The sequence below is a fragment of the Schistocerca serialis genome, chromosome 1 (assembly GCF_023864345.2).
Source record: "Schistocerca serialis cubense isolate TAMUIC-IGC-003099 chromosome 1, iqSchSeri2.2, whole genome shotgun sequence".
NCBI classification, from domain to species: Eukaryota; Metazoa; Arthropoda; class Insecta; order Orthoptera; family Acrididae; genus Schistocerca; species Schistocerca serialis.
In genome coordinates, this window is record NC_064638.1 from 355063901 (window position 1) to 355352258 (window position 288358).

At 41.9% G+C, this 288358-nt stretch overlaps 1 protein-coding gene across 7 annotated transcripts; it reads right to left on the bottom strand.

Annotated features, from left to right (window-relative positions):
- Positions 1-1735: 1735 nt before the first annotated feature.
- LOC126470107 (nicotinate phosphoribosyltransferase) lies at positions 1736-126519 on the bottom strand. 7 transcript variants are annotated; one of them, XM_050097704.1, is made up of 13 exons: positions 126249-126519; positions 124808-124978; positions 114603-114729; positions 112203-112286; positions 111479-111606; positions 98315-98433; positions 97956-98134; positions 72297-72437; positions 72077-72201; positions 56691-56834; positions 27412-27548; positions 22059-22187; positions 1736-3670 (listed from the first exon to the last, which is right to left on the bottom strand). In XM_050097704.1, exons 1-13 carry the CDS (start codon positions 126364-126366, stop codon positions 3593-3595), a joined length of 1680 nt encoding a protein of 559 aa, XP_049953661.1. In that variant the 5' UTR covers positions 126367-126519; the 3' UTR covers positions 1736-3592. The 7 variants fall into 7 exon arrangements, with proteins under 7 accessions (XP_049953661.1, XP_049953650.1, XP_049953684.1 ...); XM_050097693.1 differs by having other exon boundaries at positions 97941-98134; XM_050097727.1 differs by having other exon boundaries at positions 97941-98134; positions 114603-114664; positions 126249-126509.
- Between the last annotated feature and the right edge of the window lie 161839 nt (positions 126520-288358).

Genomic DNA, 288358 nt, shown 5'->3' on the forward strand with positions numbered 1-288358 from the left:
TCAGATGTGTCTTGAAGGCGTACTGCCAACAACAAACTATAAATATGGGAAAATTTATGATGCATGCCAGACTGTCGAATTATCAAGTGGTGGATTAATGCAGTCTTAATGTAGTAGCTGCACTGAAGAAGAAAGTTACATTTGATGGACAATTTCTGCCATAGCTATTTTGTATAAACAAAACAAACATAATTTGTACTGAAATGTTTGATCTAAATGATTTGTGCTTTCTTCTTTTGAGTGTTTTAGTTTTTGTGTACATCGTCTGTCTCTCATTTTTTAAAATAATGTTGGTGGTCGTTTCAATTTGTGTAGAACTCTACCTTCCAAGCATAAGATATATTAATCCCTGGAGTTCTCCTCTGTTTTGGTTTTACCTGGTTTCTTTCAAGATAAACCAACACTCAATATGCTAAAAGGCTATGTACATGCAAGAACAAATTGTTTCATCTACACTAGATGCTTTACAAATCTCTTCCTAACATTCTTCCTATAATTAACCCCCAAACTGCATGGTTAAGCCACTGTTTAGGCTCAAATGATCTGCACCAAGCTGTTGAGCATATTTTATTATTAACATTTGATGATCTTTGTTTACTAAACCACTATCAGTTCTACTTCCAAATCATAAAATGTAGTTGGATCAAAAAAAGTAAGGATGTTGCACCACGTCAATCCTTGTCCGAAACTTTACTATGGGCAATAAAAGAAAGCAAGACTTCAAACAGCCTAGTTGTCCTTGATGATCACTGTATGACATAAAATCAACACTGAAGTCCCCACAAACAATCTTTCATTGATACTTTCTATTCAAGTTTATTGATTCTGTCCAGTAAACTACCAGTGCTATTAGCTTGTGCACACTGTAGTGCACAGCATTCAACTAATTTTTAATTACTGTGAGAGGCCTGGGATTTAATTCCTGATACAAATAATAACACTTCTTTTCCTCTCACTAGTCCTACAGTAGAACGATATTAGACTGCAAACCATCAACATGTATCTATTCTGTTTCAGTGATTTTCTACAGTCTTATACACAACAAATACACTGACATCCACCTGCCCTTTCATCTTCCTGTATGGATATTATGAGTCCATCATTTTTATTAATGAAGTTTCTGATATGTTTATGAAAGATAGTCTTTCTGAAGAATTTAACCTAAACAGACCCAAGGAACACAATGAAAATCACTGTGACAGCATCGATATGCATTAGGCTAGAAGCTTTTGGCAGCTTTCCATGCAATCAGACCCTTTAGTAGAAGCATTCTGGTACAAACTATGTCACATATGATGTGATCAAGTCCAAGACAAAACACGAGTCACAACCTGGGCAAATGGCCCTCTCCCCGAGTGCTTTTACAGGTTCTGCATTAATACAATTCAAGGATCATTTCATCCAGGATGTATCATACCGTTCATAAAGAAACACAATTTCATATTAGTACAAGGAGCATTCTCAGCCAAGATCTTTCTCAAATAATTTAAATCAAAGGTGACGTTACTGAGCTCTGCACTTGGCTTGAAAATACTGTTTATGTTGTCAGCATCTCTCACAGTGTTTTGCACCAGTTTGTCCGTCCACACACCCATGACCACTATCTACCAATACGATCTTCTTGTCTTCTTAACTCTCATCAACATACATCACCATATCTTCAAGAAGTGATGAAGGATTGATCTTGGGAAGTACGACAAACTTTTTTATTTAAGGACAGATTAACTAGGGAATATATAAAGAAAATATCACATTTATATATTCTGCCATAAATTTACAAGGTACATATACTGAACATTTTTACAAAGTCAATACAAATCAATACATCTTATGTAAACCTTACAACATATCTTACACCAAAACTACATTAACCTTCAATGATTTACAGTAAATGATTTGCAGTAACTGTTTGTGTCTTTGTTGTTATAGATCCTCAGTCAGAATGTTACCTTCCATAAGTAACGTACCATTTATTAATTAACAGGTTATTTAATACTCATGTAATTCAACCAAAAAAGTGAAGTATATTGGAAAATACACGTATGATGAAAAAAGAGTGGAACAATGGAAGGTCCAGGATGGAATATGACAAGACGGAAATGATAGATAGCCACTCACAATGTACAGGAAGCATTGAGCTGCAGGCAGGCACAATGAAATAGAATGCTGAAATATTTTCATTCTCAGACATAATCCTTCTTCTGAAGTAGAAAACTAACAGTCACACAAATACAACTCACACTCACACATGGCCACTGCCTCAGGTACCTCAGTGCCCAGAGGCAGTGGCCATGTTTTTGTGAATTGTACTTGTGTGAATGTGTGTGTGTTTTCTACTTCAGAAGAAAAAATTTGTCTGAAAGCATAAATATTTTAGCATTCTGTTCACTGAATATGTCTGCAGCTTGATGCCTCAGGTTTGTGGCAAGCAGCAATGTATCCTTTGTATAATGTTAAAAAAAAGAGTTAAACTACATAAAAAACAAAAATGTAATACTTAAGAAATGTTTTTACACACATCACAGCCCAAAATTACAAGAACAGATGTCCTAAAAACTTATCTTACAAAATATGTCATTTCTCTAAAAGTATACAATGCAACATTTAAAATTTACAAAAAAGTAAAACTTGTATTAACACAGTTTAGACAGAAACACATTTGTGCCCAAGTGCTCACATGATTGTTTTTTGTATGTGTTTATTACCTACAGGATGACGTATTTAAATGGTAATTTACAGTGTACATAATAAATGTTTCTCAACAGAGGTTTGCTAACAGTGTTGAAGTCCAAGGAAAAAAGTGTCAGATATGACTAAGGTTTTGCTCATCTAAGTATCTGTGATGAATATAACAACAGTCGGCAGTTTTTATTATAATCAGGTGTCTCGGTTCACATTACCATTTCACAGTTCAATGTAGAGCAGTTATTCAGTTGTTCATTACAACTCATAAGCAAACAGCTTGCTTCCTAGGCAAAAACTCCGAGCTAAAATACTAAGTAGTATGACAGAAGCTCAGATGAGATAGTTTACCTCTCTCTCTCAACTTATGATCTAAGCAAAAATTAAGAGTACTTCATTCACCATCTATGTGATTAAAGCTCTGTAAAATACATGATCAATGATGATAACTACTCCGCAGAGCAAGATCTTTTTCCAAGTGCTCAACAAATGTTGCACTACTCTCTCCTTAGACCAAATTACACAAAGCACCTATGCAGACAGAAGCAAAAGATTGAAAAGCAAGGTCGTGTGCTCTCCAAAAGCATTTGCCCAAGGTGATGCAGACACTGTCATGTAGCAATCATCTGGAGAAGCTTCCCCAAAACTGAAGTTTAAATCTATCTTTCTAATTTGTTTCTGGTAAATATGACTGCCTCAGCTAAAACTTTCTTCAGTATAGAGTATGAAAGGAAGTGTTTAAAAATAACATTCTGTACCATTTATAGTTCTGATACCATGCCTGAGCAATATCTTAGTATAGTAACTTTGTGCAGTATGTTACCAAAAATCATCATTGCCCTTGGTTACAATTTTAACATATTTACACGTGAACTTCCTCATTCTATAATATTTTATAACAATACTACATTTAATACAGCTCACCAATAGGAGCATTCTGAAGCCACAGCTCATGAATAAAGGTGTACAGTTCAGAGCTCACCGACACCTGTTGAAACAAAGAAGTTCAAATTGATATAATGAAGCTAGAGACAAAACAAATAAATAAATGCATAAAAATATAAATTACTTAAAAAGTAATATGCAAACATCAATTCAGTTCTCGTTCCATAATGACAACACTATTTTATGCAACCTACAAAATCACTGGGTCCCAAAGGGATATATATTTATACATCTGGTGTCCAATAGTGTTTTTTATGTCGTCATCCGCATGTTAATCCGCACATAATAATTATTACAGAATTTAAATACAAATATTTGAATGGACCCAAATAGAGACGACGTGTAGGACAGAATATTAGGCAAACAAGAATAAAATCAGAGAGAGACACAATGACAGCAAATCAAATGTTGTACCAATTGACAGCAGTGATATGCAGGTACTTGGCCACAGAATATGACAACATAGGATGACAGCTCTCTTGTCCATATGGCTGTAACAGACATTGGGTTTGTCCACACTGTTGACTCAATGTTGTAGCACAGGAATTAGTGTAGACTGATGGCATCCTATACATAAGACGTTCCTGGCATCACAAATATATACAAGACTTGTCAGAGTGATTACAATGATGTAAACGAAAGTATTATTCCATGAACTACTTGACCAAACACAAAAAAATTATACTCTAGTATTTCCACATCTGTAGTATATGCTGATGAAAATTTCAATCTTACGCAGCTTATTTTCACTACACAAAAAATTCCTACAGATAAAGTATGGTGTGAGTACATGATAGATGCTGCGTGTATCTATTGTTAATGGAACTTTTAAGGTGAAGATCGCAACACAGCATGCCCAGTGGACATGAATGGGCAGCTTATGACCATCTGTTGGACTTTAAATTATTGGCATAGTGTAATGACTACAGAATAAGTGGTGACAAGATGGACTCAGGATAACAGTGTGGCAGGAAGATTAAGCATGGGTCCTTCCTTAAAGACATCATGAAAAGGTTACTGGATTGTTTGATTAGGTCTGACAAATAGATGAATGACAACAGCTGAAATCTTGGCAGAGGCTAGTGCCAAAATGCCACCATTAACAGAGATGCCAATTTTTAAGAAAGTGAACGAATAATGAGTCAGATAGTGCAGGCGGGAGGGGAAGAGTGGCAGGATATTTTAATGTGTCACTAAATCAAACATTACTGTAAAACCAACACACAACTGAAACAAATGGAGTATATTCAATGACTGATATACAAGAAGACCCCACTTTTCTTTCCTTTTTTTAAATAACTGCTAGAGTTTGATGTAGTCTCAGACCTGCACTACATTTCTGAAGGAGACGTTAAAGGACCATTTTTTTAAATGGAACAGTGAGTTTTGAAATCTCATTCCAAATTCTGTCAGCTCTCTCATTCTTTTCAATAGAGAATGCTTCAGATTGGTTAACAACTGCACTCTGTTTCCAAAGATTCTATTTCTCCTGATGATAGAACATCCTGAATAAACTTTTCTTTAACTGGTTATTTGCTAACAATGTACTTTTACGTATTTGTATGGAGCAATCTGACATTGGAATAAAAATTTTTCAGTGTAGTTTTGTCTAGAGAAACTTACTTACTGTAAGCCCTCATATTTGCCCCCAATGACCAACTCAGTCGCTTTTCTGTGCCTTAACAGACCAAATATCACATGAGGCAAATTACTATCACAATCTGGAACTGACGAATCTCTCTCAAAGTAAACAATAAAATCATTGCAAACATTATTTAATTATGAAGGAAGCTTATTCATAAGTGGTTTCTCTTGATGGAGGAATACATTTAAGAAGTTGAGAACTGGAAGAACAGAGCTGAGAAACAAAAGATAAAGCTTAGTAGATGGACTTTCAAACTGTGCCTTAACCTACAAAAACTGTGATTTAACCTACAGACATTTTGAATTCAGAATATGATTTACAGAAGAACACTTTCAAAGGGTCCACTGTTCTAAGACCCTCAATATGCACCATAGCAGAGACAATCACCTAGTAGAAACTTATTTCAATATTTTGCGTGGCTTTTCACCAAAGACTCACTGGCATATCTTCAAATAATTTTGCCTCTCTGAACTCTTTAGCAAGTAATAACAAATGTCAGTTAAAAATTGATCAATATTAATGTTTACAAGACCATTAAAGCCCTTTAGAGAGCTAAGTGCACACGATGAGAAGCACAGCCTTGCTGGTGAGCATTAATATTTTCTTTACAAATAAAGGAACTTACACCTTTGGAAACACTAGCCATAGTACTCTCATTATCACATGTGAAACCTAAACAGTTATCCCAATGACTCTCCCTCTTCTTCAGTTCATTATCCAAAACAGTTAATTTTCTTTTGCCTGTATTGTCATTGGTTTCTCAGACTAAGAGAATTATAGTTGAAATCTGCATAGTTTTGGTGTCAAAAAGCAACAGAACTACTCGGTGGAGCTTTTTGTCATTCACATCATTACTGCCATCTGTTGCCAGGGCAAAGTGCTAGGACTTCATTAACTTCATTACCCTTCCCTCAGTAGTAGAAGCCACACTTTTAACTAGTGCTCCTGTTATTGTTCTCACACAACCGTACTTGAAGGCTATTTTTGAATCAAGAGCCATTTTCTTGAACAAATATCTTACATGGTCACTGCATACTAAAGGAAAGTTGTGCTCAACAAGAATGCTGTAAATAATAACTCTGCATTTGTTTTCAAATTTTCATTTTCCAAGGATTGCGTAAAAATTGTTAAATTCTTGTTTGTGTCCTCAACTTTGTTGTATCTGAATGAATTTTGCTAGCAACGTATTTGCGGCAGTAGTCTCTTCAAACAACTACAAAACACATGTGAGTCACTTTAGAGCAGTGCAGTAAACAGGGCCATGCTTTGGAGTATTCCTCCCTAATTTTTGAACAATTCTTGGTTTCTTAGCAGTGTCACTAGTCCCAGTACCATCACCACACACATTTTTGCTGCACCAGAAATCACTTCATTGTATATTTCAAAATCTTTCAAACATATTTCCTCGATACATGCTTAGTATGCAGTAGAAGAGCTTTCTACGTTAATCTGTTTACGACAAATGCAATAAAAGCTTGCTAGTATGTCACACACACACACGCACACACACACACACACACACACACACACACATTATTCACTGAACAGAGCTCGACCCCAGTGTGTCATCACAACAAAACAAAGACACCTGCGCTGGAACTCGCCAGAAAGAGTCACTGTGTGAATAGCATAGAGAACAACTGCACAACATATACTACTTCATACCTGGTTATACATTATGATGAGTGAAATCGTACACCATACGTGGTATTTGGTTTAATCAAAAGGGCAAGTACCATTTAACAAAAACATAAAAAGAAATATTGTTGAGAATTCAAACTGTAAAGAATAATTCTCTCTTGTGCATCCTTTTGAGTACTTTATACACTTAAACTTGTAAATCAATACAAAACTGAAACATCATAATTTTTGCCATGCCACTCATACAGTAATAATTACTGAAGGAAATTCATAATTAATATGACCAATTCATAATAGTTGGATCTCTGCCATAAACTGTCAGGAATTGATTATTGGAAGCTGGGTTAAGATCTGGAGTTGGCATGCTTCATTTACCACTGACACAATACCACAAACAACAGACACTTGCATGTGGTAGAACCACACTCAACTAGGGCACTGAGTAGCACTCTGTGAGGTTCAGCAGTGAGTCTCATTTGTGTCTGCAGCGCCCAATCGATGCCACTGTGATGACTTAGTGGGAGGTCACATGAAGTAGCAATTTTCGAGATCCTTAATTCTCCAACTCCTGAAATTATGGTGTGATGGGGAGCTATTGGATATAACAAGAAGACTGATCAGGTAATCGTTGAAGAGAGGCTGAGTGCTTGCTGTATATGGAATGGTATGATATTTGGAGAGTGTTTGTTTCCAAGCACAATGAATACAAGAGGATATTTATGCTCATGGGGTCACACCACATGCTAATGTTGAACATGGACATCAATTCCAAATGGTAAGAAAGTTTAATCCTTTAATACCATTGTGTGATGAGCGTTTCTACAAAGATTGATAAATATCAAATTGGTGCTCATGATTTAACACTTTCCATTTCTGCCAATGCATATTTTAAGCAGAACAATGGACAAACACAAACTCTTTTGGCTTGAGGTGCTACTACTGGATGCAACAGATGGATGATATCTGAACAGCAGTCATCACATCAGAAATGTATCAGTGCCTACTACACATGCCATAGTTAGCATGACAATGCGGTGCACATAGACAAAAATGTTTAAGTATTCTTCAAACAATGACTATACCACTGATTCCCTGACTTGCCCAACTGCCCGATATTCATCCATATAAATATATTGGATACTGATAAACTCTTCTTGGAGTTTCAGCCCCATATTCACGAGCTTTCAGCTAAAGAATGTTCAGTTTAAATCTTTTCGATGTACAGGGTGCAGAAAAACAATCTAACCAAAAGAGTAGAGGTGAAAGACAGCATCAAAAATGGACTCTGCGTGTATGAAATAGGGGTCACAGATGCATCTTTTCGAAGGAATGTAATTGAAATTTGACATATGGATATCTTTGCTCAAAATGAAACGTAGTTCACAGAAAAGGCACATGTGAACAAAATTGCCTGGACTAATCATTCATTACAACGAGAAAAAGAAAAAAAATTGAAGCATCACCCCCCCCCCCCCCACGTGCATCATACTTAGCTGATGTACCATACAGTACTTCTTTAAAAATGAAAACAATCACAGGTTCATGTTTCAATACGTAATAAAAAGGTCCAACTAAACGAAAAATGAGTATGCTATTGTATACAGACTGGCCACCACTTAATTAACGTAAGTATGTCATAGCAAGTATTCGAACTGACCGCTGTTTCATGCTGGCATAGTGCTGTAAATATTCAGTTGTGACTCCTAGTTCCTATTCCCAAGTTCATTCATTTGATATTGTCTTTCTGCCCTACACTTTTGGTGAAATTGTTTTTCTGCACCTTGTATAACCCTTGAACACAATTGAAAGCCTGAGATCACTGTTTTCAGTCATGCATACGTACATGTAATGTATGTGGTGGTCGCAACTCATTCAGCATAAAAATGAAATGATGGTATGGCATTTCTGGCAAGAGACTCTACATAGGGTTGTTCAGCTGCTTAGTGCAAGTCCCTTTGTTTGACGCCACCTCAGTGACTTGAAAGTCAATGATGATAAGGACAAAACAACATCCCATTCCTGAGACGAAAAATTCTCCACTCTGGCCAAGAATCGAACCCGTCCCCACAACACTGCAGTCATCCACAATTAACACTCAGCTATGGAGGCAGACTAATTCGTCATAGTCCTCCAGGACCTGTTGTTCATGCTTTTTAAACTCCATGGAAACTGCCTTGTGGGAGATACTCCTGGAATACATCCAGGAACACTTTTATTCCATGACACAACATACAGAGGTTTTGACTGCACCTCATGTGTTGTTCACCCCATACCAAATTTCTATAACAGAAAATATACAGTCTAAAAATAGAAAACATGTCCATGTACTCCTGTACATATACTGTGGTATACTGTTCATTTAAATCAAACATATCATTCCTGGCATTGCAAGTTCCAGTTTACAACGCAACCATTATTGGGTTTCCATTTGATTCGTGTGTGTGTGTGGGTGGGGGGGTGGGGGGTCTCAATAGGTTTCAAGTCTGGTTCTTTTTATAGCAACTGTACACATACACACAAATGGCACTGTGGGAGGATGTGTTTGGGTGTCTGTGAGTCTGTGTGTGTGAGATTATGTGTATTTTTGCTAGAAAAACTGCCAGAGCCCTAAAGCTAAGGAAAACTGTTTTTTGTTACATGGGTATGTACCATGCATTAGTCCACTAAAAGTGAGTGGTTGTCTTTCCCTTTTTTTATGTACTGTTTCATCCAGGAACACAGACAATTTGTTAACACAGTAGGACCTCAATTAACCACCACATTCTAAATAGAGAGAAGGGAAAACAGAGATTTTTGGATACTGGAAATCTATTTGAAGAAATAAATGTTTTTTGTTCCACTTTCTTAAACCTTGACATTGACTGCATTATGCCACTTGTTTGCCTGCAATATGTCCGTAGCTGTGTCAATTGGCTGTTGTTCCAAATACCCTTTGCTGCATAGTGGCTGATCTTTTTGTGTTCTTCGTTCTCTTCATTGTCTAACTCCTCTTGCTCAACATTATACGAGTATTGTTGCAAAATAAGATCAATGACTTGCAAATTGGTGACTAAATCTGCATTGCTGATTCATTAGTTTTTGGACATTCTTGCTCTTGGTTTAGGGTAGGATACCTTATCCATGATTTCTGTCGAGTTCTTTCCTTAACCCCCTGGTGCAGCGGACAGCTGTTAATGTCACTTCTTTGGCGTTTATAATCAGTTCAGAGGCTGCAAATGCACATGGTCTACTTCTGCTGATACTCCCTACTGGTGCTGTGCCCTGCGTGCATTTGGCAGGAGAGATTAAAAATGCCTAAGATGTGACATTAGCATCTGGTCACTGTAGTGAACAACTCCACAACAGGATTAAAGTTTTTCCTGAGCTTGACCAACTGTGTAAATTACATATTACACGGAGATGACAAAAAGTCATAGGATCCCTCCCAATATTGTGTCGGGCCTCCTTCTGCCCAGTTTAATGCAGCAACTTTATGTGGCATGGACTCGGCAAGTCATTGGAAGGCCTTGCAGAAATACTGATCCAGGCTGCTCTATAGTCATCCGCAATTGTGGAAGAGCTGCTGGTGCAGGATGTTGTGCATCAACTGACCTCTCAATTATGCCCCATAAATCTTTGATGCGATACACGTAGGGCAATTTGGGTTGTCAAACCATTCGCTCGAACTGCCCCAAAATGTTCTTCAAAACAATCTTGAACAATTGTGTCCCAGTGACATGACAATGTTGTTTGTGAACATGAGCTCCCTCTAGTACCATGGAAGTTATTTCCTTATGTCCTAACAGGTGTCCCATCATCCTGCCCATTCTTCTTGTCTGTGTTACCCCTTTATTCCTCTCCTTTCCGATTCTGTGGAGAACTTACAACATTCCTTATCTTATCTGTCCATCTAATTTTCAACATTCTTCTGTAGCACTACATATCAAACGCTTCGATTCTCTTCTGTTCCAGTTTTCCCAAAGTCCATTCAATATTGTGTGCATATGTACATTCTTAGAAATTTCCTCCTCAAATTAAGGCCTACATTTGATATTTATAGATTTCTCTCGGCCAGGAATGTCCTTTTTGCCAGTGCCAGTCTGCTTTTTATGTCCTCCTTGCTCCATCACCGTAAGGGTTATTTTGGTGTCTAGACAGCAGAATTCCTTGACTTCATCTACTACACTGTCCACAATTCTGATGTTTTGCTACTTCTCATTACTTTTGTCTTTCTTTGTTTTACCTTCAATTTATATTCTGAACACATTAGACTCTTCATTTCATTCAACAGATCCTGTAATTCTGCTTCACTTTCACTGAGTACAGCAATATAATCAAGAAATTTTATCACTGATATCCTTTTATCTGAATTTTAATCCTGCACTAGAATCTCTCTTATTTCCATCATTGTTTCTTTGATGCATAGATTGCACAGAAGACTACATCTCTGTCTTACACCCTTCTCTCACTGTTACTGTTCCCTCTTTATTCTTGTACATATTGTATATTACCCGTCTTTCCATATAGCTTATCCCTGCTTTTCTCAGAGTTTCAAACATCTAGCACCACTTTACAGTGTCGAACGCTTTTTCCAAGTCGACAGATCCTATGAATGTGTCTTAAGTTTTCTTTAGTCTTGCTTCCATTATCAACTGCAATGTCACATCTGCCTCTCTCGTGCCTTCAAAATTCCCTAACGCCACATTGATCATCATCTGGCAGATTCTCAATTTTCTTTTCCATTCTTCTGTACATTACTCTTTTCAGCAACTTGGGTGCATGAGCTATTAAGCTGGTAGTGCAATAATTCTTGCACTTGTCAGCTCTTGCTACCTTTGTAATTGTGTGAATGATGTTTTTCCAAAAGTCTTATGGTACATCGCCAGTCTCATACATTCCACAAGCCAACATAAATAGTCATTTTGTTGCCATTTCTCTCAATGATTTTAGAAATTCCAATGTAATGTTATCTATCCCTTCTACTTTATTTGATCTTAAGTCTTCCAAAGATCTTTTAAATTCTGACTAATATTATATCCTCCATCTCTTCTATGTAGCCTCCTGTTTCTTCTTCTATTACATTAGACAAATCTTCCCCCTAATAGGGGCCTTAAACGTACTCTTTCCACCAATCTGCTCTCTCCTCTGCATTTAACAGTGGAATTCCTATTGGACTCTTTTAATGTTACTCCCTTTACTTTAAATTTCACTGAAGGCTATCTTTGACTTTCCTATATGCAGAGTCAGTCCTTCCAAAAATCATTCTTCACATTTTTCCGGATTTCATCTTAGATTCCCTGCACTTCCTATTTATGTCATTATTGAGTGAATTGTACCTCTGTATTCCTGAATTTCCCTGAGCATTTCTGAGTTCCTGAGTTCATCAATCAGTTGAAGTATTTCTTCTGTTACCCATAGTTTCTTCGCAGTGATCTTCCTTGTACCTACGTTTTTCTTTCTAGCTTCTGTGACTGCCCTTTTTAGAGATATCTTCAACTGAACTGCCTACTGAGCTCTTCATTATTGCAGCATCTATAGCATCAGAGAACTGCAAGCATAGCTTTTCATTCCTTAGTATTTCTGAATCTCACTTCTTTGCACATTTTTTCTTCCTAACTAATCTCTTACATTTCAGCCAGCTCTTCATCATTACTAAATTATGATCTGAGTCTATACATACTCCTGGGTATGTCTTATAATTCAATATCTGATTTCACAATTTCTTCCAGACCATGATTCAATCTAACTGAAATCTTCTCATATCTCCCTGCTTTTTCCAAGTTTACCCCCTCCCCCCCCCCCCCCCTTCTGTGATTCTTGAACAGAGTATACACTATTACAAACTCAAATTTATTGTAGAGCTCTATTAGCCTTTCTCCTCTCTAATTCCTCACTCTATACTCGCCAATATTTCACGGCGTGACTCATAGAACATTATCATTTCCTTATTTGATCTTTTCCTCATGGTCACCTTCTCCTTGGTAGTCCTCTCCTGGAGATTTGAGTGGGAGACTAGTCAGAAATTTTTCACCAATAGAAAGATCATCATGACACTTTCCAACTATTGGGCCACATATCCTGCGGATAAACACTGTATCTTTAATGCAGTAGTTTCCACTGTCTTCTGCATCCTAATGCCATTGATAATTGCTGATTCTTCCACCTTTTAGGAGCAGTTTCCCGCCCAAGGGCAAGAGAGTGCCCTGAACCTGTCTCACTCCCCTGCCCTCTTTACAAGGCCAGACTTTGGGTGACTTCTTAAGCTGACGATATTTTGATTACTAGGCAAAGATGCTACTCCTGGACCATGGCGAAGACCATCAGCTCTTACCAACTGAAATCAGGACTCACATGCCCAGGCTATGGTTTTTCAGTAGCTAGGGTGTGACCAATACACTAATAAGCCAAGGAGAGGCAATACAGGTGGTGTCATGCTGTTAGCAAAGGCACTTGCGTCGGTCGTCTGCCGCCATAGCCCATTAATGCGAAATTTCATACCACTGTCTTAATGGATAGTCATCATATGTCCCACATTGATTTCTGTGGTTATTTCATGCAGTGTTGCTTGTCTGTTAGCAGTGACAACTCTATGTAAACAGTGCTGCTCTCAGTCATTAAGTATTTTTGGCACACTCCTAACTCTGTGGATCCCAACTATTTCCGAAATGAAATGTCTCATGCAGCTACACTTGTGATCAAAAGTATCCAGACACCCCCAAAAACATATGTTTTTCATATTAGGTGCATTGTGCTGCCACCAACTGCCAGGTACTACATATCAGCAACCTCAGTAGTCATTAGACATCATGGTAGAGCAGGGCTGGGCACTCCGCGGAACTCGTGGACTTTAAATGTGGTCAGGTGATTGGGTGTCACTTGTGTCGTATGTCTGTAAGTGACATTTCCACACACCTAAACATCCCTAGGTCCACTATTTCTGATCTGATAGTGAAGTGGAAACATGAAGGGACATGTACAGCACAAAAGAATACAGGCCGATCTCGTCAGAGAGTGCAGACAGTTGAAGAGGGTCATAATGTGTAATAGGCAGACGTTTATCCAAATCATCACACGTGAATTTCAAACTGTATCAGAATCCACTGCAAGTACTATGACAGTTAGGCGGGAGGTGAGAAGACTTGGATTTCATGGTCGAGCAGCTGCTCATAAGTCACACATCACGCTGGTAAATGCCAAACGACGCCTCGCTTGGTGTAAGGAGTGTAAACACTGGACAATTGCAAAGTGGAAAAACATTGTGTGGAGTGATGAATCATGGTACACACTGTGGTGATCCGATGGCAGGGAATGTCATCTGCCAGTGTGTGCAGTGTCAACAGTAAAATTCGGAGGCTGTGGTATTATGGTGTGGTCGTGTTTTTCATGGAGGGGGCTTGCACCCCTTGTTATTTTGCGTGGCACTATCACAGCACGGGCCTACATTGATGTTTTAAGCACCTTCTTGCTTCTCACTGTTGAAGAGCAATTCAAGGATGGCGACTGCATCTTTCAACACAATCAACCACCCGTTCATAACGCACGGCCTGTGGCGGAGTGGTTACATGCCAATAACATCCCTGTAATGGAGTGGTCTGCACAGAGTCATGACCTGAATCCTATAGAACACCTTTGGGATGGTTTTGAATGCCAACTTCGTGCTAGGCCCCACTGACCGACATCGGTACATCTCCTAAGTGCAGCACTCGGTGAAGAATGGGCTGCCATTCCCCAAGATACCTTCCGGCATCTAATTGAATGTATGCCTGAGAGAGTGGAAGGGTGGGCCAACATCATACAGAATTCCAGCATTACCGATGGAGGGTGCCACAAACTTTTAAGTGATTTTCAGCCAGGTGTCCGGATAATTTTGATCAGATAAAGTAGCTCCAATTACAATTCTGTGTTCAAAGTCTGTTAACAATCATCGTGAGGCCATAATCACGCCAGAAACCTTTTCATATTAATCACCTGAGTAAAAATAACAGCTCCGCCAATGCACTTCCCTTTCATACCTTGCGTATGCGATACTACTGTCATCTGAATATATGCATATTGCTGTCCCATGACTTAGCACCTAAATGCACATGTTAAGGCTTCAAAAAGATTACAATTACCCTTCTGTTCTCTTCAACAATGTGCTGATGTATTTCCTGCTGTAAAATCATTTTTTAACCAGTCAATAACTCCCTGATCCATTGGTTGGATTAAGTCAAAGGGGAAACGAGGAGGGGCAAAAACATAGATTTTATGTCACCTTGAGGTATTGTCTAGGAATACAAATGTGCAGAGTGATAGGTTTTTTGATTTCAAGTATGTTTCAACAGCTAGAACAAATGCATCCAAAATCTGCTCTTCCAAAAAATTACCATTCATCCAAACACCTTTTCAGCTTTGTAATAAACAGAAAGTGCTGGCATGTTTATGTTTTTCAAGGGTCTTGTTTTCTTAGATTTGTCAATTACAATCAATGACAATTCATGGTCACCACTTTTGGTTCTTTTTCCAGTCTTTAACTGTTGTCACTCCAACACAGATTTCAGAGGCTGAGTTAGTAAATGACTCGTTTCTGTCAGGTCTTTGCAGAACACTTAGTTTCTGTTCATGTGCGCACACAACGCGTTTCCTTTTCTGATTTGTACACTTCTTAATCACACCTTAATAAATTGTTTATAACTATACAGCAACTTTAATTTTAAACAGAATACAGTAATAAACTTAAAAAGTGCACATGTAAAACAGCAGATTAAACAACACAGTAAAGCCAAGAATCCACCAGTCCAGCAATACTGTCAACTGAGTATGAGCGAGGATCGTGACTCAGACGGACATGGGAACACAAGCCAATGGTCGTTCCTTTGCACTGCATTTCTGGCACTGTGTTAGAGGAAACGTACCACTTTAAAAATACCCCAATGTAATAGCCACAGTCCAATTACTAGTATTCTGGAAAAAATTAAGTTTCTTGAAATATGCAATGGTGTCACAAACCATCACAACATGTATTTGTTCAGAAGGACAGTGGGTCATAAACAACAAGACAAGACATTCACCTCTGAAAGAAGCATGTATAAGCCGAATATACCTGGTTTAAAATCAGAAGTATTTCTTACAAAGCAACAAATGAAAGCTGTCAAAGTGCACAATGCATGTACATAAACTGTAGGAGCAGATGACAGTAATTGTCAGAGAGATTCAATGTTTTAAAGCTGCATGAAGCTCTACAATCCGTCACTGACATCTTGTACTGACATCACATTTCACAGTCCAATTTCAGATTCAAGACATGTCCACTTCATTTGTCCAGTTCTTTTCAGACCAGCCTTCCACAGACTTTTCACATTGGCAAGAAGGAAGAAAAGACGAATAAGCATGGGCAAAATATATGCAGGGAATTTAAAAATGCAACATACACCACTGTAAGTACACAATAGGAAATAATTTCACAAAGCTCATGGCTTCTGTCTCAAATACTGGCAAAAGCATTTGTTAGTCACAGAAGCCGTACTAAAAACAAAAATGGCGTGCCTTTAGAATTAAGCAGGTAATGTTGGATCGTAGTACTAATTTCTCCCATGACCAAGAACAATCATGACAATTGTCTTGTTTTACAGAAAGTAAACATTCCATCAGTTACAACTTGAAGAGTAGCAACGTGTGTAAATCTGCTACCTCACATGCAGAAAATTCAACAGAACTTGCCATGCACCGCTACCACTCTCAGTAATATGCCAACATACACCGATGAGCCAAAACATTATGACCGCCTGCTTAATAGCTTGTTTGTCCGTCTTTGGATGAAATACATCGCTGATTCTGTGTTGTCAGGGATCCGACAGTTTGTTGGTAGGTTTCTGGAGGTCTGTGGCATTGGATGTTCATGCACAAGTCATGCAACTCGTGTAAATAACAGGCCGCTAATCTGTGTACTCAGTGATTGCATACAACAGTGACCCAGATGAGTTCCATTGGAATTACATTGGCAAATTTGGTCACTAAGACATCAATGTGAGTTCGCTATAATGCTCCTCAAACTACGTAGCACAGTTCTGGCTTCAAGACACATAAAATTATACTGCTGAAAGATGAAATTGCCATTGGGGAAGACAACAAGCATGATGGGATGCAGGTGGTTTGCAACTGTCAGTGTCTCTTCAATTACTACCACAAGTCCCATGTAAGAGCAGGAGAACGTCTCCCATAGCTTAATACTGCTCCCACCAGCCTGCATCCATGGCAGGCTGCACATTCAAGTCGCTGTTCACTTTGATGACGAAGTTTGTGGGGATGACCATCAAGCTAGTGTAGCAAAAATGGGATTCTCCTGAAGATCTGACATGTTTCCCTTGACTGAAGGTTGAATCCCAATGGTTCTGTGCCTACTGCAATCGTATAATTGTTTCAGCATATGAACACATAGGGGTGATTTGCTGCGGAGCTCCATGTTCAACAATGTACGACGAACAGTGTGCTCCAAAATACTTGTGCGTGCACCAGCATTGTGCTCTTCCAGAAGAGACGCCACATATCACCATTTGTCCTGCATTACAGAGCAGACAAGCCTCTGAACCCAACACTCTGTGAAGAGACATGGACATGCAACCATTTAGTGCCTGGTGGTAGTTTCACTGTCTTTCTACCTCTTTCCGTAGATGCTCAAGACAGAAGTATGTGAACATTCAATCAGATTCACCTGTTTTGAGATACTCATTACGTAGAGCCTGTGAATAACAATCTGCCCTTTGTCAAAGTTTCTTATCTCAATGGAATTCCCCATTTGCAACCCATACTCGCTAAGGTGACTCCTGTCTATGTCTGCTCCACTTTCATACATTTGTTACCATGCCATGTACCTTGCAAACCACCAGTTGGCATCCAACCTCACAGTGGGCAGTGGTCCTAATGTTTTGACTTATCAGTGTATTTCCTATCTTCCTGTCATAGAGCCACTACCCAACATCACATAATGAAAATAGAGGTGTAACTTCAGCTTGCTCCATCTAAAGCTGAACCTGAAAACTAGACTATGGGAATAAAAAATAGTTTAAAAGTGATTGGTAACAGTTTTCTGTATTTATATTTACATTTGGTTCTGCATTAAACTGTTATACACTCAATAACCTTGTTTGTAATCCAGAGCAAACCCAAAAGGTCCTGTTATGTTTGTCTAAGGATACACAAAATAAAAGTGTCAAACTTTTAGGAATTTTTATTGATGCCAACTGAATTGGGAAGAACATATCGATCAAGTTTGCAAAAAGATACTCATCACTGTCCTACTAATGTGTAAACTGAGAAATAAGGCTCACAGTAGTTAATTTTGTACGACACATTTCGTCCCCTTTCAGTCACATATCTTATTCCCATATCTTTTTAGGCAAAAGCCTCAGATAATGGCTGAAATGAAATCATAGCATATGGCATTATTGACTGGGGGACCCCATATGGGACTGTTAGACCACCTGGTGCAAGTCTTTCTATTTGATACCAAATTGGCGAATTGCGCATCTTTTGTGATGAAGATGGGATGGTTAAGGTAACACAAACATCTAGTCCCCAAATGAAGAAAATCTCTGATGCAGTGAGGAATTGACCCCACAACCCCCATTCTGGAGGTAGCAAAGCTAACCTCTAGACTATGAGATTCAAATACAAACAGCTAAAATGTGGTTAACATATGGAACAAAATTTACACATTTCTCAAACAGCCAGCGCACATCTGCCCCCCTCCCCCTTGCCCTTTCCCCTTAGGTTACCTTGATGACTGTGGCATCAGAAAGGGCATCTGGACACAAAATTAAATGACAAAATAAAATTTGCTTATTGTTGAAAAAGCTGACCTTGTACCACATGGGATAAATACCTGGAAAAAAAGATAGATAGATATGGGGACATGCCCCTATTTATCAACACCTAAAAGAATTTCTGTTTAATAAGCTGTGATCTCATCAAACACTGTTGCCCTCTTTGCACCAGGTGAATAATACTAACAGCATTGCCAAGAAGAACATTAAAAATTGCGTAGTGATCGAAGCAATTCACAAACACATTACCAGAAATAATGCAATGAATGACATCCCAAAGCACAGACTAGCAAAAATTGAATCTAGCAGAAAGTAAATGATCTCAAAAATTTTTATCTCTCTCTGCTCGATCCATGCCATTAAAATATTTTAAAATTCAATTATATAACTGGCTGACAGAAAACTCATGTTACACTATGAGAGATTTGAACAACATGGACAATGCTCATTTTAATATTTAAGACTGTGGCTGTATCCTTTGATTGGACTAGACTTCTGTTTATACTAGGTTGGTGCAAAAGTTTGTAGCGCTTTTGTTTCATGTGTTAGTATTCCGGTTGCTATGGGTATACTTACATATTGTCATTTTGTTACTTGGAGACAGTGAGTGGAGCTGTGGACACTAGAAAATGGAGTGTCAAGTGGAGAAATTTGAACAATTCTGACATATTCCTCTGTGTGACAACAGTGGAGACAGCCAGAAAGGTTTGCACCCTATATGAGGATAATGCCATTGGACAGAGCATGGCAAGATAATGATTTTCGCATTTTGAGTACGATCATTTTGACATTAGCGACTCTCAATTTTCAGGAACACCTTTGAGGTTTGATGAAGATAGTTTAAACACATTAATTCACAATAATCCACATCAGTGTACTCAAGAACTGGCAAATGGGACAAACTGTGATCATCCAACCATCGTGTGATATTTGCACACAATGGATATTAGGAGTATCGCACGCACTAAGCTGAAATCACAAAACACAGTGGGTGGTCATCTGCTTGCTCATCCATCATCAATTGGCTTGTGAACAACACGACCACTCCTATCCCGTAGTGCTGCTAGTGACGAAAAATAGCGTCTTTATGCTTATGTAAGAGAAAGAAATGAATGGTTGTGCCAAAACACAGCAGCAACTCCCCAAACAAAGACCTGTGTGCTTTCACAAAAGATAATGTTATGCATCTGTTGGAACAGCAAAGATGTGGTGGACTATGAATTGCTTCCCCAAGGTGTAACTATAACTGCCTACATTTACTGTCAACAACTGAGACACTTTGGGGACCATACGAATGACGACCTGGAAAACTGTGTCAAGTGATACTAATCCATGATAATGGTAATACCCACCTGCATCCTGCTAGACTGGAAAAAAAGATTACACTAGAGTTGGTTTGGGAAGTCGTTCCGCACCCAAAAAGCATGCTCCTATCATGATTTGACGAGTTCTTCACCTGAAAACCACATGATTTTTACAGCCATGGAATTGAAAAGTTACCCCAGCATTGAAAGATTGCTGTAAATAGTGAAGGAGAATATATGAGGGTTATAAGTACATAGACCTGTTTATCTCTACAATGGTTTACATCAGCTTACAGCTTGAACATTTAGCTATTTTGTGACATAATCACCATTTCTGTCGATGCATTTTTATACACGCTGTGGCAGTTTTTGTATGCCCATGTCATACCAGCTCGCCGCCATGCTGTTCAGAAAGTTATGAACCTCTTCTTTCACATCGTCGTCGGGGCTGAATCGCTTTCCAGCCAAATGTTCTTTTAACCTAGGGAACAGATGATACTCACTGGGCGGCAAGTCAGGACTATAGGGTGGGTAGGTGATTATGTTCCACTGAAACTGTTGCAGGAGAGCAAAGGTTTGCTGAGTGATGTGTGGGCGAAAGTTTTCATGGAGAGAGTGTACGCCCTTGCTCAACATTCCTCTTCTCTGGTTATGAATTGCCCGTTTGAGTTTTCTCAGACTCTCACAGTGGTCCAAGTGGGCATAAAGTCGACCAACAATAACCCTTTCCGATCCCAGAAAACCGTTGTCATGACTTTATCGACATACTGTGTTTGTTTGAATTTCCGTGGCTTTGGCAAAGAAGGATGCCGCCACTGGCGTGATTGCTGCTTGGTCTCACGTGTAAAGTGGTATGCCACGGTTTCGTCACCCTTGACAATTTAGTCCAGAAAGTTGTCCTGTTCGGCTGCAAGGTGGTGAAGAAATGCGTGGGAAGCACCAACTCGTTGCCACATGTGGTCCTCAGTCAGCATGCGTGGCACCCATCTTGCGCACACCTTCCGGTAGTTCAATGTTTCCATTAAAATTCTGTGAGTGGTGCTTTGGGAAATCTCAGGAACCAACGTGCAGAGGTCATCCAGGGTGATCCACCCATCTTCACGCATGCTTTGCTCAACCTTCAACACTGTCTCCTCAGAAATTGACGGTCTCCCACTCCTTTGTTCACCATGAATTTCGGTCCGACCAGGTGCAAACTCTCTACACCACTTACGAACATTTTTGACATCCATGCAAGACTCACGATACACTTCTGTCAATTGGCGATGAATTTCAATCGGTGCAGTGCCCTTTGTATTCAAAAACCGAATAACTGCACGCAATTCGCACTTGGCTGTAACATCCAACAGGAGCTCCATTCTCAACGGCTGCCAAGCCAAGACTGAGCGCCTCAGCGTGGCGTGCACATGTTTACACACAGCGCGTGAAGCACTCTTCATAACAGTGTGACTAACTGCCACACAAACAGAGTTATGTACTTATAAAAAACAGGAGACCTTACTTTTGAGATTACCCTCAGATCGTTTATGACTGAAGTCTCTGTTGTGCGTAACTGTTGTGTATGTTAAACTTATGGAAAAACACTACGAACTCATGCACCAACCCAATACATATGATGAAGTCTGTATCATATAAAATGATCAATAGTGATTAGAGATTACATACACCAAATGAAAGTTGACCATGCCCCCTTTTGAACTGCAGAACTTTGATCATTCTTATGCTTCCTCCAAGGCATGATAATTTTGGCAAACAATATTATGTAAAATAAAGCAAAAATCGACTATGTTCATTTTACACAATGCTTAAGAGGGCATCTTGTCCCTATCTTTTCTGTAATGCATCATCAGTGTCGATTTCCTTCTTCTGAAGGCAAAAAGATGTGGTGCCTTTATAGACCTGTATGTATCATCACAAAACTGCCCTGAAGTGTTCTATGGCTGCATGGAAAGTAGATAATCATTACAGTCTTCTCAACAATAGGCATAAAGCTAGCTATAATTATTTACTAATGGTCACTAATTTTTTAAGCGCTGATAAAAACTTTTATATCAGTCTTACCTTATATGGTGTTGGATTCAGATTTCGTTTGTGATCCTGCCTCAGAGTGCGTAGAGAAGCATGGACTTTTGATCGCACCTCACTGAGTGTAGGAAGAGGGCAACAAATTTTACCATCCTGCCAGCAAACCTTAAAAAGAAAGCACATCAATTTTAAATTATGCCTGTATGACAGGAATTCCCAAAAAACAAAGACAAATGAAACACACACCAGAATGAAGTAATCTATAAAATATCTTGATAGGAGCCGACATAAACTGCTTAAGAAAGTTTTCCACCGGTAGCATCAAATACAGTTCTTTTTTTTTTCTTTCTCTCTCTTTTTTCCTTCCAGCTGGAAACCTCTTGCCTCAGTATTCTTTTGACCACAGGAAATTGTTACATACAGCCATCTGTGTATTGGAGGTAAAAGCAAATATGTATTCTCAGTGTAGTTCTGCAGTATGTGCTGTGTCTCCAAGCATGAATTGGGCAATGCAACTTGCGTACGCAGTTCAGTCTGTCGACATGGCTGAAAGGGCGATTTCTAGTTGAGACCACGTACACAATACCACTTTACAGGAAAAAGTATTGCAGCATGGGAAGCTGCCCACTGATCTGGCATACACTGCACTGATGTCATTCGATCTTTTGACCAACAGTGTGAGACAAAAATCACTGAAGGTCTGCCTTGTAATGAATGCCCAGTCAACAACACCAGCTGATGATCATTACCTACAAACTACGGTTCAGAGGTACCCAGAGGAGGCTATCAGCACGACTGTGTTGATCCAGACAGTATGCAACCACTTCCACATAATCAGTTTGTCCTTGAGGAGTCCATAATAAACAACAGGGCAAATCCCTTAGTACTATGGTGTGCGAAGAAGGCAGACAAGGAAACGCCTGGAACGAAATCTGGATGAATGCTGTTTGGTTCTCTTCACCAAAAAGTTTAGGGATTTCTCTCTGACACCTAATAATCATTGAAAGAGTGCGGAGGCAGCCACTTACAAAAGCACATCTTGAGTTTGCTCAGGTTCTGCCATCTAGGATATCAGTCATGTTTTGGGCCAGTATCATGTATGCCTGTCACTGCTATCACAGGTAATTTGAGGGCTATGCAGTACCGGTACAGAATCCTCCAAATGTTGTCCAGCTTTACAATCAACATTTTGGTAATGGGTTTGTTGAAAGACAACAATGCATGAACAAGCTGTGTGCATCTCTACAAGCATAATTCTTTCTCGTCAGTCAAGTAGAAACTTCATTACAGTGAATATGTATGGACTCTAGCATGGTATAAAAGCTGATCCAGCATGTGCTGACCTCTTGTTTTAGCAATGAATTCCAAGATGAGTAGAAGCCACTTTTCTTCATGTGACATACAATGCATATGACCGTATTTGTTGTTGCTGTGATCTTTGGGGCATCGCTAAACAAGAAATTATCTTCATCAAAAATGTGTCTAGCTGCTGTGTTAATATGAACAACACACGAAAGCCATTCACGATTTTCCAAAGTTTTTATTATCTTGGCATGCTGGTCAGAGTAAACAAAGAAGTTATGCAACACTTCCAACAAAATGTTCCAGTCAGCCATCCTCTCTTATTTCTCTCATAATATTTATATTCTACTCAATGTCTGGGGATTTAGCTGCAAATAAAACATTACTCACAAGAGACCAATCTGTGTTTATTCAAAGATGAGTGAAATAGAACATCACTGTCTGTGGCACTGAGAAACTACTGAAATCATTAAAACTGAACAATGTTCCTAGGCCTGATGGTATTCCTACCAGATTTTATAATAAATTTATGGCCATTATAACCCATCTTTCAATAATAATATATAGGAGATCCCTCGAATAAAAAACAGCACACAGTAGACGGCAGAAAGCAAAGGTCCCACCCATCCACAAGAAGGGCAGCAGAAGTGCTACAGAAAATTACCATCCAATATCACTGATGTCTATTTGTTGTATAATCTTAGAACATATTATGAGCTCAAATGTAATGTGGTATCTTGAACAGAATGACCTCCTCCATGCCAACCACCATGGATCCCGAAAACATCAATTATGTGAAACCAAACTAGTGCTTTCTCACGATTCCCTGACAGCCTTTTCACACGATATCCTGAAAGCCATTCATCAAATCAGTCAAAAAGATGTAGTGTTCCTTGACTTCCAAGGTATTTGAGTCAGTACCACATGTACGCTTATTACTGAAAGTATGATCCATGTGAGATTTGCATGTTATCTAGGATGGAGAGTCATCGATGTGAAAAGGTGTTGGGAGCCCTGCTGTTCATACTGTATATTATGAACTTGCAGACAATATTGATTGTAGCCTCAGGCTTTTTACAGATCAAGCCATTATCTGTAATGAAGTAATCTCTGTAAAAAGCTATGCAAGTGTTTAGTCAAGATCTTGATCAGGTTTACAAGTGGTGCAAAGACTGGCAAATTGCTTTACATCTTCAGAAATGTAAAATTTTGCATTTCATAAAAAAAAGAAAAGAAACCATATCCTTGTTTGAATCATTCGACTCATACAAATATCCTAGTGTCACAATTTGTGGGGATACGAAACTGAATGATGACATAGATTGAATCATAGGTAAAGCAGGTGGAGACTTCGATTTGTTCATGGAACATTATGAAAATGAAATCAGTCTACAAAAGGAGATTGCAAAAAAAAATACTCATGTGGCCCATCCTAAAATATTGATCAAGTGTTTGGATTCTGTACAAAATAGAACTAACAGGGGATGCTGAACAGATACAATAAGGAGCAGCACAAATGTTCACACACATTTTGACCCATGGGAGAGAGTTACAAAACTGCTGAAAGAACTGGCAGACACTTGTAGATACACAAAATGTTCAATGAAGGCCTGCTCAGAAAGTTTCTAGAATCTTTTTTAAGCGAGGAATCTAGGAACAGACTACACTATCACTCCCACAAGGATCACGAAGACAAGATTAGACTGATTACAGTGTGCACAGAGGCCTTTCAGTAATCCTCCTTACCATGCTCCATAAATAAATGGAATGGAAAAAGCCCTAATACTTTGAACAATGGGAAGTAATCTCTCTCGTATACTTCACAGTGGTCTGAAGAGTATAGATGTAGAAATTATTTGCTGTGAGCACCAAACAGTGCATCTGATTGTGCAAATCAGTCAACATATCAACTGTCACAGCACGTGTTTTATTAACAACTTTCATAATAATGGAAGGCATTTTTCTGTTTCAAACTGCATCAGTCTGTCCTCTGTCACGTGTACTTTGGTGGAGAGAAGTGCTATTACATGTGAAATACAAACTTCTCCACAGACTGCCTCTAGATCTATTCATTCTTGGCCTTGTTCTTTAAAACATTCACTACAAAGATAATTAAAAGGTTTCATATCTTTAGCACCCCCTGCAATAAACTTTGCTGCTTTTTTTTTTTTTTTTTTTTTTTTTACTGCTAGTATCCCTGAATGAGCTTTTGAAGTGTGGGATTACTTACAACTGTGTTTCTATAAAATGAGTCATTCCCACCTGGAAACACACTAATGTAGAGCAGTTTTTGAACAAAATACCCAGCAGACATGCTATTTTTTCAACAATAAACAATAATTTATTCCAGCTGTTGCTATTTAGACCCTCCCATTTCTTCACAATTTACACCCTGGTTTCAATTTTACTTCTTACTGCACTTGCTTCCTCATGCTGAATGTTTCCAGACAGACACAGTAAGTGAGAAGCCTATGCTAGCTGTAGTCACATGGATAAAATTATATTTCACACCTTTGGAGTCAAACATGACTTAGGATTTTGTCACCACTTCTACTTGTGGCCACATTAACTTGGGTGGGAAGCCTATACAGTTAGGTTGTGCTCACCCTGCCTAACATTTTATGCTCACTTACTCAGCCTTGTATGGTTAACATGCCAAGGAGCATTCAACTGTGTTCCATGCATGGAGTGGAATAATATGGTAAGGAATATTGCACAGCAGCAGATTCTGATTTTACAGTAGTGCATTTTCGAACATACTGTCTTTATGTCGGATACTGTTTTATTTTCTTCACACTGGAATTACTTTTTTTATTTTCACATGGCCTTGTAAGGGACAAACTGTACCTATAGGAAAGTATAAATGTGTAGGTGGGCTACTTAAATAGTGGTGTCAGCTACGTGATTTAATAACTTAATTTTTTGCTTTACTTTTGCGTGTAATGTGTCCAACTGTGAGAATTATCAGAACAGAAGCTCTCCAAAATTAGTGCTTACGGCTTTTTTCAGTATCAATCCTGCCTTTAGCAAAAATGCTTCTACACATTTCTATAGTCGTTTTGCATAGCTTGGAACAAAACTTAATGATCAACTGTCTTAAACCAGAATTTTCCAGTAAACGCTAAAACAATATTGTTATTTGCAAAGTCAGAACACATAATGCACTAATACTAGTGCTTTGCAATTATGGACCCTCACAGATGGACAATCAATAACAATATTAACACAATCTGGAAACAGATATGTTACTCAATAAAAATTAAAATAAAGAAACTGAAACTTAACTGGACACAATGTGAATATCATTCTCGTCATGAAGCAGCTTCATAATAGTAACAAAATACTTGCATCTTACACTGTAAATGCCTCTGTCTTGAACGACTGCTTTCGTAATTTTTCCAAATGTGTAGGAATTTTATAAAATGTGTACATTAAACATTCCATACTATAAGTCTATGTTTTTAACTACTAAACTGAGATGAAGAATTGTTTATGTGCCTTTTGATAGCATAGTGAATCACTGAGTTGTCACCTTTACTCCTTAATTTAGGATCAAGACACTGAAACATTTCTCTTCGTGTTTACATACTATTCTTCTTTCCTAAATTTTTTTTAATGAAACCATCTCTAAAGGCTCAGGAAGAAGCATTAGTCTTTACAAGCTAATATGAATTAGCTGCAATGGGAACAGGGTAGAACAGCACAGAGACACAAAACACATTAAACTCCAAAGTTTATTTTTATAGATGAACCACATAAAGCATGAAATTACGGTTTAATCTTGCAAGTTATTTTTAGACAGTATTGTGCTCCATGTCACACTTTTCGAAAACATATTTAGTGTCAAAAATTTTCAAAGCCGTATTTCCAAGAAAATGATACAGAAGTGTTCCACCGAAGTTCAGATTTTTCAAACATTCAGATATCTCTACTAATGGTAATTGCTGAAATCAATCAATCCCCTAGAAATTATAACTCCCTCTGTCATAGCCCCTTCTGTATCATTTTGTGGCTCTTCAGTTAAATTGGATGTCATCCTTCCATTGCCCTAGAAATCAGTTTTAACATGTGACATGTTCAAACAAACCTTAAGTAATGGCTCCACTCTTGTTGGAATGACATAAGCACGTTTTGATTCTTCAAATGGATGCCTGCACAGCACTTTGTGACCCACCTCCGGTGGTGGCTCTACAGATCTCTTAATTAGATCAATTAGCGCATGCCCTAAAAAATAGAATTTTATCAACATTTACAACGTTATCCACTATGAAAATGTTAACTATGAAAATGTTAACAAGAGATCTGAAAAATCCAAAAAATTACACTTAAGAGAGAGAGAGAGAGAGAGAGAGAGAGAGAGAGAGAGAGAGAGAGAGAGAGAGAGAGTGTGTGTGTGTGTGTGTGTGAGTGTGTGTGTGTGTGTGTGTGCCAATGTTTTACTCATTATTGTTAAAAATATACTAGAGTTGGACAGGGTACAAAAGATCAGAGAAAGCATACAAGAGCTACACTTTCAGCCTTTTCCTATAGTGTGTATTACTTGATGGCACAGTCCATATCAATTCTGGCAGACTAGGAAAAAATCTTACCTTCATAGTCTCAGACCTTATTGAATTTAGCATATGTTAAAATGAAGGACTAAGTAAGGAACACATCTTTTTTTTCTCCAAAAAAATTTCTGCTCCGAGATACAGCCCTCCGAATATGACAGTGCGCATACCATTTTGAAGATGCGAATTTTGGAAAAAATGTTAAAATTCTGTATCTCTGGAATAGTTCTAGATATTTTGTTGGCTTTTCTTCATTTGAAAGATAATTGCTTTTTGATTACAAAGAAATCCTCCATTTGGACTTATCTGTCAAAGTTCTTTTACTATAACATTCTAAACTTTTTTATAATTTATGCAAAAAATTTTTTCAAAAATGCCAGTCCAAAAAAGTTTGATTTTTTTCCCTGTTGATTAGTACTATATAGTTCTACATTCCCTGAAAAGAAGAGCTTCCACTTTTAGGTTGAACAGGTTTAATAAACAATAGAAATTTTTGCCATACATAAAATCTGTTTCATTATCACATAACAGGCTCATAAAAATAAAAACTAGCCTTATTTAACATAATTTTAGTTTTGAAAGATGAGTAAGAAACTCATTTTTCAAGCATTTTAAATGGTTCCAAAATGTATGTGAAAGGTCCAAAGACAAAGGTTTCATTTTATACAACTTCTGTGCACTTTGTTTTGTACTAAAATTAGCCAGTCAATTAACTAAAAATGTGTTCCACTGCTTCCTTTGATATAGAGAGATGCCTTCGTGTTGAACCAATAGGAATTGAAGCACTTGCAGTCTTCAAAACATTGTGAACAGAAAGTGAGCACTGATGGTGGTGTTGCTGTCCTCCAGCTGGAAATCTATATCCAGGAGCTGGTCCATGTGTTAGCATGTAAAGTTCACTGCAGTTTCATTTAACTCATAACTGGTGTCTGTAATCTCAGCAATCCACCAGTCACCCCCTTCTCAGTTGTGAACCTGAATATTATTCTGCTGTTTCTGAGGTGTTGGCCGAACAAATGAAATTTCTTCTCTCTTGCCCTTTAAAGTGCGTGCAATGTGAGTTCACCCATCACTTTGAGTGCAAAAATGTGTCTTCGGAATTCCTTCCACAGGAGTAGTTTGTTTGAACGATTCTTTTTTCTGCTCACGGAATCCTTCGATTTGCTCTTTGCACGAAAGAATGAGGGCTGTGGATGTGTAAGATTTCACAACTCTCGTAAAATCCTCAGCACGCTGCATCGCAGCTGTATTTGGTCCGGAAAGATTATGTTTTGTTGCATGGCACTTCAGCAGGCCTCCTACACCATCACAAGGCCCCTTTCCATGACCAGTGGCATTGAATACCTGGTCAGTTGGCACAAGCAACTTACTCAATTCAAACAGCTGGTAACAATTCTTAAAATGAGTAGGAGCACCATCAGAAATAATTATGTTCTCTGCCCGTTTGCAGTTTAAGAATTTTGTGCATTGCTAGCCAAGCATGTGCTGAGTCATGTCCTGTGTCATCACTTATAACTGCAACACTTGTGGCCTTGCTTTGAAAATATCTTACTCCTGTAAATACTGAAACCTGGTCGTTACTCCAATGATACCCCTGTACTTCTTGTGGGAGAATTACACACCAGTTCTCAGCAAAATCACAGTGAAGCACTAAACATAGTTCTCCAGTCTGTGCAGACCTCTTCACTTCTGCAATGTGTTGTTGCAATTCTTCAGATGCTGGTGTGTTACTGCTTTCACTGATGATTTACTAAGTTCATCAATGAAACTGTCAAACGCAACAGTTTTCTTAATTTATTTTTCTCCCATGTCACATATGTAATTTCTGCAGAGTTATCTACTACGTCTTCCAGGCCAAGTGTCTGTAAAGACAGTCCTCCCTTTCCAGGGCAGTCACCACATTCTTAAAATAAAAAAGTCCCTCGCTTTACGTCACAGACTACTAACAACTTCACATGCCCAACCAAGATGTCATATGTCATGTGCTCCAGTAAGGTCTTCAAAGTTTCACAGAAAGTTCAAAATTTGTGCAGTACACACATAAACAGACATCTCTAGGTGGCTATGGAGCTACCCACTTAGGTCGTAGCACATAAAATTTTGATCTTCCAATACCGTAAGTGAAGTTGTGTAGTTGCTCTTACAAATTCCAAAAGTTTCTTTAATACTGCGAGTCATGTACCTCTTCACTTTCACAACTTTTTGACCTTCAACTGTTACAGTTATAGTGTCTTTTTTTGTTGGCACTCTGGCAAGAACAGTCCCATTTATCTTTCAGATAAAATGACTGCACTATTTGAACTTGAGCTGCTTCAACAGGATGATCATAATAGGGATCTGGTCTTCCAAAGACTCCTTTTACAAACCTCACATTTCTTGATTTCCTACCATGTACTTTGATACTGATGGAACATGGTCCAAAATTGTTTTCTTTGAAAATGTCTCTGGAATAATAGTTAAAACTTGCACCTTTTCACAGCAGGACGCACAACAGCTGATATGATATTTGTGAAAAATTCCTGGCAAGAGGTGCAAGAGTGCTTTGGTTCATTTTCTTCTGAAGATGGAATTTCTACTTTGAAGAGTGTGGTCAGTTTTGCGGTAGGGTATTCATCCATAGCTTTAGTTATTTTCTCTGTGCTTTCTTGATGCATAGAGCTTATGACTTGACTTTACTGACCACAGTTTCTTAACAGGACTAATACCTACCTCTGTAGTTGACTGATTCAGGGTATTTAATTCTTTTCTATTGATGCAAAATCTGCATCATTTGCACCATGGCAGACTTCACCTTTTTCATATAACACCACTGTTATTCTGTCAAAACATTTAGAACACAAAAAGTCATCACTGGGAACAACTTCACTTTGTTTTTTAAACAGTGTCTTCAAATGAGAACACTTATTCCCAACCTGAACAAAGTCTGTTTTTTGTTTGTCTTATATATCACTCTTTTATGGATATGCAAACAGTCAGCACACTTCACTCGCCTGTGGCCCCAGTCAGAACACATTTTGCTGCAATTTAGTTTCTTACGATAAAATAACACATGTAAAGTTAAAAACTATTAGATGGTTTTTTTTTATTAAACTGAAAGTCTTAACAGAACAACTGAACAAAAACATCTGTTTTACTCTTTGATGGTACAGCACTTAACACCCCTCCTCAATTTAATGATTTTACATTTAACGCTAACAAAAATTAAAATAAACCCAATAAGCACCTCAAAGCAATGAATCTAAGAGCTGGTAAGCCTTTGGTAAAAATATCTGCAATCTGGTCCTCCAAACGTACATGCTCGGCCGCGATGATCCTGCGGTGGTGGAGTTGACGCACAAAATTATATTTAACATTGACGTGTCTCAACCGTCGAAGTTCCAATGTTTTCAGTAAACGTATACAGGACTGATTATCCTCAAATATACGAATTGGTAGCTGGAGTGGAATTTGAATATCATCCAGCAAATATTTCACCCAGAGTAACTCAGCTGCAGCTGTTACCAGAGCTACATATTTTGCCTCTGTAGAAGACAAAGCAACACTAGTCTGTTTCTTTGTTGCCCAACAGACGGTGTTTCCAAAACATTTTAATAGATAACTAGAGGTAGATCTTGCCTCTTCTTTTCTATTCCATTTTGCATCAGCATAGGCCAGAAGAACTTCTTGATTCCCCTTTCGATAATGTAGTCTCATATCGATGGTTCCTTTGATATGTCTCAAAACTCTTTTTAAGCTTTTCCAGAGTTGTTCCGATGGATTATTTTGGTATCTGCTCAAGAAGTTGACCATAGCACACAAATCAGGTCTTGTTGCTGTCATTGCGTACATCAAACATCCAATCAACTCTCTGCAAGGCTTATCGATGATTTTTCCTTCCGTGATTTCAAGTTTAACTTCTATAGGCATCTTGACCGGATTACAATCTTGCATGTTGAATCGTTGTAGCAAATTCTTCAAATACGATGTTTGGCTCAGATACATTTCTCCGTTGTTCATAGAACTCTCGATTCCCAAGTATGATTATGGTTCTCCTCGTTCCTTTATTTTGAACTTCTGCTTTAACTTAAAATTTCACTCTGTCCATTTCCTCTCTATTATTTCCTGCCATCAAAATGTCATCAGCATAGAGCACAAAATAAATAACAACTATCTTTAAAATCATACAGTAAAGACATTTATCTGTTTCTGACTGAGTGAATCGTATAGACATAAGAAAGGTGTGAATAGAGTGATTCCATGCTAGTGGTGCTTGCTTTACGCCATATAAAGATTTCTGTGATCTGCAAACCAAACCAATTGCGTCTTTCAATTCTTCTCGAATACCCACTCCTTCAGGAATAGTAATGTATATTTCCTCCTTGAGTAATCCAAGAAGAAAACTGGTGGCGACATCAAACTGTTCCAGAACCAGTCCTAGTTGGATTGCAATAACTAGCATTATTCTAACAGTTCAAGTCGAGCCACTGGTGCATATGTTTCATCGTAGTCAAATCCCCTTTTCTGTGAACATCCTTTTGCCACAATTCTAGCCTTGTGTCTTATGATATTTCCACCCTTGTCCTTTTTTAATTTGAACACCCACTTACTGCCAATAGTCTTCCTTCCAGGTGGTAATTTAACATAGATCCATGTCCTGTTTTCCTTTATAGAGTCAGTTTCATCCAGTACAGCTTTATACCAGTATTCCTTATCTTCACGATTTGCAATTTCCTTGTAACTTTTCAGCACATCATCCACAAATGAATAAGCATTGAGTGCAAGGACAGCGTAGTCTTTCAGATATTTAGGATGGTTCCTCTTCCTGGTAGAACATCGAACAGTTTTCTTTTCCGACAAATTTTCAGCTCCCTTTTTGTCACTGGTCAGTTCCGGTATGGGAATTCTTTCATGACCCCCATCACTTGACATAAACGTTTTCGGGGTATGGTACCGCGTCATAATGTATAAACCTACTGCTGGTGGAGAAAAAGCAACGTTTCGGCCATGGTTACAGCAGCCTTCTTTCTCGGTCACTTGGTTTGGCATCTTCTTCGACGTCTTCATTATCACCCTTCTTGAATGATTCCCTTACAGATTCTGGGATCCAGTCCTCAGCTGGTTTACTTTCAAACTCAAACCTTCCTTCGTAGAAAACAATGTTCCTTCCTATGACTATTTTTCCTTCCTCTGGACACCAAAGCCTGTAGCCATTAGGTCAGTAACCAGTAATATAGCATTTTAAGGATTTGCCTTCAAATTTACCTGTTCTCAATTCCTTTGGTAGCAGTAGATAAGCAATACATCCGAACACTCTCAGCATTCTCATTATACCACAAAGCTGCAGGTACCTTTCCTTCCAAAGCCTTGGTAGGACTTCTATTAAGCAGGTACACGGCAGTTGGTTGGTTGGTTTGGGGGATTAAAGGGACCAGACTGCCATGGTCATCGGTCCCTTTGTTCAAAGACAAAGAACACCCACAGAGAATAAAAACAAGGAACAGAAGAGATCACAGACGATACAGAACAAGAGATACTGAGACAAAGACAAGACAAAACAAACTAAAACCACACAGAGTGTGACGGTGGTTGGCCGACCATAGACATAAAAAAGGAAAGGCCAACCACTTAGAAACACATTTAAAAATCAGTGTAAAACCATAGGCCAAAGGCCAGAATCAACACAAAACAATAAAATAAAACAGAAACACTCAGAGTAAATGATAAAATCCCCCTGCCCGAATAAAACTTAAAACTAAGTCAGCCATAGTGGAGTCGTCTGTTAAAAGGGCAGGGAGCGTAGCAGGCAGCGCAAATGTCTGCCTGACCACAGCTAAAAGGGGGCAGGCCAGCAAAATGTGGGCCACTGTCAAAGCTGCCCCACAGCGACATAGAGGAGGGTCCTCCCGGCGCAGTAAATAACTGTGTGTCAGCCGGGAGTGGCCAATGCGGAGCCGGCAAAGAACTACTGAGTCCCTGCGAGTGGCACGCAGGGATGACCGCCACACAGCCGTCGTCTCCTTGACAGCACGGAGTTTATTGCGCATTTGCAGTTCGCGCCATTCATCGTTCCATAGCGCCAAGATTTTGCGGCGGAAGACTGCCCGCAAATCAGTCTCTGGGAGGCCAACGTCCAGAGATGGCTTACTGGTGGCCTCTTTCGCCAGGCGGTCAACATGTTCGTTACCCGGGATACCGACATGACCGGGGGTCCACACAAAGACCACAGAGCGGCCGCAACAGGCGAGAGTATGCAGAGACTCGTGGATAGCCATCACCAAACGAGAACGAGGGAAATACTGGTCGAGAGCTCGTAAACCGCTCAGGGAATCGCTACAGATAACGAAGGACTCACCTGAGCAGGAGCGGATATACTCTAGGGCACGAAAGATGGCGACCAGTTCAGCAGTGTAAACGCTGCAGCCATCCAGCAAGGAACGTTGTTCGGAAAGGTCCCCTAGAGTGAGCGCATATCCGACACGACCAGCAACCATCGAACCGTCAGTGTAAACAACACCAGAGCCCTGATACGTGGCCAGGATGGAATAAAAGCGGCGGCGGAAGGCCTCTGAAGGGACTGAGTCCTTAGGGCCCTGTGCCAAGTCGAGCCGAAGGCTAGGGCGACGAACACACCATGGGGGTGTATGCAAAGTAGCCCGGAAAGGAGGTGGAACAGTGAAACCCTGGAGCCCAGAGAGAAGCTCTTTGACGCGGACCGCTATTGTACAACCAGACCGGGGCCGACGTTCTGGCATACGGACGACCGACCGCGGGAACAGGAGGCGATAGTTTGGATGCCCGGGCGAGCTTAGAACATGGGCAGCATAAGCGGCCAGCAAACGTTGGTGTCGGAACCGCAGTGGAGGTACACCTGCCTCCACTAGTACGCTGTCCACAGGGCTGGTGCGGAAAGCACCAGTGGCAAGGCATATCCTGCTGTGGAGAATCGGGTCCAGCACCCGTAACGCAGATGGGGATGCTGAGCCATAAGCCAGGCTCCCATAATCCAGACGGGACTGGATTAACGCCTGGTAGAGCTGCAACAGTGTAGAGCGGTCGGCGCCCCAGCGGGTGTTGCTCAAGCATCTCAGAGCGTTTAGATGCCGCCAACACGTCTGTTTCAGCTGCCGGATATGAGGCAGCCAAGTCAACCAGGCATCGAAAACCACCCCCAAAAACCTGTGGGTCTCCACCACAGCAAGGAGTTCGTCGGCAAGATAAAGCCGCGGCTCAGGATGGACTGTTCGGCGCCGGCAGAAATGCATAACGCAGGTTTTGGCTGCCGAAAACTGAAACCCATGCGCTACAGCCCAAGACTGCGCCTTACGGATAGCGCCCTGTAGCTGACGTTCAACAGCTGCAATGCCAGTAGAGCTGTAATAAAGGCAGAAGTCGTCAGCATACAGGGAAGCGGAGACAGAATTTCCCACGGCCGCAGCAAGCCCGTTAATGGCTATTAAAAACAGACAGACACTTAAAACAGAGCCCTGTGGCACACCGTTCTCCTGGACGTGGGAGGAACTATACGAGGCCGCGACTTGCACGCGGAAGGTACGACACGACAGAAAATTGCGGATAAAAATCGGCAGAGGACCCCGAAGACCCCATCCATGAAGCGTAGAAAGAATGTGATGACGCCATGTCGTATCGTACGCCTTCCGCATGTCGAAAAAGACAGCGACCAGGTGCTGACGGCGGGCAAAAGCAGTACGGATGGCCGACTCCAGACTCACCAGATTGTCGGTGGCGGAGCGGCCTTTACGGAACCCACCCTGAGACGGAGCCAGAAGGCCCCGAGACTCCAGTACCCAATGCAAGCGCCGGCTCACCATCCGTTCAAGCAACTTACAAAGAACGTTGGTGAGGCTAATGGGACGGTAGCTGTCCACCTCCAGAGGGGTCTTCCCAGGTTTCAAAACGGGGATGACAATGCCTTTCCGCCATTGCGACGGAAACTCCCCCTCGACCCAAAGACGGTTGTAAAGATCGAGAAGGCGCCGCCGGCAGTCCACTGAAAGGTGTTTCAGCATCTGACAGTGGATGCCATCTGGCCCAGGAGCGGTATCAGGGCAAGCAGCTAGGGCACTGCGAAATTCCCACTCACTGAATGGAGCATTGTAAGATTCTGGGTGGTTGGTGTGAAACGAAAGGCTCCGACGTTCCAGCCGCTCTTTAATGGAGCGGAAGGCCTGGGGGTAATTCGCAGAAGCGGAACTCATAGCAAAATGCTCTGCTAAGCGATTTGCAATGACGTCGGAGTCGGTACAAACGGCTCCATTCAGTGAGAGCGCAGGGACGCTGGCAGGGGTCCGATAGCCGTAGACGCGTCGAATCTTGGCCCAGACCTGCGAGGGAGTGACATGGAGGCCAATGGTGGACACATACCGCTCCCAGCACTCCTTCTTGCCTTGGCGGATAAGGAGGCGGGCCCGCGCATGCAGCCGTTTGAAGGCGATAAGGTGGGCTAAGGAGGGATGTCGCTTGTGACGCTGGAGCGTCCGCCGGCGATCTTTAATCGCTTCAGCGATCTCAGGCGACCACCAAGGCACAGCCTTCCGCCGAGCGGACCCAGAAGAACGGGGAATGGCAGATTCGGCGGCAGTAACGATGCCGGTGGTGACAGATTGAACCACCGCATCAATGTCATCAGTAGAGAGAGGCTCAAAAGCGGCAGTGGAGGAGAACAAATCCCAGTCAGCCTTATTCATAGCCCATCTGCTAGGGCGCCCAGAAGAGTGACGCTGTGGTAGTGACAAAAAGAGCGGAAAGTGGTCACTACCACACAGGTCGTCATGCACACTCCATTGGACAGACGGTAAGAGGCTAGGGCTACAGATGGAAAGGTCAATGGCGGAGTAGGTGCCATGCACCACACTGAAGTGTGTGAAGGCACCATCATTTAACAGCGAGAGATCGAGCTGCGACAACAAATGTTCAACGATGGCGCCTCGACCTGTGGCCACTGACCCACCCCACAGAGGGTTATGGGCGTTGAAGTCGCCCAATAGCAAGAAAGGCGGCGGCAATTGGGCGACCAGTGCAGCCAGGACATGCTGCGAGACATCACCATCCGGTGGAATGTAAAGACTGCAGACGGTAATAGCCTGTGGCGTCCATACGCGTACAGCGACAGCCTCTAAAGGCGTCTGGAGAGGGACAGACTCGCTGTGCAGAGTGTGAAGGACATATATGCAGACGCCACCAGACACCCTTTCATAAGCTGCTCGGTTCTTGTAATAACCCCGATAGCCACGGAGGGCGGGGGTTCGCATCGCTGGAAACCAAGTTTCCTGGAGAGCAATGCAGAAGAAAGGGCGAAGGCTGAGAAGTTGGCGGAGCTCAGCTAAATGGTGGAAAAAACCGCCGCAGTTCCACTGGAGGATGGTATTGTCCATGGCTGAGAAAGGCGTGAAAGGACTGGGAAGGCAATTTACGCCGCTTGTTCACTCACTGCCACCGATTCAGTACCCGTACGAGAGGCATCCATGGCGTCTGAGGGACCAGCGAGATCAAGGTCCTCAGCGGACGCTAGAATCTCGACTTCATCCTCACACGCAGAGCACGAAAGGTGCGGTGGGGTTGGTGCCATCGCAAGTTCCTTGGCCTTAGAGGTCTTTCTCTTGGACTTCTCTCGCTGAACCTTGGGTTTCACCGGCTGGGAAGGCTTCACCGATTCAGTCTCCGGGACAGAGGAGGATCGTGAAGCCCTACGCCCGGCCGCTGGTGAGGACTTATGCCACTGGTGGCAGTCATCCTTCCCGCTGGTGGAACCCTGGGAAGGGAGGGTCCCAAGGGAACTCTTACGGGCGAGAGTAGCCGAAGGTGGGAGGAGGTTGCTCCCGAGGTAGGTGGTGCAGGAGCAACCGGTTGGGTAGAGCCCCCCACGGGCAAGGGGGCAGGAGGAGTCTTACTGCTTATCGAGCTGGCTGGAAGTCTCGAAACTGATGGAGCTAGCACAGTTGTTGTAGCAGCTGCATAAGTAGATGTCATTCTCACAGGATGGAGTCTGTCATATTTCCATTTGGCCTCAGTATAGGTCAGCCGGTCCAGGGTCTTATATTCCATGATTTTGCGCTCTTTCTGAAAGACTTTGCAGTCAGGCGAGCGAGGTGAATGGTGCTCCCCGCAGTTGACGCAGATGGGAGGCGGGGCACATGGACTATCGGGATGAGATGGGCGTCCGCAATCGCGACATGTGAGGCTGGAAGTGCAGCGGGAAGACATATGGCCGAACTTCCAGCACTTGAAGCACCGCATCGGGGGAGGGATATAGGGCTTGACGTCACATCGGTATACCATCACCTTGACCTTTTCCGGTAACGTATCACCCTCGAAAGCCAAGATGAAGGCACCGGTAGCAACCTGATTGTCCCTCGGACCCCGATGAACGCGCCGGACGAAATGAACACCTCTACGTTCTAAGTTGGCGCGCAGCTCGTCATCAGACTGCAAAAGGAGATCCCTATGGAAAATAACACCCTGGACCATATTTAAACTCTTATGTGGTGTAATAGAAACGTTAACATCCCCCAACTTGTCACAAGCAAGTAACCTGCGGGACTGGGCGGAGGATGCCGTTTGTATCAGTACTGACCCAGAGCGCAGTTTAGACAAGCCCTCCACCTCCCCAAACTTGTCCTCTAAATGCTCGACGAAGAACTGAGGCTTTGTGGAGAGAAAAGACTCCCCATCAGCTCTCGTGCAAACTAAGAATCGGGGCGAATAACTGTTACCTCCATCCTGAGACTTACGCTCTTCCCACGGCGTGGCCAGGGAGGGGAACGTTTTCGGATCGTACTTCTGAGCATTAAATTGAGCCCGAGAACGCTTAGAGACTGCTGGCGGCTGGCCGCCAGCAAGAGATGATGTACCACGCTTCATTGCGGGTCATCCGCCCTGATGCCACGTACTCCGACCAAGGGCCCTCCCCACGGGTGCCACCCAGCCACAGCAAAGGCCACCTGGCAGGATGGCCATTGCCGGGAGTCCTGATGCCCCAGGGAGATGGGCATCTACTCCTTGGCATACGTGGGGAGTGAACGGCACAGGCATCAGTAGAGCGATCCCTGTGTTGTCAGGGGGCTACAACCAAGAGGGTACATGGCGACCCCACCACAACGGACTGGCTACCGTGCTGGATCTTAGGTGCAAAAATGGCCAAGGTCGTCGTCACAGTTAAAAGAAACACTGCAGAGTGCAGCGTGGTAATCGCCCAAGAGATCGAAAACGAGCGGGACACCATTGCAACGACGAGAAAGACGGCTATAGGTCTAATTGCACGAAGGATACAGTGCACCATGTAAGGTGCCCTTCCCCAATTGGCTCGCTCTTCGGAATAATTTCGAGAGGGGACCATCACATAAGGCCGAAACGTTTGAGACTCCTTTTAGTCGCCTCTTACGACAGGCAGGAATACCACGGGCCTATTCTTACCCCCGAACACGGCAGTACGAACAGCTTCTGACCAGAACATTTTATCTAATTTACACTGAAGCACCATACAATGAGCTTTCTCAATAATAGTTCTGTTCATTAGCTCTGAAACACAATTTTGCTGATGAGTATATCTGACTGTAAACTCAAACTGTATTCCTTGCCCTTCAAAAAACAGTTTCAATTCATTTGACATGTATTCACGACCACTATCACAGTGCAGTCTACTAATCTTCAAGTTGAAATAAGCTGTAGCCATGGTATGAAACATCTTCAGATAACGAGTTACCTCTAACTTTGATTCCAGTGCATAGGCCACTGTGAAATGCGTAAAGTCATCGACGAACATGAGCACATACTTCTTTCTGTCGAATGATTCCGGTGCAATTGGCCCACACAGATCACTGTGGGTCAACTGAAAAGGTTTCGTGGTACATTTCCTATTGTGATTGTATGGCAGCTGTGACTTTTTCCTTCAACCCAATTTGAACATTGTTCCGTGGAGATTGTTGAAGTGTCCAGTTCCATATCATCAACTAGTGACTGGAGGCGTTTAATGTTACCATAACTCAAATGGCCTAATCTGCTATGCCACAGTTTCGCATTAGTTGCAGTTGAAGCAGCTGACACAGGTTTTCGTTGCAAAAGATTTACAACATATAACTGAGATTCATTCCTATTTGCAATGGCAACAGTTACTTTTATTTTTTAAATTAAACCTTGAGCCTTTTCAAATGTGATACTAAAACCATTCATTTCCAATTTTCTAACTGACAGCAAATTATAATTAACATCAGGCACAGATAAAACATCTTTAATCGTTAGCTGAATTTCCTTTCCTTTTACCACACTAGTGACTTTAATTTCTCCTTTTACTTTAGGCTCAAGAAAAATGCCTGACTTAGCTACTCTGACTTTAATTGGCTGTTCCAGTTCCCTTAAATTAGTGAGAGGTATCTTACTGTTTATCAGATGTTCCGTTGCTCCAGAGTCCAAGAACAATTTTATGTTGTTTGTTGACTGATCTTCATTTGATGCTGCAAAATAAAACCCATCTTCTTCTTTGCTGTTAGTTACGACCACAGAGTTAATGATTCCTGAGTTCTTGTTTGGTACCTTTACTCTAACAATTAGCCGTTTTGTGACCAGCTTCCCGCAACAGTCACAAGTAAAGTTCAAAGAAGTTCCTTGTTGACATTTTGTTTTACTGGTGTCTGAAAAACCCTTTTTTTGATACCGTTAAGTCTGAAAATCTGTAGGAGACAGTGTTACAGTGTTCACCATTTCTGTTTTTCCTGACAACTCCCTTCCGCTTTGATTCTTCATCCAGTAGCCTATTTTTCATGAAGCTCAGCGTCAAGTCTTTCACTGAGAGGGCTTCAAGTGCAGTGACCATTATGTTGTATTCTGTAGGCATCGTTATAAGCAAATGGCACACTATGTCCGTTTCTTCAACAGTAGCTCCAGTCGAACGTAAATCACAAATCAGTTTATCAAACTTCAGAAAGTGGTTAAATAGCAAATCATTTGTTGTGTTAAATTTCATAGTTAACAATTGTTTTTTCAACAGATGTTGACCAGCAATTCCTTTTCTCTCTAGCGTATTGCACAGAGAGGTCCATGAATCAAAAGAAGTTACATTATCTTTCGTGTATTCTACATCTACATCTACATTTATACTCCGCAAGCCACCCAACGGTGGGTGGCAGAGGGCACTTTACGTGCCACTGTCATTACCTCCCTTTTCTGTTCCAGTCACATATGGTTCGCGGGAGGAACGACTGTCTGAAAGCCTCCGTGCATGCTCGAATCTCTCTAATTTTACATTCGTGATCTCCTCGGGAGGTATAAGTAGGGGGAAGCAATATATTCGATACCTCATCCAGAAATGCACCCTCTCTAAACCTGGCGAGCAAGCTAGACCGCGATGCAGAGTGCCTCTCTTGCAGAGTCTGCCTCTTGAGTTTGCTAAACATCTCCGTAACGCTATCACGCTTACCAAATAACCCTGTGACGAAACGCGCCGCTCTTCTTTGGATCTTCTCTATCTCCTCCATCAACTCGATCTGGTACAGATCCCACACTCATGAGCAATACTCAAGTATAGGTTGAATGAGTGTTTTGTAAGCCACCTCCTTTGTTGATGGACTACATTTTCTAAGGACTCTTCCAATGAATCTCAACCTGGTACCCACCTTACCAACAATTAATTTTATATGATCATTCCACTTCAAATCGTTCCGCACGCATACTCCCACATATTTTACAGAAGTAACTGCTACCAGTGTTTGTTCCGCTATCATATAATCATACAATAAAGGATCCTTCTTTCTATGTATTCGCAATACATTACATTTGTCTATGTTAAGGATCAGTTGCCACTCCTTGCACCAAGTGCCTATCCACTGCAGATCTTCCTGCATTTCGCTACAATTTTCTAATGCTGCAACTTCTCTGTATACTACAGCATCATCCGCGAAAAGCCGCATGGAACTTCCGACACTGTCTACTAGGTCATTTATATATATTGTGAAAAGCAATGGTCCCATAACACTCCCCTGTGGCACGCCAGAGGTTACTTTAACGTCTGTAGACGTCTCTCTATTGATAACAACATGCTGTGTTCTGTTTGCTAAAAACTCTTCAATCCAGCCACACAGCTGGTCTGATATTACGTAGGCTCTTACTTTGTTTATCAGGCGACAGTGCGGAACTGTATCGAACGCCTTCCGGAAGTCAAGGAAAATAGCATCTACCTGGGAGCCTGTATCTAATATTTTCTGGGTCTCATGAACAAATAAAGCGAGTTGGGTCTCACATGATCGCTGTTTCCGGAATCCATTTTGATTCCTAGAGAGTAGATTCTGGGTTTCCAAAAACGACATGATACGCAAGCAAAAAACATGTTCTAAAATTCTACAACAGATCGACGTCCGAGATATAGGTCTATAGTTTAGCGCATCTGCTCGACGACCCTTCTTGAAAACTGGGACTACCTGTGCTCTTTTCCAATCATTTGGAACCTTCCGTTCCTCTAGAGACTTGCGGTACACGGCTGTTAGAAGGGGGGCAAGTTCTTTCGCGTACTCTGTGTAGAATCGAATTGGTATCCCGTCAGGTCCAGTGGACTTTCCTCTGCTGAGTGGTTCCAATTGCTTTTCTATTCCTTGGACACTTATTTCGATGTCAGCCATTTTTCGTTTGTGCGAGGATTTAGAGAAGGAACTGCAGTGCGGTCTTCCTCTGTGAAACAGCTTTGGAAAAAGGTGTTTAGTATTTCAGCTTTATGCGTGTCATCCTCTGTTTCAATGCCATCATCATCCCGGGGTGTCTGGATATGCTGTTTCGAGCCACTTACTGATTTAACGTAAGACCAGAACTTCCTAGGATTTTCTGTCAAGTCGGTACATAGAATTTTACTTTAGAATTCACTGAATGCTTCACGCATAGCCCTTCTTACACTAACTTTGAAATAGTTTAGCTTCTGTTTGTCTGAGAGGTTTTGGCTGCATTTACACTTTGAGTGAAGCTCTCTTTGCTTTCGCAGTAGTTTCCTAACTTTGTTGTTGAACCACGGTGGGTTTTTCCCGTCCCTCACAGTTTTACTCGGCACGTACCTGTCTAAAATGCATTTTACGATTGCCTTGAACTTTTTCCATAAACACTCATCATTGTCAGTGTCAGAACAGAAATTTTCATTTTGATCTGTTACGTAGTCTGAAATCTGCCTTCTATTACTCTTGCTAAACAGATAAACCGTCCTCCCTTTTTTATATTCCTATTTACTTCCATATTCAGGGATGCCGCAACGGCCTTATGATCACTGATTCCCTGTTCTGCGCTTACAGAATCGAAAAGTTCGGGTCTGTTTGTTATCAGTAGGTCCAAGATGTTATCTCCATGAGTCGGTTCCCTGTTTAATTGCTCGAGGTAATTTTCGGATAGTGCACTCAATGTAATGTCACTCGATGCTCTGTCCCTACCACCCGTCCTAAACATCTGAGTGTCCCAGTCTATATCTGGTAAATTAAAATCTCCACCTAAGACTATAACATGCTGAGAAAATTTATGTGAAATGTATTCCAAATTTTGTCTCAGTTGTTCTGCCACTAATGCTGCTGAGTCGGGAGGCCGGTAAAAGGAGCCAACTATTAACTTAGCTCGGTTGTTGAGTGTAACCTCCACCCATAATAATTCACAGGAACTATCCACTTCTACTTCACTACAGGATAAACTACTACTAACAGTGACAAACATGCCACCACCGGTTGCATGCAATCTATCCTTTCTAAGCACCGTCTGTGCCTTTGTAAAAATTTTGGCAGATATTAATCTCTGGCTTCAGCCAGCTTTCTGTACCTATAACGATTTCAGCTTCGGTGCTTTCTATCAGCGCTTGAAGTTCCGATACTTTACCAATGCAGCTTCGACAGTACTGCTGCCCTTTCTGTACTTGCCTGAGGCCATTATAACCTAAAAAACCGCCCAGTCCATGCCACACAACCCCTGCTACCCGTGTAGTCACTTGCTGCGTGTAGTGGACTCCTAACCTATCCAGTGCAACCCGAAACCCCACCCTATGGCGCAAGTTGAGAAAACTGCAGCCCACACGGTCGCAGAATCGTCTCAGCCTCTGATTCAGACCCTCCTCTCGGCTCTGTACTAAAGGTCCGCAGTCAGTCCTGTCGACGATGCTGCAGATGGTGAGCTCTGCTTTCATCCCGCTAGCGAGACTGGCAGTCTTCACCAAATCAGATAGCCGCCGGAAGCCAGAGAGGATTTCCTCCAATCCATAGCGACACACATCATTGGTGCTGACATGAGTGATCACCTGCAGATGGGTGCACCCTGTACCCTTCATGGCATCCGGAAGGACCCTTTCCACATCTGGAATGACTCCCTCCGGTATGCACACGGAGTGCACATTGGTTTTCTTCCCCTCTCTTGCTGCCATATCCCCAAGGGGCCCCATTACGCGCCTGACGTTGGAGCTCCCAACTACTAGTAAACCCACCCTCTGCGACCGCCCAGATCTTGCAGACTGAGGGGCAACCTCTGGAACAGGACAAGCAGCCATGTCAGGCCGAAGATCAGTATCAGCCTGAGCCAGAGCCTGAAACCAGTTTGTCAGACAAACTGAAGAGGCCTTCCGTTCAGCCCTCCGGAATGTCTTTCGTCCCCTGCCACACCTTGAGACGGCCTCCCACTCTACCACAGGTGAGGGATCAGCCTCAATTCGGGCAGTATCCCGGGCAACCACAGTCGTAGTCCGATCGGGGGATGTGTGGGACGAGCTGGCCGTCCCCGACAAACCCCCATCCGGACCCCCACAGTGATGCCCATTGGCAACAGCTTCAAGCTGTGTGACCGAAGCCAACACTGCCTGAAGCTGGGAGCGAAGGGATGCCAACTCAGCCTGCATCCAAACACAGCAGTTGCAGTCCATATCCATGCTAAAAACTGTTGTGCAAAGAACGTCTGAACTAATCTACAGAGAGTGCAAACAAATCGACACAAAATTTAAACAGTTATTAAAATACAAGATTGCCTAGTAAATGCAGTAATGCTGCTACTGGCGCACTGCTGACACACTGCTTGGCGGCGGAAGGAGACTACGCGATTTTACACTATTCGGGTACTAAAACGTGATGCTACAACTCTCAAATACTATAATATGCCCGAAATTTATGAATTAAACAATGCAAATACCAAAAACACGCAAAGAAATTAAGAATTAAACTATGTAACAAATAAGTGAGCTAAGAGTATACGACTTGCTGCTGCAGCTGCTTATCCAACGGCGGCAGGGAGCACACTGGCTGTGATCAACCGGCACTGGCCATTCAAAACAAAAACAGAAGACAGACGACTACACGAATTTACACTATTCAGGTACTAAAACGTGATGCTACAACTCTCAAATACTATAATGCAAGTGACGGTCGGCAATGTGTTGATCAAGATGAGACTTACATTTACGATCTTGTTTAGCCATTTCAGCCAATCTTGTTTCCTTTGCGGCATGCTACATGTTCTCCTCTCCATTGACAAATTCCACCTTTGTGAGATAATTCGCTTGCACAAATGGTAATAGTTCCAGTTCCTCGAGGAGATTCTCCATCCTGACTTTCCAGTTGAATTCGTTCCATCGAATAAAGAAATACGATATTTTTCCACTTCAGTTGCCATCTCGACTTAACTTTACGTGAGAGTACACTTGGGGCCAGGTATTTATCGCATATTGTGTATATTTAATACAAACCTGAGCCCATAACCTGGTGTAATTTAGTTTCTTACGATAAAATAACACACGTAAAGTTAAAAACTATTAGATGGTTTTTTTATTTAACTGAAAGTCTTGACAGGGCAACTGAACAAAAATGCCTGTTTTACTCTTTGATGGTACAGCACTTGACCGAGTCACATAGAGAATCATTAAAATTTGATTCTTAACACATTTCAAACAGTCTTTTTCACAAACATACTGCAACTGTGTCAACTGGCAAATTCCTCACAGAAACACAGAACTCACTGGATGGTCTCAGATTTCTTAGAAGCCTCTTCAGTAAACAAATTAGCAGTGAACAACTACAATACAGAAACCTGCAACGAACAACCATGACAAAGAAACTGACAAGAAACTACAACAAAGTGTATGAAATACCTCCAAAATAAAACTGAAAAGAAATAACTGCAACAAAGACTAAAAAAAAAAAAAAAAACACACATTGCAACAAAGAAATTAGTAAGAAACAACTTCATCAAAGACATACACTAGCCTTGAAAGATAAAAAAAATGATTTTTTAAAAATAAAACCTGTCCAACTTAAAAGTGGAAGCTCTCGTTTACAGAGAATATGGTACCAATCAACAGAAAAAAATCAAACTTTTCTGGACTGGCATTAGAAAAAAGTTCTGTAGATTATGAAAAAATTCAAAAGGCGACAGTAAAAGAACTTTGACAACTATGGCCAAAAGGAGGATGCCATTGTAATCATACAGCAATTCTCTCAAATAAAAAAACTCTAACAAAGTATCTAGAACTGTTACAGAGATACAGCATTTTAAAAATTTTTCTGAAATTTGCATCTTCAAAATGGTGTTTGCAGTGTCATCTTTGGAGGCCTTAACTCGAGGCAGGAATTTTTTTGGAGAAAACAAAAAAAAAAAGTGTTTCTTACTTACTCTTGAATTTTAGCATTTGCTAAATTCAATAACATCCGAGACTATGAAGGTAAAACCCCCCATGCCTGAAGTGATACGGATTATGCCGGATGTAAGTTTGACTTTTTTTATAATTGGAGGGTTGGTGCAACTTTTCTTTCTTCCACCATTTATACCTCTTCCCCTTTTTCAATACAGCAAAGAAAGAATAATATACTTTGTAGGGTGAGGAGAGTCTTTACCCACAAATGCAACAACATAAATTATTGTGCAGGTCTGACACACACACACACACACACACACACACACACACACACACACACACACACACACACACATCTCCATAAATAAAAATGTGTATGTTCATTTGTTCAAAATCTCAAATTTCTGAAATATCCCTAACTGCTTTGAAATTTTAATACAATATTACATTCAAATATGTCTGTGTTTTATATACCTATTAGAGTGCCATCTTATAATATATAAATTAATATTTAATATAGAAAGGGGAAACGATGTTATCAAAAACCTCAAGAAGTACTTGACTGATTGTACTTCAAATTCTAATCCGATACTCTAATGAATATTCGGATGGACTCTTCAAATTTTTAGGACTTTCATATGGACATAAATATTCTTTTAAACAACAATGTACAGGTTTTTACTGTTAAAACCAATTGCAAGAGAGAAAATGTGTTTTGCTCTTCTGTAAATATGTGTGGTTTTGTTTTCTTTCTTTTAATCAGTTTTAACTACAATAGGAGGGCACTTAAACCATTAGAAAGACTGATTCTCCCATACAGATTTTTTTTCCTCATTATAAATATTTTTAAACAAAAATTGTACACACAATGATGCGCTGTTTTACTTTTCTTCTCAGATTAGGATTAAAAAGGTTCAAGATCAAAGAGACAGGAGGGTGGGGAGGGGAGCAGATGGACACAGAAGAGGGAAGGAGGAGATGGACATAGAGAGGAGGAGGATGAGAAGACGGACAAAGAGAAGGGGAAGAGGAGATTATGATGTAAATCCAATTCCCACACATATTTAGCAACTAAGAAGCACTGCCACATTTGCTAGTTTAAAAATATATTTCACTCAAAGACTTTGACATTTTTAAAATTTCCTATTAGGATAACGAAACAGGAAAATTTTATAAATGGAAGAAAAATTCATTCAAATCATCAGTGAGGACATCACATACAGTGAATGAAAATGCAGTAACAATAGAACAACATACACTAAAATTCACAAGCACACTTAATAGTGATCTGGAAGCAGTTGATAGGTCACAAATTAAAGTTACAGGTAATGAAAATAAGAAGAGTTTACTGAAAGGAAATAAACAGAAAAAAGATTAACAGAAAACAGGAATTAAATTCAGGGCACAACGGTAAACAAAATGTGAGTTGCTACTAAGATGATTCAGTGATAGGGGAAAACGGGCTTTGGGAACAAACAGAAAAATATGAGAAAGAAATGAAAAGGTGGGTGTGGGGAGGAGGGGGGGGGGGGATGAAGAAACAAGATAAAAACACGGAAACAATTATAGTTGAACTGAACAAAAGAGCTATTTCATTTCATGTAAAAATCAGAATGTGAAATGTTATACAGATGGTGGTAGTGTCACATACACAAGGTATAAAAGGGCAGCTCATTGGCAGAGCTGTCATTTGTACACAAATGATTCATGTGAACAGATCTCCAAAGTGATTATTGCTGCATGATGGGAATTAACATGCCTGGAACACAGAATGGTAATTGGGGCTAGACACATGGGACACTTCATTTTGGAAATAGTTTGGATATTCAGTGTTTCAAGATCCACAGTGCCAAGTGTGTGCAGAAAATACCACATTTCAGGCATTACCTCTCACCACAGACAAACTGTAGTCTATGGCCTTCCCTTAATGAATGACAGCAGCAGCATTTGCATAGAGTTGTCAATGCTAACAGACAAGCAACACTGCATGAAATAACCGCAGAAATCAATGTGGGGCCTATGACGAATATATTTTAGGACAGTGCAGCAAAATTTGGCATTAATGGGCTATGGCAGCAAGGTTTTGTCTCCCAAGTCTCAATTTCAGTTGGTAAGAGCTGATAGTAGGATTTGAGTTTGGTGCAGACCCCACAAAGCCGTGGACCCATGTTGTTAAAAAGGCTCTATGCAAGCTGGTGGTGGCTCCACAATGGTGTGAGCTGTATTTACATGATATGGTCCCCGAACTGAACTGATCATTGATTGGAAATCAATAATGTAGGAAAAGATAAGATTGATACTTACCATAAAGGTGACACATTAAGTTGTGGACAGGCACAATTAAAAAAGACAATAAATTCTTCAGGTACAGCCTTCATCAGCAAAAGAGAAATCCACATCATTCATACACACAAGAATGCACAGCTCATGCACACGACAGCCAACTCCAGTAGCTCGGGTCAGAATGCAACTATCATATGGGATGGAGGCATCAATCTGAATGGCGCAGGGAAGAAGAACTGATAGTAGTGTGTGGATGGTGGGAGAGAGGAACACTGTCTGGTGAGAGGTGCACAGAATAGAATGCCAACAGGCACAGCATCAGGAGATCATGGGGCAGGGAGGTGGGGAAAAAGGAGCGAAGAAGGAGAGGTACAGGAAAAGATGGGTGAGTGCACTGGAAGAGGACAGCAAACGAAGCAGGTAGGAGACAAGAATGGGAAGGATATGACAGGACAGAGAGGGTGGAAACTGTTAGGTGAATGGGCTGTGGGAGACAAAATGTTAGTTAGTTACATGTTCCAGTGATCAATCTCATGGTAACTGTTATGAAGTGGAGTGCGTCAAGTGCATAAGAAATGCACACATGAATCAAGTTTCTTTTCTTCTGTTTTTTAAGCTTAAACTTTTAATTACCCACCCCATTCCCTTACATGGCACAAAATGCATATATTATACCTATAGATTTATTTATGCCGGTTCATGAATTCATCTATGGTATAGAAAGAGTTGTCAAGAAGATATGATTTCAATTTATTTTTGAAACTATTACTGCTTTCTGTCAGACATTTTATTTCATATGGTAATTTATCAAAAAGTTTTACAGCAGCATATTTTACCCCTTTCTGTGCCAAAAATAGGTTAAGTAGAGTATAGTGCAAGTCTGTCTTCCTTCTCATATTATAATCACGAATGTCGCTGTTGTTTTTAAAAGTGGTCCATGTTGTTGAGAACAAATTTAATTAGTGAGTAAATGCACTGAGAGACTATTGTAAGAATTCCTAACCTTTCAAATAGATGCTTATAAAATGTGCGACAATGAGCCCCACATATTATTCTAACAACTTTCTTTTGAGCAGTGGATATTTTTTGCCAAAGTGTTGAGTAACCCCAAAATATTATTCCACATGACATCAGAGAGTGAAAATATGGAAAGTGTGTGAGCTTGCTAATTTATATATCCTCACAATTAGAAATTATTTTGATTGCATAACTTGCTGAACTTAAACGCTTTACGAGATCCAAAATATGAATTTTCCAATTAAGATTCTCATCTATACGTATACCCAAAAACTTCGTATGCTCTACCCTGGCTAGTGACTGCTTTTGATGTGTTATATGTATTGAAGGATCTATACTCCTTGCAGTAGAAATCTGAATGTACTGTGTTTTTCAAAGTTCAGAGCAAGCCCATTTGCAGAAAACCAATCAATAACTTTTCCGAAGACATTATTTGTATCATTTTCTATTGGAGTTTCTTTTACTGGATTAATAATATGGATTGTATCATCAGCAAACAGTGTCAGTATAGCTTCTCACTTCAGATAAGAAGGGAGGTCATTCACATATATCAAGAACAGAAGGGGACCCATGATCAAACCCCGTGGAACATCTAACATAATTTCACCCCAGTTAGATGAAGTGGGAAACTTCCTTAAATCACTTAAACCATTCAAAGAAACTTTTTTGCTTCCTGTTGTGTAGATATGACTTGAACCATTCATATGCTCTTCCCTATATACGATAGAATTGTAATTTCTGTAAAATAATTTTATGGTTCACACAATCAAATTCTTTGGACAAGTCACTGAAAATTCCTATTGGTGACATTTTACTATTTAAAGACTCTATTATGTGGGCAGTGAAATTGTGTATTGCTGATTCAGTAGAACAGCGTCTTTGAAATCCAAACTGTGATTTACTAAGTATCCCATTTCTGTTGAGATGGCTAACCACTCTTGAGTACATTACTTTCTCAACGATTTTTGAAAATGCTGTAAGCAAAGAAAACTGGCTGGTAATTGTTGACATTTGTGGTGTCCCCTTTTCTGTAGAGAGGCTTAACAATGGCATATTTTAACCTGTCTGGGAAAATACCTTGAGTTAGTGACGCATTATCAGGTGTGACTCAGAACATCAGCTGGAACTGTTCCACATTGTTTTAATATCTTGTTAGAGATGTCATCTACTCCAAAAGAACATATATTTGTCAAAGTTTTAATGATTTTCCTTATTTCACAAGAGGTTGTTAGATGAAAATTAATCTGACAAGGATTTCTCAAAACTGACTCTTCCACATACTGCTTGGCTTTTTCTTTTGAACTATTCTCACCAATTTCTTCGCCTAAACTTAAGAAATGGTTGTTAAATACATTAGCTACTTGTGTACTGTTGGTTAAGATGGTCTCATTGTCTTTAATACCAATACTACCTACCCCAGTGCTTACTTTTCCTGTCCCTCTTCTAATAACATTCCATATTAATTTGATTTTATTGCCTGAGTTATTAATTTCATCTCTCATGTACATATTTTTTGATTTTCTGACAACTTTTCTCAGTATGTTACAATAATTTTTATAGTGTAAAATCACTTCTGGGTCTTTACTTATTCTTACTGTCTCGTACAATTTTCTTTTTCTTTCTGCAGACACTTTAATACCTTTAGTAATCCCAGGTTCCTTTGAAAATGTTTGGTATAACATTTAGCACTTTTTTTGGGCAACAGTGTTCAAAAAGGGATATAAATTTATCAAGAAATATGCTGCTTTTATCATTAGCATTTGGCTCTTCCATACATCTCTCCAATTAACATTTCTAAGTTTCCCTGAAGTGCTCTATAGATACCGGGTTGGCCAGCCTTAAACTTTTGCTTAATGGTTTCTGAACTGTTGACCGTGCTAGGTTCTGTAAGTTAATCAAATGTGCACGATGGTCTGATAATCCATTTATCACAGGGAAAGCGTGTCTTAGTTTTACATCCTCTTGCTGTACAAATACATTATTTATTAGAGTGCTATTGTCTTGAACTATATGTGTAGAGAAGCTGGTAGTAGTTGTGAATCTTTGAGTATGGACTCTACAAAAAAGACAATTGATTTATTTAAGGGGAAAAAAGAAAAGAAAAAAAAAGGGAAGAGGGCTGTTAGTCTGTATCTTGTGGTAAGAGGACGTGTTGCTAGGCCATCACTCAGAACGTATTGTTACATTTAATGAAAATTGATATTTTAGTGATAAAACCGAGTAAGGTATGTGTAAGAGTTGCCAAACATTTATGTATACAAATTTTCTGGAAGTGAAGAATAGAAATATCTTCTTTTTTTTTTTTGGAAAAGGAGGTGAACTTCATTATCGTCACCGTCTATCAATTGACAGAATTGCAAGTGTACAAAGTTCACTAAAATACAGGAAAAGAAATGCATTCTCTATAGTTTTCATTCAATAAGTAACAACCTCTCATAATTTCTTAATTACAGTAATTGGATTATATTCTTGTACAATAGTATGGTGCTGAACTCCATTGACCAATTTTGATGTAGCAGGAGGTGTAGTTTGAAGGAAGTTTGTGTGCCAAGCAATCTCCTTTTCTCACGAAAAGCAGATTGCTGTTTGATCTTATTTACTTACAACAGTGGTCCCTTAGGTATGAAAAGCTAGGAAAACTTGGGCTAAAAGCTATCCGCAATACGGCCAAATAACTAACAGAGTCATATTTTAAACCTCAGACAACAAGATTTTCATGATCTGGACTCAGAGCCAAAACACTCTATCTTCGATGCTTCAAAACCTCAACACCTCCCCCATCTGCTTCACCTGGTCCTCCTCAACCCATTGTGCCACCTTAGTAGATGTTGACCACCTCTGTCCTGATAGCTTCATCCCAACCTCTGTCCACATTGAACCCACCAGACAACCAGTACCTGCATTTCAACAGCTGTCATCCCTTTCATACACACACAAAAAAAAACCTCTCCCAAAGAGTCTGGCCACCCAGGGATGGCATATCTGCAGTAACCAGAACTTCCTTGCTTGTAATGCTGAGGGCTCTCTCAAAGGCCTTCACAGACGGACACTATTCCCCAGACCTAGTCTGTAAATGGACCTCCTATACCATTCCCCCCACACCACCAATCCTCGCACCACCCTCAAGAACCAGCCACAAAGGAGTGCCCCTTCCGTCACCCAGTACCAACCCAGACTGGAGCAACTGAACTACACCCTTCATCAGGGGTTTGATTATCTACCATCATGACCTTAAATGAGGGACATCCTAAATGATATCCTTCCCACCACTCCTAAAGCGGTGTTCTATCGCCCACCCAACCTCCACAACATCTGGGTATATCCCTATGCCATTCCCAATCGCAACCCCTTAGCACGAAGATCATATGTCTGTGGAAGACACCTGCCCAATCCACCCACCCAGCACTCCCTATTCCAGTATTCACACCTTTATCCTATCCCATCAGGGGCCATGCCACCTATGAAAGCAGCCATGTTATTTACTAGCCCTGCTGCATTCATTGCACAGCTTTTTATATTGGTAGGACTCCCAACCAGCTGTCCACCAGGTTGAATGGCCACTGCCAAATTGTGCCAAGAGCAAAGAAGCCCACCCTGTGGCACAACGTGCAGCTGAACATAACATACTTGATTTCAGTGGCTGCTTCACTACCCAAGCCATCTGTATCCTCCATTTCACAACCAACTTTTCTTAACTGGGCAGATGGGAATTATCCTTACAACCTACGGTACGATAAGTTAGCTTCCCTACTAGCAGATACTGTAAGGGAGGCCACAGCCATACATTGTATGATCCCTGTGGTTAATGGTACCAGGCAGACAGGTTTTTTGGGTTAAAGCCAAAGTCCATAGAGACAACATTCAAGAAAAACAGAATAAAAGAAGCTTCATGTACACTAAATAGATATAAAGCTAAGGATAGTATCAATTTACTTCATCAAAATATCAGGGAAATAAAAAAATAAAGTAGATTAACTGTTAGTGTGTTTAGATGATCTCTAAAATAAGAACGAGATTGATATACAGGGTGATTCAAAAAGAATACCACAAATTTAAAAATGTGTATTTAAAGAAAGACACATAATATAACCTTCTGTTATACATCATTACAAAGAGTATTTAAAAAGGTTTTTTTTTCACTCAAAAACAAGTTCAGAGATGTTCAATATGGCCCCCTCCAGACACTCGAGCAATATCAACCCGATACTCCAACTCGTTCCACACTCTCTGTAGCATATCAGGCGTAACAGTTTGGATAGCTGCTGTTATTTCTCGTTTCAAATCATCAATGGTGGCTGGGAGAGGTGGCCGAAACACCATATCCCATTTTCCTGGGCTGCGAACAAATGCTTGCTGGATGCGTGCTACATTTTCATCACTCGTTCTCGGCCGTCCAGAACTTTTCCCTTTGCACAAACATCCATTCTCTGTAAACTGTTTATACCAACGTTTAATACACCACCTATCAGGAGGTTTAGCACCATACTTCGTTCAAAATGCACGCTGAACAACTGTCGTCGATTCACTTCTGCCGTACTCAATAACACAAAAAGCTTTCTGTTGAGCAGTCGCCATCTTAGCATCAACTGACGCTGACGCCTAGTCAACAGCGCCTCAAGCGAACAAATGTACAACTAAATGAAACTTTATAGCTCCCTTAATTCGCCGACAGATAGTGCTTAGCTCTGCCTTTTGTCGTTGCAGAGTTTTAAACTCCTAAAGTTGTGGTATTCTTTTTGAATCACCCTGTACTTTGTCTGTCTGAACACCATGTAACTGTGGGGATGGAAAGTGTCTGTAAAATGGGTATAATTTAGCATCGTACACTTTGGAAGATCCGGCATGGATAAAAGAGGAGTTGCCATTTACACATAACAAGGGTATAAATACAAAACCGGAAAAGTAAACAAATTTTGTGTCGATCAGCACATTGAAGTTTGTGCATATAAACTACAGTTAGATAATGTAGTGTTGATATTAGCAACATTGTACAGGTCCCCATTAAGAGATTGGGAACTATTCATATTAAAAAGTTTGACTCCCTATTATGCTGTCTGTCAGACAAAAAGAAGAAGTTATTAATCTCTGGTGATTTCAATGTAAACTCTATAAAATAACTTTTATCTTAATAACATGAATATTTATACATGTGTTTTTGGAGAGAGAGAGAGAGAGAGAGAGAGAGAGAGAGAGAGAGATTGGTTTTTGATTGAGATTTTTACTAAAAGTTGTAACTGGTACCTGAATTTTGGTTGCTGCCTCCTTGAATGATCAGCTTGAAGGAAGCTATTGTTCTTTAAGGTTTAAAATGCGACTCTGTTAGTTACTTGGCCGTTTTGCGGATAGCTTTGAGCCCAAGTTTTCGTAGCTTTTCATACCTTGCCTCTGGGTATGAATGGTGTTGTTTCTTTTTCTCTGATGAAGGCTCCAGCTGAAAGCTTTGTGCAAGTGTCTCAATTGTGCCTGTCTGCAACTTAATGTGTCATCTTTATTATAAGTAGCAATCTATCTTTTCTAACATTGTTGCTATTTCTGCCTGGAGTTCCACTGTTTGACTAACTGGAAATGGTTATGTCTGGCAACTTGGAGACCATTTGCAGCCATTCATGGATATCATGTTCCCAAATAATGATGGAATTTTTATGCCACAGGGACACAATTATTGACAGTTGGTTTGAAAAACATTCTGAGCAGTTCAAGTAAATGATCTACCCAAACAGTTCGCCCAAAATGTATCCCATCAAACATTTGTAGGACATAATAGAAAGGTCAGTTTGTGCACAAAACCTTGCACCAGCAACACTTTCACAGTTACAGATGGCTACAGAGGCAGCATGGTTCCATATTTCTGCAGGGGTCTCAAATGACTTGTTGAGTCCAGCCTTTTCTCGCCTCAGTGTATGTTTTAGGTAGTAAATTTCAACACTGTGGTGCACAACATACTTTTGTTTATAAACAAATACATAAACAAAATGTTACTATTGCAAAGTATGTGGATTACATTATTCAAGCAGCAGAAACCAGATGATGACAAAGGAGTCTTTTATGTAGCATACTAGTGTCAGAAACTTTATTGGGGAAAAAGTGGAAAGAGAAGAGGTGCGTAATCATTGTACACAACTGTCAAGATAATTCCAGTTTGTGGGGACACAAATAAGAATTGTGCTGTCTCTGTGGGACACTTCTATTTCTGCCTGGAATAGACACTACTAAAAATGTTGAAAATCAATGCACTAGGCACATGCCTGTTGAGAGGCAAATTTAATCTCCTGTTGTCATTTATAATTCGATGGTGCAGACCCATAATTTGGACCTTATTATTCAGAGGATAATCCCTGGATGTTTACAAGTAGGTTAGACATAGACAGAAGTCTGAGAAGCACTGATTACAGCAAAGTACCAATTCTATGTTCCAGGAACAGTTCTGAGACACAGGAGCCGATGAAGGCCAACAAATGCTGACCATTCCACAACAGGACCAATATAGACAGCATGGACTGGCCAGTGAAGCCTTAGAATCTTAATCCTAATTAGCACACTTGGGATACATCAGGAAAATGTCTCACACATAGCAAGTTGCAACCAAAGACTATTCCTGACCTCTGCACAGTTTTTCTCAGGAATAAATAGACTGCCAATTAAGTTCTTGGATCACTGCATAGTATTCCATGTCACTACCAAACATGTATGACATATCTGCTTTCTTGTTGTAGAAGAGATTTATCAGTTTTGTCCCTTTTTTGAGTGTATATTTGGATCCATAGCCTTTCTAATAACATGACGTGGTAATTAATGTCTGTTCAGGAAGCACTTGTTTAGTTTTGATTAGTTTCAATTTTGGACACTACTACAGTTCTAGATCAGTGATGACTACTGGATGAATAAGACCTTTTTTTATACCTTCTACTAGTTGTAATACAAAAGAAAGGCATAATATATATACAACATTAGTTTATTTACCATCTGATCCATATAGTCTGTACACATCCTTCTTTCCTGGCATTGTTATCTTCGCCACATCTTGACTAAGTTTTATTCTAGGGCTTCCATTGATTTCTACCATTTTGTACACACATCCAAGAGCTGGCTGCCTCTGGCATGTAACTGTTGAGGAAGCAAGATTTTAAAATTTGGCTCTCTCTTTTTGTGCCACAAATATACATACTGCATCATTATTAACATGATAAAACAAAACAACAAATGACAACCAGTTATACCAATGTGACATTACCAGTAATGGAAACAGACATGCCATAGTCTTTGGGCAATTCAAGTTACTGAAAATATGAAAACAGAAATGACTGTACAAGTAAGTTAAAAAATGAAAAGTGCAAAGATAAAAACTTACCCTATAGTTCACGTGTTGGATGGTAGATAAGACATACAAACAAGATTTTCAACTTGTTGCTTAGATTTCAGATACCTTTCCTCAAAGCTAATAACAAGCAAATTTGCACGTATGCTATCCCAACACTGTGGCCCAGGCGGAGGGGCAGATACGCGAATGACATTATGTTTGCTATGAAAGTAAGTACGTGATTGTGATGAGAGGTGTTTCACAATAAAGTAAATAGGGCACTGCTGATGGTGGTACACCTGCAATCGTGACATACTTTATGTTCAAAATTCTCAATATTTATTACACAATTCACTACCATCACCAATCTGACAACAACTGCTGGAAGAATAATTCCTCGAGGATCTTGTAGTGCACACCTGTATGCTGCACTTTTACGTTTTATAATGTCATTTACATATCTTCCTTTCAGTCATTCTAACCACTTTTTCTTACCTCCTGGAATCCAGGAAAGAACTTCATTGATCCAATTACCATTCAGTTGCCTCACTGTAAGACCTACCTACTTCCATTACATTTCCAGTATGGTAAGAACCACATCTTCCTTTCTTGACTCATCTGTGATCCTTATATTTGTTTCGCTATCTTTCCTAATACTCCACAACATGCACCTCCCCAGTGCTTGCTGAGCAACCTTCAGTTTTTGAATGTTTTTTACAAATAAAGACTATGCCTCATAGTTGTACAACAAAACTTGTTAAACACCAACAATAAACTTTCCTTTTCACACATGGCTGATACTCAGTTTTGACATCCCTTATTTAGTTTGTCAGCAGCACTTCACTTCAGGCAATTGCTGTTCACTGATCTGGATCGGTTTTGTGACTTTTCTGTTAATTGTTACAATTCTCTCATCAATGTGTTTGTGCTATATTATTTTAGTCCTATTACAATTCATTTTCCAGCATACTTTCGAACTTGTTATTTAATTTGCTTAATAGATAAACCACCACCAAAACTGATCATCAACATGCAGATTTCAAGATACATAAAAGTATACATTCACAACACCAAAAGAATGTGGTAATCATATTAACTTCTTAGATACAAAATTAAAAAGAAAACAATTAGTACATTTTTGAAATTAACTCTAATGTCACAACAGGCACAGACACACACCAGAGCTTCTATTATACAAACTCACAAAATCAGGCACCTAGAACTATGTTTCATTAGGTCAACACAGTACCGCTCAACAAAGAAACTTACTAAAAAGAGCTAGACAATATAATGGAGATAGCCGCAAATGATGATGTGTACAACAGTTGCACAATCACAACACACACACACACACACACACACACACACACACACACACACACACACAAGAAAGCAAGCATGCATGTGTGCTCATAATACTATTACACAGAATAAACAAAACAATAAAAAGAAAACAAGGTGGTATAAACACTCACAAACAAAATACCCAGTATTTTCAAAAGACAATACATCAGAATCTGAATTAGACAGAAAATTCTATTCAGAAATTCAACCCAAAACCAACAAAAGACAAAAACACATACACAAAGAAGACATACATCAATTACAATGTAAGATATGTGATGTGAGGAATATGAGCGAAAAAGGACAACATCTGGCATCCGAAACAACAAAATGAGATCCTGGAAATAAGGGACATAAAACCCCACATTAGCAGAACATATCAGTGAACATATGTGAAAGCCAACCTCTATGGAAGAACATATGAAAAAATGAGAATAAAAAAATATAAATGCCCTATAACCTTAGAAAGAAATATACATAAAACTAAAACAGAAAAAAACCTTTTAAATGACCAAGTGAACATAACAAACACTTAGTGTTTACATTAACAGAGAAACAGCAGAACAACATAACAACAGGTGTTCACCAGAATACTGCCACATAACTCCCTTCCCCATTCCGTCCAAATAATCTATAAATCAAAAGTGCAACTGTCTGCCCACCTAGATGCATTATCCCCGAATGTTTACCTACCCTGCTGACAGTTATTTTATAAGCATTTGTAACTGTCCTTCCCCCAAAACACACACACACACACACACACACACACGAACATGCATGCAAGCACAACTCACACACATGGCAACTGTCTCTGAGCACTGGGGCTCACCGGCAGACTGCACCTAACATACGCAAGCAATATGGGATGGTTGGGGAAGATGATGTGCTGCTTTTGGGAGCATACAGAGATGTGGTGGAAACAGGATGGGCTCCTAGGTGGAGAGTCAGGAGGCTGTGCTGGAGGGTGAAGTGGAGAGGAGAGCAGGAAAGGGGAGACTTAGTGAAGTGGAAAGACCGTAGGTGCGTAACTGAAACATGCAGTGCTGGAGTGTGAGCAGAGAAGGCGATAGTTAGGGGGACTGATTGATTGATTGATTAATTGAGAGGAGTTATGAGACCAAAGAGTGAGGTCATCGGTCTCACGATTCGAAGTGAGTCACAGAAGAAAAAGGGTCTGCTAAAAGTAGATCCAGTCAGGGGAGTCAAATTATAAAATAATGAACATTAAACATGCACAGTAAAGGCAAAAAATGTGAGACCAAATCTAAAAACTGGAAAAAAGGGGGCAGTCACGAGTTCAAAGACCAAGAAGACTGTAAAAGAAGTCCCAACCACAGCCAACCTGCCCCTGCTCCAAGACTAAAGTAAAACCTTATATCTGGGAATAAAAACCACTTTCACGGAGGAAACTGAGGACCAGTTCAACCATCTATGGATCGTCTGCTAATATTAAATTTAAGGAATCGGGAAGGCTATACATAACATAAACTGCCGAAAGAAGGGAACATTCCACCAATATGTGAGATACAGTCAGTCTGGTTCCATAATCACATTGTGGAGGTGGGTCGTTACGTAGGAGGAAACAATGGGTGAGCCAGGTATGATCAATGCGTAAATGGCATGAAACAGTGGACTCCTTCAGAGAGGAGTGGAAAGAAGTGCGCCAAACTGCAGTAGACTCCTTGATTGTGCAGAGTTTATTATTATGAGCAGTAGCCCTCCAGATGGCATTCCACTTTTGGGCAAAGAGAGATTTGACATAGATCCACATATCCGCAGTTGGAATCTTGAAAGGAAAAGGGGTAAGTACCTACTTCTCTAGCTAAATGGTCAGCCAGTTCATTCCCTGGGATGCCCACATGACTTGGGACCCAGAGAAAGATGACTAAACAGGCAGCATGCTCAAGGGCAGAGAGGTGGTCATGGATAGCAGAGACCAAAGGGTGACGAGAGTAGCATCGGTCAACAGCCTGCAGGCTGCTCATGGAGTCTGAACAAATTAAAACATTGTGCGGACGGAGGCCTAAGAAACAAAAAGGAGGGCCCTGTGAATGGCTAGAAGCTCTGCTTGGAACACACTACATGATCCCGGAAATAAATGGTGTTCGAAGCCAGTAGGAGACGTGAAAGTGTATTCCGCCTTATCGATTGTCTTAGAATAATCAGTGTAAAAGATGGTGACACCCTGGAACTCTGCAAGGAGAGCACATACAAGACGGTGGAAAACCACAGGAGCGACAAAGACCATAGGACTGTGGAATATATTGGTCCTAATCCATGCTCTGGGAACCATCCAGAGAGGGGGGGGGGGGGGGAGAAAAGACATGGGGTGCAGTCCAGTGAGTGGAGATCCCAACAGGGGAAAGTGAGACACATGTCTACCCATGAACGGGTGTTAGGAGGGGGGCCATCCCTCATTGGTGATGAGCACAGGGTACACAGGAGGGTCAGAGGATTGGCGAAAATGGCGACAGCGTAAGAAACAAGAAGTTGGCTCTGTCGGATGTGTAGAGGGGGAATCATTGCTTCTGTGGGGAGACTATCAACAGGACTAGTGTGAAAGGACCAATAGCCAGACGCACTACACAATGACGGACAGGGTCAAGGAGTTCCAAAGTGGAAGGAGCTGCTGAGCCATAAACCTGACTACCATAATCTATTCTGGACAACACCAGAGCACAGTAAAGATGGAGAAGAGTAGAATGGTCTGCAACCCAAGATGTGTGGGCCAGGAGGCGGAGAGCATTAAGCTTCCGCATACATGTAGCCTTTAGATGGCAAATGTGGGGCAGCCATTTCAGCTTGTTATAAAAAATAAGGCCCCAGAAACATCTAGCAGCTGGTTGCCTAAATAAAGTTCTGGATCAGGGTGTACTGTGGGTCGATGACAAAAATGCATAACTTGCGTTTTGGAGAGAGGAAACTGGAAGCCATGGATTGTGGCCCACGCAGAGACCTGTCGAATGGCCTTAGAGCTGGTGCTCAGCAGATGCTACCCACTGGGAGCTGCACCAGATGCGTGAATCGATGTACAATGCCAGGGTATCCAGCCCATTGATGGTAATGAGGAAGAGTGTCACACTTAGCACAGAACCCTGTGGGATACCATGGGAAGGGGACCACAGAAGCCACAGTCATGGAGGGTAACCAGAGTGGGGTCAGTTCAACTCTGTGTTTCTGCCGGAGAAAGGTAGAAGGGTAGGAAGAGGATTACAATGCCATCACGAAGTGTGTAGTGAGGACCAATGGATCAGTGCACAGAGCACCTTGGAGATTCAGAATCTGGTCAGTTGACTGTTGCTGGCAGCCCAGAAGCTAAGCAGCTTGGACCAAACCTACGATAATGAGGCATACGTCCCCAGGGAGGAAATATAGTGCTCCCAGCATTCGTTTTTATTCTGCTTAATAAGTAAGGAGCCTTGGCACAGAGACACTTAAAAGTGAGCAGGCTGCTCTATGAAAGGTGTTGATTAAATCACTGCATCACTTGTTGGCAGTCCTGGACAGCGACTGCAACGTCCTCGGTCCACCACGGTACCGGTCGACGGCGAGGGGGACCTGCAGATGGGGAGAGCAGTACCAGCAGGATGAAGAATAGTGGCAGGTGGCAGAGATGCCTTGCATGACTGCATCAATGGAATTCGAGAGGGAGGTGTCAAAGTGCGCAGCACACATATATAAACGCCAACTGGCCCTGCAGAATGCCCAATGTGGGGGCCTGTCTGCCTGATGGCAGCAGGGGAATGATAGAATCACTGGAAAGTGGTCATTGTGACAAAGGTCACCATGGGATGACCAATGTAGGGAAGGCACGAGGGCAGAGGAAGAGATCGTGAGACTGACAGCAGAGAAGGTGCCATGAGAGGCACTGAAGTGGATTGGGGAACCATCATTGAGGAGACAGAAATCGAGGTCCATGATAAGTTGGTCAATTGGGACACCCCTACCCGTTGCAGTGACACTCCCCCACAGTGGATGGTGGGCACTGGGGTCCCCAAGGAGGAGCAACAGGGGCGGGAGTTGCTGGATTAAGGTAAACAGTGCAACGTAAGCAAGTGGCCTACCTGGAAGGAGGTAGACATTGCAAATGGTAACTGCTGGAGTCGTTTGCACTCTCACCGCTATCACTTTCAAGTTGGTACATAGGGGGATCCGGTCACTAATGACATCGGAGCAAACCAAAGTGCAGACACCACCAGATGCTACCTGGGGCCAGCACGGTTCCAACAGTACACTTGATTACAACAAAATGTTGGAGAGTGGTCATCACGGAAATGCGTTTCATGAAGAACAAGACAGAACGCAGAATAGGAGGAGACAAGACATTGCATTTCCAATAGGTGACGATAGTATCCATTGCAAATCCACTGGATGATCGTACGGCGAGAGCCCAAGCTAGACATGAAGAAGCCGTGGAGGAGATCAGTAGTCATCACCAACAAGGATTGGGTGACATTTATAAATAAGATGTCAGACTCAGCTTGCGAGGGGAAGATGGTACCTCCGGGGGCACTGGGGACACCTTATCTTGGGATTTATGTTGCTTCTTCTTCTCTTTCTGAGGTGGAGGAGGGCTGGACACAGGGGGAAGCACAGGCTTCTGTAAGATCTGGAACCGAAATAGAGTGGGCGACCTTGTCTTGGGATTTATGTTGCTTCTTCTTCTCTTTCTGAGGTGGAGGAGGGCTGGACACAGGGGGAAGCACAGGCTTCTGTAAGATCTGGAACCGAAAGAGAGTGGGCGACCTTGGGGCGCACAGATGGTGCACCTCATGTCCGAGTGGTGCTAAGGGTCTTCTGGCCTGAGAGACGCTGGGGAGAGAGGTCCCAGGAGGGAGACCGATCACTGGCAGATGCCGAAGAAGGGGGGCACTTCTTTGGGCTGGGTGGGGGAGCGGTTCCCTGATGGGAGGTCGTGGGAACTGCAGGGGAGGGGAAAGGGAGAGAGGGATGAGGCTGGGATAAGGATGAGGAAGGAGGAGGAGGAAATGAAGTAACACAGGTGAAAGTTGAAGATAGTGACACTGGATGGAATCTCTCATATTTTTGGTGAGCCTCAACATAAGACAGGCGATCCAGGGACTTCTATTCTTGGATCTTCCTTTCTCTCTTTTAAGTCATACAAGCCGATGAGCGAGGGGAGTGATGGTCAGCACAACTGACACACATAAGTGGCAGGACACAGGGGCTTCCCTCATGGTGGGGGTGGCCACAACCACTACACAAAGGGTCTTCCATAAAGTGGGAAGAAATATGCCCAAAACGCAAGCACCGAAAGCACATCATATGCAGAGGGACATATGGCTTCAGTGTCACATCTGTAGCACATAATCTTGTCCTTCTCTGGGAGGCTATCCTCCTCAAAGCTAGATTGAAGGCGCCAGTATCGGTGCAGTTGTCTGTGCCACCCTTCTGCACATGTCGACCAAAATGAACACCATGCCGCTCCAGATTAGCCCGAAGTTCCTAATCAGGTTGCAGGATGAGATCCCTATGAAAAATTACTCCCTGGACCATATTCAGAGACTGGTGAGGAACGATACACACCGGGACATTGCCAAGACGATCACAGCCACAAAGAGCTGCGGACTGGGTGGCAGAAGAAGCTTTGATCAACAGAGCGCCTGACCGCATCTTACTAAGAGCTCCACTTCGCCAAACTTATCCTCGATATTTTCCACGAAAAACAATGACTTTGCGATGGTGAATGTGTCCTCATCCGCCCTAGTACAGAAGAGGTAATGGGGTAAGAGTTTCATCCCAAGATGGAGAGCCTGGTCCTCCTCGCAGGGAAGGGAAGGTTGCCGGGTCATATGAAGCAGCATTCAATAATCCTTCACCACTAGAAGAGACAGCTGTTTGAGAATGGCCAGATTTTTGCAGCTTCATATGCACCATGCACCAAACATCGTACTTGATACCACCCACTCTGACCAGGGGCTCTCTCCACGGGTGCCACCTAGCCACAGCAAGGGCAGCCTGGCATGGCGGCTGTTGCCGAGAGTTCCGATGCTCCAAGAATACAAGCAACCACTCCTTGGCATTCATGGGGAGGGAACAGCTCAGGTATCAGTAGTGTGATCCCTGTGTTGTCAGGGGGCTCAGCCATAGGGCTCAACCGTATGGATACATACTAGCCCCACCACAGGGACTGGCTACACGTGCTGGCGACCTAGCAGTGTTGAAGGGGGCTACAGTGGGGAAGGGAGAGGGGGAGAAAGGGGGAAAAGGAATTCACACCGTGGATACTACGGAAGGAGTTCTTCCCCATATGGCTCGCACTAAAAACAGGAAATTTTGAAGTTGAGGTCACACCTCAAGTAGGGACCTAAATGTCAAAAAGGATGAAAGAACAGGCAAAAGGAACAAAACTGTAACCAATACAGGAAACCAGGTGGATAGCCAGGTCAACATAAATCATAACACCGAGAGAGAAGAAGGAAGTGGCAAAAGAGAAGGAGCGAGGATAGGTAGGGAGGGCAGGGTGAAGGAAATGAGCCAGGGAAGGAAGAATTGGCTGCAACAGCTGGGTGCCCCATGTGTGCCACGCACAAACTCATGAAATAACCATGGGCCCCCTGGGGGGACAGTTACGGGGATGTTGAGGCCAGGGGATTACGAGAAATAAGAATATTTTGTAGGGCGAGTTCCCACCTGTGCAATTTGGAAAGCTAGTGTTGCTAGAAGGGACCCAGATGATGCAGGCTGTGAAGTAGTCACTAAAAAAGAATGTCATGTTGGGTGGCACGCTCAGCGACTGGGAGGTTCAGCTGTCTCTTGGCCAGAGTTCGGTGGTGGACACCCATGAGGACAGACAGCTTGTTAGTTGTCATGCTCTGCAAGAGAGGCGCTCTGCATTGCGGTGTTGTTTGCTGTCCAGGTTTAGAGAGGGTGCGTTTCTAGATGAGGTACCGAATATATTGCTTCTTCCTACTTATACCTCCCGAGGAGATCACGAATGTAAAATTAGAGAGATTCAAGTGCGCATGGAGGCTTTCCGGCAGTCGTTCTTCCCGCGAACCATACGCGACTGGAACAGGAAAGGGAGGTAATGACAGTGGCACATAAAGTGCCCTCCACCACACACCATTGGGTGGCTTGCGGAGTATAAATGTAGATGTAGAGAGAGAGAGAGAGAGAGAGAGAGAGAGACAGAGAGAGAGAGAGAGTTGGTAGCCATGATCACAGGCACTACGCTGTATGAAAGAGACTTCTTTGTACATAATGGGTGGCAGCTGTCGAACTGGAGGTGGTTGATAGGTTTGATGTGGATGGTGGTGCTGACACAGTCATCCTTGAGGTGGTCAACATCGAGGAAGCTGGCTCATTGGTTTGAGGAGAACTAGGTGAAGTGAAAGTGGGAGAAGGTGTTGAGGTTCTGGAGGAATGTGAATAGGGTGGCCTCACCCTCGGTCCTTGGCAGGAACATGCCATCAATGAATCTGAACCAAGTAAGGGGTTTGGGGTTTTTGTGGATGAGGACATAGTGGGCCATGGCAACTTGAAATGAGGTTGTTCATCTGGACTAAGTTAGGCGCTGGGAAAGGCAGTGTTCAGCAGTGGGAAGGCCACAGGCATTTGGGATGTTAGCATAGAGGGAGGTGGCATCGACAGTGACAAGAAGAGCACCAGGTCATACAGGAATAGAAACTGTAGAGTGTTGATGGGGGGGATAGGTCATGGGTAATATGCTGAAGGTGTTGGGTCACGAGAGCAGAGATTCTCTCAGTTGGACACATTAATCGTTCACAATGAGACTTACTGGGTGGCTGGGTTTATGGACTTATGAAGCATGTAGAGGGTAGGAGTGTGGGGGGATGAGGAGAGAGAGGGACACAGGAGAAATGTTCTGGGATGGGCCTAAGATTCTGAGAAGGCACAGGAAATCTTGTTGGATTTCTGGACTGGGGTCACTGAGAGAAGATCTGAAGGTAGACATATCTGACAGTTGGTACAGTCCCTGTGCCAGGTAATCTCTGTGGTTCATAACGACAGTGCTGGAGCCTTTGTCAGTAGATAGGATTACACGGTTAGGATCAGTTTTTAGATGGTGGAGTGCTGTTTTTTCTGAGGATGTAAGTATGGTTTCCATGTTGAGTTACTAGGGGAATGATGATGAGGGGGATGGGCAAGGTTAAGAAATTCTGGAAAGTTAACAGAGTGATTTTGGGTAGTGGGGGTGGATCACACTTGGATGGAAGACTGAATCCTGACTGACTCATTTCCCTAATCCACTTAACATTGATCAACCCCCAGTGTCACCAAATCACTTCCTTTTAACTCTCCAGAATGTCCTGACCTTGACATCTCGACTGGAACGAATTCTGTGGATATTCCAATGGATAATTGACACAGGGCGGACAGAAAGGGGAAAATCTCATCACGGCTGCCGTCAACTCGACGAACGCTGAGAGACCGTCAAATCTATGACCGCTGAGAGCCGGCAGCTGATGGTGTGGAACAGCATTCAGCCAAAGGCAAAAGATCCAGATTCATAGGTTGTTCGGGGGCAGCTCCTGCTGCCAGAGATCGGCTGCCAGCGGTGCATCTCAGCGACATGGAAAATGGCCACGGCCGGCTGCCGCTGGCTGGCACTGTAGAGGAAACATGCCATGGTGGAGAAGGAGACGAACTTTGTTTCGTATGAGCCAAGTTGGAAGTTGAGATGAGGGAGGAATCTGTGGTTGTGAGGTTGGGGTATGTAACAAATCTTCACGAGCAGGCACCTTTTTTGAAGTCCGGGTGTCCGATTTTTTCTTTGGGGCCCGTGATTTAGCAGGAGCCAATGAGGGGTGAGCCTCAGAGTGAGCAGGTGATAGAGTGGAGGCTGAACGGGTGATCTTTGGACTGGATGATCGGATGACCATGGCGCTGAAGGTGAGATCGCAAGTCTGCGTGGCTACCTCCTTAGTAGGTTGAGGAGATGCAAGGTCAGTGCTATATTTACCCACTGGGAAAAAAGTGGGCTTTCTACTGGTGAATAACTTATGAGCAGCAAATGTAGACACCTTTTCCTTCACTCGGATTTCCTGAATAATTCATTCATCTATCTATGAAATTAGGACAATCACGAGATGAAGCAGCGCGATCACCGATACAGTTGATCCAACGAGGGAATGGGGGTGGACAATCACCCTCATGGGCATCCCTGCCACGTGCAACGCATTTGGCCATATTGGAACATGACTGGCTGGTATTATTAAACCGCCGACACCGAAAGCAATGCATAGGGTTGGGGATGTAAGGACGAGCTGAAATTATCTCATAGCCCGCTTTAATGTTCGATGGAAGTTGAACTCTATCAACTGTCAAGAAGAGAGTACGGATCGGTACCAAGCCCTCGTCAACCCTTTTCATGACTCGATGTAGGGCCATTATGCCCTAGTCAGACAGGTAATTTTGAATGTCCTTGTTGGATAATCCATCGAGTGAACATGTATAAACCACCCCGAGTGATGAATTTAAAGTACAATGCACTTCCACCCAGACAGGGAAGGTGTGTAACAGTGTAGTTCGCAAAATTTTTGTGCCTGGAGGGCACTGACTGTTTCTAACAAGAAGTTGCCATTTCGTAATCAGAAACAAGGCTTTACAGGACCTGCAATTGCATCCACACCTTTCTGAATAATGAAAGGGTTGACTGTGGATAAGTCTTGACTTTGATCAGGGCGAGAAACAACTAGGAACTTTGGCACTGAGGGAAGAATTGTCCGTGGCTGAGACTCTTCTAGCTTTCTCTTGTGGGCAGAAGTTGTGTACGTAGAGGAAACCATTGCAAACATATCCCCCATGATTACCAGCATCTCCGATGGTGGGCACTCCCGCCTTAGGTGATTTTCTACACCTGAGGTCACACCTACCGAGAAACGGACGAAGGGTCGGCACGTTCGGAAGGTACCAGCTTGGGTAATCACCCCTCCCTGGGCCTGACCTCTACCAGGGGGTATGTACGTGTCCTACCTGTCTACCCGGGGCAGGGAAAAACACGTTCCCCCGTCACCGGCTACGTATGGGAACGCGTGGGTTGGCCTTCAGACACGCACAGGGAAGAAAGAGAGAGGAAGGGAGGAACAAAGAAAAGGAAAGAGGAGGGGTCTCAAATGCCGCAGCGGAGAAGAGGGTAAAGAGAAGAGGCAAGGAAAAAGAGGACAGAGGGAGGACAGAGACTTTCCAGCATGGATAGCAAAGAAGAGAGACTACGTCTTACGGTCACAAGCGTCCATCTCCAGATGCAGGCACAAAACATACTCCAAAAAAGAGAGAGAAGGGGAAGGGAAGGGGCAGAGGGAGGAGAGGAGGGGGAAGGAGCAGGGATGGGGAGGGTTGTGGAAAAGGAAGGTATGCAGCCCGGAAAGGAAGGAGAGCTGCACTAGCTTTGCTCGTAGAGCAAAGACCAGATGGCACACTAAGTCACAGCATCTACTGTAAACACTTGGCTACAGCTGTCATGCCCCTTTACAATGAGAATGTATCCTAAGCACCCCAGTGCACAGAGAATATGAAATCTCCGATTGTGACAGTTCAGCAGCTGAACTGCAGCATTTATAGGCCATGATCCATATGAACGATTATGACAACCACTAGATACAATGTGCCTTAAGCCTGAAAAAGCAGAGACGGCAGCCTGCTGAGGACAAACAGTAGCCGGTTGCAACAGTGATCATCCTGAATGTCTGGAACAAATCAGAGAAATATTCTGAAATGATTTCAAGTGCGTGTTCCACCCACTATCTAAGACAAAAGCCTTACTGGGATGTGACAAGAATGATCTAGGATCTGGAAACCAGGAGTCTACTGCATCCCTTGCCAGTGAGGGAAAATGTATGTAGGTCAGACTATTCAGACGGTACAGGAGAGATGCAAAATGCCACACAGGCAACAAACAGCCAACAAAGTCAACTGTGGCAGAGCACTGCATCTCCCAAGACCTGTCATGATTTACAGCAGCAGCAAACTGTTGCAACAATCCAACACTTTCTAGAATTGCATTCCTACAGAGGCTGTAGTAGCTTTCAACTTAGCAAGGTCTAGAACCTAGTCATGAGTATGATCAAAGTACAGAGGCAATCCACATGGAAATCTGCTCCTCCCATTGTAACAACAGTAGATGGGAATGCATTGTTGCCACGCCAGCAGGGACCACATCCAAAGCCGGATGGGGGGGCGGGGCGGGAGATGATAAGGCAATGCCCAGCAGAAATCAACCAGTCTTCAGGAAAACCTCAAGATGTCAAGGTCGGCTTGACAAAATATTATGCTTTCTGGATGACGCGCCTGGCTTAATACTTGGGATACAGTCAATCCACTGAATATGCTTTGATTGACTACTTCATCAGTTCTTACTGCCTTTCATCTAAAAGGTGAAACTTGTCTAGAAAGTATGAATTATACTGTAGCAAGAAAATTGTTCAGTTTTAATTTTCTCAGTCATATTAAGGGGCTTGGGGAGGGGGGAGACCAGTGCAGTATGCAAATAATGAACTAACTAATCTGCACTGCCACCAAATGGTCAGCAGAAGTTTTGTCTCTGTTACCTGTTTCCTGCATTTCATAGCAGTGTGTCAACACACTTGAAGTCACACATAACACTCAGGTATGTCTGAAGTATTATACAAACTAAATACATCACACAAAATGCTGGACTTATTTATTTTTACAGTTGTTAATAAACTGCAATTGCATGGGTACCTTTTCAATGCACTATGAGCTGTAAAATGAAACTGGGTGTGATAAAATATAACTTTATTTACTGCATTGGGTTCATATCACTATATAACAGCACTGACGCTGTGATGTTGGTTACCATTTACTGCCATCACAGAAGGCTCTCACAGACATATTCAGTCAGTTCCTCACAGTGGTGCAGCCCATTTCAGAGCCTGTATTGAATGTCATTCTCCTAGTCTACCCATAGGGCAACACTGTCATTCTAGCACTGCCATCGTCAACATTCGCATAGTTTGTCTGAGTACTTTTAGCATTTATGCCTTTGACAGTTTATTTTTCGTTCCATTACTTGCCACTTATAGTGTTGCCATATGATTGCTGAAAGTGTGCTGCACATGACAAAAACATTATCAGCAACAGCAGTGTGCAATACATGCTTTGTCAAATGATCCACTGCTAAACCTGTCAACAATGACTCCTTCAAACCCCACTTCTTAATGGTCTTTCTGTAAATTATCACTCAAGAGCCTCATCACACAAATATTTATGATTCAGTTATTCAGTATGTACATTAAAGGTGAAGTTCCCTGTTCTGGCCAATAACATCATCACTGGGTGTGGTAAGGAGTGGCATGAGGACAGCACACTGCCCTCTCAGCCTTAGGTAGTCTCATGGAGCTGAGTGAACCCCGTATCAGATCTTTTACCAACGAAAAGTCCTTTGCTGGGAATCAAAGCCAGCTCTTCTGCACAGAGGCGGACTATTCAATAAGGAGCCTACTTAGAAAACAAACTATTTGTGTCTTCAAACCGTGGATACAAACATGTCTAAAAATAACAATCCATGTTCTTCCTTCCCTCACTTGACAGCCTCTGTCTGTGCAAATATTAGAATGTTGTGTGCAGTAAGATAAGCTGACTCGTGGTACAGCATATATCTTTATTATTGTGCACATTACAGCTTCTTCCCATTCAGTTACGAGAAAATGGCTTCCATATGTCAATTATTAACATAATGTGATAGGTACAGTTTAATCAGCTTTTGTACATAAAATGAGACCGTATTATTACAATTCATTGCTCAATATGTGCTGCATACAGAGAAAAGAGTAACAGCTGCAAGCACTAAACACATTCTCAAGTGATTCACAGCTAAAGATTTGGGACGCAGATATAAGGCTTTGAATTGATTATCTTAAAACAACAACAACAACAACATACGCTACCAACTGTGCTGATTCCAAAGACATGTATCCAGGTTAAACGTAAAAGTACAAGCAATATTATGAAAAGGATAGTTGGTACTCACCATATAGCGGAGACGCTGAGTCGCAGATAGGCACAACAAAAAGACTGTCACAAAATAAGTTTTCGACGAACAAGGCCTTTGTCGGAAATAGATGACACACTCACGCAAACGCAACTTTCACAATTGACTGCAGTCTCTGACAGCTGAAGCCACAGTGTGTGGTTTCAGCTGCCAGACTCTGCAGTCGTCGTCGTCTCTCTCTCTCTCTCTCTCTCTCTCTCTCTCTCTCTCTCTCTCTCTCTCTCTCTCTGTGTGTGTGTGTGTGTGTGTGTGTGTGTGTGTTTTTTGTTGACAAAGCCTTGTTGGCCAAAAGCTTATTTTTTCGCAGTCTTTTTGATGTGCCTATCTGCGACTCAGCATCTCCACTATATGGTGAATAGCAACTAGCCTATTCATAATATTGTTACATTCCATCCTGGATTTTTCACTGTTTAAGAGTGCAAACATATCTTCTTAGGCATTCCATTGATGCATAACAATGAGCAGCCTCACACAGCCAAAAGTGTTATAACAATAATTTCAGTTGTGTTAATGGAAGGTGTTCTCTCCTGTGGCGAGGGTAAGTTTGCAGCCTGACACAACACACAGACTAACTCTGGCAAGTAGTCTAGAACTTTCCCTAATACACAAACACAAAACAACGATATATTTAAATCAAAATTTGTGAATATTTACCTCATTACCCAATAAAAAATTAAAATGCAGTTTTGCAAAAGAAAATATACGGACCTAAATGGGTTCCAATACCAAAGCAGTCTATCTTGTGGTCTTGCTCATTGAGACTTAAAATGGTTTCTTCATTGATGTCATTTGAAGCAACAATCATAAGTTCTGCAAACCATGGGAGATGCAGGCTGAAACCATGAACTCAATTAATTGCACGTAGCACGTAACAAACTGTTATGAATATCCAAAAAAGAAGACACCAAAAGACTCAATACATTCTTACTTTTGAGCTACAGTTTCAAAAATTTCTCTTGCTTTATTGGAAAGGTAGGCTAAATCCCCGCTGTCAATCCGAATGCCTTGTGCACGATATCCTAAGTCATTCATAGCCAGTGCAACAGCACAGAAATTTAGTAGTCCACTCCTAAAAACAGACAATTCAAAATTAGAATTTGTATCAGAAAAGTCTCAAGTTAATTATATGAGTCAACAAACACAAACATTTCATTTTTTAATAATGTTTTTGAAACTAAAATCATGACTACAATGAAAACTGGTTTTAACATTTCACAACTAACAACAATTGAGATGCATACTGAAAGTACTGCTACCAATGAATTCAGCGTAGAATACATATTGAGTATGAATGACTGTTTTTTTTTTTTCTCAAATGCATTTTTAGCCAATAACAATGCACCCAGTAAAAATTGTATGGAGAAAGTCTCCAGCAAATACAAAAAACAAGTGTACAACTGATGAAGATGAACTCTGCCAAGCAGAAGTAAATAAATAGAAATTGGGACAACAAAAAACTTTACATTACACAGGCAATTTCCATTTTAAATAAATAGAGGCTGAAAACTGATCTTAATAGAATTGGTAGATTGACAAAGGAACTAGAACCAAGAGAACTATTTTTTTTTTTCTTCACAGATCCTGTGTTATCTTATAGATGCACATTTTGAGATATAGAAAGGGAACAAAAGCCACTCTTGAGCCACCTTAGTCTGACTTGGAAATACTCATTAGATTGAAGAAGGGAACATACCCAAACTCTTGAGTATGTTCGTCCTCAACTCTGTGATCACGCTAACAGCTGGTATTCATATCTGCTGTTCAGCTGCTTAACCCTTTCACTGCTCCAGACGTAAATATAAGCTAATCGTTTCAGTGCTCCAGACATATATATACTATTTGCTATAAAAAATGCTTACAGTGGTTCCCTGGTACAGTCGTATAGTTATGTATAACGCTGACAATCGGGCCAGCGAGTCGGAAGTAATTGTTGCGCAAGTATGCAGTTTAATTGTTGGGATACTAGGAAATACCTGAACAACTATTGAATGCTGAATTCTCTTTCTGCTGAGTTCATTCGTATCGCTATATTACCTAGTTTGTGTGCGGCCGTTTACGCATTACCGAATTAAACGGACGCGAAGTTACCGTCCGTTTACAGACGATGAGCTACTGAGTATTCTAAACCAAAGTGACGACAAGGACATCATCATGCCCAATCCAGCTGATTATGGGTGGACAGATAATGACGACGACGAGCTGGCAGATAAATCTGTCACCAGAAATATAAAAAATATTTGTGAACCAACAAACGTTGAACCAGTAAATGCAGATCCAGATTTTGATGTTATAGTCGATTCTTTCTCCGATTCCGAAGAAGAGGCTGAGCGTATGCCTGAAAAATCTCCTAAGAGACACAAAACAGTTTATTTTAGATGGAAAGACTCTGATTTGGACCCTAAAGTGTATAATTTCGATAACAGTGGTTCTGGTTGCAAAATCGTCAATTTAGATGACTTGTGTACTGTATACGACTGCTTCCAAGTTTTTTTTAGCCAAGAAATTGTGAGCTACAGAGCTGAACTATGTAATTTATATTATGAACACCTTTGCAATGATGCCAGTGAAAAATCAAGACTGTGACGTTGGAAAAACACAAACAGTGACGAAGTTTACTGTTTCCTTGCTGTGAATTTTCTGATGGCTCAAGTGAGAAAAAATGAAATAAATAGTTATTGGACCAACGATCAGTTACTGTCTACTCCAATGTTTGCGCAAATCATGCCAAGAGATAGATATCTTCTGTTACTTAGAATGTTACATTTTGCTGATAACAGTAAGGACCCTGGAGATGACAAAATCTGGAAATTACATCAAATTGTGGATCACTTGAGAAAAGTATTTCCAGGTGCTTTCTATCCTTTTAAAAATTTGTGCATTGACGAAAGTTTAGTTCTCTTCAAAGGTAGTGTCTTCTTCAAGCAGTACATTCCTTCCAAACGCCACAGATTTGGTGTAAAACTTTTTGTGTTAAGTGATTGTGAAACTGGTTATATCCTTGACTTTATTATTTATGTGGGTGCAGCAACAGACGTAAAAAAAAAAGAAACTGACTTTGGTGTAAATGTTAGAATACCTGGAAGCATTGTTCTCACTTTACTTGAACATTACCTTGGTAAAGGTCACACATTATATGTTGACAATTGGTACACTAGCCCAACATTATTTTCTTATTTGCATGACAGAGTGACTAATCCCTGTGGACCTGTGAGAACAAACTGCAAAGGCATGCCTGCTTTATCAAAAAAACTTAGAAAAGGCGAGATCGAGTTTAAGTCAACAGATAAACTTCTTGCTCTGAAGTGGCAAGACAAGCAGGAAGTTAGGATGCTTTCAACTCTTCATACAAGCGAAATTACAGCGACTGACAAAACTGACAGAACCACGAATGAACCAAAAACAAAACCAGCTTGCATCGTAAGCTACACTGACAATATGGGGGCCATCGACAGGAGCGACATGATGTTAAGTTCAGTAGAATGTGTACGAAAAACTGTAAAATGGTATAAAAAAGTATTTTTTCGATTGGTGGATCTGTCTCTGCTCAATGCACATGCATTATATGAAACTCAAACGGGACGAAATATTTCAGTATCTGATTTTCAACAGAAACTTATCAAGGAGATCCTAGAGATTCACCACCTACCACAAACAGAGGGACGTCGTGGAAGGAGATCGGCTGATGGTGACAATCCCTTACGCCTAACGGAGCGCCACTTTATCTCGCTAATCCCAGGAACTTCAAAGAAGAAGGCCGCCCAGAGAATGTGTATTGTATGTGCAAAACATGATAAACGAAGTGACACAAGATACATTTGTGTAAAATGTAATGTGCCTTTATGTTTGAATTTTTGTTTTGAGAAATACCACACTTTCAAGTATTACTAATGTAATATGTTTTGTGTTCTTTTCTCCTAATAAAGTACCTTTTTTGAACAAAATTAGACTTTCTGGACAAAGATTTTAAAAAAGGAAACGATTTACACCGACAATATTGGATTTTGCGTCTCATTTTTATCTCAATAATAACGGTAGAATGCTACAGTCATATATATACGCACCGGGTGAAAATAACGCGCACAGAGCGGGAGCCGCTGAGAGTAAATGCGCAGTGATAGGGTTAAAACCTTGCGTCTGTAGTGGATCAGGGTATTCTTTCATGTTTAATTCTGATGTCCGAGTATAGATATTCTTCGTTAATGGTAAATGAATAACAGTTATTAACATAATAACTATTCGAGATGTTTTACAAGCATGTTGGTCTGGCACTTCTGATGTGATGGCGTGTTTTCGGTTGCAGCCTTAAAGATTCAATTGTTTGGTGTTGAGGTTACTGCTACAATGTCACATCTGAAAGTGATACGACTCTATTACAGCAAAGAAGAAGAAAGGTATTTGTCATCCAGAAATATAAAATTATGAAGTGCAGCAAAACAAACCACTTCACTGTGATGAGTATATGAGCATTAGGACAGGTGTAACATCATCATCTCAGACCAATAATAGTGGTGTTAGTTTTGTAAACATAAATGTACTGAAAGGTTAAATGTACATGAGAAGGGACTTTATATCTAAAAACACAGATGATGTGACTTACCAAACGAAAGTGCTGGCAGGTTGATAGACACACAAACAAACACAAACATACACACAAAATTCAAGCTTTCGCAACAAACTGTTGCCTCATCAGGAAAGAGGGAAGGAGAGGGAAAGACGAAAGGATGTGGGTTTTAAGGGAGAGGGTAAGGAGTCATTCCAATCCTGGGAGCGGAAAGACTTACCTTAGGAGGAAAAAAGGACAGGTATACACGCGCGCGCACGCACACACACACACACACACACACACACACACACACACACACACATATATATCTCTTTGCCTTCACAAATGTCTGCTTGTGTCTGTGTATGTGCGGATGGATATTTGTGTGTGTGCGCGCGCGAGCGAGTGTATACCTGTCCTTTTTTCCTCCTAAGGTAAGTCTTTCCGCTCCCGGGATTGGAATGATTCCTTACCCTCTCCCTTAAAACCCACATCCTTTCGTCTTTCCCTCTCCTTCCCTCTTTCCTGATGAGGAAACAGTTTGTTGCGAAAGCTTGAATTTCGTCTGTATGTTTGTGTGTCTATCGACCTGCCAGCACTTTCGTTCGGTAAGTCACATCATCTGTGTTTTTAGATATATTTTTCCCACGTGGAATGTTTCCCTCTATTATATTCAATGAGAAGGAACTTTGTTTTATGTGCATTCTAAAAATGAGTAGGACACATTCTTAATTTGACTGATTGATCGGAAATCAACATTACAGAGGTAATCTCAAAGAGAAGAACCACTGAAACACGTTAGCATTTTTTATCATGTAATGAAAGGCAATGCATGTATGACTGGGTGTAAAAATGCATTTAGTGTTGTGTACTGAACAAAGAGTAAAGCAATCTTTCAATTGATATTAATAGCAGCAAACCAGGTTCCTGTGGATAATATATGCAAGCACGGACTTTGCAGTAATGCAATATAGAACATTTGTGCTTTTATAGATGAACTGATTAACAAATTTCCTGCTAACGAAACACACTACAGGAATCAGAATAGAAAGTATTTGAGTGCTGCACTTCACACCAAAACCATGTACAACCTCTTTTTAATAGAAATCCAGTTCTTTCCAAGGAAATAAACTATAACTTTTGAAGAAAAATTATGATTATACATCTGGGGGTCCTCAAATCGATGTCTATAATACTTACGAGAACAAGTGTGAAGGTAAAAAGTGATGACACAAAGGTTGGAGCACTTATCTGACCATATGCAAAACCTCTCTTTACTGGAATTGACCGTTCAGGAAATTTTCTATCAGAGGAAACTCTGGTTATATGTATTCTGCATACACAATATGAAATCAGATTCTGCTGATCTATATGTTTATCTGGAAGGAGGAGTTAAACATCGACCCAATGAAGTCTGTAGCATGTGTGGTTGAATATAACTTGGATGCTGAGATTAAAGACCTTTATCTTTTCAGTGACACCTGTGGAGTTCAAACTGCAACAAAACTTTAGAACACTTTCTCCTTCAATAGGTAGCTAATGGATGATATTACAAAGATTGATCAGTGCTTCCTGTTGCAAGGTGTAACAACCCTAGGGTAATTTTCTCTCTTCCAAATTGACTCTATTGATGTCGGCCTCAATGCTAATGAATCTCTCGATACCACTTTTTGTCAATACTCGTGTAATTCTCAGCTTTTTTTGAGGTGCTACTTTTTACTGTATTTATTCATTACTCCTATTCCTTTAACCAACTGGATAGTTATGAAAATATTCAGTATGCTTTCTGTACGTCCTCATTTTTTTGTACATCCTCATTTTTCATTTCCAAATACAGGCAGTTAGAATACTTCTTGCCTAAAGGTTATTTAACCGCATCTGGTGCCGTGAAAAAATTTCCTTGCTGCAAAAAGACAAAACAGAAGTGCCTCACATTCCAACAGTTTTTTTCACTGCACCAGATGCGGTTAAATAACCTTTAGGCAAGAAATATTCTAACTGCCTGTATTTGGAAATTGAAAATGAGGATGTTTCCGAGGACTTCGGAATTTTATTTTTAGAACTTTGGCCACCAGTTCTTAAAATACAGGATACTTGTACAATGGAAGAACTCCAATACAAGACAAGCACATCCAGGATGTATGCCACACACATTCTATATATGTAAATACAGACCATTTTATGGGGTGGTATTGAGAGAGCAACAAGAGCTACTGCTGAGAACGATGAAGGTGAAGGACGGTAATGAGAATTGGAGTACATTTTGTCGATAATATTTTCAAACCCTGTGAGTAACATAGATATTTCTAGTACATTCCTTTCCACCCCAAGATAAAAATTCTTGAACTTTTATCTAATATGTACCAATTTCCATATATTATGACCCATAGAATCAAGTAAAAATACTAATAAAATTTGCCTTTCGATAGATTGTTCAAGAAGTCACTAGCATTATTGTGCTACTCAACTTTAAATCTTGTAAAAAATAATGCATGTTTTAGACACCTTACATATGTTAGATGAAATATTCTATCTAAAATAATGCAGGAATTGCCTTAAACTAATGAAATGTAGGATCTGGATGATGGCTTTGTCTTCTTACTGAAGTTTGAAATGATCTGCTGCGTTATGCTCTGGTGGTCAGAATGTAAAACAAAACAGCTGCCAAACAGAAGCTGGTAATTCTAAAAATTATTGCAGTCTGGAGGGATGCAGAAAAGTGATGTAACTAAACCAGGACAAATTTAAAACCAAACCAGCATGATTGTGTGGGGCAGGGTGGAAAGAATTAAGTTGGATTATGAATGTTTTGTGAAAATATAATTATTTCTGATTTTGTAATAAGTTTTAATGCCCAAATCATAATCAGTTTGAAGATAGGAACAAATCCTCGGTTTTTAATATTATGATGCACCCTTCAGGACAGTCCAACTCATCTGTGCAAGGTAAATGAGATAGGAGGTTAAAGTAAATAATATCATATTCCTGTTTGTTTAAGGAGAAGGTTTCTTTTATTTCACCACAAAAGGATGCTTTGGATTCGTTCCCATCTTCAAACTACTGATTCAACTACTGAGCGAAACCATCTAAGCGTAAACTCCTGATATTAGGTTTTTTTTTTTTTTTTTTTTTTTTTTTTAAATGAAGACTGTACATCAATCTTTGTCAACTCAAATGCAGAATATTACCCTTCCACATGTATAACAACAACCATGGAGTAATTAAGGGTGTCACACCTAACTCTACCACCTCAAATATCTCTGAAACAACAATAGACATTAAAAAACGGTTTCAACCAGCACGAACATATGACAGGATCTCAGGAAACCAAATACTATCTTCAACACAAATTTGTGTATTTTCAAATGGAAACCCCCTATTATTTTTATGCAATAAATAGCATTAAAAATCACAAAAATAATGGCGTTGGTTGCATCGTAATACATCAGTTACATCTGGAGAAACTGCAAAGCAAAGTTGATGCTTGAAATAAATGAAGCACGCGTCCTTAGGCTCAAGTGTGCACCTCATCCTGCCAGAAATCGTGATGTGATTGACGTACTACGTCAGTGGAGTGTTAATGTAGGGTGTGGTATTGTATGACAAAACACCACTGGCCCATATTTCATTGATGGAACTCCTAAAGGGGGATATTTAGCCCCTTCTTGACCTGTATATTACTTGAACCATCCACCTCTTATAATGTGTCAAATAATACGGTATCAAACCGATGGATTTCCTCTGCATAATGTTTATTGTTGCGAAATGACAACTATAGGTACAATTAGTAGTAACACACTTGGTTTCATGCTTCGAAACCTCGTTAAGTTCTGAAATATGTGGCTTGTAAAGGATAGCAACAGCATCACAGTTTCTGGCGTAATGCATTGCATGTAGTACTCTGCTCAGAGCAGTGGTTGCCTGCACTGGTGCCTGTATCCTTATTACATTTGCCATCATCTAGTCGATATGTCAGTCTTCAGTAATGAAGAAAAACTAGATATTATTTTAATTTATGACAAATGTCACAGAAATGCAACTGCAGCTGTGAAACTGCATGCTGAATGCTACCCAGATCGGTAACTGCACGAAGTGTAGGAATAAGCCACAGTAGTGTGTGCAGAATTTTGCATCAGCATCGGTTTCATCCGTTCCATATCTCACTGCACCAAGAACTGTACGGGAATGACCTTGATTCCCGCATTGCATTCTGTCGTTTTGCACTTCAGCAGTTGTAAAGTAATCTAGTATTCCTAAGCAATACATTGTTTACAGACGAGGCTTCATTTACAAATCATGGAAATGTGAATCTGTGGAGCATGCACTCCAGGTCCATGCAAAATCCCCACTAAATTCGCCAAGTTGCTCATCAATGACAGTGGCGTGTCAATGTTTGGCACAGTATCATTGCTAACTGTATTGTAGGTTCCTATTTTTACCGTGGAACATTGAATGGACAGAGAATTGCATCATTTCTTCAACACACACTAGCGCTCCCCATGGAGGATCTAGAATTGGAAACCCGTCTATCAGTGTGGTTCTAACATGATGGATGTCCCGCACACAATGCAAAAGTTGCCAGAGACATTCTAGATGTGACATTTCCAAATAGGTGGATGGGCGGGGAGGTACTGTGCAATGGCCAGCACGGTTCCCTGACTTGACGCCATTTTTGACTTCTTTCTTTGGGGCGGAGTGAGAGACAGTGTATCAAGAACCCTCAATGACAGTAGAGGATATGCAACATCATGTTACTACGGCGCGTGCAACAATATCTGTAGAAACTCTACAATCTGTGCAACACTCTCTCGTTACCCATCTGCAAATGTGTATCGATGCAAACAAAGGGCATTTCGAACATATGTTGACGTGACACAGTTTCACTGCTGGACATAATGCACAACAATACAGTTTCTGATGGTGACAGGAAACTAGTAAATGTGTTTAGCACAGTGAATTTAAGTTTGTTATCTCTAAATGTAGCTCTAGTTGTCATTTCGCTAGAATAAACATACATCTACAATTTGAAAAATGTAACTTTGAGTTGGACGTGTTACTTGTTTATTTTTGTGGATTGTGCATACCTTCCCATTCCGTGAACCCAACACAGGCAGCGTGAGGTGCACACTCCGAGTCTCAGGACATGCGCTAGCTGTGCGCTTCATTTATTTCAAGTGTCAACTTCGCTTTGCAATTTCTCAGGATGTAACTGACGTATTGCGATGCAACCAATGCCATTATTTTGTAATTTTTCATGCTATAGATTGCATATGAAATAATAGGGGGCGTCCATTTAAAAATACACAAGTTTGTGTTGAAAATAGTATTTGTTTACATTTTAAAATTTCGCATAGTATTTGGTTTGCTAAGCCCCTGATGTACATTCGTGCTGGTGAAAACCGTTTCTGAATATATATTGTTGTTCCAGAAATATTTGAGGTGGCAGATGGTTCAAATGGCTCTGAGCACTATGGGACTTAACATCTGAGGTCATCAGTCCCCTAGAACTTTTAGAACTACTTAAACCTAACTAACCTAAGGACATCACACACATCCATGGCTGAGGCAGGATTTGAACCTGCGACCGTAGCAGTCGCGCGGTTCCAGACTGAAGCGCCTAGAACCGCTCGGCCACCACGGCCAGTGAGGTGGCAGAGTTAGTTGAGACACCCTGTATATACAAATCAATGATTTGCCTCAGTTTTGTAAGTGTTCAATGAGATTCACAAAATGGCATGCGATCTCTGGACCACGAAGATACATAATTTACACGAGGGAGGGGGGGGGGGGGGGGGGGGGGAGAACAAATAAAGAATGAATGAAACAGGCCGAAATTCCAGCACTAAGTTAAGGAAGTGTCATGAAAAAGTAATATCTAACATACTGAATATCTTAGTTAGAATGCCAATAAAGATTTTCAAAAAAATGTATTGTGTTGCACACAATGGTGCAGCAATGAGATAAACACACAACACCATTATTCAAGTGAGAAATCACTTCCTGTAGAAAGAAATGGAAGGAGACTGGACAAAGGCGAATTCCGCCAAGCAGATATATTCCCAAGAGAAGATACTGAAAACACTGTTCTGCGTGGAGTATACTACCAGAGTGCTATTTTATCTTATGGTATGGTGTTGGATAACTTTTAACACAGTTTCACACAAAATTTATATGTACAATTGGGAAAAAGAGCTCAACTTCAAAAAATGATTGCAAATACCATGAAACAAGTTATTGTCACAAAGTAACAGGATGGTGTTACTTGTACTCTAACTCGGCACAGTGTGGATGTCATTCACTCCCTATCCTGATCCCCCCCTCCCTCCCCCCCTACCACTGGACTTAACCATTTACGAGTTGCTCCAACAGTTATGTGCATGCATGGACCCGTGCTAGCTCATGTAATACTGACTCCTCATCTACTGCCCATCACATTTCTCACCACTGACCACTTCCTGTACCATATGACTGTGCACTAACAAGAAATATAAGATGATGAAAGCTGAGCTACAATCATCGATACTACTGTTTACAACTTTGTCCTTCACAATGTCCTAGTCTCACTTATCTATATGGCTAATTTCATATAAATGGTACACATATTTCTCTAACATGTACAGTAATATACATTTGTGTGCAACATTTTCATTGGGAGTTACAGCACATGAGAGACTTTATAAGCTTTGGAATTCATCTAATTGCTCTCTCTTGCTGATATTCTCTATTATACACAATAAAGACGATATTACAGAAAACGACTAAACTGTTTTCCCTATGCTGTAGGCGAACATTTATGCACACAGGCAAGCATGCAAGCAAACGCTGACAATTACACTCAATAGCCTTATAAGCATTTCAACACCACAAGGGACTTTCATTTTTTGTATTACATTCAAATACTAGAATCATATACACACATCCTACATGTGAGTTTGCAAGAGGTCAAAATAAACACTTAACTGTCTTCATCATTAAACTGTCATTTGCTCTAAAAACAGTCATTTAACAAGTGTGGCCTTTCATTTGTATCTCTGAGAGATTTCCATTTCTGATCTTCCTCTAGTACACTTAAATATGAACCTTAAAAAAGGAATAGATACTTTACTATGGATAAACAACTATTTACATCACAATGAATACAAAACAAACAAGAAAAACCATCAAAAATATATCTGAAGCATGTTGGCACAACTGAAGAACAATTAGTCATCAGATGAAAAATAATTGAGAAAAAATAATATTTTAATAATTACAAATTGTGCGATTTTCACTGTGTACACAAAAGTTTACATGGTGTGTAAAAGAGTGATGACTTTCACATGCTTAAGAAAGTGACACATTCAAGGCAACTTTGCCAGTGCCAACAATAAACTGCTGTTCCTGATACAAGTCTTGATTGTTCAGGCTCGTTATTTTTATTTTGACTAGATGATTAAACTATGTTATGGTGTTAACAGTTTGCTGCATTCAAGAGATATGACAGTAATAGCTCTTATTATGCCATTCAAATCACCACACCAATCAGCTACATACCCCAAATCAAAATCTTTAGTTGGTACTCTGTGAAAGCTTAAAATTTTGTGAATTATTCATACTTTTACAATATCAAAGTAACTGCTATCTGCAGAATATTTTTTCCATGTTTTTATGCAATGTTGAGATCGGAAAAATTCATAATAAAATCTATTCCTTGTCCTTTACAGCATTTTCACTATGCCAATGTGCATCTCAAAGTCACAGCTTCGTCAGTAGGGCTTCAATAGTTTTTCCAAGTACTTTCATTTCCATGTCAACACACCAGGAAGTTACAATGCATTGTTAATTTCAGTTTGCGAAATTCTGATGGAAAATTATTTAATTAAAATTTATAGTACAGCTGCAAACTGTGACACTATGTTTTACATATTACAAGCTTTAACAAAAATCTACATATATTCTACCATAATCTTTACACAGTTCACGACAACACTGTCAATCACAATTAAGAATACACTATAACTCCTACGAACCACATTTTTGGCATGTTGACATCATTATAAATGTTCTTGCATAATGACTGGGCCATGATGATGAAGCTATAACTTTGTGAAATGAAGACTGGTATAGTAAAAATTTTATAAAAGACAGCAGGAACATTTTATTACTACATTTTCCATTTATTTCACTCATTTGGTTTGCCAAGAATAGTAACTAAGGCTACCATCGAAGATATGTTCCCTGACTGCAATGTTTTGTTGGTGGTAGTGACACATTTGTGGCAGAATGATTTTGCAAAAGGAGAGGAGAACTGCAACAGCTACCATCAAATGCCAGACAATCTAAAAACCTTACATTGGGCTGAAATGCACAATCATTTCTTTGACAGCTAGGTCACCATTTACACATTTATTCAAGACAAATCCACAAAATTTTATGAAACAACACAAACTTCGACCCATTTCTCATTCAAAATTTAAGAAACAAACCATCAGAAGCTTCTCACAAATGCCCAAAATTAACCCTTACACACTTCTTTAGGGACCAGTAACACGTACATGAAACACCAAACACAAGCTTACACACAGAAAACACACACATAATCCCAATCCCTCAACTTCATGTAAACCCCTAACGCATTCTGAAGTCAGATGGGCACAGCCCAGTGATACTTCATATGAAAGCAAAAAATCCATAGCCTTGTCGAGAGGTAGGTAATTCCATGCTTTAATTAATGCAAGAGTTATGGGTTGGCATAAAGCTCTGTAATACCTTCTTATTATAAGAAGACCACTTACTGTTAAATTTTAATCCTTAAATTCATTTCCTTTCATCCTGCCCTCTTGTTTCCCTCACCATCATATGCTGGGTGACTCTTTTTATCCCCGTTATTTCCCCCAACTATTGTTTCTCTTTCAAAGGAAGAATAAAACATTGGTTATTCTTAAGATGAGTGTTACAATCAGTTTTTGCAGGTATATTACCATTCTTCCGGTACCAGGTACAAGTTACTTTCTAATTTATTTGGTAGTAAGTCAGTTCTCAGGATTTTTTTTTAATAATCATCCTTTTTATTACTTACAAGAATGTCACGTGACTTTTGGAACCAAAAACACATTACAATGGACAGTGTATGGTCAATACAAAAAAATTTAGAATGAGGCAGCAATTTCCCAAAATTTATAGAAAATACATATCCTATACTAATTCTATTAATTCGAAACAAATTTATTGCAGTCTGTTGAACAAAGTTGAACCAAATAAGCCCTTGGGCACAATTTTTAGCCTTTTTGACTAAAGACTAAAATTTGTGACCGAGGACTTATTTAGTTCAACTTTGAGTAGAACTGAGCTTCGAAGACAGGTGCAGGTACATTGTTTCACACTGCCTCAGTTCTATGACCCAGTTCTTCCAATGATACTGGTTGATGAGGGGTGGTGTACCAATCACTGGGCAACCCAAATTCATGTTTTTAATGGCCAACACATCTGGAGAACATGCCAGTAACTGCATCAGTTGAACGCCCTTACCAAAGTCAGTCAGGACAGTACAGGCAACATGTTTTGTTGCATTGTGGTGACCTCAGAGACAGGTAATAGCCACCAGTTCACTTAGCCAATAAATGTGGACAGCTGCCTTTACATTTCTGACATGTTAAGCGAACTGGTAGTGATCATTTCGTGTATCTGATGGTATCCCCATACAATCACACTCAGCTGTCTGCCCCGATAGCTGAATGGTCAGCATGACAGACTGCCATCCTAAGGGGCCTGGGTTCAATTCCCAGCTGGGTCAGGGATTTTCTCCACTCAGGGACTGGGTTTTGTGTTGTCTTCATCATCATTTCATCCCCATCTGGCACACAGGTCATCCAATGTGGTGTTGAATGTAGTAAGAACTGCACCAAGGCGGGGGGACCTACCTGTAAGGGGCTGCCCGGCCAATGATGCCAAACACTCATTTCATTTTCCATTGCACTCAGTGCTGGGCCTGTGTGATGACTGTGAATGTTATCTGCCATCATTTGCTCTCCCAGGTGATTCCATGCACAGGTACATCCCTAATAATGCTGTACACAGAACTGAGACTCATCTGACAAGATGACACAGTCCAGTGTCATCATTGGGCGCACCACTGTTGGCATGTCTCTCTCTGCCATGTCCAAAAGTTATCTATGATTTCAATCTTGTGCATTTACTTTTTCACCACTCAATGCCTCAATTAATGGCAAATAGCTACTCTTAACCTTCCATTGTCTGTACTCTGTCCAGGACTTTTCTTATCGTATTAATAATGCAACAAAATCATCTATGCAACACCATTTAAATAGGTCAGTTCTTTCCGAATCACAACAACATAGATACAGGTTAGATTTCTCTCTCCAAAAGTCACTGCCAATCCACAACAAATTATGATGGAAACAATTCTTGGTTGGTTGGTTTGAGGATTAAAGGGACCAAACTGCAGAGGTCATCGGTCCCTTGTTTCATAAACACACGGAGCGCAGGGAAACCATCCATTAGTCATTCGAAGCACAAGATAAAAATTCCAGGGGAAGAAAATCCCCAAGGTCAATAATAAAGAAACATGGAAAACGGAGCACAGCAACAAAAAGAACACAGAGAAGAAAGGCAGAAGGAAGTAAAACTGTACAGCAGAGGACTGAGGCTGGCTGATCACGAAAATAAGAGGATGAGCCAGCCACCCTGCAACACGTTAAAACCTCCAGCCTGAAAGTTTAGGGTGGAGTCGGATGACAACACAAAACTAAGTAAAATATACAGCACAAAAGAGGGTGACGCAATAAAATTAGAGGGACCTATAAAACCCACTTGCTCGAATAAAACTTAAAACACGATCTGCCATAGAGACATCGTCACCTAAAAGAGATGATAAACCATCTAGGAGATTAAAAGTTCGCCCGAGAGCGGTTAAAAGAGGACAGTCCAACAATATATGGGCCACCGTCATATTCGCACCACAGCGACAATGAGGGGGGTCCTCTCGACGCAGCAGATGACCATGCGTCAGCCAAGAGTGGCCAATGCGGAGCCTACACAGAACAACAGAATCCCTGCGAGAGGCCCGCATGGAGGAACCCCACACAGTCGTGGTCTCATTTACCTGCCGCAGCTTGTTGGGTGCAGACAGAGTGCGCCATTCATCTCCCCACAACCCAAAGACCCGACGGTGCAAAACCGTTTGGAGATCAATTGCCGGGAGGCCGATCTCCAACGGCAGTTTGCGGGTAGCCTCTTTGGCTAACTTGTCGGCGAGTTCGTTTCCCGCAATCCCAACGTGTCCCGGGGTCCATATGAACACCACCGAACGACCACGCTGTTCAAGAGCGTGAAGGGACCCCTGGATGGCACCAACAATGGGATGGCGTGGGTAGCACTGGTCAAGAGCCTGCAGACTACAGAGCGAGTCACTGCAAATGACAAAGGACTCTCCAGTGCTGGTACGAATATGCTCAAGGGCACGAAAAATGGCTGTCAGTTCTGCGGTGTAAACACTGCAGCCTTCTGGCAAGGAGCGCTGGTCGACATAGTCCGCATGAGCATAAGCGTACCCCACACGGCCATCAAACATCGAGCCATCGGTATAGATAACCTCTGAGGCATGGTATGCGCCTAGGAGAGCAAGGAATTGGCGGCGCAAGACTGCAGGAGGAACTGAATCTTTTGGCCATCGGGAAAGTTCCAGCCGAAGCTGCGGCCGACGAATACACCAAGGTGGTGTATGTGGGCGGACCTGGAAAGCAGATGGAAGAGGCAAACACTCGAGTTCATTAAGGAGCGACCAAACACGGATCCCAATTGTATGGCCAGATCGCAGCCGCCGGTGTGGGAGATGGACTGCCGTATTAGCAAAAAGGAGACGATAGTTAGGGTTACGGGGCGAACAACGGACGTGGGCAGCATAGTTGGCTAACAGCTGTTGACGCCGAATACGAAGTGGAGGAACCCCAGCCTCAGCAAGGAGGCTATTAACAGGGCTGGTGCGGAATGCTCCTGTCGCCTGTCGAGTCCCACAGTGGTGAATGGGGTCCAGCAGTTGCAACGCTGAGGGCGACGCTGAGATATACGCCACACTCCCATAATCCAGTCGGGACAGCACGAGGGCATTGTAGAGCTGCAGCAGCGTATTACGATCTGCACCCCACGTTGTGTTGCTGAGGCAGCGGAGGGCATTCAGATGCCGCCAGCACTGACGCTTGAGCTGACGAATATGTGGAAGCCAAGTAAGCCGGGAATCGAACAGCAATTCCAGAAAATGGTAAGTGTCAACAACCAGGAGCATGGCATCCTGAAGATAAAGCTCAGGGTGGGGGTGGACAGTACGACGCCGACAAAAGTGCATAACACAAGTCTTTGCAGGAGAAAATTGAAACCCATGGGCTAGGGCCCACGCCTGTGCCTTGCGTATGGCTCCCTGCAACCTACCTTCTGCAACACTAATGGTGGAGGAACTAAAAATGATGCAGAAATCGTCAGCATATAACGTGGGTGAGACAGACGACCCTACTGCTGCTGCAAGGCCATTAATGGCCACAAGGAAAAGGGGCACGCTCAAGACAGAGTCCTGTGAAACGCCGTTCTCCTGGATACGAAGTGAACTATGGGATGTGCCAATTAAAACGCGGAATGTCCAAATAGATAAAAAATTCTGAATAAAAATGGGGAGAGAGCCCCGGAGACCCCACCCGTGCAACGTGGCGAGAATATGGTGCCGCCACGTCGTGTCATATGCTCTGGAGAGATCGAAAAAGACGGAGACGAGGTGTTGGCGCCTGGAAAAAGCAGTGCGGATTGCAGACTCGAGAAAGACCAAAGTATCGGCGGTGGAACGGCCCTGCGCGCGGGAGTGTGTACCTGTCCTCTTTTCCCCCCTAAGGTAAGTCTTTCCGCTCCCGGGATTGGAACGACTCCTTACCCTCTCCCTTAAAACCCACATCCTTTCGTCTTTCCCTCTCCTTCCCTCTTTCCTGATGAAGCAACCTTAGGTTGCGAAAGCTCAAATTTTGTGTGCGTGTTTGTGTGTATCAACATTCGTTTGGTAAGTTACATTATCTTTGTTTTTAGATATGTGTGTGTGTGTGTGTGTTCGACTGGTCACCTTTCCGCTTAGTAGAAGTCTATCCTTTTCCTATTATTGTTGATATTCCAATCTGGAGTTTCCATTGTCTGAGGTAGCTGATTTGTTAAACCTCTACAAGAAGCATAAAGACAGCTAGTGAAACAATGGATATCATTTCGTTATGACAAGTCTCTTAAAAATGGTAGCTGCTGAAGTATTTCAAAGAAATATAAACAACAAATATTAAAGATAATAAAAATCTCATTTACAAGACTAGTTGAAAAAAACTGTTAATACCATAGCATAGTTTACTTGGATGGAAAATTTAATAACTTTTTTTAATAGATGGAATAGATTTTTAGTTTATGTTAAATATAGAATTTTAAATATGCAATTGTTTTTGTGTACATGCACTCTTCACATGACATACGCTGAGTTTCATGCACACCTCACCAATGCCATCTTCTCATTCTACAGTAAACCTGCGACACTTCCTGTCCTTTCAGATGTACTTGTGACTGATCTCTAAACATCTACAAAATCACATTCAAAATTTCTGACAGGTATTCAAGCATTCATTCTGATATGTACGTACAATCTTTCTGAATCATTCCAGCGGATCTAAGTGACTCCCTCGCCTTTGAATGCTTTTTACATTTACTAAAAGAACTAAGAGATAAAGAACACAATTAATTTTAGCTTGTAGAAATTTTCATACATTTTTAATGGCGAATTGAAGATAAATCCAACTCACTTTCAAATCTTTGCATAATCATTTACGTTGCATCAAATTAAATATCTAACTTACATACTGTATAGAACTATCTATTGAAGCATAGATCACTATGCACCAAATAGAGAATGTGCTGGGGAAATGACAGAATGATTTCCAGCTCAACTGGCAAACTCCTTGAAGTGTGTGCACATTAGTCCCCCCTCCCCACCCACCCTGCCCCAATCCCCACACAAATAGGTGAAAGTGAAGGTGAAGGTTGAGGGAGGGAGTGAGGGAAGGAAGGAGGGAGTGAGGGAAGGAGGGAGGGAGGGATGGAAGGAGGGAGTGAGGGAAGGAGGGAGTGAGGGAAGGAGGGAGTGAGGGAAGGAGGGAGGGAGGGGGAGGGAGGAGAGGGAGGGGGAGGGAGGAGAGGGAGGAGAGGGAGGAGAGGGAGGAGAGGGAGGAGAGGGAGGAGAGGGAGGAGAGGGAGGAGAGGGAGGAGAGGGAGGGAGGGGGACGGGGGGAGGAGAGGGAGGGAGGAGCAGGGGGAGGGAAGGGAGGAGGGGGAGGAGAGGGAGGGAGGAGCGGGGGGAGGAGGGGGAGGAGGGGGAGGGGAGGAGGGGAAGGAGGGGGAGGAGGGGAGGAGGGGGAGGGGAGGAGGGGGAGGAGTGGGAGGGGAGGAGGGGGAGGGGAGGAGGGGGAGGGGAGGAGGGGGAGGGGAGGAGGGGGAGGGGAGGAGGGGGAGGGGAGGAGGGGGAGGGAGGGAGGAGGGGGAGGGAGGGTGGGGGGAGGGAGGAGGGGGAGGGAGGGAGGAGGGGGAGGGTGGGGGGAGGGAGGAGGGGGAGGGATGGGGAGGGTGGGGGGAGGAGGGGGGAGGGAGGAGGTAGGAGGGGGAGGGAGGGGGGAGGGGAGGGAGGGAGGGAAGGAGCAGGTATGCCAAAATTCAGCAGTTGAGTATTGTCAGTCTGTTGTTCAATGTCCCCTCTATCTGGTATGCAGTGATATATTCTAATGTCGACATTCATATTCTGTCCCAAACTTTCCACCACTCATAAGCGCAGTATGTACTAAATATACGAGTCTCTCAGCAGGATATGCTGGAAGACATTTGTGTGCTGATCACAAACTATTATTCCTCCTGTACCAGTTACAAGATGTCTTACTTTTAGTAATTTGTTTCATTGAAGTTTTTCATAATACAATCCACTAGCTTAACATGACAAATATTAACCTCGAATATCAACTTACAAATGTAGAAAAAGTTGTTCAATTGCTATTTATTTATTTTAGCATTTATCAACTCCGAGTGTTTGTCTGTGACAACAGCAAGTCACATGCAACTGAGATGTGAAAGAATAAACAACAATGTCATGTATGTAACTCCAACACATAGAAACAAGTTACCACATGCATTTTTGGACTCTAGCCCAATTTCTTGAGACATATGCAAAAACCGATAAAACAGAAAAAGAAGGTAAGGAGCTAAAGGATATTTTCCTTATTCTTGTTGCCATACGTTTCTGTTTGGAAAAAAATTTCTTTTGTTACACCCCCTTCCACCAAATTTGAAATTTAGAAATCAATTTTCTGTAGCAGTTGACAGTTAGTATACTGATTTGTCATGCATTGTCTACCATAGACACCATATCGCAGAAAAAAAAATTAGCATTTTGTAGAGGAAAAGTGACCTGAGACATTGGGTGACATTTGGTGCCGTTCAGCAACGAGGAGAGGTTGTGCAATGGTTAGCACACGAGATTCACATTCGGGAGGACGATGGTTCAAACCAGCGCCCGGCCATCCTGATTTAGGTTTTCTGTTATTTCCCTAAACAGCTTCAGGCAAATGCCAGGATGGTTCCTTCGAAAGGGCACAGCCAACTTCCTTTCCCATCCTTCCTTAATCCGAGCTTGTGCTCCATTTGTAATGAGCTCGTTGTCAACTAACACTAATCTCATCCTCCACCTTCAGTAATTCAGCAAAGAGCCTCGCTTCTGTTTGTGGCAGCCAGACTGATGTCAACAGGTCCACAGATGATTTGCTGAAAGATCACAGGAAGTAAAGATTCTCAAGACCCATACCTCTCCAAATCCTCGAATTATGGTGTGGGGATTACTGATCATGACAATCGGACTGTTGAAATGACAATCGGACTGTTGAAATAAAGCTGCATGCCTGCTAATAAGTGGCAGAATTTAAACACTGTTATCATACCCTTCACAACAAACATACCAAATGACATTTTTCAGGAGGATAATGTAAGATCCTACACTGCACTTCACACCACAAGCACCATGAGGAACATGTGGATTCTTGACTGGCATAACTCGTCTCCTGACCTGTCAATCATCTACGTCTACATCTACATGATTACTCTGCAATTCAAAATTATTAAGTGCATGGCAGAGGGTTCATTGAACTGTCATCAAGCTATTTCTCTACGGTTCCACACTCATAAATCTTTCTGTGTGAGCTCTGATTTATCTCATTATGACTATCATTTCTCGCTATGCAGATGGAGACCAACAGAAAATTTTCATGTTCTGAGCACAAAGTTGGTGATTGAAATTTCACAAGAAGATTCTGCTGCAGCAAAAAATGCCTTTGTTTTAATGACTGCCACCTTAATTCATGCATTATATCAGCTGGACTCTCTCCCCTATTTTGCGATAATACAAAATAAACTGCCCTTCTTTGGAATTTCAGTGTCCTCTGTTAGTCCATTCTGATGCGGATCCCTCACTGCTCAGCAATACCCCAGAAAAGGGCAGACAAGCATGATGTATATAGTCTCTTTAGTCGATCTGTTGCATTTTATATGTACTCTACCAATAAATCGCAATCTTTGGTTTGCTTTACCCCACAACATTATCTACATTATCATTCCAATTGAAGTTATTTGTAATTGTTACCCCTAAGTATTTAGTTGAATTTACAGCTTTTAGATTATTGCGATTTACTGCATAACCGAAATTTAGCAATTTCGTTTAGTACTCGTGGGTAATCTCACTTCTCACTATTTGGAGTCAAATGCCACTTGTTGCATACGGATACCTTGCGTAAGTCATTTAGCAGTTGCTTTGATCGTCTGATGACCTTATAACATGAGATGATACTCCATAGGCAAGCAATTTGATAAGAAAACTTTCTGGAAATCTAAAAATATCTTGTATCGACAGCATTCATTACTTCATGAGGTGGTGGTGGTGGTTAGTGTTTAACGTCCCGTCGACAACGAGGTCATTAGAGACGGAGCGCAAGCTCGGGTTAGGGAAGGATTGGGACGGAAATCGGCCGTGCCCTTTCAAAAGGAACCATCCCGGCATTTGCCTGAAACGATTTAGGAAAATCACGGAAAACTTAAATCAGGATGGCTGGAGACGGGATTGAACCGTCGTCCTCCCGAATGCGAGTCCAGTGTGCTAACCACTGCGCCATCTCGCTCGGTACTTCATGAGAATAGAGAGCTAGTTGTGTTTCAAAAGAATGATTTTTCCTGCAATGTATGTATGTCTAGGATGCAATGGGAAGACATTTTACTTTTATACAAGCCTCCAACCAGCAATCTTCATGAACCGACATCATATGCATTTCAAGCAAGGGCAGAATTTCGTCAGGGTGATATTTGGAAGCTGTTCGCTTCCATACCCTAAAGAATACGAGGAGGAGGATTTTAGTGTTTAACGTTCCGTCAACAAAGAGGTCATTAGAGACAGGCATAAGCTCGGATCAGGGAAGGACGGGGAAGGAAATAGGCTGTGTCCTTTCAGTGGAACCATCCTGGCATTTGCCTGCAGCTATTTAGGGAATTACGGAAAACCTAAATCAGGATGGCTGGATGCAGGTTTGAACCATCATCCTCCTGAATGAGAGTCCCGGGTGCTTACCACTGAGTCTCCTCGCTCGATCTGAAGAATACAAGACTGTATTCACTCCAAACAGGGGGCGTGTGGGGGGGGGGGGGGGGGGGCGGGGAGGAGGTCACACCCCAGTCTGATGTCGATGATGGTCATTGTTCAAAATGGAATGAGGGCTTAATCATTTAGTATCAGTTAAGTGATAAATATCTCCACAAAGTTATTAATGTTGAACTGTGCTTCATGGTGTAACTCTCTCTATTCCCATCAGCTTATTATCCATGCAATTTCCTTTGGTCAATGGTTCACCAATCCTCAATTAGAGATAGTGAACAAAGTCCATCAAAACTGCTGAATCCTACATTTCTATGAGTGTGTGTGTCTAACAGTCAATTTGTAAGGCATGTTCCATAGACTACATTAAAAAAAAAAAAAAATTGAGTGTAAATTAGCTTTGCCTTTCAGTCTTAATTTTTGCAGACGTTTAACAGGAGAAAACAATATGCATGCTAATCAAAACAGCTTACTGCCTTTACTTTTATCAGAACACAATGATACATTTAGTGAAAAACAAAGTTGCCCACAGCAACTTCTTCAAAGTAGCAAGAGGAAAATGTGTGAACACATTAGAGGGCAGCAACAAACACACAGTAATATTTCAGGTTTTCCCGGCGTGACTGATTAACGGTGTACTTGTACATCTGAGTATTCTGCTGGCAAGTTGTTGTTTCCAATTCATGCACAGTATTTCAGATCCAGGCCCCCCCCCCCCCCCCCCCCCCCCCCCCCCCCAAAAGTGCTGTGAGTTTTGTTGTCGTGTGGCTTCACTGCCTGGGCTCCAATTAGACTGGAAACTACTGTTGGTCTCACACTGCTATTTATAGCCAAGCTCAATTCCCAATGTCCAATACAGTTTTTCCCAGCCTCAAAGGGTGTTGGGAATCGAAACCAGGTATAAACAGCAGTTTTACACCAACAATAGTTTAACTCAGAACAAATAAACTGATGTCACTAAGGAAAATGTTCTCCTGAACGTTCAAATATGCCACTACATACATATTACGACCAGAGGCAAATTTTACTGAACAGTACAATTTATTTTGCTGGATTTTTACTTGGCAATTAATCCCCACTAAAGCCATTATATATTGGTTAGTAACATTAAAAGAGGATGCCTCACAAAATTTTCCATCGGAACAGATATATTTAGTTGGGACACGCAGGACCAGGGTGGTCTGACTGGTCAGGTGGAGAAGCACTGGAAATGGGAAGGCAGTTAGCACAAACCAGGCACGTCTGGTCAGCAGGCGAATATCCTGACTGTGGAACTGCAAGGTTTGTTTGCTGGGTGAGTGGAAAAGCCACAGGTTCCAGTGGCTCGGATTATGGAGAAACTGTGATATTATATGGAATGTACATAAAATGTCTTACAGACACGCTATGAGAAAACTAGGTACACCATATGAATTGTGATGGTGAGGCAAGCTCAATGCCAACATTGACCATCAATGTTTACTCTGTGTTCTGGTAAATGTATAAATGTGAAATAAATGTTCAAAACTGGAATGGTGGTCATTTGTAAACACATGAGTTGAGTAGAGTAGTGGTCACATAACGAAATTCTTAAAGATGTGAGCAAAGCTGTGCATGGGGACTTTGGTTGGTGAGCATTCATTAGGTAAGATTGTCGAGTGAGATTGGACAGCCAGAGCATAGTATGGCATGGCCTAAGTTAGCATCTGTGGGACTTAAAAAAAATTACTGGTGGTTGTGAGCTGGGCACTTAGAAATATTTCAGAGCTTAGAGAGTTTCATGTGGCTTTTAGTGACTGTTTCTTTTGTGCCACACAAACTTTATTTTTGTTGGACAGTTTTAGCCATCTGTGTTCCTTAATATTTGCTGCTTTTTGTGTAGAATTTGTTAGGCAACTGTCATGATAGCACTGACAACTGATGAACTTCAGCTTTCGCTGTGATCTCAGAGAGATTTTGCAGAGAAAAATTTGAACATTTTGGTACTTTTTTGTGAGTTTATGCATGGCTTGCTTATATTTATTTGGATTTGCTACTGAGTGTAAATGGTCTGCTTGCAGTATGTCATTACATTTTGTAATATTGGTTTAAACACTGTTCAACTGATTTCTCAGTTTTGTCTGTGTAAGGCCACCATTCACATATCTATATGCAGATTTCTGAAATAAACATTAGGCTTAAACATAAAATAATCTGATTTAGCCCACATTATTATCCTACAGGATTTCCTTCAGGGACAAAATAACCATTTAAAAGGGACATCAGCAGTGACTAAGGTAAGAATGTTTTGTGTAGCTGTTTTACCTAGAGGGACGAGTAGCAAGTGTTGCTTGTAATTTATTAGAAATTGCACCATTAATCATTTCAGTAAAAAATTAAAAAAAAAAAAAACATACTCGCACAGCAAATGAATATTACATTACAAAGTGCTGTGGAGCTAAGTGCCCTATTTAATCAGTATTGTCAGCAAACATCAAATTTCACTTTCTGTGAATTCTTGATAAGGGCGTCAAAAAGCAAAGAAAAACCTCTGGACATTGTTCAAAACTCACAGCTTAAGGCCATTTAATCACAATGTCAATCAAATAACAAGTAGACGATTCTTGCTTTTTATGAAAAAATGCCGCCCAAATACACATTGCTTCCTCTTAAATGATTAACTGGTTGGAGCAATATTGTGACAAGTTTAGTAATTGTTGTCTCTGGGCAAAGGGAAGAAGACTGGTGGAAATCTGTTAACACAATGTTTGAAGATGATGCTGTTATCCATCTGGCAATCTGAAATTTACCATACAGAGCTTTAAAATGCAGTTATACTGTCAGATGAAAATTTAAAGAAATTATTAAATGGAAACAAAAGTCAATTGCACGGAGTCAACCCTGACTAACTTCTATTAAAAACTAGTTATACAAGACATCTTCCATTCATGTGATTATCAGATTATGGATACATATGTTGGATGATACTGCATCTCATATTTAATGTAAAGTAAAGGCTTTCACAACAAATTTGGTTAAATACATTAGATAGTAAAAGGGAAATATATGCCACGTGGAATAAACTCTATTATCTAGTCTGGTGGCTCAGTAGATCAGTGTCAGTCCACAATCCAAAGGACTGGGTTCAGCCCTCAGATGGTTCCAGGATTTCTATTGGCATTTATCCCTTCTTCCACATCTAACAGTGATTTGTATACATGAAAAATGCTAAGCTGCATCATGGTTCAGAGTCCATTAAGCTTTATGCCCCCCTATAGCTGGCTGGGCCAGTCAGTTCAAAGGCCAGAGAAAGCAAATGCATATGACCTCTCAGCTCCACATGTGGTAAAGCACTGTGGTTTTAAAATAACCTTTTTGGCTGATGTATAGCTGTAACCAGTAACGCTCTACTCATCATATTGCCAGAAAACTGAGCAAATGTTCAAGTGAAAGCCAGTCTACACTACCCGTATAGCTAAACTCAGTAGCAATGTTAACCTTCAGCAGGAAATGTGTCTTTGAAATACAAATCCTACAGAATCTGATAGGAAGATCTTTAGAATGACTAAAAATCACAAATAATAATTATAAGTATGTGCTCAAATGCCAACAGCCATACCGCAGTGGTAACACCGGTTTCCATCAGATCACCAAAGTGCTGTCAGGCTGTCGCTTGGATGGGTGACCATCTGGCCTGCCGAGCGCTGTTGGAAAGCAGGGTGAACTCAGCCCTTGTGAGGCAAACTGAGGAGCTACTTGATTGAGAAGTAGCGGCTCCGGTCTCGTAAACTGACATACGGCCAGGAGAGCAGTGTGCTGATCACTTGCCCCTCCATATCTGCATCCAATGATGCTGTAGGCTGAAGATGACACGTGGCCATTTGGTACTGTTGGGCCTTCCAAGGCCTGCTCAGAAAGAGTTTATGTGCTCAAATAACTCTGAAAGGAAGACGCAGCACAACAGAGAACCATCTTCACGTCAACTGTGGTCTGGCATGCAGTTGTAATATTCACACAACGGTTAATTATCATACATATCTGAAACACTTTTCAGGTTTTCAGTTCATTTCTAGCCTGCCTCCTCTCCTCAAACATGCCTCACTTTAGTATGGACAGGATTTGAAACCATTTTCAAGCCATAAATTCTCCCACATCCATTTTAACAAAAGCACAAAAAGCAAGTTTTAATGTATCAGAATTCAGTACTTAAATGATTTCTCAAGTGCTATAGCAACATTCACAATGACAAAACCATACAACACAAATTTTATGATTTTCTTAGCTGATCTGTAGTTTCAGTAACACATAAAAGTAACAGTGACATCAGACAAAAACAAATAAAAGCTGTGCCTGTGTTCCCCATGCAAGGCAAGCTCGCCCTAAGATACCTCTTAACATCATACGTATCAACGAGTGCTGTGAAACCCTCTGGGAATGCAATTGCAAAGGAGATAAGTGCTGCCATTTCACCATCAGAGGCTTCATTGTCAGAGATATCGAGCAATGCTGATAATTTCTTTCTCCATTCTATACACAACGGCAACATGTCATGCTTCACGCCCGTTGTTCGATGAGCCAAGAACTGTAATAGTGATATTGATTATGAGACTCAAAGAGCAAAACTACAAAAATAGTATTAGATTTTGATTTACTGAATTATGTTTTACAAGGCACTGTAATATCAAGAGCGACTTATCATTTCTTACACTATCTATCTTTGTCTTTTTATTTACTTAAGCAAATGTATAATGAAGTTACTTACTCTGTTCTTGAGCTCATTCACATCAGAAAATGATGTTACATATGAATGTGCGTGTGTTCCTTTTACTGGGATGCCATACAGTTTGCCAGCCAGAACATTGCTAGTCCCATCAAATCCACCTAATGGAATGTCCATATAAATATGAAACATTTTTTACTTTAAGAGTAACAAAAACAATGAAATCAAAATAGAAAAGGAATCAATAAATAATGTCATATTTCTGAATAGTATTACCCCCTGAAACAAAACACAAGTGTTTACTTCAAAAACTAACTTACCACTGAGACTAGTAGAACCAGGGAAAGTGCAAGGAAATGATTAATGCCAAACAATAATTGTATCTGGAGCTCCTTTCTCTAGTTTATACAACAAACTAATATCCGCAGGAAGCAGTCATATAGTAAATAAAATTTTGGTAGCTGCTAATTGTGAATAAGGACATCTAGGTAGTTAACGGATGCAAAAGAATTCATAAAACTGCAGTTACACTTCCCGAGTGAGCAGAAGGCTGAATGGAAGAATGAGTTATGTGAAAAGGGTGGCTAATATCAAAGCAAAGGCATTCTGCTATCACTCACTCATTAAGAAAATAAATACAGAAGTTCTGAATAAAATTGTATGACATGTAATGTAGCAAGTAAATATGAAAAAAGACAAAGCAATTAAAAACTACTGCCATTTCACCATAAGCATGGAATGTCAAAACAGCTATTTTGCTATTTGCTGATCCTTTCCCCCAACTATCCCCAGTGTCCTCCAACAATGTAGAACTATAATTCATTTTGAATGCTTCTCCAGTCACTGTCAAAACTGAAGACTCACTCATTTGTTGTGTACTGTAGATCTCATCAGGAAGGAGAACCTTCAAGGGTGTGGAACAAGTCAAGGTAAACATTACCACATGTTAAGGCAAAAGCATCACAGCAACATCATTTATCCACAGATGAGCCAAAACATTATAGGACCACCACTTAACAAGATGTATGTTCACCTTTGGAACAAAATACATCACCAATTCTTCGGACCTGGCATCCGACAGTTTGTTGGTAGATACGTGGCATCAGATGTTTGTGCACAGATCATGTAATTCACATTAATAATGGGCAGCTGATTTTTGTATACTGTGATGGTGCCCAATAGTGACCCACTGAATTTCATCATCGAACCATTAATGCAAGTTCACTATAATGCTCCTCTAACCACTGTAGCCCCTTCTAGCTCTGAGACACAGACAATTATACTGCTCAAAAATGACATCACATTGGAGGAAGACATCAAGCACGAAGGGATGAAGGTGGTTCACAGCTGTCAGTATGTGTCTGATTACTACCACAAGTCCCAAGGAAACACAGGAGAATGTCTTCCATAGCATAATACAGCTTCCACCAGCCAGAATCTGAGGCATTCTGCACGTTTCATTCGCCTCAATGACAGTGTTTGTGGAGATGACCATCAATCTAGTGTAGCAAAAATATGATTCACCTGAAGAGCTGACACTCTTCCATTGATTGATGGTTGAATCCCTATAGTCCCGTGCCCACTGCAATCATAATTGATGATGTAGTTGGATCAATATTCGAACAAGTAGGGGTGGTCTGCTCCATGTTCATGAACAGTGTGCTCCTAGAAACTTGTGCTTACACCAGCATTGTGCTCTTTCAGCAGAGATGCCACAGATTACCTTCTATCTTACTTTACAGAGAAGACAAGCTCCGAACCCCACATCCCATTAAGATTCGTGGACATCCAACCATTTAGCACCTAGTGGTAGTTTCACTGTTCTTCTAGGCAAAGGCAACTGTATTTTCTCTTCTCCTGGTAGCTGTGGAATAGAGCAGACACAAAGAAAGGTGCACTTGAGTATTTGTACCATTAATGTTATTAAAACTGTGATCTTAAAGAATGCATGGTGTGGACTATGTTACTAAACTATCCTGCATAATTGTTTTGCATATTATGTTTAAAAAATTCAAGAAGTAGCCATTGCAGCAGAAACAGAAGGGACACAAGGAAGCAAGATGTATTAGATTCACCAGAGGAAGTAGAAGATTTGAAGATTTGTTAGGAGAAAAGACCAGATACCTGAAGAAATAGCTCACTCTGGCATATGAAGAAGCTGAGAAAGCTACCGTATTTACTCGAATCTAAGCCGCACTTTTTACCCGGTTTTTGTAATCCAAAAAACCGCTTGTGGCTTAGAATCAAGTGCAACGTAAGCGGAAGTTCTGAAAAATGTTGGTAGGTGCCGCCACAACTAACTTCTGCCGTCGAATATATGTAGCGCTACACAGGCATGCTTTGCGCTGCACTGCTCGCCTGTGCAGACACATCGTGTTCCGACTGCTTTGACACTTATCATTCGATTCCACAAAAACTATTTGGCCCCAAAAATTAGATTTTTACACATCTTCTTGACTGATATCTTCCCCCCATAAATGACTTAATTTTGTTTCGATGTTCAACGCAGTTATTATGCATTAAATATAGTAAACCATTGCACGAAATTTTGAAGAGTTTGCAGAGGTAAAAGTCCATAGAGTATACTTTCCGTATGGTCGATTTTAGTTGCCACAATGTTGAGAATGAAATGTGGACAAGATACCTAAATTTCATATAAAATTTACTGTATAACAATATCTCATTTAAGTACCACATAGGTGTCGTATGTAATATTGAGAAATATTCAGTCTTTCGCGACTGTAACAAAAGTTTTATTTACACTGAGCTAAGGAAGTAGACAAAATACATTAAACAAAACTGTGGACTTACAAAAACATTAGGACTTGAATATACCGTCTATCAGTGAAGTGCTCTGAGCTATGTAAAATATAATTTTTGTGTGTGGCACACACAAACATCATTTATTTACTAAAACACTGATCAGCCAACACAAACATTGAATATTCTGTTACCGCAGCACAAAACTACGAAAAGCGACTTGGCAATGGAGGAGACAAAATACTGTCCACTGAAGATGCTTCAAAAGAGAGAAACGCGTCTGGTCTAAATAAGTCGCTTATTACAGTTGCAGAAGAGGAATATATTTTAGTACCATTGGTAAAACTGCGACTGTGGAACAAAAAGAAGAAAGAGAACATGAGTACCATTGTGTATGTGCCATACCTTTCATTGATTGAAGTGCTTTAAAATAAAGCCAAACACGTCCGGTGTAAATAAAACTTTTATTACAGTCGCGAAAGAGGGAATATTTCTCAATATTACATACGACACCTTTGTGGTACTTAAATTAAATGAGATATTGTTATACAGTAAATTTTATGTGAAATTTAGGTACCTTGTCCACATTTCATTCTCAACATTGTGGCAACTAAAATCGACCATACGGAAAGTATACGCTATGGACTTCTACCTCTGCAAACTCTTCAAAATTTCGTGCAATGGTTTACTACATTTAATGCTGCTTAATAACTGCGTTGAACATCGAAACAAAATTAAGTCATTTATGGGGGGAACGTATCAGTCAAGAAGACGTGTAAAAATCAAATTTTTGGGCCAAATAGTTTTTGTGAAATCGAATGATAAGTGTGTCAAAGCAGTGGGAACACCGTGTGTCTGCACAGGCGAGCAGTGCAGTGATGACAAAATCGCGCACAGCGCAGAATGCAGGGAGCACGCGTCTGCAGCAGTGAAAGGGTAAATGGAGAGACAAAGCACTAGAAATTTCAAAAAATTGCATTCAAACGAATATAATTCGTGAAGTAAGGCACTTCGATATTGTTTTTAAATAATGAAAATATTAAGCACTGCACAAGGTTTGAACTCCTAACTTTTCGCGTAGAAGCCCAACACCTTAACCGTTACGCTAACGCAGCTCGTCTGACTAATGAACGCCATGAGGACTAACACATAACGCAAAATATTGGCAAACACTGTTGGTATGACTATGAATTACTCACGCTTCGTCGAAGTGCAATAGGAAATAAACAATTACCGCTGTTCTTTATTGCGAAAAAGCGGTTCGTGAAATTGATACAAACACCTTTCCTTGCTATCACCTGAATTAGGAGTCTTATTGCTTGCTTGGTTTAATTAATTAATAGTATATGAAGCAATTGGTATAAAGATTACTTTTTCCAAACTTTCTATAAAAGAAAGTCTGCCACAAGACATTGCTTTTGTTCTATTACTTTATTTATGACTGAGCATTTCTAAAACTGAAGACACTCATCCATGCTCTGCACTGCAGTCGAGATCTGGCAACGTCGTTCTCTGTTCATTGGCTGACTGTGTTTTGTGACATCAGATGCGCAGAACGAACCTAAACTCGGCCGCCAACATAAATGACGCGCACTTTAGTACCTAGTCTCTTGTTGCCTGCACTATTTTCCATGTTTCACTTCCATAAAAGGATACACTCCACACAAATACTTTCGGAAAATACTTTCTAATCATAAGAACAATGTCACTATTTTATAGAAGCTGTTAGTAAGTTTCTCTTTTTCACACGTGCTAACGTGACATTAATAACAAATGCAGTGCATTTTTTTGTGCTGGAAGCTCAGAAATGGTACACACAGCCTTGTGAGGGCAAATGAGAAACTGCTTGAATAAATAAGCAGCAACACTGACAAGCAAGCCACCTAAGTGCCATCAAACTGAAAGATGACAACATTTACATTAGTGAAAAATTAGATGTAATTTTGCATTAGCATGTAGTCACACAAAGAAATATTTAATGACTATGTTTATGAAAATAGGAAAAAGCACATGCAAGAGTCGGTCAAAGAGCAAGGTGGTATGGTTGCGTTTTTTTTACTACGAAGGCATTATCCGTCATTAATTTGTGGCCCGTGGTCAGATGGCAAGCTAGGAAGTCTACAAGGGAATCCTAGGGGCATGAGGGATGCTGTGCACATGAAGAGGCCTGAATTGTGGGAAACTAGAACTGGATGTTGCATCATGACAATGCCCCCAGATAACACATCTCTCCTTGTCTGCAGCTATCTAGCAAACACCTGATGCCCATTGTGCTCTATCCACTATATTCTATAGACCTAGCCCCAGCAGACTTTTTCCTGTTCCCCAAACTGAAACATATGTTGAAAGGACATTGTTTCCAAACCATAGATGAGATACAGGACAATGCAATGAGAAACCTGTGCCCCAGGAGGTGTTCAAAAACTGGAAGAAATGATGGGAATGGTGTACTGCCAGTAGACGGGACTATTTTGAAGAGGAGAGTGCTTAAAATGTTGTACAATAAGCAGTGAAGCTAATACAGCAAAAGTTCGGTTTCTTTTTGAAAACACTTCGTATTGTCACTATTTACCCTTGATGTTACTTGATGCCTATCTTCTTGTTATAATCCTACCACAAAAAGGCATATTTGAAAATAAAACCACTTTGGAATAATGTACTAAAAGCACTTTCAACTGAAATCTGGATTATAAGACTTACTGAAATTTTTTCTTGATCACAGTCTACATCAAACCCAGGATTATTTGCAACATAATCTTCAAAAATTTAATGTCGCTGTTACAAAATCATAAAAAACTCCAAAAAATTTTGTCACACTGAGTGAACTGCATTTCACTGTGTTGATGCCACTACGCGTACATGCATCAGAATCAGGACCCCACAGGAACCTACAAAAAGGAACATACATGCTTCTACATGTTCACACCTTCTACCTATCAATACTTCAGCTACTGAGAAATCAAGCCATTTAAGGACAGAAATCAGGAATGAAAGAAAACAATGGAAAAGAATGCCCAGGATGAGTCTGTACATCAAGGACGGGTAAAATTGAAATGCTAGGGAAAGAAATTCAGGATGTGTCATCAGCACAGAATTATGATAAGGCGATGTTATTTTGCCAATGTGGTTTTAAAAATGAAAAGACAGAGGGTAGGCAGCAACCTGTTGAGAAATTGAGGAACCTAGTCCAGTGACGGTGTTTATCAGTGGAGTGGAACACAATGTCCCACAGCGAGCTTAGGATTTGTTTATTGTATATAGTTAAACATTTGTTTCAATAAGCACAAATTAAATTTGAAGCAAACATAATGGATTATGAATTCATCCAAACCAATTTTGGTATGAAACAGCATCTCCAGCAAAACAAAAAAGAATATATGCAGTAATGCTTCCCAACGTGTTATATGTAACGAAAAGCTTCAGCTTTAAAGCTATAAACATGGAACTATTAAAATTAGGATGAAAAATCCTGAGGAAGACCTTTGGTCTAGCTCAGAATTTGGATGGCTGGAGAAAGATAAAGAATCAAGAAATGTATGACAGTACATGGATTGTCAGAAAAATTTGTGTGTGAGAATTTTTCTGGGCTGAACAAGTGTCTTGCATGCCAGAACCCCTTTGTACTCAAGATGAGGACACCTGAAGCAACCTACCTACATCTACATATACATGCGCACTCAGCAAAACACATTTCAGTGCCTGAAAGAGGGTTCATCAAACCACCTTCACATTGGTTTTCTATTACTCCAATCTGGTACAACAAACGTAAAAAACAAACATCTGTATCTTATGGTGCAAGCTCACATTTCCCTAATTTTATGAGAAGATTCCGCCACAGTGAAAAAACACCTCTGTTTTAATTATACCACCCCAAATCCTGTATCATTTCAGTAACATTCTCCCCCCTATTCATGATAATACACAACATGCTGCCCTCCTTTGAACTTTCTCAATGTACTCTATCAATCCTATCTGGTAAGGATCCCACAACCCGCACCAGTATTCTAAAATAGGGTGGACAAACCTAGTGTAGGCAGTCTCTTTAGTAAATCTGTTTCCCAGTGTCCTGTCAATAAAACGCAATCTTTGGTTAGCCTTCCCCACACTATTTTACATGTGTTCCTTCCAATTTAAGTTGTTCGTAATTGTACTTTCTAGGTATTTAGTTGAATTTATGGCCCTTAGGTTTGACTGATTTATCATGCAAGCAAAGTTTAACGCATTTCCTTTTAGCACTCATATGGATGACCTCACATTTTTCGTTATTCAGGGTCAATTGCCAATTTTCACACCATACAAATATCTTTCCTAAATCGTTTTGCAATTAGTTTTGATCTTATGATGACTTTACTAGTCGATAAATGACAGCGTAATCTGCAAACAACCTAAGACAGCTGCTCAGATTGTCTCCCAATTTATATAAATAAGGAACAGTAAAGGGCCTAGAACACTAACCTGGGGAATGCCAGAAATCACTTCTGTTTCACTCAATGACTTCCTGTCAATTACTATGAACTGTGACCTCTCCGACAGGAAATCACAAATGCTAACACACAACTGAAATAATATTCCATAAGCACCAAGTTTCATTATAAGCCACTTGTGTGGTACAGTGTCAAAAGCCTTCTGGAAATCTAAAAATACAGAATAAATTTGGAATCCCTCGCCAACAGCATTCAACACTTCATGTGAGTAAAGAGTTAGTTGTGTTGCACAAGAAAAATGTTTTCTAAATCTGTGTTGACGTGTATCAATAGACAGTTTTCTTCGAAGTAATTCATAATGTTCGAATACAATATATGTTCCAAAATCCTGCTACATATCGATGATAATTATACGAGCATGTGATTTAGTGGATTACTCCTACTACCTTTCCTGAATAATGGTGTGACCTATGCAACTTTCCAGTATCCTCTTGGAAGACCTGCAGTGGATGGATCAAGTCATGAAAGACTTAAGCAACTGCAAAATTGAAGGTAACTGGACGGGAAATGACCACAAATACAGTTACTACAGAAAGACTGTGAGATCAGTGCTTAATCTTCAAGACTGATAAATGCAAACAAGAACAAGAGGGTAATCGTAGAATCTTTAGCAAAAATGACTCATCTTTTTATGTCAAGAGAAACAAAAATATTGCAATGACATCTCATGTTTGGCACAAAAAGTAGTCCAGGTATAAATGATGAAAATATTAATGTTGATAAACAGAAAAACAACAGTCCCCATCAGGCGCGGCTCGTGGTTTCTATACTGGGGAAGGCTGCGGCATTTATCAATCGGAGCCAATATAGACCTCTGGTTACGTTACAGATTAGTCTGACATAAACAACTAAGAATTCAGGGGAAGGGGGGTGGGCAGATCACTCTCTACCCATAATTTTACGTACTGTGTCTTCTATAATCAGGTATTTATTAAATATCATTAGAGGCTAACTTCGAGTTAAAATCTTTGGTTAGTGTTTTTATACGTCATCATTACATTTTCTGACACTCTGCAGCAAATCATATGAAAAGACGCGTTTCGGAGAGATCTTTAATGCGATGAATGTTAACTTTGCGGCTGCTTAATATTTTTGGTGTTTTCAGTTCTAAATTTAAGGCGTTTATTGTAGTTTACCTCCAAAGCTCGAAGTTAATTTGTTTTTCGCTGGAATTATGTTTTTTCACCTTTGCGTGAAAATTCTTTAAGTCAGTGATACCAGTTTTAGTCCAGGCACTGTCAGTACTATTTGTACGAAGACAGGTGAAACAGAAAAATGCATTTTTCACTTCACAACCACACAACCACTCGGCTGCATCGTACATTGCTCTATTAAAACTGCGGTTGTATCCTTGCCTAGATTTGCACTGTTTCTGTTCTTGATTGATCGTTAGATCGGGTCTGGGTGCACAAAGTTCTTTCACTTGCATCCTATGGCCGTGTTCCAAGTTTTTACCTATTGAATTGCACACTGAATTCATATTGCGCTGGTTTCACGAGCAAGTAAAAACTCACTAAAATCTTGCAAAATACACTCCGAAAAAGAAACTTGCTAATATCACACGATATCAACAAAAGCAGTCAGCATCAGCAAGCAAGGAAAGTAAAGTCACGGGACAAATTTCGCGCGCTTTGTCCTCTAATCACTTATGAAACTCTCGCTAGATGGCAGTACTGTTGTTACGGTTAGAGAGCCTGTAGTTACGGTAGTCTAGTGCACTCTGGCGGGATATTTGCAAACTTATTCTAAATGTGGATAAAATAGCCAATGGTAGAAACAAAACAACAATGTAAAACATTATCAAAACAATAATACTAAACGTCGATTAATGACGCATCGAAGCGTAGTAGAGATGTGCAGAGACAGAGATTGGATAGCGAAGTTTCGGCCACTCTACATTCCTTTATTACATAGATAGTGGAACGTGAAAAACGTGTGGTGGTTGGTATGACACCCTTAGGCTGCAAGCTCTGAGCCTTCGGGTCGCCCATAAAGAGCGGTACTATGTAGAAGCCACGCCCCCAAACCGCTACTACATGCAGCTTACGGACGTTCCAAGGCGCAGCCTAAACACTACTAACCGTTCCGAAAACATCTATCGATACAAACAGTTCCAAAAACGTTGACCGTCGTTATTTTAATCGGAATGGGAAATGTGCGAAATTCTTCCTGATAATTTAAATTTTGTAATATGTTCTTGCGAAATTTACTTTAACATATATTTTGGGGCGGCTCCGCCTCAGAGCCTTTAATTACGAGCCGCGCCTGGTCCCCATGAAGAGTAGTAATTAGGATTGAGGTATGTATAAGTCTTTTTCAGAGCAGTGGTGGGAGGCTATGTTTTCTTGCATATGACAGACCACATTGCTACGATCAGCTCATATTTATCAGTTACATAATGTGTCACATGTCACAAACTGAAGACTGCTTGTTAAAAGTTCACTACACTGCAATATATGCTTCCATTTCACAAATTACATACTTCAAATGTGTTTAACACTATACCTACAAATATTGCCATAAACAGTACATTTAAATGCATATAATCCTTACACATATCTTTATTTCCCTTACTGTCTTTAGGAAAATGAAGAAACAACAGTCATACAAACAGTGCACACTCAAAAGGCAACAAAGCTGGTGTTCTAGAACACACACTGAATGCTGAGCTGTTAATTGTTAAATATCATTATAAAAATCTCATAAATAATATAACTTCTGTAGATATTGTCTTTCAGCTTTAATTTCCTCATACTGTAAGATATTCAAATCATGCTAATTGCCTAAGATTAAAACTTTATTCATTTATTAAAAATAACTATGAATTTTAGTGCATTCAGTTACAAGTTGCTTTGAAACTTTTAAATAGGAAGGGCGGACGTTTTCTAACATTATGAAGTACAGTCTACTGGGATAAGTAAAGAAGTGCAGTGAAATCACATCCAACAAAAATGTGTAACGAACCTATGCAACTATTTTCTTGTTCTTTGTCTTACATTCTGAGGAGTTTAGGTTACCGGCCCTTGCTGACCCCTGTGTCACCCTGTACCATGCACCAGCAGAAGGTAAATCAATATCGCTGGAAGAGGGAAGTGAGAAGGAGGACTCTGTACTAGGTGTAAAGTGGTACCATTACATGATTAACAATGATTATATGGCACAAAAATCCCTTGTATGGGAATTACAGAGGGTGTTGCTGTTTATGGAAGCTTGTGGCAACGGCACTGAAAACATTATTATTGTTGCTTAAATTTTCCTATTTCATAGAGGGGTATAAGCCTGACTGACTAAACATAATTTGGATAAATGAACTAATTATAAAATATCCTCTTGGCCACGTAACTTCTGGATGAGCCGGGAAAAAAGACAATCTGGAAAAGTAAACTGAAGCCTTTTCTCAGTAATTCCTCATTACAAAAATTACATATAGTCTTAATAGTTTCCTTCAGTAGCAAAGGCTGGCTGTCTGGATGAATATTCTCCAATAATGTGTGTGTGTGTGTGTGTGTGTGTGTGTGTGCGCGCGTGTGTGCGTGTGTTTGTGTGTGTAGGGGGGGGGGGGGGATTAAGAAATGTATGTTTGCCCTGACAGCAGTTGCTTTCTGTATGTACTTCAGTACCTTTAGATCACTCTAGATGGAATACTAGCTCAGGAAAAAAGGAGAAAGAATAACCAAAAATCGAGTGGAACCTGTACTAAAAGTTAATCCAGATTGTTGAATTGAATTTTGAATGTGCTGCTTCGCAAATACAGGTAAACTTTCTAAACCATGCCTCGCCAACTCATTAATTCCATAACTTTCTATCACATATTTACTGCACACAATTAGACCTATATGTCTACAACCACAAAATTTAAAAAAAAACTTACAATCTTGTGTTCTTTTTTTCCCAGTTTCAACATTTTGTTGATAGACAACCAGCAACTTTATTAAATTTTTTAAAGTGGTTATTAATGATTCTCTCAACAGTTGCAGTATTTATATTAGACAACTAGTTTCAAACGTTAACAAGTTCATTTGAAGCTTGGCCTACTGAGGCTGCACTGACAGTGCCTGACCTTAATAATAAACATCATAGTGGCAACACATGCTTTATAAATGTTTACAGAATGAATGCCACAATCCACATGTGCCTCTTACCAAGTCAAAAATGATTTTGACTGGATAAGATGCATGTGTGGATCTGCAAGATTTGAAACTAGTCACCTATTATAAATACTGCAAATACTGACAGAATTGTTAATAAACATTAACACTGTTTATTTTAATTATTTATTTTTCTTCTTGTTGTGGATGTCTTACAGCTGTCACTGCATCCAGTATCTCTGTTGACAAATGTCTTTATCTTACCATTCTTCCTCATTCCCTTCTATTCCTCTTCTCTACAAAGTTTCTTGGATATTTCTTAGCCAACCTTTTAGTTGTCCTTTTCCTCCTGCTATGAAACTGCTTTCTTTGGACATCTGTTTTCTTCCATTCTATATACTATAATGAGTCTGCATTCTTTCTCTTATTTCATTTCTTAAGGGATTAAGCTACAAAATTTTACATGTTCTTCTTAAGTTGTCCATTTCTAAAAGTTCTAAGCTTCTTTTTACAAGTTTCCATGAGTTCCCAATACCCACTACTAAAATTTGTTATTAGTTCCACAATGGATTTGTATAGTCACATTTTAACCTTTAAACTCATTTCTGAGGACCAATGTACAGTGTTCAATTTTTGGGTAGCAGTCCTCCCCTGCCTGATCTGTTATTGGATATCTGTCACATCTTTCATCATGTGATACGATACTACCCAGACACTTAAGCTCCACACTTTAATTTGATGTCCCAAACATTTAAGTTACTTCCCTCCTCTCTGCAACATAGATGTTCTGCCTTTTCAAAATTAATTTTCGAACCACATTTTTTATATCCTTCCAATAACTTCCTGAACATGTAAGATATGCCCTCTTCCTTGTTTGCTGCAACAACCATAGCATAGAAAAGTGTGTACATGCATTGGTCCCCTACTTCAACACCATGCCTATGCAGTTTCTACACTGAATTTTGGTGTCTTCTACACATACAAGAGCATGGGAGACAGGTAGCAGCCTTGTTTCAGTGTTTTAGTTATTCTAATGACCTCTCTATAAATTTCTTTCCCCACTTTAATGACACATTCTGCTGACTTAAGAGATTTACAACACTTCTTAGATAAATTTTTGGCAGTTCTGCTGATCCCAGTACCTCAAACTATACATATTTAGTAGCACTGTGTCACGTGCTTTCTCAATATCTATGGAAACCAAATGACTGCTTAGAATCCTTTCCTCTGTGTAAAGTTGTTGTCTACACATGAAATGTCTCTTTGAAATCTACTTTGTTCTTCTACTTTAGTTATAACCTGCTCAATTTATCATTTTAAAATCATTGTATACAGTCTGCTAATTGAACTTGTGATAATTCTGCCTAGGCCATACCTCAAAAATTCTGTTGGTACATTTCCAGGCACTGATCATTTCCAGATTATCATTTGTGTAGCCACCTTCTTGTACCTCTTTCATGGTTACTTTTTCAATTTCTTCACCTCCCCGATCCTCTCTCATCTCCCACTTTATTTCCTTTGTACTCAATCCTTTCTTCTGTTAGTAGCTATTTAAAATGTTTGTCCCACTCTACCAGACTAACGATTGGCTGGTTTGCTCTTTCTTTTACCTCTTCTCCCAGTCCTACAAGCATTTTCCATACTGCCATGACTTATGCCCCCCCCCCCCCTCTCTTGCCTCTCCACATCAATCAACTTCCTTACATTTATCCCCCCCCCTCCCAGGCTTCACTTTTTGAACTACAGATGTCTTTTTCACTTCTCTTCATTCCAACATACAAGGCTCCATCCTGTTGGTCCCTTGACCTCAACCAATTATTATACGACTAGTAGTAAAACTAAGACAATACAATAGTTACGTTTACTGTACTTACCAACGTATGAGTATTTTGATGCTGACAAGCCGCCATCAGGTCCCTGAGCTCGCCTTAATCCAAACTCTAGTAGTGTGATGTTCTTCCCTGCAGCCATTCGATAGCGGGCAGCATTAGTTGCCATAAGGCTATAATTTAAAATTAGATTTTTCATCATATATTCTTTCAATAACACCAAATACTTAAAGTATGTCTGGAGACTTTTGATAATACAATGCAGATGAATGCGACACCATTACCAGTCGAAGAAATGCTACACAATAAGTGTCTCGAACTTATGAAAACTTTGCAATCAGAAGGTTGCCCTCAAGCAGGATGTTGTTGATAAGGTACTTAAACAAACATAACATGTATAAGAAATTACTTAAACAAAAGTTACATGTCTATTATTCTGTGGAGTACGTAGTGTCACTCCAACATTATGTATCGAGCTAGTTAGTTATTATATCCACATTTTACTTTCAAAAAACTCTTTTTCCAATAGCCAAAGAAGTTTGAAAGAATAATGCAGTAGTAAACAGATGAATCACAACACAGCTGTTTGTCCTGCAGTGTTTCTCTATCATTAAAAAACTTCGCCAGCCTCACATCCAAGCACATAATTTGTAATTTTATGAAGAGAAAAGGTGTTTAGCCTTTTTTATGATATTATTGCAATTTGCTGCTGTTCAAAATTCAATTTAACAGTAAACGAGCAAAGACAGAAATAGTGCAATATGCTTACCTTGCATAATTGACAAGAGTGAGTAACGTTGTTTCTAATAACTGAACGATGATCAAGGGACCCTCAAGCCGAAGTAATGGGACTCTGGAATTGGAAAGTGCATGTAGCAGACTTAAAAATATTTATCAACTCGCTGCAGCATCTAAAGCATTAGATTTGTTAATCATTTATGTGTACTAATGGAACAACCAGCGAGGCAATTACAAGAGAGGGTATGGATCACAAATGAATTACAGACATACTACATTATTAAGAAAGGTCAAATTTTAATAAACAAAACTACAGAACTAAATTCAAAGCACCAAACAAAACAAACACTTCTCATTGAAGAATGGTTAGTGATTTTAATATGTTATCTTGTTGGCCTCCAATCACACAAACGTTTTAAATTTATGGATTATGGGTTGCAAAGCTCCAGTAGCACTGAAGGAAATGATTTTATAAATCAGCCTCAGCTTGTACTGTTCTTTATACTTGCCACACTTATCCTTCAACAGTCATCAATACATTAATTTGGTTGTAGTGACAGGTGACAGCAACTCATCAGCATATTTGCAACAATAAGAGCTTATCCCAAAGCAACAATTTACTTGGCAATTATGTAAGATGCTAATTTGCAGCTTTTTACAATGTAAATGAAGAATCGCAAGCACCAATGAAAAACAACAGAAGGTTCTAACCATTGATACCAGAAAGCTGCTAAACTGAGCTTGTCCATGAATGAATGAATGGATGGATGCACACTCCAAAAATGTTTTATTTTTTTATGGAAATAAACACACAATTTCTTGCTGGACTACCTGCAGTGTACACACAACAGGATACGATAAGAAATGCTAAAGAGAAAAAAATTACATACACCGTCTCCACAAAACTCATGGAAGTGTTCTTGAAATGATAACTGCAACAGCATCTTTGGTCAAGGCCAGTACTGTAATATTTGTCACCTCAGTTGAGCTTCGCATACAGAAGAAAATGTTTTTTGGTTTCCTTTTTGAAGAGACCATCACAACGTGAGTCCAGGAGAAGATATGCCAAGATTTATTTCCAACAATGTGGAACACCATAAAAAGGTTTAAAATATGTTATAGTGATTTAAGATGGTGTAAAACTGGTACAGATGACAGCAAGAATGAATGGAGGAAGAACAGATTTCAAACTGTTGTCAAAATCATTAATGGTTGAGCATTACCTGAACCGGACAATGATGGTTCCCAGTATTCTATTATGGCTTTTATTTGCCAGATGGATTTAAGGAAACAAAGAAATGAAAATTTTAACTCATTTTGCATAAAACACATCCCTGTGTCTTAGACATTGTACCACCTTGCTTGGTCAAATGATTTTGTGACGGTGTCAGTTTTGGCTATTATCCAATATATGGAAGTCTCATCAATAAAAAGGTAAAAAAACTGTTCTCCTTTTAGAGTTTTTTTCCTTTTTACTAATGTTCAGCAAACTGAAATATTGAACACTTCTAACGCTATAGCGCAAATGCATTTTGCAGGAAAATAGTAACAAGAAGTCCATAGGTTTGTTTTATATCTCCTCAACAAACTAATAAATGTAACTGAAAATACAAGACATCACACTTTGATTAAACTATGCTCATATAACATTAGATACTTGAATGTTTATAAACCAAAATCAAAGAAATTAAGATCTTCTACTCTGAAGACAATACCTCAATTGCATTCTGCAGTACCATATAGTGAGGATCCAAAATTCTGGTATAGGCAGGCAAAAGAATTTTCGACATTAAAATGAGAAATCAACTGCTAACCAATCTAACATGAAGAGATGATAGACTGACAAACCATCAGTGATTACAAGACAACTAACTGTGAATCAATGGATAAACACAACTTCTCAGTCCCATACCTCACAGTACAAAACAGGGATGTACCACTTTAATTCCCAAAACATAAAGCCTTATTTAAAATAAATTTAACAAGATTCCATTTCTGAAATGAAACAACCTGTGTTCTACGCATTTTAAGATTTTGTAACTTATTAGAGAAGTACCCTGAAAGGCAAATGAATTTTATGAACAAATAAAATTGTTCATTTCTTATCACAATTTGTCTCATAAATAATTTTCTTGGTGTGCGTGTATTTTCCTCAACAGAATGTTATATCTTCTGTCATTAATGGGCATGTACAATGTTCAGCTGTTCTAGCACACAAATAATAGTAATATTAAGGTGTATTTGAAGATTTAAGTATTTATTTATCAGGTTTGGTTTACATTTTTCCTTTTTTTTTTTAAATCAGTTTTACTGGCAGCTTGCGATTTAACTATTTAAAAGATAAAAAGACACCCAAACAGTTATAAATGAACTTAGTTCATTGCTCAAAATTTAGTTACATATTTTAAATGAACATAATCAGGAATTTTACCTTGGAAAACAAACAGACCCTTCTTCAATGGCATGGAGCGTGACATCTCTCGGTGTGAGATTCTTCAGAAAGACAAAGAATTCTGGCTCAATTGTTTGTGGGAGAGTTTGCTTCAGATACAGTATGTCTATAAACATTATTCAGACAATTAAGTAATTTCCTGGACATTAGTGCGTTTTCTAACAAGATCAATTTTTTGCTACCAACTATCACTAAATTAACGAAAGCAATTTGAACATAAGTGCTTTGCCACAAGCCATTCTAGTCCACAGCCAAGGTACAATGCTGATTTCCAACCTTATTTTGTAAAGTACAGTGGATAACTAAGGTTTTCGATTTGTAACTCGTCTAATTTCTCCATTCAAAAATCAGATTTAAAAATGAACAACCAACAGCAATAATTTCCCAACAAAAAACCAAAGAATCATAAAAAAAGAAAAGATAAGAAAGAAAAATAATAATAACAACAAATATAAAAATTTATCAATATTTTAGTATAAAATATTGATAGTTCATGTCACAAATATATTCTGCATAATATAAGTTTATTGAATACATATAATTTTTCTTTTCTTCTTCTTTTTTGCTGGATTTGTGACTGTGCACCAAATCGATACCTCTGATTGGGGGGGGGGGGGGGATTAGAATTGCAGATTTTGAGAGGTGGTATGATAGATCTTCTGCTTTTGTCTAAATGATGTAAAACAAATCTTGTATTTACACTTTTAAAAAGCTCAGAAAAACATTAAAATAACATTTTAAGAAGTCTAAATTTAAACAACACCCCCTGGGAGATCACAGTACTAGAATCCTTTTTTTTTTTTTTTTTTTTTTTTTTTCCTCCAAATCAAGCACTGTGTGCATGTGTGAGTGTGTGGGTGTGTGGTTTGGAGTCCACGTTAAACTGTAGGTACCCTTATGACTAATTACATAAGACAGTTGAAAGGTCAGAGGAAGGCAATGGCTTACCACCTCTAACAGGGCCATACCTGGTGAAGCACTGTGGTGTCAAACCAACCTTCAGTTTAATGACAGCTTCCATCTTATTCTTACAGTTCTGTACTTGCATTCATCATAAGCACCAATACCAAACAGGCATATACTCAATGTTTTGTAAGCCACAGAAAAACAACACAAAAGCAAGCTAGAATATTGTCCACAGGAAAGCAAGCTAGAATATTGTCCGAGGCAGCATCGTAGGATTCTCACATCTGTACCCAATGCTCGTTTCCCTAATAAGAGACTCACTTGAAATCCTAAACAGAAATTGAGAAAAAAAAGTATCATCTCAGTCTTTTAGCATCTCTTGGAAGCCAGCAAAGATTTTTCTGGGTCTAAGTATTATATGTTCGCCTCACGTTGCATCCCACCCTCCTCCACCTAATTTTCATTCCAGTCATAATTGCATTTATAGTCCACTCTGCCCCTTGTTTTGTTTGCTTTTTTGTCTCTTCACGTAATTCCCCATTGCTCACTGAGAAAATCCTTCAATTTTGAAAATTTTTCAAATTAAAAACCGATGTGTCATTGTCACAAGTCAAAACTGGTAACATATTTCCTTTTTCAGACACATCAGAAGCTTCATTTTGAAAAAACTCTATTTAATTCAACAAAAGAATTCCAGAACATTGTTACTTTTCTGTGTTAGTAGTCATTGACTAATAAGAGCAAGATTTAAAAGATGAAAGATACAAAAGATGAAAGATTGAAACTAACTAAAGAAAAACGAAAAATTTTAAATTTCAAAAATCTTGAAGAACGGAAAGAGAGATGTCAAGAACGGAATGATGCAGAAGTAGTAACAAACATATTAATCACAACAGCTGAAGAAGTGGCTGACTTGTACAAATCTCAAAACCAGCCAAAGAAGCTAACACACAATATGATAAGAGAAGAAAAATGAAAGTAGAAACAAAGATAAGACAGAATACACATACTGTGCAAGGCTCAAAGCAAGAGCATGAAAGAGGACATCAAGACATATGATGAGAATATACTAAAAGCCAGTCTTGAAAATAAATAATCTAATTTGAAGATGGTCAAGCAGAAGCTTATGATTGGAAAGAATCAGACGTAGACCAAGGCCAAATTACAGATAAGGAAGAAATACTTGAAGATATGAAGAATTTTTATAGTAACCTGCATAGTAAAGTCAATGATGATATTTTAATCGTAGACAATTCATCACTCCAAGTGGCAATGATCTCAAAGTCGATATTTTGAAGATGATGTATGATGAATCTGTAAGGCATTGGGCTAAAATATTTCCAAGTTGTTGGCACAGTGGGAAATTACCATGAGATTGGAATAAAGCCAAAATAATCCTGATACATAAGAGAGGCAGTACTAAAGATATAAAGAACTATCGCCCTATCAGCCTCCTGTACATACTGTGCCAAGTGTTTACTAGAATTCTGAATACCAGACTGAGCACTACACTTGACCTGGTCCAATCTATTGAGCAAGCTGGGTTCCGACCACTGCTTAAAAGAATATCATACCCTCACTCTACACAAAACAATTAATGGAACTAATGATACCACCTACCTCTTTGCCTTACCTTCATAGATTTTGAAAACACATTTGATTGGATCAGTCACACAGTGGTGTGAGTCTCTCTAACAGGAGCAACGAATAGAACAAGTCAATACTAATATCTTGTACAACATACACAAAACTTCCACAACGTTTGTGAATGTAGCTGGGTGGGAAATAAGAATTTCCCATTGAAAAGGGTGTAGAACAAGGTGATAGTATACGTCCAAAACTATTTTCAGCAGTCCTCAAAGAAGCAATGTCAAAATTAGATTGGAAAACAAAGGGAATCGAAATTCTGGGAAAGATATTAAATAACCTGAAATTCACTGATGATGATGTAAATTTGAAAATAGTATACAAGAACTTCAAATACTGGTTAGTGAATTTGTGCCAATCTGCTCTGAACTTGGCCTAAAAATGAAATATGATAAAACCAATATCACGATGAATGAATGGAATCTGGAGGGAAATATATCTGTTGGAAGTACACAATTACAAAGTGCCACAGATATGTCTTCTGTTTCATCTGCTAATTATAAAAGGAGACCTAAAAACAGAAATATTTCAACATGTTAAATTACACTGGCAAGCTTATATATGTAAATGAGCCTTCACTTGAAACCACTGATGCTATTGTAAAACAGAGGTTTTTAGTGGTAAACTGAGGAACTTCTGCAAATGTAGTGCAACATAGCAGTCAAGTCACAGTGTTCAAAGCAACAACTGGCATGGAGATGCTGCTACATGACTGAAGGAGATTATGACACAGGTTGTTTTTAAGTGCCAATATTGAGATCACTGCCCACGAAAGTGGGTAATCTAAGTTATTGTAACACACATTTGAGTTTGTACTACTGCTTTTACGTGTTTTATCGAAATGAACCCAGTGGAACAGTACGTAGCTGTGAAACAAAATTTATTAAATTTCAGGTGCACTTTTGTTGGTATTTAGGACTACAATTTGTTTTAGGCATTTTGAGTTCATGGAAGTTTCGAGATGAAGGCTTCTGTCTACGAAAAATGCACTATTGCTGTCAAATATATCACATGAAATGATGGGTGCCTGAAAACACTGGTTCCAAAGTGAATCCACCCCCTCAAAACAACTGACCATTATATAATCTATCTGATACCATTTAGTATCTCTAGGCTTTTTTCATTTATGCAACCTTCTTTCATGATTTTTGAACCAAGTGTTTGCTATGATTAAGTTATGCTCTGTGCAAAATTCTACCTGGCGGCTTCCTCTTTCATTTATTCCCCCCAATCCATATTCACCTACTACATTTCCTTCCCCCCATTTTCCTACTATCAAATTCCAGTCACCCATGACTATTAAATTTTCATCTCCCTTCACTATCTGAATAATTTATTTTATCTCATCATACATTTCATCAATTACTTCGTCATCTGCAGAGCTAGTTGGCATATAAACTTGTACTATTGTAGGAGGCGTGGGCTTCGTGTCTATCTTGGCCACAATAAAGCGTTCACTATGCTATTTGCAGTAGCTTACTCACACACCTATATTTTTTATTCCTTATTAAACCTACTCCTGCATTACCCCTATTTGATTTTGTATTCATAGCCCTGTATTCACCCGACCAAAAGTCTTGTTCTTCCTGCCACCGAACTTTACCATTTCCCATTAACCTATCAATTTCCCTTTTTAAATTTTGTAACCTACCTGCCCGATTAAGGGATCTGACATTCCACACTCCGATCCGTAGAACGCCAGTTTTATTTCTCCTGATAACGACGTCCTCTCGAGCAGTCCCTGCCTGGAGATCCGAATGAGGGACTATTTTACCTCCAGAACATTTTACCCAAGAGGACGCCATCATCATTTAACCATACAGTAAAGCTGCATGCCCTCAGGAAAAATTACGGCTGTAGTTTCCTCTTGCTTTCAGCCGTTCGCAGTACCAGAATAGCAAAGCCATTCTGGTTAATGTTACAAGGCCAGATCAGTCAATCATCCAGACTGTTGGCCCTGCAACTACTGAAAAGGCTGCTGCCCCTCTTCAGGAACCACACGTTTGTCTGGCCTCTAAACAGATACCTCTCCATTGTGGTTGCACCTACGGTGCGGCTATCTGTTCGCTGAGGCACGCAAACCTGCCCACCAAAGGCAAGGTCCGGGGAGGGGGGGTATAAAGCCTCAATATGTCAAAAATTTGTAAAAATTCTTAATTGTAATAAAAAAAATTTGAAAGTTACCTCAAACAAACTTGGATAGGCATGTCCAAACACAGGTTATCACTTTAATAAAAAAAAAAAATTATAGAGCACAAAAAACTTTAAATGTTCCAGAGACACAACATTATAATACTTCATTGCATGGGGCAAATTCCACACCAGATGCTATCTTCAGGTATCTATTTTTCAGGCCAGCAATGTTTTTGGTCTGGATATGTTTCTTTGGTCAAAAAATTATTAGTCTGTACAAAAGTAAGGAGAAGCAGCACGGAAGCACAATACAGCATTGCATTAACAGCCGTGGTTCTATTGCCATCAGTGTGGCAACACGTGGGTCACAATAATGGACATGCCAATGGATTGCACAATGATGACAGCCAAGATCAGTGATAAATGGAGCCACACAGTGGTAATGGTGTAGCAAGCATGAAGGTGTGACCATACCAAGGCAAGTCTCTTGTTATAGCAACACGACTGGGCAATAATTTTTTGAGACACAAATCAGCACTGGGCAATATGTGGCAGGCAGCTATGGAAAAATTTGACCATAGTGCCATGTGGCAACAAACCCTATTGTGACATTCCACAGTAGGCAAATTGTTGCCAGCCGCATATACTGCATGTTGACAAGGCACAACATGTTTACCCTCGTCACTCACAAGCTCACAGTCAGCGGATCCATACAGCTTGTTGGCTGTGACATGGTATGGATTCAATTCATTTTTGTTGTGAGACACTACAAGTAATTCACCAAATTTACTGCAATTTTTGTAGCAGCTTGCTACTGTCAATCTCAGTGATCCACAAAGATAGGATTAGTTATAATTCATACATAGTTCAGTTTAGTTCGAGTTTTCTTGCACTGTAAGAATTCATATTTCCTCTTGCTGTGCACAAGTCCGTACTGATATTGGCAAGGCAAATGTCCTTCACGTGACATGTAATACCTCATAAAATCATCCTGTACTTCTTTTGGTTACGAACCTGACTTCTGTGGCCTGCACTGCAAGTTCTCTGTGCCAGTATCATTCTGAATTATGGACTCCATGTTTCATGAACAACATTTCCACTGCTTGGGTCAGTGTAAAATGTTCCTCAAGACATGTACAGTGGTTCTGAAGTGTTTTCTCACCGTGCTCTAAAGTTAGACATACATTGAAGTGACAATTTATGCATTCTCCACAGAGGGCAACAGTGTTTTTCTGAACACACGATACACTGATACCGAAAGCCCAAAACTGTTTTCCATTTCTCTGTGAGCATATTAGTGTCTGACGTCATACTTTTGTCTACAAAAACCTCTTTCATGGTGGACTGAAAATGGTCTCATAATGCATTTCTGTAGTTGAAATGCATCATCAGCCACTACTACATGTGGTTACACATTAAAGCTAACCAATCATGTAAGTGTACTACTGTATGATTAGCAAAAATGGCTCTGAGCACTATAGGACTCAACATCTGAGGTTATCAGTCCCCTAGAACGATGAACTACTGAAACCTAACTAACCTAAGGACATGACACACATCCATGCCCGAGGCAGGATTCGAACCTGTGACCGTAGCGGTCGTGCGGTTCCAGACTGAAGCACCTAGAACCGCTCAGCCACACCGGCCGGCTGTATGATTATCAGTGAGGTTTTTTTTTTAATACTAAGGCAGGGTTGCCACAAGTTTCCCAAAGTGAAATTCCCTGATTTCCAGACAAGTTTTAACATTTTTCCCTGATAAATTTTGAGAGCTCATATGTAAGGTAAGACCTAAGTTGACAATCTGTCTTTGCAGTTATGGTAAAAGAGACAATAGTGCAAATGAGGAATTATCGAAAAAAATTTGCATGTAGCTGGCACTTCCTGACGAGAGGAAAAAGCTTAAGTACTAACATAAACATCTTTTGTAATGAACTGTTTTTAGATGGAGAAAGCAAGCCAAATGGTATGCGTGTTTCATTAAGACCACTGATATTTCATTTTAGTAAACTAAATAATCACAGTTGGTGACAAAAATAAGCATTTCCTTGGAGTCACAAGACAGATTTGAAATACTTTCACTGATTTCAGATATGACCTCGGAAAAAAGTAGGTCTCTTGAAATAAGTGTATAAGGTGAGGAAGAATTGTGTAAACCACCACTGTATGTGACAGCCAATAAAATGTTGATTCTACTATGTTCGTTATTGTCGGATATTACCCACTGTGGAATATTTATTATTTTACAGGTATTTTGTGATTCTTCTTTCAAAAAATATATGAGTACATAGCACACAAACTGCCAGCGGCTGACGATTTTCTTCTTCTTATCGTCCATACTTTATAACATATAAACTACTTTTGAAGTGATAAAATGTACTAGAACAAATAAAATGTCTATAAAATGCCACACTGTACAACATACTAGCAGTGAGACAGGCATTTCCTGAAATCCGTCGGCCATGGCCTCTGACCTCCTGAGAAGCACTGCAGTCCTGGGTCCATGGATAAACCATGAAAATCCACTGCATTATGCCACACACACAACAGACTCAGCCTGCTGGCAGATCAGAGAAACTAGATCCAACAGGCAGGGCCTGCACATTACTACGAATCGAATGGCTTCAGATCGGCAGGCCCGATTCATTACAGATACCTACAGAAACAGCCTGCGGTTTTGGCCCGTCATGAAAATCCACTTCTGTAGACAGCTATTCATGAGCCACAGACAACACGTTGATGAAATGAGACCACGGTGATCAATTTGTGAAACAGATAACTTGTTCAAATACTCTGAGAATCAATAATAATGACAGGTAGCAATTCACTGTAAAGATGATTGGTGAGTTGCAGACGGGCACAAAGAAAAGACAATTGCACTCTCGCAACTAAATTTCCTGCCATAGCCTTTGTCAGTAAACGAGAGCACACACACAGTCATACAATCACTCAGACAACTCATGCACAAGTGACTGCCGTCTGGCCACTGCGTCTACAGTCTGAGAATCACATCCAAAGAAACCACTCCTCACTTCTCCCTGCCTTTCATCAGCAGCTGTTAGGCTATCAGCAAGAAATCATAGCAGCACTGACTGCAAGCAGGGGGGGGGGGGGTAGGAAGGAAAGAAGCAGTAGCAGTAGTAATGAGAGAGTAGGGAAGCGGCGAACGTCGAACGTACTCGGCTGCACTGAGGTAGCGACAACACGACACCTCAGTAAATAAACCATTTCATCTACTGAGACAAAAAAGATTAAACAGTTTTTTTCCAAATTTCCCTGATATCTGCCTGACGTGTTTTAAATTCCCTGATTTCCGGAACCTGTGACAATGCTTTAGGGCTTTGTTTTATAATCTACTGGGGATTTTGAACAAAATTGTGTGATATACTTCAGCCTACAACATGTCATCCTTAGTGTAGTTTTTCCATGTTATTGGTGTATTCCCGACTTTTTGTTTAGTTGGTGCCTTCTTGGTTAGATGTAGCTGCAAAATTCACATTCTCGCTTATGCAGTGAAGTTTTTTCTGTATTCTGTTAACAGTGATTACTTGACTCAGAATGAAGTTAGTTAGTTAATCAACTAAGAGGCACAGGTTGGCACAAACAATAGGTGACGATACAGTAAATGAGAAAAAAATTTAAACACTTTACCTCAAATGTATTATCACCAACTTTGCATTAATAATGCTCAAAAAGATAAGTTACTTACAAAAACGACTGAAGTAATTATTACAAACAGCCACATCAAGAAGCTATAAGCTGGAGAAGATCACCCAAAAATATGGTTGCAGTGTTTTAGAGGCAAATGAGAAAATGAAGAATTTACAGACAGCATTCTACTGTGAACATAAAAAACTGCAACAGTAACAGATCACTTAAACAAGGAGGAAAATGGTTTGCATTATGCTCTACGAATTTCTTACAAGGTGACGATAAACCAAGGAAAACACATCAACCAAGAGCAAAAGAGAGATTCTTAGGTAAGTTCACATTAGTTAACTGTACAGTGATTCAATCATACTGGGTATGTTTGTAGCTTCCACCGTGTTTGCAGATTTAATTTTGAGTTAAATACTCAATATGTCTGTTTTTCTTCTGTTACCTGCACTCATGGTTAGTTCTAAGAACACAGTTGCTGCTATCATTTGCAAAGATATGGTGCACTGTTCTGACAAAGCTTCAGTGGAAATGCCTGAGGCACATGCTACAAACACATATAACATGTGACACCAGGCAACACATTTTCTGGGTAACAAGAACTTCGTAGCAAGACTTCATGCCGCACACTAACATGCAAGATGTGACTCTAAGCAACATGTTGTCTAGTGTTGCTTCGGTGGAATTTCACCTCAAGAAAGCAAATGTGGGCAGAGCAAACTCGCAACGTCACTATGTATTCTCTTTCAAACACCACACTATATGTCACTCAACTGCAGTCTTTAGTGCACTATACTCTAGTGAAAATTCCACATTTCTTTCATTAATCCACAATGAATATGTGGCTGTCCAACAGAGTTCCTCTTAATACTGTTTCGTGATTCTTCTAAAATGAATTTCATCACTAAGTGTTACACCAAAATAACAAAAAGTGAATGGACAAAAGATGGAAAAAATTATCTCATTCCAGTTGAAACAAACAGCTGATTTCTAAAGAAACCATAGTCGTGCATGTCATTTCCAAGTCCGCCCTACAGGAACACCACAGATTTCAAGGTGCAGTCTTTTTTTCCTCAGGAATATCTTCACTCTCTCCTTGAAAGTACACAATTCAGTACATTGCTGAGAAATTCCCTTTCCTATACATTTCTAGGATTAGGACTAGACCTATCATTTATGTTATTGGTTGGATGGAATGGTGTATGGAAGAGAAGGAATGAAGGTGCATGTGAACAGCAGTAGTGAATATTTATAAAAAATGCAGACTGTAGAAATATTTACAAGCCTTTTTTGTCTTGCAGCATTCCAACATGTGCCTTATGGTATATATACAACCTTCAGTTTCCACATTAAAGATTAATTTATTGAGTTACAGAATGTGTGGAAGGCAGAGCACTCACTTCTCATGAACTATTGAACATCAATGTTGTGAAAGTCACAGAACAAAACCTTGTTTCAAACAATGGGAAACTCTCTTCAGTTATTACTGTATTGTTAAGAATATTTATTACCTTTTACAATCTTTCAAATGGTCTATTGATCCAATTTAAGGAAACTATAAGCACATATTATCATGGTACCGTACAGCACAAGGGGGTACGAATACATTCTACAATTATACTTCAACAAATTTTAACAGAAAACACTTAAAGAGTTTCACACTATGACAAATGAATGCACATTTTCTTAAGAGAGAGAGAGAGCTTGTTTTTAAAAACGCCCAATACCTTATTGGCAATGCAGCAGCAAGAATATGAAACATTAAAACACGACTTACTATTTATAATAGCATCATTTAGACACTGTACGATGTAAAGTGTCTTTCAGATATTATGAACTTACCACTTTCTGAATAATGAAAATTCTCCAGAAACAAAAGACACTCTTCAAGCCCAGCAAATATTGTGAACTCTCCTTGGAATGGATTTTTGCGGAAATACAAATCAAAGACAGCAACATCATTCACCTTCCCCGACTTCCAGTACGCATAGGCCATAGTAATTTGGTATAAATCTGTAAAATCATGTCATTACAACTCCAAGTGATACGGTAAACTTTTGGTGTAAAAAAAAATAATACCAGTAACAGCTTTCTAGCCTCTTTCACACACCTGTCAAGCAATTGTAGCTAATTTGAATGCAACAACAACAATTTGTTTCAAAATAGTAGAAATTAAGGAAATGTCATTTGTACCATTCCCGTAACACAAAACTATGCACTACATTAAAGTGTCATTTGTTATAGAGTTGGCATAAAAGATGTAGCTACTGTGCATTTTACAGAAAAGTGTAATTCTACATTGTCCTGAGATTATTTAAGTTTCTTTGGATTCTGCACCCTCTTAATATGTTGCACTCTAAATTATCTGAAAAAATTATTTGATCTTATAGGATTTTACGTATTGATTAAGCCTCTGTTAACAATTCCATACGATAAATTCCTTTTAACATTTTCTTTCAACTCTTCTAACCAAATGAGTAAACCACCTTGAAATTACATTCATTTTGTAGGCGAAGCTCATAACTAAACATTTACGACGCAAATATGAGTGGAGTAGGCCTTGCCTCCATGTGAGATTAAGTTTACAAATACACTTCGAACTATCATTTGAAACTGGCGCTCGAAACGTGCAAACTATTTTGAAAACAAACTTTTCTTCCCAGTGACAATGTATATTACGCAAACAGCTTTTGTTTACGGTAATTTGTAACTTGGTACAAATAGAACACCTTAGAAATGGAGAGGTTAATTTCTAAAAATATTAAGCACCATGAATTAACATGCAGTAAGTTGTTATCCTAAATGAAATTCTGATACTGCCGGTCGCAGAAGTGGTGATTCTACCAATAGAAATAGTCTTCAGACATCGGTCTCAATAATCCTGCAATGAGCTTGCTGGCTATAGTAAACCACAAACGTTGTATGGGGATGATCTACATTTACGTGGCACTGATTTCGATATTTTCTTTATTACATAACTAAGAACATCAAATTACAAAGTATAACAACACGCGAAAACTAACAAAAGTAGAACACGATGTAAACTCCATTAGGACCATCAACGCTTCATTTCCAGGTGCAGGTTACTGTAACGGAACTTACAATACCACGCAGCTTATATTTATAAACAAACGACTCTGGAGCACAAAACGTCATGTTTTTCTTTTCTTTTTTTTTTTTTTTTTACAACAGATCTCACACGAGAGCTGCCAACCTAACACCTATTGTATTCATAAAATAACAAATGTTGTTACTACTAAATGTTGTGTTTATATTTTCATACCTGTAAGTAGTGGCTGTACCACACCATTCTGCCTCGCACGTAGGAAACGGATTGTGTCGGGAGGCGTAACTCTGCCCTGTTCATATAACTCCGAGTTTACCAGGTCTTGGTCTGACATTATTCAGCAATACACTTCGCTGACCACGATGCAAACTGCGCGTGCTGTGTTCACCAACTAACATTTTCCACCGGACGCGCGCCTTTTATTACAACACCATTTACTACGGGGAAGAGCCGAAGTAGGGAACAGTTTATCGATCAACTGGAGGTCAACAATAAGACAAGCGCGAAGCAAATGGCGCATTTACCTAACAGGTGGACCAACGCAATGAAGAAGCGCGAAATTAAATAAGGATTTCGATATGAACTCGTGATATGTTGCAGATGAAAATTTCGTCGCGTTTTTACGCCTATGCATTTATATGGCAAGATCGTGATTCGCAAGACAAAAATGAGAGGCAGAAAACAGTGAACTTTAATTCTTCTAAACTGTATAGTGTGGTAGTATTGTCCCAGTTCCCAGTGTTAGTTTGGAACAGAGTTCATTATTTTGGAATTTGACTTGCTTACGTAGACTATTTGGTTAGTGCGGCTCTAAGATTGTAATTAAGCAACAAATCCGTCATTTTTAATAAGGACCGATTGTTTATCTCGGTAACTGCCTTGCTTTATTATATCATAGCACCGCTGTACAGCTGTGTATAGTGGAATCCATAAGGACTGGCAACATTTGAAATGTTGTGCATCAAACATTATTTATTTTCTTCCTAAAAGCATTAGGCTGCTTGACACAGAAGTAGGATTTTTATTCCGATTTCCTATATAAGTTTGGAGAAATATATCCTTAGCGAAAAGTATATTTCAAATTATAAAAACACTAGTTTCCTATTTGAAGTACTACTCACTCATTAAACTCTATAAGCTTTTCATGTAGCGGCTTTTAATAACGGTAAATAACTTTGCCGTGCGCTTTTCTCACGACATAGTATTTTGTATTATAAATTCACGGGCTGTACTAGGCAGTGTATCAGTCGTCGTATCCTGCTGCATAACAGTATGAATACAAACGCGCTTTTTATTCGTAGTAGAATATGCGAATTTCACAATTTCAAACATGACCTTCCAACAACTTATTTTTAATTTCCATTTCGTCTATTCCTCTAGCCAAACGTAGTGCAATAGATAGCCACGTAATGCTGTAGACAACAGGTTAAATGTGAGTTTTTAATCGACACGTTCGACTACCGTTATTACAAGCCGCAATGTGAAAAGCAATGTTTATGAACTTCTCCAACTAGGAGACTAGTGTTGTTCTAATTTGAAACATACTTTTAACTGACTACATATTTCTCCAAACTTATACAGGAAATCGGAATCAAAACCCTACTTCCGGGTCAAGTAGCCCAGTGTTTTTTGTGAAAAGAATAAATATTCCACAAACTAATGAATGCAGTATGTAAACTGAAATTTTTTATTATGATTGCAGCCTTTTCCTCTGTGAATCTACAAGCCTCTGACTCGACTGACGTAGTACAGGAACGTGGTTGTCATTCTGCGTCAATGGTAGAAAATTGCAGCGCGATTTAGACAAATGATGACTCGATGATTAACAGTTTAAAGTACCTGTTCGACATGGTGAATATGACATAACTACACCGAAATATCTACTATAAACCATACTTCAAAGTACTATTATGTATTGAAATCTGTTCGCGTCCTATTCATGGGTGAACAAGTGGAATAATTACCTAATGCTCATATTCTCTCATCTCTCTAACCCTCGTCCGGCCAACCAAATTTAAGATTTCTGTGCTTTTCCTAAATCTCTTTAGACAAATGCCGGGATGGTTCCTTTGAAAGCGCTCGGCCAATTTCCTTCCCAATCCCTGACACAATCCGAGTTGTGCTCCGTCTCTAATGACCGCGATGCCGACGGGACGTTAAACCCAATCTTCCATTCTTCCTTTTTTCATATTCTCTCTATATATGCATCTATGCAACATCACAATGCAGTATAGTGTCAAAAGTTTTTAGATTCATACTAAAAAGGTTTCTCAGCATTTAAAAGTAAATTTTCACTGCACGTAAGGTAGTTTTTTATGTCTATCAGCGCAGCTTTCCCTTCAGTAACAAATAAATAGAAAACTGTGATCTTCCACACAATACTTCTTACTGTAACTTCATGCATTGTTACTCCAAACTGACAAGAAACCACATACGTGGAAGCAGTTCCGGTATGCACAATATGTCGTACTACCTTCTTAAAAGCAGTCCGTTGGTTATGCCAAAAATACACACATCAAAACAAGTTTTCCATCACCCCGGTTTCCAGAACTCCTGAAGACAGACGTTGACTGTGGATATCGTACCACAGACACAGTCCTTCTGACTGCTCAGAGATGTCACTAAGCCCACCCAAAGATGTAAACAACCATGCATGAGCAGCGCCTATTAGACGGAGGGAGTCCGACAGCCGATTAGTTCCAGTCATTCCACCAGGAAGGAGGTACATGGCTCGTGTTGTCTGTAGTGCAACCATGCCTAGACGGTCAATATCGCGGTTCGATCGCGTCCGCATTGTTACTTTGTGCCAGGAAGGTCTCTCAACAAGGGAAGTGTCCAGGCGTCTCGGAGAGAACCAAAGCGATGTTGTTCCGACATGGAGGAGACACAGAGAGACAGGAACTGTCGATGACATGCCTCGCTCAGGCCGCCAAACGGCTTCGCCTGCAGTGGATGACCGCTACCTACGGATTATGGTTCGGAGGAACCCTGACAGCAACGCCACCACGTTGAATAATGCTTTTGGTGCAGCCACAGGACGTCGTGTTACGACTCAAAATGTGCGCAACAGGCTGTATGATGTGCAACTTCACTCACGACGTCCATGGCGATGTCCATCTTTGCAACCACGACACCATGCAGCGCAGTATAGACGGGCCCAACAATATACCGAATGGACCGCTCAGGATTGGCATCACGTTCTCTTCTCCGATGAGTGTCGCATATGCCTTGAATCAGACAATCGTCGGAGACGTGTTTGGAGGCAATCCGGTCAGGCTGAACGCCTTAGTCACACTGTCCAGTGAGTGCAGCAAAGTGGATGTTCCCTGCTGCTTCGGGGTGGCATTATGTGGGGCCGACGTACGCCGCTGGTGTCATGAAAGGCGCCGTAACGGCTGTACGATACGTGAATGCCATCCTCCGACCGATGATGCAACCATATCGACAGCGTATTGGCGAGGCATTCTTCTTCATGGACGACAATTCGCGCCCCCATCGTGCACATCTTGTCTGTTTTGGTTGAACTCTGCCAAGGGATTACTGACACCAAAAGTCAGAAAAATCATGTTTACCTATGCTGGAAACATTTAATTTGTGATTTATTTTTTAAATCTATGTAGGTCAATGTTAAGTTACGTATTTCGAACTTTTAAGTCACAGCTTGTTTTCAGCGTGTAATGTGAATCCCGTAATCGGGCAGGTAGGTTAGAAAATTTATAATGGGAAATGGATAGTTAAAGTTAGATATAGTGAGAATTAGTGAATTTCGGAGGCTAGAAGAACCAAACTTCTCCTCAGGTGAATACAGGGTTATAAATACAAACTCAAATAGGGGCAGTGCAGGAGTATACTTAATGATGAACAAAAGAATAGGAACGCATATAAACTACTACGAACAGCATAATGAAATCATTATTGTGGCCAAGACAGACACGAAGCCCACACCTCCACAGTAGTACAAGGTTGTATTCCACCTAGCTCCACAGATGATGAAGACATTTAAGAAACGTATGATGAGATGTAAGAAATTATTCAGATGGTGAAGGGAGACGAAAATTTAATAGTCATGGGGGAGTGGAATTCGATAGTAGGAAAAGGAAGAGAAGGAAAAGTAACAGGTCAATATGGAATGGGTGTAAGGAATGATAGAGGAAGCTGCCTGGTAGAATTTTGCACAGAGCATAACTTAATCACAGCTAACACTTGGTTTAAGAATCATGAAAGAAGGTTGTATACATGGAAGAGGCCTGGAGACATTGGACGGTTTCAGATAGATTATATATCGGTAAGACACAGATTTAGGAACCAGGTTTCAAATTGTAAAACATTTCCAGGGGCAGATGTGGACTCTGGCCACAACTTATTGGTTATGAACCGCATATTAAAACTGAAGAAACTGCAAAAAGGTGGGAATTTAAAGAGATGAGACCTGGATAAACTGAAGAACTTGAGGTTGTAGAGAGTTTCAGAGAGAGCATTAGAGAACGATTAATAAGAACGGGGGAAAGGAATACAGTAGAAGAAGAATGGATAGCTTTGAGAGATGAAATCGTGAAGGCAGCAGAGGATCAAGTAAATAAAAAGACGAGGGCTAATAGAAATCCTTGGGAAACACAAGAGATATTGAATTTATTTGATGAAAGGAGAAAATAAAAAAACGTCGTAAATGAAGCAGTCGAAAAGGAATATAAACATCTCAAAAACGAGATCTACAGGAAGGGAAAAACGGCTAAGTGGGAATGGCTAGAGAACAAATTTAAGGATGTAGAAGCATATATCACTTGGGGTAAGACAGATCCCCATTACAGAAAAATTAAAGAGACCTTTGGAGAAAAGAGAACCTCCTGTATGAATATCAAGAGCTCAGATGGTAAAACTGTCCTAAGCAAAGAAGGAGAAGGTGGAAGGAGTATATAGAGGGACTATACAAGGGCAATGTACTTGAGGGCAATATCAAGGAAATGGAAGAGGTCGCAGATGAAGACGAGATGACAGATGTGATACTGCGTGAAGAATTTGACAGAGCACTAAGTAGAGCACTAAGTAGAAACAAGGCCCCAGAAGTAGACAACATTCCATTAGCATTACTGATAGCCTTGGTGAGCAAGATGTATGAGACAGGTGAAACACCCTCAGACTCAAAGAAGAATGCAATAATTCCAGTACCAAAGAAAGCACGTGCTGGTAGGTGTGAAAATTACCGAACTATCAGTTTAATAAGTCACGGGTGCAAAATACTAACACAAATTCTTTATACACGAATGGAAAAACTGGCAGAAGCCGACCTCAGGGAAGATCAGTTTGGATTCCGTAGAAATGTAGGACCACGCGAGACAGTACTGACCCTACGACGTATCTTAGAAGTTAGATTAAGGAAAGGCAAACCTATGTTTCTAGGATTTGTAGACTTAGAGAAAGCTTATGACAATGTTGGCCAGAATACTCTCTTTCAAATTCTGAAGGTGGCAGGGGTAAAATACTGGGAGCAAAAGGCCATTTACAATTTTTACAGAAATCCAGATGGCAGTTATAAGAGCCGAGGGACATGAAAGAGAAGCAGTGGTTAGAAGAGAGTGAGACAGGGTTGTAGGCTATTCCCGGCGTTATTCAATCTGTATATTGAGCAAGAAGTAAAGGAAACAATACAAAAATTTGGAGTAGGAATTAAAATCCAGGGAGATGAAATAAAAACCTTGAGGTTCGCCGATGACATTGTAATTCTGCCAGAGACAGCAAGGGACCTGGAAGAGCAGCTGATCGGAATGGACAGTGTCTTGAAAGGAGGATATGAGATGAACGTCAACAAATGCAAAAGGTGGATAATGGAACGTAGTCGAATTAAGTCGGGCGATGCCGAGGGAATTAGATTAGGAAACGAGACACTAAAAGTAGTAAGGGAGTTTTGCTATTTGGGGAGCAAAATAACTGATGATGGTCGAAGTAGAGAGGATATAAAATGTAGAATGGCAATGGCAAGGAAAGCGTTTCTGAAGAAGAAACATCTGTTAACATCGAGTATAGATTTAAATGTCAGGAAGTCGTTTCTGAAAGTATTTGTATGGAGTGTAGCCATGTATGGAAGTGAAACGTGGACGATAAATAGTTTGGACAAGAAGAGAATAGAAGCTTTCGAAATGTGGTACTACAGAAGAATTGTGAAGAATATATGGGTAGATCACAACTAATGAGGAGGTATTGAATAGAATTGGGGAGAAGAGGAGCTTGTGGCACAACTTGACTGGAAGAAGGGATTGGTTGGTAGGGCATATTCTGAGTCATTCAGGGATCTCCAATTTAGTATTAGAGGGCAGCGTGGAGGGTAAAAATCGTAGAGGGAAACCAAGAGTTGAATACACGAGACAGATTCAGAAGGATGTAGGTTGCAGTAGGTACTGGGAGATGAAGAAGCTTGCACAGGATAGAGTAGCATGGAGAGCTGAATCAAACCAGTCTTTGGACTGAAGACCACAACAACAACAGAATATTTTCAGAATTGGAACTTCGTTAACCCATAGACGCCGCTGCCATTCACTTCACAGTGGTTTGAAGAGAATAGCGTGCAGATGTAGATGTCTTGCACTGAGTCTGGCGGAGTTGAACAACAGTTTTTCTTTGTCAGGAACAGAGCATAACTTTTCTTTAAATGATAAATCAAAAACGAAGTATTTCCGAACATAAGATTAAATGGCATGTTTCCTTTTTTGATGTGAGGTATCCTGCTCAAGGTTTGTCCAATTATTTCGCTGACATACTACAACTTACCAGAATATCAGCAAAAAATTGAAACATGCTTTATGTTTCCAAGACCAAAGAACAGCCACTTCATTTCATATCCCCTACGTAGTTAAATCGTACCTGATTGATAGAAAACAGTGGCTATAGTTGAATCATGGAGATGGCACAGTAGCTTCATCTGATTGGGGAACAGTTAAGTACGGGAGTGGTGCAAGGTTCCGTGCCGGGCCCACCTGCTCTTTCTCGTTTTTGTTAATGACCTTCGCCTCGCGGGGTAGCCGAGCGATCAAGGGCGTCTTGTCACGGTCCGCGCGGCTTCCCCCGTCGGAGGTTCGAGTCCTCCCTCTGGCATGGGTGTGTGTGTCGTCCTTAGCATAAGTTAGTCTGAGTTAGCTTAAGTAGTGTGTAAGCTTAGGAACCGATGACCTCAGCAGTTTGGTCCCATAAGATCTCACCACAAATTTCCAATTTTAATGACCTTCCACTTTATACAAAAGCTACTAGCTACAATACATCTCTATCAGCTAAAAAAAAATTTTAAAGGCTTGACTTCAATTTTTTTAAAAAAAAGAATATATAGTACAGTCATTTCCACGGGACTCAGAAAGTTCAGGAGAATGTAAGTCTAAGCTGTAATGATATGATGTACGGCATGTTTATTCTTCAAAATTTTTATGCCTCCACATCGACAAAAGACTAAATTAAAATTAGTCTTGCCATATTCTGGACTTGAGAAAAACAGTTAATTCAGCAACTTATGTTATACGTGTTATAGCAGCAATACTGTCGCTGCTACGGCTGCTTATTTTGGCTTTTTCTTTCATTGTTGTCCTATGGCACAATATGTTGCGGTAACCATACAAAGGCAAATTAATTATTTGTCACTCAGAAAAGCGTATCTGGATAGTCGGGCGGCATTTCGAATTCCACTACTCTCAATATGAGTCTCACACTCTAACCTCTGCACCACTTCTCTTAGTCGTTCACCTAGCAAGGGTCTTACACTATCCCTCTCTCAGATTCCACAGAAAGGTCGGGAATTTAATATTGCTCATTGGCACACTGTGAAATCGGGCAGCCACCGGCATCCTGCAATGTGTAGTTGACTAAAATACCGGCGATTAATTTTCTTTTTCCAACTCATGATTGAAAACGACCAACACCTATTTGGACACTTCCGGGTCGGAATCATTAGTCATTGGGGTCGCAATAGTACAAGCAGAACGTAAGAAAAGAAAGGGGAAAAAACGATATAGGTATGAACATTTGAAGCAAGCAGATGTAACAACATTAACGGAAATGTAAAAAATAGGTACAGATACCGCTGGAAATGATCCGGAGAAGGAGAAAAAAATAAAGAGACAGCGTCCAAATTCTTAATTAATAATAATGTTAACAATAATAATTGTAATTCTGACAGAATTCTGTCAGAGACAGCAAAGGACCTGGAAGAGCAGCTGAACGGAATGGGCATTGTCTTGAAACGAGGATATAAGATGAACACCAACAAAAGCAAAACGAGGATAATGGAATGTAGTCGAATTAAATCGGGTGATGCTGCGGGAATTAGATTAGGAAATGAGAAGCTTAAAGTAGTAAATGAGTTTTGCTATTTGGGGATCAAAATAACTCATGATGGACGAAGTAGAGAGGATATAAAATGTAGACTGGCAATGGTAAGGAAAGCGTTTCTGAGGAAGAGAAATTTGTTAACATCGAGTATAGATTTAAGTGTCAGGAAGTCGTTTCTGAAAGTATTTGTGTGGAATGTAGCCATGCATGGAACGTGGACGATAAATAGTTTGGACAAGAAAAGAATAGAAGCTTTCGAAATGTAGTGCTACAGAAGAATGCTGAAGATTAGATGGGTAGATCACATAACTAACGAGGAGGTATTGAATAGAATTGGGGAGAAGAGAATTTTGTGACACAACTTGACTAGAAGAAGGGATTGGTTGGTAGGGCACATTCTGAGGCATCAAGGGATCACCAATTTAGTATTGGAGGGCAGCTTGGAGGGTAAAAATCGTAGAGGGAGACCAAAAGATGAGTAAACTAAACAGATTCAGAAGGATGTAGATTGCAGTAGGTACTGGGAGATGAAGAAGCTTGAACAGGACAGAGTATCACGGAGAGTTGCATCAAACCAGTCTCTGGACTGAAGACCACAACAACAACAACAACAATAATACTAAGAGAGGAGATAACGAGAATAGGGAGAAAAGGGAAAATGCTATTGGTAATGCCTTGACGTTAAGAAAACCAACTCCGTCCTAACACCCTCGGAAGGACCAACGCGACCGACCGACCGCCGTGTCATCCTAAGCCGATAGGCGTCACCGGATATACTTATGGAGTAGCACGTGATCATCACACCGCTCTCCCGGCCGTTGTCACTTTTCGTGACCAGAGTCGCTACTTCTCAATCAAGTGGCACCATATTCGCCTCACAAGGGCTGAGTGCATCCCGCTCGCCAACAGCGCTCGGCACAGACGGACGGTCAGTCATCCAAGCTCTATCCAACCCCGATGGCGTTTAACTTCGGTGGTCTGACGAGAACCGGTGTTACCGCTACGGTAAGACCGTAGGCCAAAAAATAAAGACCAAAGTCACCAGATATAAACAGGTCAAGAGGAAAGTGGATCTCTTACAAACATGTGACCAGTTAACAGTGGAACCTCGCTTAACGAGCACCTCCATAACGCGCAATTCGCATAACGAGCAAAAAAAAAAATCGTAAAAGAATGTCTCGCTTAACGAGCGATGAATCACATAACGAGTGACGATTTAGTGTGACGTCACCAGTCGTTCGAGCACGGCGGGGGAAACGTTCAACAATGTGAACACCTTTGATTGTCGGCAGCGGCATGTGAACAATGTCTTTAGTACGTACTACAGTCGGGGTTTAGCGTTGTTTCTGCTGCCATCTTTGTGCAGCTTGCAATCACAAATTTTTCTAAACTTGAGTTCACACAGTATTTATTTGTGTATAAATTTTAATAAACTTCATAGAAATGTCCCCGAAGACAAAGCTGCAAGAAGACGTCCATAAGAGAAAGAAAATGACCTATGAAATGAAACGTAAAACCGTTAGAAAACGAGAACGTGGTGCGAGCGTTACGGATTTAGCACGCACTTACAGTCGGTGTACATCAGCTCTCTGCACTATCCTCAAGAACAAGGACAGGATTGAAGAGATGATGCTTCAAAGGAAGTGACACGAGTACTAAGTAACGATTTCGTATTCTAGACGATGTCGAAAGATTGCTCCTTATATGGATAACTGAAAAGCAATTGCAAGGCGACACTATTAACAAGAACATCATTTGTGAGAAGGCGGCAAAGATTTTCGCCCATTTCTTTAAGAAGACGCCAGGATTATCAGAAGTGTTTAAGGGAAGTCGTGGGTGGTTCGAGAAGTTTAAGAGAAGAACCGGCATCCTTAGCGTTGTGAGCCACGGCAAATTAGCCAGCTCCGGCACAAAGGCAGCAGAGAACTACATCGCAACTTCAAGATGCTCTTAGATTCTGAGGGTTATCTGCCGCAACAGGTTTTTAATTGTGACGAGACGACTCTTTTCTGGAAAGAGATGTCGTAGAGTACCTTTTTTTTAAAAAAAAAAAAAAAAATCAGGGGAGAATGCATTGCTCGGTCACAAGCCAATGAAAGACTGTCTCATACTGCTATTCTGCGCCAATGCAAGTGGCGATTTGAAAATTAAACCGCTGTTTGTTTACCATTCAGAAACTCTATGAATCTTCAAGAACTGTAAAGTCCAGAATAGCCGGTTAAATGTATTGTGGAGGTCCAACAACAAGGCTTGGGTGATAAGTGATCTTTTTTGTGATTGGATCAGTGAAGTGTTTGGTCCTTCGGTGAAAAAATATTTGCTTGATATGAATCTGCTACTCTGTGTCTTGCTTATTATGGACAACGTTCCTGTCCATTCTTAAGGTCTACAAAACTACCTCCTTGAAGAATTCCAATTAATCAAAATCCAGTTTCTGCCACCCAACACCACTCCGTTAGTCCAGCCTACGGACTAGCAGATTATTTCTAACTTTACGAAGATCACAGCCAAGAAATGACCACTAAGAGCTGATGGAGTTGCGTTGTGTTTAACAGCAGGAAGTTGTGGGGAGGAGTTCTTCAAAGGAGGAGGAGGAGGTGGTAACAGCAAAGCAGCAATCTTCTGGCGCAATAAGAGAAATGTTGAAGGCATTAGTTACATCGTACATTGAAAAGCATCAACCCAATAAAGCAGTGGCTACGCTCACTACAAATTTATTTGACGTTAATCCTATGCCGCAATTTCGCCCAGAGTTCAAGCATCGGCAGAAACAAATGACTATAAATAAAGTACGTATATTTTTCTTTCAATACATTCCATTATCCTCGTTTTGCTTTTGTTTATGTTCATCTTACATCCTCCTTTCAAGACACTGTCCATTCCGTTCAGCTGCTCTTCCAAGTCCTTTGCTGTCTCTGATAGAATTACAATGTCATCGGCGAACCTCAAAGTTTTTATTTCTTCTTCATGGATTTTAATACCTACTTCAAATTTTTCTTTTGTCTCCTTTACTGCTTGTTTAATATACAGATTGAACAACATCGGGGAGAGGCTACAACCCTGTCTCACTCCCTTCCCAACCACTGCTTCCTTTTCATGTCCCTCGACTCTTATAACTGCCATGTGGTTTCTGTACAAATTGTAAATAGCCTTTCGCTTCCTGTATTTTACCCCTGCCACCTTTAGAATTTGAAAGAGAGTATTCCAGTCAGCATTGTCAAAAGCTTTCTCTAAGTCTACAAATGCTAGAAACGTAGTTTTGCCTTTCCTTAATCTTTCTTCTAAGATAAGTTGTAAGGTCAGTATTGCCTCACGTGGAATCCAAACTGATCTTCCCCGAGGTCGGCTTCTATCAGTTTTTCCATTCGTCTGTAAAGAATTCATGTTAGTATTTTGCAGCCGTGGCTTATTAAACTGATAGTTCGGTAATTTTCACATCTGTCAACACCTGCTTTCTTTGGGATTGGAATTATTATATTCTTCTTGAAGTGTGAGGGTATTTCGCCTGTCTCATACATCTTGCTCACCAGATGGTAGAGTTTTGTCAGGACTGGCTCTCCCAAGGCCGTCAGTAGTTCTAATGGAATGTTGTCTACTCCCGGGGCCTTGTTTCGACTCTTCACGCAGTATCGTATCTCCCATTTCATCTTCATCTACATCCTCATCCATTTCCATAATATTGTCCTCAAGTGCATCGCCCTTGTATAGACCCTCTGTAAGGAACACGTTATCGTATTTTACATTAATTTTTATGGAATAAATTGTTTTGCTTAACTAGTGTTTGGCACTATAAGCAGGATTCAGGAACGAATTATGCGAGGTTCCACTGTAAATGGAAAATCACTGTCAAGAGGCCTCTTGATCATGTCAACCAAGGAATAATTGAGCATGTGGATGCAAGATGTGACGAATTATCCGAAACAAACTAGATTCAGAGACCCTGAAATACTGTCTTATATTGTTGTTGCGGCCTTCACTTTGATTTGATGCAGCTCTCCACGCTACTCCATCTTGTGAGAGCCTCTTCATCTCCTAATACTTCCTGCAACCTACCTATATTTGAACCTGCTTACCGTGTTGAAGCCTCGGCCTTGCTCTACAATTTATACCTTCCACCCTTCCCTCCATTACCAAATTGACGATCCTGGTAACAATTACCTCTTTTCAAAAATGCTTTTCATACTACAGCCAGTCTTTATTTGATGTCTTCTCTACTTCGGCCATCATCACTTATTTTGCTGGCCACATAGCAAAATTCGTCTACTACCTTCAGTGTCTCATTTCCTAATCTAGTTCATTCATCACCACCTAGTTAAATTGGACTACATTCCCTTGTTTTAATTTTTTTATATTCATCTTGTAACTTCTGATCAAGACACAACCCATTCCATTCAAATGGCTTTTCCAGGCTCTTTGCTGCCTCTGACAGAACTACAGTGTAACTGGCGAACCTCAAAGTTTTTACAAGGGTACTTCAAAAAGTAAGTTACACATTAATATGGCGGGCCAAGTAATTATTATTGAATGCTGCATTACACTTCAAAGTGACACAGTTTACAAGTAGTTCAGTTCCTCGACGGCAGAAAACTGCTCCTCGTTTACGGGATCTTTCGAGAGCCTCCCTATCGTTGGAAAGGACATCCTGATCAGACTCTACCTTATCAACTTTTTGGAACCGTGTCACTACTCTCGGACTCAAAATTGAGTTTTGTCCATTTATCGCCAGAATTTAACGTCGAATCTGTGTGCAATTTAGACGCTTTGCACACGATATTTTACCATCTCGCGCAAAGCAACTTCGTTTCTATAGCTGTGTCTACGGGAAACCCGGAACATGTACTCTCTTCTGACAATGCGCCACGCTTGTTGCAGAATAGTCTAAGCCTGGGATGTCATCTGCAACTTAACATTCTGACGTCTCGACGTATTTCTTCTCATCGAACTGTAATTCCATTCTTAGTTTCTTTCACCGCATGCTTAGTACACAAATTGAATAACTTTTGGGGTACGGTATGCTACATCCCTGTTCCACTCCGTTGTTAACCACAGGTTCCATTTCATTTTCTTCAACTCTTAGAACTCTTAGCTATACAAGCACTACTACTACTAGTAATCATATACACACAAAAAAAGCCTCCGTAGTAGCAGAAGTCTCGAACGAACGCCTGAGCAGTGGTTCCTTGACTAGATGCTAGCTGGTTCGAATCCCGGTGGTAGAAGAAATTTTCACCGTCGGTATTTGGCCGACTAGGAGATGGGACCACTCCCATGAACCATGGACCTTGCCGCTGGTGGGGAGGTTTGCGTGCCTCAGCGATACAGATAGCCATACCGTAGGTGCAACCACAACGGAGGGGTATCTGTTGAGAGGCCAGACAAACGTGTGGTTCCTGAAGAGGAGCAGCAGCCTTTTCAGTTGTTGCAGGGTCAACAGTCTGGATGATTGACTGATCTGGACTTGTAACACTAACCAAAACGGCCTTGCTGTGCTGGTACTGCGAACGGCTGAAAGCAAGGTGAAACTACAGCCGTAATTTTTCCCGAGGCCATGCAGCTTTACTGTATGGTTAAATGATGATCGCGTCCTCTTGGGTAAAATGTTCTGGAGGTAAAATAGTCCCTCATTCGGATCTCCAGGCAGGGACTGCTCGAGAGGACGTCGTTATCAGGAGAAATAAAACTGGCGTTCTACGGATCGGAGCCTGGAGTGTCAGATCCCTTAATCGGGCAGGTAGGTTAGAAAATTTAAAAAGGGAAATTGATAGGTTAATGGGAAATGGTAAAGTTCGGTGGCAGGAAGAACAAGACTTTTGGTCAGGTGAATACAGGGTTATGAATACAAAATCAAACAGGGGTAATGCAGGAGTAGGTTTAATAATGAATAAAAAAATAGGAGTGCGGGTAAGCTACTACAAACAGCATAGTGAACGCATTATTGTGGCCAAGATAGATACAAAGCCCACGCCTACCACAGTAGTACAAGTTTGTATGCCAACTAGCTCCGCAGATGACGAAGAGATTGTTGAAATGTATGATGAGATAAAATAAATTATTCAGATAGTGAAGGGAGACGAAAATTTAATAGTCATGGGGGAGTGGAATTCGATAGTAGGAAAAGGGAGAGAAGGAAACGTAGTAGGTGAATACGGTTTGGGGGGAAGAAATGAAAGAGGAAGACGCCTGCTAGAATTTTGCACAGGGCGTAACTTAATCATAGCTAACACTTGGTTCAAAAATCATGAAAGAAGGTTGCATAAATGAAAAAAGCCTAGAGATACTAAAAGGTATCAGATAGATTATATAATGGTCAGACACAGATTTAGGAACCAGGTTTTAAATTGTAAGACATTTCCAGGGGCAGATGTGGAATCCAACCACAATCTATTGGTTATGAACTGTAGATTAAAACTGAAGAAACTGCAAAAAGGTGGGAATTTAAGGAGATGGGACTTGGATAAACTGAAAGAACCAGAGGTTGTCGAGAGCTTCAGGGAGAGCGTTAGGGAACGATTGACAAGAATGGGGGAAGGAAATACAGTAGAAGAAGAATGGGTAGCTTTGAGAGACGAAAAAGTGAAGGTATCAGAGGATCAAGTAGGTAAAAAGACGAGGGCTAATAGAAATCCTTGGGTAACAGAAGAGATATTGAATTTAATTGATGAAAGGAGAAAATATAAAAATGCAGTAAATGAAGCAGGCAAAAAGGAATACAAACGTCTCAAAAATGAGGTCAACAAGAAGTGTAAAATGGCTAAGCAGGGATGGCTAGAGGACAAATGTAAGGATATAGAGGCTTATCTCACTAGGAGTTAGATAGATACTGCCTACAGAAAAATTAAAGAGACCTTTGGAGAAAAGAGAACCACTTGTATGAATATCAGGAACTCAGATGGAAACCCAGTTCTAAGCAAAGAAGGGAAAGCAGATAGGTGGAAGGAATATATATAGGGTGTATACAAGGCGATGTACTTGAGAACAATATTACGGAAATGGAAGAGGATGTAGATGAAGATGAAATGGGAGATATGATACTGCGTGAAGAGTTTGACAGAGCACTGAAATACCTGAGTCGAAACAAGGCCCCAGGAGTAGACAACATTCCATTAGAACTACTGACAGCCTTGGCAGAGCCAGTCATGGCAAAACTCTACCATCTGGTGAGCAAGATGTATGAGACAGGCGAAATACCCTCACACTTCAAGAAGAATATAATAATTCCAATCCCAAAGAAAGCAGGTGTTGACAGATGTGAAAAATTACCGAACCTTCAGTTTAATAAGCCACTGCTGCAAAATACTAACACGAATTCTTTACAGACGAATGGAAAAACTGGTAGAAGCCGACCTCGGGGAAGATCAGTTTGGATTCTATAGAAATGTTGGAACACGTGAGGCAATACTGACTCTACGACTTATCTTTGACAGTAGATTAAGGAAAGGCAAACCTACGTTTCTAGCATTTGTGGACTTAGAGAAACTTTTGAAATGTTGACTGGAATACTCTCTTTCAAATTCTGAAGGTGGCAGGGGTAAAATACAGGGAGCGAAAGGCTATTTACAATTTGTACAGAAACCAGATGGCAAAATTGTAGTGAAACATGGACGATAAATAGTTTAGACAAGAAGAGAATAGAAGCTTTCGAAATGTGGTGCTACAGAAGAATGCTGAAGATTAAATGGGTAGATCACATAATTAATGAGGAGGTATTGAATAGCATTGGAGAGAAGAGAAATTTGTGGCACAACTTGACTAGAAGAAGGGATCGGTTGGTAGGGCATATTCTGAGGCATCAAGGGATCACCAATTTAGTATTGGAGGACAGCGTGGAGGGTAAAAATCGCAGAGGGAGACGAAGAGATGAATACACTAAATAGATTCAGAAGGATGTAGGTTGCAGTAGGTACTGGGAGATCAAGAACCTTGCACAGGATAGAGTAGCATGGACAGCTGCATCAAACCAGTCCCTGAACTGAAGACCACAGCAACAACAGGAGATGGGAAGTGTAGGCACAAATTCCCGATTAGTGAACTTTGCGCCAACGTGCTGGATTAATTTCGAGACTTGTCTGCACTGTTGAATATGGTTCGTTTGTCGGATAGGGCGGTAAGTCTGGCCATCCACGTGGTACTATTGGAGAGGAGCAGGCTATGTGTCATGCCAGTACCAGGTTTCAACCTCTCCCTTCTCTCAACATCACAGGCCTACAAAACAAACGTGACACCACAGACCACCTTCACTCAATAGGGTGTAGCCCGTCCCTTCCTAATCGGCGTACCGGATTGCGATATAGCCGACCGGAGTGGCCGAGTGGTTCTAGGCGCTACAGTCTGGAACCGCGTGACCGTTACGGTCGCAGGTTTGAATCCTGCCTCGGGCATGGATGTGTGTGATGTCCTTAGGTTAGTTAGGTTTAAGTAGTTCTAAGTTCTAGGGGACTAATGACCTCAGAAATTAAGTCCCATAGTGCTCAGAGTCATTTGAACCGTTTTGATCGCGATATAATTGACCATGGTCGCGTATGCCCAATGAAATTATACAGTGAGGAAGGCTATCGTTACCGAAGGAAAATAATCCGGTTACTAGGAGGAAAGTGTACAACAGACCCTTCTGAAGGAAGAATCTATTCTAAACCTAATCTAAATACCGATGATAATTTTGAAATGGGAATATAGCGCAGTCGCTCACGAACCAAACAGGCGGGAAAATGGTAGCATGTAATATTTAATACAAAAATAATGATAATACAAAAATACTCATTAGGTAAAATGGGGCAATTATACTGTCGCAAGTCTACTAGGGCAAAGAATATATAAAATTATAAGAAAGGTAATGGCAAAGAAATTTAAGCAAACAATCACTGGCGTGGCAACAGAAGGTTGTTACGCTTTTGCACAACACAACAGTTCACAGGGAAATAAATGAAATGGAAAGCTTGCCGTTACTTATTCTGAAATACTAAGTTTTGAAAGTAAAGTTAAATGAAGTTACTGGTTAAATAAATGTAACTAAAACTTTGTAATGTAAAAAAATTACTTTCAGGAACTTCAATTTAATGTAATGCAAAATTTAGAAAAAGGCAAACATTTACTTTTGGTTATTGAAAGACTGAATTGTATTCACTTTAAGGAAATGAGCAACTGATTTTACTTGTAATATAACAACAATAAAATACATACCCAGCCAGCAGCAGTCACTAGCTAAGCTAAATACAGAATAAATGAAATTGCGCGCTCTTTATTTGTGCTGTATCTTTAGTTATTAAATAAGCCTATGAAATTGTCCATTACTTTAAGCGAATGAAGTTAATACTCGAAACTGTAAATTAGTTAAGCCTCTGTTATGAAATACAAGAATGAACAGTTACTGAGACAGAAAATTTAGACTGAAACTTGTCATTAGCAAATAAGCAAAACTGTCAGTAAATAGTTCTTCAATTTTCATATTTTTACGACACTCGGTGATTGCATGGAAAGGAAAGGGGCCCTGCTTGGTAATAATGTCTGAGGACAATGACAACACAGATACCCTACAAGTTTTAACTAACTAAACTAAATTCCGTGTGAACAGCCAATGAAGCCCCAACGGTACCGACCGGCCGCCGTGTCATATTCTGCCCACGGGGGTCACTGGATGAGTATATGGACGGGAATGTGGTCAGCACACCGCTCTTCCGGCCATATGTCAGTTTACGAGACCGGAGCCGCTACTTCTCAATCAAGTAGCTCCTCGGTTTGCTTCACAAGAGCTGATTGCACCTCGCTTGCCAACAGTGCTCGGCAGACTGGATGGTCACCCGTCCAAGGGCTACCCCAGCCCGACAGCACTTCTGTGATGTGACGGGAACCGGTGTAAGTAGCCTGTTTATATGTCTGTATGTTGGCAGCGCTGTAGACTGCATTAATATCACTGACAGCGCTGTGCGCCTTTGCTAAGAGACTCTGTGGCTGGTCGGACTTGCAGTTAGAAGTTAATAGTTAGCAGTGAGGGAGGTTAGAAGCAGTGTTACCGCGAGTGGACGGTCTGGACGTGTGTCCGTCTTGGAGACATGGATTGCAAAATATGGGTAATGGGATTATTGACGATTATATAATTTTTTGAACTGGTTGTCACATGATTAAGGCAAAATCTGCTAAATGCATTGCTTGCTTTGTAACAAAATCTTCCCTTTGCTAACCACATGCCTATTAGTTGTTAGAGCCTACAGTAGTTAGAATCTTTTTATTTAGCTGGCTGTATTCTTTCTGTATTTGCTGTAGTTCGTGTCATGAAGATTTACTGTGAAGTAAGTGAGTTATGAAATGTATGGGTTATTGTTTGGATTTCTTCTAATTCAGGGCCATCCTTTCGTGTTGATTAATAGTCAGATTGCGTTATCCTTGTATATTGTGGGCAACAAATGAATAGAACAAGTTTGAGCTGTATTTGTCAGCGAAAATTCTGTTGGTCAGTGTTGAAACGATATAGACAAGCAAAGTGACAGTACGTTCAGTTTCACTCAGCAATTTTAGATGGTTGAGTTGCATTAAGCAATATCTCTCAACAGTTTCAGAATTATATTAAAAAGTTTCACCGGAGTTATCACTACGGCAAGGCTGTTGGCACAGGTTTTAACTATTGCAGGGTATTATTCAAGTTATCAAGTTAGACATAATTTGTGAAAGAAATGCCTCTGGAAAATGCCTCTACAATGTTAATTGTATTTTGTCACTTAACAGCCTTACGGTGTTGCAGTTGTGTGGATGACGACGAATATAGCCGACGACAATGATGAGCTGCCGCTCTTCTGCTGCTGGTTGAAAACCACGAGTCGTCTCCAGAGCCAAATATAATTACGGGACAGGCAGTAGTTGTGACTACCTACCGCGCTCCCGATACTCGCGGGTTAAAGAACAACGGCACAGCTACTGCCATTTCGTTGTTGCTATCGTTACATTAAATTAAAGTTCTCTTGGCTATTACCCAGCAATTTACAGTAGTTACAGTAAAATTACAATAGAATTATATACATTCACAAATAAATACACTAATAGATCCATTACTTTTAAATATAGTTTCTGTAGTAAGGCTTACAGTTAATAAATTAGAAGTACAGTACAAGTTATCATCGGGTATTGAACGCCGAAAAATTTTGGATTGTGCAGAAGGTATTTTATCTGCATTATCGGTGTTACATGTGCCCCACATTCCAGGAGTTTTTTCCTGAGGAGAAACTGAATTAGGAAATGTCCGAAGAAATACAAAAGGAAATGCAGATGCCCAAATGCATTCAGTTTGTCTACATAAATTTTGTTAATCACTCATCAAGCTTCTCATTAACTGTTATAATTATGTGTGGGCACGTAATTAGTATGACAACACTGTGTCATTAGAACTCATATCACCACAGCGTACCATTACATATTTTAAACAACAAAATTAGATCTTTCAAAAAATCATTACGTTTGAAATGAAAATTTCATGTCAGTACTGTACAAGAAAACATAAGCAATGTAGATGAAGGTACACTAAAGAATAAGTAAAAGGGTAAGAACAAGATAACAAATGCTTCAACGCTTTACACTGGAAGAATAAGTAAAAGGATAAGAACAAGATAACATGCTTCAAAGCTTTACACTGGTTGTGCTGGAAAAAAAAAAGAAAAAAAAACGGAGCGTTCCACACATGCATTTACAAAGGAAGCCGCAGCGTTCTAAGAGCCAGCAACGGCTCAGTCCAAATATGGCATTGTTGCGTATGCCCCAGCGCACGCTTGATCTATCTGTTTGTGCAGTTGCATTACAGAACGTCCACCTGCCTTGCATTCTTTGAAAACTCACTCCCGACTAATCTCAAGGAGTCCTTATATTTCTGTCACGGTGGATAACTCAACACTATCCATATTCACATGCATACCAGGTGTACAAATATGAAACCAGAATATTCCTATAGATCGTGCTGGTTGTCAGTGTACTGCCCGGGGGACCGTGTTTGCTTCCTGTAATGGCTGATGACGAATGTCAACACACAGTGACCCAAGTTCATCACATCACTATCTGTTTCAAACCTGTAAACATGTCGAGTTTTGTGCCTACGAACTAACAGCTTTGTTTTTCTGTTATCATTTGAAAAAAACTGCTGCAGAATCGTATCGAATGCTTGTCGAAGCCTTCGGTGAACACGCTCTTGGGAAAACAGTGTTTCGAGTGTTTCAAAAAACTAACGTGAGAAACGGCGAACGCGGGAAACTACCGAAAAAGTTCGAAGATGACGAATTTCAGGCACTACTGGATGGAGATGGTACTCAAACTCAACATGAACTCGCGGGACAATTGAATGTGACGCAGATAGCCGTTTCTCTTTGGTTGAAAGCTATGGGAAAGGTGCAGAAAGTGGGAAAATAGTTTCCGGATGAATTAAATGAAAGACAGCAAGCAAATCGAAAGACCACTTGTGAAATGCTACTCGCCAAATACAAAAGAAAGTCGTTTCTCCGTCAAATAGTGACAGTAGATGAAAAATGGATATATTTTGAGAATCCTAAGTGTCGTAACTCGTGGGTGAGTCCAGATAAACCACCGACATCCACGGCAAGACCAAATCGCTTTGGAAAGAAGGGTGTCATCTATTATGAGCTGCTAATACCTGGTGAAACTGTTAACACTGATCGCTGCTAATAGCAAATGATCGATTTAAATCCAGTATAATGTGAAAAACGACTGGAATATGGAAAAAGGCAACACAAAGTCAAATTGCTTCACGATCACACACACAGCAAAAAGTATCAGGGAAACAGTCGAGGCGTTCAGTTGGGAAATACTGGGCCATGCAGCTTGTTCTCCAGACTTGGTTCCGTCCGATTATCATCTGTTTGCATCACTGGGTCACGCTCTCGCTGAACAACGCTTCGGTTCGTATGAAAATGTACGAAAATGGCTCGCTGACTGGTTCGCTTCAAAAGGAAAGCTGTTTTTTAGGCGTGGCGTGCATAGCCCGCCGGAGAGGTTCGAGAAATGTATAAATAACAATGGAGATTGTTTTGAATAAAATATTTTTTATCAGTTTCAAACAACAAACGTGTGATTATTGCAACCAAATTCCGGCTTCATACTCCTGCACGTAGTACACAGACCTGAAACTTACAGAAAACATGGCATAAAAGAATTTTTAGACCATGTTATTTACAAAATTACAAATGATACATATACCAGAGTGACATTTATACACATTGTTCATGGCTTGCGTTTTACTTTCATTTCTGTTGCTTCAGAACATCTACTCTGTTTGTTATACTTTCTGCATATTCGTTGATGACCGTCTGGTCCAAGAAATAAATTTGGAATAAATTTTGAAAATTACAGTTATTAAGTTTTTACTGGAAATTCTTTCTCAGATTAATCAGTTCTTGATCGATACAAGTTCAAGTCAACAATGTTACGTACAAGAAATGGCTCTGAGCACTATGGGACTTAACATCTGAGGTCATCAGTCCCCTAGACTTAGAACTACTTAAACCTAACTAACCTAAGGACATCACACACATCCATGTCCGAGGCAGTATTCGAACCTGCGGCCGCGTGGTTCTGTACTGAAGCGCCTAGAACCAGTCGGCAACAGCGGCCGGACTGTTACGTACACCAACAGCTTGTCACAATTAGGGAAAGCTAAACAGTAAGAGTTAGTGTATACTGAAAATCTTAAATGGTCCATTACAAATTAATTTAAATTTAAAAATCTCATTATCAATCTCGCTCGATATCTCCTTCGCTTTAACGAGAACGAGATCGCCAACTGTAAATTTAGCAAACCGCAGTTTCGCGTCATGACGCCGTATTCGCGGCTCGGCTTTCATTTTCATTACCTCTTGTAAACGTTCTTTGTTCACCTCAATGTCAATACTCGCGGAGGGAAATCAATCTCTTCCATCCTACTCTTAGACTTATGGTCTTATAGGATTTCCTCCGGAGTGAATCCTGTAGATCCGTGCGTCAGAGCATTCATAATCTTTTCAAAATGTTTTATATGTCTGCCCCACGTCCTGTGGTGACAATCGTTCGACTAAGTCGCCCCAGCTTGTGCATGTATCGTTTCGCTGGTTTGCGGTCGGGCGATAGGCCGAGATGTGTATCACTTCCAAATGGCTCAAATGGCTCTGAGCACTATGGGACTTAACATCTGCGGTCATCAGTCCCCTAGAACTAAGAACTACTTGAACCTAGCTAACCTAAGGACATCACACACATCCATGCCCGAGGCAGGATTCGAACCTGCAACCGTAGTGGTCGTGCGGTTCCAGACTGAAGCGCCTAGAACCGCTCGGCCACACTGGCCGGCGTATCACTTCCACTCCATTGCTTTCCATATTTGCATCCTATAATATTGAAGTAAACTGTGCCCCATTATCAGATAAAATCGCTTTTGGTTTTCCGATACGCACAAAGTAATCGTTTGCAAGTTTCCTATAAAGCGCTTTAGCTGTTGCCTTTCTTATCGGATACAACTTAATGAACTTCGAAAAGGCTTCCAGCACTACTAATATGTAGGCGAAATTACCTAAGGTCTTTGCAAGGGGCTATATATGTCTGTACACACTAACTCTTGTACATCGTCAGGCCTTTTGCTCTGCATACGACGACGATTTGTGCAGTTGGTCACTTTCACTTACTGACACTTATCGCAAGTTTTTATCCTAACTGTTATACTCTTTAACATGTTGTTAAAATTCACAACTTCAGCCATTTTTCTCTTTACATTTCTTTGGTTAACAGTGACCACAGACTAAGTGATAATAGTCTACTGTTTCGGTGATGTACTTTGTGAGCCAGGACACCTGCCAAGTGTCGCTATTCTAATGTTTGCGTATATACAAAATATTGTTGTACATCCTGTAATACCTTCTCAACTTTCCTCCGTCTTTATTCTTTTCGTCGTACTTCGTCTTCATTGTTTTCAAGCATTCGTCCGCTCTTTTATGACGATGCATATTTTTACAAATACACTCTATTCTTTTTCGTTCTTCTACATCTTGAAAGTAGTAAGATTTCAATACACCTTCGGATTCCTTTCACAGTAACAAGTCCTCATGCACATCAAGGTCATTCCAGAAAAATCTGTCCGGTTCTGATACTTACAGCAGTTTATCTAGTGGTTTTTTAATTTTCTGTTCTTGAACATTCATAATTTCTGTCTGCCTGTTCTGCGGTTGTTGAAGCCATTTTGGCTCCAACAGTGCGACCTTTTTACCACTTTCTTCGATTAACGAACCTTGTATTACCAACAATTCATTAATTGTCAAGTCAAGTAAATTTTCTTTGGAAAGATGGCCATCATATTCCAAATGGTTTGGAGAAATGTGCTCTGTTTCTGCTTCTAATTCTTCTCCCAAGCTCAAGCAACCCATACCACTATCGTCTGACGGTATTACGTCAGTCTTAACCTTGTAGATGCTGTAATCTAAGTGGCTTTCAATATGCGGTGCCCGGTTATCATCGGCGAACTCGTCCTGTCCCTCTTCAGAAATTTATCCTCAGTTTTCCTGAGCACCAGCGTCGTTGCGGTTGGCTACTTCAATCACTACGACATTTGAACAAGCCTGCCTCTTCGGTACAGAGCTTTCCGTTTCTTCATAAACGCTGATTCCTTGCGGGTTGAAAAGCGACAAATACTGTCCGCTCTCTCCATTAGCACACTTCCCAATCAATTCTCCGTAATTCTATAGTTCGTCATACATCCGATAGAACTGACCTAGCCACAACTCCTCGCGCTCCACACTCCCTGCGCGATAACGGAAGTTTTATCCGATATCGGCTTCTTTAATTCCGCCGGCGAATCACATTGTTTTGGAGCCTGCTGTACCGTTGTTGCTTTAACAGCGACCGCCTCTTCCTTAACGATCGGTACTCTATTTTCATCTTTATTACGGACAGTGATCGCTTTGTAGACTGCCGTTTTCAACTTCGCTTCTTGTTACTGCCGGTGGATTACTCACTCTGTCTTCGTCGTCGCCGATTTATCCATTCGGATTTGTTAGAGCGACAATGCGTAGGCTTTCGTCCGGGCCGCCAAGGTGTTCCCACGCCTTATGGGCCCCAAACCGGCGCAGCTAACGGTTTCCCTGATGAAGTACGACAGGCCCGTTTCTACCCGTCTGTCGCAATTGCTGATTTTGCTTCTGCCTACAATCATTTTGCTGAGAACCAACGTACCATATTCACTTGATACTCGCCTCTACCATTTCTACTATTATTGTTCCCACTATGGCTGTTATTTTATTTTTGTAACTACTTGGCAAGTGGCCGTCGCTAACTTCTTTCTCTCATCACACGTAGACAGCTGTTTCTTCACTCTAGTATCTATGCCTGATGCTGAAGTCTGCAAATTCGTAATATTTTCCCTCTCGTCTTTTCGCGCTAATTCTACCTTTTCAATTACTTTATTTTCAGTAATGGGGTCAACAGTCTGTTCCAGTTTCTGTTTGATGCTCACTATTTCTGTCTCAAAATGACTGTTCATGCTTCCCATTTTTGACTGTACGTCTGTCGTGTCCTGCTTAAGAGTACCGATTTCGGTATTCATTTCAATTATTTCTTTCTTGTTTTCATCTACTTTCGTGTTAATAACTCCAATATTATTGTTAACAATTTTGATTGCTTTGTCCTATCATCCAATTTACTTAACTGTTCATCAGTTTTACTCTTAATTTTTTTGGATTGAACATTAATTGATTCGGTCTGAGAATTAATTTTTGCTTTAATTAATTCAGACTGGGCATTAATTGTACTGATCAACATAGTCAACAAACCTTTTATATTTCCAGATATTACCGGTTTTGACTAACTCTGGTTCTTTCTTAATAGCTTCCTCGTATCCACAATCAATGGATTCGGTTTTGGAAATTGGAAATTTGTGGTAAGTTTCTATGGGATCAAACTGCGAAGGTCATCGGTCCCTAGGCTTACACACTACTTAATCCAACTTAAACTAACTTACACCAACAACAACACACACACCCATTCCTGCCGGCCGCGGTGGTCTCGCGGTTCTAGGCGCTCAGTCCGGAGCCGCGCGACTGCTACGGTCGCAGGTTCGAATCCTGCCTCGGACATGGATGTGTGTGATTTCCTTAGGTTAGTTAGGTTTAAGTAGTTCTAAGTTCTAGGGGACTGATGACCACAGATGTTAAGTCCCATAGCGCTCAGAGCCATTTGAACCATTTGAACACCCATTCCCCAGGGAGGATTCGAGCCTCCGTCGGGGGCAACCGCGCGAACCATGGCAAGGCGCCCTAGAACGGACAGCTACCCCGCGCGACTTCGGTTTTGGTTTATATTTCGAATTCCGTAGCATCTGTAAAGGCCAGGAGTTCCATTTTTGTCAATTCCTGTGTTTTAGTTGTAGTGTCTTTGATGCGAGCCGTCGGTTCTTCAACGATGAGTTCCGCTGCCATCGTTCCCCTTTGTTCTGCCGATTGTTCCCCGTTAAGTACAATCAAAATATCGGTTTCAATTATGTTCATCATGTTGTCTATTTACTGGTTAATACAAATTTAGAAATTTTGTGGATTATTTCCGTCACTTACTACTGCCCTGCTTTAATTCGCTACGAATCAGCACAGTGCAAAATTTGTGCCAGGAACAACACCAAATTGATACTGACCTGTGACTAGCGTCGCCACCTGTAGCCTTCCCCTTTCCTAATCGGCCTACTGGACTGCGATGTAATTGACGGTGATCGTGTATGCCTAATGAAATTTTACAGTGAGGAAGGCTCCCGTTACCGAAGGAAAATAGTTCAAAAATGGTTCAAATGGCTCTGAGCACTATGGGACTTAATTTCTGAGGTCATCAGTCCCCTAGAACTTAGAACTACTTAAACCTAACTAACCTAAGGACATCACACACATCCATGGCCGAGGCAGGATTCGAACCTGCGACCTTAGCGGTCGCCCGGTTCCAGACTGTAGCGCCTAAAACCACTCGGCCACCCGAAAGAAAATAATATCGGTTAGTAGGAGGAAAGTGTACATCAGACCCATTTGAAGGGAGAATCTATTCTAAACCTAATATAAGCACTGATGGTAATTTTGTAATGGGTGGAATATAGTGCAATCGCTCACGAACCACACAGTTGGGAAAATGGTAGCTCGTAATATTTAATACAAAAATACTGATAATACAAAAAAATACTGATTAGCTAAAATGTGTATTAATAATTGTTCAGTCTGAAATAATGAACAACGTAAGACTTAAATCCCCAAAAGACACGCACACCCCAATCTTCCAAACAAGCAACTACTACTCCTCATATGCATATTTACAATATGCAATGTGCTCTGTTTGTCGTAATATATTTTACTATGTGCCATCCTAAACAAGTTAATGTAACTTTCAAATAACGCAATCAGCTGGTTTTTCTTTTTCTTCCTTTTCTTTTTTATTTCTCTTTCTTTTTTTCCCCTTCAATGTACAAAAAGTAGAATATATAGAATAAGTAAAATGGTAAAATTAATTGTCAAAAAAGATTGTGAGAGAACCGACAAAGGGCTAATAAGTCGAGATGTATAGCAGTAGGTGAGGTGAAGAAACCACATGATGTGGTAATTATGTTGTTTAACATTACCAATAATTTAAACAACACTGGCTGTAAACGTGCTAGTGAAATGAAATGAGCGCATGGTATTGTTGGCCGGAAGGTCCCATCGGGGGAAGTTCGTCCGCCAAGCGCAAGTCTTATTTCAGTCGACGCCACATTGCGCGACTTGCGTGCTGGCGGTGAGGATGAAATGATGATGAGCACAACACAATACCCAGTTCACGAGCGGAGAAAGTCTCCAACCCGGCCGGGAATCGAACCCGGACCCGCTGCACGGGAGAGAAGCACGTTACCACCCAGCTAAGCGGGCGGACAGAGTGTCAATGTCGGTATGATATCCAACCGAGAGTTCCGTCTGTAGTTGTATTAGAAAATCCACGATTTTGCGCGAAAATGCTATCACCCGTAGGTGAATGGTATCGACTACTAGATATGTCAATGCATATTTCCGCATTGGTCCCCGACAACGTTCACTCACCATCAAGAATGCCGGGGAATCATACTGCCACAGCTGGAGAATTGCCTAGAACAATCAAAATATTTAACAGCCGAGGGTACAGTGTGGAGTAAGCTGTTGGAGTCTGCTCGCCGAACTCGGTGTCCATCAGCAGAAACCGTCACTCTCTTGTATGATTCGTGTTGCGCCGGAGTGGAGGTGGAACCAAGTGTGCCAGAGATCATTTTTCAGTCTTCATATAACCTGCAATACGTGTTTATAAAAGTTTAGGTGCTACATTACGTTCCCTATAACATGATTTGTATGCCAATGTTTGCATCTAGTTGTCATCATGGTAGAGAGGACAAAAAAAATCTCCTTCACAAGAATATTGTGGTAACTGACTGGACCTGTAATGATGATGCTGGAAACCGGAAAAGGAAGAAGGAGAATGACTCATTGCTTCCCAATAATACACATGCCTTCAGACTGTGGAAAGACTAATCTACTCCTAAAGCCGTTAAAACATCCTGAAGGGGGCCGCTTCGAGCATGTATATATTTTTTCGAAATCCCTGTTTCAGCCAAACTATTGCAGGAAATATTGCACGGCATTGAAGAGGTAACATATCAGATTTTCAGCGAAAGCAGTGATATTACATCACCTGAAGAAGTGAAGCCAGACAGTGTATTCATAAAATGACAAAGTAGCAGCGGAAATCCAGAACGAGGTCAAGAAATATTTCAGCTTTCGTCGTCAGAAGCAAGTCGATAAATTTTATTTGAGCCAAATATACTCAAGGAAGCCGGCCGAAGTGGCCGTGCGGTTAAAGGCGCTGTAGTCTGGAACCGCAAGACCGCTACGGTCGCAGGTTCGAATCCTGCCTCGGGCATGAATGTTTGTGATGTCCTTAGGTTAGTTAGGTTTAACTAGTTCTAAGTTCTAGGGGACTAATAACCTCAGCAGTTGAGTCCCATAGTGCTCAGAGCCATTTTTTTTATACTCAAGGATCCTGAAACAGTTGGTCCGGGATAATGCAAACCTTGTTACAGCTTTCAAACAGTACAATCTGAGTTTAAAGTATATTTACTAGTCTCATGTCGGAACCAACATGTTGTACAATGAATTCGTCACCATATGTAGGGATTTCTAGAATAACTTAGAGTATGCTTTTCTGGTTATTGATAAAACGCGAAAACTGAATGATGGTCGATATAGACGAAACTTCGATGATATTCTTCATAAAAAGCAATGCACCTAAATGTAACCCTGTCAACAAATTGTAGGCTATGGACAATTTCCACGGATGCAGTGTGCTCATCGCGATGGTTCGAAGCATAATCCAAACACGCTTTTATACGCCGACAGAAAAATCGAGCCAATCAACGCAAGATTAATGGAATTGCATCGCGGCATCAAGGCAGCTACTGCAAAAAGTGAATTTGTACTGAATGACAGCATCCAGCGAAGTGAGCTAAAAACACAATGTTAACGGAAATGTATGGTATTATCAAAGCAGCAGCTACGAAAGGTAAATCTTAGGTGTATGATAAAATCCAGAGAAATGACCAAGCAATAAGCACAAGGTTAGTGTCAGCAGCCACGGAAGTTGAAGAGTTGATTGGGAGAATCCAGTGGCAGACGCATACGTATTCCAAAGTCACCTGGATCCTTCCTGTGAAGGCAAAGACTGGCAGGGACTTGGTGCAGAAATTTGAACAACTGCTTCAGAATGGTGTGAGTTGGTTTTCTAATAACCTACAGATCGACCACAGAGGGGAATTTTGCTATAAGGATTTCATGTCGGCACTGGAGCAATATGGTGTAAATCACTATTCTGCATTCTTCCACATGAAAGCGAGTGCTGTGGAGCATCTGAACAGAACCCTCAAGAACCGTATGTGGATACAGTTTAATCTTCATGGCACCTTCACGTGGATAGATGTTCTCCAACAAATTATTGGGTAGCAGAATCGAACTTAACAACACACAATTAGGATGAGATCGATAGATGTATGTTACAATGGACTTCCAAATATAGCATACAGTTGTACTAAGATAGTGGATACACGCAAGCAGAAATTCAAAGTAGGTGATTTGGTGCATATTTGTAGGAAAGAAACTATGTTTGATAAGTCTTGTCAACCCAGATATTTACAGTGGCCAAAATACAGAGGCCAAACCTGAGACATCGTAAAGGACAGTGTTGGTGAAAAAACTGCGGGCAGTGGGAACGGAGCTTTAGTGAAATAGTTTAGCTTCCAAGAATCACAAGTGGGTGAATGCTCACGATTTACTATATAACACTGTGCACAAACTTCGACAGTGCAGTACCATACCATCAGTGCTAGAAAGGGGATCAGCAGAGGTGGTGGTGATATTCTTGGTAAACTGCCAGTCGAGCTTCATCTTCCAAGATACAATTTCTGTGGACCTGGAAAAAAACTGAAAAGTATCTGCCTTGTGGTCATAAGGGAATTAATGTGCTTGATGAGGCATGCAAGGAGCACGATTCAGCGTATGGTACAAATCAAGGTTTGACAGAATGTCACTATGCAGATCGAATTTTAGCCGATAAGGCGAAGCAGATATGTTGCAGAATGGATATGGGCACAGGACAAAGTACAGCGGCATTCGCTGTCGATAAAGCAATGCGTACCACAGTTAAATTGGGTGTTGGAATAAATTTCGAACAAATAATGAGCACGACTCATTGCACACCGAAGAAAAAGAAACCTACTGGGTGTTTAGAAAATTGTATTCATCGCTGGTGGTAGCGGAAAATGGCGTCATTCAGAAGAAGAAGAAAGGAGTAATAAGATGTCCTACGGTTCCGCCAATACCTAAGTTATCTCGTGGAATTATCCCCTTTCTAATTCCGGCGATATTGGAGCTATTGGCAGTCGGGTCATTGGCAGGTGGCGCTGTCGCCATAACCCGAACAGTGAAAAGTACACAAAACGCTCAGGAGCAGCTAGAGGAATCTAAACTGCATAATACAATGAAGGAGGCCGTTGCTATCTGTAAAGGCCGACACTTAAAACAATAGAAGAAATGGCTGGACATTAAAAAAATCTACCTAACAGATGATTTAGCAGTAATGATCTGATTAAATTCACATTTAACTTTTGCGACAGGTGCTGTCTATCGAAGTTCATATAATGCTTTTGGAAACACTTTGCCGAATTCAAATCCAATTCTAAAACTTATTCCGCAACTAACACTTTCCCAAATCCAATCCAGTTCAAACACTTTGCAAGATTCTTATCGCTCAACTAACAATTTCCAAATTCCTATCCTGGACGAGCCCCCAGTTGCAGGCTAACATCTTCGGTCTCACATGCGGTTCCTCTTCGTCGAAATGTCTTGGCTTAAACTCGTCTAGGGATTGAACCGCATGTGTTGCTTTACACGCCCCAAATTAGACTCTTGTGATCATTTGGTTAAATTGTCTGGCTGATGGCAAGTTTACGCAATTTTATGAAACATACAACGTTAATATAACATATAACAACAGTAACAATAATATTGGGAGGTAAATTATTGACTCGTAAATGATGTAGGCCTCACAGTTGCTATTTGGTTAGAATAAGGTTTATTCGGAAAGCAAACTAATAGCGAAAGTCGTCGTGTTTAGAATTACTATTACACTCGAGCACATGTTCATTTGACACAGTTCGATCATTCACCACCTCATCGCGAATTACAAGTCCAATACTCCACCTCGTTAACATCCGAAATGTTAGAGTTCAGCCCAGGCGCGCGGCTGCTCACCGCGATATCTCACAACGCGAAATTTTCTGGGTCGTTTCACTTTCTAGCTACCTAAAGACCGACCGTCCGCTTTCGCGTCTCCGCCAGCACTGTCCCTCTGCGCGTTTCCCGCGCGCCGAACATCCTCGCTCAATTGACTAGGGCAGTTCCCTTTCCTGAAGCCGTCCATCTGATTGGCTACATCTTATTCTACATTATTTTACATTTTAACATATTTAAATAATCAAAGCTTGACCACTTTCACATTCTAAATAAAGTAACAATAATATCCATTACATAATAAACAATAAATCCTTTTACATAAAACCAATACGATTTCATTCTTAACTTTGAATGTCACAGCCAGTAGCCTTGCACCAATGTGCTTTCTGAGAAATAAACAATGTACGAAAGTAACTATTATGCACTAAACTTTACAACAAAAATTCTATTACGTAATGATTCAATAAGGCGTCATGCTGTCATCGTTCAATGTGTTTTGTGTGGAGGAAATTATGATCTGACGCTTGACTGAAAATACTGATAATTTAAATTTACTAAATCTTTTAAAGAAATATAGTTACAGAGTTGATATTTACAACAGTTGTCATTTTACTGATGCGCTTCTATATGAAATGTCGATCGCTAAAACCTACCAAAGCGTTCAGATTTTAGCATTCAGGTCATTGTTACAAAACTTGTTAATTTCACTTTAACAGTAAATCGTAGACTATTATAGATATAATCAATATTCAAGTTTTATTGAGATCACCATGAAAATTTATTAAGGGTGGTAGATTATAATTACTGTTGCTTCACTCCCTGAATTACACAGAATTAAGTAGTTTTCATAAATGTTTCCCTTTATGGCCGATCTTAGGTCCGCCATATTTAACACTGGTACATCTTCCTAGCCACAAACAGCTTCTACGGGGTTTCCCTATGACTTAGATTCTCGTCTGTCTCACTCACACACTACAGCCCTTAGTCCTCGTCCATCACAATAGACGCCTGTGAATATCCCCATCTCGTGACGAATCTGCACTCTTTGTGGCATATACTTAAATGAGAGCGAAATGCTCGTAACTCACAAGTATCGTGGTCCCATTTATCAACAGGAGAGTGCTCCTCCATATATGGCATGTGTGCCTATGAAATCTCCGTGTGGCGTTGAGGTACTCCACTCCTGTGTCCAGCAAGATCCTCAGACCTGTCACTAATAGAACATGTTGAGATAATCTCGGATGTCAGTTCTGTGCAGTACAAGTATCCAGGTTATTAAGGACCACTTAAAACAGCTTGTCTCAGGAGAGGATAAAATGGCTTTACGACATGCTTAGCAAACGAATCAGTGCATGCATCGAGACCAGATGGGGTGCAACGTCACACTGATAAGACGGCTCACACCTTTTTTAACCCTCAAATACGAGATATCACTTACAATGCGTCATGGTTCACCAACACTGTGTTTGTTTTCCTCCTCCCCTTTTGGGTGCTTAACTATTTTTGCCACACACTATAAACGAGTAATATGATGTACTGTGCAATAATTCTGACAAACAAGGTGTAAGACGAATTGATACTTCAATGTATCAGTCGGCGAAGTATGCGCCTAATATTTATGTACTTTTGACAATGAGTTTTACAAATGAGATAAATTAGCCAAGTAATATTAAATAAGAGATTTTAGCGTCTCATACAAGGTCAGTACGTGAAACTTTTTTAACCCTCAAATACCAGAAATCACTTACAATGCGTCATATTTCGCCAACACTGGGTGACACTCATACACAGAATATTTAATGTTTTACGACCATGGTGAAGACTTCTTAACACACAGAATGCTGCAAGTTAAGCTGGCCAGAGAGCCATCCCCAGGCACACAAGTAATGTCATATGCACCACGGGGCAGTGAAGAAGAACTGCTCTTGTTTTTTTTTCGTATATTAACAAGTAGATGCGCTGTATTAGCTGTAACATATTTTGTTTTTTCGTAGATATCTTGCGTATCTGCCAGGACATGTTGTCCGAAGAGAGCTGTAGAAACCACAAAGGCAACCACGTTTCTTGATCTACTACAACAATTTTGTTTACGAGCTGCGTTTTGCTTCTTGGGCCATGATCAACTTGACTGTTGCGACCCCATATAAAATTAGCACTGGGAAACCAACGTAATTTTGCAATTGGGCTTTGCAGTGGTGATATGAGATGGGACTCTAGCTCCTGTCATAACACAAACAGCCGATACGAGTTTGCAGCGTTGCCGTTTCTGTTCCACTCATAGGTCGAACGTGCGGCTAAGCCTCGCCGATTAGGTGAAGCCGCTGATCTACGATCTACAAACTGTTAATGGTCCTGATGGTACTGGGCTTCAATCTGGATCCACCAAGGCGAGGACGGCCCGTGAGTGCCATAGCCAGACCCTCTGTTCAGTCTAAGAGTGTCCTGGGCTCAACTCGTGGGGCCTGCACGTTCCTGATTTTGAGTGTTCAAGGAGGCCAAACAGCGAAGGTCAACAGTCTCATTTTCACCCCTCAGGACAGACGCTGTGTAACCAGTCTGTCTGCGTATAGACTGAAAAGTTTGTGAGCAAGTGTGTAGCGTGTATCTGAGCCATCGGCCTTGCTGCAGTTGCGACACTGGTTCCCGTCAGATCGCTGAAGTTAAGCACTGTCGGACTTGGCTAGCACTTGGATGGGTGACTGCCCAGTCTGCCGAGCGCTGTCGGCGAGCGGAGTGCATTCAGTTTCACCACACGCCCCTCCATATCCGCACCTGGTGACACCAATTGCAGAGGATAACACGGCGGTCGGTCAGTACCGTTGGGTCTTCCGAGACTTGTTAGCATGTGTCTGAGGCGGAACATGGGAACCAGCCCGGTTTTTACCTAGAAAATGTCGGATTCGATCCGGGGCCGACGTAACTCCCGTGCCGGCAGCGGTAGCGAGTACACGGGCACCATCCGTACTGGTTGGGCTGCTTGTGGCGTAAACTAGCTAGCCTAGCCTCCAAGCCTCGCTGCGCCGCAGACTCAGACCCCACTTGCGTCATCAGCTACCAGCTGGTGCTGTGTTGCCGCACCAGTCGGATGTCACAATACACTCACAGTCTAATATGTGCAGTAACGACACGCACTTGTTTATTGTTGGTGTGGTATACAATGTGACTGCAGCGCTCCAAGCGGACAAAAAGGTACACTTCTAAATACGACATCGGATGAATACGAACGGTGTGGTTTATGTTGATTGGCAACGCAGTTTTTACCAGAGGCAGCGTCTATTGTGCTATTGTCGGAACTAACTTGAAAAAAAAGAAATGGCCGAGATCGAGTGGGATTCGCGTACTGAGGGTTTCATGTAAACTTAATTTCGTATACACGGTGAAGAAAAATTCGCGCACTCGAACTTCGCAGCGCGAAGTGTGAAGAAACACTCATACACAAAATATATAATGTTTTACGACCATGGTGAAGACTTCTTATCACACAGAATGCTGCAAGTTAAGCTGGCCAGAGAGTCACCTCCAAGGACACAAGTAATGTCATATTCACCACACTAGCAATACAAAAATATCTCTCACAAAATTTCGTTCCGCTAATATTTCCGGCAGTAAACGAACTTTAAAGATTCACAATCTGCAAAACTGTTATCACATGTACTATAAGTACATATACAGCAGTGCATTGTCAGCATTTAGAATTAATGCCGTGCAGCTGATGTAGTACATAGCGTTTCGGGTCAGTATTCAGGAGGTCATGGGTTCGATTGTGGGATGAGGCGTGCTTGCTGTTATTTGCAAAATGTAGTCTGCGTGGTACGGAGTCTGGCGGCTTAATCGTCATTCAGCGATTACAGTGGGTCTTCTACAAAACATTTGCACTTACAAAAATCAAATGGCTGTAGGCACTGTGTGACTTAACATCTGAGGTCAGCCGGCCGTAGTGGCCGAGCGGTTAAAGGCGCTACAGTCTGGAACCGCAAGACCACTACGGTCGCAGGTTCGAATCCTGCCTCGGGCATGGATGTGTGTGATGTCCTTAGGTTAGTTAGGTTTTAAGTAGTTCTAAGTTCTAGGGGACTTATGACCACAGCAGTTGAGTCCCATAGTGCTCAGAGCCATTTGAACCAACCATCTGAGGTCATCAGTCCCCTAGACTTAGAACTACTTAAACCCAACTAACCTAAGGTCATCACACACATCCATGCCCGAGGCAGGATTCGACCGTAGCGGCAGCGCGGTTCCGGACTGAAGCACCTAGAACCGCTCGTCCACAGCGGCCGGTTTGCACTTACATACTACGAACACAGAAATGGAAGTACAATTGTTTTTGCTGGTCAGCTTTTAAGGAAGCCTTTTGCACATCGTGGACGCGAATTGTTTCACAACGTGTTTTCTGTGTAGCCTCACCCAATGGTCCCATGAATTAGTACCAACTATTATTCTTGTCACGTTCAAAAAAATGGTTCAAATCGCTCTGAGCACTATGGGACTCAACTTCTGAGGTCATCAGTCCCCTAGAACTTAGAACTACTTAAACCTAACCAACCTAAGGACATCACACACATCCATGCCCTAGGCAGGATTCGAACCTGCGACCGTAGCGGTCACGCGGTTCCAAACTGAAGCGCATAGAACCGCACGGCCACATCGGTCGGCTGTCACGTTCAGGTCCATTACGTTTTGTTACGGTCTTACGTCACCAACAGGGCTAGCAACGTGCTTTGCAGGTAACTTCCAAATACGTACTATGTAAATGTCAGATACATGTAGCTTAAGTAAGGCAAGGCAAGGCATAATGAAACTGCCAAATAAAAACAGAAATGGGCATCGACCGAGCATCGAACCCTCGACCTCCTGTACACTAACCCAAATCGATATCGCCGGCCGATGTGGCCGAACGGTTCTAGGCGCTACAGTCTGGAACCGCACGCCCACTACGGTCGCAGATTCGAATCCTGCCTCGGGCATGGCTGTGTGTGATGACCTTAGGTTAGTTAGGTTTAAGTAGTTCTAAGTTCTAGGGGACTGATGACCTCAGAAGTTCCCATAGTGCTCAGAGCCATTTGAACCACCAAAGCGATATCCACTGCAGCAACTACACAGCACTGATGCTCTATACTTGCAGAGATACTCACCGTGCATGTGATTACAGTGTTGCCAGACTGCCAATATTTGACGTTTATTTACTGCTGGAAATATGAGCAGGAAGAAATTTTGTGAGAGACATTTTTGTATTGGTTGTATGTGAGGAATCGTGCTGGCAAGATAAAGTGCGCTAACTTTTCTTCAAACTGTATATGTCCATCCTTCCTGGAAATCGAGGCTCGGACGCGGTTTGCGTTGTTGACCATTCCAGGCGGCAGTTGCACTACGTGTAAGCACGTGCTTTCCGCTTGCAAAAAGGGTGTATCCTGCAAATTATGTCTCTCGTTTGTTTATGCAGAATTTATCACTTACCACCACAATCAGTGGTGACAACTCGCAACAAATGGAATCTAAATTCACTAAACAACTCGCTGCGATCAAATTTCATTCTCGCAGTATCTATGGCATTTGCAGCAGAGAGCTCAGAACATGCCGAACGTTCATTGGCTGTCGGAGAATTGTGATGTAGGTGCCATCGTTCGTGACTCCAACTATACTCTCGTTCGTCTCCTAGACCACTATCGTAGGAGTGCTGTATGAAAAGTAGCTAACAATAAAGAATATTCCTGTTGAGAAAGCAATTTTGACTCCGTACTCGCTGTGGTACTTGAGAATCCATCCCTCAGCTCCCTGCAAACGCACCATCGCCGTCAAAAGTGGTCAATCGATAATAATGGCGTCAGCCAGCTATAACACAATATATATACTATACAATAAGAACCTTAAATGCAAATTTTATTTCAAAAGAAAGTTGCTGTATTTGATGTCGCGTTGTAACTGTCTAGTCTCCTTCCGTATGCATAAATTTAATTACTGGTGAAACTTTAACACAGGGGAAAATGACATTTCGTTCATTTATTAAAAACTAAATTAACACTCCGTACTATTGTTCTTAATTTCAAGTATTCTCATTTTCCTAAATTTCTTAGCTGTGTGGAGAACATTCTATCATCCACGATAAGGATTTCTTTCAGTCAACATGTGATAAACAAAAGGGCAAAGGATATTCAGTTTTATGAACTCTGCATCCTCTTTAATGTTCAGATATCCGATTGCCACAGATCTGGCTAAGTAATCTACAAATTATAACTTCCCGTATTGCTTACCGATGAATCTACAAGCACCATTTCACTCCAAAGGTTATATTTATCTTTACTGTGAATTGATGTCCTGGCTATGCTAACATCAATACAAAAGCCTGATTTCGAGATTTTAGGTATTTGATGAAAGTCTCAGAAATATTACCAACGTATCTGACGCTGATATCCTTCGGCTCAGAGTTCACGGTAATGCTCTTATCCAAAAAAATCGTGACACGATATCAACCATCTGATTCAAGTGTTGGTAACTGGCTCTAAACTTAAAGACAAGTAAATTTGTGCACTTCATCAAACTTAAACGAGAAATAGTTGTAACCTTTGACTACGTGGATAACGAGTGGCAAGTGGAGGGAACACATTTGACGATACCATCTCTGGCGGGCCGCTTGAATTTCCGAGCGCAGCAGCCTGGTTGGCTAATTTCAATGTTCATTAACTCGGAAATGGCGCAAAGTATAGAAATTTCTTCTTAACAATCACTTCTCAGCGCAACCTACCTCGCAACATCCTTACAAGATTCTCAGACTGACAGTTATCTGAAAACAGGCCCCTCTTACAGAGCAATAATCGGTTTTGTAAGAATCTGAGAATTTGTTTACAGTAAGGAATTCTTGTACTTATGTTTACTGTCTCCATAATGCAGCGGAATCGTGAAACTAAGGTGAATCCACTGATAGCTCGTAAGGCAGTTTTTCTCGAATGATTCTGGAAAGCGATACCACGAGGGTAAGGAAAGGAAGATAACTCCGCTCAACATCACAACTTGAATTTTGATCCACTTTTCATCATACCTCTTTCTGGCTTAGAATGAAATATACGTAGACGATCCATGATTTTGGAACCACATGTACAAAAATAGCGCAGTTCGAGAAGCATAACATCTTATGTGTGTAAAAAAAAAGTATTTAACTCACTCTGTAAACCGCTTAAAATGGTTTTTCATCACCTGCATATCTGCGGAAGTGTATAGGCCTGCATTCAACGGGATTATAGAAAGTTCAGTTTGAAGTAAAAATAGAAGAATAACTAAAACAGAGGCAACCTCTTTGGAACGGAGTATCTGTATATTCACAGTCTGCTGCTGGGTGCCGTTCAATGCCCGGCTGCTCCTCGCTGTGCGGTGTAACACGCTTAGGTCCTCCTCGGCATGGTGTCCAAAAGGCGACTGAGAAGTTGCTACATAGGCCACTCTTCGACAGCAGCCTACGCAAGGTCATCTGGAGTGTGGGAAGGGTTCCTGTGACGGTGCACTGCAAGTCTCAAGTCGTCCCAAGCACGCACAGTTGTGTTCGTATCAGCAATGCGGGAGGTCCTTCCATTCGGTTGGTTCCTCCTTCGTGGAGGAAAGTGATGCGGAGGTAGGTGCGGAGTGGTTGTGTGTTATGGTCTTGAAACACAAACTTATTGCCGAAATATCGACTACGGGGGGCTGGACAGTACGTTTGGGTGACCCTGTTCCGATATTGCGCACTGATGAGAGGCGTCCGGTATACACCATCTGATCAAAAGTATTCGCACACGCTTATGTAATCCGGAGTTGATGACTAGATGTAATGAGAGGCGAACCTGCCGGTGTATATGGTTGTGGGCAGTACTGTATTGTGAGTAGAGAAGCATTAACGGCAGAATGGATCGGTCAGCACAGCTCAGTGACTTCAAACATGGACTAGTCTTTGGATAGAACCGGAGCAACAAATCCATCAAGGACATTTCATGAAACTTCCTGGTAGATTAAAACTGTGTGCCGGACCGATACTCGAACTCGGGGCCTTTGCCTTTCGCGGGCAAGTGGTAGAGCACTTGCCCGCGAAAGGCAAAGGTCCCGAGTTCGATTCTCGGTCCGGCACACAGTTTTAATCTGCCAGGAAGTTTCATATCAGTGCACACTCCGCTGCAGAGTGAAAATCTCATTCTGAGGGACATTTCATCTCCCTAAAACCGCCCTATTCGACTGTTGGTGACGTGACTGTGAAGTGGAAACGCGAAGGAAAACCCAACCAAGACCAGGCAGACTTCATATATGACGGCAGGGACCGTCGAGCGTTCTAGAGGGCAGTTGGAAAAATCGCTTGGAGTCAGCGGAAGGAATCACTCGTGAGCTCCAAGTGCTGCCAGCAGTCCAGCTAGAACAATGACTGTGCGCAGGGATATAAATATTATGGCGTACATCAGTCGAGCAGCTCCTCATAAGCCTCACGCATTTTTGTAATCAACTCTAAGCGATGCTTGAGGTGAAGTAACGACTGGGCAGTATATGACTAGAAACGAGAAATTTGGAGCGATGAATCACGCTACAGCTACTCTGAGGCAATCCGATGGAAGGGTTTGGGTTTGGCGATTGCCTGGAGAACGTTACCTACCTCCTTTTTTAGTGCTAACAGTGAAGTATTGAGGTGGTGGTTGTATAGTGTGGGGTGTTTATCATGGTTAGTAGTTAGTAAAACAGTAAATGAGGAAGGAGACGATGATTGACTAAGTCAGCACGAAATTCACTCTGTCATAAAGCAACAACCGTGAGGCAGTTGCTTGTGGACAATAAATATTCCTGAAATGGGTCGGCGTGCCCCGACTCTCGACCTCCACAAACATTCAGACATCTCACTGGAAGTGCTCCCAGCAGAGTTCAAGCCGTCATAAAATCGAAGGATGGACACACCCGATACTAATGGCCACTACTAGATGTCGGGATAATTTTCATCAGACAGAGTACATACGCGATACTGTATCGAAACGCGGCTGACCCACATCCCTGCTGAACCTCTGGAACTGAATCCCTGAAATGTGCAGTGACACCTGGCTACCTCCATGCTCTTCTCTAACGATGTTCAAGACAGACAAATTCTGTTGGCAAGAGAATCCGGTGCGGTTAATGTAGGTTCTGTTCCGGTTGTTCCCTTGTCCATCTTCTTCGCGCACCACGATGCTACGTGCTTCGTAACGCTGTTCCCAATGGACACCTAGAGGCTCAACCCTTCTTGCTTTATGTGGCAATGAGCGAACGATTTCATTTGGAAATGACCCTTCGACATGTTGACAGACTGAGTAGTGTACGCAACCTGCCTCGTCCCGCTCACGACTGGACACACGGCAAGCTCTATTCAGCTACACAGAGCATTTTCTTCAACTTTGCCGCTTTCGATCTTCCTACAGCCTTGTTGTTTGGGTGGAAGCAATGTTATTGACAGTGGGTGGCTGGATGTCCTTCATGATGTCACCTCTTCCCCATAGGGTTGGGTTGTTTGGGGTGAGGAGACCAGACAGCGAGGTCATCGGTCTCATCGGATTAGGGAAGGACGAGGAAGGAAGTCGACCGTGCCCTTTCATAGGCACCATCCCGGAATTTGACTGGAGCGATTTAGGGAAATCACAGAAAACCTAAATCAGGATGGCCGGACGTGGGACTGAACCGTCGTCCTCCCGAATACGAGTCTAGTGCGCTAGCTACTGCGCCACCTCGCTCGGTCTCTTCCCCAAAGGACACAATCTCTGTACCCCACTTGTCGGCGTCTAGACTAAATCCTGTGCGCATGTGTCAGAATGTTTTTCTGAATGTTTAGGTGTCGCGTATCTGAGGTGGGACATCGGTACTAGACCGGTATTTATCCAGTTAGCTGCGGGAAGCCGCCTCAAACACACCCATGCTTGCCGCCTTATCAGCCCTCGTCCGATGCAGGTCCGCTTTCCCGAATCCCGCAAGCCGCGCCTTAACGCTTTCGGCTATCCAGTCAGATCTAGAGAATTGTACTGAGCATGCAGGTTTGATTTGACCTCCATTACACACGTGGCTGTACGAAGCGTTTTCCTGTGGTCAAAAGAGCACTGAGAACGCGATGCTAGATTTAAAAAAAAAACAAAGTAGAAAACTCTCAAACCACGCAAATCACGATACAATATATACGATGTGATCAAGAGTATCCGGACACCTGGCTGAAAATGACTTACAAGTTCGTGGCGCCCTCCATGGGTAATGCTAGAATTCAATATGGTGTAGGCTCACGCTTAGCCTTGATGACAGCTTCCACTCTAACTGGGTTGCCTTCAATCAGGTGCTGGAAGGTTCCTTGGGGAGTGGCAGCCAGTTCTTCATGGAGTGCTGCACTGAGGAGAGGTATCGGTGTCGGTCGGTGAGACCCGGAACGAAGTCGGTGTTCCAAAACATCCCAATGGTGTTCTATGCGATTCAGGACTCTGCGCAGGCCAGTCCATTACAGGGATGTTATTGTCGTGTAACCACTGTGCTGCAGGCTGTGAATTATGAACACGTGCTCGATCATGTTGAAAGATGCAATCGCCATCCCTGAATTGCTTTTTAACAGTGCAAAGCTGAAAGGTGCTTAAAACATCAATGTAGGGCTGTGCTGTGATAGTGCCACCAAAATAACAAGGGGCGCAACCCCCCCCCCCCCCCCCCGCCATGAAAAAGACGACCACACCATAAAACGCCATAACACCAATGCCTCCGAATTTTACTGTTGGCACTACACACGCTGGCAGATGATGTTAAGTGGGCATTCGCCATACACACACCCTGCCATCGAATCGACACTTCGTGTACCGTAATTCGTCACTCCACACGACGTTTTTCCACTGTTCAATCGTCCAATGTTTACGCTCCTTACACCAAGCGAGGCGTCGTTTGGCATTTACCGGCGTGATGTGTGGCTCATGAGCAGCCATGAAATCCAAGTTTTCTCACCTCCAGCCTAGCTGTCGTAGTACTTGTAGTGGATCCTGATGCAGTTTAGAATTCTTGTGCAATGGTCTGGATAGATGTCTCCCTACTACATATTGCGACCCTCTTCATCTGTCGGCGGTCTCTGTCAGTCAACAGACGAGGTCGGCCTGTATGCTTTTGTGCTGTACGTATCCCTTCACGTTTCCACTTCGCTATCACATTGGGAACAGTAGACCTCGGGATATTTAAGAGTGTGGAAACCTCGCGTACAGACGTATGACACAAGTGACACCCAATCATCTGACCACGTTTGAAGTCCGTGAGTTCTGCTGAGCGCCCCATTCTGCTCTCTCACGATGTCTAACGACTACTGAGGTGGCTGATATGGAGTACCTGGCAGTAGGTGGCAGCACTATGCACCTGATATGAAAAACGTATGTTTTTGGGAGTGTCCGGATACTTTTGATCACATAGTGCAAATCTGCAAGCTAATCTGAGGAACTGCCGTATGGGTTGCGCTTTTCGCTAACAGATTCACTGAGCTGCGAGGAAGGTTTTTGTATATAATTTCTAAATATTTCACATAAATTGTCTGTATAATGAAGAATTAAAGCTAAGTTGTGAAAACGAGGCCACTGCCACGTACCGAATATCCGTCATAAATCGAGAGAGCAGCAGTGCCTGGAGTTAGCGGAGAACGTTCCAAAATTGGAATCTGCTGTAATGGTGTAGTGGTAAAACACTTGTCTTGAAATCGAAAGGTAACGGCATAGAATTCTGGACGAACGATTTTTTTTCACTCTGCCTTTCAATGTAGCATTCACCTTTCAATGATGTAAAACGCGGCTCGGATTCCACGTTAGACTGTAGCTCCACTTTTCGCAGTTTGATAACTTGTTAGAAGCATGTAAATCGGCTAAGTGGCGGATAGTTGCTTCCAATCGTTTCAGAACAACTGGATAGGTAAAAAACTGCGAATCCAAAACCTTGGGTTTTTATTAGTTATGCACAGAGTAAAATGCAACCAGGGATGCAGTTTTACTTCGTGTATACAAAGAAAGTTATGCAGCAGCGCAGCAAATTTCTCAACCGTAAGCTTCCTTCTTTCCTTGAGCCAAACACAGATAAGAACACGGTTCTCTGCATGCTCGGGCGAAAGATATTATTTGCCTGGACATTTTCAAATTATACAGAAGATTGGTAAATGAATCTCCACTGGCGAGAAACAGATTAAGGCTCTTTATAGATCATAAAGACATGGCCACGATCTTCTTGAATCGAAGTCAAACAGTTCTTGCCTTTGAATACAAAATATTTCGAAATACTTTTACAGATGGTTGTGGGACGCATTTCGAAATATTACAATCTGGGACTACCAATTTCTGCTTCCCTCAGATTACTAGTCGAAATTCGCACTCTTAATTCACTGTAAATTCTTCGATTAATGGGCAGTGAGTTCACACAACTTTCAAGTATCATAATAAATGAGACCAATAACGAAAAGATAAGTACCTCATCGTCAGGCTATGACGTGAGACTTACAATTTGAAATAATAAAATATTTTCAACCAACAGTCTCTGAGATCGTTTGAAAACAGCGGCCTAGCGAAGAAACATGCGAATCCAAAATATGTGCTCTTTATTTTTTATGCTTCAAGTAAAGCGACTCTTGAAAAATTTCTTCAGAAAGTTTGCTTCGTTTACATACAATATGTTCTTTCAGCAGCGCAGCAGATGACACAGCTTTCGGGTTTCTACTTTCCTTGAAAAACAGAATAGACATTTAACTAGCGAAGGAAGTTATACTTTGAATAAATAAGGGCACTTTATGTTAAAGCGTTTCGTTCGTTAGCAAAACTATGTATTTCACAACACAGTCAATCCTCCAATTTTTCTTTCTTTTTTTTTTTTTAATTCATTGCATCTACACTGAGGCTCCGATTGGCGTCTTATTTAAAGTATTGTAGTGACAGAGCTACACCTTTTTAGGAAGTTCAGGGTGGCAGTGGAATGACAGTGAAACAAAAGTAACAGCTCAATATGTTAACAGCATTCTTATGGCCTCGTTTGGATATTGCTGTCATTCAAGATGTATGATTTCAACAGCATAAAACCGACTGCCGCAGAGTGAGGGAAACAATGTCTCCTTTCTGACAGTGATGTTTGGCAACTAAGATCTTATGATCTTTCATCACGTGATTTCTTCCCTAGCAGTTTTTAAAACTCGTTTGTACTTGTACATGTCAAGAAAACCGAAATTAGTTTCTGGGTTAATGTCTGAGTCTCGACTTGTCACTCATTTAGCTGAAAGAACGGGTGTGTGCCTACAGGTTCATGGAAGACATCATCATATTTCATAATCAATCGCAGAGAATGTATTTTACAGTGGTATGTGAAGAGCTTGATAATTATTATGTCATTACCGCTATTTTCTTTTAGGCAGTCTATGAACAGACTAGTAAATTATCAGTATTGTTTACGGCCTCTGTCACGTTAGCTAACCTAGCACAGTTAGCTGGAAGTTATAGGAGGGGCGACCAATAACTAATACAAAACATTTTTTTCTCGGCCAATTTAGGTCGAAAAAAAAAATGCGGAATTTGCTGTGGGTCATCGTGAAATATTCCCGCTCTAGCTCCTACAGTTATATGATGTTCCGATCGGTGGCGGCACTTATATGTAGCCTTCAAAACGGCGTCTGTAACGTATGTGGGTTTCAAGCAGAGAGCTGTCATTGAGTTTGTTTTGGCGGAAAACCAGAGCATTCATAGACAATTGCAGAATGTCTACGGAGATTTGGGAGTGAACAAAAGCACGGTGAGTCGTTGGGCGAGGCGTCTGTCATCATCGCAACAAGGTCGCGCAGATCCGCCTGACCTTCCGCGTGCCGGCCGGCTGCACACACCTGTGACTCTTGGAATGTTGGAACGTGCGGACACTCTCGTTCGAGGTGATGACGAGTCACAGTCATATACCTCGCTGCCCGGCGGAACGTCTCCGTTCAGTGATGGGTAGGTAACTGACACAGCAAGACGTTGACTTCTGCAACGATCAATAGAGTGGTACCATGTGGGCAAACAAGCCCTCCCAGTGAGGCGGCGTAAGGCCGTTGCATTGAACGGAGATGATGTCGAAAAATAGGGTTTTGTAGCCAGAACAATGTGGAATAACATGGTGTATTGGAGTACTGAATGAAACCAGCACGCTTTCAGAAAAAGGTTTTGCGTTACTTATTGGACGCCCGTCGTACTACGCTGAACCTGCAGGAATGTTTTCTGCCTTCGAATGGACACACATGTCTGACCTCTCTGTAGTCCTTGTAGATAACACAACATCAAAAAAAGGTAATGAACCGCTGAAAACTAAAAAATGAGTGCAACTGCTAAGGTTGTGGGACATTTTAATCCAGCGTGCACAGAATATTTTGTATGTTCGTTTGCACTTAACTGTGTTATATGGAATATACTATACTAATGCATTTGTGATGGTCTGAAAAGAGGAGTTAACAAGTTCGAAAATCCTTCAACAGAGTCCATATAAATTATTGGGTAATTTCGTAGCTTCCAATGATTGATGGGCGTGTTACTGTCAGCCACGTAGAGAGCTACAGTCTGAGTAGTGCATCTGTGCTGGAGCTGAAGAACAGACGCCATCAGCTATCTGGCGACAGCTGGTCACGGTGCGACAGACCTAGAAGTCCTTTGCTGATCTACAGTTCCTCACAGTCCGTATGACTGATCACAGTCGAACAAATGACGTCCACAAATCACCTACTTTCCGTCCACTCACTGGGAATTGGCGCGAAGAGAGACCTTGTCGTCACTTGCCATCCTGACTGGTGAAGGAACCAGAATGGTTTTGGAAATGCTGTAGTTCAATAGGTAAATTAATCCAGGCTGTTTTCAGAATGTTCACATTTTACATCAGCTCAGCAATTACACTGCTGATCATTAAAATTGCAAGACTATGAAGGACAGCAAGAAACGAAATTTTGCCTATCGTGAGTACACATTGCGGTAAGGAGATGCATGATCATATTTTAGGTCATTCTGGAGTATACAGGGTGAGAAATTTAGTACGCAGATTTCCGCCTCTGGTAGAAAGAATGTCTGCAGCCTTATGTCGAATGCCGACTCATGCTCGTAGACATCACGAGGCAGAATTCAATTCCTTACAAACAACTAACATTCAAATGCGATTTCTGAATGGGAAATCCGCTGCATAATCTTTCATTATGGCGTTACTCTCACTGTGCAGTTTTGATGACTTACTGACCACCCATTTGTCGAAACGTATGGTACACTTCGTGCTTATTTGACGCTTGTTGGTTGCAGCCTCCGTGATATTGTGATGCAGTTTTCATGACCAGTAGTGTAGCATCATATTATTCACGTATCCGAACGCCTTTACGGCACTGGGTTGTCAACGAAGAAGCCGTGCGAGTATCGTGTAAATTATAAATATTTATCACTGAAGCTTCTTACTTATTTTTATAAATAACTAGCGACGCGGCGCGGCTTCCCACGCGTAACATTATCTACGGCCGGACGTCTTGACTGGCGTATCGAATTTTTGTTTGCGGGCCACGAATAAAATCGGTCAGAGGACAACGTTAAGTAAGCGAATATCACCACTTTCATACAGCTCATGCGATGTAAGCAGCGAACTACAGGGAAGGTGTCTGGAGCCATAAATGTTACGTGTTCCACATTGAACTGGCGTTTGGAGTGACATCTCACGACAATGATTTAGTACGTATCGAAGGCTGACTGACGTGACACTCCTCTTGTGGAACTTAGTACGCACTATGACGTATTGTTGTGACTCATTGCCGCAATTCTTTATCGTGGACTCTTTATGACAGACGTCTTCGCCGTGCACGCAAAGAAACATGTTCATCATGTCCACATTTGTCAACCATCTATTCTCGGCGTTTGAAATTGTCATTCAAATAAAGTTATTGACTCAGTTGCATCTTGGAAGTTATACAGCTGTATACCTTTGAAGAATCGCTGGCGGTTGCCTATTTGTTATTGCTATTTGTTGTGGATGTCGCTGAATTCAACACAGAAACATTATCGCCCAAAAATGTTATCAGGAGACAAGAAGTCTCTATACTAGGTGCGTTACGCTCAGCTAACATTCTACAAATCTTGGAAGCTGTCTCCGCTTGTTTCTTCTCATTTGTAATAAGTTTCCATTGTAATAAAATGCTCACCGACGGTGTTGCTCAAAATAGATGACGAACGAGCAAAGTTCATCAATGGTAAATTAAGAGAAAAAATGTTGTGCAACAGAAAAGTTGCATGTTCTTTTGCCTCAGTCTTTACTAGGGCATGGTTAGTCCCAGTCGAGCTAACCGGCTCACTGGTTAATATACGAGGTGTGTGGAAAAAGTAGACTGATTTTGTTTTATCTACCAAGGTTTTTATTTGTTTCAAGCAACAATATTGTCCCCATCAAAGTAGTTCCCTTCGGCAGTTATAGACTGCGTTTCTAAAAATAGGAAACCCCGTTTTTGATTACATATTCGTGTAGTACGTAAAGAAATATGAATGTTTCAGTTGGACCACTCTTTTCGCTTTGTGATAGATGGCGCTGTAATAGTCACAATTTTAGACGAACAGTTGGTAACAAGTAAGTTTTTTAATTTAAAATACAGAACGTAGGTACGTTTGAACATTTTATTTTGGTTGTTGCAATGTGATACATGTACCTTTGTGAACTTACCATTTCTGAGAACGCATGCTCTTACAGCGTGATTACCTGTAAAAACCACATTAATGCAATAAATGCTCGAAATGATGTCTGTCAACCTCAGTGCATTTGGCAATACGTGTAACGACATTCCTCTCAACAGCGAGTAGTTCGCCTTCCGTAATGTTCGCACATGCATTGACAACGCGCTGACGCATGTTGTTAGGCGTTGTCGGTGGATCACGATAGCAAATATCCTTCAACTTTCCCCACAGAAAGAAATCCGGGGACGTCACATCCGGTGAACGTGCGGGTCATGGTATGGTGCTTCGCCGACCAATCCCCCTGTCATGAAATATGCTATCCAATACCGCTTCAAACGCACGCGAGCTAAGTGCCGGACATCCATCATGTTGGAAGTACATCGCCATTCTGTCATGCAGTGAAACATCTTGTAGTAACATCGGTAGAACATTACGTAGGGAATCAGCATACATTGCACCATTTAAATTGCCATTGATAAAATGGGGGCCAATTATCCTTCCTCCCATAATGCCGCACCATACATTAACGCGCCAAGGTCGCTGATGTTCCACTTGTCGCAGCCATCGTGGATTTTATGTTGCCCAATAGTGCATATTATGCCGGTTTACGTTACCGCTGTTGGTGAATGACGCTTCGTCGCTAAATAGAACGCGTGCAAAGAATCTGTCATCGTCCCGTAATTTCTCTTGTGCCCAGTGGCAGAACTGTACGCGACGTTTGGCGGCCGGAGTGGCCGAGCGGTTCTAGGCGCTATAGTGTGGAACCGCGCGATCGCTACGGTCGCAGGTTCGAATCCTGCCTCGGGAATGGATGTGTGTGATGTCCTTAGGTTAGTTAGGTTTAATTAGTTCTAAGTTCTAGGGGACTGATGACCTCAGAAGTTAAGTCCCATAGTGCTCAGAGCCATTTGAACCATTTGTACACGACGTTCAAAGTCGTCGCCATTCCATTCCTGGTGCATTGCAATATGGTACGGGTGCAATCGATGTTGATGTAGCATTCTCAACACCGACGTTTTTGAGATTCCCGGTTCTCGCGCAATTTGTCTGCTACTGATGTGCGGATTAGCCGCGACAGCAGCTAAAACACCTACTTGGGCATCATCATTTGTTGCAGGTCGTGGTTGACGTTTCACATGTGGCTGAACACTTCCTGTTTCCTTAAATAACGTAACTATCCGGCGAACTGTCCAGACACTTGGATGATGTCGTCCAGGATACCGAGCAGCATACATAGCACACGCCCGTTGGGCATTTTGATCACAATAGCCATACATCAACACGATATCGACCGTTCCCGCAATTGGTAAACGGTCCATTTTAACACGGGTAATGTATCATGAAACAAATACCGTCCGAACTGGCGGAATGTTTCGTGATACCACGTACTTATACGTTTGTGACTATTACAGCGCCATCTATCACAAAGCGAAAAAAGTGGTTCAAGTAAAACATTCATATTTCATTACGTACTACACGAATATGTAACAGAAATGGAGGTTCCTATTTAAAAAGACGCAGTTGATATCCGTTTGACCCATGGCAGCGCCATCTAGCGGGCCAACCATAGCTCCATCTGGTTTCCCCCTTCAAGCTAGACGAGTTTCGTTCTTTGTAGTTTTTTCGTTTGACGCTTAATTCGTGAGACATTTAGCCCGCTCACTATCAATGGACCACCCTGTATACCGGCGGAGTCGTTGTTCCCAGACTTGGTATCAGCGCTGAAAGGCTTCAACTGGTAGGACGTTAAACTTGTCGGTCACATTTTTTGAATGTTCTCCAGAGTCCCAAAATGACGTCCTTTTAAGACACTTTTCAGTTTCGGGAAAAGGAAAAAGTGACAAGGAGTCAGGTGGCCGTGGGGCACGGGGCTTTGTCATGATGCAGCATCCACTTGTCTCACTCGATTCATCCTTTTCCTGAGCCGTTCGAGGACATCTTTATAAAACATTTGGTTGGCAGTTCGTCTTGGAGGAAAAAAATTGACATTTCCAATGGAGTGTGAAGTTGGCCTGCCTGAGTGAAGTTCATCTTCAACGCGTTCTCGGCCTTCGAAAAGTGATTTGTGCCACGAAAAACATGTGTTCTTGATAAGCTGTGTTCCCCATAGGCCTGTTTCAATTTTTCGAAGGTCACACTTGCGGATTCACCAAGCTTAACACGCAGCTTCCTTTCATAACTTTGCTCTACATTCCGTTTTTCATTTTCGTAACACACAAGAAAAACATAACTTCACTGATGGCGCTCTTAAAAACCACGTGACAGCTGTACGGAGCTGAAACTCGGACTGAACATCTGGGAGGCATGAACACACCGGCCTACGCGAGTAGAATGACATAGCGTTGCCAGATCGCTCGCAGTGTTGTCAGTCTCATTACTTTTCTCACACACTTCCTAGTGGGCCCTTAGTCAGTCAGAGAGAGAATGAAATCCCCATGTTGCCATTCACTTCTAAATCTTCCGCGCTTTCGTTAAACGCAAGCTGGAAGGAGTCGTTCATCGCCGCAGCTGATTTGCTGGTACATGCGAGTCAAACTGACAAGGGGAGGTCACGACGTCGGGATCGCGGATTTACACCTGTAGTAGGGCATTAAAACAACATAATGTGTAAGTAGTAAGGTGCACTACTCTGACAATTCCGAGAAAATCGCAAGAGAAGTTTCACGCATCTATTACGAAACATGTATCTGTGCGTAGGTGCCGGAAGTTAGAGTTCATGGTGATGAAATAAGAATTGAACTCGGAAGCACATACCATCTTAGATGACAATAGGTGGCTGTCGAGCCATCCTTATATGCTATGCGATGGTCAACCGAAAACCTGCTCTGGCTACGGGCAGGAAGCCGTATCCGAACTGATTGTCTTCAGCGACGTCTCGTACAGTTACATCGGGACACCCAGCAGCCGCCACAGCAGATGACATCACTGCCTATTACGTACATTGAAGCGCTACGGGACGACGTGGGCGAAGCACATGACAGGCCGTTGTTCATAGGGTCTACGAATATCGCCCCCGATCCCAAGTCACTGGCTTGCTTCTGCACCATCGCTCTGCCACGGCAAAAGACATGGGGCAGTAGGGGCCCATAGAATCTGAACTTGCTCATCTTCGGGATGAGAACTGTTTACGGGACACATGGTGTCAATGTCATCAGCGTCAACGTGCGTACGATTCAACGCTTCAGTGGTGGCACTGCTGTATCAAACCGGCTTTACGCAGAACGTGCATACGATATGGCCAAGGTAAGTCACATTGGCAACGGGCGACTTCCGAATTTTATTTCACAGCTCTGCGTGAGTTGGCGACACAACCACCATCTCCTCGACCGTCAGCAGGCTGTCCAGCGTATCAAAACACAACTGCTGCGTCTTACGGCAGTGAAGATGGAAGACGTGCGAGGTGCTCGACGGGTTAAGCAACGAACGGCCGTCATTACACTATATAGTGAGAGAAAGAAAGCAGCAGCGACGTACACTTATACGGGATGTCGAAATGGCTGATGGATCGCGTACCACGTTACAGAAGGATATTGCAGTTGCCTTTGATCACCACTATCGTAGTTTCTATGCGGAGAACCAGGTACACAGAGCACGACTGGCAGACGTGCTTCACGAAATGCCCCCTGACGAGCATCCCACTGAGGTAGACGGCCTTATGGCTGAAATCACTATGGATGATCTAGACGCTGCCCAAGAGTATGGTGTGTTAAACAAATCTCAGAACCGGATGGGCTCTCTCTTGAGTTCTACCGCACCTTTGCTCCTCTGATGGAACCGACGTGGGTACAGATGTACAACGAACTTTTAACACCTTAACACCTACCTTATGGATCCCTACCGAGTCCACAGAGGATATCATGATATCCGTTCCAAAACCAAGCGGTGGTCGTAGCCCACAAGACTACCGGCCTTTGACATTATTGAACAGAGACTACAAAACATTTGAGTGTATCCTTCGTGCCCGCCTTCAAGCAACGAAAAACGACAAAATACATTTGGATCAAACGTGTCTAGGTGGGAAGACCAATACACACACACAGCCCTAGGGGCATACAGGGATGTCATAGCACTGATGCCAGCATGTAGATAATGAGGAGCCCTAATGGCAGTGGATTTCAATCACGCTTTCGACCGAGTAGACCATATGTTCCTACTCGCGCTCATGGAACGGGTGGGCATCCGCCTTACGTTTGTGGACACGATCTTGACGTTGATTCATGGCGCGCACTCGAGAGTCTTAGTGAACGGCGCTAGCTCAGAAACTATCACGATCCAGCGCTCAGTGCGGCAAGGTTGCCTCCTTTCGGTCATCTTATGTACAGTCGCTCTTGAGCCTGCACTACACGGCCTCCGACGATGCCTTTAAAGCGTCCAACTATGGACCGCATCTTACCAATGCCGCGCATACGCCGACGACGTCGTTCTTTTGGTCAAGTCAGAAGTTGAAATCCAGGCGGTGCTGGAATGGTCTCAGCAGTATGGAACGGCGGTGGGTACATCATTAACCTACGAAAAACCAGATGTTTGGAAGTGGACAGAGGGCTACCACTGGGGACAGCAGTGCCCATTACCGAGGTCCCCACTCTCAAGCGTCAGGAAGTGGTGTTCCATGGAAACGTACGACGCACAGCGGTGGATAATTATCGACGGCTACTGCGACAGATTCGCGCATTAGTAACAACACGCACTGCAATGACAGGTATGTTCCAGCGCGCACGTTATGTCAAAGTCTATTTTACATCAAAAATAAGTCACTTGGCACACATATTGACGTTGCCCACCACGATCGCGTCAAGACTACAGTCGGCCTTTGGACATTTCGTGAGTGCTGACCTTCTCTTTAAAATCCGCTACGATACTTTAACGCTGTCACCGAGAGGAGGAGGCATCGTAAATTTGAGGAACAGGGTACGTGTGTTATTTCTTAGTACGATGCAACGCTATTGGAGAGCCGAGCACGTTACCTTAATAGGCGCTGTGATCAACGAAGTGGGCCCCCATTCACTCCGTCCGCCAATAAATGTTGGCCATATCACGGCACCGCTCGCACACATTCGGGACTTCTTCGTCGACTACAGTCACGTTCAGGACAGTTTGCCAGAGACCAGGCTGCCCACAACAAAAGACGTATATTGAAGCCTCCTTCAGCAACAATCTCGCAGTGTGGTCGAACAGAGGTACCCAGCGATACAGTGGCAGAGAATATGAAGAGCTGTTCATCTTCCCTTTCTCCCTACAGAGGTACGTGCGTTGTGGTATGTAGTGGTGCACGAAAAATTCACAAATCGTCAAAGATTGTACTCTGTTCACCTGGTCGACACGTCCATATGTCCTCACCGCGCCGCCGTTGATGCCGACGAGCATCTTTTGGTTTGTGACAAGGCAATCGAATGTTGACTTCTAACGAGGAGAATGCTAGCGCGTTTACTGCGTACGGCACTCATGGCGATCAAAGCAGATGAGCTACTGTTCCCGGACAAAGTATACTTTGGCACTGCCAGGACAAACGCCATAACTGGATAAAGGGGATGGTGACGTGTTATCTGTATCTCACCGATGACAAGAACTTCATAGACTTCTGATACATACTGCAAGAGCAACATGTGATCTTAACGACGACACGTGAAATATAGATCATGTATTTCCAATTACTTGGGTTCGTTATTCGCGAATTCTGTGGCTAGCTGGGATGTTCCGGGTATGAGAAGAGAAATGAGAAGATAGCTCAACATTCAGGAACTTACTTTCATGCCTGAGGTACTCAGGGAACTATACATCGTTTTTAAGTTAGCGAGAAGCACACTTGGATATGCGCCAACAGGGCCGTTGCAGGGTCCCGTTTTTTTTTCTTTTGTTAGTGAACTCTCTTCAAAAAAGAAAAAAAGTGGTTTGCGCTTGAGCTTCCTAAGGCGAACGTGTCTGAGGCGACCGTTAGATTTCTGCTCAAACCTTCATTTTCGTAGTAAAAGTGTAAGTTCTGTGATATTAAAAAAAATTGCACCAACAATATTCGTTCTTGGTACATTAGCAACGTCTCACCGCTACGCAGGTTACCTGCAAAATGGGGCCCGCCTCTGTGTCTGCAACTCGAAGAGTCAAGGTGCAAAGTAGTTCCGGTTACCTTACAGACTGCATGTATAAGGGATTTCGTAAATCACGACAGGCATACATTTTCAGTAAAACTCTATGCGGTTCTTTGTTTATTTGTCGATAGTTACAGATATGTTTCTTCTAATAATTAAATTTAATTAAAATTAGTAAGTAGTCAAGTAACATGAAATTCTCTAAAACTTCATGCAAATACAGCAGATTTTTTAATCATATTACCTCTCAAATATCATATAAATTAAGTAAAAAAAATATAGATTAAAATTTAACTGTGAGCATTTCAGACACGCCCGTCTTACAGCACTCGAACGCTAACCATTGATCACCACGAACTCTAATGTCATGCATTTACGCCCACATGCATCAGTTACATAACAGACGCGTAAAACTTCTCTTGCGTTTTTCTCGGAATTGTCTGACTTGAACACCTTACTGCTTGCACATTATGTTGTTGTAATGACCGACTAAAGGTGTACAAAGTTTGAAGTAAATCTGTCATTCCAACGTTGTGTCCTCCCCGTGTGAGGATGTCTTCCGTGTCTTGTGAGAGAGCGAAGTGACGCTTTGGAAGGAAGACTATGGACTCGTACTCGGAGAACAGCGGTTCAGACCCACATGGGTCATCCAGATTTCACTTTTCCATGATTTGTCTAAATCGTTTAAATCAAATGCCAAGTTGATTCCTCTCCGAGGGCAGTGCCTGCTTCTTTTCCAGTCTTCACCAGTCTGTGATTGTGTTCCCCTCTAATGACCTCGTCGTTTACGGAACGCTAAACTCTTATTTCGTAATTCGTTTGTCATGACTTCGACCTCCTTTCGAACTGTTCTTAAAATGCAAACAATAAATACTTTTCTAGAACGAATTTTCACTCTGTAGCGGAGTCTGCGCTGATCTGAAACTTGTGTGCCAGTCCTCATCTGGAGCCCAGAAGTTTTACTGATGGCGGTAGTCACGCGTACACAATATATAAAACGGCATTAAATTGGCGAAGCGGTCATTTATAGTCAGGTGACTCATGTGAAAAGATTTATAGCGTGATTATGGCCGCACGACGAGAATTAACAGACTTTGAACGCGAAATTGTGGTTGGAGCTAGTCGCAAGGGAAATGCCATTTCGGAAATCGTTAGGGAATTAAATATTCCGAGATCCACAGTGTCAAGAGTGTGCCGAGGATTCCAGATTTCAGGCATTACCTCTCTCCACAGACAACACAGTGCACGACGGGCTTTACTTAACGACCGAGAGCAGCAGACCTGGCACAGTGTTGTCAGTGTTAACAGACAAGCAACTTTGCGTGAAATAGGCCCAGAAATCAATGTGGGACATGTGACGTACGTATCTGATAGGGCAGTGCGGCGAAATTTGGTGTATATGGGCTATGGCAACAGATTAGCGACGCGAGTCCCTTTGCTAACAGCACGACATGCCTGCAGCGCCTCCCTTGGCCATGTCGGTTGGAATACCGTCACCCGGTCAGATGAGCCCCGATTTCAGTTGGTAAGAGCTGATGGTAGGGTTCATGTGAGCCGCAGACCTCACGAATCCATGGACCCAACTTGTTAACAAGGAACTGTGTAAGCTCCAAAATGGTGTGGGCTGTGTTTACATGGAATGGCCTGGGTCCTCTGATCCAACTGAACCTATAATTGACTGGAAACGGTTATGTTCGGCTACCTGGAGGCCATTTGCAGCCATTCATGGACTTCATATTCTCAGACTTGTCACCAGGTCACAATTGTTTGCGACTGGTTTGTAGAACAGTCTGAACTGTTCGAATGAGTGATCTGACCACTCAGATCGTCCGACACGAATCCCATCGAATATTTATGGGACATAATCGAGTGATCAGTCCATGCACAAAATCCAGCACCGCCAATACTTTCGCAGTTTCGGACGACTACAGAGGCTTAGTGGCTCACTCAGTGTTTCTGCAGGGACTTCCAACGACTTGTTAAGTCTATGCCACATCGAGTTAGTGCGCTACGCGGGGCAAAATGAGGTCAGACAAGATATTAGGAAGTATCCCATTACTTTAGTCACCTCAATGTAAGTTCTCGTATCTACTTAACAGGATTGGCAGTCTTGGGAGAAAGGGTATTGTGGAGTAATAGATTAGATACAGCGAAGAAGATTGTTTCCGGGATTCCTTTTCACTCGACGGGGGAGTGTGCGCTGACCGTAAACTTCTTGGCCGTGTATACAGGATAGCTTTTGTGAAGTTTAATAGGTACACGAGAGCTACTGGTGGAAGTAAAGCCGCGAGGGTGGGTCATGAATCGTGCCTCGATAATCAGTCAGTAGAGTATTTGCCTCTGAAAGACAAAGTTTCCGAACTCGAATGCTGGTCCGGCACGCAGGTGTAGTCTGCGAGGAGGTGTCATTATATGTCCGTTGTTCAGATTCTTTTAATTGATTTACATAAAATGTTATCATAAAAGCAAAATGAAAATTTGAGAATTAGTTACGTTATTCTACCCACTATTCAAGCGAAAGGCATATTGCACCTATAGGCATGTTTGTCTATATTTGGCATGTGACGCTAAGCGGAGCGAACGTTTGACCACTTGGTCGCAGCACCTGCAGCTGCATTGACGTGTGCGGCCGGCTAAGCAGCCTGTTGGTAACAGTTGCAGGCGTGATGTCATCGGGCACTGTCATCGCCAGGTAGGCGGCTCTAATCTGCATATGCAGGTTGCACGTTATCGTCTCCCGATGCGCGCTGCCTCACGTTTAACCGCACTTGCGAACGGCAGTGTCCGCGGCTACGAGTAAGGGGAGATCACTAACCCCGTGCTTCGGCTGCTCTCCACCTGGAAATATCTCGTTATCAAGAGAGCTACAGGCAAAACTGACGTACGAAACTAGTGTTCCTATTTGTTGAAGAGGTTTTACTGAAAGCTTCAAAAGTGTAATGGATGCTCTGTTGTTCCATTAGATCCAGAGAGTCGTAGACCATCGACGCCGCGGTTGATCCTGAGTTCCTTGAATTCCGGAAGACATCCGATACAGTGCCGCACTATTGGTTATTGAACGAAATACCAGTGACTTGTGATCGGCTCTAGCTGATAGAACTCGTCAACGGGCCATCATAAACGGTGCGAATACGATAGATGTTAAAGTGGCTCCCTGAGTATTCGAAGGGAGTATTATAAGACTGTTTTATATGGCGAAATTAAAGTTTCGGTCTTCACCTACATCTACGTCTACATGAATACTGTGCAAATCACACTTAAGTGCCTGGCAGAGGGTTCATCGAACCACCTTCACAAAAATTCTCTATTATTCTAATCTCCCACAGCGTGCGGAAAAAACGAACACCCATATCTTCCCGTGCGAGCTCTGATTTCCTTTCTGTCGTTATGGTAATAGTTTCTCCCAATGTAGGCCGGCGTCAAGAAAATATTTTCGCATTCGTAGGAGAAAGTTGGTGATTCAAACTTCGTGAGAAGATTGCGCCGCTACGAAAGACGCCTTTGTTTTAATGATGTCCACCTCAAATCCTATTTCGCGATAATACAAAACGTGCGCCCTCCTTTGAACTTTCTCGATGTACTCCGTCAGTCCTATCTGGTAAGGATCCCGTACTGCGCGGCAGTATTCTAAAAGAGGACGGACAAGCGTAGTGTGGGCAGTCTCCTTAGTAGATCTGTTAGCCTTCCTCACAACATTTTCTATGTGTTCCTTGCCGTTTAAGTTGTTCGTAATTGTAATTCCTAGGTATTTAGTTAAACTTACGGCCTTTAGATTTGACTGATTTATCGTGTAACCGAAGTTTAACGGACTCCTTTTAGCACTCATGTCGATGACCTCAAACTTTTCGTTATTTAGCGTCAATCGCCAATTTTTGCACCATACATATATCTTTTATAAATCGTTTTGTAATATGTTTTGATCTTCTGATGACTTTGCTAGTCGATAAACGACAGCAAAACCTAAGGCAACTGCTCAGATTGTCTCCTAAATCTTTTGTACAGCAAAGGGCCTATAACTCTACCTTAGGGAACGCCAGAAATCACTTCTGTTTTATTCGTTGACTTTCCGTCAGTTACTAAGAAGTATGACCTCTCTGAAAGGAAATCACGAATCCAGTCACACAACTGAAACGATACTCCGTAAGCACCCAATTTTACTAAAAGCCGCTTGCGTGGTACAGTGTCAAAAGCCTTTTTTGAAATCTAAAAACACGGAATCAATTTGAAATCCCTTATCAATAGCAGTCAACATTTCGTGTGTGTAAAGAGCTAGTTGTGTTTCACAAAAACGATGTTTTTTAAATCGATGTTGACTCTGTGTCAATATACCGTACTCTCCGAGGTAATTCATAACGTTCGAATACAATATATGTTACAAAATCCTGCTGCATATCGACGTTAATGATATGGGCCTTTAATTTAGTCTATTACTCGTATTACCTTTTATGAATATTGTGCGACCTGTTCAATTTTCTAGTCTTTGGCTATGGATCTTTCGTCGAGCGAACGGTTGTACATGTTTCTTAAGTATGGAGCTATTGTGTCAGCATACTGTGAAAGGAACCAAACTGTTAAACAGTCTGGGCCGGAAGACTTGATTTATTTAAGTTGGTTCACTACTCCGAGGGTATCTACTTCTACTTTAGTCATGTTGGCAGCTGTTCTTGATTCGAATTCTGGAATATTTACTTCGCCTTCTTAGGTGAAGGAATTTCGGAAGGTCGTGTTCAGTGTTCTGCTATGTCAGCACTGTCATCGATAGTATTTCCATTGCTATCACGCAGAGAGGGCATTGATTGTGTCTAGACGCTAGCATACTTCATATACGACCAGAATCGCTTTGGATTTTCTGGCAGCTTTCGAGATAAAGTTTCATTGTGGAAACTATTCTAAGCATCTCTCATTGACGTCCGCGCTAAATTTCAAGCTTCTGTAAAAGATCGCATACCTTGGTATTTTGCAACCGTTTGAATATGGCATGCTCTTTTCGTTGTTTTTGCAACAGTCTTCCGACCACTTTTGTGTACAAAAGAGAGTCAGCTCCGTCGTTTTTCAATTTATTTGGCATAAATCTCTCAATTGCTGCCGATACTATGTCTTTGAATTCAAGCCACACCTGGTGTATACTTACGTTATTAACTTGGAAGGAGTGTAGATTGTCTCTCAGGAAGACGTCAAGTGAATTTTTATCAGCTTCTTTGAATAGGTATAATTTTCGTTTATTTTTAGAGGACTAAGGGGTAACAATAGTGAATCTCGCTACGACAACCCTGTGTTCGCTAATCACTGTATCCGTTTTGATGCTAGTTATTAGCTCAGGGTTATTTGTTGCTAAGAGGTCAAGTGTGTTTTCACAACCGTTTATTATTCACGTGGGCTCATGAACTAACTGCTCGAAATAATTTTCAGAGAATGCATTTAGCACGTTTTCGAAAGATGTTTTATGCACACCTCTGGGTTTAAACATACATTTTCGCCAACATGGTTGGGAAGGGAGTGAGGCAGGGTTGTAGCCTATCCCCGATGTTATTCAATCTGCATATTGAGCAAGCAGTAAAGGAAACAAAAGAAAAATTCGGAGTAGGAATTAAAATCCATGGAGAAGAAATAAAAACTTTGAGGTTCGCCGATGACATTGTAATTAGTTTCTTGAAAGGAGGATATAAGATGAACATCAACAAAAGCAAAACGAGGATAATGGAATGTAGGCGAATTAAATCGGGTGATGCTGAGGGAACTAGATTAGGAAATGAGACACTTAAAGTAGTAAACGAGTTTTGCTATTTGGGGAGTAAAATAACTGATGATGGTCGAAGTAGAGAGGATATAAAATGTAGACTGGCAATGGCAAGGAAAGCGTTTCTGAAGAACAGAAATTTTTTAACATCGAGTATAGATTTAAGTGTCAGGAAGTCGTTTGTGAAAGTATTTGCATGGAGTGTAGCAATGTATGGAAGTGAAACGTGGACGATAAATAGTTTAGACAAGAAGAGAATAGAAGCTTTCGAAATGTGGTGCTGCAAAAGAATGCTGAAGATTAGATGGATAGATCACATAACTAATGAGGAGGTATTGAAAAAAATTGGAGAGAAGAGAAATTTGTGGCGCGACTTGACTAGAAGAAGGCATCGGTTGGTAGGGCATGTTCTGAGGCATGAAGGGATCACCAAATTAGTATTGGAGGGCAGCGTGGAGGATAAAAATCGTAGACGGAGACCAAGAGATGAATACACTAAACAGATTCAGAAAGATGTACGTTGCAGTAGGTACTGGGAGATGAAGAAGCTTGCACAGGATAGAGTAGCATGGAGAGCTGCATCAAACCAGTCTCTGGACTGAAGACCACAACAACAACAACATCGAGGACAAATTAAAGTCACCATCAACTATAACTGTTTGAGTCGGGTACGTGTTTGAAAATAAACTCAAGATTCGTTTGAACCTTTCAGCAATTGTATGATCTGAATTGGGAGGTCAGTAAAAGGATCTAGTTAATATTTTATTCCGGTGGCCAAGAATGACCTCTGCCCAGACTAACTCACAGGAGCCATCTACTTCAATTTCGGGACAATATGAACTACTTATAACAGCAACAAACACGCCACCGCCAACTGTGGTTAGCATTCGGCACTGAAATAAATTTGTGCCCGATGGGGACTCGAATCCAGATTTTCCCTTGTACACGAACGGTCGCTTTAAATACTTCGGCTATCCGAGCATGCTTCCTCTCCCACCCAACTTCCCAACTTGTCTCACAATGCATACGTAGTGTGCAGTGTCCATTACCCTCATTGCTCGCAGCCTCAAGCTGATTCTTGCAAGAGATCGGACGAAGAGTGGATCTGCACTTAGGGTCATTAATTCCTGTCAGGGCGCATATATTTATATGTGTGACGTCTGTTCTTTCGGACATATCCAGAAGAACAGGCACTACACATGTAAGACTGTTTTATACCGTAGCACATGTATTGGTGCGCAAAACTTATGGATGAAGGTAACTTTCGGATGATGTCTCACGGCCAAGTAACAGAGCTCGATGAAGCCTGGAGCTCACGTATAAAGAACTGCTACAGTGTGGTACTGAAACTAACTGCAGTAATACGCAATGATGTGAACAGAAACGACACTTTTATTTTAAAAACAATAATTAGACGGAACTCGTCACGATTTATGATCGTCCCTTGGACGTTATACAAAAGATGGCATACGGTTTTTAGTAGGGTGTTTGATCACGATGGACGGCAATGTGCTGGCCACAAAGCTGGTAAAAAGTTTTTGTGGTAGGGCGTTCCATCCCTCCACCAGCGCGGTTGACGGTTGCTGGATGGTCGATGGCACATGTGGACGTGCTGCCATATTGTCTCCCCAGAGCATCCCACACATGCTCGATGGCATTTAGGTCGTGGGAATGGACAGTGCATTCGCCGAATATCCTCTCATTCCAAGAGCTGCTCTGCCCACACTGGTCGGAGCGGTCGCGCATTGTCATCCGTAAATATGCAGTCAGAGACGAATTCTCCCTGAAAAGACGCACATGGGGAAGGAATATGGCGTCTCAATAACCTTGGCCGGTGAGTGTATCGTGTTCAAAGATTTGGGACGTCCCTGCAGCATTATTCCTTCCCTCACAATAACACCTGGGCTATCAAAACCTTCATCTTTGACAACGTTGCTCGGTGGATTACACGTTCCCACCTTTCGCCACATGAGGATACGGCAAGAATCGCTACTCAGACTGAACCTGTTCTCATCAGAGAAGAGCACGTGGTCCCATCGCTCGTTGGTCCAGTCCCTATGCTCTTGGCGCCATCGCAAACGGTGTCGCCGATGTGTCGATGTATACAGCACACAACGTACTGGGCGGCGGGGAAGGAGGCCACAAGCGTGCAGTCACCGTGCCACGGTGGAGCGAGAGATTGCGTGCCTTGTAGTCCTCTTAAACGTCGTAGCAATCGCACCCGCTGTTTGACGTTTGTCCCCTCTCGTCTTTTGCACAATGCTGCGTAATCTGCTGCTGCAGTTGACCGTGGTCGACCACTTCCTCTCCTTCTGGCAGCAGTGCCTGTGGTTCGGCACGCTCCCCATACGTGTGAAACAGTGCTGTGAACAATACTAAACTCATGGACTACCCTCCTCACACTTCGTCGTTCTTCCTGTTTCCCGATGATTCTCCTTGTGAAGTCATCCAAATGTTGCATATGGGTCATGTTGTAATGTAGAACACCAGCAGAGTGCCATGTAATTCCTTGCTGATTGACACACAGTGACTTTGATGTACCTTCAACTGCCTTGTGTTGCGAGAGCAACGCCATTTGGCGCTATAGTCACGCTGACCTCACGTTATGCGACGTCCAACTTTCTGTTCAGGACTGGGAGACCTCTGGAAACATCCTCCCGCTCTTTCTTTCACCTCCACTGTGTAGTTCATATGTCATGTTACTTCATCTTGTTCGTTCTTAAGTTTTGCAGAGCAGTGTATAAATGGTATAGTGGGTAAGGCCGAAACTCCATGAGGCTGTTCACGGAAGCTGCTGTTGTCTAACGACGGCTGCAATACCAGTAATGGGTAGCTAAATACAGGATGACCTACATAGGATAAACGATTGGTGCACCGACTGGTCGTCAACGTGAACGTAAATGAACGCAACGTATTGCTTACAAATAAACGAAGATATCTGTTATTGCTCAATTACACTATTGACGATAAACTACTGCAGACAGTAACTGCCGTAATCCCGCCCGGTTAGCCGTGCGGTCTAACGCTCTGCTTTATGGGCGGGAAGGTGTGCCTCTCACGGCACGAATCCGCCCGGCGGAGTAATGTCAAGGTCCGGTGTGCCAGCCATTCTGTGGATGGTTTTTAAGGCGGTTTTCCATCTGCCTCGGCGAATGTGGGCTGGTTCTTCTTATTCCGCCTCAGTTACTCTATTTCGGCGATTGCTGCGCAAACACTGTCTCCACGTAAGCGAACACCGTAATTACTCTACCAAACACTCGGGTTACACTCGTGTGGTGTGAGACGTTCCCGTGGGGGTCCACTTGGGGCCGTACCGCACAATAACCCGGCGGCGGGGTGGGTGGACTGGACTGCTGTAGCCTGTTGGGGGGGGGGGGGGGGGGGTTGTGAACCGCTGAGGGTTAAGGCGGGGACGAAGCCTCTCTGTCGTTTCTACGTCCCCAGTTCAATACAGTACAATACAATACAACAGCCGTAAAATATCCAACTGTAACCGTTTGGAGTAACCTGAAATGGAATAACATCAGAGTAGTCTTAGGAAAAGAGGATGTCAGGATGATATTCATCGGATGTATCTCATGGAAATTCAATTCATCCACTGCGAAATGGTTTGCGAAACATTTGGTCGACCGCTTTCTCAGTTTGTTCGTCAGTATCAGAATCGAGCCAAGTTGGATTACTACAAGAGATATACATGACTTCCGACAGATTTTTTGTGTATAGGATTTTTTGAGGAAACTGTTATAGAGTTCAAGGATCCATTCCCTCACATCCTTCTCAAAATGTTTCACCTGTTCAAATCTCATGTTATCTACACCTAATGCTGCACCATTCTGCTACATCTACACGTACATCCCACGTACATCTACACTCCGCAAGCGCAGCGTAATTCGTTTATCTGTCACTTCCCATTTTTCCCGTTCCAGTCCCGAATGGTTCGCGGGAAGAACAATTGCTAAGTTAGAATCATCTACATCTACGTGATTACTCTGCTATCGGCAATAAAGTGCCTGGCAGAAGGTTCAATGAACCACCTTTAAGCTGTCTCTCTACCGTTCCACTCTCGAACGGCGCGCGGGTAAAACGAGCGCTTGGATCTCTCTGTGCGAGCCCTGATTTCTCTTAATTTATCGTGACGATCATTTCTCCCTATGAAGGTGGGTGCCAACAGAATGTTTTCGCAATCGGGGGAGAAAACTGGTGATTGAAATTCCGTGAGAAGATCCCGTCACAACGAAAAACGCCTTTGTTTTAGTGATTGCAACTCCAATTCACGTATCATGTCTGTGGCAATATCTGCCCTATTTCGCGATAATACAAAACGAGCTGCCCTTCTTTGAACTTTTTCGATGTCATCCGTCAGTCCCACCAGACGCGGATCCCACACTGCACGGCAATACTCCAGAACAGGGCGGACAAGCGTGGTGTAAGCAGTCTCTTTAGTAGACCTGTTGCACGCGTTCTGCCAATGAATCGCAGTCGTTGGTTTGCTCTACCCACAACATTATCTATGTGATCGTTCCAATTTAGGTTATTTGTAACTGTAAACCCTAAGCATTTAGTTGAATTTACAGCCTTCAGATTTGTGTGCTTACCGCGTAATCGAAATTTAGCGGATTACTTATAATACCCGTGTGAATAACTTCACACATTTCTTTATTCAGGGTCAATTGCCACTTTTCGCACCATACAGATATCTTATCTAAATCATTTTGCAATTAGTTTTGATTATTTCATGACTTTACAAGACGGTAAATGACAGCATCATCTGCAAACAATCTAACAGCGCTACTCAGATTGTCTCCTACGTTGTTAATATAAATCAGGAACAATAGAGGGCCTGTAACACTTCCTTGAGGAACGCCGGATACTACTTCTGTTTCACTCGATGACTTTCAGTCTGTTACTACGAACTGTCACCTTTCTAACAGGAAATCACAAATCCAGTTGCACAACTGAGGTGATATTCCATAGGCGTGCAGTTTAGTTAGAAGACGCTTGTGAGGAACGGTGACGAAAGTCCTCTGGAAATCTAAAAATATAGTATCAATTTGACATCTCCTGTCGATAGCACTCATACCTTCATGAGTATAAAGAGCTAGTTGTGTTCCTCAAGAACGATGTTTTCTGAATCCGTGCTGACTATGTGTCAATAAATCGGTTTCTTCGAGGTAATTCATAATTTTGTCTTCACGATCTTTTCGTGACATATACCTACGGGAACGCAATATATTGATTGATTCTCCTAGGAACGTGCACTCTCGGAATTTTAGCAGTAGACGACACCGTTATGCAGATCGCCTCTCTTGCAGCGTGTGTCGCTGGAATTGGCTGAGCATCTCCGGGACGCTTTCGCGCTTACTAAATGAATCTGTAACGAAACACGCAGCTCTTCTTTGGATTTTCTCTATTTCCTCCATCATTCCTATGTGGTATGGGTCGAGCCGGTCGCTGTGGCCGAGCGGTTCTAGGCGCTTCAGTTCGGAACCGCGCTGCTGCTACGGTCGCAGGTTCGGATCCTGCCTCGGGCATGACTGTGTGTGATGGCCTTAGAGTAGTTAGGTTTAAGTAGTTCTATGTCTAGGGGACTGATGACCTCAGATGTTAAGACCCATAGTACTTAGAGCCATTTGAACTTTTTTTTTTTTTTGTACGGGTCGCTTATAGACGAGCAACATTCAAGTATTGGTCGAACGAGTGTTTTATAAGCTACTTCCTTTGTTGATTGACTTCATGTTCTGAGGACTCTTCCAGTGAATCTCAGTATGGCATCTGCCGTACTCGCTATTAATTTTATGTGGTCGTTCCATTTCAGAGCTCTCTGTACGAATACTCACATATTTATTTTATGGAAGTAACTGCTTCCAGTGGTCGTTCTAGAACTGTGCAATCATACAATAAAGTGTCTTTCTGTCTATATATTTGCGATACGTAACATATGTTTATATTGAGGGTCAATTGCCACGCCCTGTACCAAGCGTCGATCGCCTATTGGTCTTCCTGCATTTCATTACATTTTTCTTGCGTTCTGACTTACCTGTCTACAACTGAATCATCCGTGAAAAGCATTATGGAGCTTCCGATGTTACCCTCTAGATCATTTACAGGTAGGCTACTGCGAAAAGTAATGGTAGTATAACACTCCTTCGGGGTAGGACCGAAGTTACTTGTACGTCTGAAGACTCCTCTCCCTTGAGAATGACCTGCTGTGTTCAGTTTGCGAGGAACTCGTCAGTCCAGTCACACAGCTAGTCTGATATTCCGTACGCTGGTATTTTGTTAATTAGCCTGCAGTGCGGAACTGTATCGAACGCCTTCCAGAGGTCAAGGAAAACGGCCATCAACCTGGGGGCTTCTATCTGCTGCCTTCCGTGTTTCGTGGATGGACAGAGCGAGCTGGATTTCAGACGATCGTAGTTTTCGGAACCCATTTTGACTGCTAAAGAGGAGATTTTTGTTTTCCAGAACTGTCATAATGAGTGAGCATAAAACATGTTCCAAAACGCTACAACACACCGACGTCAGAGATAGAGGAATGCCCTGTGCTTTTTTCCAATAATTAGGAACGCTTCGCTCCTCCAGCGACGTACGGTACTCTGCTGCTACAAGAGGAGCAAATTCATTCGTATACTCTGTGTAGAATCATATTGATATACTGTCTCGTAACTGTCAGTGACTAAATTCAGATCAGGGCTGCATTAGTTCATGTTCTTTAGTCCGATTTATTTTACAACGTGAACGTCTTATACGATTTTCAAGTTTGCTGTTCACGATGTCCTAGTGGACTAACTACTTGGCAATAACATTTACGCTACCTGTAATTGTTGTTGAATCACCACTGAGTCTCTTTAGTAGTCTCCAAACTTTCTGGTTATTGTTACACGGTTTTCAGTCACGACAAAATTCTAAATCTAACCCGATATATAGAGGATGAGTTCAGAGACTATAATATTAGAGTTGTAGCTTTCATCAACCTGACGGCTGCTTACGATAGTCTCAGTTACAGAATATTGTCAAGAAAGATTTATAGACTTACCAAAGACTACGATTCCACCAAACTTACTCCGAAACAGAAAGTTATATGCAAACTTTCAGGAACAACACATTCGATGGCGATGTCTGAAAGACGGGTTGCTGCCAGAAAGTAATGGCTTTTGATCTTTTTAACTTCTACACTAATAACCGACCGTTTCCAGAACTCATAAGGAATTTTCTCTACGTAGATGACCCGGCTTTTTGCAACTCTGACTATGTCTTTTGAAGAAGTGGAACTTCACCTGACAGAGGCTATAAAGGACATGATTACTTATGACATAACAGTCAACTTCGCAAAAACCAAGTTAAAACTCAACTGTCGACTGTTAAACACAGCCAGGCACATCGTAAACTCCGTCTGACATGATAAGGATATGGATTAGATTCAGTTTTCGTTCCACAGACTCACAAACGAGATGATTTTCGTGGGTCTGGAACCTGTGAGAAAGTATAAATAAAAAACATACAACATTTGAGTATAATACTCCCTTCCATGATCACTTGTCAGGAGATTGTCAAGATAAGTGAGTACATTACAGTAAACTGGAACTGCTAATATTTACGGAATTCATACACCGTCAGAATGAAGCATAGTGACGCACTTTTAATAAATTTATCATACACAAAATACCTCATCTTGCCTGTTGTGACCAAGTGCTGTCAAAACTGATATCTAACAGACGTTTTTACTTACGGTGGCCTAACAGTCCCTGTTAAGATATTCATCTATAGAGTAACCTACACTATGTGATCAAAAATATTTGGATACCTGGCTGAAAATGACTTACAAGTTCGTGGTGCCCTTGATCGGTAGTGCTGGAATTCAATATTGTGTTGGCCCACCCTTTCCCTTGGTGACAGCTTCCACTGTCGCAGGCGAACCTTCAATCAGGCGCTGGAAGGTTTCTTGGGGAGTGGCAGCCCATTCTTCACGTAGTGCTGCACTGAGGAGAGGTATCGATGTCGGTCGGTGAGGCCTGGCAAGAAGTCGGCGTTCCAAAACACCCCAAAGGTGTACTATAAGATTCAGGTCAGGGGTCCGTGCAGGCCAGTCCATTACAGGGTTGTTATTGTCGGGTAACCACTCCGCCAGAGGCCGGGCATTATCGACAGGTGCTCGATCGTGTTTAAAGATGCAATCGCCATGCCCGATTTGCTCTTCAACAGAGGGGAGCAAGAAGGTGCTTAAAACATCAGTGTAGACCTGTGCTGTGATAGTGCTACGCAAAACAATGGGTGTGTGTGTGTGTTTGTCCTTAGGATAATTTAGGTTAAGTAGCGCGTAAGCTTAGTTTCACTCACATTTGTACATTTTTTTGAAAAACACGACCACACCATAACACCACCGCCTCCGAATTTTACTGTTGGCACTACACACGCTGGCAGAAGACGTTCACTGGGCATTGGCCATACCCACACCCTGCCATCTGATCGCCACATTGTGTACCGTGATTCGGCATTCCACACAACGTTTTTCCACCGTTCAATCGTCTAATGTTTACGCTCCTTACAACAAGCGAGGAGTCGTTTGGCATTTACCGGCGTATTGTGTGGCTTATGAGCAGCCGCTCGACCATGAAATCCTAGTTTTCTCTCCTTCCGCCTAACTGTCGTAGAATTTGTAGTGGATCCTGATGCAGTTTGGAATTCCTGTGTGATGGTCAGGATATATGTCTGCCGATTACACATTACGACCCTCTTCAACTCTCGGTGATCCCTGTCAGTCAACAGATGAGGTCGGCCTGTATGCTTTTGTGCTGTACGTATCCCTTCACTTTTCAACTTCACTATCACATCGGAAATAGTAGACTTAGAGATGTTTAGGAGTGTGGAAATCTCGCGTACAGACGTATGACACAAGTGACATCCAATCCCCTGACCACGTTCAAAGTCTGTGAGTTCCGCGGATCGCTCCATTCCGCTCTCTCACGATGTCTAATGACTACTGAGGTAGCTGATATGGAGTACCTAGCATTAGGTCGCAGCACAATGCACCTAATATGGAAAATGTATGTTTTTGGGGGTGTCCAGATCCTTTGGTCACATAAAGTGTCAAAATGTCTTTCAAACTCTGTTTAAACTGTGCTTCATCTCAAACCAAGTTTGAATGGTTACTGCCAATTTATTGAAAATGCCTGTCCCTGAAATTGGACCCTTTTTTGGACCAAGGTAAGTGATTTTAAACCTTTGAGTAAATTGTTCTTATTCCTAGAACTGATACTAAATATTGAGCTATTAGTTGGGAATAGAGATACATTATTTGCAACAAATTTCATTAAGGAATAAATATACTGAGAAGCAGTGGTCAGAATACTCCTTGGTCAGGTTTCTACATGATGTTTCTGAATTTACAGTACAAATGTGTCATATTACACGCTTTTGCACTCTAAAAACTTCTGCTCAGTTTGACAAGTTACCCCAGAATATGGTCCCATATGAGGTAATAGAATGAAAGTAAGCGAACTCTGCAAGTTATTTTATATTTATATTTCGTACACCTGACGTTACCTGTTTTGCAAATACAGACTTGTTTAGGCGCTTCATCAATTCTCTGGTATGAATTTCCTAACTAAATTTAATACCCAGTGGTGTTTCCGGAAATTTAACACTGTCTACCTCTTCATATGTTGTACACGTGCTGGAAGGGAATCTTTTACTGGTTCTGAACTGCACATAGTGGGTCTTTTCAAAGTTTAATGACAGTGAATTAACTTTAAACCATTTGTTAATGCCAGTGGAATATTGATTAGCAGCCATTTTTAAATCTGCACTTGACTCGCTATTTATTGCAATCTTTGTGTCATCTGCAAACAAAACAAACTTAGTAGTTGGTAATGTAACAGATGAAGGGTCATTAATGTACACAACAAAAAGCAACGGACCCAAGATGAAACCTTGAGGAACAACACATGTTATTAATACCCAATCAGATGAAGATTGATGGCTACTCAATAGATATTTCATAGTGACACACTTTGTTTCCCGTTAGTTGGGTAAGACTTAAACAGTTTCGCAGCACTGTCGGTGAGACCACCATTCTATTCTAATTGACTTAAGAGAATGCTGTGATTCACACACTCGCAGGTTTTTGACAGGTCACAGAAAATGGCAGTAGCCTCTAATTTGTTATCTAATGAATTAAGTACATTCTCACTGCATATGTAAATAACCTTCTCTATATTTGAACCCTTAAGGAAGCCAAACTGTGACTTGGACAATATATTATTTGTAGTCAGATGCTTGAGAAGACCCTTGAAAACAATCTTTTGAAATATTTTTGGAAAAAGCAGCAAAAATGAAATTGATTCATAATTTAACAGTATCTCTTTAACCCCTTTCTTGTAAACAGTCTTAACTTCAGTATATTTTAGCCAGTCTGGAAATGTTCCACTGATGAGAGACTGAATACACACATAACTTAAGATAGAACTCAACTCATATCAGAACTTCTTGATTAAATTCGTTGATATGTTATCGCAACCACTAGAATACTTTGATTTTAAGAGTTTTATGATGGATGCTACTTCTTTGGAAGTTGTGAGTGTCATTCCCATTTCACTGAAGTTATTTGAAAGACTGGTCTCAGATACTCCTTGGTACTGTTTACTGAATCTCATAATCCCAACCTGTCAGTAACAGAAACAAAGTACTTGTTTAAGAAGTTTGTGACATTACATGCACATAGTACCAGTGTCTCAAGGAGGTAAAAAGACGAGGGCTATTAGAAACCCTTGGGTTACAGAAGAGATACTGAATTTAATTGATGAAAGGAGAAAATACAAAAATGCAGTAAATGAAGCAGGCAAAAAGGGATACAAACGTCTCAAAAATGAGATCGACAGGAAATGCAAAATGGCTAAGCAGGGATGGCTAGAGGACAAATGTAAGGTTGTAGAGGCGTGTATCACTAGGGGTAAGATAGATACTGCCTACAGAAAAACTGAAGAGACCTTTGCAGAAAAGAGAACCACTTGCATGAATATCAGGAGGTCAGATGGAAACCCAATTATAAGCAAATAAGGGAAAGCAGAAAGGTGGAAGGAGTATATAGAGAGCATACAAGGGCGATGTTCTTGAGGACAATATTATGAAAATGGTAGAGGATGTAGATGAAGATGAAATAGGAGATATTATGCTGCGTGAAGAGTTTGACAGAGCACTGAAACACCTGGGTCGAAACAAGGCCCTGGGAGTAGACAACATTCCATTAGAACTACTGATAGCCTTGGGAGAGCCAGCCCTGACAAAACTCTACCATCTGGTGAGCAAGATGTATGAGACAGGCGAAATACCCTGAGATTGCAAAAAGAATATAATAATTCCAATCCCAAAGAAAGCAGGTGTTGACAGATGTGAAAATTACCGAACTATCAGTTTAATAAGCCACGGCTGCGAAATACTAACACGAATTCTTTACAGACAAATGGAAAAACTAGTAGAAGCGGACCTCGGGGAAGATCACTTTGGATTCCGTAGAAATGTTGGAACACGTGAGGCAATACTGACCCTACGACTTATCTTAGAAAGTAGATTAAGGAAATCAAACCTACGTTTCTAGCATTTGTTGACTTGGAGAAGGCTTTTGACAATGTTGACTGGAATACTCTCTTTCAATTTCTGAAGGTGGCAGGGGTAAAATACAGGGAGCGAAAGGCTATTTACAATTTGTACAGAAAGCAGATGGCAGTTATAAGAGTCGAGGGATATGAAAGGGAAGCAGTGGTTGGGAAGGGAGTGAGACAGGGCTGTAGCCTCTCTTCGATGTTATTCAATTTGTATATTGAGCAAGCAGTAAAGGAAACAAAAGAAATCTTTCGGAGTAGATATTAAAATCCATGGAGAAGAAATAAAAAGTTTGAGGTTCGCCGATGACATTGTAATTCTGTCAGAGACAGCAAAGGACTTGGAAGAGCAGTTGAACGGAACGGACAGTGTCTTGAATGGAGGATATAAGATGAACGTCAACAAAAGCAAAACGAGGATAATATAATGTAGTCTAATTAAGTGGCGCGATGCTTAGGGAATTAGATTAAGAAATAAGACACTTAAAGTAGTAAAGGAGGTTTGCTATTTGGGGAGCAAAATAACTGATGATGGTCGAAGTAGAGTGGATATAAAATGTAGACTGGCAATGGCATGGAAAACGTTTCTGAAGAAGAGAAATTTGTTAACATCGAGTATAGATTTAAGTGTTAGGAAGTCGTTTCTGAAAGTATTTGTATGGAGTGTAGCCACCATGTATGGAAGTGAAACGTGGATGACAAATAGTTCAGACAAGAAGAGAATAGAAGCTTTCGAAATGTGGTGCTACAGAAGGATGCTGAAGATTAGATGGGTAGATCACATAACTAATGAGTAGGTATTGAACAGAATTGGGGAGAAGAGAAATTTGTGGCACAACTTGACTAGAAGAAGGGATCGGTTGGTAGGACATGTGTTGAGGCATCAAGGGATCACTAATTTAGTATTGGAGGGCAGCGCAGAGGGTAAAAATCGTAAAGGGAGACCAAGAGTTGAATACACTAAACAGATTCAGAAGGATATAGGTTGCAGTAGGTACTGGGAGATGAAGAAGCTTGCACAGGATAGAGTAGCATGGAGAGCTGCATCAAACCAGTCTCTGGACTGAAGACAACAACAACAACAACTTCTTGCAGTGTGTTGTTGGGTGTCTATGAAATTCTTATAATTCTAATAGTACCAGTGTCTCATTTATTTTTGGACTTACCTGTTCCTCTTCATTTTTGCCCCATCTGTATCTGTCTTCAGTATATGATATATAGTTTTAATTTTTTTGCCTGATGTAATTATTTTTTCTCATAATAAAGCTGCTTAGATTTCTGCGTTACTTGCTTCAAAATTTTGCAGTATTCTTTGTAAAGCATTACAATGCTAACATCAGAGCTGTTCCTAGATAGTAAATACAGTCTCCTCTTTGTCCCACATGATATCTTTATTCCTTTTGTAATCTATGGTTTATTGTTACACTTCTGTTTTCAAATGAGGAAGTAACTTTCTTAATGAATGCTTTGTATTTTCGATTTAAGTTAGAGGTATTGTAAACACGTATCCAGTTCATGTCTTTTAACAGTCTCCTAAAATTCTCAATTGTTGACTGATTTGTTACCCTCCTGACATGTTTCAATATTTTACATAGGATGCTCAGTGTCATGGTCAGATAGCCCATTTACTATTAGTTTTGTGATATGACTTTTTTGTCTGCATTTGTCTACAAAGATTTTATCAGTTGCAGTCTCAGAGCTTTTGCATGCCCTAGTATCAAATTTCGCAGCAGGAATTAATTGAATGTCAGTGTTATTGATTCAATATGAGATTAGTTGGGAGAGTTCTGTAAGGAAGGTCATGGACGAGAAGCTAGGCAACCAATTCTATAATACTGTTACGATGCCTGGAGCCCTTCTCAAGCAGGAACGATAACAGACATCGTACAAATTCAGAGACGTGCTGATAGGATCATAGCAGCTCAGCACAGCCTGTACAAAAGAGTTACAGATATGCTCAGAGAACTTATATAGGAATCTTTGGAATAAAGACGGCGTACCTCTTGCAAAACCAGGTTAAACTTCTTGATGATCTAGAGACATGAAATTTGAAACATGACTCAGAACTGGATGAGAATGCAATATTAACTCGCTTGGTTGGTAACACCTGACATCTAGGCTGCCCTGCACAGCCGGCACTTTGTTTGGGTAGTATTGGAATTCATTTAAGGTAGTATGTGTGGTGAGCTGAGGGACAGGAGGAGATGGATAGTGAGAGGAGGGAGGATGAGATGGACGGAGAGAGAGGAGACAGACAGAGAAGAGAGAGGAGGAAATGGACAGAGAGAGGTGGAAAGAGCAAATTAAAAAAAAAAAAAAAATTCGGCCGCCGAGTTACAAGTCTTATTTTAGGTGACGCCATATTGGGTGACTTGCATGTTAATGATAATGAGATGATGATGAGGACAATACAACACCCAGTCCACGAGTGGAGAAAATCTCCAGCCCAGCTGGGAATCGAACTTGGGCCCACTGCATGTAGGCAAGCATGTTACCATTCAGCTAACCAGGTGGATGTTGAAGGAGGAGATAGCTAGAGTGGGGGAGGGGGGACGAGAAGATGGACAAAGAGAGGGGAAGGTGCCGTTGGACAGAGGAGGAGGAAGAGGAGATAGGCACAGAGAGATGGGAAGAGGAGATGGGTAGAGAAAAGGGGAGTAGGAGATGGACAGAGGGCAAAGGAGATGCATGCAATATATGTGATACATGTGTACAAGGGCGAAGCCGTGGTTGTAAAACTAGTATTGAAATAAAGATTTAAAAAAATCATATAAAGTTAATTTTGCTTGCTTCTTTATTTGAATTTTTCGGTGAACAACAGTTAAACAGATTGACAAGTTATTAATAGGTAGGTATAAAACTACTTCATTTAAGATATTTTCAGGCGAAAGACATTTAAATAAACCTGAAGTTTTACAAATGTCTCTCCTACGATATCATAATACGTTTAAAATCAATTACAAATTTCCGCACACACAAAACTAATAAACAAAAAGATTATTTAAATAAAAATAAAATTTTAATTTTAACATGTTTGTAAATCGGACTAAAAAATGTGAAATAGTATCCCCTAGACACATACACGTTCCTAACCTGATACAGATAATTCAGAAAGCAAGTGATTGTAAATTTTTAGTAGTTACTAAGGTACCTGTAAGATTTAAAGCGAAAAACTTGGGGCACATGCAATGCGTAACTGATGCATGAGTAGTTCACCTTCTTACTTTGATTATCGCATGCGCCTCATGTTTTTTGTTTTAAATCGTATATGTATTTTTATTACTATTAAAAATTCACAGTCACAGATTTTCATGGCTGTCTGAATGACGATGGGAATCTACACTCATGAGCCAAAGTATTGTGACCACTGTCCACCGCGACGTTGGTTACCTCCTGATGGCGTTGTGGGCATGTGACACGATAAGAAAGACATATAAGCGCAGCAGACACGGACGGGGTTTCCCTCTAGCGAAGACATAAGCTGCAAATGGGGAAATCCGTTGAGATAAGCGACTTTGACAAATCGCAGATTATTATTACACAGATCCTGTGAACGATCTCGAAAACAACGAAGCTGGTAGAATGTTCACTTGCTACTGTTGTGAGCATTTGCGGAAAGAGGTAGCAGGACAGGTTCGGAGGCTTGTCTGCTCTGTAGAATATACGGTAATCTGTGGCATCTCTCCCGAAAGAGCACAATGCTGGTGCACGGGCGAGTGTTGAACATGGAGCTTGGCACCAGGACCACCCCCACGTGTTCACATGTTGACCCAACGACATCGTCAACTAAGACTACTGTGGGCACGGGACCATTGGGATTCGACCGTCGATCCATGGAAACGTATCGTCTCTTCGGGTGAATCGCATGTTAGCTACACTAGGTCGATGGTCGTCCCTACAAACGTCGTGATCGAGGCGAACAGGCGGCTCGAAACGTGCAGCGCGCACGGGCGCAGACTGATGGGAACAGTATTATGCTATGGGAGACTTTCTCCTATGCCTGCATGGGGCCTGAGGTAGTAATCGAAGACACACTAACAGCTGCGAAACGCCTTTATCCCTTCATGCTTGATGTCTACCCGGCGGCGATGCCATCTTTCAGCAGTATAACTGTCCGTGTCTCGGAGCCAGAACCGTGCTACAGTGGTTTGGGAAGCATTACAGTGAACACACTCTGATGATTCGGCTAGCAAAGTTCGCGTGATGTAAATCCTATGGAATCCATCTGGGTCGCTATCGGAGGGCATCACCACTTGCGCAAATCTGAGGCTCGCTATTTAGGCGGAATACATGACCTGTGCGTAGACATCCAATGCCACACACCTCCACAAACCTAACAAAAAACTGCGGATCCCTGGATCAGTGGTGTATCTCTTTTCAAAGACGGACAAACAAGCTATTAAGCAGGTGGTCATAATATTTTGGCTTATCAGTGTATTTAGGGCTAGGAGACATTACTTTGCACTTTTTATTCCGGTTTAAAACGTAGTATTTTGAAGTTTATTTTTATTTAAATGATTATTTTTCTGGTTGTATACATCTTTGGTCCTTTTCAACTAATGTGGGTTATTTACAACGAATTTCATGAAGGAACACGCATACGATGAAGCAGTTGTCAAAAACGCCTAATAACTTAAACAGGTGTCTGTAAAATGATCGTAGGTAAGCACCTCAGATTATTCTTACAGCCCATTTTTGAACAATAAAAACTTTCTTGAGTTGCTCCAGAGCATTATTCCACGCTACATCACTGAATGAAAATACGCAAAATATTTTAACTTACTGATTTGTCTCTCTTCAAGATTTTCAATGATCGGAAGTGCATATGTAGGTGACTTGACTGAGTTGTTTTGGGAATTAAAAAATATGTTTTCTCCATTTTAAATTCTCGTCAGTACGGACACCTAAAAGTTTTTAATTTTATATCCCAATTATTGTTTCCTCGCCGAGTGTTCCAATTGTCATCATTGTAGGACCTCCAGATGTGCCGAACTGAATAGATTTTTTTTACTTTAAAATAAATTGAGAATGAGATCATTTGCAGAAAACTACTCAATAATAATTTTAGTAGTGTTACTTACCATTTCTTCTGTCGCTGTATATATTTTTAGACTAATTAGAGTACTAGTGTCATCTGCAAAAGGAACTAATTCCACTTGTTGGATATCAGACGGAAAGCAGTTAGCGTATATGAGAAACAATAGTGAACCTTAGACTGAGCCTTGTGGATGTGGAACTCCATAAGCGATTTTTCCCCAAGGAGAAGAATCTCCTCTGCATATATTGGTTTATGTATTATGTAATTTCTTTTTTGTGTTTCTTCTTGTAGTGATGCTTCTGACGCAAATAAAAAAGAGGAGGGATAGAGAAGAACAACGAAAAGCGGAATATTTCGTCAGGAGTCCGTGCAGTGATGCGAGAGCGTTTTGGAGATGATCAGTCATATCCAGTTGCAGACGCTAGAAGAAGGAGGCGTTTCCCGTTAAAGAAGTGTCAATCAACATATTATTAATCATTCTTACGTACGTCTCGCGAAACTATGACGACGAGAAAGTGAGCGAATGGAATAGGGAAAGTGAGAATTGACAGTGTTGCCTGAAGAGCCCTCCATGGGGCCCATGGAATGCCACGGTGTAGCTGCCGAAATGATCACCGAGCCCCGGCGCTTTTCACTCTTGGGACGTAAACTGTGCCAGAAGTTGGAAACAGTGTGAAACTCGACTCATCCGAACTAATGACTTTCTTCCACCGCTCCATAGCCCAGGTTTTGTGGGTTCGGCACTACGTTTTCCTGTTACATGATTTGGGTCACTTATCTTTGGTTTCGGAATTCTTGCTTGTCTTGAAGTTATCTGCTTCTGCAGCTCCATTCGTGATATTTTGGTGCTGACGGGGTTCGCGAGGGTGACATTCAGTTCTACAGTGGCCGTCCGGAGCACGATTTTGTTATGACAGTGAATTCTTTTCTCCAACCCCTGTAGGTGTCCCATCTGTACCTGTGAGACAGTGAGACCAACGCTGTCTACAGAGGCCGACGGTTTATCCATGCGGAAATGTAGTTTTCATTTGAAGCAGCTAATCTCTAGAAAACAATACTGAATGTGGTGCACGATTGTTTATAGCAATATACCGAGACTGAATCCAGCATTCACTCTAGTTTTATTTACTCCTTCGTTGGCTACGTTCTTACACAGGTAATGAGTGCTTGGTGCTAATTTTGAATGAAAGAACGTGAAAATGTCTACGTTATTGGAGGCGCGAGCGTTATGTTAATGGAAAGACCTAACTTCGGGGGCACCTTGTTAGAGTAATTAAAAATTGAAGTAGTCATGGGTTTATGGAATTTCACCTGACTGGCGACTAGTGATTTTGATGCTTTGCGTCAGACGATGGGAAGACTATGAATTTAGCTACAAGGTTAAGGAAACTGTCCCAGCTACTCTTCGGCAGTCAGCGTTCGTTCCCTGTTAGGTGGAGACCATTCCCTGTACACTGTGTAGTCATCACCACACTCCATGTTCACTGCTATGACCAAACAATCATACACATTCTTGTTTGACAATTAAGAGAGGTTCGGCTTGCCAGGTTTATTATTCATTAGCAGTCCAGGCTACAGAAAAATTTTGTGTGAGTGGGATAACCACAAGAGTGCTCCTGTTGCGGCACGAAATCGCACCCCAGCCATAACACCAGGTGTAGGTTCACGCAGACAGGTTGACTTTGCAGGACCTCGATTGGCCTTATAACCAACATACGGCCACCACTGGCACGGAAGCAGAACCAGCTTTCAAAAGAAAACACAACAAATAAGCACCCTGAGCTCTCGCTTGACACCACTGAAACCGCAAATGACGGAAGTTCTGGGTCAGTGGAATGCACTATACAGGGCGCCTGTCTCTGAGGTGTCCTTGAAGTAACCGATGTATAACAGTTCATTGTGTCACTGTTTTGTCAACTGCTGCGTAAAGTGCTGCTGCAGAAGCATTACGATGAGCCAGAGCCATACGCCGAACACGATGGTCTTCGCTATCGGTAGTGCCATGTGGCCGTCCGGAGCCCGGTCCTCTTGTGACCGCACATTCTCGTGACCACCGCTGCCAATAATCATATACAGTGGCTACATTCCTTCCAAGTCTTCTGCAATCCAGCTTTTCGTAACCCTATTACACGACGTCGTTCAAACTCAGTAAGATGTCAATAATGGTGTCTTTGTCGTCTTAAAATCATTCTTGACTAACATGAACTCACCGCGTACAGTCTCAAAGGTGACTAACGCTCATAAGCGTTACAGCGTGTATTTAAATGAAACCTGATTTGCATCTTCATAGTGACGCTACTAACGCCACTTTTATGCGAGTGGTGCGAAATTTGAATATAGGGCATCTTTCTGATGTAGAAACTCAGCTACTAACTTTCGTTTACGCCGCACAACTCCTCCTTTGTGTTGAGATTTTGTTTCTGTCAGTGTATAACAGCATCGGAGTCGTGCTGTGTTGCATATAAGCTGCGATACGCTGTGATACATCACGTTTAGAATGAGGTGTGTGAAGAACGGAAGACAAGTTTCGAACGACCGATAATTCTGAAATCCATATTGCTTGCCGTGGAGATCATTCACCTTTGTTATTAGATTTGAGCTCAGAGTACGTACTAGAATCTTCTACAGAGGTGAGTGACACAATCGGCAATTCTGTGGAGCAGTTGTACTTGTGCTCTTTTCCAATCGCAGGAGAATAGTTCTCTGCTCAATGGATACACGGTACATTATAGTCAAGGATGAATCTAACTCACTCGCAGTTCCTGTATAGAACCGTGTACGTATTAACAAGGGCACTTGGGTTTTAATGACGCTGTCCTCAAACATGTCGAGACTGCAGGAACACTGCACATACCAAGCAGGTCATCGACTGTACCCTGTGAAACACGTAAACAAAAATACATTCCCACAAGTATCTGTCTGAGATATGTCGTCCAAAAATTACGTTAAAAGAGTTCCCATCCGCTGGTATTAACCAAGGTTTATCGGAGGTCTCCTTTGGCTGTAAGGCAAATGGCGGAGTTGGAAACGTCCTCCCACATATCGCCACTTGGGACACCCTATGCCCCACAACCAGTTCGCTTGGTATTTCCCTGACTCTACAGTGGGTTACAACTGGAACAGCTCGCTCTTCATTTAGAGGTGGAGAATGGGAAGTAAAAAAAAGAGGTTCTGTTGAGTTTCAACCACTTTAGCTGATTTACAACACCGGTAGTACTGGTTACTACGCCGTTCATCTTTGCAGCAATATAGTAAATGAATAGTGAGAACATTCGATGATATTTCTTTGTGAAAGTATATCTTAAAAAAGAATTCAGAATTTCAGTTATTATTTTGCTATTTTCCATGTCGTTTCCCGCCTCGTCAGTGGATGTCTCGAGGCTGATCTTCATACCATAAACATCTTAACAAGTTATACTTAAGATTTTGTGGGATGTCCTGCAGGCTTTCGTGGCCGTTGTCACTGAAGTTAAAATCTTCTGAGTTATTAGGCCGCATCATATTTCCTCTAAAATGATCGATATTTCGACCCCTTTGCTGGGATCTTCCTCAGGATCGTCTGCTGTCCACTACTGCTAGAACACTGTCGGGGACGAGTGTCACGTCCTCTTCTAAAGGGCAGTTTTTACGCGTTCGTGCTGGAGAAGTGGTAGTACTGGTTAAAATTCTTGTGGCTACCATTGGAGGGCCATAGCCGTAAGCTAAAATTCCCGCACTGATGAAGACGAAGGGGCGTTGTTCGCGAAACTCCTGTGGATACTATTGGTGGCTCATCGTCATTGGATAGAAAGGCACTATTCCACACTACGCTGGAGGAGGGTTATTGGTTGAAATTCCTCCTACTGCTATTGATTGGCCGTCATAATTGGCTAGATTCGAAACGGATAGAGCAAGAGAGAGGGAATGTTTACCTCATATATTATTGTCTGCCGAGGTGACTTGCAGCGCGTTGTGTATGTCGCTCGCACACCGCGGCCGCATATTCACTTCGTTGATGGCGGGGAGCCACGATGCCGGAAGCCTATAGCCGTCCTCTCTACTGAAATTAGATGCAATCTTCGAAATTTAAACCGCGTCTCGACCTTTCTTCTATAAATGTTTGTCGCCTTAGCCAGCACACGTACGTAATTAAAATCCATGTCAGTCACAGTCCTCATGATGCTCCGCTACTGCCGATTTTGCACTTTGTTTGAGCCGCATGTGCCGTTCGTGTTCCTTAATGTGTTATTTAACAGTTCCTCCCGTTTCGCCTATATACACTTTGCCGCAGCCACATGTCACTTGAGAGACGACTGCATTGTGGAGGCAATCAGGTGTATCCGTTTTCTGTCGGAAAAAATCTTTTATTTTGTTTTGCCTAAAAAAATATGCCTGAATACGATTTTTCTTTAGAATTCTGCTTATGCGGTCACTGACCCCAAAAACGGACGGTAGCCTAACGGAGTGAGAAGGCGGTTCCTCGTCAACCTTATTAGCGTTATTAATATTCCGCCTAAAACCATGTCGAGTAGATAACTATCATAGCCATTTGCTTTCAATGTCCTCTTTAAAAAGTTCAACTCCGATTCCAAGTTGCCGTCATCGCTGATACAGCAGTTACGTGAGTTCTGCGGAAATCAAAATCTCCCAAAAGCAACAAATCGGCGCAGGAAAGGATATCTCTTATTGAACTCATGAGAAACGGAAGCATCGTTGTAACAAAATCAGGTAAGGGGAATGCTACTGTTGTTTTGGACGCTGCGGATTATCACAGGAAGATGGAACAACTACCAGCTGATCCTGTGTATCGCAAGTTGAAAAGTGATCCGACGAACAGGATCGTTCGAAAAGTGAAAAATCTGATATTAGGCTCCAGACTGGGCAGCTGTTACAAAGAATCTAACACCTCGAATACCTGTCTCACCCAGAATGTATGGACAACCCAAAATACATAAATTAATCAATTCCTTTGAGACCTATATTCAGTGGGGTTAACTCGCTGACTTATTTTTTAGCACGTCATATATCTGGTAAACTGAGACATCTAGCTGGTAAAACAAATACTTTTATCAAAGTTTCGAAACATTTTTTAGTATTTATACGCACACTGAAGATATCTGCAGGTGACATTCTTGTTAGCTTCGATGTGACAGCGTTATTTCCTAACGTCCCAGTATTAGATACAACGGAGATCATAAGGGAGAATGTTGCCCTAGATGTTTGTGAGTTAATCGAATTATCTCTTAGTTCGAGCTTTTTTAAATACAATGGTGAATTCTATGAACAGGCTGACGGCTTTGCTATGAGCTCACCCATTTCGCCAGTTGCAGCTGACGTTTTTATGGAACATTTTGAGCAACAGGCATTAAGTAGTGCTCCTTAACGCCTTCCTGCTGGATCCGCTATGTGGACGATACATTTGTTATATGGCCACACAGCGAAGAAGAACTTTATGCGTACCACATTTTCTTAAATGGAATTCACCCCAAAAATCAAATTTACCTTGGAGGCTGTCAGTGAGGTCGGTCTCCCGCTTCTAGATGTGTTCGTATACAAAAGATCTGATAACACGCGGTCACAGAGTGTATAGAAAGCCGACTAACACAAACAGGTATTCAGATACAACTCTGCACCGCCACCAAGCCAAGAAGCAAGCAGTACTCAACACTCTGTCTTCACGTAGCTGCCGTATCAGCGATGACGACAACTTGGAATCGGAGTTTAATTTTTTAAAGAGGACATTGAAAGCAAATGGCTATGATAGTTATTCAATCGACAGGGCTTTTGGGCGGAATATTAATAACGCTAATAAGAATGACGAGGAACCGCTTTCGTACTCCGTTAGGCTACCGCTCTTTTCTGGGGTCAGTGACCGCATAAGCAGAATTCTAAAAAAATGGTATTCAGACATCTTTTTTTAGTCAAAACAAAAGATTTTTCCGACGGAAAACGGATGCACCTGATTGCCTCCACAACGCAGGCGTCTATCAAGTGACATGTGGCTGCAGCAAAGTGTATATAGGCGAAACGGGAAGAACTGTTAAAGAACGCATTAAGGACCCCGAACGGCACATGCGGATAATCAGGCCGTTGTGGCCGAGCGGTTCTAGGCGCTTCAGTCTGGAAAAGAGCTGCTGCTACGGTCGCAGATTCGAATCCTACCTCGGTCATGGAAGTGTGTGATGTCCTTAGGTTGGTTAGGTTTAAGATGTTCTAAGTCTAGGGGACTGATGACATCAGATGTTAAGTCCCATAGTGCTTAGAGCCAGAGCCATGCGGCTAAAACAAAGTGCAAAATCAGCAGTAGCGGAACATCATGAGGACTGTGGCTCTGACATGGATTTTACTAACGTACGTGTGCTGGCTAAGGAAACAAACATTTATAGAAGAAAGGTCCGAGAAGCGGTTGAAAATTCCAAGAGTGCATCTAATTTCAGTAGAGAGGACGGCTATAGGCTTCCGGCATCGTGGCTCCCCGCCATCAAGGAAGTGAATATGCGGCCGCGGTGTGCGAGCGACACGAACAACGAGCTGCGAGTAACCTCGGCGGACAATAATATATGAGGTAAACATTCCCTCTCTCTTGCTCTGTCCGTTTCTAATCTAGCCAATTATGACGGCCAACCAATAGCAGTAGGAGGAATTTCAACCAATAACCCTCCTCCAGCGTAGTGTGGAATAGTGCCTTTCTATCCAATGACGATGAGCCACCAATAGTATCCACATGAGTTTCGCGAACAACGCCCCTTCTTCTTCATCAGTGCGGGAATTTTAGCTTACGACTATGGCCCACCAATGATAGCCATAAGAATTTTAACCAATACTATCACTTCTCCAGCACGAACGCGTAAAAAGTCCCCTTTAGAAGAGGACCGACACTCGTCTCTGACAGTGTCCTAGCAGGAATGAACACCGGAAGATCCTGAGGACGGTCCCAGCAGAGGGGTCGAAACATCGATCATTTTAGAGGAAATATGATGCGGCCTAATAACCCAGAAGATTTTATCTTTATTGCTTTTGTTTGTATGTCGAGGGGGGAGGGCGGCAGGATTCCAAAGACTTAAATGTTCTTCTGTCAACATATTTGTGAAGAACATGATCCATAGTTTGTTCGAGCTTGACACATAACTCCTCTACACCTTCGTTGTCGAAATGAAATGATGCCAGGTCCTATGTGATAATTGAGGTAACCCCATTCTTATCGGTATTACTTAATATACAGATGTTTCCGTTTTTTATATAGGTTTTGAACATTGCTGTAACAACAGCATCGCGATGACTGTTCCCGTTCTGTGTGCGAACATCCCCAAAGAGATTGGGTCCGTTTGATGCCGAAAAGTCTGACGTGTTTCCACTGCGGATAGGCGTCCAAAATATTTGAGAGACTGAGTGACTTGGTATGAACATCAACCGCGGTAGGTGAATCTAACAACTCTGCCTTGGCAATACTTCTTCTGCCCAATGAGGCGGGAAGGTATACTTTTAATGCTCCTCAAACACAGCACTGCCCTTTAACACATAGGCAACCTTTTCTGGCGAAAAGGCCCATCTATACCACTTTGTTGCACTTTCTGAACGTTACTTCGTAACTGAATGTGTTTTATATCGGGACAAGAAAGCTACAGTTTGTTTCACCGTTATTGTGCTCTGTATATTCTCTGAGATGAGACAAACTTGGCATCCGTTTTTACGCGATGAACGGTCCATCCTTTACATGTCTTTAGTCAGCTCACCACAGTGTTTCAGTTGCAATTATTTTATATTACGTGTATTTTAATAGTAGCTTTACAATAAGACTTTGACTGTATTTTTGTTGTATGTTTCTGCGTGACTGTGTAAATGAATGTGAGCGGGCGTGGGAGGAACAGGACACGATTTTAACTGGAAAAATTAGTATTTAGACTTTGAGTGTTGAAGATTGTGAGTGTGCCAAACAAAATATTTTAGCAGCAGAAAGAACAGGAGCAGCATGATTATGCACTGTAAATTAGTAAGGAAGAAAATATTCAAGGGACTTATACAGGTACCTCATAACTATACTGCTGTACAATAAAAAGTACTGCAACGCCGTGAGAGAATATTATGAATAGGAAGGATGAACAATAATGATGTCCATCGCGCCGTCATCAGACATAGGGTGCTGACTCAGCTAGACCAGGATGGAAGAGGAAAATGGACAAGGTCTAGCTGGAGAAGGTAACACAGCCCAACATTCGTCTCAGGTGATTTACGGGAACTACAGAAATAATTGTTTCATAAAATCAGAAAGTCGCAGAGTAATTTGAACTCTAGCCTTTCTGAATACTAATGCAATGATTAAACTTCGTCGGCCATATAAGGGCAATGAGATTGTAAAAACTTGTAGCAATTGCCATATTACTTAAGTCTTCTCTTCAAGAGAATTTTAATGTCATTAAAGCTAGAAAGAAGTACATAGTCCAGTATGGGAAAAAAATACGCAGTTCTTTTATTACCTCTGCAGACAGAGAAATACAGATATTAAAAGTTCAGCGCTCTGGATACTATGACTCGCCAAAAACCCTTGTTCCGGTCTCTTGGAATATTTTCGAAAAGAGAGAATGAAGAATTCCGATAGAGCTTGAAACACTGCGCCACCTTCCTTGGTAATCCGCTTCGAGAATGGCACAATGTCACGGAAAACGATCTTTGCTTCGAAAAGCCATTTGCTGCAGCCCATACGAGTATTATTAAGATACTGTATTGCGACTGAAGGGAAAGTACTGAACGATAAATTTTCGTCTCCGAGATAGGCCGAACGACTTTGCTGTCACGTCGGTGAGATTTATTTCCTTCTGTAATCAATTTCTGTCGTAAGTGACTATTCATGGTACAGCACTACCGCAGTGCAATCACACACACACACATACACACACACACAAACACAAACACACGCACACATGCACACGCCACCCGAAATCTTCCATTCTCATTCATAACGGAAATGTGTGGCGTAAATATTGATTTTTATTTTCCATTACAGGTATATTGGAAATTCTGGTTATAAACTTCAAGAGGTCGTAGCAACTAACTAAAGCAATCATCACCCAAAAAAGGTAAAGTGGATTAGGATTTAACGACCAATCAGTAGTGACTAGAGTACATGCTAGGATAAAGCGGTGCTTAGAAAAATTAAATACATCAGAAGAAAAGAAAGAATATCAAGATTCTGTGCTCCTACGACCACGAGGTCGTTATAGATGGAGGAACGGTACGGTTGGGACGAGATTAGGGAAGAGGATCAGCCGCGTCTTTCTCAAAGGAACTATGCCGGCATTTGCTTGAGCGATTTAGGGAAACCAGAGACAAAATACATCTGTTTGGTAAGAAGGTTATCTGAACCCCATTCCTCCCGAATGCGAGTTCGCTGGCCTAACCACTACATCGCGTCGGTCGGTCAGCGCTTCGCAAAAGCTAAGCGTGGTTTATCGCGTAACTTACATTTTTTGAAAAGAGAGAAAAAATGTTCCGTTAATTTGGAATGAAAATGTTTGATTAAAGAAAATCTCTTTTACGTTCATTTAAACCCACGGCTAAATTTTCTCAGGGCGCTATGGCCAGAAATATTATGCTTATTCCAACGTGAAGACATCCGTCTTTCTCACGATGGATAAAAAAATTATCTTTCTTTACTGTTACGCGATAAGGAAATTAAATATAATATTCAAGCAATTATTTTTCTCTGTGAGGCTTGATGCTCCAGTATAGCTGCCGACGTGCAATGGCAGCGTACACAATTAGAATACTTTATTTCAATAAAGCCGTACCTCTGGCTTAAAATGAAATGGAAATTATTATGCGACGCCGTTTTTCATTTACTGAGATTAAATCTTTTCAATATTTTCAGAATTAAATAGCTATGAAGAAATTTTTATCGATTTTAACAGCAATGGCGTCGCTTCAACAATGCAATTACTAATGTGCAGGGCCTCATTTAATTGTTATGTAATATTAATTAAATAAAGGGGTCAGGGAAGGTACTTTCGTGCTAATAACAAAAACACATACTGCATTTAATACTGACATATTTATTTAGCAGATATTCTAAATACACTACATATAGCAGAAATAATTCTTTACAGACCGTAATCGAAATACAACTTCAGAACCAACTAGGCACGGAAGACAAAGAAGAAGAAGACAAGAGAAAACAATGAAATCTTTTCTTATATACTACGATACAGAGATAATATTAGTACAATTCTCTGAGCACGTATAGCTGTTCCATTGTAGTCATATGTCGTTAAAATAATTTACATTACTTTTTACAATAAGTGATGCTATAGGGTGTACCGGATGACCTACACCTAGAGTTTCTCCTGCTGCACTTTGCCAAGCAGCTCGTGCAATCAGTTTATGACGGCATTCAATAGGAAGTAATGGGAAACATCTTTACTAATTATGCTAAAGCTGTTTAAAAATGGCTATCATTCTGCCATAAACTGCAAATTGCGTGCGAACTGTATTGCACGTAAATGTTCAATGTTAGCACGAAGCCACTAATTTTTCAGTCTAACGAGGAACCCCTTGAGTACGAGGTTGCCAAATGCCAATGATGTTTATGGCATTGGACGCCCCGCGTATTGTCTACTACGTAACCACAATTTGGCTACAGGGGTGAGACTGGAGGTGTCCAATGATGAGCCCAGCTTGAGGTTACGGAGCTTAGTTGAAATGCTTAGTCGACGAGTAGCTCACAACAGTGCTACAGTGCTAGAGGTGTTGGTACAAAGCAGCGCAATGGAAACGACAAAGAAAGCAAACACTTGACGAAGCTGAGAGGAACCCAACGAATTTCGCAGAGTGAGAAAGAAGTGGCAGGTGAAATATTAACGTCTCTGGAAAATGAGTCAGTGGAATATGTAGTGTCGTATATGCTCGAACTGTGCGGACAATGTACACGCGGAGTACAACGACGACCATACGTGCTTAAAAAGTGAAAGTGATAATGAAACAAGTGAAATGAAATGTCGTGTGACGAGGGCCTCCCGTCGGGTAGACCGTTCGCCTGGTGCAAGTCTTTCGATTTGACGCCACTTCGGCGACTTGCGCGTCGATGGGGATGAAATGATGATAATTAGGACAACACAACACCCAGTGCCTGAGGAGAGAAAAATCTCCGACCCAGCCGGGAATCGAACCCGGGCCCTTAGGATTGACAGTCGGTCGCGCTGACCACTCAGCTACCGGGGGCGGGCATGAAACAAGTGTTCATCATCGTTGTCGGACAGGCAACCACAAATACCACCTCCAGTGAAGCGTGGTAAAGGACAATCGCTGTCCAAGTAGCGGTTACAAAGCATAAACACGTATGCAGAAGATCATGCGTAGCATAATAAAAAAACAATTATGAACACATTTGGAATAAGTCCGCAGCAGTATGACCATGTAGCGCATAAGAGAAACTACGGATGTTCAAAGGGGGACAAGGCGCGCTTGTCACAGAAACTGGCGTTTGTGCGTTTCAAGGATGTTCGGTACAATTTGCGTGATAGTAACCTGTTGCACTATGCACATCAACCAGCGCGCAGCATAGATTGCTGTGGTTTCAAGGAAAACAGTGGACGGTTGCATAACTACAAACAGTGCTACAAAATTGGAGCAGCCGCGTGACCCGCCCCCTCGCGGAGTATCCTCGCAGCACCGCGGAACCAAACTTGAAAGACCCGAAGGCAACCGATACCCCGCGCGCGCTTAATTAGTCTTCCAGTCAAAGACCCTTATACCAACGTCTCTGATAGGAACACTAAACCACAGAGGACCATCGACAACCAGAGAGGTATTACTCTGGCCGCGAAGCCAGCTCACACTGCTCAATTATCATTAATATCAATGGGAAGGTTTCGTAATTTCTTTGGTAGGCCTATGCATTGCTGCTGGTCATATTAAAGAGAGGACCTTAAAACCCGAATCTTGTCAGGTTAAATAACCAATAAACAAGGAAATAAATAAAAATCAATGTTGCTCGCTCCTAGATTGAAGAACATACACTTCCAAGACGCTTTAGCACGTTCAGAGGCAATCAAAACAATCAATGATATGCTCACAGGTGTTGAGGTTACTGTCTGTGACGATGGGCAGCACGGTGATACGTTAAAGAAAAAGAGAGAAACAAGTGTTATTTGTGGAATGAACATTATAAAATGTCACAAGGAAAGAGCATTTTGCAAACTGAAACAGAAAACGGATCTACCATCACAGTTCAGCTGTTACCTGAAAGATTACTTTCTATATCTTGAACAAGATCCATTAGAATTATGGAATCACGTCACTGGTATTATATATCCAAAGCTACAAAAACTGCACTCAGATATCTGAGCTGTAAAGCCACATCATCAGCTTCTGAATAAAAAAAATGATTTCAAAAGCAGGATATACTTTCTGTCAACAATGCAATAGAATGAAGGGATATCATCTCTGAGAAAAGCTACTTTTTTGGTCTATGTACGAAAAGTTATGGAATATGTAATGTTTATTATTGTTATATTTATTAATTAATAAATATGTTATTAAACTTACTGAAAGATTAAAACTGTGTGCTGGACCAAGACTCGAACTCGGGACATTTGCTTTTTTGTAGGGAAGTGCTCTACCAACTTTTTTTAAAATCTCATTTTGTTCCATATTGTTCGTTGAATTTGTTCGGGGCGAACGTCCGATGACAGCCGTTCAGGTTCTTCGTTGATCCGTTAACTCAGTTTTTTTTTTTATTACAGAGGGTAGCAAACCCTCTGACCGAGCACGCTGAGCTACCGTGCCGGCACCAACTGAGCTACCCAAGCACCAATGACGATCCATTCTCGCAGCTGTACTTCCGTCAGTACTTCATCTCTTACCCGCCATGAAGTTTCATATTAGTGCACACTCCGCTGCAGAGTCAAAATTTCATTCTGGAAACAGCACCACAGGCTGTGGCTAAGCCATGTCTCCGCAATAGTCTTTCTTCCAGCAGTGTTAGTCCTGTAAGTTGCACAGGCGAGCTTGTATGTAGTTTTGGAAGATGAGATGAGGTACCGGTGGAACTAAAGCTTTGAGGACGGGTTGTGAGTCGTGCTCGAATAGCTCATTTGGCGCGGTTTCCAGCGAGCGGCGGAGTGGCATGGATAGTTGTTTATGTGTACACCGCGGAGTGTTGCTTGCACAAGGATATTCATCTTTTGTGTTTCTCGCGAGCAACTACGTAATAGACACGACATGGCACACTTATAAGTGAACCATCAAGATCAGCATCGCTAATGGATTCGCTTTCGAAATCAAACGATTCGTACAGGAAGACATCAAAACAGACCTACAGGACCTGATAGGAATCCATCTCTCTATTATGAGTAGTGCGGTTTACCTTAAATTGAGCAACGAGGCAGTGTGTGATAAAATTGTACGTGATCATAACAGGAGGCTAAAATCCGCACATTCTGACGTCCATTGATCACACAAGACTCTGGCTATGCACTGTTACAGGTTTTGAACTTCCCTTCGATGCTCCAGAAGATGTCGTGGTCATTGCTTTACAACAATATGGACGTATACTCAGCCACGTCGCCAAAACGTGGACCAGTTTGACGACATACCCCGTTCTTAGCAGGGTGAGGCAAGATCGGATCGACCTTACACGGCATGTCATGTCTTACCTCCTCATTGGCGGCTGTAGAGCTATAATTATTTATGACGGGCAGCCCAGGACCTGCTCAGCTTGTGGTAAGGAAGGCCCTTACGCTCACAGTGCGTCCAAAGGAGTATAATTGAGATACCGACAGACAAAGCTGTAACCATTCCCACGACAGCATCCATGCCTCTCATATACATGGCCACCTTCCAGAAGGATTCCCTCTTTCACGTTTCACACTACCAAATGACGGAGGATCCCATGGCTCAGTCGACACAAGTGGATGACAATGTGTCCAAGATGTCAGGCGAGGAATCCGCTGTTGAGGAAATGTAACGGAAGTCCTATGTCACACGAATGGAGATGAATAGAGAGATCAGCCAGCTGATTGTACTGAAGCCCAATTTTGTCCAAGACGACGAAGTTTCCAAGCAGCATTCCAATACGGATATGGACGTACAACAGAGAAAACAGTGGTCTCCAAAAAGATGAAAGAAAAGACATCACACACCATCGGACGATTGCTTTCTTCATACGAGAGAATACGAATGCTGTAAGTAGGCTGTTTAGATTTTTATGTTGGTAACGCCACGTAGCACTCTGTATGAAAATCACTGACTGTGTTGTGTGCAGTCTGTGGCTGGTTGGACTCATTGCTGCAATATTCGCTTGTGTAGTGTTAGGCAGTTGGATGTGAACAGCGCGTAGCGTTGCGCAGTTGGAGGTGAACCACCAGCAGTGGTGGATGTGGGGAGAGAGATGGCAGAGTTTTGAGAGGTCACTATAAGCGGACGATCTGGCCGTGTGTCCGCCAGAAAAAGGAAATTTGTAAAGATGGATGTCATGAATTGATAGATATATGTATGATGACATTTGAAGGTCATTTAAGGTAAATACATTGTTTGTTCTCTATCAAAATCTTTCATTTGCTAACTATGCCTATCAGTAGTTAGTGCCTTCAGTAGTTAGAATCTTTTATTTAGCTAGCAGTAATGGCTCTCGCTGTATTGCAGTAGTTCGAGTAACAAAAATTTTTGTGAGGTAAGTGATTGTTAGTCAGGGCCATTCTTTTGTAGGCATTTTTGAAAGTCAGATTGCGTTGTGCTAAAAATATTGTGTGTCTCTTTAGTGATGATCAGAATAAGTAAAGACAGAACTGTCTGAGTACGTTCAGTTTTACTCAGCTGTCTTTGTATCAAATAACATAGAAGTTTACTAGCACAGCCATTCATAATTTTTCTAAGGGGACGTTACAACGCGAACAGGCAGACGATGACGACTCCACTTAAAGAACGGGGATCTTCGACGACGACCGACGTTATATTACCGAATGCGATGCCCTTCTCTACACCAGAGAGATCTTTCAAGCATATCCCCAGGAAGTCCCAGAACTCGACACAGCAAAGGAAGACATGACCATAACAGCTGAGGCCGAGAATGTCCGGCCACCGGATTAGTCTTGGCAGAACTGGGCCGATGACAGTGAGAAAATCCAGCTGCCTGCAATCACGGTTGAGGTGACACTCCTGCACAGCGCCAACATTATAAACGATGATAGCCGATTTACTGACGCCACCGACGAAGATCGTACCGACAAGGATAATGTGTACCTAACATACATGCCCCACAACACGTAGGACGTCAACATGTGTGCCACATCGCATTCATTAATACTAATATCACACGATTACGGATCAAAACGACCTTACTAAAAGATATGCTACAAGCGGCAGATATAGATATCGCCCTTTTATAGGGAGCATACACCGACGAATTCCCGCGCCTCGTAGTTACTACAGCTTTATGTCACCAGCGTCAGAAACCGGTAGTGACATAGCGATACTTCTTAAGGAAGGCACGGTAACGGTGGGCGTCACCTACCTACGTAGCGCTGGCACGGGGAATGTCTATAACAGAACTTGGAGTGCAGCTTATCAACATCTGTGCCCCGTCAGTCATGGACAAACGAAAAGAACGATCTCGCTTCTTCGCAGAAGACATAGCCCCGCTCTTTCTTGGAAGGCACGCTCATTACATCCTCGATAGCGACTTCAATTGTGTGCTGGAGCCGAAGGATCTGTTCTCACGTTATACACTATTGGCCATTAAAATTGCTACACCACGAAGATGACGTGCAACAGACGCGAAATTTAACCGACGGGAAGAAGATGCTGTGATATGCAAATGGTCAGCTTTTCAGAGCATTCACACAAGGTTGGCGCCGGTGCCGACACCTACAAAGCTCTGACATGAGGAAAGTTTCCAACCGATTTCTCATACACAAACAGCAGTTGACCGACGTTGCCTGGTGAAATGTTGTTGTGATGCCTCGTGTAAGGAGGAGAAATGTGTACCATCATGTTTCCACTTTGATAAAGGTCGGATTGTAGCCTACCGCAATTGAGGTTTATCGTATCGCGACATTGCTGCTCGCGTTCCTCGAGATCCAGTGACTGTTAGCAGAATATGGAATCGATGGGTTCGGGAGGGTAATACGGAACGCCGTGCTGGATCGCCGGCCGGTGTGGCCAAGCGGTTAAAGGCGCTACAGTCTGGAACCGCGTGGCCGCTACGGTCACAGGTTCGAATCCTGCCTCGGGCATGGATGTGTGTGATGTCCTTAGGTTAGTTAGGTTTAAGTAGTTCTAAGTTCTAGGGGACTGATGACCTTAGAAGTTAAGTCCCATAGTGCTCAGAGCCATTTTTGAACCGTGCTGGATCCCAACGGCCTCGTGTCACTAATAGTCGAGATGACAGGCACCTTATCCGCATGGCTGTAACGGATCGTGCAGCCACGTCTCGATCCCTGAGTCAACAGATGGGGACGGTTGCAAGACAACAACCATCTGCACGAACAGTTCGACGGCGTTTGCAGCAGCATGGACTATTAGCTCGGAGACCATGGCTGCGGTAACCCTTGACGCTGCATCACAGACAGGAGCGCCTGCGATGGTGTACTCAACGACGAACCTGGGTGCACGAATGGCAAAACGTCGTTTTTTCGGATGAATCCAGGTTCTGTTTGCAGCATCATGATGGTCGCATCCGTGTTTGGCGACATCGCGGTGAACGCACATTGGAAGCGTGTATTCGTCATCGCCATAGTGGCGTAACACCCCGCGTGATGGTGTGGGGTGCCATTGGCTACACGTCTCGGTCACCCCTTGTTCGCATTGACGGCACTTTGAACAGTGGACGTCACATTTCAGATGTGTTACGACCCGTGGCTCTACCCTTTATTCGATCCCTGCGAAACCCTACATTTCAGCAGGATAATGCACGACCGCATGTTGCAGGTCCTGTACGGGCCTTTATGGATACAGAAAATGTTCGGCTGTTGCCCTGGCCGGCACATTTTCCAGATCTCTCACCAATTGAAAATGTCTGGTCAATGGTGGCCGAGCAACTGGCTCGTTACAATACGCCAGTCACTACTCTTGATGAACTGTGGTACCGTGTTGAAGCTGCATGGGCAGCTGTACCTGTACACACCATCCAAGCTCTGTTGGACTCAATGCCCAGGCGTATGAAGGCCGTTATTACGGCCAAAGGTGGTTGTTCTGGGTACTGATTTCTCAGGATCTGTGCACTCAAATTGCGTGAAAATGTAATCGCATGTCAGTTCTAGTATAATATATTTGTCCTATGAGTATGTAATCACATGTAGAATGAATATGTAGTCACATGTCAGTTCTAGTATAATACATTTGTCCCATGAATACCCGTTTGTCATCTGCATTTCTTCTTGTTGTTGTAGCAATTTTAATGGCCAGTAGTGTAATACGTGAGCAGAACTGAGAACATTAGTGTGGGATTTGCAGTTGGTAGATTCGTGGGAACACGTCAGTGGAGGCCGAACCAGATATACATATATGTAACTGGCCACTCCACCAGCCGCCTCGACCGCGTCTAACATCATGCGCCGCCTCCAACCTGACGTCCGTGACACAGAAGTAAGCTAGCGGCCTTCACCGACCGCACGATATATATCTGCACGATTGCCCTCTAAAGACAGCAGGTGTGGCCAAGCCACAATCTGTGTGGTTCACGTTAAAGTTCCAAAGTGCCACCAAATTATTCGAGAAGTATGGTAATCTGGTTAAGAGCATCGACGGATATACTCTATGGTATTACGTTGGTAGTTGGAATATACAAAACTAGTGATACAGCGTGTATTGATTGCGTTGGGGCGCGAACATTCACAGTGGAGACGACAGACTTTAAACTTTTGTTTCACGATATTACGTGAATGTACCAAAGGCTGCCTCTCCTGAACGACAGGTGGTAGTACAAAGAGCCAAGACAAAAATCATTGCTATTATGTTTCCTCATCTAGAAGGAGCAGCGGTCCACGCGAGGACACTAGATCGAGTCGCATACGGACGCCCACCGATGCACTATGTGCCTAATGAATACAAACGGTGCCGCAGAGCCCTGCACATACCATTGACACAGAGGATGGCACACACCTGACGACATAAAATTACATAGCATATACCTTTGTTAACAATTATACCCGATTATACACCGAAAGAAACATGAGACGACAGCCAAGCAAGACGTTACTCACGTCCGTTCTGGGACACTCGATCAGGAGGCGGAAGTCATATTGCTGGAGGCTTTAGATTGGATCTGTAGATGCAGTACCACTACGTGTAGCTGTATGAATGTGGACGAATCGGTCGCCCTAAATATTGGTTCAAAATGGTTTCAATTTCTCTGAGCACTATGGGACTTAACATCTGAGGTCATCAGTCCCCTAGAACTTAGAACTACTTAAACCTAACTAACCTAAGGACAGCACACACATCCATGCCCGGGACAGGATTCGAACCTGCGACCGTAGCGGTCGCGCGGTTCCAGACTAAAGCGCCTAGAACCGCTCTGCCACAGCGGCCGGCTGAATATTGGTACTGGGCTACCTGCTGGCTGCGTTAGGACAGTATAAAGTGTGTGGTGATTGTGTTCACGAATAACGCACGACGCACGGTGTTCATCAACTTTAAGAAGTTGCTCCAAGCCATCCGGAATGGTGTCAGAGAGAACGGATTGCCCGCTTTAGACATGATTCCAAGGGTCGTCTATGTAAATATCTACTTGGGGCCACGTACCCCCTTTACACACAGATTCTTTCTTGATACGTATTAGCAGCAGCTGGATACTTCGTCAACCCGGGATTACTTATAAGGTCCGATATGATGCCCTGACCCTACCCATTGGCAGAGGAGGTATCGGGCTCGTACACGTTCATGATCGCACGGTGGCCCTTTATCTCAGCGCGATGTTGCAAACGTGGGTTACACAACATCCGAGTCTGTCGGGACTATTGACAGACGAAATGGCAGCAGATTCTCAAATTACTCAACCATTTCATCATACTAGATATCTTTTCTTGAATATAGCTACTTTGTGAGAGATCTAGTGGCCAATAGACAGACGACAGCGCGCGACATCTAATAAATACTCAAGAACAGGCGCCTCGCCAACCGTGTGGAAACATGGCACATCACAATCAATGGTCATTGATATGGTGGACAATTCACCATACCACCCTTGACACAGAAACACGAACAATGTAGTCAGTGGCAAACAAGACACCTGATCTCGCCTCCATGACGTCAATATCCTGAACTCCCCTTTAGGCCAGGATTGTCAGATTACAGATGTCGACACCAATCGTATTACGTGCGGCCCCTTTGCGGAAGTGTGGCGTCTACTGACGAAGATGACTGCCTTTTTCGTCGCGTAGGACAACAGGTTACTGGTCCTACGACAGTTCTTCTTCCGGACGGAACGTACAAATCGCGAGCCAAGACGAACGCGATGACATGACTGCACGCCAAGCAGTGCATTATCTGCTTCGCGACGGCCTGAAGAATGTGCTGGACTTCCGGAACCACTTTTATGAAAGGTATACGGCGATTGTGCACAACCCGAAATAGCAACAGTTTTTTTTTCTGACTTCCTGGGGTGTGCATCACGAGATCCTTCGCAAAACTGGAACGTCCCAGGTATGAGAAGCTGATGTTGAACATGATGAAGAAGCATACAGCGATCATGACAAAACGGTTGTCTCCTCCAATTCTACGAGACGACATGCCCGAATGCAGAAGCACCGGAGGGGACCACACTTACACTCACCCATCAGCAGAGACTTTCTTTTTTTTTCTTTTTCGTAGTTGTTCGAGAACCCGAACCATTTCCTTAGTGAACAGCGTCTGGTGCATGATATGTGTAAGGCGGATTTTGTATAACTAGAGTTATTTCCTTTTCAAAAGTGTTTTGATTCCTCTCCTAATTTCGAGTTTTACTTGCTCGCAAGAAGCTTCATCCAGCGTATAGTTTTAATAAGCCACTCCGCTGCAAAGTGAAAATTTCACACTGTAAATATGATATGAGATCAATTTGTATGTTGCTCTTTACGCCATTCTATAAATTTGTTATTAAAAATCGATGTTTTGGAGTCGATGAAGTCCAAATCAACATCGATTAATTCTCAACATTGCCCATCCCAACCCCAGTTTTCTTCAGACCCGTGTGATGTCTGAGGCTAGTACATCAGTGACTAGTAATATGTAGCCTCTACGATAAGAAATGACGCTTTTTGCATTTATAAGGAATGATTTGCCGTTCATGAGGGTGACACACACACACACATCACAAAAGAGAGTGATGTTGTAAATTAGTATACTTGCCAAATACATTCAGCTGGTATAACTGATTCGCCTAGCTAGGCAATGGATCCACCTTCTTCGGAGCGGATGTACAAGTATATCTGACCTCCTGTAGGAATCTCAGAGCAGCAAACATGGAGGAAATGGACAGAGACTGCAGGTAGGTGGCGCTCGGTGGGAATGTTGATCGGCTGTGAGACGTGGCAAGATAATCTACGCAGTTGCGATAACACTGTTCCTGGGTGCCACAATGGTTAACGTACCTGCGTAGTAAGTAGGAGATTCCAGGTTCGAATCCCTGTCCAATGCACATTTTCACTCGTCGCCGTTGATTGCGCGTAATGTCCCAATGCAGCTGACGTCAGTAACCCCTTACCTCTCCTTTTCTTTCTCCCCTCCTATGCCTTCAATTTACATATAAGGTACTTATTACGTCCTAGAGAACTGACGGTATTCCAGATTCCAAGGGGAGGAGGGAGGGGGGGAAGTTCCCCCTCTAAATTAGAATTAATTTAATACCTTCAGCTGCTGCCGGGTGTTGATGTATATCAACGGGGACAGGTGAAAATGTGTGCCCCGACCGGGACTCGAACTAGGGATCTTCTGTTTACATGGCAGACGCTCTAGCCACCTGAGCCATCGAGGACACAGAGGATAGTGTGACTGCAGGGACTATCTCGCTCACGCCTCCCACGAGAACCACATTCTCACCTTGTATGTCCACACACTACATTCGTAGTGTCCCACCACAACACACTCATTACTCATGGAAGACATTCTTATCAAGTCCCGTTAGAGTTTCGAGGAATATGTGTGCATCCGCACAGAAGAAGAAGGTCATGGCCGGTATTGCCACAACTATACACTTATATGGATATGGTGTCTGTTCTTTCGGACATGTCCGAAAGAACAGACGCCATATCCATATAAGTATATAGTTCCCCCTCTTGTAGTTTCAACCCTCCCCCCTCCTCCCCCGTTGCGGGCGGCTGTGGACGGAACACCAGTTTGGATTGTATGAGGATAGGGAAGAAACCTGACTATGCTGTTTTCAAAGGAACCTTCCAGGCGTTTCCATTGATCTGTTTGGAGAAACCACGGGAAATCTAAATCCGGACTGGCGGAAACGGATTTGAACCCCACTCCTCCAGAATGCGGGCCCAGTGAGTTTATTACTATGCCAGTTCGCTCGGCAGCGATAGTACAGCAGTACAAACAGTTCTGGAAAGAATATCTGCCGGCTGAGAACGAAAATAGAATGGAAAAAGTTGTTCAAGAAACCATAACAATATGAATACAATTTTATTTTGTACACGGTCCATTTTAGTGGAGGGAATGTTATAACGTAATGCAATGTCATCGTCGTGGTTTATTGGCCCCTTGACACAGGAATAAATTTCTACTCGAAAGGAAAAAATCAAAAATCATATTTTTCATCCAGTAATGAAGAGTTACAAGGTACACAAGGTCAATCTAAAATATGTTACACTTGTCGTATATAACTGCGTATGCCACATGTTTGTAACAACAGGCTTTTGAGATACTCAACACCTAAAAACACTTCATTTAGAAAAAGACATTTATTTAAAGTATTGATAATAAATTAATAGGCTTTACATGACTGAAACTGAAAAATTTACAATTTGTTCTTTTACGTCTTCCTCTTGAATCTGTAACCTGAGGCCAATGACCTACTGCATCAGTCCAGGTAGACTTACTTGGAACCGGTTTTGTTGGACCCTGCTGCTTCTCGCACAGTAGTTCAGCCTCTATACTAGCTGAGGGCCTATTTATCTTTTTATTTGTCACGTCTTTTCCCTGCTTGCAGAGTGCCTCTGCTATTCTGGATGAGAATTCAAGCATATCATTTTGTTTATTACAGGGAATTTTGAAGCTCTCACAGTTGAGTGTTAGCAGTTCATTAGAATTTTCACATCACAATAAAAATGAAATGTAATCAGTGAAGACGTTGTTGAGGTCAGATGTCTGTCCAAACTATTAAAAACCTGTAATAAATTAAAGTAAATATGTATTTTACACATTATTTTCGAATTCCCTTGCATGTGAAAGGAGTTTATTACATCAAAATGTGATTTGTATCACAATAAAGATACTATAGAACAAATAAATAAGTAGACTCCATATCTAGCTGTAATGGTCCAGACAATGACGATAATTTCTCGTTTATGTATCATGAACAAACGTGCAAACAGCAAGTCATTCTAGAGGTACCCGAAACACTCAGGAGACAGAAGCACATGTCAGAGGTGTTGATAGCTGTATGAAGAATCCACACCTACCGTCATTGGCACTCAAAAACAAATAACCTTGAAGCCTTTTGGCATATCTCTTTCCATTTAATATGAGCATAACACTCTACTAAGATGATAATGAGGAGGTGAAACATTACAACAATGCATTATAAAACCAATTTGTCTGCAGTCGCTGTATGTACTTATATCTAACTACTGTCGTATCTCAACTGCATTTAACATGATGCGAGTCTACCTTTTCTTTGCTTTCTGAGAGTGCTTCTTAGCATGCTGCATCACCAGGCGAGACTCTGGGGCCAGGTGCTATTGTTCGTTTATGACTCATCCTCAGTCTAGCAGGCGTGCAACGCAGAGAGGAGGAACTTTAATCAGTGGGAGACTGGCGCTCTGCCATGTTCTGGAGGCTGCCTTCAGCGAGTAATAGTCAAGCACTATCCTAAAAAAACGCGGCATGCCGCAAAATAGGAGTCCTGTCTCAAGCGCAGTTTTTTACTTTCTGGGGAGTTCTGATGCGAGCCTAGCTGCTGGCTATGAAAGCGTACTATTGGAAAAAAATGCTCGTGAGGTCAGGAAGACAGATCAAAGGGAGAAGTTTTTAGAAAAAGAGGGGTCGATCGAAGTCACTGGTGTTTTAAGGTGGCAGGTTTTTCTTAGCGGGATTTTTGCAGAAGAAGCAATCACGCCATTGGTGGGCTCAGTGTTCTTACACAGAAGTCTGGTGATCTGGCCGGCCAGGGCATCCTGTAACACCAAGAAAGCACGTGTTCATGCAGCAACACGTGGTCATGCATTGTCTTGCTGAAAAATGGCGTTTGGGGTGTCATGCAGGAAGGGTATGGCTAGGGGTCGCTGCATGTCATTCACGTAGGTCACACTGGTCAGAGTGACCTGGACACACATCAAGTGTGATTTGTGGTTGTACCCAATAGCACCCCACTTCGTAAGGCCTTGAACTGGCGCTGTATGTCTTGTGTGAATGCAGTCAGTGTGATTCTGTCTGCAGCGAACTGAAATGTGACTATCAGGAAATAGGGAGTTCGTCCGGGGAAGGAGCGAACCTCCATGGAAGAGTTCTTCCAGAAATGGAGACGAGTGTGGATCTACGAGATAGCCCGGGGTCCAGAGTTCGGATCGGCAGAAGCATCAGCCTTGCCCTGTACTTCTGCATACCCTATGCTGTTGATTTACTGTGAGCATTATCAGCACCGCGGGAACTTTAGAACAACCCTTGGTCAGAATTTAGTCAAAAAACTGCAGTTTCTGTCTCGAGTCCAGCAGTGCTTTGGGTAGATGCGTGGGTTTCTAAGACTTACTGTCAGGCCAACAGCCACTGTGTTCGTTTAGTTAGAAGCTTGCGGTTCATTCTTAGAACACCAGTTGTGTCTGAAGGGCGAGTTCTCAAGCCTTCCAAGTAACTCTGAGAACCAGCAGATTCTCTTAGTGTATTCCATGCAGAGCAGCTTTGTAACATTAACTGAGCTTATTAGGTAGATGGGTGTCATGTTTGTGTTTTTAACTGAATGAATTAATGTATTCATTTAAAACTTGTTTCTGTTAACACTTTCAATTAATCTCATTTTAGTACTATGCAATTCTCCACTTCAGAATCCACAGCTAGGGTCATCAATTCTTTGTATTAGTTAACCCGTTTGTGCACAGAAATTCAGCTTGGGCCTTAAAGGCGTGTCCGGCTGTTATTTAGTTTTCTGGGTACGGGTAGGCATTCGAAACGCGCGCCTGGTTTTGCATAAATTGGCGGACCCTGCCTTGATCATCCCAACATAGGTGATTATGTGAAGTAGTCAAGTATCATCTTTCGCGTTCATCGTCAATGACTTGGTAAAGATAAGTACATAGAACCATGGTAGTTCATAGTACACTACTGGCCATTAAAATTGCTACACCAAGAAGAAATGCAGACGATAAACGGGTATTCATTGGACAAATATATTATACTAGAACTGACATGTGATTACATTTTCACGCAATTTGGGTGCATAGATCCTGAGAAATCGGTACCCAGAACAACCACCTCTGGCCGTAATAACGGCCTTGATACACCTGGGCATTGAGTCAAACAGAACTGGGATGGCGTGTACAGGTACAGCTGCCCATGCAGCTTCAACACGATACCATAGTTCATCAAGGTCAGTGACTGGCGTATTGTGACGAGCCAGTTGCTCGGCCACCATTGACCAGACGTTTTCAGTTGGTGACAGATTTGGAGAATTTGCTGGCTAGGGCAGCAGTCGAACATTTAATGTATCCAGAAAGGCCTGTACAGGGCCTTCAACATGCGGTTGTGCATTATCCTGCTGAAATGTAGGGTTTCGCAGGGATCAAATGAAGAGTAGGGCCACGGGTCGTAACACATCTGAAATGTAACGTCCACTGTTCAAAGTACCATCAATGCGAACAAGAGGTGACCGAGACGTGTAACCAATGGCACCCCAGACCATCACGCCAGGTGATATGCCAGTATGGCGGTGACGAATACACTCTGCCAATGTGCGTTCACCGCGATGTCGCCAAACACGGATGCGACCATCATGATGCTGTAAACAGAACCTGGATTCATCCGAAAAAATGGTGTTTTGCCATTCGTGCACCCAGGTTCGTCGTTGAGTACACCATCGCAGGCGCTCCTGTCTGTGATACAGCGTCAAGGGTAGCCGCAGCCACGGTCTCCGAGCTGATAGTCCATGCTGCTGCAAACGTCGTCGGACTGTTCGTGCAGATGGTTGTTGCCTTGCAAACGTCCCCACCTGTTGACTCAGAGACCAAGATGTGGCTGCACGATCCGTTACAGCCATGCGGATAAGGTGCCTGTCATCTCGACTGCTAGTGATACGAGGCCGTTGGGATCCAGCACGGCGTTCCGTATTACCCTCCTGAACCCACCGAGTCCATATTCTGATAACACTCATTGGATCTCGACCATCGCGAGCACCAATGTCGCGATACGATAAACTGCAATCGCAATAGGCGGCAGTCCGACCTTTATCAGTCGGAAACGTAATGGTACGCATTTCTAATCTTTACACGAGGCATCACAGCAACGTTTCACCAGGCAACGCCGGTCAACTGCTGTTTGTATATGAGAAATTCGTTGGAAACTTTCCTCATGTCAGCACTTTGTAGGTGTCGCCACCTTGTGCGAATGCTCTGAAAAGCTAATCATTTGCATATCAAAGCATCCGCTTCCTGTCGGTTAAATTTCACCTCTGTAGCACGTCATCTTCATGGTGTAGCAATTTTAATGGCCATTAGTGTACTTTGCTGGTGCGGATAAATAACATATGAAATTTTACTTTCAGCTCCATATTTAGGGTTTCACGGACTTTGTTCCACGCCTGTTTGTTTATCTGCGTTGTAAATCAGCATTGAAAAAAATTTAGAAAGGTTCTGTGTGTAAAACTTTTACGTGATTTCATTTTACACTGTGCAGGAAACTAGATAACAGTTGTAGGAATTTTTTATTTTTTGAGCAGTTTCAACATTCGCGAGTGTGATAGCGGTGAGTACACGTCACGATACCTAGTATTTCTGGTCAGGAGACTGTTTTCCCGAATTTGAGCCAGTTCAAGGGTAACTAACGAGGAGGAGATAATCTGCATCCTACTAAGAGTACTCAGAGTAATTTCAGTGGGCATAGTGCACTGTGTAATCGGGCAAAGTAGGAATTTTGTACCACGTGCATACTGTATGACCACTCAGCCAGGAATGAGTGAGCTGCACTTGGCTATGCACAGGGAGGAAAAAATAAGCAGAGTATCGAGTGACGCACAGGGAAAAAGTAGATGACGACCGGGTATTGGGTAAAAAGCAACAATTAATGCAAAATTAGGTAAAATTACTGTAACAGACAAGAAGGCCGCAGTGCCACTCTTGTCCTACACGGTATATAGTTTGTTGCGTTACACCACGTTGTAAGCATGTCTGTATCAGACTTTGTACGGCAATTCTGATGTTTGCGTATCTTACCTGCGAGATTCGCGTATACGCGATAAGACGCCGTCTCCTGAAAGAGGTGAACCCCCTGGTGATAGCTGACACTTGCTGTTCGGATAAGGATACTCAATGCAGGAAAGTTGGGGGGGAGGGGGATCAAATAACACGTAAGAGCGACTGTAGGGAAACACAAAAGACAGTTTATTGTCAGGATGATGAACTAATGAGTTGTGATGCAAAGGAAAGTAGTGTTGAAGATTGTGAAGAAATTCTGAGAGAAGGTAAAGGTAAAAGGGGTTGTGCGGTTAGTGCAGGTCACTGCGAACATAAAGATGCAGTCAGTGTGTTGAGTGCTGTGAATCCCAGTGTTCAGGAAGCAGATGCCGTGCTTGATTGTCGATGAGCAGGAGAAGAAACCACGTCACGCCACAACAGATTTGTAGATTTGTGGTGAGATCTTATGGGACCAAACTGCGTAGGTCATCGGTCCCTAAGCTTACACACTACTTAACCTAACTTAAACTGACTTATGCTATGGACAACATACACACCCATGCCCGAGGGAGGACTCGAACCTCCGACGGGGGGAGCTGCGCTGACCGTGACAAGACGTCCAAGACCGCGAGGCTACACCGCGCTGCACTTCACGACATACAGAAGTGTTAGTAACTATTCGCAGTTGCGAGGAAGAGGAGAGTCAGAGGCCAAGCACACCAGTACTCTATTGGGTTCGTGCGAATCTTCACGAGATGGGGACTGTGAGACCGGAAATGATAGTTTAACGTTATAGAGTTTTTAAAAGCAAGGAGGAAAGACCCGAAGAAAGAAAGTGAGGCTATGGGAGAAAAGATACAATAAATGATAAAAAAAAGCTGAGGATATGGAAGAAAAGATACAAGACATGCGGAAAGAAGCCGAGGATATGGGAGAAAAGATACGAAACGAAGGTTCGAAGGAAATTCTGAAATTACGAGAAGAAGCTAAGAAACCAGCACAGAAGGAATAGAACGTAACACAAGAAGCCAAGAAGGTAGGCTTGGGAGCGAGTGAAAAATACAGAAAGCAGTGTAGGAAAGCCACGATCAGGTAAAGAAATTAACCTGTAGAGTGAAAGCCATAGAATGTGGACTGGAAGAACTTTCCGATTTGCAAAGAGATCAAGTGCAGTTAAGCGAGACATATTGTAAGGAAAGATAGAGAAACTCGCTGACATGGCAAAGGAGCGTGTCGGCCAACTCGAAGACTGCATTAAGGCGAAATATGAAGTGACCATAAATCGATTACAGGTCAAGAAACGTGAACTAGTAGCAGAAGCTGATGCGTAAGGCACAGACAGGGTCAAATGTCACACACACAAGGCCAAATCCACGGAAACGCCGTCGCTGCATACACTCCGAACAACAGCAGGACAAAATTAGTCACATGGCGAACAAAAGAATAGAGTAGTGGAATGAGAAGATTGTTCGGTTGAAAACAGGTAGGATGTGTTTGCTAGAGAACAGAACAGTCACTGTTAGAGCAGGAGGTTGCGGGCAGGCCGTGAGGAAGGGCGCGCAACAAGCTGGAAGTGTAAAGTCAGCAGTTAATGGTACAGGGTTTAGCCTTGGCGGCGTCGATGAACTAGGATTAGGCAAAGATTGGGAGTCAGTCAGAAAGGATAAGTCGTGAGGAAATAAAGAAATGTATGACGAATTCTACATGTTAGCACGTGCATTCCATGACTTCAAAGGAAATGGGATATCGATACATCCAGTGGCCTGCGTTGGCCAATCCTCCCAACTGATCTGCACGACGTCGGATAGATTTCGTGATGAGTCGCATTGACACAGAGGGGCAAAATTGAGTGTTTACAATTACTAAGAAATGTTGATCGTTTGCGATATTTGGAGAGAATATTTATCGATGTACTGATCGTGTGTGGCAGAAGACGAGGTTAGGCAAGAAATTTTAAGTTTACGGCCTCTAAAGGAGATGGGTTTCTGTATCCCAGTCCTGTCACTTGACGAGCTGAAAGAGACGAATATGTATCCAGACGAACCTTTCTCTCATACATAAATCATGTGGTTGTGTCATGACAAGCTGCTAACGAAATATCGTTGGGTCTTAGTCGGTCCAAAGAAAGAGAGCGTGAATGAATTCAGAAGATGCCTGGAGGACACGTGGGCATAAAGTGCGACGAGAGAGAAGGAAGAAGGCGAGGGAGACCTCATACCTATTGGTGTGGACCACGAACGTGGCAAAATAAAGTTTGTTCGTGTCATTCATGAACGGAGTGAACTCTGGTATGGAAAGCAGGATGTAAAGGGTAAGAGATATGGACGTAATTGAAACGAAAGCGCTGAGTTGTAGACAGTAGGCGCCAGGCGCCGACTGGGGCACATCAAGGACACGGAGTTATTGACAGAGAAGGGAGAGCAGCATAGTTGTTTTGTTTATCATTAAATTTAGGATACGTGCTACTGGTTACGAGAGTTTACCACTGATGCTACATACAGCAGAGGGCAACATTAGAGTAAAGATTGTTGTGTTTGGAGCTAAGTAGAATGTAAGAATGTCAATCATGACCATGAATTATTTTTTTGTTTTTCATTCTCCCGTTACCGGGAACGTGTTCTTCTAGCACCTTGCTTAATTTCAGCGTAGGGAATATAGTGTAAGAAAGTCCAGAGCTGTGTTTGACGCCGTCTGGGAACCGTGAGGTATTTTGGTTCGTTCTGATGTTCAAATGGTTGAAATGGCTCTGAGCACTATGGGACTTAACATCTGAGGTCATCAGTCCCATAGAACTTAGAACTACTTAAACCTAACTAACTTAAGGACATCACACACATCCATGCACGAGGCAGGATTCGTACCTGCAATCGTAGCGGTCGCGCGGTTCCAGACTGAAGCGCCTAGAACCGCCCGGCCAATGCGGTCGGCCGTTCTGATGTGAGGATAGAGATATGGAATTGACGGCTATGACATACGTAAGTTTTGAGCACACTGATTACTTAACCCAACGAGGAGGATAACGTAAAGTAATGACTGCTCTTATGAATAGCTGCGTGTTTTATGTGGAGTACAGAGTGGTTTAGTGAGCATTTCAGCTGGTTTTCATATTCGATTTGCGAGGTATAATAAAAAAAAATGTTCAAATGTGTGTGAAATCTTATGGGACTTAACTGCTGAGGTCATCAGTCCCTAAGCATACACACTACTTAACCTAAATTATCGTAAGGACAAACACATACACTCATGCCCGAGGGTGGACTCGAACCTCCGCCGGGACCAGCCGCACGGTCCATGACTGCAGCGCCCTAGACCGCTCGGCTAATCCCGCGCAGGGGTATAATAACTTGATGTAAATAACATGTGGTGAGATGTTCTTTTCCCTGTTGTGAGGTTTCTGTTGACAGGCGAACTTCGTGGCGTGTGAACCTCTGGTAAAGCGAATATTGTAGGGAGGAAAGGTGAACTATGATGACGGCTAGATACGAGAGGATTGTATCATCAAAGGCAAGCACCTCAGTTTGTAAACGATAATCTTACCTGCCTTAGTTTGCTTGCACTATCTATGTAACTAATGGGACACAGTGAGCATGCAAATAATTATGTTGTTACACTTAAGATATGGCATGAGCGAAAGACATGGACTGACACTAATCTTGTAACAACTCCCACTACCCCTAAATCTTTAACGAAAAATATTCGTGAAGTGCAAGAGACAGAATAACTGACATACCGTAAGAGCCACTGACTGTGAATGAGATCTTTATACAACATTAACAGCACTGAAGACAGAATTAGTAACGATGATTAAACGGAGAACTTTTGCGAAGATCACATAACTATTCAGATCCTGTGAGGAAACTTTCTTTACTTTCTATACGTAGGACTATATCTGCAGACGTTTTAATTCATCTTATACTGTTAGAATCACTTCCATATGTAAATTTGTAACGCCATAATTATGGAGATATAATTTTAGGTTGCATTTAATATTGTAATAACGTAATGTTTGCACGGAATCTGGTCCTGAGGATAGCGCGGAGCCACGTGCGCGAGGAACGGGGGATTCGACGGAGGCATGCTCTACCCCAACAGGAGGCAGCTGCGGCCAGGTTCGCCCAGAACACTAACACTGACATGAATGGCAGTCCTGCGGGCTTGGGGACTCAACAGGAACGCCCAGGTCGAGAGAGACGGACGGCAACACAGTTAGCTTCACCGTCTCAGCACAGTCGTTCTCCAGGACGACAAAGCTGTCAATGTAAACAAAGGAACCTCGTGCACTACGAGTACCGTAATTACTGCTCATGTTCGTGCAATATCATAAAAAATGGACTATTTTTACCTTCATCAATCCCTCTCATAAAGAGTCCACATTAGTATGACACCGCAGTACTGTACATAATAAACATTACCCAGTATAAGTTTTCTATTCTGGTGGGAATATCCAGGTGTTATCTGCTGCCTTGTTCGATTCTGATCGGCATACCCACTTCAAATGGAAACCGCTGGATAGCAAAGATTGTAGAAGCTACTCCACGACTTGTCAACGTTGACAATGAGCGACCAGTACTGTTAACAGCACGTTTATCTTTGGGAAGTACCTCAGACGGTTTCTGGCCACGCATACACACAAGCAAACGCACGCGCGCGCGCGCACACACACACACACACACACACACACACACACACACACACACATATTGCTATCGGACTGATACTTTAGAAACTGAGTGCTACGTCACCATTGTGGCAGGTGAAGTCTCATTAGCTTCGTTGGCACCCCTCTGCTGACTATGCCTGGGAGAACTAGTGGATGATCTAACTGCTCCCTACTGCTGTTGCTGCTCACACCAGTTACCTCACACGCACACTGCGAGTGCCAACCAGAGGAAAAAGCAACAAACTGATCTGCGGCCTCTCCATGTTGATTGTGCATCAGTGAGAGCACTCAATAAACTTGTGTTTCAAAGCGAACCCCACAGCGCCCGTGTGAAAACACATATTGATACCACTCCCAGATCAGATTTATTCTACATTATATTGATGGATCATTATTACGATCAACGACTATGTTCCGCTGTTTTATCATGTACTCTGTTATATAATTTATTCATATTTATTACGTAAACTTCGTATCCTTCACATGTCCTGCCAGTTAATTTGGAATTAACAAGCATACACATGTTCATTTTTAAGGATTCAATTACACACATAAAGACGAGTCTCTTCGTTGCCATGTTCACATTAGGTTTAGCACACACACAACGTTTTTTTCACCAACAAACTATTTCAATAAGTTGAAACATTCTGTATTCCATATCACGATTAGTATTACCTTTGACATGAAATTAACACTTCTCAATTACCCAACAATATGATTAGTCGTAAGCACATAATTAGAATTATATTTGCTTTCGTTTTTGTGTCAATGTTACACAACTTGATTTATGCATCATTGTGTGCTACCAACTGTATCTTCACATATTTCGCTTGTTGAACTTGACAATGTTTACATCTGTAGTATGTGCCAATATTTTCCTAAAGCTATATTCATATCGTTGTTTCAACACACAATATCTGTAGATGTCTTGCAACTTCTGTATCCTCTTGAGTAACTGTACAAATATTCTTGTAAGTTATTTGGTATGACTAGATCTTCTGTCACTAGAATTTATCCTCTCAATTACTTGGCAAGGAACGACACATGATGAAGAGCAGAGTACCAGAGATAATTTTATAACGTAATTTTGGCTCTTGCTTTGCTAGTGTGATGTTTCCTTTTCATCAGGTGATAATAGAATCCTTGTTTGTATTTGTATGGTCATTAATTTATCAAGGATTTACCTTCAGCCATTATTAAGTAAAAGTTGAGGTGGCTTCCTTGAGGATGTACGTGTTAATCACTGATTGCCAGTTGGTCATTATTTACGTGTTGTGGTTGTCAGTGTTACTGATTGCACCCTATTGACAGATACTGACGTTGATTGTCACTTAGACAGACTTGATATTCTCTTTAAATTCAGCACATTGTTGGTGGTAAATTTTGCTAGTCACTGCCCCTATTACCTATCTTAAGAAGGTCACCTCCGGTGAAAAATTTTATTGCTTGGGGGACGTTATGAAAAGCGACAAGCCATTTGCCATGTTCCTTTTCACTTAATACGAGAGCTGCACTAAGAAGATAATGAGGAAGAGGAATATTACAATAATGATTGAAAAGGGTTCAAAGGGCTCTGAGCACTATGTGACTTAACATCTGAGGTCATCAGTCCCCTAAAACTTAGAACTACTTAAACCTAACGAACCTAAGGACATCACACACAGCCATGCCCCAGGCAGGATTCGAACCTGTGACCGTAGCAGTCGCGCGGTTCCAGGCTGAAGCGCCTAGAACCACTCGGCCACAGCAGCCGGCCTCCTGTTCTGAGGAGTGCCATCAGCAATCGTGCCCAATCCTTCAGAGAGACAGCCGCGACAGCGACACTCTGCATTTTACAGTGAGCATTATTAGCACCAGCGGCACCTTAGGACAATTCTTGGTCATAATTTAGTTAGATCGTTGCAGTTTCTGTCTCAAGTCCAGTAGAGCTCGGGGTAGATGCATGCGTTTTTCAGTCTGTCTATCAGGCCAGAAATCACTGCGTTTATTTAGTTACAAGCCTACAGGTCATTTTTAGAATTCAGCTGCATCTAAAGGGCAAGTTCTCAAAACTTTCAAGTAACTCTGAGGGTCATCAGCTTCACTTGGTGTAATCCGTGCGATACAACTTTGTAATATTAACTGAGATTATTAGATAGTTGGATGGGCTTCATGTTTGTGGTTTCAACTGAATAAATTAATGTATTCATTTGAAACTTGTTTCTGTCAACACATTCAGTTAATCTCATTTCAGTATTAAGCAATTCTCCACTTCGAAATTCACAGTTAGGGCCATTTATTCTTCTCATTAGTTAATCCGTTAATGCACAGTAATTCAGCTTATGTTTTATAGTTTGTGTCCAGCTCTTCATTATTTTGTGGATCAGGGTAACCATTTGAAACACACTCTGGGTTTTGAACCTTCTGTTTATTAGTGTCAGTTGGGTATGATACGAATTTGCGGCGTTCAGCATTAAGGAGTTAAAGACTGAGTGCAAGCTAGGATTTGTCTGGGGCCGAGAATGGCATCGGCCATTAAATCATAATTTAAGAAAAAGATGAAAACATAAATTTTTGACGAATGGAGGAAGCTTTCGACATTACTCCTGCAGAATATACACTATGTGATCAAAAGTATCCGGACACCTCCGAAAACATATGTTTTTCATATTAGGCGCGTTGTGCTGCCGCCTACTGCCAAGTACTCCATATATTGAAATGATATTTAAATGGACATCCTAGACGCAAACAGGCGTTGATATATTTCATTGGGACACGAACCCGGGATCTCTTGCTTACATGGCAGACACTGTATCCATCATTCGAGTCCCGGTCGGGGCACGTATTTTCAACATGCCCCAATGAAGTATATCAACGCCTGTTTGCAGCTAGGGTGTCCATTTAATTACCTTTTCATTCTAGCGAAGCTGCATGGTCATCAACGGTGACTGTTCTTTCGGGAACAGATACTAACTTCATATATACTCCATATATGGAACCTCAGTTGTCATTAGACATCGTGAGAGAGCAGAATGGGGCACTCTGCGGAACTCACGGGCTTCGAACGGGGTCAGGCGATTGGGTGTCAATTGTATCACACGTCTGTACGCGAGATTTCCACACTTCTAAACATCCCTAGGTCTACTGTTTCTGATGTGCTAGTGAAATAGAAACATGAAGGGACACGTACAGCACAAAAGCGTACAGGCCGACCTCGTCTGTTGACTGACAGAGAAAACCGACAGTTGAAGAGGGTCGTAATGTGTAATAGGCAGACATCTATCCAGACCATCACACAGGAATTCCAAAATGCATCAGGATCCACTGCAAGTACTATGACAGTTATGTGGGAGGTGAGAAAACTTAGATTTCACGGTCGAGCTGTTGCTCATAAGCCACACGTCAAGCCGGTAAATGTCAAACAAAGCCTCGCTTGGTGTTATAAGGAGCGTAAACACTGAACGATTGAACAGTGGAAAAAGGTTGTGTGGAGTGAAGAATCACGGTACACAATGTGGCGTTCCGATGGCAGGGTGTGAGTATGGCGAATGCCTGGTGAACGTCATCTATCAGCGTGTGTAGTGCCAACAGTAAAATTCTGAGACGGTGGCGTTATAATGTGGTCGTGTTTTCCATGGAGGGGGCTTGCACTCCTTGTTTTGTGTGGCACTATCACAGCACAGGCCTACATTGATGTTTTAAGCACCTTCTTGCTTGCCACTGTTGAAGAGCAATTCGGTGATGGCGACTGCATCTTTCAACACGGTCGAGCACCTGTTCATAATGCACGGCCTGTGGCGGGGTGTTTACACGACAATAACATCCCTGTAATGGACTGGCCTGCACAGAGTTCTGACCTGAATCCTATAGAACACCTTTGGGATGTTTTCGACCGCTGATTTCGAGCCAGGCCTCATCGACCGACATCGATACCTCTCCTCAGCGCAGTATTCCGTGAAGAATGGGCTGCCATTCCCCAAGAAACCTTCCATCACGTTATTGAACGTATGCCTGCCAGAGTGGAAGCTGTCTTCAAGGGTAAGGGTGGGCCAACACCATGTTGAATTTCAGCATTACCGATGGAGGGCGCCACGAACTTGTAAGTCCTTTTCAGCCAGGTGTCCGGATGCTTTTGATCGCATAGTGTATATTACGTAAATTCTGTCCAGTAGATTTAATACCGAATAGCGTGTGCATGTTTATATACAATTAGCTACCGCTTTCTATCTGGTCTTTTATTAAAATTACCTTGAATTATTGTCTCATGATGATGAATACCGGTCCAGCGTACGGCATCTATTACGATATGCACTGGACGGAATTTAAGTCATGAATTATCCTAACATTGCCAGGACAATTTTTGTGTTTAATACGTACCTGTCCATGCGTCATTGGCTTTTTAAGAACATTTTAACTGCAGTGTGACGTAGTACGTGATGTTGCACATGTTGGGAGGGATCTGATATTTGGTAAATAAGAATATTTGCCAGTCAGGATCGTGTGTTGCAATATTTTTAGATTATTTAATTTCCTCGATAACCAGTTTCGACAGAGTCTACCTGTCATATTCGGATCTACAATATTATAAGCCCGTTTCTCTATTGTGGACGATTTATTAGAGTCTTTTTTTAATGAATTGTATTGTTGTTTATTTAAATACGACCCAGATTTCGGCCTTTGTGCCATTTTCAAGTGATTGCTTTTATGTCACTAACATATATTGCAGAACATCAAGCTCAAAATTGGCTGTAAATTAGGAAAAATAATTAATGGTCAATTTTGAGTTTGATGTCCTGCATATATATCAATGAGATAAACTCAGTCACTTGAAAATGGCATAAAAGGCCGAAACCTGGGTCGTAATTAAATAGACAACAATTCAGTCAAATGACGGTGTGTTCATTCAAAAATTATTATATGACTTTTGACAAGTAACATCAAAAACTGATTTATTAGAGGTTTACCCACTGGGCAGTTTGTGATGCACTTCAATATGTTAGCATGTTAGGGTGTATTTTCTTTCTTATGACTGATGCTTACTGTTGTATTTTAATATGCAGTACATTGACATGGTTTATCCAGTCTGGTGCAACCAGACTGTCATTACCTAGTCCAGTATTTATTCAGGGGAGAACACCCCTAGACCTGATTTTCTTCAATAAGGACACTTGTATTTTGGTCCCTGTGATAATCCAAAGTTACTGCCATACACCTGATAGTCTTAAACAATTGTTTGTGTATAATGCTTATAAAACTGATGCATGAAAATATCCAACCTACCTTTTTATACTACTGGGTGATCAAAAAGTCAGTATAAATTTGAAAACTGAATAAATCACGGAATAATGTAGATAGAGAGGTACAAATTGACACACGTACTTGGAATGACATGGGGTTTTATTAGAATAAAAAAAAAAAAAAAATACAAACGTTCAAAAAATGTCCGACAGATGGCGCTTCATCTGATCAGAATAGCAATAATTAGCATAGCAAAGTAAGACAAAGCAATGATGATGTTTTTTACAGGAAATGCTCAATATGTCCACCATCATTCCTCAATAATAGTTGTAGTCGAGGAATAATGTTGTGAACAGCACTGTCAAGCATGTCCGGAGTTATGGTGAGGCATTGGCGTCGGATGTTGTCTTTCAGCATCCCTAGAGATGTCGGTCGATCGCGATACACTTGCGACTTCAGGTAACCCCAAAGCCAATAATCGCACGGACTGAGGTCTGGGGACCTGGGAGGCCAAGCATGATGAAAGTGGCGGCTGAGCACACGATCATCATCAAACGACGCGCGCAAGAGATCTTTCACTTCACGCGTCTAGCAATACTTTTTTTTTTGTTCTAATAAAACCCCATGTCATTCCAAGCATGTGTGTCAATTTTTACCTGTCTATCTACATTATTCCGTGGTTTATTAAGTTTTCAAATTTATACTGACTTTTTGATCACCCGGTACTTTCTAAGCATGTTCTTTTTACATTTGATGGGCCATATGTCACAATCAGAGCCCTTTGATAGCTGTAACATTCTAGCCATAATTGCTTTACACTAGTAGCTGACAGTTTTGGAGTATATTATAATGTTTTTTTTCTTTATTGTTGTAAATTTTATTTTCCAATAATACATAAAAAAAATTCTCAGATAACTGTTACTGATTACACTTATTATAGAGTGTCTGCATGGCAATGCGTCGGTGTATTCTTGTGGACTATCCTGTAAGTGTAGGATATATGTTTATCTGTATTGTGGTGCCGGTTGCACTAATCATTAGTTAAAACTTCCGGGCTGAGAGGCCGTGGTCGATTTGTAAAACTTCTTCTTCCTGGGGTTTCGTTGTCAATCGCGGGCGACATCTTCCGAGGTGAGTCAACGACTCGCTCCCGTTTGTATAGTGCGCGTCAGCATACGTCACGTGGGGCCGACTGTAAGTCTATCTCTGACCAACGTTATTATTCTCGATTGAAAGTAATCGATTGTCACATCGTTGGTGCAAAGTCGACCGCCATATCTTATCTAACTTAAAGCCTTCCTCTTTTCTATTAAAATTATTGTGGTGTTTCTGAATCTCTATAGGTTCACTATACATGCGTGCATAATAATGCGATGTCCTGGCTAGCACGCCCGTCTCACTAAATTCTGTTCCAGATCACCGTCTTTCAAAACATGTTCCACTACAGTTGATTTGTCGGTATGTCCCAGTCGACAGTTTCTTTTGTGTCCGGTTAAGTGGGTATTGACACTTTTTTTCGTTGTTCCAATATAAAGTTTCCCTCAGCTACACGTAATTTTATACAAATAACTAGAGGACGTAAAACGTTAAAGAAAATAGCTGTTGCAATAACATTGAAGACGCAGAACACGCTACTGCGAAGGAACAACTTTTTTCCGCGAAGCTATCCACAGAGTGATACAACAGAATGACCAACTTAACTGTCGGATGTGTTCCTCCGCCACTCCGGCTAAAAAGCCACATGAGTGGTCAGTGCAGCTTTCCCATTAAGGCTGACTGCAGGAACTACTTTTTACTGTAGTACACACTTCGATGTTTCTTCTCCATGACAATAAAACCATGAAGACACGTCCTCCGAGACTATTCGGACACAGTTTATTGACAAAGACCATTTTGACGCAGTTTCGTGATGCTGTTGCTAAATCGTTAGAAACAATTGGTGCAGAAGTTGCCACTAGTCTCGTTTAGCATGGCTTCTATTATTTCGGAGCCAGTCACGTGTAGAACCACATCGGTAAAAATACGGTTGTGACACGAGGGCGTGCACGCGCTTGCCGCAATCGCCTAATTTCGTGCGCTTATTCTGCGAGCTGACTGCTCACCGTACCACTCACTGATGATGGCTGCGTGAGAGTTGTCCCACATGCCGCGTTTTGCAGTCGTATCTCGTATCTCTCATGGTCAACGATATCTCGTATCTTCTCCTCAAGATGGTTTCACTAGTTACGACTCTCTTGCAACTTCTAACTCCCGTGGAGAGAGTAACCCAGAATTATGTATTGGTGTCGTCCCATGCTGTAAAAGGCTATCTCGCATTCTGTTGTGTTTTAAATAGTCAATATAAACAGTGACGGAAATATAATTCCAACACCAAAAATAATTATGTAGAGTAATGAAACTTCTGAAATATATTTGTCTAGGTAACATATTTACGTGATAACATTGCAAGCTCGCGGGTTAATGTAAACGTGAGATAAACCACTCCAAATGTGACATTCTGGTTGTGTTGGAACCGGTTTATAGTATTTCGTGATTTTATTTACCTATAAATGATATTTCAGGTAGATCAATAAAATATAAAACCAGTTAACTATTGTCAGCGTAACAACTCGTTTGATCTCAAAAATGTCCGCCCCGGTAGCTGAGTGGTCAGCGTGACAGACTGTCAATCCTAAGGGCCCGGGTTCGATTCCCGGCTGGGTCGGAAATTTTCTCCGCTCAGGGACTGGGTGTTGTGTTGTCCTAATCATCATCATTTCATCCCCATCGACACGCAGGTCGCCGAAGTGGCGTCAAATCGAAAGACCTGCACCAGGCGAACGGTCTACCCGACGGGAGGCCCTAGCCACACGACATTTCCATTTTTATCTCAAAAATAATTATCCTCGCTAATATTTTTCACTCTGCTAAAGAAATCTCCACTTGACGTTGTGTAGAAATGTTGGCTGTAAAGTCGTGTGAGTGGCACTAAATTGCATATCATTTATCAGATTTTACACGACTGTTACTTAAGATGGAAACACTTTTCTCTAGCAAAAGGAAATTTAGTCACAAAATACTACCCGCGCACAACACTGACGTATGTCTCCTATTAAAATACTTCATGTAAATCGTCCGAAATAATTAGGCTTCATACATCAGCAAATAAGAAATTGATATTACGTAACGTCCGCAGCTCGTGGTCTTGCGGTAGCGTTCTCGCTTCCCGCGCAGGGGGTCCCGGGTTCGATTTCTGGCAGGGTCAGGGGTTTTCCTTGCCTCTAGACGACTGGATGTTATGTCGTCGTCGTCATCATTCATCCCCATTACGGTCGGAGGAAGGCAATGGCAAACCACCTCCCTTAGGACCTTGCCTAGTCAGCGGTGTGGGTCTCCCGCATCGTCCCCTATTCTCCTTGAAGTATGAGACCTCATCATCATCAACGTGCTGCGAGCACTATTTTTAAAGAGTCAATCTGAGTTAAATTCTGTTTTTCAAAGTAGATTCGGGACCACCGGTGCACATTTATTTCCATTGATTTGTATCTAGCAACATTTATGTTAGTTAAAATCCTCGATTCAAAACTGCCGCGGATATAATTTTGCTAAGATGGCGGCAGACAGACGATAGTCCATTTGTCTATTGTTATTCTCCGTTCCTTTTAAATCAAGTTAAATAATCAGATAAAAGTCTTTAAACCTTTTACTTTCTACTCTTTAGCATTTTAAATTACTCTCAATGAAAAATACTTCATATTTTTTATACCAGCCACTAGTAAACTCCGCTGTAAGTTACTAGCGCTAACGGCTGCGCTCCTAATTGCGGAGCTGAAAATTCACACTTGAAAACATTAATTAGATTGGATTACAACTGAAATAAATACAAATCCACATCTAGACAATAGCGACTCTATTTTTCAAATAATAACTAAAAATATAATTACAGGTTTTTTCTTTACAGACCTCACACGTCTCACGTCCGAACAGTTCATCGGTTAGCACAGGAAGAACCACTGAACCACAATTATCACAGATAACAAAAAAAAGAATTGTCGTTTCCTATGAATGTAGTTCTCTGACAAAAGTTTTAATTCACACAGAAATTATATTTTACACGATATAGTCTTTTTTATACGTAGTATCGATAATATTTGTTGAAGTTTGTACAGTTAGTTCATTTTAACATCTTGTGGCTAGAACATAGTGTCATGGATATTACATGGTACATTAATAATCCGTGTAACCACCAGAATGTTGAATGCAAGCATGCGAACGTGAATACCTTGTGTTATACAGATGCCGGAAGTAAATTTATGGGATGGAGTTCCGTGCCTATTGCATTTGGTCGGTCAATACAGGGACGGCTAATGCTGGAGTTGCCGTCCTAGGATGTCCCAATATGCTCCATTGGAAACATATCTGCAGAGCATGTTGGGTTACAACAGCGGTATGTACGAGAGCGTTATCTTGTTGGATAAACACCCCCTGGAATGCTGTTCATGAATGACAGCACAATAGGTCGAATCACCAGATAGACGTACAGACTTGCAGTCAGGGTGCGTGGGATAACCACGCGAGAGCTCCTGCCATCATAGGAAATTGCAACCCACACATTAACTGCAGATGTAGGTCCAGTGTGTCTAGTACGGTGGTTTGGGATCAGTGGGATGAGCGCTACACGGCAATTGGCTCGGAGCTGTCCTTGAAGCAAACGATATGCAACAAATGGTTGTGTCACTGTGGTGCCAACTGGTCCTCAAACTGCTGCTGCAGCTGCAGTACGATACGCATACGCCGAACATGACGCTCTTCCCTCTCGGTAAGGCCACGTGGCAGTCCGGAGCCCGGTCATCTTGCCTCCTACCTTCTCGTGACCACCGCTGCCACCAGTCAGGTATAGTGGGTACATTCCTGCCAAGTTTTTCTGCAGCATCACGGAAGGAACATCAAGCTTCTCGTAGCCCTGCTACAAGTCCTCGTTCAAATTCAGCGAGGAGCTATTTAAGGCATCTTTGTCGCCTTAAAGGCATTCGTGACTAACATCATGTCCAATCTCAAAGGTAACTAACGTCCACGTCCTTCACAGCTTGTATTTTAACCTGATTTGCATCCTCATGGTGGTGCTACCAGCGACAGTCTTCTGAGACTGGTGCGAAATCCTAACAGACATCATCTTTCAGATGTAGAAACATGCCTACCAACTTTCGTTTAAGTCGCACAACTCCTTCTTGGTGTCGCGATTTTTTTTCAGTCAGTGTATTTATTCAATCGATTTACTGCTTTTCTGTAAAGCGTTTATGGAATGCTCACTGTCGCTTATTCTGTAAGTTCGTATGACTGAAACACCTGCTGTAGATTCGATCTCCGATGTTGCCATGCTCAGGAGACTGAAGATCTTCAGGTAAGCTAGCTTTCATTTGGTGGTTGGGGAGGCTGTAGCTGATAGGACAACAATTTCAATTAATTTGACTCATTTCGTTTAACATTAAATGTTTCAATACATTTTCATTTATCACACTCCATGAATTTGTCCGCACACCGATTATACTTTATTATGCACACAAAAACCAAAGAAATGTTTCCAAACGAGAAACGTAACTTCTTTGAACGAAGGTCTTTACAGTATACACAGTCTGTACAGCGCATGTTGGACGCTGGAGGATTTGTGGTGACACTCAATGTTTATAGAGAACACTGCTTAATTATGACCCTGACAGGCAATGAAGATAGAAGCTACCACGTGGATATAAACACCGGTACCGTCCATGCTGTCGCAGTAAGCAAAGAAAGTCGTTTTTTGTACAACTTCTCTAATAACTAATACACATAGTGATACGTTAAAGTGTTCCCCGTCTTGTTGTAACAGAGGCGGTAGTAAGCATCACACTACAAACGTGAATATGTAATGTCTGCATGCGAAAACCAGTGAATGAAAATAAACAAATAATTCATAAGTGACTGATAGCAATTACCTGTTATTTATATTCAGTTAATACACTGAAGAGCCAAATGAACTGGTACATCTGCCTAATATCGTGTAGGGCCCCCGCAAGCACGCAGAGGTGCCGCAACTCGACGTGGGAAGTACTCGACTAATGTCTGAAGTAGTGCTGGAAGGAACTGACACCATGAATCCTGCAGGGCTGTCCATAAATCCGTGAGACTACGAGGGGGTGGAGATCTCTTCTGAACAGCACGTTGCAAGGCATCCCAGATACGCTCAATAATGTTCTTGTCTGGGGAGTTTGGTGACCAGCGGAAGTGCTTAACCTCAGAAGAGTGTTCCTGTAGCCACTCTGTAGCAATTCCAGACCTGTGGGGTGTTGTATTGTTCTGCTGCAATTTCTCAATGGACATGAACGGATGCAGATCTTCGGATAGGATGCTTACGTACGTTTTACCTGTCAGCGCCGTATCTAAATGTATCAGGGGTCCCATATCACTAACTTCACACGCCCCACACCATTACAGAGCCTCCACCAGCTTGAACAGTCCTCTGCTGACATTCAGGGTCCATGGATTCATGAGATTGTCTCCATATCCGTACACGTCCATCTCGATACAATTTGAAACAAGACTCGTCCGACCAGGCGACATGTTTCCAGTCATCGACAGTCCAATGTCGGTGTTGATCGGCCCGGGCGAGGAACAAAGCTTTGTGTCGTGCAGTAATCAAAAGTACACGAGTGGGCCTTCGGCTCCGAAAGCCCATATCGATGATGTTTCGTTGAATGGTTCAGTCGTTGGCCCTTGTTGATGGCCCAGCATTGAAATCTGCAGCAATTTGCGGAAGGATTGCGCTTCTGTCACGTTGAACGAGTCTCTTCAGTCCTCGATGGTCCTGTTCTTGCAGGATGTTTTTCCGGCCGCAGGGATGTCGGAGATTTGACGTTTTACCGGATTCCTGATATTCACGGTACACTCGTGAAATGATCGCACGGGAAAATCGCCACTTCATCGGTACCTCGGAGATGCTGTGTCCCATCGCTCATAAGCCGACTATAACACCATGTTCAAACTCACTTAAATCTTGATAACCCGCCATTGTAGCAGCAGTAACCGGTCTAACAACTGCGCGAGATACTTATGTCTTGTCGCGCGGAGTGGCAGCGCGGATAGAGGCCCCGTGTCACGGACTGCGCGGCCCCTCCCGCCGGAAGTTCGAGTCCTCCCTCGGGCATGGGTGTGTGTGTGCTGTTCTTAGCATAAGTTAGTTTAAATAGTGTGTAAGCTTAGGGACTGATGACCTCAGCAGTTTGGTCCCTTAGGAATTCACACACGCTTATTGTCTTACAGAGGCGTTGTGGAGAAAAGGTAACGCTTTACACGAATCCTTAACAGACAGAGGGAGAGGAGGTTGGTTATTTCAAGTGGAAGTGTTGTTGTTCGCAGTGGGACAGGCAGACAGGTTATTCAAAGTCTCTCATGTGTTGTTCAAGAACCGGAACAAGAAGCATATTGCAGTAGAATTTCAATTATCCAAGTACAGTGTATCCGTATTGTCTGTGGTTATGAAGGGTGATTCTCGTCTTCTGATTATTGGTAGTTTCTTTGGGATTCAGTGATTCCCCCTTCCCCTTCGATTATCCGAGGATTACAGGAGATGTGCAAATTCAGGCTGCTGTTTTTAACTTTAATGAGGCGGCTTTATTGACATTACAGGGTAACGTTATTGTCATTATCATTCTATCCATTTTTATATACAAAGTCTTACTGACACCTGGTTTCGGAGAATATACTCCCTTCTGCTGCCATAACAGAGCTACTAGCTGAAAGTCTTCCGTGTTCCAGTTTAGTTATTTCCGCAAAATCCACGAAACCCATATAAAATTACAGGCAATAAAATGCAATGACAATAGTGAGAAACTGTATTCAGTTGGTTGTGAGTATAGTGCATCAAACCAGACTGTTGAACTGAAGAAGAAACATAATTTTAATTTTTCAGAACAATCTACGTCTGATCCTGGTGATAAAAAGTAGCGGCAGCCAATATTACCGTGAAGCTGTTCATGTCTTGTCCTGACAACAGCGTTGTAGAGAGATGATCATTTCAGGGCTCATAATTATAGCTAAGACGAAGGCACTGGCCGTACAGTTTAGTCGTAAGGGAAAAATCTTTGCTACTCATGGTTCATTAAATAAGTAGAAATATGTTAAGCGTTATGGCGGATACCAGTTCTCGGCTGAAAAGTTATCAGCAGTTTATATAGTAGCTGGTCTGTTATGTGAAGAATTACACCTTTTGGTGAAGAAAATGGATTATATAATACTAATGACGTAAGTTTGCATTTTAAACGTTCGTTTCGAAACCATTACTGACTGGAAATGATCCTGTAGTGAGCGCTGTTAAAAAGAATAAAGAACGATAGTGGCGACGTGTGCTAATACTTCAGCTTCCAGCAGCTTACGATTATATTCAAACCAAGGGTTCTAAAAAGTTTGCCTGCGAAGGTCTCAGAGTCTCCCTGCCAATTACAAAAATCATCAAAATAGCTGGATGTATGCAAAGCTCTTTCGTGGTTGGTTTCATGATAAGTTTCTCCTAAAAGTTTAAAAAAAAACACCTTGTGTAAGAGGTAGGGACAAGAAAAGAGAGAGAGGAGGCGGCTCTCAGAGACACGCAGACCCTTTGGAGCAAAAATTCATAATTCAGAATTATTTTCAATTGTTTTCTTTTGAAATGTTGTGATCAGAATGTGTCAACTGAATATTACAAAATTTAACGATCGTTTTCATCTTAATTACTTCACAAATTAAGGGTTTCGTGATTGCAGTACAAATGTTTGTAGATTGGACATTTCTTTTTTTGATTCCTAATATCCGAGTTTTTGCACTATCCGTACATTTCCAGGATCCAGCCACAGCGGATAATCAGAGTTTTAGCGTACTTAAATGTGGCGGTAGTGGCTAAGTGTTAGTGAGCTCATCTGACAAAAAGTTAGTCACCCCTAGAAACATCATTACGAGCATCATTTAATACCGTGTAAATCCGCTCCTGGACTTGATAACCCTCTGTGTTCGGTCAGGAAGTGAATTCACAAGCTTGTGCAGGTATGTCGCATCCAGGCTAAGCCATTCGCTGAACATTTGATTGCACATTTCCACCAAATTAGGGGGATGCTCATGTTTGTGTTTTATCCGCTGTTCCAACATGCCGCGCAGATTTTCAATGGGGTTCAAGTCATGTGATTTTGCAGGCCAGTCGAGATGTAACAGGGTGGAAGAGTGTTCAGAAAACTAGCCACATATTCCAGAATGAGATTTTCACTCTGCACCGGAGTGTTCGCTGATATGAAACTTCCTGGCAGAGTAAAACTGTGTGCCGGACCGAGACTCCAACTCGGGACCTTTGCCTTTCGAGGGCAAGTGCTCTACCAACTGAGCTACCCAAGCACGACTCACGCCCCGTCCTCACAGCTTTACTTTTGCCAGTACCTCGTCCCCTACCTTCCAAACTTTACAGAAACTCTCCTGCGAAACTTGCAGAACTAGCACTCCTGAAAGAAAGGATATTGCGGAGACATGGATTAGCCACAGCCTGGGGGATGTTTTCAGAATGATATTTTCACTCTGCAGCAGAGTGTGCGCTGATATGAAACTTCCTGGCAGATTAAAACTGTGTGCCGGACCGAGACTCGAACTCGGGACCTTTGCCTTTCGCGGGCAAGTGTTCTACCAACTGAGGAGAGCTTCTGTGAAGTTTGGAAGGTAGGGGACGAGGTACTGGCAGAAGTAAAGCTGTGAGGACGGGGCGTGAGTCGTGCTTGGGTAGCTCAGTTGATAGAGCACTTGCCAGCGAAAGGCAAAGGTCCCAACTTCGAGTCTCGGTCCGGTACACCGGTACCGGGAAGTTTCATAGTCACATATGCTTTCAGTCCGTCTAGTCATTTTTAAAAACAGGGATGTGAATAGCATGCTCATCATGTAGAACTGAAAGGCAGCGCGTGATCATTCAGAATGTTTAAATGAACACGCTGGTTCATGTTAGTGGTCACCTCAGTGAGCGGGCCCAATTTATGAAAAGAAAATCATCCTCAAAGCGTCACAGACCCACCTTCGGCTTAAACCGGACACATTCACTTCGTCTTCGGTACACTCGACGACATGTGTCTTTTGAATATTGGGAGAAACGTGGTTCGTCAGATCGCATTATGTTCCGCCAGTCAGATATTGTCTATGTTCGATCATTTCTAACCTACTGAAGATGCACAGATTTGTGTGCATGTGGGAGCAGTTGCCTCTTGAAAGGTTAGCGACTCCAAATATTCATTGCACGCAGTTCCAATAGCACTGGTCCCTCGCTAACAAGTGGGGTTGGACCTTCATTTATAGTTTGCAGGAATTCCTGTCGGGTTTGAGAGGGACTTTTTTTCGCAAATCGTGATAAGCGTCTCCGGTCCCTCTGAGGATCTTTTCCCGATGACAATTTCGATGTCGTGTTTCTTGTCCGCGTGTATTACACGATTGCTTGTAGACACACTGAAGAGTCGCGAAATGCCAACATGTCCAGCGACTTGACACGCCGTACGGCCATGCACACGGCCAAACACGAATGCTCCGTTTTGCCACTCTGTCACGTCCTTAAATTATTTACCAATGTTTACGTGCAATATCCGCTTGAAACATAGATGACCTACTGATCGCTACTTCCTTATTCTCATGAAGAGTCAGTGCGCGCGCCGTCGATCATGTGACTCGATCGCTGAGCCATCTGTAAGAGCTTAACGATTCATCCGTACGTACGCTCTAGAGTGATCAATTATTCGCCCGCTGAACTTGCCTCGACTGTTATGAGTAACCGATCTGTTCTGCTACCAGTTACATTATTATTTTTAATTTAATATAATACTCTGCTAACCGTTTCGATGATCTTTTTCTGATCATCGAGAGTTTTTTAATGCTTATGAAAAGAAATGTTGTCTCTGTGACTCTACGTTCCCCCAAAATTTGTTACGTAATCGAACCAGTGAATGGGAATATGCACAATATGCTAGTTCCTTCATCCGCTATCTATCTACACCCGTAAACGTGCGCATTGCGAATGTGGATACAACAAGATCATCTAGTAAGTCTAAGTGTGCATTTTCTAATTTGTAGTCTCAAATACTGAAAGGTGTCTACTTTTTGAATTTTCTTCTTTCCACGTACGCAGCAACAATAAAGGAAGAAGGATGATGATGATCCCCGCATCTCGTGGTCGTGCGGTAGCGTTCTCGCTTCCCACGCCCGGATTCCCGGATTCGATTCCCGGCGGGGTCAGGGATTTTGTCTGCCTCGTGATGGCTGGGTGTTGTGTGCTGTCCTTAGGTTAGTTAGGTTTAAGTAGTTCTAAGTTCTAGGGGACTGATGACCCTAGATGTTAAGTCCCATAGTGCTCAGAGCCATTTTTGATGATGATGATGTACGGTTTGTGGGGCGCTCAACTGCGTGGTCATCAGCGCCCGTACAAAGTCCTAACTTTTACACAGTCCATTTTCTTCACAGACCAGTCTAGTCACTGTCACAAATGATAATGAGGATGATGAAATGATGAGAACAACACAGACACCCAGTCCCCGATCAGAGAAAATCCCAACCCGGGACCGCGTGATCCAGAGGCAGCAACACCAGCCACTAGACCACAAGCTGCGGACTAAATGAAGAAGGGTGATTGGAATGATGCAAATACGGTGTCCACGAATCGCAGTTGCAAACACTTTTGCATATAAAGTTCGCTAACACAAGATTTCTCGTTGCTCTGCTGCAGGTACTACCTCGGTCAGTTACAAGGCCGTTCTGTACAGCTCAGTGACCTGTGATTTGCTGTTCTCGCACAAGAAGAAGGACACACGTGCGGTTCCGCAGGTGAATGCTTCGCGTAATGCGACTAGCAGTGCAGCGTCATCGCCTCGTGCGGCTCCTTGTGTTACACGTTTCTCCTTATCAGCGCTGCAGCTGTCCGGCTCGTTGTTCTTTGCCTTGCATGTCTCTGATAAACAATTAACTGCACAATCTCACTCACTGTGCACGCTTACCTACCGGAGTTTCCCACGCCTAAACTTATTTTCGCGCTAGTTCCCTTGCTGTAAGCTACTTGGCAACCTCGCAAGTTATAAGCAAGACACTTTTTTTTTTAAACAGAATGACGGTGTGCATTAGGAATGTTTTAAAACCCATGAATATATATTCAATGTAAACACAAAGACTGCATCAAGCGATTTTTTAAAAGTATTCGTTTATTCCACTAACTAATTTTCGAACGTTTTGGGACTCTTCCTCAGATGGTGCACATGAAACTTACATGTTTATTTCTGCGGCGTGACGCTGGGTATTGCCTTTGTGACAAGAAGACAGGTAAACAGATTTCAATGTATCACCATGAGAAATGTTTATGAGGCGAGTTGTATCGAAAAATAAATGGCATTACTTACCGCGACAATGTGTGCGGCTTCGTAATTAGTATCCATCAGGCAGATTTTGTTGTATTTGGCAATTGGTCACAGATCACTCAGTTTTCACTGTGAATGTAAATATGTACGGACTGTCACGATAAATCTAAAGCATGCAGCATGTGCTGCACAACTGGTGAATGTTACAAGATCTTCACTGAGAGACATAATGTTCTTCGTTCAGGCACAATTATTTGGTTTTTGTGTGCATATAATATTGATGTGTGGGTCAATGCTTTAATCTGAATTTGTGTTAACATAAACGCTGAAAAATACAATTGCAATATGACAGGGAATTGCAGCTATGTATATGGACATTAAATTTACGAACAAAACTATTTATACTTTTTTGACGTTGGCGGTTTTCATGGAAATGAGAAAATGGTAATACACTACTGGCCATTAAAATTTAAATGCAGATCATAAACGGGTATTCATTGGACAAATATATTACACTAGAACTGACATGCGATTACATCTTAACGCAATTTGGGTGCATAGATCCTGAGAAATCAGTACCCAGAACAGCAACCCCTGGCCGTAATAACGGCATTGAGTCAAACAGAGCTTGGATAGCGTGTACAGGTAGAGCTGCCCATGCAGCTTCAACACGATACCACAGTTCATCAAGAGTAGTGACTGGCGTATTGTGACGAGCCAGTTGCTCGGCCACCATTGACTGTAGTTGAAGTCTTTTATCTTGGCGGCTCGCGCATGCCCGCCCAGCCGCGGGAAATTGCTGCGTTGCCAGTTGCACACGACGCACGCGCCAATAGAAGCAGCGCCATAGTACAGCATAGTTCGCAAGCTTACGTTTAGGGGGGAGCGCGCAGTTCGTGAAGTAAAGCCACCATGGCCGCATTAACCCTTTCGCTGCTACAAAGACGTGCTCCCTGCATTCCGCGCTGTACGCGATTTTGTCACTGCACTGCTCACCTGTGCAGACACATGGTGTTCCCACTGCTTTGACACACTTATCATTCGATTTCACAAAAACTATTTGGCCCAAAAATTTGATTTTTACACGTCTTCTTGACTGATACGTTCCCCCCATAAATGACTAAATTTTGTTTCGATGTTCAACGCAGTTATTATGCAGCATTAAATGTAGTAAACCATTGCACGAAATTTTGAAGAGTTTGCAGAGGTAAAAGTCCATAGCGTATACTTTCCGTATGGTCGATTTTAGTTGCCACAATGTTGAGAATGAAATGTGGACGAGATACCTAAATTTCATATAAAATTTACTGTATAACAATAGCTCATTTAAGTACCACATAGGTGTCATATGTAATATTGAGAAATATTCGGTCTTTCGCGACTGTAACAAAAGTTTTATTTACACTGAGCACGTTTGGCTTTATTTTAAAGCACTTCAATCAATCAAAAGGAAGTAGACAAAATACATTAAACGAAACTGTGGACTTACAAAAACATTAGGACTTGAATATACCGTCAATCACTGAAGTGCTCTGAGCTATGTAAAATATAATTTTTGTGTGTGGCACACACAAACATCATTTATTTGCTAAAACACTGATCTGCCAACACAAACGTTGAATATTGTGTTACCGCAGCACAAAACTACGAAAGGTGACTTGGCAATGGAGGAGACAAAATACTGTCCACTGAAGATGCTTCAAAAGAGAGAAACGCGTCTGGTCTAAATAAGCCCCTTATTACAGTTGCAGAAGAGGAATATATTTCAGTACCATTGGTAAAACTGCGACTGTGGAACAAAAGCAAGAAAGAGAACACGAGTACCATTGTGTATGTGCCATACCTTTCCTTGATTGAAGTGCTTTAAGATAAAGCCAAACGCGTCTAGTGTAAATAATACTTTTATTACAGTCGCGAAAGACGGAATATTTCTCAATATTGCATACGACACCTATGTCGTACTTAAATTAAATGAAATATTGTTATACAGTAAATTTTATATGAAATTTAGGTATCTTGTCCACATTTCATTCTCAACATTGTGGCAACTAAAATCGACCGTACGGAAAGTATACGCTATGGACTTTTACCTCTGCAAACTCTTCAAAATTTCGTGCAATGGTTTACTACATTTAATGCTGCATAATAACTGCGTTGAACATCGAAACAAAATTAAGTCATTTATGGAACGCTGTTGGTATGACTATGAATTACTCACGCTTCGTCGAAGTACAATAGGAAATAAACAATTACCGCTGTTCTTTATTGCGAAAAAGCGGTTCGTGAGAGTGATACAAACACCTATCCTTGCTATCGTCTGAATTAGGAGTCTTATTGTTTGTTTGGTTTAATTAATTAATAGAATATGAAGCAATTGGTATAAAGAATGCTTTTTCCAAACTTTCTATAAAAGAATGCGTGCTATCAAGACATTGCTTTTGTTCTATTACTTTATTTATGACTGAACGTTTCTAAAACTGAAGCGACTCGTCCGTGTTCTGCACTGCAGTGGAGCTCTGGCAATGTCGTTCTCTGTTCATTGGTTGACTGTGTTTTGAGACGTCAGATGCGCAGAACGAACCTAAACTCGGCCGCCAACATAAATGACGCGCACTTTAGCCGTTTTCAATTGGTGAGAGATCTGGAGAATGTGCTGGCCAGGGCAGGCTCTGAGCACTATAGGACTTAACATTTATGGCCATCAGTCCCCTAGAACTTAGAACTACTTAAACCTAACTAACATAAGGACATCACACAACACCCAGTCATCACGAGGCAGAGAAAATCCCTGACCCCGCCGGGAATCGAACCCGGGAACCCGGGCGTGGGAAGCGAGAACGCTACCGCACGGCAGTCAGGGCAGCAGTTGAACATTTTCTGTATCCAGAAAGACCCATACAGGACCTGCAACATGCGGTCGAGCATTTTCCTGCTGAAATGTAGGGTTTCGCAGGGATCGAATGAAGGGTAGAGCCACGGATCGTAACACAACTGAAATGTAACGTCCACTGATTAAAGTGCCGTCAATGCGAACAAGAGGTGACCGAGACGTGTAACCAATGGCACCCCATACCATCACGCCGGGTGTTACGCCAGTATGGCGATGACGAATACATGCTTCCAGTGTGCGTTCACCGCGATGATGCTGTAAACAGAACCTGGATTCATCCGAAAAAATGTCGTTTTGCCGTTCGTGCACACAGGTTCGTCGTTGAGTACACCATCGCAGGCGCTCCTGTCTGTGATGCAGCGTCAAGGGTACCCGTAGCCATGGTCTCCGAGCTGATAGTCCATGCTGCTGCAAACGTCGTCGAACTGTTCGTGCAGATGGTTGTTGTCTTGCAAACGTCCCCATCTGTTGACTCAGGGATCGAGACGTGGCTGCACGATCCGCTACAGCCATGCGGATAAGATGCGTGTCATCTCGAATGCTAGTGATAACGAGGCCGTTGGGATCTAGCACGGCGTTCCGTATTACCCTCCTGAACCCACCGATTCCATATTCTGCTAACAGTAATTGTATCTAGACCAACGCGAGCAGCAATGTCACGATACGTTAAACCGCAGACGCCATAGGCTACAATCCGACCTTTATCAAAGTCTGAAACGTGATGGTAAGCATTTCTCCTTCTTACACGAGGCATCACAACAACGTTTCACCACGCAACGCCGGTTAACTGCTGTTTGTGTACGAGAAATCGGTTGGAAACTTTCCTCATGTCAGCGCGTTGTAGGTGTCGCCACCGGCGCCAACCTTGTGTGAATGCATATCTCAGCATCTTCTTCCTGTCGGTTAAATTTCGCATCTGTAGCACGTCATGTTCGTTGTGTAGCAACTTTAATGGCCAGTAGTGTAATTTTGGTGGAACGTATGCTGCGTTAACCGTTTTTGAAAAGTCAAAATCGTGTGGCGGAGGATCACTCGGACAGTGGTAACTGCCTTTCGCAAGTCGTGGTGATGCGATACGCATCTCTTTTCTATGTGAGCGTCCTTCCCCCTCGTTTGATGCGGTCCGGCACGATTTGCTCTGCTGTGCCAGTCTCTTAATCTCAGAACAGCAACCGCAAACAGCTTTCTCTATTATTTGTTGTATGTATTGCTGTACAGTTTTCATCATCCTCACCTCTCTACGCTTTGGAAGCTATTCCCTGGTGTCTTTATATGTGCCCTACCATTCTGTCTCTTCTTCTGGATAGTGTTTTCCTTATACGAGGGGCTTGAACAAGTAATGCAAAACATTTCTTTCTCGGTCGAAAAAACGCGAAATTTGTCGTGGAATATCGTGGAATATATCCTTATAGCTTCGTGAAGTTCCGATAGGCGGCGGCGCTATACGTAGCTTTCAAAATGGCTTCTGTAACGGAGGTGTGTTTCAAGCAGGAGGCTGTCACTGAGTTTCTTTTGGCGTAAAAACCAGAGCATCGCAGATATTCATAGGCGCTTGCAGAATGCCTACGGCAGTGAAAAAAGCAGTGTGAGTAGTCTGTCGTAAACGCAACAACGTGGCGCAAACCTGTCCGATCTCCCGCGTGCCGGCCGGCTATGACGCCTGCAGTGTAGGAACGTGCGGACACTCTCATTCGAGGTGAGCGACGAATCACAGTCGAACACATTGCTGTTCAACTGAACGACTCTGTTGGTAGTACTGACACACTCGTCCATCAGTTGGGGTACTCAAAGGCGTGTGCCCGCTGGACTCCTCGCCGACTAACAGAAGATTTTAAAGAGCAGCAAAGGATCACCTGTGCAGAATTACTTGTGCGTTATGAGGCTTGACAATGTTTTGTCGAACATAGTCACAGGCGATGAAACATGGATTCGTCACTTCGAGGCGGAAACAAAACGGCAATCCATGGAGTAGTGTCACACCACGTCTCCTAGGAAGATAAAGTTCATAGCCACGCCTTCAGTCATGGCGACGGTCTTCTGGGACTCTGAAGGAGTTATTCTGTTTGATGTCCTCACTCATGGTGCAACGTCAAACTCTGAAGTGCACTGTGCTACCCTCAGGAAATTGAACAAACAACTTCAGCGTGTTCGTCGACGCAAAAGTGCAAACGAACTTCTCCTTGCCCATGACAATGCACGGCCTCATACAAGTCTGCGCACCCGAGAGGAGCTCAGAAAACTTCATTGGACTGTTCTCCCTCATCCACCATACAGCCCGGATCTCGCACCTTCAGAATTCCATCATTGTGGCGCAATGAAGGCTGCACTCCGCGGGGTGCAGTACGTGGACGATGGGGTCGAGGGAGGGAGGGGGGGGGGGGAATTGATGTAGCAAAATGTTGGCTCTGACGTTGACCAGCAGAGTGGTACCATGCGGCTATACCTCCCAGTAATGTGGGGTAAAGCCGTCGCACTGAACGGAGATTATGTTGAAAAATAGGGCTTTGTAGCCGAAAGAATAGGGAATCATATGGCGTATTGGAATCCTGGATAAAACCAACCTGTTCTCAGAAAAAAAATGTGTTGCGTCATTTATTGAACGCCTCTCGTATTTACTTTCGTTGCTGATTCTAGGAGGAATCTCCCCATTTCTGGTCTTAGCAGGCCACTTGATTTTGAGCTCCATTATGTTACACCACATCTCAAGCTATTCGATTCTCTCCTTTCTCACTTTTCCAACAGCCCATGATTTACTTTTACACAATCCTGCGCTGCAGCTGTACGTTCTCAGAAAAATCTAAAGGCCCACAGTTTATACGTATTAGAAGCTTCTCTCTCCAAGGAATTCTTTCTTTGGTTGTTCGTATTGTGTATTACCCATCTTTCAGTATGCTGCATACTTACTATATAAGCCATGAAACGACTCAGTGTTTCAGCTAGCTAGCTTGCCATTGACTCCTCTCCACTCTTCTTTGTGGACGCGGTAGGGGGTCCTCCCGCAGTGCTGTGAGGCTAGTACCACGGTATATTTACGGTGACTGTATTATATATTGTATATATTATTATTTATGATTTATTGGCTGGAGTGTCTTTAAATATCGTGGGCTAGCATGAGACCTTCAATTAACTTATACAGCGATAACACTCGTACGGACATCGGCTGCCCCGAAGTACGTACGATATAATATTCTTAAACACAACACGCGACTCACCGCCTTCTAATAAATAGTTTGCGTGAGAGCTGCTATTTAGAAAAGGAAATATGCGTATTCTTACGCAAACTGTAATTATTAATATGGGTCTCAGGGGCTACTGGTTATTTATGTACCAAAATTCACAAAGATTAACTGAGATATTGCGGAGCTTATTGAATGGAATGATTTTCAATATTTCTTGTTCATTATTTGCAAGGCAAAACTGGAAAGAATCTCATCTGCCGTTAAGAACCAAAATGAAACTACTCTCTTTAACTTTGAAATTAATGAAAGATCAAAATTGAGAAGTCTCTTGCGTTTACATTTAATATTATAACATGAATTATTAATTATAAAAGATCGTAAGCGTAATGGCCGACCGAATGCTATTAGGGAAGAAGAGCTCCCCGCAACTCAAACTTCTGAAAAAACTTGGTTAATGATAATTAATGGTTGCGACCATGAGAGGTGACAACTAAGACAATAATACACACTTTCTAATAACAATTTCTATTACATTTTGCTAAAATGCAGAAAAAACTTGCATTAATTATCAGACAGCGCTACAATGGCGGCATACAGCTAGACGGAACAAAAACAAGAGAGTTCAATCAAAGCATTGTCTTTGATCTTCATGGTCTATGTTCCACAGAGATTATACAAAAAACTGTTCTTTGTTAATTACATCGATATTTGTGAGTTTTGATAATAATAATTTACATTCTTTACTATTTATTATACATCGCGCAGACGTACTTAGTCTTTAGATAACTTATGGTTCACACGTCTCCTAACAAAAACTTCTTTTCCCTTTCTGCAAATGTCCATTTATGTGACGTACCGTTACATTAGGACCTTCCGGAAGTCTCTCATAGCGGAGAGTTTGTCGTGTCAAATTACTCAGAGATGTAACTGTGGACGCCCCGTTAATCATTAGTGAAAAATTGTGGAAAAAAAAGTAAAAGGCAGGAACTGTCAGTCGCATACCTGTCGAGTAAAGCTCGAGCTCCGAGCCAAAGCTTGAGGAGAACAATGATGAGCGAAAACATTATGGCCTCTGCCCACGGCGCAACTGAATGCCGCGTGTGTCATTGCGGGTACGTGACGAGGTAGGGAAAGTATATAGGTGAAGCAGAGACGAACCGGGAACGATAAAGCACCGATAACGGCCGCAAAAGACCTAACAGATTTCGACAAATGGCAGATTGTCATGGTCCGTCGCCTGGGAACGAGTGTCTCGGAACGGCGAAGTTGATGGACTGTTCGCGCACTACTGTCGTGAGCAATTACGGAAAGTGATTGAGGGACGGTGAAACCACGAGTAGACGGTAAGTTGTTGGACGTCCACACCTTATCACAGAACATTGAGGTCAGAAGCTTGCCAACTTTGTAAAGCGGGATAGACGGCAATCTGTAGCAGATATGGCGACAGAGTACATTGCTTGTGTAGTCACAAGTGTTTCGGGGCACACCATTCAGCGCACATTGTTAAGCGTGGGCTCCACAACAGACAATCATTACGTGTTTCCTTGCTGACCGCCGGCGGCGGTGGTCTAGCGGTTCTAGGCGCTCAGTCCGGAACCGCGCGACTAATACGGTTGCAGGTTCGAATCCTGCCTCGGGCATGGATGTGTGTGATGTCCTTAGGTTAGTTAGGTTTAAGTAGTTCTAAGTTCTAGGGGACTGATGACCACAGATGTTAAGTCCCATTGTGCTCAGAGCCATTTTGAACCTTGCTGACCCAACGCCATCAACAGTTACGAATGCAGTGGGAACGAGATCTTCGAGACTGGATCGTGGATCGTGGAAGTATAAATCATGTTACACCAGGGCGATGGTTGTGTATGGACAAGCCGTTATCCAGGCAAATGGCTGACCTAAACTTGCACCGCGCCAAGGACGCAGACATCGGGGCAGTATTATGCTGCTGGTAACGTTCACCAGGGCTTCCATGAGTATCTCTTGTAGTAATCGAAGGCACCACCATAGGTGTGGACGACGTGAACATTATTGCAATCATCTACAGACCTTCATCCTTTGCTTCTTCCCCGATGCTGATGGCACCTCGCATATGGAGACCTGTGCTGCTGCAGTGGTTTGAGGAGCGTGATAGTCAATCACGTTAATGTCTTGGCCATCAAATTCGTTTGATCTGAACCCGAAGGAAAATATTTGGGACGCCATCTCCCAGCCCGCAAAACACCGGCCCTTAATATACGGGAAATTCGTGACCAGCGCATAGTCACCTGGTCCGACATACCTCCGCAGTCTTACCGAGGGCTTGCGAATCCTTGCACTCTGAATCCAAAGGTGGACAAACGCACAACTAAGCAAGTGGTCGTAATGTTTTGGTTCATCGGTGTTATCGATACGAGAGTACGCATTACGCGAGACAGGTTCGGGCTGGAAGACGGCGCTGAATGACGAAATAGTTTGGAGACTTCTGATTAAAGGCTCTAAGCATACTTCGTATGAGTCAATCCCCATTATATGGCACGACTTTCTTCAACTGGCACTGAATTCATGTCAGTCTGCTTGACAGTGAAGAACGCGAGTTCGGTTAGTAAAGTTTTTTTTTCTTCCCAAGGGAAGGGGTAGGATGTAGGGACGCCGTTCCCTGCACCTCGCTGGTTGCGCCCTTGGTTGCTTGGTGGCCCGTTCTGAAGAGCACTGTCCTGATACGAGTTAGAGTCACTGTGTTTTATTAAAAACGCTGATTCATTTTCTGGGAAACGTCTTTCACAGATTTTGTTCACGACAGTTGAGTTGACATAAAACATGTCAATTTAGCAGAAGCTGTCCACTCTTCTAAAAATATTTATATGTCTACAAGCCATTCATTTACATTTGTAATTTACTCCTTATTTACTCCTTATTTATAGGCAAGTAATCTTCTGTGGAACAGAATGTGTTGTGAAGGAGAAACCCTTTTGTCTACAGCTGAAAAGAATACTAGTCTCTGGAAGAGATTTTGTTTTCGTTAGCACGTTGTGTAAGTGTGTTATTGCTGTGTACTAATTCCTTTCTTCACCAACAATTACGTTCATTGTATGTTAGAACAATCTTTAATGTCCGCCAAACTGAGTTCATTAGCTAATAAGTGTTTGGCTTTAACAGACGTTCAAGTTACTGAAATACTGTAAATTCCCAAAAGATATGTGTATATGAAATCCACACATAACTGTAATATTTTTTCTTGCGAAATGAATACTTTTGCCTAAATGTTAGGTTTCTATAAAACGTTGTTCTATAGGGCATCATGAAAGCAAATGTCCTGTGTCCCCAATGTTGTCGATTATTTTTATGCCAAAAATCCTTGAATTTAACCGTTTTAACAGAAATACTGTATGGTTTTTCCAGTTAAAGTTTTTACAAACACATTCATGTAAAAAGCATAGCATTTTCCACTCTGACTGTATATTAAAAGCTAAAATTGTATGCCAGACCGAGACTGGAACCTTACACCGGCAATTTTAACTTGTCAGAAAGAATCATCACAGTAAATAGACTGCATCAAATAGCAGAATTAATTATAATTTTCTGCCTTGCTTATTATTGCCTCCCAGTACACTACAATATTCGCTTGAGGTGTATTTTCATTCGTACAAAACTAGGTGAAGTACGTTTCTCAAATTTGAAGCTACCTCCTTTGTTCAAACTGGCACGTAATTTTCAAAATAAGACTGTTTACTAATTTCTGCATCGGTACCTTTTCTCTGCTTGGCAACAAGATTTGTACCATCTGCAAAAATATAAAAGGACTGTTTCTGCCTTCTATTTCAAATAAAATACAACGCCCAGAGTAATTTTTCCCTGATGATGCGGAATCCCTCAGAGAAATAGCTAAAACAGCGTACTGCAAGTTTCTACATTCTGCTTCTTAACTAAGAACTAAACCAATTATGTACTGAGTCATATATTCCAAAAAAATGTAACTTACTGAATAGAATGTACGACTGTCACAGTCAAATACCTTGGACGAATCACTGAAAATAACAAAAAATGGTATTTTATTGTTTCAGAAAATAATAAACTCAGTGAAGATATTAACAACCGTCTCAGCGGCATGGCTCTTTTGAACCTCAATCTTCAGTTATAAACTGCTATTTAAGAATAAAATTCAAAGTGCTCGTCCTAGTAGTGAAAGCTGTGATTTGTACGTAAAAGAGGCTCTTATTGTTGAGCGTAGCTCCTTTTTACATCATTACACTTTATCTGACGTTTTTCTAGTCAATGGTTTCCGTTCCTGAAGTATGATTCTGGAAGGCCAGCTAAATACGCGTTGCAATTGTACGAGCTCCCCATGCAGTTTTTAAATATAAATTAAATTTTTTGGGGATGTCGCCTTCAGAAAGCAGACTATTGGAGGCGATGGGCATCAGGGAGCGTCTTTGTGGACAGGACACCTAACGGTCCTCTCCCTGAGGGGGGAGGGGGGGGGGGGGGTAGCTAGCCTAGAGTACTCGCCAGAAACTGTTCTAGAAAATCGGAAAACAGGGATAATTAGAGAAAAGTATCAACAATTATAACTGAAGTCTATAAAAGAGGAATAGAAACTTAAGATCTAAATAAGACTAACTGATACAACAAAAGAAGGATTAAATATGTACAAATACTTCAAAACCAGTAAAAAATGCAGGGAGCGTGGGGGACATGGTCGTCCTGTAACTGTCTGGCTCGTCTCATGAACACTCACCTAGTGGGTAATGCCATCTGACCTTGGTCCGCTATCACTTCCAGTAGAGTTGTTGTTGCAAGGCTGATTTCTCACGTAGGCTTGATGGTGTTCTCTTCTAGTGGAGGCTTGATGGACTGCAGATGTCAACTGTAGGCAAAGCGGTATGATGGAATCTCATTTCTGCCCACAAACTTTAACCACATTTATATATCAACTGCAGTAGTGAGGTGCATAGGCTTTGGTAATATGAGATGTACCTGCTGTCACCAGCAACATTAAACGCACTGGAGATAGTAATACTGTTCTAATGATACGGTAAAAGCGATAATAACGTTTGACTTGTAAACATGAGTGTAACTACACAGAGGTGCCGCAAGTCATGGGATAGCGTTGTGCACATATAGAGATGGCGGCAGTATCGCATACACAAGCTATAAAAGGACGGTGCTTTGGCGGAGTTGTCATTTGTACTCAGGTGTTTCATGTGAAAGGTTTCTGATGCGATTATGGCCGAGCTTTGGGAATTAACATACTCTGAACGTGAAATGGCTGATGGTACTAGGCGCAGGGGACATTCAGTATCGAAAATCGTTAGGGGACTCAAAATTCCGAGATCCACAGTGTTAAGACTGTGCCTAGATTACCACATTTCAGGCATTATCTCACACCACGGACAACACAGTGGCCGACTGAGAGCGGCGGCGTTTGCGTAGAGACAGTGCTAACAGACAAGCAACACTACTTGAAATATTCACATAAAACAGTGTGGGACGTACGACTAGCGTATCCGTTAGGGCAGCGCGGCGAAATTTGGCGTCAATGGGCTATGGCAGCAGACGACCGACACGAGTGCCTTTGCTAACACCCCGACATCGCCTGTAGCGCCTCTCCTGGGTCTGTGGACATATTGGTCGGACCTACGACGACTCAAAAACAATGGCCTGTTTTGATAAGTCCCGATTTCATTTGGTAAGAGCTGATGGTAGGGTTCGAGTGTGACGCAGACCCCACGATGCCATGGACCCAAGCTGTCATCAAGGCACTGTGTTGGTGGGTCCATAATGGTATGGGCTGTGTTTACATGGAATGGGCTGGATTGTCTCAGTTCAACTAAACCAATCATTGACTGGAAAAGGTTATGTTTCGCTACTTAAGAGACCATCTGCAGCCATTCATTGATTCCATGTTCCCAAACAACGATGGAATTTTTATGGATGATAATGCGCCATTTCACTGTGCCACAGTTGTTCGCGATTGATTTGAAGAACAATCTGGACAGTTCAAGAGAATGACTTGGCCACCCAGACTGCCCGACATGAATCCCATCGAACATTTGTGGGACTCAACCGATATGTCAGTTCGCGCTACATGCTGCACCGGCAACTCTTTCGCTATTATGGACGACTGCAGAGGCAGCATGGCTCAGTATTTCTGCAGAGGACTTCCAACGACTTGTGGAGCCCAAACCCTGTCGCACAGATCCATTACGCCGGAAAAAAGAGCTCCGACACGATATTAGAAGGTATTCAATGACTTTCTTCAGTGTAATCACATGTTTTATCGGAGTTTTCGCGCTCTTGGTGACTTGGTCACAACAAGATCACGGGACCCAAAAATTGCTCATATGAAGGAGACATCCGGTTCTGGGCGCTACAGTCTGGAGCCGCGTGACCACTACGGTCGCAGGTTCGAATCCTGCCTCGGGCATGGATGTATGTGATGTCCCTAGGTTAGTTAGGTTTAAGTAGTTCTAAGTTCTAGGGGACTGATGACCTCAGAAGTTGAGTCCCATAGTGCTCAGAGCCATTTGAACCATTTTGAAGGAGACATCACGCAAATGGAGTCGAACAAGGCCTCTAACCCCGACAATAGCCCTTGGTGAGGAAGAGAGTCCATGTTTCCTCAAGAATGTCATATCCAGCTGAATGCACTCATTGATCATTAGATCTCGAAGATATACCAGATGTCTGGGCTGTTGATTGCTACGTTCCATCCGCAGCTCCAGATAACATCAGACTTTTTGTACGGTATTAAATGTCATTGGTTTAGCGGGCCAGTCGAAGTGCGAAAATGTACCTGAGTGTTAAACTAGCAATGTAAGCGTCCAGCCCTGTTGTCATTTTAGAAGACGAGTCATTTTAGAAGACGGAAGTGTCCACATCTTGAAAATGTAGCAGGAAGGGCAACCTATGCTTGCCGATAAAAACCTGGTTCACTGTAATTATTGTACGAAAAACGTACCCGTAATATCACACCACTGCTTCCAAGCTTAACTGCACCATCCACATACGGCGTGTTAAGCGTCTCTCTGGGCTCTCGGGGTACTCGACACCTTGCGTCATTTACAAAGAGGCAAAATGGTGACTCTCCTACACACCTCCTGTCAGCTACTGACCATTTTCTGCGTTGTTTGCCCTACTCAGGACGCTCAGCTTTGTGTGCCGCTGTGAATAATGGACTTTTTCGACGTAACCAACTCCCAGTGTCCGTACCATGCAGCTCCCTTCGCAATGATCAGTCGGAAATTGATTGAGATAGAAGCGCATTACCGACAGCACCAATTACTGTTGATCTCGAAACCGATTGTCACTGACAAAGCGCGACACTCGGCTACGGTTCCTGTCAGGATCTTTTTATGACCACACTTCTTACTCCGTGTCAAGCAGCTGCGTGTGGTATACCATGCCGTAAACACGTTGCACTGTCCGCATTGATACACCAAGAAACCAGGCGGCCTAATTGACAGTGTGGTCACGGGCAGGTACAACACGACAGCTGCTGTCTGCCATTCTCCACGTCGACGCATCTTACTGCGCTGATCCTACACAAGTAGCTGGCACACAAGCACACACACACACACACACACACACACAACACTCGTTACTGCTATGAGTTAAGCCGGTGGTGCAGGACCAAGTGAGCTCCTGCTACCAATTCTACACACCTACAGCACACCAAAGCGAGCAGTGTGCTCTTCTAAAGAGATTTCTAATATTTTGTCAGATTATTTTGCGTGTTGCTACCAGCAGCCTGAAGTTTGTAATGCTATTCTAATGCTATGCTAAAAGCGTTAGTAACATCTAATAAGGAAATATTAATGTACCTAATGACGTTTCATTGGAGTGTTCTCAATCCTGAAGACAAGGTTAAAATACAAACATCAAAAAAAGTTTTGCTTCACCCCAGTTCCCAGAACTCCTGAATGTATACGTTGACTGTGGATATAGACACAACCAGGCATGAGCAGCGCCTATTAGACGGAGGGATCCGACAGCCGATCAGTTCCAGTCATTCCACCAGAAAGGAGGTACACGGCTCGTGTTGTCTGTAGTGCAACGATGCCTAGACGGTCAATACCACGGTTCAATCGCGTCCGCAATGTTACTTTGTGCCAGGAAGAGCTCTCAACAAGGGAAGTGCCCAGGCGTCTCGGAGTGAACCAAAGCGATGCTGTTCAGACATGGAGGAGACACAGAGAGACAGGAACTGTCGATGACATGCCTCGCTCAGGCCGTGGACGGCCGCTACCTACGGATTATGGCTCGGAGGAACCCTTTAACAGCAACGCCACCAAGTTGAATAATGCTTATCGTGCAGCCACAGAACGTCGTGTTACGACTCAAACTGCGCGCAATAGGCTGCATGATGCGCAGCTTCACTCCCGACGTCCATGGCGAGGTCCATCTTTGCAATCATGACACTATGCAGCGCGGTACAGATGGGCCCAATAACATGCCGAATGGACCGCTCAGGATTGGCATCACGTTCTCTTCACCGATGAGTGTAGCATGTGCCTTCAACCAGACAGTCGCCGGAGACGTGTTTGGAGGCAGCCCGGTCAGGCTGAAGGCCTTAGACACACTACCCAGTAAGGTGGAACTTCCCAGCTGTTTTGGGGTGGCATTATATGGGGCCGACGTACGCCGCTGCTGGTCATGGAAGGCGCCGTAACGGCTGTACGATACGTGAATGCCATCCTCCGACCGATAATGCAACCATATCGGCAGCATATTGGCGAGGCATTCGTCTTCATGGACGACGATTCGCGCCCCCATCGTGCACATCTTGTGAATGATTTCCTTCAGGATAACGACATCGCTCGACTAGAGCGGCCAGCATGTTCTCCAGACATGAACCCTATCGAACATGCCTGGGATAGATTGAAAAGGGCTGTTTATGGACTCTGAGGGGTCTACGCCGAATCGCCGTTGAGGAGTGGGACAATCTGGACCAACAATGCCTTGATGAACTTTTGGATAGTATGCCACGACGAATAGAGGCATGCAAGAGGACATGTTACTAGGTATTAGAGGTACCGGTGTGTACAGCAATCTGGTGGTCTCGCTGTATGGTGGTACAACATGCAATCTGTGGTTTTCATGAGCAATAAAAAGGGCGGAAATGATGTTTATGTTGATCTCTGTTCCGATTTTCTGTACAGGTTCCGGAACTCTCGGAACCGAGGAGATGCGAAACATTTTTTGATGTGTGTATATGAATATTAATGTAGCTGTTGTGCTAGCTTTCTCTCTATAAACCAATGAAGTAAACAATTTTCACCAGAAGTTTTGACACAGAGGCCTTTGGTATCAGAAGAAAACATAAAGAAAGATGATGTATCACTAGTTATTAATTTTCCTCGACATTAGCACCTGAAAGGTAAGATAAAGCCATCATTTCAGACAAGTAGGAAAGAACTGTCACTTACACTGGACTGTGATGTGTAACACGCATTTTATCTGTGCATGTATCGATATAAATATAAATAAAGTTGTTACGCAAATGTTTGAATCGTATAGACATATAACTTCATTCCATCTAAAACTACATATAGCTAAAATTTGTTTTAGCTTACACAAACATATGAAGCGCCATGACTAGTGTTGTTGAACAAGAACCGTCATCGTCAGGATGTTAATTATCACGAAACTGAGGATTTTAACAGCAGAATGTGGTATGCATAGTTTCAGATGTTAATAACAAAATATTATTACTCTCTGTTGAGAATCAAAGTAGAAAAGTGGAATTTATGTTGATCGCCAGATCGAAAACTTGGTGCATGATGCAGATTCTGAGGCAGCAAAATGTTAAATTATGTAACTCGATTAAAGTTTTTCAATATATTCTACTTCTAGTCTCAATATGGTTTAAGTACCTGTGTTTAATTTATTAACAACATGTAAACATCTATTTTGTTTCAAATAGACAGGACGTGATGGATAAAAGCATGTGTTGTTCCTGATGAGACCATAAAAAATATTTCATGTGTACTTTTTACGATCGTCTGAAAGGGAAATGTTTTCTGCAAATTTATACATTACCTTTCAATCTCGCATGAACGTGAACCAGCGTAGAAAATAAAGCGAATTCACATGAGAAAAAAAGTTTCTGGAGTTTATAAAAAGTATACAAAAACAGTAATGTACATGAAATATTTCGTACTTTGTTAATTACACGTTTACATTGCCGACTGTTTAAACGATAACTATCGCATTAACATTGATTATGCCGGACGCTGTGGCCGAGCAGATCTAGGCGCTTCAGTCCGGAACCACGAGGCTGCTACGGTCGCAGGTTCGAATCCTGCCTCGGGAATGGATGTGTGTGATGTCCTTAGGTTAGTTAGGTTTAAGTAGTTCTAAGTTCTAGGGGACTGATGGCATCAGATGTTAAGTTCCATAGTGCTTAGAGCCATTTGAACCATTTGCACATCGACTATCTCACAGAAATCACGCTAATTGTAATACTGCATACATAACGATAATCTAGTAGCTCATTCAGTTGTTTAAACAAGTGTGTGATTTCAGCAATAAACGAGAAGAACTTTGATTTCACTCAACGTAGCAATTAATGCCAAGTACTGGTTCTTATTGCACATGACTCATATGTCGGTTTGCAACCTCAGCACGGCACAGATAGATGCTTGCACGTGTTATATGTATTTATGGTCGAAGTATTAGGTGTACTTGACGAGACGTAACGGGTAGTGAAGCTGCTCTTATTCACATAAACTGTCGCGCACACTCAGTTACAATAATTCAAGAGTTACTTCATCAAAGAAATTATCAAAGACCCTCTATACATTGCGAACGAGTTTAACGAATTCCCCGATTTGGAATATTTCCTAGTTAGAAGTGACGAGTAAGTGAAAGAATTTGTGACTGATAGATCTAACAGCTTATGAGAACACTGAGGCGTACAAAATTTCCTTACTGCTACGCAACCATTCAATTTTTTTACCACATTTCTACATCGTTCTAATCTAAAAATTTTCTCATAAAATATTGTGAACGTTTTGAAGGAACCTCAAAATAGTCGCTCCATGTTTCCGATCAACTTGGCCAAATACATTTCGACAACAGTTTTGTTGTTAAGTATAAGCTGCCTAATTGGACTTCACAAAGGTCGTACAAGTCAGACTCTCTAGAGAACGTCCTGCCCAGTAACTCGAGTACATTTAATATTCAGGACAATGCGTGATGTTCTCCAGGACTGGTGTTAAACCCAGTACTTTCCTCTTCTTGTGGGTATAGGTGCTCGAAGTAGTACTAATAACTAACGAAACTTTTTTTGTGTAATAGACATGCTCTAAAAAGTACGCTACTGGCCATTTAAATTGCTACACCAAGAAGAAATGCAGATGATAAACGGGTATTCATTGAAAAAATACACTAGAATTGACATGGGATTACATTTTCACGCAATTTGGGTGCATAGAAAAAAATGGTTCAAATGGCTCTGAGCACTATGGGGCTTAACAGCTGAGGTCATCAGTCCCCTAGAACTTAGAACTACTTAAACCTAACTAACCTAAGGACATCACAAGCATCCATGCCCGAGGCAGGATTCGAACATTCGACCGTAGTGGTCGCGCGATTCCACGCTGAAGCGCCTATAACCCCTCGGACACTCCGGCTGGCGGGTGCATAGATCTGAGAAATCAGTACCCAGAATAACCAACTCAGGTCGTAATAACGGCCTTGATACGCCTGGGCATTGAGTCCAACAGAGGTTGGATGGCTTGTTGAGGTACAGTTGCCCATGCAGCTTCAACACGATAACACACTTCACCAAGAGTACTGGCTGGCGTATTGTGACGAGCCAGTTGCTCGGCCACCATTAACCAGACGTTTTCAATTGGTGAGTGATCTGGAGAATGTGCTGGCCAGGGTAGCAGTCGAACATCTTCTGTATCCAGAAAGGCCCATACAGGACCTGCAACATGCGGTCGTGCATTATCCTGCTGAAATGTAGGGTTTCGCAGGGATCAAATGAAGGGTAGAGCCACAGGTCGTAACACATCTGAAATGTAGCGTCCACTGTTCAAAGTGCCGTCAATGCAAACAAGAGGTGACTGAGACGTGTAACCAATGGCACCCCATACCATCACGCGGCGTGATACGTCAGTATGGCGATGACGAATACACACTTCCAATGTGCGTTCACCGCGATGTCGCCAAATACGGATGCGACCATCATGATGCTGTAAACAGAACCTGGATTCATCCGAAGAAATGACGTTTTGCCATTCGTGCACCCTGGTTCGTCGTTGAGTATAACATCGCAGGCGCTCCTGTCTGTGATGCAGCGTCAAGGGTAACCGCAGCCATGGTCTCTGAGCTGACAGTCCATGCTGCTGCATACGTCGTCGAACTGTTCGTGCAGATGGTTGTCGTATTGCAAATATCCCCATCTGTTGACTCAGGGATCGAGACGTGTCTGCACGATCCGTTACAGCCATGCCGATAAGATGCCTGTCATCTCGACTGTTAGTGATACGAGGTCGTTTGGATCCAGCACGTTGTTCCGTATTACCCTCCTGAATCCACCGATTCCATATTCTGCTAACAGTCATTGGATCTCGACCAACAAGAGCAGCAATGTAGCGATACGATAAACTGCAATCGTGATAGGGTACAATCGGACATTTATCAAAGTCAGAAAGATGATGGTACGCATTTCTCCTGCTTACACGTGGCATCACAACAACGTTTCACCAAGCAATGCCGGTCAACTGCTGCTTGTGTATGAGAAATCGGTTGGAAACTTTCCTCATGTCAGCACATTGTAGGTGTCGCCACCAGCGCCAACCTTATGTGAATGCTCTGAAAAGCTAATCATTTGCATATCACAGCATCTTCTTTCTGTAGGTTAAATTTCGCGTCTGTAACACGTCATCTTCGTGATGTAGCAATTTTAATGGTCAGAGGTGTAAATAATAAGAATGACAGTGTAAGACGTCGTGGTCTCCTGACCTTCATTGCTAACATATTCCACCCTCACAATCATATTCCGCACATCAAGACGCTTCATTCGAACCCAAACTCGATAAGATAAAGTCAATGTTGTATGAATTCATGTAAACGATATGCAATTAACAAGTAAGGGCACCGTGGTTGAAATACTCGAGGCTGGCGTACACACATACATTCCAGACACGATGGTCACAGAAGCTTTCAGTTTGGGAGAGAAACTGCACAACGGGACGCCAGTCCCTTCAGAGGACGACACAGCCTATGTCGGCCGGTGACCGCCTGTGTAGCGGACAGCGTGGGCCCGAGTGAAAGGGGAACAACCCCGTGTTCAGCTTAAAAGCAAATTCTGCTACATTGTGTGGGAGTGGCCAGCCTACGCATTCTTTACACATAGCACGCAGTTTCAGAGATTTTCACAGGGAGACAGCAAACGCCAAACGCCAATGCTACAGGTTTCCGGATTGGTCGCCTTAAATGAATCGTCATTCTCCCGTTTTAGAAGAGCAATGCTGATTGGCAGACGATATTTCTGATACCTTGAGCTGAGGGAATAATGGAAGAGACCAAAAGATATACCCCTTCACATCTGGCATGGAGAGGCGCCGTTCCATTGTCGCTCTTGGAGCGAGGAACAAGTCTCTCCTTAGTACTTCACTGGGAGAGCACCTCTGTCGAGAGCGAATCGAAGTGCTACTCTATATTGAGTCCTTGCGATTAAGTGTTGTTCACGATGTTGGCCAACAGACTTATTGGTGCGGTGTGAACGGAAAGAGTTATAATTAAACGCCTGCGAGCGAATTTTGAGTGGCATCGCGGTGGACTGGTTATCTGACCGGTGTACCGCGCCTATAGTTATACTAGGGGCGAATAGGAATCCTTGACTTCATCAAGGCATAGGGAGAGTTTGATTGGCGAAGGTCAATTCAGATAGAACGAGAGTTATCTTATTTGTCAGCAGGGAGCGGCGCAGACAGCAGTCATCGCAGCTTACGGTATTGTGCGCTACAGCTATTGCGAGCCCCATATTTCCTTCACAACAGTACACTTCACTGCATTTCACACGCGACAGCCTCGACCGTACCTAGCAACATTATAAAGGATAATTATTCAAGTTGAGTAGGCGCGCCTCTCAGCCGTTCTGCCAAGTCAACAACCATCTTAAACTTTGTGTAGAAATTTCATTAGCGAATCCTATCCTTGAGAGGTAACTTCACATTCCGAAAAGAACCAGGATATAACTTGTTCAATTCATAACTAAAAGTGCCATTGTGATTTCTCAGAATTTTTGCAAAATAAGTAATAACTTTCGTTAGTTTCATGTTTTTCTAACACTACTCCAGTACCCAAGTATCCCACTAGTTACGTAAGAAATTTTGTGAATTTTTGTGTCATTTCCTTACAGCGGACAACTCCAGAAGATATTTACTGCTGAAAATTTTTCAGACATTTCTCTTTAGAACGTTAGGAGTGTCTGTCTGACTTCTGTAGTAGTGTGGGGGTGGAAATTGCATCTTGCAGGAGCCACAGGGTAAAGGGTACATCTAAGATTAATCCGTTGCGCAGAATAACAGAATAACAAATCAACCCCACACCTCAGAACAGCCAGTGAGAAACTGCGAACAGTTTATTTTATTTTGACCTATTTCTAAAAAACTAATGCTGTCTTATGCAGCAATTAATAACAAGAACCAATTATTGCCGGCATAAATTTTTTCACAGCATCTTTCAGTCCATTAAAGATATGCTCACATGGGTTGTGAATTGATTAAGCTTTATCGCAATTACAAATTTACTGAATGACTACACTCAGTTACATTTGCAGTTTGTGCTATCTACATTTAGGGCGGGCTCATAAAGCAACTTGTGTAATTTGTTCTTCCTGTCTTCTGAATTAAAGAAGCTGTGTAGGTGTCATCAAGGCAGACCCTAGTGCTTGCACGGAACAACTCATTGGATGTATACACTGTATTAACTGCGGGCTTAGTGAGGTTCCCCTACACGCAAGTACAAGTCATCCGAGCCATATTCCTTGTGCGGTATAGCAAACCATCGATCCTTGTTACCAACGAAGCCAGGAACTGATGTGTGTCAAGGTCTGAGTACCCGTCGGCACCACCTGTTTGCGTCAAGGACGTTCCCATGACGTATGAGTCGGCGCATCGGCGTCGCCACAGGCACACTATTCGTTCTGAGCTCCTCAGCCGTTCTTTCACAGGTAGAAATGAGCCGTGTCCCCAAGAACATTAGTGACGAAGAAGACTGCATCGATCAATTACGAAGTCAATTTCGGCTTACACTTCCCTTTCCAGTCTTAGTTTTTACATTAATCGCCGTTTAAACTGGGTGGTTATGCTGGATTTCACCTGATTACAACTTAGACAAATAATACATTGAATATTGTCTAGGATACGTGGGAATAATAATTTACAGCACTCAAATGCAAGTCAAGTCTCTGAATGTTGTAGTATAACGCACATTTTAGTGCTTAACTCACTATACAATCGTTGCCAGATATTTTAAAAAGAGATTTTAATTTCCAGTTCACTCCCAGCATGATTTCATAGAAGGCTATCTGCGCAGGCTTCTAGAACGGGAATAAACCTTGCGATACGTAATAGCTGCACAAAATAGTGAAATGTAAGCACATTCGTGTCCATAACTTCAGGGACGTTCGAATCACTGTGCTACGGTGACACTGTGCTTTATAGACGGAGGGCTGACGTGTTGTGTATCCCGATCAGAAAGGAAGCTTTCGAAATTTATACTGAAATGCTGATGCTGCATTATTTCGAAGTCTAGTTGTCCGAGAGTCGGAACGTATCACAATGATACTCGCAGGAATGGAATATGGAAAGCACAATCAAAAAGTAATAATATCAGTGTTGAATTACCTCTACTGCGGATGGTCAATTTCAGCTAATTTGCCTCATTTATGGATTCTTCCGTTACTTCTTGGTAGAATAATTTCATATTTCAGGCTGAATAACAAGTACACTGTTTTTGCTCTATCGATTTTTGTTTACTTCAAAGTAGTTTTCGGCTTATTGGACCATCTTGAGGAAAAAACTGACTAGCGTCTTGAAGGGACACTAGTTCTTAGGCAACCAACCATTATAAGCAAAGGTACAATCCACCTACATAGAGTGTAATACATAAAAATTGTTTCTTAACGTTAAAATTACAATGTACCCAATGGACAACATTATGCACAGTAAATAATTAAACTACAGACTATTACAGGTTAAATGGTTAAAATGCTAAAGTATGTGAGGTCTTCACATTGGCTGAGAAACTGTTAAACATAAATGAAAAGTGCTCAGTTGAACAGTTTCTCAGCCAATATTAAGACCTCACATACTATGGCATTTTAACCATGTAACCTGTAATATTGTGTAGTTTAATTAGTTGTGCTTAATATTGTCCATTGCATAAGGTGTAATTTCGACGTTAAGAGACAAGTTTGATACACAACACTCTACGCAAGCGGATTGTATCTTTGCTTATAATGTTTTGTTACCTAGGAAGTAGTGTCCATTCCAGATTCTAGTCGGTTGTTACCTGAAGATGGCCTAATAAGCCGAAAACTAGTCTGAGATAAACAAAAATCGACAGGACAAAAACAGCGTACTCGTTATTCAAATTTAAATAAGTTAATTTGGTTACCTGCGTTGGTAGTCGTCAGGCTCAGTTGGCGAGCGGATAAGTTTGGTGACGGCGGACCGAGATTGTATGAAATATAATGCAACAAAATAATTTGCATCACACAAGAAAACATGAACCCGATTTCGTTCAAGAAATTTAGACTGCGAGGTTCGACTTTTTCTGTATCGTGCCGATATGCACATAATGCCGCGGAAACTGACACGGCACCAAACTGATCTCCTTCCAACGTAATTAAGACTGAAACATTAACGTCTATGTGCCAATAATGAAAGGTAGTGGTATCATTTCTGATAAATAAAACATGGACTACATCAGAATTTCCAGTTATTATTTCAAATGTACTGCGAACAAATAACGTAAGGTGCTTAGACTCTGAAAGCAGAAGAAGATACATGGGAGGCGATTCGTGCCTTTCTTGTTTTGAAAAATGGATATAGAAAATAATAGCAACGATGGCTGTAGAAATTTGGTAGTGGTATTATACAATTTTATCTTTGCAATGCGAAATTATTAATTGCAGACGACATGGAAACACGCGGCATACCTGGTACGCCAGTGCGAGATTGATTAGTACGGGCAGAGGTATTGGCTGTAACATTTCTGAATGGGTGTTTTGTGGGTTTCTAACATATTGTATTCGATTTGTGGGGAGCTCATGATGATGACGTACTGTGCAGCTACTTGCCCGTAACAGCTAATGCGAAGTAGGTCGGTAGCTAAATGTTGTCCATAGCGTCATTTTACTGCTGTCGAGAACATCTCAGAGTGGAAGAAACATCCAACGGCACTACAATCTAGGCTGACCTCGACCAGCAGATCAGCCATGGAATCGTAACCCCGCGTGAAGCGTCCAGAGACATCTCACCAGCACCACACCTTCCCTGATTAAAGTATCGCGGTAGGCTCTGGTTCTCACGTTTCTTGTCAGATTACACTAGTCTCGCGGTAGGCTCTGGTTCTCATGTTTCTTGTCAGATTACACTGGGTACTTCAAAAACAATCGTCCGATATCACAACACTATATACAGTGCGTTTCAGGAGATGACAGTATAGGCCAATTCGAATAAAACATTCGGTATAACACGTGTCCAGTTGTTATCGATTACAGAGATACAGCTGGTTACACACATAAATTTCTTTTTGTGTTTAGATAGTGCAGTTGCTATGGTTTTATTTATGCTGTGCGATGTTCAGTGCTGGTATCGTAATATTGGGTGGTAGATGCCTTGCAACACATTACTTAACCAAAGTGATATGTTACATTACAGCCAATATCATACCAATCTCGTATTGTGTATGGGTTTGTGAATACGCTGCTGCTGTATGCAGAGAGTACAGTAGACACTGAGCACCAGATTCGAGAGTGTCTACTCCCGTTTACATTAAACTGAGTGGGACAACAGCAGTGTACAGCAGTGATATTTTGATGAGCCAAAATATTACGACCACCTGATTTACAGCGTGTTGGTCCACCCTTGGAACGCAGTTCAGTAGCGATTCTTCGTGTTGTTGATTCGATATGTCCTTGTTAGGTTTCCAGGGGTGTTTGGCACCAGCTGTGTCTACGCATAGGTCACGCAAGTCCCGTGAATTATGCGTCGATGGTTTGCGGCCGCACATCTGAAGCTCGATATCGTCCAGATATATTTAAACCGGGATCAGTCCAGGTAAACTGATGGCCGATCTTTTCACACTTCAGGGCGAGCTACGCTGTACAATGAGTCTTTAGTTCCGTGACAGAAATAAACAGTGCAGGCCTTTAACATAATACGCGGATGAGTCCTCTTTAAACACTTACTGCAGTTTTCTCACAAACAAGCCCTACAATGCAGTCAGGAACCACTTTCATCAGGAGAGGATTCTGGGCCAGACACACTAATCAATAATTCCACCAATAAAATGCACACACAATAACAGATTCGTAAACTTCCAACAATCTAAAGAAATCCTTTAGAGATCAACTGTTTCCCACGTCCTATAATTACTAATGTACTGTACAAGATCCTATCGACCGCCTAATACCGATTCGTAATGGAATCTGAACACCAAAACTTACATTTAGGAACTTCAGGTAATCTCTACAAAATTAGCACAAAAAATCTCTATTGCCATTTCTATTAATAAAAGTTCAGTGTTCTTCCTGACTTACCACTTTGATCTTCAAGTTCGACCACAGTCAGATAATTTATATTTGACCTGATCTACATCTACTTCATTTCTATGCAATGCACCTTACGGTGTGTGACGGAGGTACCATGCACCACTACTAGTCATTAGCTTTTCTAGTCGACTTGCAAACAGAACAAGGGTAAAACGACTGTCTGTATGCCTGCATGTTAGCCCTAATTTATCGTATCTAATCTTCTTGGTCCTTGGAAGAAAAGTACGTCGGTGACAGTAGAACCGTTCTGCAGTCAGCTTCAAACACGGGTTCTCCACATCTCCATGGATACCCTGCAATTCTCTTTTAAGTGCCTGGCAGAGGGCTTATCGAACCACCTATATCTTTCCGTACGAGCTCTGAATTCCCTTATTTGACTGTGGTGACTGTTCCTCCATATGTAGGTCGGTGTCAACAAAACATTTTCGCATTCGGAGTAGAAAGTTGGTGATTGGAATTTCGTGAGAAGATTCCGTCGCAACGAAAAACGCCTTTCTTTTAATGATGTCCAGCCCAAATTCTGTATCATTTCTGTGACACTCTCTCCCATATTTCGCGATAATACAAGACGTGCTGCCCTTCTTTGAACTTTTTGGATGTACTCCGTCAGTCCTACCTGGCAAGGATCCCACACCGCGCAGCAGTATTCTAAAAGAGGACGGACAAGCGTAGTGTAGGCAGTCTCCTTAGTAGATCTGTTACATTTGCCAAGTGTCCTGCCAACAAAACGCAGTCTTTGGTTAGCCTTCCCCACAACATTTTCTGTGTGTTTCTTCCAATTTAAGACGTTCGTAATAATAATAACTAGGTATTTAGTTGAATTTACGGCTTTTAGATTAGACTGATTTATCGTGTAACCGAAGTTTAACGAATTCCTTTTAGCACTCATGTGGATGACCTCACACTTTTCGTTATTTAGAGTCAGCTGCCAATTTTCATATCATTCAGATATCTTTTCTAAATCGTTTTGCAGTTTGTTTTGATCTTCTGATGACTTTATTAGTCGATAAACGAGAGCGTCATCTGCGAACAACCTAAGACGGCTGCTGAGATTGTCTCCCAGATCGTTTATATAGATAAGGAACAGAAAAGGGCCTATAACATTACCTTGGGGAACGCCAGAAATCATTTCTGTTTTACTCGATGACTTTCCGTCAATTACTACGAACTGTGACCTCTCTGACAGCAAATCACAAATCCAGTCACATAACTGAGACGATATTCCATAAGCACGCAATTTCACTACGAGCCGTTTGTGTGGTACAGTGTCAAAAGCCTTCCGGAAATCCAGAAATACGGAATCGATCTGAAATTCCTTGTCAATATCACTCAACACTTCATGTGAATAAAGAGCTAGTTGTATTTGATAAGAACGATGTTTTCTAAACCCATGTTGACTGTGTGTCAATAGACAGTTTTCTTCGAGGTAATTCATAATTTTTGAACAAAATATAAGTTCCAAAATCCTGCTGCATATCGACGTTAACGATATGGGCCTGTAATTTAAGTAGTGTTTTCTAAGTAGTGTTCCTCGAAGAGAACGCCGCCTCCCCTCCAGGGATTCCAATCTCCGTAATATTTGCATATTGCTCGAAGCTACCGGTAGCAAATTTAGAAGCCCACTTCTTAATTGTTTCGATGTCTTTCTTTAATCCGGCCTGGTACGTATCCCAAATGCTCGACCAGCACTCAAGAACAGGTCGCATTAGTGTCCTATATGCGGTCTCCTTTAAAGATGAACCACGCTTTCCCAATATTCTCCCAGTAAACCGAAGTCGATCATTCGTCGCCGCCCTATCACAATCCTCACATGCTCGTTCCATTTTATATCGTTTGGCAGCGTTAAGCCCAGGCCTTTAAAGGACGTGACTGTGTGAACTGGGTCACTATTAATGCTGTATCCGAACATTACAGGTTTGTTTTTCCTATCCATATGCAGTAACTTGATTTTTTCTACATTTAGAGCTCATTGTCAATTATCACCCCAGATAGAAATTTTGTTTATGTCGTCGTGTAACCTGCTACAGTCACTCAACTTCGAAACCTTCCCGTACACCACAGCGTATCAGCAAACAACCGCAGATTTCCGCCCACCATGTCCGCCAGATCATTTATGAATATAGAAAATAATAGTTGTCGTATCTCACTTCCCTGGGCTCTCTTGACGATACCCTTACTCTCTGATGTACACTTTGTAAGGTGTGGTCTGGTTTTTCTAGAACTGAGAACAACTGTGTAAGGTGAAATGACAAGTTTAATGTCGCAGGATTTCTCACAGAATTACAGCTTTTACATAGTTTTCAACTCGCCAACATAAAAACAGCGCAGTGGGTTATTCATCTTGCCAACATCAAGAAATGAATTTTTTTTGGACACATGGTTGTGGAGAGAAACAGCGATTAGTATGATCAATCAATAATTCAAGAACAGTCTTAATCGCATTTATTATTGTTATAATACCGCCAGCCGGTTTCAACCCGACGTAGGGGTCATCTTCTGGGCGTTTACACCATTGGTCGACTGCTGGTGGTGTCACTCCTGTCTACATACTTTCCTGCTGTTATGTAGACAGGAGTGACATCACCAGCAGTCGACCAATAATAAATGCGATTAAGATTGTTCTTGAATTATTGAAAAAATGAAATAATTTCATACACAACCATGCGAAATATTAACTCTCTGAAAGAACATTAATCCTAAACACAATATTATGTAAGTTTAATTGGAAGTTTCTTTACAAAATTACTCCTACACATACGTTGCGATGTTGGTCAGTCCGCAGCTCGTGGTCGTGAGGTAGCGTTTTCGCTTCCCACGCCCGGGTTCCCGGGTTCGATTCCCGGCGGGGTCAGGGATTTTCTCTGCCTCGTGATGACTGGGTGTTGTGTGCTGTCCTTAGGTTAGTTAGGTTCAAGTAGTTCTAAGTTCTAGGGGACTGATGACCATAGATGTTAAGTCCCATAGTGCTCAGTGCCATTTGAACCATTTTTGATGTTGGTCAGTGCTACGAAAATCGTCCGATTCCAGTTCAAAGTTCGGTACTATTTGGGATGACAATCAAGTCTACGGTGGATGGTTAGTTACGTGACAAATTTGAGTGCAACATTAACCAAGGCCGCTCGAGTTTACAGTGGATGCAAGCTGGTAAACCAACAAAGTTTACGCCTCTGCACGCGGTATTTACCTTAATCTGCGACATGCTGCTGTCTGCAAGGCCGCTCTCTCCCACTGAAATTCCTACAAAACTAATCTGGCCTTTGCTGAACTTTCCAGCAGAAACTTTATGTTTCTCGATATGCGAGAAAACATGTACTCAGCCCTAGTCTTATAGACACGCTTGTGGTTGGAGCAGCATGCATATTATAGTGCCCTCTCAGTTCTCGCAAGAACAGGTAACTAATTTGGCTGGTTCATTTCTCCACAGTTGGAGCTAAACGTTGCTACAGCAAATTTCTAGCTGAAGTGCAGCCGCTGTGAATGCATTGTCTACATAAATTTATTCTCTGCGTCGCATGGAGCGTTAAGCACTTTGTTTTGCACTTGACGCCATTTCAGTGAAGAGTCCCCTACAAAATTTCTCTCTTATCCTACTCATGGCAGAACTGCCTCCCTCCACTTGGGTTCCTTTTTCACATCACAGCTTTTTTCGATCAGTAGGAGCATTCCTCCTATTTTGTAGAAACTTTCTCTACCAATTGCAATGCCTCTTCTATCAACCTGCAAGGAAACTTCAGTATTTTTCTCCTTCCTAGTGCGTTTTCGCCAATTGGACGTTATGTGTCCCTTCAAGATGCCTGAAGTACATTGACTTTTCCATGTGTTGCACTCACTGGACGAAAATACGTCACTGGCTTTTGTTCGTATCCTGTTGGAATTCCGAAACGCAGCTTTCTTAAGCTTTTCCTCTTTCTCTTGCGCAGAGGTGCCGCTACACACGTCCTCCGGCCTGAATCACCTGGCCTGGATCACTGATCTTCCTCCTGCCACCCCTTTAAGTGGTTTCCTTCGTAACTCCCGCAGCGCAACTTTGCTACACCATTGTGAGGCTGGCTTTTCAAAACTAAAAGTGACTCGTGTTCCCTGTCCCACCTTCCACTCAAAGACATGCATTGTATAGGAACGGTGTGTTAATTACTGTCGATTGGCTGTCATCCCTTTTTGCATTACATACTCACAGACAAATGTTCTATAACTGCCGAATTACGTTAGGTGTCATCTTCACCTTCTCGTTGCGATGTGTAAAGGTCTCGTGTAAGGTGTGAATCTGATCATTTATTCTGCCACCTTACAACTTGCCGTCTGGGTTCTTTAACTTAAGAAGTTTTCGAGCCACTCATGTATCTGGGAACTTATCCTAAATGCTCGAACTGACGTTAAAAGTTGCAGAGGGGCACCGTGTCTGAGCCTTTTCGAAAATATATAAATGTGGAATCTGGCTGCTAAAAAAAAAGGGGTTCAAATGGCTCTGAGCACTATGGGACTTAACTTCTGAGGTCATCATTCCCTTAGAACTTAGAACTACTCAAACCAAAATTTTTAACAGAACAACGACTAGCTGATCAGATCCGTGTAGTAATAAAAAATAAGAGGATACCGCAGTCAGAATTAGAAAACATCAAACAACAAGTACAACAAATACTGGAACAAAATAATGTGCAATCAGGACATCACACACATCCACGCCCAAGGCAGGATTCGAACCTGCGACCGTAGCAGTCGTGCGGTTCCAGACTGTAGCGCCTAGAACCGCTCAGCCATCCCGGCCGGCTCTGGCTGCTCCCCTGCATCCTTAGTTGACAGTATATCATAAACTGAGTTTCACATGAGCCATGCTTTTTGAAACCGTGCTCATTCGTGGACAGAAGATTTCCGGTCTCAAGGAAATGTATTTTATTCGAACTAAGAATGAGTTCAAGAATTCTGCAGCAGACAGCTAAGTTGGTACCCGACCAAAAGTGACTATAAAAAACCATGTAAAACTGTTGAGGAACCATTAAGAACCAATAAATGAACAGCGCTATTAACACTTTTCACATTAATAGACTGTAGTCATAGGCAGTTGCAACTGCAAAAAGCGTTCAGCTGTGGCGTTACATACGATCTCTGCACTCAGGATGCCTCTTGGCTGGAACACTCACCAGAACAGAATTTGCAGTGTCCTTTTCTTTTCTCGTGCTCTCTACAACAATACATACACAAGAACTTGCACATACAACAAAATATTTTGCAAAAGCTACATTTTTTTATCCGTACATCGGTCTGCAAATTATGGCCGAGTTGAGGCGACAAGTTTGGTCGTAATGTCTACCACAATATTTTGGGATGTTACACTATCGTTATTCATGTTGGGTATTTACACTGAAGTGATACAAGTCAAGGGATAGTGATAAGCACATATACAGATTGTGGTAATATTGCATACAGAAGTTATAAAAGGACAGTGCGCTGGCGTCATTTACACTCAGGTCAGTCAACTGAAGATTTCCGACGTGATTTTGGCCACTCGCTGAGAATTAATAGACTCTGAACACGGAGAGGTAGTTGGAGCTCGGCACATGGGACATTCAGTTTTGGAAATCGTTAAGGAATCAATATTTCGAGATTCACAGTGTCAAGAGTGTACCGAGAATATCACACTTCAGGCATTACCTTCTCACCGTAGACAACGCAGAGGCCGATGGCCTTCACTTTAACGACCGTGGCCTAGTCAGCTGAGTCCAGATTTCAGCTGGTAAGAGCTGATGGTCGGATTCGAGCGAGGCGCAGACTCCATGAAGACATGAACCCAAGTTGTCAACAAGGCACTGTGGAAGTTTCGTGATGGCTGCTTAATGGTATGGATTGTATTTGAGTGGAATGGTTTGGGTCCTCTGGTCCAATTGAACCGGTCGTTGACTGAAAATGGTCATGTACGGCTATGTGGAGATTATTTTCAGCCATTCATTGACTTCATGTCAAACAATTCGTCTGCAACTCTCCTTCGCTGCAGCCTGAAAAAGTCCTAAAATCCAAGATAATAAACTGAGATGTGGGATTAATGCAAGAGGAAAGTAGGTTTATTGATTCAATCACGGCTGTTATCATTAAATTAACGTAATTATTTAACCAAAGTTATAGATACGAGAGCGACACTTACATTTTATGATAGAGCAATCAACAACAAATGAGAGAGAGAGAGAGAGCACAGCTCCCGCTTTTATACTGTCAAAACAAATTACAGCACCTGCCTTCAACTTGCTTTACAGAGCGTCGTTTATCAAGTTTCTAAATATAAACATTTCCGTGGAACATTCCTTATATGAATAGTATAGAAATACATTTTTATAACCTTTTCTCCTTAATTTACAGATTTTTTTACACAAGAAAATTTATTCTTAATACACTACTGGCCATTAAAATTGCTAAACCAAGAAGAAATGCAGATGATTAACGGGTATTCATTGGACAAATATATTATACTAGAGCTGACATGTGATTACATTTTCACGCAATGTGGGTGCATAGATCCTGAGAAATCAGTACCCAGAACAACCACCTCTGGCCATAATAACGGCCTTGATACGCCTAGGCATTGAGTCAAACAGAGATTGGATGGCGTGTACAGGTACAGCTGCCCATGCAGCCTCAACACGATACCACAGTTCATCAAGAGTAGTGACTGGCGTATTGTAACGAGCCAGTTGCTCGGCCACCATCGACCAGACATTTTCAATTCGGTGAGAGATCTGGAGAATGTGCTGGCCAGGGCAGCAGTCGAGCATTTTCTATATCCAGAAAGGCCCGTACAGGACCCGCAAAATGCGGTCGTGCATTATCCTGCTGAAATGTAGGGTTTCGCAGGGATCGAATGAAGGGTAGAGCCACGAGTAGTAACACATCTGAAATGTAACTTCCACTGTTAAAAGTGCCGCCAATGCGAACAAGAGGTGACCGAGACGTGTAACCAATTTCACCCCATACCATCACGCCGTGTGATACGCGAGTATGGCGATGGCGAATACACGCTTCCAATGTGCGTTCACCGCGATGTCGCCAAACACGGATGCGACCATCATGATGCTGTAAACAGAACCTGGATTCATCCGAAAAAATGACGTTTCACCATTCGTGCACCCAGGTACGTCGTCGAGTACACCGTCGCAGGCGCTCCTGTCTGTGATGCAGCGTCAAGGGTAACCACAGCCATGGTCTCCATGCTGCTGCAAACGTCGTCGAACTGTTCGTGCAGATGGTTGTTGTCTTGCAAACGTCCCCATCTGTTGACTCAGGGAACGAGACGTGGCTGCACGATCCGTTACAGCCATGCGGATAAGATGCCTGTCATCTCGACTGCTAGTGATACGAGGCCGTTGGGATCCAGCACGGCGTTCTGTATTACCCTCCTGAACCCACCGTTTCCATATTCTGCTAACAGTCATTGGATCTCGACCAACGCGAGCAGCAATGTCGCGATGCGATAAACCGCAATCGCGATAGGCTACAATCTGACCTTTATCAAAGTCGGAAACGTGATGGTACGCGTTTCTCCTCCTTACACGAGGCATCACAACGTTTAATCAGGCAACGCCGCTAAACTGCTGTTTGTGTATGAGAAATCGGTTGGAAACATTCCTCGTGTCAGTACGTTGTGGGTGTCGCCACCGGCGCCAACCTTGTGTGAATGCTCTGAATAGCTAATCATTTGCATATAACAGCACCTTGTCCATGTCGGTTAAATTTCGCGTTTGTAGTACGTCATCTTCGTGGTGTATCAATTTTAATGGCCAGTAGTGTGTCTTTTAGCATTAATTAAACGTTTGGTGCTTAGTCTATTAATTATTCAGAAAGCAATATTATAGTGTCTTTGTGTTTGTACATGAGATTGGAGAAAGTCACTGGGTGCACTGCATACGTTTCACATCCATCACTAGAATAATAATGCACGGCGGTGTAGCAGTGGGGTGAAGGGAGGGAAGAGGAGGGAGTGTCAGAATAGTGCCTCTCCACACACTGCTTATCACGTTGTTCTTATTTCCTTTAAGCATCGGAGTGTTACTAGTGCGCGGCGAGCCGGATCAGGCGCACAGGGTGCCGTTTGGCCATTGTTGGGCGGTTTGTGCTTGGGTGGCCGCGAGACTAACCTGCTCAAAAAAGGTTCCGCACCTCGTGCATATCTGCGAAAGTGTGGGGTCAGACTCACGGAGAGCAGGAAATGAAAGAGTAGACCTTATGATTCGAAGACGTAGCGATTTCTTGTGCTCAAAAGTATATTGAGAAAGGAAATTCCGCTAAGTAATAATAATAATAATAACTGTGCAACTCAGGAGGTTGGTGTGGAACATGTTTTTAGTAGTTTATACTAATGCACGTCAAGAGGATAATTTACAACGCAAAGAAACAGAAAAACCAATTTGCTGCAAGTATCAACATTTTTACCTAATGTTTGGCACTGCTCTACCAAAATTATGCGCGCGCTAGGCGACCATATACTATGCGCCTATACGACAGAGCCGACGAGTTTCAACCATTGTTCAAATGTTTACATATTCTGTCATTGGTCCTTTTTATTGTTTTACATTTTTTCAGCGGTTATTGTTAGTGTTCAGTATATTGTGTGCGGCCCATAAACACTTCCAGTGTAGCCAGATAAGCTATAAGGTTGTACACCCCTGCACTAGAACGTTGTGAGGAGTTAAGAGACGCGAAGTGAAAAATGGGATGAAGGAGGTGTGGAGAAGAAGTACGGGACGTAATGTACTGGAGTTATCAGACGTTCAGTGCTGACAGATTGCAGATTCAAGGATGCGACAGGCCGGCCGCTGTGACGGAGCGGTTCTAGACGCTTCAGTCTGGAACCGCGCCCCTGCTACGTTCGCAGGTTCGAATCCTGCCTTGGGCATGGATGTGTGTGATGTCCTTAGGTTAGTTAGGTTTAAGTAGTTCTAAGTCTGGGGGACTGATGACCTCAGATGTTAAGTCCCATGAGCCATTCGAACCATTAGAAGGATGCGACACTTTCATTTAGTTATAAGCAAAATTTGCTGTCAGCCAAAATTCTAAGCGCACATTGTATTTGCGGACGTGCCAATGTTCATAGCTGGCTGTACCTGTAGACCACTTACAGAAACCGTATCACTTTTTGAAGTGACGGTGGGGGTGGGGGGGGAGGGGGGCGGAGTAAACACCCAGCAGCCTTCCCCCCATCATGATGATACGCTGTTAGACTTAAATCACCGAGAATGACGAATCAAACATCCTGGTTCATGTGATTGGTAACCTAAATGAACTGGCCCAAGTCATGAAGCGAAAGGCGTGCCCAGAAAACCAAAGATTCACTTCCCTTGTGAACTACTTTCTTCACACCCTGCGGGTCCAGTGTCAATGTTGCTTCTTCATGCAGCGGTCTTTTGGTGGTAGGACTGCTCCAGATGTCCATTACATGTAGTTCCCATCTTAGTATCCCCTCGGAAACTGGTTAAACAATTACTGTTGGGTTTGAAATCGATTGTCATTAACAAGGTACGACACTCGTCTCCGGTCCTACTCAGTTAGTCTCTTTTTATTACCACAGTACGTACGGCATGTGGGTGCGGTTGGTACACCATTCATTGTAGTCCAGTTGGACAGTTCACGTTGTTGCACCACTAAATCTGATAACTTCATTCACGCTGTGGACACGGGCACGTCCAAACATATTTCGTTACCACGTGACTCACCTTGCTGTGCATAGTGCATAGAACTTGGTAGCACGTACACACCAGTTCACTGTCGTGACTTAACGTCAACCGAGGAGGATCATACGATCGGCTGGTACCAGCATCTACCAGCGTTACAAGGCGACCAGTGTGCTTTCAAACGGAGTGACTAATATCTTGTCATGAGAGATGTCGTGGAGTATTCGGCCGCCGGAGTGTGAGACATCAGTAAGGAAAGACTTTTTTCGTTCGCACCGAGTGCAGCGTCCACGTGCTGGCTGCACTGCCAGCTGGCGGACGAGCAGCTGCAAGCGTGGCAGGCTGTTGCTGCCAGCAGCTACCGGGTTCACCTTGCTGAGAACGCAGTTGCGTCACCGGCCATGTGTGGATGTTCAGATAACGGTCAACCGTGAGCAGTGTCGCTAACGCACAATGACTGGAAAGTTGCATCGGTCACACCAATATTCTAGAAAGGTAGTAGGAGTAATCCACTAAATTACAGGCCCATATCGTTAACGTCGCTATGCAGCAGGATTTTAGAACATATATTGTGTTCGAACGCAATGAATTACCTCGAGGAAAACGTCTATTTACACACAGTCAACATGGGTCTAGAAAACATCGTTCTTCAAAAATGGTTCAAATGGCTCTGAACACTATGGGACTTAACATCTGAGGTCATCAGTCCCCTAGAACTTAGAACTACTTAAACCTAACTAACCTAAGGACATCACACACATCCATGCTCGAGGCAGGATTCGAACGCGGTCGCGCCATCGTTCTTGTGAAACACAACTAGCTCTTTCTTCACATGAAGTGCTGAGTGCCACTGACAAGGGATTTCAGATGGATTCCGTATTTCTGGATTTCCGGAAGGCTTTTGAGACTGTACCACACAACGATTTGGGAGACAATCTGAGCAGCTTTCTTCGGTTGTTTGCAGATGGCGCTCTCGTTTATCGACTAATAAAGTCATCAGAAGATCAAAACAAACTACAAAACGATTTAGAAGAAATGTCGAAATGGTGCGAAAAGTGGCAGTTGACCTCAAATAACGAAAAGTGTGAGGTCATCCACATGAGTGCTAAAAGGAGCTCATTAAACTTCGGTTACATGATAACTCAGTCTAATCTAAAAGGCGTAAATTCAACTAAATACCTTTGTATTACAGTTACGAACAACTTAAATCGGAAGGAACACATAGAAAATATTGTGGGGAAGGCTACTTAAAGACTGTGTTTTGTTGGCACGACACTTAGAAAATGTAACAGACCTACTAAGGAGACTGCCTAACTACGCTTGTCCGTCCATTTTTAGAATACTGCTGCGCGATGTGGGATCCTTACCAGATAGGACTGACTGAGTACATCGAAAAAGTTCAAGGAAAGGCAGCACGTTTTGTATTATCGCGAAATATGGGAGAAAGTGTCACAGAAATGATACAGGGCTTGGAATGGACATCATTAAAAGAAAGGCGTTTTTTGTTGCGACGGAAACTTCTCACGAAATTCCAATCACCAACTTTCTCCTCCGAATGCGAAAATATCTTGTTGACACCGACTTACATAGGGAGGAACGATCACAAAGATAAAATAATGGAAATCAGAGCTCATACGGAAAGATATAGGTGTTCATTCTTCCCGCGCGCTATACGAGATTGGAATAATAGAGAATTGTGAAGGTGGTTCGATGAACCCTTTGCCAGGCACTTAAATGTGATTTGCAGAGTATCCATATACAGTAGATGAAGATGTAGATGTTGTGGTGACGCTACATCCGGAGGTAGTCATCTTCATATTAATCGATTCTTCTATCGTTACTTGGCAGAACAGCTTCATACTTATAAATAATTAATCGTACACCGCGCTGAGTGCTCCAAAGTAATGGTTCCCAAACTGTGCGCCGTGGCTATGCTTACATGGGCGTCAAAATGAGACACATTCTGCAGCAGTAACTGACCAGTAAGAGTGCATAAAAATCCACTGACTTTCGTTCGCCATTCTTTTGAAGATATGAGCCATGTCGTTTCTGATAATTATAGTAATGAAAGATACTTTCTTTTTGCTTAAACGAACATAGTTTGAAAAAGTAAAAACGCCGAGCCTCTCCCTGTAAGAAATCAACGTGCAGATTTTAAAATTAACTGAGAAGATTCCAGCTTTCTGTAAAAATTACACCTGCGAAAAAGAGAAATCAATGAAGGTGGTGTTGATGTGTCTTTTATTTTTTCTTTGTTGCACCAGTCTGAAATCTCTAACAAAGTTGATTTGTCTGGTATTCTTTTTTGAAGATTCCCTTTCACAACTCATCAAACGATCTGATAAATACTTTCAAGGAGATATTTCGACAAATTTGCAAAGATTCTATATCATTTTAAAGGCAACGCTACATATGAATTTACGAAAACTTCATTCATTTGTCTTGCGTCAGTACAGTGAGGGCAACATTTTGCAGCATGAATGGAGGAATGGAAGTGGACAGCAATAATGTTCACAAAGCAGCCTTACAACTCTTTCCGACCAGACGACGATCACCTCCTGTCCTGCTTTTTCAAGCCGGCAAGCCTCCGACATCCATGTCCTGTGATGAGGTGTGGACGTACGACACCCTGACGCCTACACATACTTCCACCGTCCTTCAATCACTACCCCCACAATAGCACGCGAGCAGCCAACCAGCTTCCACGTTTCCAAGATGTTCGTTCGCAGTCACTGGGCCATAATAATTTGCCCTTTGTCCTTTGTCAAAGTGATTTACGACAGTGGCTTTATCCATTTACGGTGGACAATGATCTTAATAGTGAGCTACATATTGCATGGTCAGGCATCCAACTCCAGCATCATCATGCACCTAAATACTTGGGAGTCACTTTCGATAGAACTCTGACATTCAAAACTCACTGCGAGAACACCAAA

Bases quoted from the DNA above. Each gene is read 5' to 3' on its own strand.
- LOC126470107 (XM_050097693.1), bottom strand. From the start codon at position 126,366: ATGTCAGACCAAGACCTGGTAAACTCGGAGTTATATGAACAGGGCAGA. The intron at 72,438-97,940 runs GTATCTTAGGGC...GTCTGTTTTTAG, and splicing joins GATACGTATGATGTTAAGAG to GAGTGGACTACTAAATTTCT. The intron at 3,671-22,058 runs GTAAGACTGATA...TTGTTTCAACAG, and splicing joins TGAATCCAACACCATATAAG to GTGTCGGTGAGCTCTGAACT.